The sequence below is a fragment of the Mesoplodon mirus genome (assembly GCF_964341445.2).
Source record: "Mesoplodon mirus genome assembly, chromosome: 15".
Classification (NCBI taxonomy): domain Eukaryota; kingdom Metazoa; phylum Chordata; class Mammalia; order Artiodactyla; family Ziphiidae; genus Mesoplodon; species Mesoplodon mirus.
The window spans coordinates 53,378,608-53,666,965 of record NC_138991.1 but is presented as its reverse complement, the minus strand read 5'-3'; the positions used below and the strand labels follow the sequence as shown (position 1 = coordinate 53,666,965).

Below are 288,358 nucleotides of genomic sequence, written 5' to 3'. Positions count from 1 at the left end.
GCCAATCCCAGAGGCAAAATGTTCTTAAACACCATCTTTTCCAGGACGATTTTCTGCACCCTTGCCCGTGGCAGCCCTGGGGACAGGCTCTGGCTCCAGGGGGATGTGTCAGGTCCCTGAAGCAGGACCTAGAAGGAGGCGGGCTCTGCTCTGGGACAGCCAGCTGGGGAGCCCCTCACCACCGTCCATCCCAGCCTCACCCACACTGGCCAGCACCTGGGGGAATGTATGTCAACAAACCCCCCTGGGCTGCAACTACATGTGGTTTTTTGCTCAGCGTTCAAGTGGGAAGCTTGGCTGTGTTTGTCACAGTGTTAGGGTTTGGTTACATTTAACCAAGGCCGAGGAGGTGTGTGTGTGTGTGTGAGAGAGACAGAAAGAGAAAGTGTGCATGAAGCCTGCTGTAGGACTGCCTGACCTTCCCCACTTCCCAAATACAGATGACAAAAACGTAAACTGAGCAAGAGGGCAGGACTCTCTAGAAATCAGTGTTTGAATTCAACAGCAAAGAGCTGCTGTTTATTCTGAACTTCATGAAATGAGATGACTTCTCACCTCCAGATAAGTCATCAGGGTTACATATTGTTTGCATATCAAAAGCCATTTGTCTGTTCATCCACCTATCCATCCACCCCTCCATATCCATCCATCCTTCCATCCATCCATCCATTCGTCCGTCCATCTACCCACCCATCTATCTGTCCATCTACCTGTCCATCCATCTATCCACCCATCCATCCATCTATCCACCCACCCATCCACCCACCCATCCATCCATCCATCATTTGCTAAGTTCCCACTATAAACACTGTAATAACATTAACAGCAATAATAACAGTTTCTATTCAATGGGCACTTTCAATGAGAGAGGCTGTGTGCTAAGCACTTTGTGTGCATCATGTTTCATTCTCACAAATAATTCTATAAAATAGATGCCAATAGACCCAGTTCACAGAGGGGGTAAAGTAAGGCCCAGAGAGGTTAAGTTTCTTGCCTAAGGCTTTACAGCCTACTATGGAAGATCAAATATGGCCAGAAATTCCCTGTTGCTCTTCCCACCAAGAGGCAGATTCTATTTCTCCACTCTCCTAAATCCAGGCTAGCCTCATGACTTGCTTTGACTAATAGAATGCACCAGAAGTAGTGTTGTTCAAGCCCCAAGCTCTGGCCTCAAGAAGCCTGGAAACTTCTGTCTTTGCTGACCTGAAACCTCCACAAAAGGAAGCAGGTCTCACCCACTGGAAGATGAGAGGTCAACTGAGGCCACCCAGCCAACAGCCAGCACCAGCTGCCACACATGAGAGGGAGGCCATCTGGACCTTCCAGCTTGGCTGACCCTCCTGCTGAGGGAACCCAGTCAAAACCAACAGATGAGGCACTAAGCTAATCACAGAATCATGAAAAGTAATAAATTGTTGTTTTTAAGCCATTATGTTTTGGGGGGTGTTTGTCACATAGCCAAGGCTAACTAAGACATATTGTAAGAGGTGAAGCCAAGGTTCTAACCCAGGTCTCCCATTTCTAGAATCTGGGCCTCTCAGAGGCAGAGACTGTGACCACAGAGCTGAAGAGGATGTAGCCCCTGATTGTGGGGGCCTCGGGGAACACACACTCCAACAAAGACCCTGCTGGGTCATCCATGTGAAGGAAGGCGTAGGTTCCTGGGACACTGACTTACGTGTTTCACTTATACAGCAACCAAGTGCTGCACACCTACCAGGTGACAGGCACTATACTAGGTGCTGGGTACGTGGCAGCAAGCAACAGATCTCTGATCTCAGGAAGCTCGAAATTTAGGGAAGAAGACAGACAAAAGTAAACCAGTAACCAAGCCATGACAAGTTGTGAAAAATGTTGTGAAAGAAACCAAGAGGCCCTGAGGAGAGAAAATAATGGAATGAAGTGACTTTAGATCCGGTGATCAGGAAAGATTTCTCCACGAAGGTGATGTTTAAGCTGAATCCACCAGAATGGCAGAGAGACATGCAAAGAGTTACAGGGAAAATAATCCAAGTTGAAGCAACTGCATGAGCAAAGGTCCTGAGGAAGGATGGAGAACTGGAATTCCTAGTAAGGTGGGAGCAGAGTGGGTGAGGAGGAGAGTGGCTGAAGACAAAGAAGGAAGTGTGGGTCAGGCCAGATCATGCAGCCTTGGAGGCTGTCTTAGTCCCTTTGGGCTGCTAGAACCAAAATACCACAGACTGGGTGCTTTATAAACAAGTACATTTATTTCTCACAGTTCTGGAGGCTGGGAGTCCAAGGTCAAGGTGCTGGCCAATTGGTGTCTGCTGAGGACATGCTTCTTGTTCATAGATGGCCATGTTTTTACTGTATCCTCACATGGCAGAAAGGGAAAGGAACTCTGTGGGTCACTTTTATAAGGGCACTAATCCCATTGGTGGGGGCTCACCCTCATGGCCTAATCACCTCCCCAAAGGCCCACCTCCAAGTAGCATCACACTGAGGATTTGGTTTCAACATATGAATTTTCAGGGGACACAAACATTCAGTCTAAAGCAGAAGTTATGAGAAACAACTGGAAATTTTCTCTAAGTGTGATGGGACAGCAATAGGAAGTTTTGAGCAGAAGAGGAACATGATTTTATTTAGATTTCAATAGACACCTCTACTGTGTGGATGACAGATTGAAGGGAGGTCATGGAAAGGGGGACATTCACAAAGATGTCCCTGCAGTTGTCCAGGAAGACATGTCTGGGGCGGTGGCTGTGGAGTTGAAGAAGAGATTTGAGATGTGTTCTGCAAAAAGACTTGATAAGACTTAGAGATTGGATTTGGCATAAAAAGAAGTATCCAATTTAGCTTGAGCTTCCCAGAAGCAGATGCTGAGACAAGGATTAAAGCAGTAGAAGTAATCTGTGTACGAGGGGATCTGAGGTAGCCTAGGTGGGGAGGGGGAAGGGAGACAGGAAAGGAAAACAGTGGGGGTGTGTCACAAAGCACATTACTTCTGTGGGCAGCCAGTGCTCATTCCCACTGAGGAGCCTGGGGGAGATGATGTTGAACATATACCCTAGCATGGATCCATCTGAGAGGTGAGGGAACTGGGGTATTTATACACCAGATCTCTCCAGTCACTGGTTGAGAGCTGGTTGTCACTGTTTACAGTAGTGACAAAATACCTTATTTCCCCATATGGTTTCTAACTATAACTAGATGTTTCCAACCACTCTTGACATAATTAAGTTCTCACTTTGCCCCATCTGGAGGTGAGCAGGTTGGCGTGGTTCTCACATGCGACCCAGCCCCCTTCACACTGTAGATATCCAGAACCATTTTCTGCAGCAGATATAGGTGCTCCCACCCAACCCCTAGATAGGCAACTCTGTTTGTTCCTCCTAACCCACTGTGGCCCCTCAAACATGGTACCTGGATAATGTGATGTAAGACCCTCCTCTGTCTCCAGGCACCAACTCTGATATTTGCCAGCTGTGCCCCCTTGGGCAAGTCACTCCACCTCCCTGAGTCTCAGTTTCTTCATCCAAATGATCAAGGTGATAAATGCACCCACCCCATCGTGTTCATTAAGGTCTCTGAGTGCCGAGTGCCGAGTGCCGAATGCAGCCCCAGGTGCAGAGAACCCACCAGGTAAATGCAGCCACTACTGCTGCTAGCAGAGAACCTAGTTTGGTACAATTATAAAAACATGTTTTATTGGATTTTCCTTCCAAGCTACAGAGGTAATATATGTTCCTTACAACAACCCAACCCACAGAGGTGAACAGAGAAAAAGCCAGATCTCCTCCTGTGCCTTTAGTCTAACCGTACAAGCCCCTTCCACACACCCCACATGTCCCTAGAGGAGGTAACAGTGGGCATTTTTCCTTCCAAATCTTTCTTTGCAGAGTCATCCATTTGCCTATGTGTGGCTTATTTCTTTCATTTGTGCAGCTATGAGCTAATTCCATTCATATTTTCCCAGGCCAGTACAATAGAAATCAATCCTGCTCTTTTTAGCAGCTTCCTAATATTCCTCGTTGGTGATATTGCAAGCTATTGCCCCTCCCCCCTCCACCAATAGCTATTTAGGGTGTTTCCAGCGCTTCACTCAGCCAGCCATAGTGCACTGACCCCCCCTCCCCCGCATCCACCTCTTCATTTCTATGGGAGAGGTTCCCTAGAGTGAGGTTAGTGGGGTCAATGGACACAGTTTTGTTTTAATAAAAACGTGCTGCTCAAAGTGTGTTGAGTGACTGAATGACGGTGGGCAGCCCCAAAGTTATTCTGCTCTCTCCAGAAGCCTACTAGGGTCCTGATGTTCTCAGCAGGGCAGACGTCCACTCCAGCCAACAAAAGGGACATGGTTTCACCCACCAGGAGGAAAAAGAAAGCTCTACATCCTACTTTTGGAGCTTAAGAAAGACCTGGGCAAGTAGGAAGAACCACAAGCACAGGTGGGCACTGGAGGCGACCCCTGTTCTGGATTTTCATGGGGCATCACTTCCCGACATAAGGCTGGATTCATGGCTGTCTCCAAGCTGGCACAAATGAAGACAAATGTCACCCTCGTTCCTTGCCTGTGCTCCAGGGGACAGGCGGTGGCTCCAGTGGCAAAAGAAACAAGATTAGGAGGCAGCAGAGGGCTGCCTGCCCCGGGGAACCAAGTGGTCAGAGAAGCCTCCAGACAAGAATTCCTTGACCTAAGGAGCCAGAAGGCCTGGTGCAGGCTGAGCCCCTGGAGCACGTGATGCATAAGGTTCCACAGCTCACTGGCAGGGAAGGGATCTCATCCCTCGTTTGATAAATGAGAGACTGAGGCGTGACCTCAGGCAAGTTGCTGGATGTGTCTTTATTCCTGTAAAGTGGGGATAATAATAGTGTGTCCAGCCCTCCCGGGTTTGCTGTGAGGATTCAGCAAGAGGTGGTGGGTTGCAGCTGGTGCTCAGGGCTCCCGCGCACCTCTCTCCCCACCTCCACTCTGCCATCTTCCCTGTGGACCATCCATGAGCCTCTGGGATCCTTGATCTTCTTGGCTCCAGCGTGCCACCCTTCTCCCCATCCCAGCCACCTACCCCTGGGGTTAATCCCTACTCCCACCATCGCCAGTAACTGCATGTTCTACGCCCTCACCAATAACTCCACCTCCACCCTCTCTAACTGCCCCACCCTGACTTCTGTACCACTTCCCTTACTGCAGGACCCTCAGCCCCCAGAACAGCGGCTGACACGTAGTAGAGCCACAATAAAGATCTGTCAGATGGATGAATAAATGAACAAATGGACAAAGGTTTGGCAGCTACTACCAGTAACTAAGAATTGTTGTAATACTAGGCACACATTCCTGTAGGAAAACGAGGGAGAGGTTCATTAGAAAGGGGGTAAGGCTTCCTGGAGAGTCAGAATGAAGTGACACAGACAAAGCCTGTAGCGGAAGAGGTATTTAATGCCCGCACCGTCATGTATTTATTCATTCAAAACACATGAGTTGCAGGTGAGCAAAATAAACCCAGAGCCTCCCCCAGGAAGCCGGGAAGACAAGGACATGAGCCATCCAAGGACCGAGAAGGTGGTCAGGGAGCTGAGAGGCAGCAGGGGTAACACTGAAAATATCTGACCTTGACGCCACAGATACCTATCAGAGTGTGCACCGTCACTGTCCTGGGGCCTGCCCCATGCTGAGCACTAACCCTTTGGTGCTGGTCATGGGAGCTCCAGGGGTGGGGCCAGGGTGGTTGGGGTGATGGGGGTGCTCTGGGAGATCTCTGGGCTGCAGCTATTTGCTGAGTCTGGAAGTGTTTCAGTATTTCAATATCAACAAGAGTGACCCAAGAGAATCACGCTTGGGTGACGCAGGAGAGCGCCAGGTGGAAGGACCGCCTTGGGCAAAGGCTTTACGCCAGGTGCCTCTAGCTAGCTGGTCAGCTGGGCCCTGGAGGAGACCCAGACCTCCTGGCTCTGGTGCTTAGTCCAGGGCCCCCTCCCTGGTTGGCGCTTGGTGTTGCCCTGGCACGGGCTTTGTGGGGTCAGCCATAACCTCCCTGGGAGGTTTATTCTGGGGGTGATGGGCACGAATAGCTGAGGCCCTCAGAGGGTAGGCTGCTCTGGGAGTGCCCATGTGCCTCCTAGGGGTCCCCTGGAGGGATATCCCTGGCGCTCTCTGTCTACCCAGGGTGAGGTGGGAAGGAGACTTCCTGGACTCCCACGGCTACCAACGTCCCCCCAGACATCCATCTAAGGGACAAATGGCTCAGGGAGGAGGGACGAAGAGGTGGAGGGGACCCAATCCTCCACCCTGGCGTGGGGTCGGGCCCCTGCTTCACACTGAATGGCCAATTTCCCAGTGTCAGCGCTGAGGATGGAGCCGGGAGGCTCACTCCTCACACCCAGAGGCCCAGGGCTGGGGTTGGGGCCCGGCTGGAGGACCCGAGGGGCGGCTTGGCAGGGAGTGGGCTCCCTTTTCACAGTCCTGGGGGCTAACTTCCAGCGCATCTTCCAAACAAGCCCTCTTCTCCTGGTCACCCGGACGCCCTCACCTGCCCAGCCTCCCACTGCCCTCCCTAAAGCCACCTCCACCCCGCAGGCTACCAGGAGCTCCATCCCCCGGCCCTCCTCTCAGAGCTGGGCTCCTCAAGGCCTGCATGCCCTTGGCCTCCTCTCCCACCGCGTCCTCCGCCCAGGCCTTTGCCTCTGCCCGGAGCTCTGGCTCCCGTGCTCTCCACGTGGCTCCTGTTTCTGTCCTTCGGGGCTGGGCTCGAATGGGACCTGCTCAGAGAGGCCTGTATGAGCCTGTCTCGGGGGATCCCTCACCCCTCATCTTGCTGTCCTTTTTTCACAGCGCTTTGCTCTCTTTGAAATGACCTTGAAGCGTCCCTGCCTCTTCCTCTCATCCTCTAACCTCTACACGGGCTGTGCTGAGTGTCCCCTGGGAGATTTTGAACGTCAGGAGCACAGGGGCTCAGCCAGCCTTTTAGCTGCACCATCCCCGGACTTAGCACAGCGCCTGCATGCAGTCGGTGCTCAGCATTTGCTGGAACCAAAGGAAAAACCATTGCACGGCTGCTGTGAGGAGGGACCAGGGGCTTCGCGCTTGACCTCCAGGTCACGGCCTTGACCTGTGTCCTTGACTCTTCCTCTAATCCACAGTACACACTGAGTGACCTCCAGGTCCCTGGGTTGCTGCCACCCCACCGTGATGCAGTACCTCTCAGAGTGTTGTGATATCATGGTTGTCTCACTGGTCCCGCCCCCATCCAACAACCCCCAGAAGGCAGAGGAGGGTGACCCTGGTGGAGAGGAGGTGATGGTGTAGGGGGAGGAAAGCAAAGCACATGTGTCCTGTGACCAGGCAGCCAAGGTCACTGAGGACCATCAGGAACACTGGGATGACTTGTTTTGTTTGTTTGTCGATTTGGCTGTGCCGCGCGGCTTGTGGGATCTTCGTTCCCCAACCAGGGATTGAACCCATGCCCTCAGCAGTGAGAGTGCAGAGTCCTAACCACTGGACCACCAGGGAATTCGCTGGGATGATGTGGAAAGGCCAGGGACCACCAAGGGTGGCCCGCAATGGGATGGGAACTGGCCGCCTTCTCCGGGCCTCTGTCACTTAAGGCCAGCTTCTTGGTGGCTGCTACTCACACCCACACGTAGAGCTCCAACCCAGCAAAGTGACTGTCCAGACCCTGCCCTCCTTGTCCTCACACAGAATGCTCCAGCCATGCACAATGCCACAATCATTCATTCAATTATTTATTGAGCATCTACTCTACACTTCCCAGGTCACGGGAATACAACGGTGAGCAGATGAGGCCCTGCCCTCCAGCTCTCACGGTGGTGGCAGTCCGAATAACGGCCTCCCAAGGATACCCACAACCTAATCCCTGGAACCTGTGTATATGTTACCTTACGTGGTAAAAGGGACTTTGCCGATGTGAGTAAATTAGGGATCTTGAGGTGGGAGGTTATCCTGGATAATCTGGGCCCAGCCTAATCACAGGTCCTTTTAGGAGGGAGGCAAGAGGGTCAGAGTCAGAGAGAGAAGATGTGATGATGGAAGCAGAGGTCACAGGGAAGAGAAGATGCAGCACTGCTGGCTTTGAAGATGGAGGAAGGGGCCGCGAGCCAAGGAATGCAGGCGGCCTCCAGAGGCTGGGAAAGGAGGGATGAGGATTCTGCCTGACAGCTTCCGGAAGAAACACGGCCCTGCAGCCCCATGTTAGACTTCAGACTCCAGAACTGTAAGATAATAAAAGCTGTGCTGTTATAAGCCCTCGGCCTGGTGGTAAAAGTTATTAAGAATTTCAAAATGATGACATCAGGGCATTCAACCAAGAGTGGGGCCCTTGAGAGCAAGGGGCTGTGAACCAGTGAATACAAAGGATGCCCACCCACATGCCCTGAATCCCACGCAGAACTTATTCATCACAACAGTGAGATGGGCCGAGAAGTGAAAGCACAGGGGCCCCTGAGGGCCTGTGGCAGTGAAGGGGACCCAGGCAGGGAGTCAGGAGAGCTCTTGAGGGGCTAATACTTGCTTTGAACCAGATTAAGGGAAGGAGGTGAGTAAGAGCAGCTCCAGGTTGGGGAAAACAGATGTAAAGGCCAGGAGGCTGGGAAGGGCTTGCTTTCCTGCTTCCTCCCCCAGAGATAGCTGTTCCCTCCTCCTTTCCTTCTCCGAGACTCAGCCTTCCTGTTCTCTGGGAGGCCTTTCCCTAATTTCCTAAGCTGGACTCAGCACCTCCCTTCTCTGATTATAGCATTTGGCCCCCATTCATTTGGATGTTTGTAAATAAACTTTATTTTGGAGACATTTTGGATTGACAGAAGAGTCGCAAAGATAGTACAGAGGTTCCCGCACACGCTTCACCCGGCTTCCCCTAATGCTAACATCTCACGTGACTTAGCTTTTGTCAAAACTAAGCCGTTAATATCAGTACATTATTATAACTACATACACTCCAGACTTTATTCGGATTTCCCTCGTTTTTCCACGAATGCCCTTTTTTCTGTTCCAGGACCCAATCCAGGACACCATGTCACATTCAGGTCCCCTCCCCACCCTAAAAATTAACACCTGAATGTTAGACGTGCCAAGCCTTTCATGTGCTTGACCTTAATGAATTCTCACCATCATCACCTCCCACATTTTGCAGATGAGGAAACTGAGGCCTGGAAATGTTAAGTAAGTAGAAGTCCTTGAAGTATCACCCTGTCCCCCTGCAAAATCTGGGTCCTATTTCACCATCCCCAATCCCCCCAACCATGTTTACCCAGGCCTGCTCTCTACGCTATTCCAGGCCTTCCCAAACTTGAATCACGTAAGATTTTTCCTCCGGTACTCTTTCTTTGCTTAATATTTTTCTTGAAACCAACTCATTTTTTTTAAACCAAAAAAAAAAAAAATTCTTAAAGGACTCAGAACACATCTATCACAATGGAAAGTCTGGGCTATTGGCCATAGGTAGCAGGTAGCTGTGCAAATAGAGATGATGAAGATGAAATGATTTATAAATTCCAGCAGATGCTGGTGTCCAGGCTCTGGGCGAGTGAAGCCTCAGCACAAGACCCTCTCCCTGAGTGATGTGAGGGATGGAGCACCCTCACTGTTCCAGTCAAGACCTGGAGCCTGTCTACAGGGGTTACTGGCTGCTAGGGAAACCCAGGTGAGTCAACATAAGCACAAGGCAGTGAGGAAGGGACCCAGCAGAGGTTAACACTAAACAGTGTTAACAGTTATTAAGCACCGACTGCATGCCAGGCGCTGTGCACTGTTTCACTGAAGTCCTCCAAAAGTTGGTCCTCTTCATTATCCCCATTTCACAGATGCAGAAATTGAGGCTCAGGGAAGTTACATAGCGAGCCCACAGACACACAGAAGGAAGCGGGACTTGAATGATTTCACTTGCCGAATCCTGCCATTTCTACGTCTAAGCATCTCTCTTATCGGCTGCCTTAAAGTCTCTCCCCAAGATAATTAGAACATGAGGCTGGGTTGTCAATTCCCATTCGTTAAACACCCACCTGTGCATCTGACAGACACTGTGTCATGTGAGCCTTGGGAAATCCCTGAGCAGAGGTGGTGTGGCTTTCCTCAGTTTACAGATTAGGCAACCAAGACAAAGAGAAGCAGAGTATCTTGCCTAATGTCACGAAGGCAGAAAGTGATGTGACCAGGACTCCACCCCAGACTGGCTTTAGTTGAGAGGCCTTAGTCACACATCTGGGAGTGCTTGGCACTTACCAGAACTGAGGATGGTCACAAAAGAGCTTCTGAGAATCTAATGACCCCAGATCAAGCACAGGTAGCTTTAGGCAAATCACTGTAGGAAAATGTATCCCCCCCATCACGCCCCCACCGAAAGGTAAATTAGGGAGTATTTGACTTACAAAAGTCTCAATCCTCTGGGCATTTTCTCCTTTTCCTTTTTTTCTAAGCAAAGAGCCTGCCCTTGCTCATGGCCTCCAGGAGAAGTACAATGGTGCTTCCGGAACACTTTCTGGGTTTTTACATAAAGGCTTTGGCTTGCAAACAGGCCAGCTACAGCCTGATTTGGGCTTTTTTGTGTGTGTTTTTGTTTTTTAATGTGGTAAGAGCACTTAACATGAGATCTACCTCTTAACAAATGTTTAAGTGCACAATACATTATTATTAACTACAGGCACTATGTTATATAGCAGATCTCTCCAATTTATTCATCTCGCACGGCTGAAACTTTATACGCACTGGACAGCAACTCCCACTTTCCCCATCACCCTAGCCCCTGGCAACCATCCCTCTGCTTCTGTGAGTTTGACTATTTTAGATTCCTCATATAAGTGGGTCATGCAGTATCTATCTCTCTGTAACTGGCTTATTTCATTCAACATGTCTTCCAGGTTCATCCACGGTGTCACATACAGCAGGATTCCCTTCTTTTCTAAGGCTGAATAATATTCCACTGTACGTATATTCCACATTTTCTTAATCTAGCCATCTGTCAGTGAACGCTTACGTTGTTTCCGTATATTGACTGTTGGGAATAATGCTGCAACAAACATGGGGCTGCAGATAGCTCTTCGAGATCCTGATTTCAATCCCTTTGGATATATACACAGAAGTGGAATTGCTGGGTCATGTGGCACTTCCAGTTTTGTTTTGTTTTTTAGTTTTCATTGGAGTATAGTTGATTTACAATGTTGTGTTAGTTTCAGGTGTATAGCAAAGTGAATCAGTTATACATATATCCACTCTTTTTTAGATTTTTTTCCCACATAGGCCATTACAGAGTATTAAGTAGAGCTCCGTGTGCTATACAGTAGGTGCTTATTAGTCATCTATTTTATACACAGTAGTGTGATAGGTCAATCCCAATCTCCCTGTTTTTCATTTTTTGAACTGTTTCCCAAGTTGATTGCTTCTTTTGCTATGCTATTTTTGTAAATAAAGTTTTATTGGAACATAGCCATGCCCGTTTGCTTATGTATTGTCTGGGGCTGCTCTTGACCCACAGGGGCGGAGTTGAGTTTTTGCTACAGAGATTATACTACGGCCTGTAAAGCTTGAAATATTTACTATCTGGTGCTTTAAAGGAAGTTTGCCAACCCCTGTTCTAGCCCTCTGGGCCTCCAGGGAATTGAGGCCAGGCCACCATGTTTGGACCAGGAACATGTTGGGAGCAACAGGATAAAGATTATGCTGAGTAGAGGAAGAAGAAGAAGAAGGGACACCCATTCTGATTCCTGAGTATCAGAGAGACCACAAGAGAGAAAACGGATGACCCTGACCACAAGGTCCTGTTCCAAGCAGCTCCAAACCTCCAGATCTCAAGGGGCCACTGACGTGCCCCGTGCATCACAGTGTGCACTCCCACAGGTGGGTTAGCCCTGACAAACCGAGGCTAAACTTTCCCGCCAGCCTGGCAGGATGGAGGCATCAACAGGAATGGAACGAATTTATACAAAACTCAAATTCCAAGACACCTGAGTCTGGAGCTGTGTCTTACACGTCTACATGTAGTAGACAAGTCCACTTTATTTTTATTTATTTATTTTTTTTGCGGTATGCGGGCCTCTCACTGTTGTGGCCTCTCCCGTTGCGGAGCACAGGCTCCGGATGCGCAGGCTCAGCGGCCATGGCTCACGGGCCCAGCCGCTCCGCGGCATATGGGATCCTCCCGGACCGGGGCACGAACCCGTATCCCCTGCATTGGCAGGCGGACTCTCAACCACTGCGCCACCAGGGAGGCCCGACAAGTCCACTTTAAAGAGCAGTCACGTGACAGAAGCCACATTGACTTGGACTTCAGGACTGTCTCCACTGAGTAAAGGCAGGGACTTCCCTGGTCATCCAGTGGGTAAGACTCCACACTCCCAATGCAGGGGGCCCAGGTTTGATCCCTGGTCAGGGAACTAGATCCTGCATGCAGGCCACAACTAAGAGTTCGCATGCTGCAACTAAGAGTCCACATGCTGCAACAAAGAAGGCTGCATGCCGCAACTATGAGCCCGCATGCCGCAACTAAAGATCCCACATGCCACAACGAAGATCCCGCATGCTGCAACTAAGACCTGGCACAGCCTAAATAAATAAATAAATAAATTAATTATTATTATTATTATTTTTTTTTGCGGTACGTGGGCCTCTCACTGTTGTGGCCTCTCTCGTTGTGGAGCACAGGCTCCGGACGCGCAGGCTCAGCGGCCATGGCTCACGGGCCCAGCCGCTCCGCGGCATGTGGGATCTTCCTGGACCGGGGCACGAACCCACGTCCCCTGCATCGGCAAGCGGACTCTCAACCACTGCGCCACCAGGGAAGCCCAATAAATTATTTTTTTAAAAAAGGCAGACACACAAATGAGGGCACAGGTCCCCTGGTCCCTCCAAAGTGACAGCCAGCCTCACATCATCCTCAAGAGGAGGAGGCAGGAGGGCAATCACTCCCATTTCACAGGTGAACAAAGTGAGGCACAGGGGCTGTTTAGTCAATGAAACCATCCCCCAAAGCCATGGTGGGTAGAACCTTCTGGAAAAAACCCTCCCTGGGCAGGAGGTGAGAAGGCCTCTGACCCGAGGGCTGGAGTCTGGCTCACTCTGTGTTCACGGCTCAACTTTGGGCAGGCGGTGCCCTCTCTGCTGGCGTCCTCCATGCAGCATGAGGGCTGTGGGCAGTAGTGGGGTTCAATGCAAGAACTACACCCTGGGCTCCTCACACTTATGGTTCCCAGGAAGCAGAGCCAATGGGTCAGACAGGGCAGGAGGCCAGAGCCAGGGCACTCTCCACTCTGAGTCCCTATTCACAGCAGCCCAACCGGTCCTCACATGCTTGAACTCAACCCCTTTTCCCTGCTTCCCCGAAGATGCACACTCAGGACCCAGGGCTGTGAGATGTCCCCATGCTGCCTGCACTGAGCAAGGGGACGGGAAGCAGGAGACTGCACTGTCACTTAACAAGTGGCTGCCATCAGGCCAGGGCCCCTGTGGCAGAGGGAAGACACAGACACCAGAGAAAGAGGGCTCACAGCAGTGCTAGAGTTCACATCCTGCTTCCTGGGCCCTGTTCCAAACTGTGCTGCTTTCAGAAAGCCAACCCTCTGCCACCATCAACTCACTGTTGTTATTTGCTTACTGCATGCCAGGCACTGGGCACATTGATCTCATTTAATCCTCCCAACAGCCCAAAGTTGGAACTGCTATTACCCCCATTTCATGGATGAAGGAACTGAAACAGAGAGGTTGAGTAACTGCCCAAGGTCACACTGCTATCAGAGGCTGAAGTGAGATGCAATGGGACACCTGAGCCCAAGCTGCTGCTTTAAAATGTGCTTTGTTTCAAAGATGCTACTTCTTTTTTTAATTAGCAATTTTGAAAACTAGAAAGTTCACATGGGTCCCCAAAAAAGAAAACAGGCTATGAACAAATCTGTGTCCCTTCCCCTTCCCGTGTGCCCCAACCACTAAATTTCACCCCCACCTCCACAGGTAACGTTTAGTCATTCAGTGGTTAGCCACAGTTTCTTCATGCAAATATTAGCTGATACAAATATATACTCAGCCCTCCCTTTTTTTTTTTTTTTTTTGTGTGGTACACGGGCCTCTCACTGCTGTGGCCTCTTCCGTTGCGGAGCACAGGCTCCGGACGCGCAGGCTCAGCGGCTCCGTGGCATGTGGGATCCTCCCGGACCGGGGCATGAACCCGTGTCCCCTGCATCGGCGGGCGGACTCTCAACCACTGCGCCACCAGGGAAGCCCTGGGCCAGTGTCTTTAATCAGCCCCCTACTGATGGAGGGTTTAGGTTGTTTTCAGTATCTGGTTTTTACAAACAATGTTGCAAAGGATAACTGGTACATAAATAATGTCCCAGGAGTTCCAGTTTATTTGTAGGATTATTGCTGGGCAGCAGCCCAGCTGGGACAGAGGGTTTCTGCATTTGTCATATGGACAGATATTACCAAAGGAAAGACCAGGTTCCAAGTAAGGCACAGCTCAAACTCCAAAGCCCTCAGGCTGCGGGTCGGGTGGAGCAAAGGCCTAGCGAGGCACCATCTCCAGGGGCATGGTCCATGGCAGTGGGTGGGGCCCATGGCATTGGGCGGGGTCTGGAGGGCAGAAAGAAGAGCCCCTCCCCCTCGCCCCACCAACACTGGCTCTTCTAGTCCAGCCACCTTCTCACCTCACCCCCACCTGCCCCCTCTAAACCTTCCCGTGATGACTTAACCATCATGGCAGCGCACGGCCTTAAACGCGATGAAATAGCACACAGCTGCAACAGGTAAGGAGGCCAGCAGGGGAAGAGCACAAAGCTGTATTAAAAGGGGGCAAAACGGGGCTTCCCTGGTGGCGCAGTGGTTGAGAGTCCGCCTGCCGATGCAGGGGACACGGGTTCGTGACCCGGTCCGGGAAGATCCCGCATGCCGCGGAGCGGCTGGGCCTGTGAGCTATGGCTGCTGAGCCTGTGCGTCCGGAGCCTGTGCTCCGCAACGGGAGAGGCCACAACAGTGAGAGGCCCGCGTATCACAAAAAAAAAAAAAAAAGGGGGGCAAAACGGGAAAGCATGCTGGGAAGAGAGGCCCCCATCACCCCCGACCATTCCCCAGGGATGACCACGTGCAGTGGGGCAAGGTCTCATTTATTGGACTTTCCCTGACCAGCTGAACCATTAAACTAGGACACCGAGATGCCTGTCACCGTACCCTGGGCATTTCCTAATCAGGAGGGTATTCGTGGCAGCCCCGCCCTGTGCAGAAGTTTTCACGTGCATTATTCCAATGAAGGCTCCGAGCCACCCATGAGGTCAGTTCTATTATTACCTTCATCGTCCCTCCGGAAGGGGACACAGGTGAGGTAACGCCAAGCCACAAGCTCCAAAGAACGTCTGTTTGGATCATCAGAGCCACAAGCATAAGCAGGACATTTGAAGGGAGTGGGTAATGAGGCTAAAAATATGTATTTGGAACAGATTCTAAGGGCAGGCCAAATTCCTGTTCAAACCCCACCTCCTGTTACAATAGCTTTGGGTTCAGGGAAGGACTGGTGAGTAAGGGTTCCATCCCGGCTCTTCTTTTATGATACACATGGATTTATTATGCAATAAAGTTAACACATGCTTATGGCAGAAAATTTGGAACATCCGGGGAGAAAATGAAATTAATCCATAAACCCATCACCCAGGGGAAGCCTCTATTAACATCATGGTACAGTGGCTGCCACCCTCTGTTCTCGGCATGTGTGTAGATGTTAATGTGTTAACTGAAACAGAACACATGTGCAGAAAAATGCACGGATCATAAATGTATAGCTCAATTTTCAGAGTGAAAACTCCTGTGAAACAAGCATCCACATCAAGAAACAGAATGTGAGTGTTTTCGAAACAAAATCAGGATCCTCTGACATTGTGGGATGATTGTGTCCTCCCAGAAAGGTATGTCTGCGTCCTAAGCCCGGGTACCTGTGAATGTGGCCATATTTGGAAATACGGTGTTTGCTGATATAATCAGGTCAAGCTGAGGTCCCTGTGGATTAGGGTAGGCCCTGATCCAGTCACTGGGATCTGTATAAGAAGAGACACAGACAGAGGGGAGAAGACCCATGATGTGATGAAGGAGGGATGCAGCCACAAACCTAGGAACACCACGGATTGCCAGCGAACACCAGAAGCTAGAAGAGGCAAGGAAGGGTCCTTTCCTAGAGCCCTTCAGAGAGAGTGTGGTCCTGCCAGCATCTTAATTCAGACTTCTAGCCTCCAGAGCTCTGAGCAAAACAATTTCTGGGTTTTTTTGTTTTTATTTTTAATCTTTTTTTTAACATTGAACAGTATTTCTTCCAATTTCTGTTGTTTTAAGCCACCCTGTTTGTGACAGTATGTCATGGCAGCCCAAGGAAATGAATACATATGATGTATGCAGTTTAGTATTTTTTATGGTTATGGGAGTCATATGAATTCACCTTTCACCTCCAGCTCCTGGACGGATCTAAGAATGTCACCTCCTGCAGCCTGGTGACCATGGCAGACACATCAGATGACATCACCACCTAAAGCACTTCAGTGGCTCCCCCATGTCCCTGTGGTCTGGCTCCTGTACCCTCCCACCCCATCTCATACCTCACTCCGTTTGGCCACTCAGGCCACATTTTAGCCCTTCTCCTCTCTGTCTCTGTGGCTACAGGGCCTTAGTACATGCTGTGCCCTCTGCCAAAGATGCCTCTAATCTCCCCTCAACATGCTCTCGTCATCATCCTTCAGATTAAACTATTCCCTGCCTCCCTACATCATGTACCTTGTAACACTAGTGATCTCGGGACCTCTTCACATGGTGTTTGGGGGAGAGGCTTCCAGGGAACTGCCCCCGGGTCTGTCACTCCCAAGGTCTTGGCTCTGTGTCCCTACCTCCCAGAGAAGAGACATCCCCACTGGTCAGTGGTCCCCAGGGCTCCTTCTAAAGCTCTTCCACATCTCGCCTCTCCTCACCACCCATGGCCTCCTCTTGGCACTGCAGTGGTGCTCCCCACCCTCTACTCTCCATACCCAGCTGAGGGCTCTATAAAATGCACCCAACTCCCTTCCTGAAAACCCTTTCATTGCTCCCCACTGGTGTCAGAGTAAATTTCTAGCTCCTACTTCGTGAGCCTCTTGACAAGGCCATTTTGATCCAGCCTCCAATGAGCACTTACTGCACCAGCCTCAGCCCCCGGTGCCAATTCACCTCAGTCCTCCTGTCCCCAACAGGCTGGGAGCCATCATGCCTCAGTGCCTTCTCCCTTTGTCCCTTCTGTTCCCTTTGCCTGGGCCCCTTCTCCTTTGGGCTTCGCCTGGCTAAATGCTCACTGCATCCTTCTCAACTCCCACCAAGGTACCACCTCCTCCAGGAAGCCTTCCCTATGCCCCCGACTGTGTTTTCCCTGAGGCAAAAATGGTGTTTTGATTGAACTGAGGACCCCCAAAGTGGGTACACAACGAGCATTTATCAGAGAAATTATGTCCCAAAGACAAAGCCTGTGATAACAGAGTCAGGTTTCCATGACGCATCCAAATTATAGTGACTTTACCAGGATCCCCCCAGGATCAAAACTTCATCCACGCTGCCCAAGTTAGGCTTCACCCCATGTACCCAGGGATCGGGGCTTGGAGGTACCACTCTGGCCCTTACCAGCCACAGACGGTGCTCTGTTCAGAGCCCCCAGGCCCGTCTTCAGAGCACCTCTGAAGCCCACCTGTTTTACTCTGAACCCACCTCCCATCTCAAAGGGGGAGGCACAGTTCTGCCCCCTGAGATCCAGGCCCACAACACCCCAAAGCCTCAGGAGGTCACTTCTGACCCTGCTTCTGAGGCTTACCTTCCCCATACTGTGTTCTCGGCCCAGGATGGATTTATCGCCAGGTTAGGGGACAGGGAACTCACTCCCTTACAGGAAGCTCACCCCTCCCAGAAGGAATGGTCGGACCCTCCAGCTGAAATAAAGCCACCCCAGTGGGCCCCAACCCTGCAATGTCATTACACCAGGGGTCACCAAGAGCACCTGCAGGAGGCAGCGCTGTCCCTTCTCTCTTGACCTTGACCAACTCAGTCCTGCCTCTCTCCACGCTTTTCTCCATCATGAAACAGGATACCAGGGAGTCCACATTCCCCTAAACGGGCAGTCCTGCTGAGCCCCAGCCCCTGTCCCCCAGCAGGCTGGCACTTGGGCGCAGTGTTGGCCAATCCTCCTGTTTACAGGACAAGCCAAATGTTCACATTTCTGTGTGAAATGGCCCTATTTTAAAACAGGACTCAAATTTTCCAAGTCTCTGAGTGGCCAGATAGGAGCCCAGGTCATGGACCTCTGGGCTCAGGACGCCAGCAGGGATCCACAGGGAGGTTAGTGATGGCTCTGGCTTTCCCAAGCACCACTGCTGGGGACTTGCTTTAAGTCACATAACTAAAAAGGCTGCTGTGAGGCTCTGAGACCAGCTGGGATGGGCTATTGAGATGCTGGATGGGCAGTGTGAGCATTTAGGGTTTTGTCTGGAAACACAAAGGCCTGGGGCGGGGAGACAAAGCTGAAAGCATTATCAGCAGTGACTCAGCAAGCCTGGGGTTAACATCCCTAGAAAGGCAGCCAGGGTGGGGTTCTCAGCAGGGTGGCAGGAAGCCCACATCCTTGGGGGGTGTGCAGCTGTCTGTGATCTGGGGTGATTTCCTCACCCTAGTCTGAGGAGGTGACGCTCTCAAGAGCAGATTGTCAGGGACAGTTTCCCAAGCTGGGAGCCGAGGGCTACCTCCCTCCTAACAAGACCAGGCAGCCCAGGACGGGGAGGGAGGGACTCCAGGGGCAAGTCTGCGCCGGTCTTGGGCAGGGCCCCGGCAGGGAGTGAAGCAAACCTCAGCTCGTGTCTGCTCATCACCTGCCCTGCACCGCCCCAGAGAAGGCTCTGCCCAGCAGGGCCTGGCAGGTCATCAGCACTCAAAAAATACTTGTTGAATGTATGTATGGCTGGCTGGCTGGCTGGATGAATAGATGGTTGGACAGATAGACAGACGGATGCATGGATGGATGAACAGACAGATGCACAGATGCATGGATGGATGGATGGATGCATGCATGGATAAATAGATGAATGGATGGATGGACGAACAGACAGATGCATGCATGCATGGATGAACAGATGCATAGATGGAGAAACAGACAAGATGGATAGATGGATGAATAGATGACTAATGGATGAACAGAGAGATGGATGCATGGATGGATGAATGGATGGGTGATGGATGAACAGACAGATGGAGTCATAAATCTTTAAGGACAGAGAAAGACACTTCGCAGTCCCAAGGTGCCAACTGGGCGTGATAGAAGCAGCCCAGTCTTACGGTAAACCTCAGCCTCCAGCAGGGAAAGCACTGTGAACGGTGATGTGGGCAATTCACACAGCTGGGACTCATGGAGAAGCGGGCGGGTGTGTGACTGCACTTACATACCTCCAGGCCTCGGCCTGTGATGTTCCTTCTGCCTACAACACCCTTCTCCACTTCTTTGCCTGCCCATCTCCCACTCAATCTTTTAGGACTCATCTTGGACTTCTGTGTCCCAAGGAAGTCACCTGAGAGGTCCTCCTCTCCCTAACCTGGCCTGCCAGGTTCCCCCCACAGACCACTCTGTGTCATGATGGTCTGTTCACTCCTGACCCCCCAGTGGGCTGTGGGCCCCTGGCGGGCAGAGACCATGCCCAGCTCCTGTCTCCATCCCCAGCGCTGAGCCTGGCACTCAAAGTACTCAGGAAATGCCAGGGAACTCAAAGCCAGCACACAGAGGGGGGATTCTGTTCCCCACTCCCCCAGCGTACAGAAAATGTGATCTGATCAGAAAGATACTTGCCCAACTCAACTTTAAAAAATGAAATTGGAGTCACAAAAGCAAAGCAGGCTCAGAAATAAAAACACAGAGCCCTAGACTTGTGGTTTGATAGAACAGAAAAGCTCCATATTTATGTTGTGTATCATGGTCCACAAAGAGCTGTCACGAGCTCAATCCTGTCGTGGTAGCCATGTTCGCTAAGTGGAAACAGAGGCCCCGAGCTAAAGTGACTTGTCCAGGGTCACAGTGAGTGTTGGGACCAGGGCCAGGGCTGGGACCCCAGGCAGGGGGGTCACCTGCCAATCCACTCATCCTCCTTCTAACAACTGGCTACTTTCCAGGTTAGGAACCTGTTGGGGGTTAGGCCAGCCCAGGAGGGGAAAGGCTGACTTCCCCACATGGAGGCGATAAGGAGGCTCAGAGAGCCTAAGTCACCTACCTGGGCTTACACAGCTAGGAAGGTACGAAGTGGCCAGCTGAGGAGAGGGCAGGCCTGGAACCCTGGGCCGGGCAGAGACTTCATCCCTAGGGCCCCTCCACTGCCACCTGGACCACCATGGACCCACAGCTGGGCAGACGGGCCCCCCCACCCCCCATGCGGAGTCTAGATCTCTCAGAGCCCCAGCCCCGCCCATCCTGGGCTCAAAAGATAAGACTCCTTCAGCAGAATTGGTGACAGGCTGTCCTAACTGGCTCAGCCAGGAGATGCCCAAGTTTTGGTCAGAGGGCATGGTTCTGACTCCCAGTTCTGCCACTTGTGGACTGTGGGAGCTTTTGCATGGTGTCTCTAAAGCGGTGGTGATAAAGCCTGCCGACAGGGTGGTCATGCCCATCACATGAAATCGTGTATTCAAGCACCAGCCACAGTGCCTGGGAAACCCTAGGTGTTGCCATCCTCGCCACCAATAGCATCTTCATGACACCAAAGCACAGCAAAGAGGCTCAGAGTTTGCTGCAGGGGAGGATGGATTGCAAAGAAGGGGTCTTCTGTGCTTTACCCTCTTCTCAGGCTGATAGGCGAAGGCTGGAGGTCCCAGGGTGCAGATGGGGCTGGGGGGGAGTCCCCTCCTGCAGGAACCTACATGGCAGGGAAGGCAGTGCCACCCACTGGGGCCAAGGAGACCCAGCTAGCAACAGATCAACAGCCCCATCTGTGATGGAGAGAGGAAGGGCCAGTGTGAAGGCCAGGAGGCGGGAGCTGGTTCAGCCTGGCAACGAGAGAGTGGGCAGGTTCTGTCTCCCCTCCTCTCACCAGGGTCTGTGCTCCCCCGGCCAGGCTCTTCCTCCCCAACTCCCTTGGTCTGCTCACTGCTTGCTCCCCAAGGCATTCCGCACCGATTCCTGCCACCCAGCAAGGGAGGGTACCAACCCCGCAGCTTTGGAGCCAGACAGGGCTGGAATCAAATTCTGATGTTCCCACTAGCTAGCTCTGGGCTTTGGCTGTCTCTTCTGGAAAGAGGGCACTAAGCGCTCCCTGTGGGAAAGGAACTTAGCACAGCACACAGGCTGCTCAGGATCCTGGGGCAGCCTCACTGGGCTCCTCCTCATAGATGCCTCTCTTCCAGACAATAAACCTGTACAGCTACTTGGGAAAAGTGCTTGTCCATTTCTCAAACTAAACATAAACTCAGACATTTATACAATCCCACTCCTGGCTGGGCATTTAGCCCAGAGAAATGAAAACTTATATCCATACAAAAAAACCTGCAGCAGCTTTATTCAGAATAGCCCCAAACTGGAAACAGCCCAGACGCCTCTCAAGAGGTGAACGGTTAAGCAGTCTGTGGCATGGCCACATCATGGGTTACTCCCCAGCCATAAAAGGGAATGAACCACTGACACACAAAACAACTCAGATGGATCTCAGGAGCATTGTGCTGCGTGGGGAAAAAAAGCCAACCTCCGAGGGCACGTGCTAGATGATTTCATCTATAGAACATTCTCAAATGACAAAATTATTGAGATGGAGACCATATTTGTGGTTGCCAGGGGGTCAGAGGTGGTCAGGGGCAGGGCAGGGGGTGTGACTGTATGAGGAGATCTTTGTGATGACGGAGTAGTTCTAGTCTTCATTGTGATGGTGGTGAAGTGAATCCACACACGGGACAAAATGGCACAGAACTATGCATGCACACAGGTGCACACACACGCACGCATGCACACACGCGCGCGTGTTCTCTACCAATGTCAGTTTTGATATTGTAGCATAATTATGTGAGGTGTAAGCATTAGAACTGGGTGAAGGGTACGTAGGACCACCCTGTACTGTCTTAGCCATTTCCTGCGACTCTAGAATTATCTCAGAAGTAAAAGTGTGGGGGGTTTTTGGTTTTTAATGGCACGCATGGTATGATGTCTACAATTGGCTTTCAAATACTCCAGCCATAAAGGGAAAAAAGCAAGAGAGGGAGCCCGCAAGGAGGTGATAAAACAAGATTGCAAAACATTGCTGATGATGACGCCAAGGGGTGGGGATGAGGGAATCACTGTCTGGTCCTCTTGATTTCTGTACATTTTTGAAATTTTCCATAATAAAGCTGTTAAATTTTAAATGCTGATATGCACGGATGGGCTCACGTAGGCCCAGACACCGGCGTGCAGGCGTGCTCCGAGAGCCCTGACTCACACCCCCTCCGAGCCCAGGAATCCTTCCAGACAGCTGTATGTGTATACATGTGCATTAAGGAAATAAATAATGCTTAACCACTGTTGTGGAATCCAGCCACACCGGGTCGCATGACCATCAGGCCATCTGCAGGGCAGGGCTCAAAGTGGTCCAAGAGCTGTTTTGAACTCCCATAGAGAATCTTCTGGAAACGGGGGGCGGTGCGGGGGGTGGTATGACTAAGATGGCTCCTTATGGGAGAGGGTGTTGGGAGGGGAAGACTCCCAAGAAGGGCTTAGATCCACAACAGTTTCCCCAGGCGGCCCCAGAGTCTGGGGGCTGGGGAGGAGCTGGCTCCTAGGCAAAGGGAGGCCTGGGGAGGGGGCTTGTCACTGCAGGGGATGGGGGCGTGGTCCCTCAGTGTGCCTGGGCGGGCGGCTGTGCCAGTCCACCATGCCTGATCCCTTAAGTGGCATTATTATTTCCTGAGGGTTTTTTTTTTTTTTTTTTTTTTGCAGTACGTGGGCCTCTCACTGTTGTGGCCTCTGCCGTTGCGGAGCACAGGCTCCAGACGCGCAGGCTCAGCGGCCATGGCTCACGGGCCTAGCCACTCCGCAGTATGTGGGATCTTCCCGGACCGGGACACGAACCTGTGTCTCCTGCATCGGCAGGCGGACTCTCAACCACTGCGCCACCAGGGAAGCCCTTCCTGAGATTTTTAAGTGATGGCTTGTTGTTGGGGGCAGTCACTACTTGCTCTGAACCTCAGTTTCCTCAGCTAGAAAATGGGTCCAATGACATCACAAATCTCACAGGGTTTCTGTGAAGGTCAAGTATGGTGGCCACAGCCTTACACAAAGCTGACTTAGTGCCAGGCCCTGCACTAAGGACTCTGTGCATACTAAATCCTTCAATATATGGCACTGTTACCACCCCCACTTGCCAGATGAGAAAGCAAGGCACAGAGAGGTTGAGAAACTTGCCCAAGGTCACACAGCTGTTACGGTCAGGAACCTGTAGGTCAAGCATTGAGTTCTAGGCCCTCGGAACTTAAATGTTTTTTACGGGGATGATTTTAAGTTTTAAAGCGTGTTCACAGCTGAAGCATGAGTTGGGAGGGAAATACAGGGTAGAAAACGCCTTTCTGTTCCCCCTTGAAGACCTGCCACCAGCTGGGCTGGAAAGATGACTAGAGGGCCCAATGAGCCCAGGCCAAAGACCAGCACTCCACCAGAAAGGACCAGTCAGACATGGCCAGTCGGGGTGGGGGAGGAAGGGAGCCCGCGGCCAGCCCACCTCAGTGCCCGGCCTTCTCAACATGACATGTCACAGAGGAGCAAGGGGATGACAGTGGGGACTTTGAAGTGGAGGCGAGGACTCCTGCCTGTCAAGCTCAGAAACACCTTCTTGTGCATCACTGCGGGACTGAGCCTCAACTTCCCCCTCTGTATAATGGGGCTAGCCAGGCCTACTGCCTGGGAGGCCTTGAGATGCGTCCAGTGCCTACCTCATTCTGCAGCCATCCATCTCTCCTTTCTCCCTGAAGCACTCCTTCCTCACAAAGAAGGCCACACCCGGCAAGAACACAAGGGCAGGTGTGCGAGCAGAGAGAAGTAGCTAGAAGCATGTAGAGGTGACTACAGCACTGAGGCCCACAGAGCCCCATGCCACTCTGCTCCCTCCATGCCCCCTCCACAGTGCAGCCAGGGCAGACCCCAGACTAGAAATGACATCTTGGGCCCTACAGGCTCCTTCTGCAAAGCTCTGGGGAACTTTGGTTTCCACAGTCGGCAAGTGCTGAGTCACCGGGAACCCTCGTCGGTGGTTCATGACTAAGGAAGAAGGAGCATGCAGGCGTGGGGCGAACGCAGGGGTTGCGATGCCCTGGGGGCCGTACGGAGGCCTCCCTGCCACCCACGCGTCCAGGAAGGAGGCTCCTGCGCAAGGGGTGCCCCGGCGGGGGTGGTTGAAAGCCTTCAATTACTGCTGATGACAGCCTTCCAGCCAGCTTTATGGTACAGTTTACAGACAGTCTGATCCAGACGTGAAGAGGTCCCTTGTGGGATGAAAGGTCAGCTAGAAGGGCATGATGGGGCAGGGGATGGAGACAGCCTGGGAAAAGGAGACAAACTCACGGAGTGTTGTCATGAAACCGCTCTGGGCTGGAGGCTGGCACGCGCCGTCCTTCCATCCCATACCCAAGACTTGTTGGCACCTGAGGTGGGGGGTGGTGATCACCATGCCTCAGGCTCCGGGCGCCCCTCAGCTCCTCCAAGTCGTCACTCTGGCCTCAATGGTTCACCCCTAATGTGGCTCCCCACTGCCCCCAGCAAGAACCATAAACTCACCTGCCCTCAGGGACCAGGCCAGGGACCAAGGAGTGAGAGGAGGCTGGCGGGAGACAACAGGGAGTGGTGGAGACTGTGGACGATGGGACCTCACAGGCCCCCGACACTGGGCAGCTGTCACTCAATTCCAACCGGGGCCTGTCAGGCAGGGATGTGGGTCCAGGGCTGCCAGAGTTTCCCACTGCTCAAGCGAGTCAGAATTCTGGATTATTTTAAATCCTTGTTTTTAAACATTGCAATTCATATATATATAGAGAGAGATGGAGACAGAGAGACAGAGACAGAGAGATCTAGGTGCCGTACAAGCCACACAAAGCTTGTCTGAGGCTGGCTCTGCCCTTCAGCCTCAGATGAAGTGGAGCCCTAGTGGCCGGCCTCTGGCCACCTCCCCAGGTCCCCCTCTCCCTTTTCTCTTGTCCTCCTGAAGTAGCAGCAGCTCCCCTGACACAGCCAGTGGTTTCCAGCTGCCTCCACACCCCTCACCCTGGGAGCCTCGCCTCATAGAACAGCATCCCTGAGCTCCCCAGGGTGAGGGGACTTGGTTTCCCGGGGCCCCCAAGAGCTTCTACTGAAAGCACACGGCACATGGGGCTGGAGTAACCCCCTTCCTCCATTCTATGCCACTACTGATCTGATAACTGCATCTAGAGAGATAAAATATATATATATATAGGTTCAAATCCCAACTCATCCCCAAGGCCTACAGGTCCAGTAATGACGTGGCCCCTGGCAACCTCTCTGAGTGTTACCCCCTCCCTCATTTCACTCTGCAACAGCCTCACTGACCCTTTTTCATCTCCTGAATGTGCCAAGCTCCCTCCTGCCTCAGGACGTTTGCACACGCCATTCCCTCTGCCTGGAATGCTTTCTCAGCAGATCTTGCCACAGCTTGAGCTGGGGGTGTGGGTGGTGGGGAGCACACATCTCTCAGCAGACCTCAACTTTGCTCCTTAGTAAAGTGACACCTTCACTGGCTTCAAGCCACCCAATTGGGCCAACCTTGCAGGCTATTTTGTACCTCAGGGCCTTTGCCCAGGCAACTTCAGCCCGGGATGCCTATCTTTGGACCCTGTATTAATTCTCCCCTTTCAGGGCTCAGTTCAAAAGTCACCTCCTTAGAGAATCCTCACCTCCAAAATTCTCCAGGGCAGGTCTCCCCAAGGTCCCTCCCTGGTTGCTCTCTCTCCCTTTGCCTTATTTTATTTCCTTCTGGAACTCATGGCTCCCTGACATAATCTTGCTAATGTATTCCTTTCTCTCCACCTCCCCGCACCATGGATGTGAGCTCCACAAAGCCAGGGGCTTCATCTGTCTCCTTCTCTGCTGCATTCCCAGGTGCCCCACGAGCACCTGGGCACCAATAAACACATGTAATGCCAGTGCCCATTAAACAGAGGTGCTATTCGGAAGACACTCAGATTTCAGAAATTATTCACATCTGAGAAAAAAAAGATGTCTTAGTGGCAAGGCAGTGCTGTGTCTGAAATAGTGCCTCCTGGGTGCCCTTGCACCCCACGGGACATGCCCGTGTTGATTCCCTCTGCAGAGGTTGAAGCACTGCCCCACAGCCAGCTGCCTGAGTCCCAAGTCCAGCTCTGTGGGCCCCAGGCAAACCCTGCCTCGTTTCACACTTGTAACAGACTCGGGGCGGGGGGCAGGCTGTGGTGTCCCAACTTTTCAGATGAGGAAACTGAGTCTCAGAGAGGCCAAGGATCTCCCATCAAAATTACACAGCAGAAAAGGCACAAGACCCACTCCCCCAATTTACCTTCCCCTATATGCCCCAGGGGAGGGGAAGGATATGAGGAAAGCACCAGCAGGAAGCCAGGAGCCTTCCCACTGCAGCCCCAGCTGCAGGCCAGGGAGCAGCTGCCCACGGCCCTGCTGGGGTAGCCCCAGAAGCGGCCTGGGGGGTGTCTTGATCCACACGTACAGGCCGTGGGTCAGCAGGGCCTGGCACACAGACAGCTCTGCTCACAGGGGCCAGCCTACAGGGGACACAACCTTTGCCCCCAGACCTGGGGAGGGGCTACCCTTCTGGCTGGTCTGCAAACATGGGGAGCACTAAGAGACTCAATCGTCTTCTTTAGACCCCAGATGACAACGTTCCTCAGGGAGAGAAAGCCACTGAGACATTTTCTGCAAAAACCATGATCTTTCAACCTGCGCTGGGAGCAGGGAGACACACAGTGCCCAGCGTCCCAGATGGGCAGCCCACCCATCTCTCAGCTGACCCCAACCTTACTCCATCCATAAAGCAACAACAGTTTGATTAATTTCATGCCACCCAACTGGGCTGACATCACAGTGCTTTCAAACCCCAGGGCCCTTGCACAGGCTGCTCCCTCCACCTTGCCGGTAGGTAGAATAAGTAGCCCTTTACACTGATTTTACTGCTTTGTCCCAAGTCCTCTGCAGACAGCTCACCCCTGAAACTCTCCCTGCCCCCTTTCCATATCCTCTTCCCCCAGTAGAATTAGCTCCTGTGGACCCAGTGTCAGTTCTATCATGGTGCCTCTAAAAGTGGATCCCATTCAGTGATATATAAGTCTGTACCTTTAGCTATGCTCCTGACACCTGGAAGGGGTCAAGGGCATGTCTGCTATCAAATCATTCCCACAATGGAAGGATGGCACACTGTGCAGCGTCCAGGGATGGCACGCCAGGTCTCCACGTGTCCCAGGGATCCCCCTCCTTCCTCCTGGCCTTTAGCTGGGGACCCATCCCCTAGAAGAAGCACCTCAGACCCACAGAGTGAAGCACGGACAAGGGTGATCCTCCCGCCCCAGCCAGAGCTGACCGTTCGTTAAGACAGTGCTTGACCCCAAGGGTCTCTGTCCCATTTCTTGGTCTCCCAGACATCATATTCCATCACCTGAGCTTGGCCCAGGCCCGAGCAAAGAAGAAGCGGAGGGTGGGTGGAAACACCACCCTGTCACCTGCCTTCCTCCCTGAGGTCACTTGGCTGGGCAACTGGCTCTCTGCCCCTCCAAAGCCTGATGTCTAGGGACACTCCCAAAATGCGTGTGAATGAAGGACAAAGGAAGACCAGAGTCTGAACAACAGCAACACCAAAAATATGCACTTATCTGGCGCTTGCTGTATGCCAGGCCCTGCTAGACGTGCCCTTCTATTTTATCTTATTTAATTTGTACAGGGCCTCAAAAAAGAGACTCGGCAAGGAGGTAGCAGAGCTGGAACCCAGTCCCCTGCAGTCTGAACTTCACGCTACTTTAGACACACCAGTTGGCCAGGAGACATCTGTAAAATGGGTCACAGCTCACACCACCTTGCCCCCTAGAGTCCTGCCAAGAGGATGAAAGAGCACACGTGGGCCAGATGCAAGCAGTGGGGGGACCCAGAGGGAAGTTGATGCAGCCCTGAGGGGTTCCCCCAGATGTCAGCAGCAGGAGTCTGTTCCGTGGGGCCCCAGCCTAGGGATGGGGAACCCCAGGCCCCTGACCCACATAAGGGCCACGGGGATCAAGCCCCAGGGGCCGCAGGAGCTGCTGGCCAGGACAGGTGGGCATGGCCGCATGGCAGGCACAGGGTCCCGCTCACGGTCACCCTGACCTCCGAGGCAGGCTAGCCGGGAGTCACTCTCTCCAACCCCATCAGTAGAGCTTGGCTGCGGCCACAGCCAGGAAGTCCAGGGCGGAGGCTTTGGCTTCTAGCTGCTTCCACCAAGGCCACTTTGCCCAGCGTCATCACTGGCTCCCTAGCCTTTAACATCTGTTGTATCCACACATATCATTCCATCATCACTTACCTAATACCCTTCATAATAGGACCGCTTTAAAAAAAATTCTTTATTTATTGGAAATGGAAATATTCTGTCACTATCTGGTAAAATCACTCTGAGGGGCTACTTATACTTCTCCCCTGCCTACAGCTTTATGGTAAATTGATAACTATAAACATAAAACACGGCTCACCCGTGTACATCTAAAACCATCATATACCTCACCAGGAATACAAGTGCCCCATTCTGTCCAGCTTCCGAGAAGAGGGTCTCAGTTGCTCTCTCAACCCCAGACCCTGGAGGTTCCCTTTCCAGGCTTTCCAAAGGTGGGGGGAGCCCCAGCACATTCCTTCAACCCAGCACTCAATGTGGGGTTACAGTGCTGAGTGCCCCCATATCTCCCTTGGGAAGAAATCTTGAAACCCAAGTCCAGTGGGCAGTGGGCTGTTGACTAGAAAGAACCCCACTTAGATTAGAAGCCAGGAGCCCTGGATTTGAGCCCCAGCCTTGTGGCCAAGTCACCATGTGACCTGGGCTGGTAGTTTCCCGAGTCTGAGCTTCCACTGCAAGTAGGAATAACCCTCTCACAAGGGATTTCACTTCCTGAAAGCTCCCAGGATGGCTGCCAGTGCATCTTGGGCCCCCAGGAAGGCACAACAATGACTAGCGATGCCCTCCTCATTCCTGGACAAAAGTGGTGGGTGTTCATACTCTCATGGTTTATAGGCACGAATAACACCATCCAGCCCTGGAAAAATTCCAGATGCTAACAGATGAAGAGATGCCAACAGGTGCTGTTCAGTGGTCCCAGTGTCAGAAAAGCCACAGCCATCTGGCTGGTCACCTCCCTTCCCAGGCTCCCTGCCTCAGTCTCTCCATCTGTGAAATGGGTGAGACTCCTGTTTAAAGAGGGACAAGGAAGGACTGAGATTCAGACATCGCCTGAATTTCTAGACTTTTCATTCTAGGTGAAGTCTCTCTCTAGGTGGGCAGAGACGGTAACTGGCACTTTCCCAACTGTGGAGAACCAGCGTGATCTTGCCGGCAGCCCCTTCAGGTCAGTGGCTGTGAGAGATGGACCCCACACCCATTCCCAACCCCAGCCTGAACCTTAATTAGCTTAAATCAATCCCAACCCTGCACACCCTAAATCAGTTAGCCCAGGGCTGGCCCCAGGGCTGGCCCCAGGCCCCGGGTGGGAGTGGAGCACAAGAATTAGCAAATAAAAATACAGGACACGAGCTCAATTTGAATTCAGCCCAACAACAAATACATTTTTTTTTTAGTATAAGTATATCCATGTAACATTTGGGATATACTTACACTAAACATTTACTCATTGTGGATCTGAAAAACCAGGTGTTTTGTAGTCCATCTGGCAACCCTACTTAGGGCTCTCATTAGCCAATTGTGGGAAGAAACACTTCCCCAACCCAGGACAGCGAGCAAGAAGCAGATGGCACCCTGGCCGCTGGCTGTCACCTCACACCCGTGAGGGAAGGCAGCCACAGGACAGCCAGCACACCGGGGACTGGAGGAAGGCTCGGAGAGCCAGGGCTTTGCAGGGGCTCCTCCGCCGCTGCCTGGCACCGTCATTCACTGAGCACTCGTGGACCAGGCACCACACTGAGCGTGCCTTATGTACATTATGACTCTGTATCCTCGAGAGAAAGCCAGAACAGGCGAGGAACTGAGGCTCAGAGAGTTGCTTGGTGACGGTCCGAGGCTGGATTCGAACCCAGGCAATTCAGCTCCTGTGGGATAGGCCACCACACTACCCCTTTAAAATGTATGCACATCCCTTATCTCGGTACAGGGGGTACAGGATGGGGGGATGGGGGTGTTGACTGCTAGTGATTAATACGCATTTGACCTCAATGTTACAGATGAAGAAACACACAGAGCACGACGGTGCTGTGACACCCACTGAGTTTGGGACGGGAATAGGGAGGTTGGGCCACCCACCCAGGTCCCGGCTGTACACACCCTGTCCTGGTCCCCTGCCTACCAGATTTCATTCCTTTTAGGAAATGGAAGAGTCGTGACAGCAAACCCCAGGCCTGGGGGTGGGGGCAACTCCACTGGGCATCTAGTCTGGCAAGAAGGAGCCGCCAGCCACTCAGAGCTGGGCTGAGTGGGGAATCCTCATCAGTACCAAGCCAGGACGGGGAGAAGCCCCAGGCCCCAGAGCATCAGCGTGCAGATGCACCCAGCCCAGGCTGGCCTTGCTCTAAGAAAATCCCTGCCCACACACCGGCAGGGACAGCAGAACAAGAGGCCAACCCCGCAGGCTTCCCCTGCTGGCCCTGAGCCCAGCCCGGCACCATCCCCGGCTGCCTAAGACAAGGATGAAGCCCACCCATCCTGAGACCCCCGTGCCCGGCCAACGGAATCCCTGAACCCAGGATCACCAGGGGAGGAGGGGTTGTTGGTTCAGCCATTCGGTCCTGGTCGCCCACTCTGGGACAGGTCAGATGAGAAGCTAAGGACTCAGAGGTGAACGTGGCACACCCCTGCCCTCAGGAGCCCCAGATCAGCCACGGAGACAGACAGACAAGGGTAGACAGCGTGACCAGTGTTGCGACCCAGGCCATACGTGGGGCTGCAGAAACCCAAAGGCAACTCCATCACCCTGCCTGGAGGAGGTGTTGGAGGTGACGCCCAGGTGGGGCTCAGGGAGGAGGAGTCAGGTGATGAATGGGGTCACCCCGGAACCACCGTCTCAGTTATCTCTTAGCCAGCCAGACTCCCTGGTTCCTTGGCCACAGCCGGCACTACAGGATGGATCACGTCCCATCGTGCAGGAGAAGAAACTGAGGTGCAGAGTTAATGGCGTCATCCGCCAAGGGGCAGGAAGGGAATCTGAACCCAGGGCTTCTAACGCCGTCACTCTGGGACAGGACCGTGTCAACTGTTCAGGTTGCCTCTCACTGCTGCTCTCAGCCAACCCTCATCAGGTGCCAGAGCAAAAGCCAGGCCTTCTGCCCAGGCCCTGGAAAGCCCCTTTTGCTGGGAGATTTTCTCCAGCAAAGGGCCACACGTTCACAGGACCCAGGCCCAAAGCAGGAAGGGTGGACCAGAGACCTTGGGGGACAGACACACCCCCTCCTCCCCTTGTCTGTGATGGGTGAACAAAACGGGGTCTGGTTGCCTCTGGGCTCACGTGGGCATCTTCAAAGCAGCAGCTCCTAATGCTTGGGGGGCCAGGTCGGGGAAGGATGGAGGAAAGGGTGCCCTGGAGAGCTGACGGCTCCCAGACTGGGGTTCGGTAGCTGGGCATGAACCCCAAAGGCCACTTTGAGGCCTTGTAGTGGGAGCTGGGGTCAAGGTCAGGCTTGGAGGCTCTGAGGTAGACAAGGCCAGGGTTACAGAGACCCCCTCACTAGAAGGGAGAAGGTGAGGAGTGAGGGGTCAGAGGTGAGGATCTCCCCATCTGTCAGAAGAACAGACCCCCACTTACTCCCAACTCTGACCACAATCCCAAGCCAGCTGGGGCCCACAGACCCCGGGAGCCCTGAGGTTTTCCTCTGAGCCCTCCCCAGCTGAGCCAGTTGGGACTCTGGCTCCAGAAAGAGCTGACTCAGTGGTCCAGGCAGAGACTCACTGTGGGTTCTCACCACCCCCAGGACCTGCATTGGAAACAGACATTCAATGCCCTCCTGGGATTTATATCCAGACTATATAAAGAATTCTTACAACTCAACAGGAAGAAAACAAATAACCTAATCAAAAGTGAGCAAAATATGTGAATGGACATTTCTCCGAAAAAGCTTTACAACAGGCCAACAAGACCAGGAAAAGATGTTCAGCATCATTAGTCATCAGAGAAGATGCAAATCATAATTAGCATAAGATGCCCCTTCACACTCACTCAGATGTCTAGAATCAGAAAGACAGATAACAGGGCTTCCCTGGTGGCACAGTGGTTGAGAGTCTGCCTGCCGATTCAGGGGATGCGGGTTCGTGCCCTGGTCCGGGAAGATCCCACATGCCGCAGAGCGGCTGGGCCTGTGAGCCATGGCCGTTGAGCCTGCGCGCCATGGCCGCTGAGCCTGCGCATCCGGAGCCTGTGCTCCGCAACGGGACAGGCCACAACGGTGAGAGGCCCGTGTACCGCAAAAAAAAAAAAAAAAGATAATAAAGATGTTGGCGAGGATATAGAAGGAACTGGAAACTTCATGTAAAATAGAGCAGCCACTCTGCAAAACAGGTTGGCCATTCTTCACAAAGTTAAACAGATAAACAGCAAGGTCCTATTGGACAGGACAGGGAACTATATTCAATATCCTGTGATAAACCACATTGTCAAAGAATATATATAAAAAAAGAATGTCTCTGTGTATAACTGAGTCACTTTGCTGTACAGCAGAGATGGGCACAACATTGTAAATCAACTAGACTTCAAGTAAAGAGAAAAAGTTAAACAGAGAATTACCACATGACCCAGCAATTCCACACCTGACTATCTACGAAGTGAAAGAGTAACGAAAACACACATCCACGTAGACTTGTAGGAGCATGTTCACAGCACCGCTATTCACAATAGCCAAAAAGTGGAAACCACTCAAACGTCCATCACCTCATGAATGGAGAAACAAAATATGGTCTATCCACACAAAGGAATATTATTCAGCCACAGAAAGGAGTGAACTCTTATACCTGCTACAACACGGATGAACCTCAAAGACACGCTAAGTGAAAAAAGCCAGTCACAAAAGACCACGTATTGTATGATTCCATGTATATAAAATGTCCAGAAAAGGTAAATCTACAGAAACATACATTAGTGGGTGTCTGGAGCTGGGGGTAGCTGTGGGAATGACTGCAAATGGGCAAGGGGTTTCTTTTTGGGGTGATGAAAGTGTTGAAAAATTAGACTGTGGTGATGATAGCACAACTCTTGAATTGACTAAAATTGGTAGAATTGTGCACTTTAAACAAATGAATTTTGGGGGATGTAAGTAAATCTCAATAAAGCTGTTAAAAAGAAGGCCTCCTGGGACCCAGAGAGGTATCTGGAGATGCCCTGGACAGACCGTGCCTGTGTGACGCCCCCAGTGGCCTTCCTACTTTTCCTTGTCTGTAAAGTAGGATGAAGGGGACTCCCTTTTGGGGCGACCGTGAGTGTGGCCCTGCCCAGCTGTCCCCTCCCGCCTCCCAGGCCCTCTAGCTGAGGACAGACCCCAGGGGGAGGCAGGCAGGGGAGCCAAGGGAGCAAGGGGCACAGCTGTTTGGGGAATCAGCTCATTTTCATGTTCCCAGAAACACAGCCATAGCTAATCAGCCAGATGGCTTAAGCAACACGAACTGACACGGGAGCCAACTGAGACGAGGGGGCTTGGGCAGGCCCCTCCCCACCCCTACTGTCCCCTGGGGTCACAGACATCAGCATTGGAACTCCACCCCCCAAGTTCTCGGAGCAGAACAGGAGCCCTGTACCTATGAGATGCCAGAGGGGCACCTCAGTCCCTACCAGCGCAGGGACAACGGGTGTTAGCACTGTAGACTGGTGGTTACAAGCACAGACCCTGGGCTCAGACAGTCTGGGTTCAAATCCCAGCTTGGCCACCATGTAGCTGTTTGATATCCAGTGAGTCTTATCATTTCTCAGAGCCTCAATGTTCTTTTTTTTTTTTTTTAATAAATTTACTTATTTATTTTTGGTTGTGTTGGGTCTTCGTTGCTGCACGCGGGCTTTCTCTAGTTGCAGCGAGCGGGAGCTACTCTTCGTTGCGGTGTGCGGGCTTCTCATTACAGTGGCTTCTGTTGCGGAGCACGGGCTCTAGGCGAGTGGGCTTCAGTAGTTGTGGCTCGCGGGCTCTAGAGCGCAGGCTCAGTAGTTGTGGCCCACAGGCTTAGCTGCTCCGCGGCATGTGGGATTTTCCCGGACCAGGGCTTGAAACTGTGTTCCCTGCAGGTGGATTCTTAAACACTGCACCACCAGGGAAGTCCAGCCTCAATGTTCTTATCCAAAAAATGGCCATAATAGTACAGTGCCTGCATGGTAGACTCTGGCAAGGATTAAAGCAATGGACATGGAACTTTCTGGGATCCTCATCCTCTCTTCACTCTGATCTCCTCCTGACATCAGAGCTGGTGCATTGCAGGGTCCAGAAGGTGGGGCTGGATGTGAATGGACAAACAGGCCTGAACGGTCCATCAGGCTGTAGAGCCGGAAAGGGGGCCGCTTTTCTTCTTAACCCCAGGAACTCTAACAGAGGAGTTAGGAAAACTTGAATGGAACCCTCGGTGGAACAGTCAGGTGGTTCCTCAAACAGTTAAGCACAGAGTTAACCTATGATCCAGCAATTCCACTCCTAGGTATGTACCCAAGAGAACTACGTCCACACAAAAACTTGTACATGAATGTTCACTGTAGCCTTATTCATAGGAGCCAAAAAGCAGAAACCACCCAAATGTCCATCAACAGACAAACAGACAAACAAAATGCAGTATATCCATACAACGGAATATCATTCAGCCATAAAAAGTACTGACACGGGCCAGGACATGGATGAACCTTGAAAACGTGATGTTAAGTGAAAGCAGCCATTTAGCGTCTTCTATGATTGCATTCATGTGAAAGTCCAAATAGGGAAATCTAGGAGACAGAAAGCAGACTGTAGTGTCTGGAGCTGTGGAGAGGCAGGTAGGAGGGCTGATAGCTAATGGGTACCAGGTTTCTTTTTGGGATGTTGAAGATGTTCTAAAATTGATAGTAGTGATGGTTGCACATATCTGTAAATATACTAAAAACCACTAAATTGTACTTTTAAATGGCTGAAATCTATGGTATATGAATTATATTTGAACACAACTGTTAAAAAAAAATGGGAGGACTTCCCTGGTGGTGCAGTGGTTAAGAATCTGCCTGCCAATGCAGGGGACAAGGGTTCGAACCCTGGTCTGGGAAGATCCCACATGCTGCAGAGCAACTAAGTCCATGCACCACAACTACTGAGCCTGTGCTCTAGAGCCTGTGAGCCACAACTACTGAGCCCATGTCCCACAACTACTGAAGTCCTTGCGCCTAGAGCCCATGCTCCACAACAAGAGAAGCCACTGCAAGGAGAAGCCCACGCACCACAATGAAGAGTAGCCCCTGCTCGCCTCAACTAGAGAAAGCCCATGGGCAGCAACAAAGACCTAACACAGCCAAAAATAAATTAATTAATTTAAAAAAAGGAAAAAAAAAAAAGAATCCTTGAGTTTGGACACTGAAGGAGCTTCAAGACCACTGGATCCAACTCTGTCCCCAGAGATGAGCAAAGTGAGGCCGGGAGGGGAGAGATTTGCCCAGGGTCACTTGGGGCTTCCTGTTGCCTGGGGCCGGAAGGAAGGGTGTGTGTGTGTGTGTGAGACATGCTTAACCTGGGCAGGGGGATGCCAGGGGGACAGGAATGGCGGGCGTCTGTTGGCTGAATATCTGGCAAGCTCTATGCAGACCTCCTAGCCCCTACTCTGATCCTTCGAGCAGTCCAGGGTCCTTCATCTCTGCCAAGATAAAGGGGCAGGAGGGAATTGTGTGGACATCCCTGTGACTGTGTACAGAAGGTAGGCTATGTCCCAGACGTGTCAAATCATTTCCTTATTTTATGGGGGAGGGGGTGAAAGAGACTCAGAGGGGTGATGGGGCTCACCTGGCAGGATGCAGCCTGGAATGGAACGGGGTTTGTGTGATCCCAGAACCCACAGATGGAAGGGGCACCCTGCTCCCAGGCTGGGATGGGAAGGGGCAGGGCGATTTCTCCACTGAGCTGGCACATCAAGGAGCCAGTGTCGGGACAGTGAGTCACAGGAGCCCCTGCACCCAGGCAGAGCCCCGGCAGCCCTCTCCGCCCTGCCCTGGGCCCTCTGTGGTCTCTGTGATAACTGGTGGGGTTGGGGCCTCGGAGCCACCTTGCTCCTGTCTGCTCCCCTCAGAGGCATCTCTCTGCCCTCACTGTCATCACAGTCCTCAGTGAGTCCCCAGGCTCAGATCCCCTCCTGGGCTTTGGAAGGGGGCTCTGGGTTGGATGGCTGCTCCCAGGTGCTCCCCAAGCTCCTCAAGGGCCCAAGGTTACATGCCCCCCAGCCCACTGGGATGATCCCATGAACACACACCAAGGCTGCAGCCAAAGGGCAAGAAGGAGGTGTGAGCTTGAAGGTCAAGTCCCCACAAGTGGGCACATAATTTTCATGGGCCTAGATCTTTCTGGAGGTACAGGGAGGCCCTGGGGTGGAGGATGGGCAGAGGAGGACCTCAGGCCACAGGGTGAAGACACTGCCTAGCCCATCCCAGGGGCAGGAGGGGAGAGAGAAGCCTCAGGACACACCAGAGTTGCCCTCGGCTCTGGATCTAAGAGCCCAGAGGGAGTTCTGGGAAATACAGGCACCTCTCAGACATGCCTTTGCTGCCCCTCTAAGCTGCCTCTTCCCAGCCCTGGATCCATCACTAAACCAGATCCACCAGGCCACTCTGCAGCTCTAGAGCCTTCAGTGGCTCCCTAGCACCCGGCACCGGGGACACCACTTCATCCCCACCCCTGCCTCAGGGACTTGGACCTGGACCCCATCCTCTGATGCCTCTTTGGTTTGCTGCATGCTGTTCCCAACTGCCTTTCCCCTTCTTCACCCAGAAAATTCTATTTCATTTTCAAAACTCCACTCCAACCCCCTTAGCCGTTATCCCTGACAGCCTTGGGGAACTTGCCTCCATGATCTTTGTTTCTATACAGAAATGAAAGGAAAACCACAAACTCTGAAAAAAACTATTTACAACATTTGATAAATTATTATTTCTTCTAATTTTAAGTGGAAAAAAAAATCATATAATGGTGAACACAGTATCCTACTTTTTGTGTTAGACAAGAAGAAATAGGAATATCTGTATCTACCTATTATGTTTATTTTTGCAAAAAGAAAGGAAAATGAACAGAAACCAATGAAAACAGTCACTCAAAGGCAGCTGGTTGGGATTGGAATAGAGGGGATCGGGATTGGGGTGGGCTTTTTAAATTTGTTTTATTCGTGTACTGCTTTATACTCCAGAAATTAAAGAAAAAAGAAAAAAAAGCAACCCCCAAATGTGAATACAAAACAGAAACAAGTGAACCTAATTGTGTACCAGATTGATAACCACACTGAGAAAAGTGCATCTCAGAACTTTTGAACATAGTGATCTGACTGCATTTCCTCAGTGATACATTCTAAGGACAAAAAGAAATGCAAAGGAATCTTAAATGGCACCCAGTAGGGTTTTTTAAAAAATTGAAGTGAAATTCAGAAAACATAAAACTAACCTTTTTTTTTTTTTTTTTTTTTTTTTTTTTTTGCGGTACGCGGGCCTCTCATCGCTGTAGCCTCTCCTATTGCAGAGCACAGGCTCCGGACATGCAGGTCCAGCCGCTCCACAGCATGTGGGATCTTCCCGGACCGGGGCACGAACCCGTGTCCCCTGCATTGGCAGGTGAACTCTCAACCACTGTGCCACCAGGGAAGCCCAAAACTAACCATTTTAAAGACTAAAATTCACAAAAGGGAGGGGATATGGGAACATATGTATATGTATAACTGATTTAATTTGTTATAAAGCAAAAAATAAAAAAATAAAAAATAAAATAAAAAAATTAAAAAAAAAAAGACTAAAATTCAGTGTGGCATTTAGTACATTCACAATGCTGTGCAACCATCGCTATTATCTACTTCTAAAACATTTTTTTTTGTTTTTGTTTTGTAAAAACAGGTACAAAATTTATTATCAGAGGCACAGCATAATGTGTGGGACAGCACACAAAGAAAGTTTGTTTATTTAAGACAGAAGGAAGGCAGAAATACACACCCACTAAAACATTTTCATCACCCCAAAACCATTAAGCAGGCACTCCTCATTCCCCTTCCCCCACTGACCTGCTTTTTGTCCCCTGTAGGTTTATTTTTAGAAGTCACCACTACTAAAATTTTGCAACTATTCTATACATACTGTAAGATTAAGCAAAGAGTAAAAACTAATGTTATTAGGAGCCTAGATTTTTCAGTGTAACAGATGAGAAATACAAATATAATGTAAAAGTAGTTAAGATGAATAGGTATTTGTACACCCATGTCCATAGCAGAATAACTCACAATAGCCAAAACGTAGAAACAAACTAAATCTCCATAAACAGATGAATGGATAAACAAAATGTGGTATAAACATACAATGGAATATTATTCTGCCTTGAAAAAGAAGGAATGGGGAGCTATTGTTTAACAGGTATAGAATTTCAGTTTGGGATGATGAAAAGTTCTGTGATGAGAGATGGTGGGTGATAGTTGCAAAACAATGTGAGTGTACTTAATGCCACTGAATTGTTTGCTTAAAAATGGTTAAGATGGTAAATTTTATGTTATAACTATTTTATCACAATAAAAAACAATTAAGAAAATACTCTTGGGCTTCCCTGGTGGTGCAGTGGTTGAGAATCCGCCTGCCAACGCAAGGGACATGGGTTGGAGCCCTGGTCCAGGAAGATCCCACATGCCATGAAGCAACTAAGCCCATGTGCCACAACTACTGAGCCTGTGCTCGAGAGCCCATGTGCCACAACTACTGAAGCCCACATGCCTAGAGCCTCTGCTCTGCAACAAGAGAAGCCACCGCAATGAGAAGATTGTGCACCGCAACGAAGAGTAGCCCCCGCTCGCTGCGATTAAAGAAAACCCACACACAGCAACAAGGATCCAATGCAGCCAAAAATAAATAAATAAATAAATAAATTCATTTAAAAAAATACTCTTGATACGTGAAATTTGAATTGCGATTATCAATATGTATCAATATGTGTACATAATTTTTACAAATATTTACAAACACATTTTCTATCTCTGTCCACTGACATGGTCTAGGAGCAATGACACCCCAGTAGAAATAAACACACCTAGTACTCAGGTCATGGTTTCTAAACATCATTTCTTCTTAACTGAGAACTGAGGCTCTCTGGACAAATGGCTTATTCCAGGTGGGCTTAGGATATCTTGTACCAAAAAGCAAGAAAGCTATCAAAGACAAAAAGAATCATGTCAAAGGTCACAAAAGCCAGATTAAAGGGACTCACCTTGGCTAAACTGAGAGTTCTGAACATCTTAAAAAAAAATAGTGACTATAACGAACTGCAAGGTATTCAGTCAATAAATATTCCTGTGTCCATACTGACAGTGTATCCTCATCATTCACAGATGCAGTATTTGCAAGTTTGTCTACTTGCTAAACTTTATTTGTAATCCCCAAATCAATACTCTTAGCAACTGTCACAGTCATTCCTGGACATGCAATAAGTGGTAAAAAAAAAAAAAAAAATTCACCTGACGTGCATGTTCCCAGGTGAAGTTAAACAAGGTGACATCCTGCCTTCGTTTCAGCTCTCAGACCATAAACAAAAGTCCTTTTTTGTGGTCTACTGAGTGCCAGGTTTTTCGTGGGGTTTTTTTTTCCCCACATTTTTGTGGTTTTTGTTGGTGATTTTGCTACTTAAGATGGCCTCAAGTATAGTGAAGTGCTGTCTAGTGTTCCTAAGCCCAAGAAGAGGCTGTGATGTGTGTTGTAGAGAAAACATGTGTTAGATAAGTTTCACTCAGGCATGAGATTTTGTGTTGTTGGCCATGAATTCAATGTTAATGGATCAATAACGCATATTAAATAAAAAATCTTTTAAACAGAAACACACATAAAACAAGGTTATATAGTGATTGGTTGACCAAAAGATTGTGACCCAAGGCTCACAGGAACCTAACCCTGTATTTCCTCTAAGAGCCATGGTTCAGTGTTTAAGGTGACCTTACAGAACCTACCTACCATGAATAATGAGAACTGACAGTACTTAAAAACAAAAAGTGGGGGGAAAAGCTCTTTCTATAGAAGAATACCAGCTAAAAACATAGAAGGAATGACAGAAAAATCAGTTTTGCAGACTCCAGTGCAATCAGTGATTTGGGTAAGGATCTCTACCGGCTGTGGAAGCCTGTGGTGAAAGGCCATTCGAGTACAGGATACTCACCTGGAGCCAAGACATCACCCTATGGGTTGTCTGTTGCACAGGGGACAATAGAGTGTATATGGAGAAACTGGGAGGCAACACCAAAACTAATAAACTCAGCATCACTGATATAATGATATAAACTGCTAGTGTGAGTTCCCTGATATGATGCAACAAAATGTCACCCATGGGGTATGCTTGCTTAAAAAGTTGCATCAGAATCCAGTTAAGCCTCTAGGCTTAAGCCTTCCAGGTTATAGGACATACGGGGACAGAGGAACATTAAACAACCTCAGGAGCAGATAATTAGACAATATGAATTTGAGATCATCTATAAGATGAAGGACCTAGATTCTTCTAGAAGTCAATGTCATGGGAGAAAAGAAAGATGGCAGGATGAAAATACACTAAAATACTGAAAAGACAAAACCAAATGCAGGGCTTCCCTGGTGGCGCAGTGGTTGAGAATCCGCCTGCCAATGCAGCGGACATGGGTTTGAGCCCTGGTCTGGGAGGATCCCACGTGCCGCGGAGCAACTAGGCCTGTGAGCCACAACTACTGAGCCTGCACGTCTGGAGCCCATGCCCTGCAACAAGAGAGGCCGTGACAGTGAGAGGCCCGTGCACCGCGATGAAGAGTGGCCCCCGCTCGCCCCAACTGGAGAAAGCCCTCGCACAGAAACGAAGACCCAACACAGCCAAAAATAAATAAATAAATAAATATTTTAAAATTAGAAAAAAAAGTATAAATTCAATAAAATTAAAAAAAAAACAAATGCAAGGTGTGAACTGGGTGTGATAGGGTTTTTATAGATTGGGACAACTGGGAACATCTGACTGTACACTGGATACTGGATGATATTGAAATTCTGTTAATTTTCTTGGAGCTAATAATGTAGTCATCCCCCATAGTATGGTGCACTTTGTGTCCACACAGGCCTGGGTCCAACTTTTGGGAAAAACACACCAGCTATTATTACTACCACTTTCTGCCAGGCCCTGTGTGAGGGGGGCTGTGTACATGGAATCCAGCTGTCCAGTTCTGCATCCTTCTTGCTGGCTGTGTGACCTTGGACAATTTACTTAACCTCTCTGCACCTTATCTGTCACATGGGGGAAAGAATGGTACCAAACTCACAGGACCGTTTGAGGACTAGATTAAGACTCTGAAGGGCTTAGCTCAGACTGGCACGAAGCAAGTTCTCAATAATGTTATAGATTTTTAGCTGCAGAAGAAGCAGTTAAGCTCTCTGTAGGCTGCTTTGGGCCAATGACTGAGCACAGTGGCACTGCTAAGACAGGCCTCTTCCTGAGAGGGAGATTTTATATATATTCTATATTTATGTACATATATATACACAGATCTTCCTCGACTTACCCTAGGGTTACAACCCGATATACCCATCATACACTGAAAATATCGTAAATGGAAAATCCACTTAATATACCTAATCTACCAAACAGCATGGCTGAGCCTTACCCACCTTAAACGTGCTCAGAACACTTACATTAGCCCACAGTTGGGCAAAAGCATCTAACAGAGCCTATCTTATAATAAAATTGAGTAACTCATGTAATTTATTGAATACAGTACTGAAAGTGAAGTACAGAACGGTTGTAAGGGTGTCAGTTGTTTACCCTCGTGATCGCGTGGCTGCCGCTGCCCAGCGTCACAAGACAGGAGCGTATCATGTATCGCTCACCCAGGAAAAGATCAAAATTAAAATTCGAAGTATAGCTTCTACTGAATCTGTAGTGCTTTCACACCACTTAAAGTAAAAAATTTAAGTTGAACCATCGTAAGTAGAACCATTGTAAGTTGGGGACTGTCTGTCCGCGAATATATACCAATATATACATACATGCAATTAATATGTGGGACATTGCACCTTGAATTTTAGAGGCCAAGCCGTGCACCTCTGAGCAAGCTCGGGGAGGTGGGCCTTGTCTCCGTCCATTTTGCAGATGAAGAAGCTGAGGGTCAGTGCTGTGTGCCCACTACACACAGGGCTGGGGTCCTGGTCAGGGAGCTTCCCACTGCCCCTCTTCTCTCTCCTGCTGGACCTGTCGTGTGAACCTGGGGTGGGGGAGGGACACTGGGGCTGCCCAGACTCCCTGCGGGACAGAGAAGAAGACCAGAAGGGGCCCTGGCCTGTCACACACCTCTTTTTTGTTTGTTTCTTGCCAGTTTCTACCTAACGTGAAGAAGATAGATGGGGCTGGGCACTGCCTTAGGGGTGTCTGTTCTGCAAAGGCTTCTCTACCCTCTACCACATCTCAAGCACTAGGCTAGACAGAGAGACATGTGGATGTTGCTACCCTAGGAGGCCACAGTCCAATACGTCCATAAATCCCTGTGTGTAGGAGGTTGTGAAGCCAAACAAGAACATTTTTAAATTGAAAGCAGAGCATTGTAGCAGTTTTTACCTGCAGAACTAGCAAGCTACCTGGGAGGAGACCAGGTTTCAGGTGGTTCACGGTGGGGAGGGGGTTCTATTAATCACACAGGGGGGGGGCAAATAAGGGGAGCCAGGGGGTGGAGGGAGGCATCTTAGAGAACAGGGTTCAGCAAACTATGGGCCCCCCAGGCCAACACTGGCTCACTTCCTGTTTTTATAAATAAAGTTTTATTGGCACACACCATGCCCATTCATTTACATATTGCCTACGGCTGCTTTTCTGCTACTCCTCCCTCTTTCTCTCTCTCATATCAGACTCTTCGTGCCAGACAGCATCCAGGGCATCCTTTCTCCCTCTGGCCATGACCAGTCTCCCTCCCAATCCCCCTACCCATGGGTTCCTTAGTGACCGGGAAACAGCCGTTGCTCCCTTCGTCCCTCCCAGCTTTTTTGTAGCTATTTATGTAGCAAAATTTCAATAAAACGTCTTTTCCTTTAAAAGATAACAGCAGAGCTGAACTGCGACACAGACGGGCAGGCCCACAGAGAAGTTGCCGGAGGCCAGGGCTCTGTCAGTCCTGTTCTTTGCTGCTGTCCCCCCAGCACCGAGCACAGTGTCTAGCCCAGTGTGGGTGGTTGTCAAGTGATGTGAAGCTGCTGATAACACCACCTTCTAGTTCTGTTACCATGAGCCCTTTTCAAGCACTTATTCAAAGTATCCAACCCGTGACGAAACAAATGACAAAGAGGGGCTGCCTGAGGTGGCCCTCAACCTCTTCTAGCCTTCCTGTCCCTGCTGTGGCTGATCTCCTGCCCTGCCCTTGGCGGCCTGGGGCTGCCCTGCAAGCCCAGCCAGGCCTGTGAATCATCAAGGGCTGACTCACGTACTGTCTAAAAATATATATTGTCTCATGTTGGCGGGCGTTGCTTTGATCACTGCTTGCACTCAATCTGGTCTTTTTCTGCTCAACTTAGAGCCCTGCGCGGACAACGTCTGGGTTTTCACCACTCTGGGTCCCCAGGTTCCTCTTCTGTCCACCACTCGAAAAGGCATCTGGGAGGAAGAGCTTGGGTGTTTTGTATAAACTGCGCCCTGCCTCTCATTTACCGTGTGACACTGGGCAAATCACCCAACCACTCTGAGCTCTCATTTTCGTCATCTGTTGCCAGGATGAAACAAGAAAAGGAGGCTCTGCTGATGCACTCTGCTTCTTCCCTACCTGAGTAAGGGGCGGGGTGGGGCGTGATCTGCCCACTGACCCCCAGCTGGGCTTTTCTCTGCCAGTGAAATCATTTGACATCATCTCAACATCCAAGGAAACTGGGAAGCTGAGACGATGCTGAGTTCTGCATCTCAGTGCCAAGCGCTGGGGAAGCTCCGGTTACAGAAAACAAGTGGAAACCACAGGCCGTGGGCTGAACGTGGAACTAATTTGGGAGGCAGTGAGGAACAGTGGAACATAACCCGGAGCCTGAAGGCTGATCTACCCCAAGCCAGGCCACCGTCCAGGTGGAGCAACTGGGGCCCAGTGGAATTCTCCAGCTCCTACTTCTTTCTGCAGAGGGCTGGGGCCAGGACGGGGACCCACCTCAGGATGGCTGGGTAGAGATTCAGAGCATGGGCCTTGGAGGTTGGAGCAACTTCAATCGGATCCTGCTTCCTCACTCCATGCTGTGTGACCTGGAGCTTGTGGCCTCACCTCTCTGAGCCTCAGCTGCTACATCTGTGAAGTATGGGAACTAGGGATACCTTCCTCATAGGGTTGCAACATAGAAGGTTTAGCACCGTGCCCAGCACCAATGAAGCCCTCAGTAAGTCAGAAGTGTGGAAACAGGACATGGTGGTGGTGGGGTATGGGAGCAAAGACTGGTAATGTCCTCGTTCATGTATTCATTCAACAAACATTTATCGAGCATCTGTTCTGTGCCAGACACAGCTACAGAAGGGAACAAGATAGACCCAGCCCTGTCCCCAAAAGAAAATGAACAAATAATGAATATGTAACTGTAATAATCCTGTGAAGGAAAAGAACAGGGTGCTTGGATGGAGAGTAATGGCGGGGCTGGGGTCAGGGGAAGACTGAAAAATCGGCATCTGAGCAGAGACCTGAAGTGTGAAGTGGATGCAGTGAAAGGAAGATTGGAGGAGGGGGAATTCCAGGCAGCAGGAACAGCATTGCAGAGGCCCCGAGGCAGGAGAGAACTGAGGGGATGGGAGTGGGGCATTAGAGATTCACCAGGGTTGGGCCACAGTCAGGATTTTGGATTTTATTCCAACAGTCCTGGGAGTGGAGCTGGGGCCCGACAGCATCATAAGCACTCCCTCTCGGGGCAGCCTCTCTCTCTGGAGCGCAGGGCTGGTCCAGGTGCCCACACACAGGCAGCACATCCTGAGGCCAGATGTAGGAACTGCCAAGCCTCCCCTAAAGGGCAGGGTGATGCCCACAAACCACTTCGGGGCCTCCGGTGGCCAAAGACCAAGAATGGACTGGGGTGGGAGGGGTCAGCTCAAGATAGTAGACTGGAGGAAACTTAGGGATTCCCCCTCCATCCTACAGAGGATGAAACAGACACAGAGGGAAGAAGTGACTTGCCCAGGGTCACATGATGTGTTAGTCCCATTCTTATATCCATCCATGTAGAAATGATTTGCTGAACACCTACGATGTGCCATGCCCTGTGATAAGCTCGAGGAATACGGGGGGTATATAGTAAGACATGGTCATTGTCCTAAGGTTTCCCACACTCCCGAGACAAGGACATTTAAACTGACACCTGCAGCCAAGCCCAGAGCTGCCTGCTCCCCAAATCCTCCACCTCCCAGTTCAGTTCTGGTTTTACCACCTGCCCCTCCCCCGGGCCTGCTGATTTGGGGATTCTGTTCAGGGGCAAACAGTTCACATCTTCCTTCTCCCCAGATATACTCCCGGACACTGCCTGGTCCTCCTGCCTTATCTTCAGGATCCTGTCTCGGGCTAGGCAGTAGAGTCAGGGAAATAATGCCTCCTGGACAGAGGGACAAATGGAAAGACAGATAAAAAAAGTGAGCCTCTCATTAAAAAGTCTACAAATAGGGACTTCCCTGGTGGCACAGTGGTTAAGAATTCACCTGCCAATGCAGGGGACACGGGCTGGATCCCTGGTCTGGGAAGATCCCACATGCCGTGGAGCAACTAAGCCCGTGCACCACAACTACTGAGCCTGCGCTCTAGAGCCCGCGAGCCACAGCTACTGAAGCCTGAGCACCTAGAGCTTGTGCTCCACAACAAAGAGAAGCCACCTCAATGAGAAGTCCATGCACTGCAATGAAGACCCAAGGCAGCCAAAAATAAATAAATAAATAAACAAATTTATTTTTTAAAAAGTCCACGAATAATAAATGCTGGAGAGGGTGTGGAGAAAAGGGAACCCTCCTACACTGTCGGTGGGAATGTAAATTGGCGCAGTCACTATGGAGAACAGTATGGAGGTTCCTTAAAATACATTAGTTGCCATATGATCCAGCAATCCCATTCCTGGGCGTATATCCAGAGATAACTCTAATTCAGAAAGATACAAGCACCCCAATGTTCATAGAAGTACTATTCGCAATAGCCAAGACATGGAAGCAACCCGAATGTCCATTGACAGACGAATGGATAAAGAAGAGGTGGTATATATATACAATGGAATAGTACTCAGCCATAAAAAAGAATGAAATAATGCCATTTGCAGCAACATGGATGGACCTAGAGATTATCATACTAAGTGAAGCAAGTCAGACAGAGAAAGACAAATACCATGATATCACTTATGTGTGGAATCTAAAATATGATACAAGTGAACTTATTTGCAAAACAGAGCCAGACTCACAGACATAGAAAAATTTATGGTTACCAGAGGGGAAAGGGGGTGGGGGAGGGATAAATTAGGAGTTGGGATTAGCAAATACAAACTACTATATATAAAATAGATAAACAAGGTCCTACTATATAGCATAGGGAGCTATATTCAATATCCTGTAATAAGCCATAATGGAAAAAAATAAGAATAAAGAATAAGAATATATATATGAAACTGAATCACTTTGCTGTAGACCAGAAACTAACACAACATTGTAAATCAACTATACTTCGATAAAATTAAATTTTTTTTAAAAAAAGCAAGCCTCTCACCATTCACCCCACTTCACGCCACTTCTCTACTGGGGGTATCACCCAGGATCCCCCCCAGTGGGAGCCTGGCCCACTCCCAGCTCTCTAGACACAGTGCATAGATTCTCCTGAATCTTGAACAGCTAAGCAGCTGTCCCCTGACCTGCCCCAGGGGTGATGTCAACTTGCCCTTGGAAGGAGGTCCCAAAGGGAGGGGCATTTAAGGCACGAGTGGAGAGGCACCAGAATGGACGCTGGGTAGGTGGCAAGGAGCCAGGCTGCCTGTCTCTCAAAGGCCCTGTGAGCTGGGCAGCGGCAGGCTGGGTGGGTGGATTGGAGCCCCTGTTCCAAGACATCTGTCTCAGCTGCCGGGCCCCGACCAGGCAGGTCAGCACAGGTGTGGGATGAGCTGGGCCTGGGTGCAAAGCATCTCTGCTAGAGGATGCCAGCATGGGCAGTGCACACCTGGGCCATGTCCTCCTTCTCCTCCTCTCCCCTGCCCCCCAGCAAAACAGGAGCTCCTGGGCTCCCACTCTGTGTCACTGTCCCTCCCTCAGCCCCATGGTCCAAGTTCAGGGGCAACAGGAAGTCATGGTGATAACCAACCATCCCCAGTTTGGGACTCAGGGATTTCCTGGGACATGGGAATTTTGGTGCTAAAACCAGGACAGTCCTGGACAACCCAGGACCTTTGGTTACCCTAGCAATTGCCCATTCAGTGAGATTGGAGGGTATCCAGAAGATTCCTGATTCCCAGATTATCCCACCTCCTGTATTCCTCTACCAGAGGCACCTAGAATTCCACTGTTACAGATGAAGATTTCCTAAAGTTGTTCAACTGCACTGGTAATCAGAAAAGGCAAACTGAAATAATGAGATACGATTTTTTTCTTCTCCTAAGATTGGCCCAAATGAAATCGTTCACTAATACCAAATTGGGAAATGACCCTTTCAGTGATAAACAATACAGACCTTCAGGAGGGCAGGTGAGGTATTCACTGCTACAGCCCAGCAACCCTGCTTCTGGGGGTTTCCCTAGAAGAACATTTGCCCAAGGAGCCATGGGAAAGAATGCTCACTGGGAATGAGCTCCTGACACAGGCTTGACACAGATGAACCTTGAAAACATGATGCAAAGTGAAAGCAACCCAATGCCTAGGCCACATGGCATGATTCCATTTATATGAAATAGGTCAGAATAGGTCAATCCATAGAGACAGAAAGCAGGTTAGTGGTTGCCAGGGCCTGGGGGCGCTTAATGGATACAGGTTTTTTGGGGGGGTGATAAAAAAAAAACATTTGTGAACTAGATAGAGGTGGCTGAACTGTTCACTTTCAAACAGTTAATTTTCTTATGTGAATTTCCAAAAAAGTGTCCTGTTAATAATACTGAGACCCAGAAGCCACCTGAATGTCACTCAGGGGGCATCTTGGGTCTCTGGTACAGAGGCTGAGAGAGGGAGGTGGGGAAGGGAAGTGGGAAGACCTCCAGCTTAACCTGCGCTGTGGTCTGGTCTCCATGTGCAAGTGTCCAAGGCCTAGGCTTGCAGGGCAGGTGCAGAGGGGCCCCTCAGGGTGGGGCTGTTACTGCCTGACCTGCTGGGGCCTGGCTTCCTCCGTCTCTCCTCATTCCACACTCCGTCTGGGCCAATCAGTTCAGCCACGCCTACCAGACCGGTGGGCTCTTGGAGCCCATTACCCAAGAGATAACCAAAGACGACTCTCCATCAAAACTTTGCATGAAATATCTACAAGTAAAAGGGTATGGTGTCTACCGCAGACATAGAGAATGGACTTGAGGACACGGGGAGGGGGAAGGGTAAGCTGGGATGAAGTGAGGGAGTGGCATGGACATATATACACTACCAAATGTAAAACAGATAGTTAGTGGGAAGCAGCCGCGTAGCACAGGGAGATCAGCTCGGTGCTTTGTGACCACCTAGAGGGATGGGATAGGGAGGGTGGGAGGGAGACGCAAGAGGGAGGGGATATGAGGATATATGTATACGTATAGCTGATTCACTTTGTTATACAGCAGAAACTAACACACCATTGTAAAGCAATTATACTCCAATAAAGATGTTAAAAAAAAAAAAAAAAGAAATGCTGCCTCTAGTCCTCGGAGGTTTAGGGCCACTTCGGGGACTCCCAGATTCTGGGGGAACACCTGGTCACCCAGCTTCTCCTGGGGGCTGGCAGAGGCTCCTGCCTGCTTGTTGGTGCTGGGGCCTCTCAGCCCCTTTGGTCATTCCTTCACTGGTCCAGCAACTCTCCTCTCTGTGCCAGGCCCTGTGCTGGGTGCCAGGAGCCCACGCATTGAATCTAGCAGGTCTTTGCTTTTAAGGAACCCCCTCCAGTTCCAATCCAATGGAATAAATGCTCCAAGTTAACTGAGCCTAGAGCCCGGAGCAGCAAAGCCTGAGAAAGCCAGGCTGCTTAGCAATCTGGCTCCATGGCCAGGCCTCGGGGTGCTGGCTCCCCACTGGGCCCAGAGGAGCTGGGGCCTCAGCACAGGGCAGCCCTGGAGTCAGCAGCCCTTTCTCCCTCCTCAGGGAGCCAGCATGAACCCCCAGCCCTATGAGGGCAGAAGCCCCTCGGTGGGTCTTCAGCTGCTACAGTGAAGGGGAAAGAGATGCAGATATTCCCTCAAGGGAAGAGCAAGGGCAAGAAAGGGAACACAAGTGATCTCCTCCCCCAGGAGCTGGGCTGGGCCAAGATCCAGTGCCCTGAATCAGAACACCTCCGAGTGGCCCCCCCAGTTTAGCGATCCGATTCTGCCCTCCCCCATTTGGCTGCCCACACAACTGCGTTCTCCTTAGTGAGTCCCGGACCCGGAGTTATGCTTGGGGTCTCGGTTCAGAGCCTCAGGAGGGAGGCCCCATCATGATTCCCCACTGGGTAGAAGGGTCACCCAGAGCCAGCCCGCAGCCACCAAGGTCAGTAATGATGACCACCCACAGTGTAAGCCGCGTCACACACATCTTCTCATTGAAGCCCCACCATGCCTTGAGGAAGAAAAAACATTCTCTCCATTCTATGCAGCAGGAAACGGAAGGCCGGCGAGATTCAATACTTTGCCTGAAACAAGTCAGTGGGTGGATGGCCGAGCCAGCACTCAACAAGTAACAACAACGACGACGCTCATAATAAGAGTAACAGCAGCTCTAGCGTTCTCCTACCGCTGCTGCAACAATTACCACAAATTACTGACTTAAAATAAGACAAACGTCTCACTTACAGTTCTGGAGGTCGGAAGGCTAAAATCAAGATGTCGGCAGAGCTGCACGCCTCCTGGGAGCCCCAAGGGAGAATCCATTTCCCTGCCTTTTCCAGCTTCTAGCCACTGCACGGCCCTTCCTCCCTCTTCAACCTCTGCTTCCCCCATCACAGCTTTTTTCTCCTTTGCTCCCCCTACCTCTTCTTAGAAGGACGCTTGTGATGACATCATTGGGCCCACCGGCGTAACCCAGGTGTATATCCTTTTCTCGAGATCCTTCGCCTCATCTGCATCGCCCCTTTAACCATGTAACTGACAAAGTCACAGGTTCCGAGAATTAGGACGAAGTAATCAGCCTACCCGCAGCAGATGAGATCTATTGAACTCTTACTAAGCGGCCCTGTGCTTAGCATTTTACGTGCATCATTTTAGGGCAGCACGCCTCACACTTTAACAGGGGCAGGCATCTCCAGGCAATGTTGTTGAAATGCAGATTCTGGTTCAGGAGCTCTGGATTTCCAACAGGCATCCAGGTGGTGCTGATGCCGTAGTCCAGAAATCACATTGTGAACAGCAAGATTCTAGAAGAGGAGCCGACAAACTTTTTCCATAAAGGACCTGAGAGTAACCGTGCTCAGCTTTGCAGGCCCTGTGGTCTCTGCTGTGATGGCTACAGTCCCAAAGCAGCCACAGATAATACAAGAGCAAATGGGCATGGCTGTGTGCCAATAAAACTTTACTTATGGACACTGAAAATATAGCTTTCCCATGTCATAAATTTTTTTTTTTTAATTTTCAACCATTTAAAAATGCAAGAACCATTCTTGGTTTAGAGTCTGTGCAAAAACAGATGCCTGGCCAGATCTGACCCTTGGGCTGTAGTCTGTAAAACCCTGATCTGGAATATCAGTTCCAGGAGAGCATGTATTTCTGCCTTCTTTTATTTGCCGTGGTATCCCTTGCATCTGGAAGAGTGCCTGGCACCTAGTAGCTGCTCATAAAATATTTGTGGAAAAACAGACATGTAGACACAGAGAACAAAACAGTAGGGTTACCAGAAGGGAAGGCAGGGAGGTAGGGGAGGTGCGAAGTGGGTAAAGGGGATCCGTGACAGTGCAGTGACCTATGGAAACTAAACTGTTGGTGGTGAGCATGCTGTAGGTACCTAGAAGTAGAAATATGAAACATATTATGTAATAAACCAATGTTAGCTCAATGAAAACCAAAATAGAAAATATTTTATAGACAAACCTATCCTAAAAATCCTAACTCCAAAAAGTAAAAATAATAATAATAATAAAATTAATGTATTGAATGAAAGAGTAAATCATCTCATTCAACTCTCACAGCTACTCTACCAAGGAGGTATAATTCGGAACTCTGTTTACAGAGGTGGAGCAGATGAAAGTAATTTCTCTGGATCTATTGATAGAAGAAAAGGCACGGAAGTGGCATGTACTGGGCCACGCAGCTGGCCTCCTGGAGAAGCCAAAACCCCTCTGGCTCCGCCTGTGTCCTTCCCCACAGCCAGGGCCACAGAACTGCCTGCCTCTCCAGCTGCTGCAGGGAAAGTTCTGCTCCCCAAACCGCAGGTCTGGCGCCCTCCACACATCTTCAGCCAGGTCTTGCCGAGCTCTCACAGAGCCATGAGAGGCAGAGTGAAAGTCTCGCCTTTGCTGGTTGGGAACGGCGAACACCCGGCACTTCCAGCCTGAGCCACCAGGCACAAGCTCCACCAGGTCAGAAGATGCTGGCCGCGGCTCCGGGCAGGTCAGAGCCTGACAAACAGATTTCCTTCAGGGGCCAATACTAGTAACACAAAAAACATGTGAAATGGGAACGGGTAGGGCTGAAACCATAGGCGCCAAATCGCTGCTACTGCCATGAACAGTGACACCTGGCCAGTTCTGGGGCTTTTTAAAGCCTTCTGTGGCCAAGACAACACATCAGAGACCCATATGGCTTGAAGCTGCCAGGGGTGTCTCCCCTCAATTTTACAGCGAGTACCTCTTACCCCAGGACCTTTGCCCATGCTGTTCCCGCAGCCTGAAATGCTCTTCCCATTTCATTAGTTAACTCCTTCTGGAACTTCAAGTCCCAGACAACCCTTCCCCAACACAGGCACGTGGCACGTCCCTTGTCACACCAGCAATTACACGTTTGTTTGTGTGATGAGTTGATTGCTGTCTATCTACTCTTGTATCCATTCCCCTAGGGCTGCTGTAACAAATCACCACAATCTTGGTGACCTAAAACAACAGAAATGTGTTATCTGACAGTTCTGGAGGCCAGAAGCCCAAGATCAAGGCGTCAGCAGGACTGGCCCCTCCTGGAGGCTCTAGGGGAGAATCCATCCTATGCCTCTCCTTGGCATTCCTCAGTTTGTAGACCCATCCCTCTGATCTTTCTGTCTTCACATGGCCTTTCCCTCTGAGCTTCTCTTCTGTGTCTGAGTGTCTCAAATATCCCCCTCCCCTTCCTTCCTTCCTTCCTCCTTCCCTCCTTCCTCCCTCCCTCCCTTTCTTTTTTGCCACACAGGGCAGCTTGCAGGATCTTAGTTTCCCGACCAGGAACCCAGGCCCATGGCAGTGAAAGCGCCAAGTCCTAACCACTGGACCACCAGGGAATTCCCTCCTTTTTCTTATAAGTACACATCACTGAATTTAGGGCCCACCTTAAATCCAGAATGATTCCATCTCAATATCTTTAACTTCATTACATCTGCAAAGACCTATTTCCCTATAAGGTCACATTCGCAGCTGCCTGGGACTTGGGCATGTCTTTTTGGGAGGCCACTGTCCAACCCACGGCAATCTTTCTAGACTGTGAACTCCATGAGGACAGAGACTATGTCAACTTTTTCCACCAGTTTATCCCTGGTACTTGCCGTGTGGCCTCATACACCTTCAATGCTCAGAAAAGATTTGTCAAAGGCAGGACTGGCTCTGTAATTTGTGGAGACCAGCGAAAAATGAAAATGCAGGGCTCCTTGTTCAAAAATTATGAATTCCAAGATTGGTCACAGCAGAGCATTCAATCCAGCCTGGGGTCCTTCTCAGCGGGGGGCCCTACCGTGGTCGAGGGAATAAGTATTAAAGATTACTTACCCTGCCAGTCACCCTGGGGAATGGCTGGTGAAACCATCTCCAGGCCAAGCCCCAGGCGCCAAACCGCAAGTTCTGTCCATTTTGAAGATGGGGAACTGAGGCCTGAGAAGTTAAGGCTGCGTGAGATCAGATGAAGCCGAGCCAGGACATGGGTCTCCTGACCCCCGGCCCCTTCCTCCCACCTGGCCTTTCCGATGACTCTTTAGTGGGAGTGTCCCACGCTCAACCCACTCAGTGCCACTCAGTGCTGGCCCCCTCACAAGTTTGGGGACACTTCAGAACATGTGCAGTGGGGCCACTGAAGGACCAGAAGAAAAAAGGTGGGAAATTTGCCCACAATTTAAATTAATCACAGGCTTGGCCCAAGCCTTTGTGTCAATACGATGAACATTTGATGGATGCTCACCCTGGAGCTGGCTGGGGTCACCTGCAACAGCCTGTCCCCTTTCGTCTTCACATCTGTCCTATGGGGGAAGTGCTGCCTGACCCCCATCTTACAAATGGGAGGCTCAAATTCAGGGTAAAGTGCTGCCCGAGGTCACTGCTGTTTGCACCTGGCTCCCTCTGACTCCAGGACCCAAGGACCTCTCAGCTCATAACCTCTTAACAAGAACCCTGACACCTGTGCTATGACCCCACGCAGCCTTGCAAGGAGGATACTATCGTTACCCTCCCCATCTTTTAGACAAGGAATCTGAGGCACAGAGCAGTGCCTTGCCCAAGGTCACATAGACAGCAGGTGGCCGATCTGAATTTAAACCCAAGCAGTAAGCTCCCCGAGTCCTTGCTGCTAACTGCTTGGCAAGGCCACTCGGGAGCCTCAGGTGGGATCCTGAGCAGGGGCCGGGCAAGGGCGATGTTAAAGGGAGATGCTGCTCCCATCTGCAGGGGACCCTGATCCGGCAGGTGAGGGGGTGTGCAGGGGTCAGCCTTTCCCACTGGCACCCCCTCCAAGGTGAGTCCACTGCCGCGGAGAGGGCACAGAACAGGGAAGCTGCCGGCCACACTGGTGCAGCTGGCATAGGACCTGCCATCTACACGCCTGGGACATACCCTCTCTGGGAGCCTCAGCTTATAAAGCGCGGATAACTGTAGCATGCGCCCCCCGCCACGGGTGTGTTATGAGGATCAGATAGTTCATAAAGCACCAGGCAAAAATCGGCACACGATTAAGGCTTAAAAACATGCCTATGGGTTGGGACTTCCCTGGTGATCCAGTGGTTAAGACTTTGCCTTCCAGTGCAGGGGGCGGGGGTTCGATCCCTGATCAGGGAGATAAGATCCCACATGCCTCGGGGCCAAAAAACAAAAACATAAAACAGAAGCAATATTGTAACAAGTTCAATAAAGACTTTAAAAATGGTCCACATCAAAAAGATCTTTTTTTAAAAAAAAAAAGGCCTATGGGCATAAAGGATAGAGTCCCCCCTGCTCCCAAGGAGCTAAAACCAACCTCAGCCCTATCGAGAGGCACCACCCTTCTTGGCTTGCCCAGAACCGAGGGGTTCCCGGGATGCAGAGTTTTCAGTGCTAAAACCAGACAGTCCTGGGCACACAGGGTCACACAGCTACCGTTGGTCACCGTAGCTCTAGCTGCCCAAGGTCACTGGCTCAGTAGAGCCCTCTCTGGGCTTTCGATCTTGGAGCAGCTGGAGAAGAGGGGAGTGAGGACCATGCTGACCACTGACGTCCTGAGGGAGATGAGAGGCTGGGCTTTGGGGCTGGGGAAGGGCCTTCCCTTTGAAGTGGTCCCAGCTGCAAACACAACGTGGCCTTTTCTGCTAAAGTCTTTCATCAGCTGAGAATTCCTTCTCCTCCTGGAAGGGAGCCAGTTTCCCATTTGAAGTCCTTGGGGTGGGACAAGAATGCTGTAAGCTCAGGAGGGCCCTGTGTTAGATTCCCGCTACTGTAACAAAGTATCACAAACTGGGCAGCTTATAATAACGGAAACTTACTCTATCACAACTCTGGAGGCTAGAAGTCCAAAATCAAGGTGTCGGCAGGGCCATGCTCCCTCTGAAAGCTCTAGGAGAGAAGCCTTCCTTGCCTCTTCCCAGCTTCTGGTGCTGCTGGCAATGCTTGGTGTCCTTGGCTTGTGGCAGCCTCACTCCAGTCTCTACCTCCTTCCTCACACGGCCTTCTCCCTGTGTGCATCTGTGTCAAAATTTCCCTTTTCACATAAAGACACTGGACATTGGATTTAGGGCCCGTATTAATCCAGTATGACCTCACCGTAACCTGATTACATCTGCAAAGACCCTATTTCCAAATAAGGTCATGTTCATAGGTTCTGAGTGGACACGAATTTGGGGGGCATACTATTCAACCCAGTAGAGACCTCCCCCTGAGGCAGGGGACACACCTGTACCATGCCTGGAAGGTGGGGCAGGGCCTGGGCCCCGAGTGCTGAAACACCCTCACCCACTCCACTTCCTCAGCCTATGCTGGGGTGAAGGTAGGTGAACCTGGGCAGGAAGAGGTGGAGCAATTGATTAAGGACCCCAGTGGCCCAGCCAGGAGCTGATGGTGAAGGATGCTGCAGTGGCACTTGACGTTGTAGTCTGCCTGGCCTCCTGTCCTCCTCTTCCTGGCAACAGGGCCTGCATTTTCCTTTGAAGATTTGTCCCTCCCCCACTCTCAATTCACAAGGTTTGGGTAGAGATGAAGCCATTCCTAGTTCAGAGGATGGCCATGGGTCCCAGGCCTGGCCAATGAAAGTAGTGCATTCCACTCAACACAGTGATTGGCTCAGGACTGGACAGGCGACCCAATCAGCAGCACCAACAAGACTCAACCTGGACTTCTGTTGCAGCTTACCCCTGGGAAACTGAAAACTTGGGCAGCCATCTTGCCACTATAAGGAGAGAATGTGCACTTGAATGAAACCACCACAGAGAAAACTAGATTCACGAGACACTGGAAGGGATTCCTGATGCCACGTTTGAGTACCTAGATCAAGCCTTTCCTGAAGCCATAGCTCCATCTGCATTTTTCGGCAACATGGGCCAATTGGTACCCTTTTACTGAAGCCAGTTTGAACTGGTTTTCCACCAGGGACAAGTGAAAGAGAACCGACATGTAGTGTCGAAGCACACTGGACCTCAGTGCCAAACTGAGGTTCGGTATTGTTGGGCAACTTTCCCAAGGTCATTGCTTTCACTTTATAGCAGGTACTGTGCTAGGCAAAGCTGGTCCCTGCTTAATGGGTGATAAAGAACAATTACAGTGTCAAGGGACAAGGCCAGTTTGAGCATTTCAGTCCGCAAGCACACGCAGGAAGGTGAGCCCCAAGAAGGGAACACTTCCCTCTAGGATGCTGGAGGGAAGAGTTTTGGGGTGAGGGGAGACAGAAGTGGGCATGGTGGAGGGAAGTTTCAGAAGGGCCTGGGGCCTTACAGAGCTCCCTGAGAGGAGATGGGGGGTGAGGGCCCTCAATACTAGGAACACAGCTCTTTCTGGTGCCTGGGAGAGACCCTGGTCCCCAAGCTTGCCTCACAAGCAGTGGAGCTGCCATCTTTGAGGGCTCCTGATGCTTGGGTCGGAGCACAGAGCAGTCTCAGTGTGGATTCAGGATGGGAGGGCATTTCTGTACATGTCTGACTGCATTTGCTCCTGAGACTTTCTCCTAAATCTGAGGAGCGAAGGTGGGAAGCCCCAGTACTGAACAGATGGTGGCTCACAACGTGTTCTATTTGATTGAGAGGAATAAAGAATTGTGACATTTTGTTCATGCTACCCAAAGCCATCTATAGATAGATTCAATGTAATCTTGCTATCACGATTCCAGTGGCATTTTCCACAGACATAGAAAAAAAAGGTCCTAAAATTTGTATGGAACCACAAAAGACCCCAAATAGCCAAAGCAATCCTGAGAAAGAAGAACAAAGCTGGAAGAATAACACTTCCTGATTTCAAACTATATTACAAAGCTATAGTATCAAAACAGTATGGTGCTGGCAAAAAAGAGGCACACAGACCAATGCAACAGAATCAAGAGCCCAGAAATAAAAAACCCTCTCATATATTTGACAAGACTACTCAATGGGGAAAGGATAATCTCTTCAACAAATGGTGTTGGGAAAACTGGATAACCATATGTAAAAGAATGAAATTGGATCCTTATCTTACAAAACTTAACTCTAAATGGATTAAAAACAAACATAAGAACTGAAACCATAAAATTCTTACAGGAAAACATAGGGGAAAATCTCCTTGAAAAGGAGTTTGTTCTTGGCAATGATCATTGTTTTTGGCAATGATTTTTTTGGAAATGATACTAAAAGCACAAGCAAGAAAAACAAAAATTAGTTAAATAGGACTACATCACACTAAAAAGCTTCTGCACAGCAAAAGAAAGATGAACAAAAGGAAAAGACAACCTATGAAATGGGAGAAAATAGTTGCAAATGATAGATCTGATAAGTGGTTAATATCTAAAACATATACAAACTCATACAACTCAATAGTAAAACAAGTGAAAAACAATTTGATTTTAAAATGGGTGAAGGGGACTTCCCTGGTGGTCCAGTGGTTAAGACTTTGTGTTCCCAATGCAGGAGGCCCAGGTTCGATCCCTGGTCAGGGAACTAGATCCCGCATCCCACAACTAAAGATCCCACATGCCACAACTAAGACCCAGTGCAGCCAAATAAATAAATATTTTTAAAGAAACGGGTAGAGGAACTGAATAGACATTTTTCCAAAGAAGACATTCAAAAGGTCACAGGTACATGAAAAGGTGCTCAACGTCACTCATCATCAGGGAAATGCAAATCAAAACCACAATGAGATATCACTTCACACCTGTTAGGATGGATATCATCAAAAATGTAAGAGATAATAAGAGTTGGGGAGGACGTGGAGAACAGGGAACCCTCGTGTGCTGTTGGTGGGAATGTAAATTGGTGCAGCCACCATGGAAAACAGTATGGAGCCTCCTCAAAAAATTAAGAATAGAACTACCACACGATCCAGCAATCTCACTTCAAAAGAAATGAAAACATCTGCCCTCCCATGTTCATCACAGCATTAGTCATAATTGCCAAGAAATGGAAAAAACGGAAGCATCCATCAACAGATGAATGGAAAAAGATGATTTGGTTTATATATATTTATATAAAATGGAACATGATTCAACCATGAGAAATAAGGAAATCCTGCCATTTGTCACAACATGGATGAAACTTGAGGGCATTATGCTCAGGGAAATAAGTCAGACAGAGGAAGACAGATACTTCACGATATCACTTACATGTGGAATCTAAAAAAGCTGAACTCATTGAAACAGAGGGTAAGAATTGTGATTACTGGGGGCTGGGAGGTGGGGCAAATGGGGAGATGGTCAAAAGTTATGCTTCCAGTTATAAGATGAGTAAGTTCTGGGGATCTAATGTACAGCATGGTGATTATAGTTAATAATACTGTGTTATATACTTGTAAGTTGCTAAGAGAGAAAATCTTAAATATTCTCACCACAAAAAAGAGACGGTAATTATGCGATGTGATGCAGGGGTTAGCTAATACTATGATGGTATAATCATTCTGCAATATAAGTGTATCAAATCAACGTTGTACACTTTAAGCTTACACAATGTTATGTGTCAATTACATGTCAATAAAACTGGAAAAATTTCTAAATTAAAAAATTTTTTTTAATTAAAAAAATTTTTTAAGGATTCTGACATTTTAAAAACCCATGTTTGTGGAGTAAAACTCATTCGTCTAACTAATACTAGGGAATCCCACCGGGAAGGCTTCCTGGCTACCTCCTGCCCAGCCTCTGGACCCTCCCCTCTGCCTGTTCTCAGCCAGGAGTCAGCTCTTAAACACACGCAAAGCACTCAGAACAATCCCTGGCTCAGCACGGCTGCATTAGTGCCCGCCCTTATTGCTGTTAGGATTCCATCTAGCGCTTTATAAGCTTCAGGTGAGAAGTCCTAGTTTGCTAAAACACCAGCACAGCCTCCTGGGATGAAAAATCTCTGAGAGTGCTGAGCATATGACAGAAAAAAAAAAAATCAACAAGTTTTCCTCCAAATGTGTAAGGAGAAAAATGTAAAGATGCACTGGTGAGTCCCAGACATGGCCCATCGCTAACCTCTCTCCTTGAGCCACTGACTTGATGACCAAACAGCCTACTCTTATAATCACTCACTTCCTGTGTGTCATTGCTTTTAGTAACCACATGCTGTGGCTACCCCTTTCCTCCTGCAGACCCCAACTGGTGCCTTCCCATAGAAGCCTCTTCAGGGTCCAGGTTTTTCCTCCAGCTTCACACAGCAAATCCTGTGACCCACCCCATGAACCAGAGTGAGCGCACCGTGTTCTCCCTGACCTGGATTGCCCCGTCCAGCCCGAGACCGCCATCCATCCAGACTCCGGTTATTCTCCAGCTGAGGCTGACTCTCGTATTCTGAAGACATAAGAGAGGAGAATATTCATGGTTCACTGCAAACACATGATCACCAGTGAGACTGAGAGCCATGTGCCCAGACAGGGAAGCCAAACCCAATGAATCCTGGTGTGCGCTGGGTCCCTACACAGACACACTTTGACCAGGGACCTTTGTACGTGCAGTTTTAGCTCTGGGTTTATAAGGCCACCCCCTAAAGTCTGAAAAGGTGAATGTCAGGGAGTTGCCACCAGCTAAATACTGATGCCAGGGTCACAAAAACCCAATGGTAATGTTTCCTGTGGATGACACTACCTGAAAGAGGCCCATTGTTAGCAAACAGTCAACTCACTCTATCTTTTGAGCATATCAAATTACTAATAGAGAATATAATGGCAGAGCGGGGTGTAAAGAAAAACAGTCACCCAGGTACCAGTCCTAACTCTGTCGCTAAGCTAAACAGCTATCAACTACTCATCATAAAGTCTTAAGCAGGACACATACCAGCTCCCGACTGTGTAGTAACTACTCCTTATCAGAATAAAAGTATGAATTTCCTCCTTAACACCCTTCTCCCACCCAAAGCCCCACCTTTTCACACATGTGCGCGTGCACACACACACACACACACAAATGCTCGCACAGCTCGGTTGGCTTTCCCTTTCAAGGGAGGGCATTCAAACTCTCTGTGCATCACTTTGTTGCAACAACTTTCTAAATGAGAGTTCTCGTCCTCTCTGAGCTTTATCCCTCCAGGTCACGTTGGACTTTTCAAGTTAGGGGCTCCTAGGGACGTTAGAGACCAGTCTCTGCTCATACAGCTTTGACATTGGTTGGGTTCCTTTGCATTTTACAAGCAGGACCTTGATAAGCACCTGCAACTTCATGCTAGAAACTTATGAGTCAATTTTTAAAATTTATTAAAAGCATGTTAACCCAGCATTAAAGAAGAGTAATACCCAACATGTGCATCCGTTTCCGCTCACACTCACTGATTTTAAAGAAATTGCTGCTTTTACAAAATTCAAAGGCCTGGGAAAGAAGGCTTTTAATAATGCAGTTAAGCCTTCTGTGAATATTTTATTAAGTTCTCGTATATCCTAGCTCACTAATAAAAATCAGGAGCAAGAATACTGGTACATTTTACTTCCCATGATGATAGAAGGAGATTAAGAAAAAAAAGTCTTGGGACTTATTATTAGTTTTTTTTTCCTCCCCAGAACAGTTGTTTTCACTGAAAGCCCTTGGTCTCAACCTGTTCTGAAAAAGTGGGAGTTTATTATATGTGAAATGATTCGTGAGTACACATTCTTCCAGGGTGACAAAGTCCCTACCTCCTGGGAGAAGGGTGATCACACAAGGGGGAGACAATTCTTGTCTCAGTTAGGTGCACACATTACTGTGGGACCCAGGGGATCTGTCTCTAGATTTTTCTCCCAGTTACACCCACAAAGGACAGGCTCTTGGGGGAATGCAAGGACTTCAGGTCTCTCTAGACAGACAAGAGGAATCACTTCCAATTGCCTAAAGGAAAACTGGAAAGAAATATGACACTCATTCACTCAAAACTACCTCATACACCTGACCTCAACTCCTCTTGGGGAGAGAAAATTTGGTTGAACTAGTACAATCTTTTTACAGGAAACTCTCTAAATGTTCCAAATCCTGGGTTCTGCCTCACCAACAGTGGTGCAAAAGAAGGTGGAGCAGAGACCAGGGGTATCTCTCCTTGCTGGGGCGGAGGCGTCCAGCTTCTACCTCTGCCTTGAGGCTGAATGATCTCAAGCATCTGGTTCAAACTGTAAATGTGGGGGGAACTGGATTCCAGGGGCTCTCAGCCCCTTTCCCTCTAAAATCTCACTGTTCTGTGAGCCCACCAGCTGGCTTGGGGATCTTTGGTTTTGCAGGAGTAGTCATTCTACTGGTTGGATTTGCGGAGGGGGTCTGAACTGTCTGAAAGGGGAGAGGGAGCCCAGGAAAATCACATATTAGACACAGCACAGCCGTGCCTCCTAGAAGAGCTTGGTGAGAAGCTTGGAAAATAGACCCTGGATGGTGGCCCTTCACCAACCACCTCTCCTTAGGCACTTCCTGGGTGCTGGCAGATTGTAGGTGGGCACTTTGTAGACTTAACTCACTTCATCCTCACAACAGTCCTGTGAGGTAGGTACAGGTGACAGTGACTGTTGTTTGCCTCCCAATTCCATCTTCCCCTTCCTTCTTACTAACAGAACCCTGGGAATGTGTCCACCTGGAAAACTATATTAGTTAGTTAGTGCTGTGTAACAAATAAGCCCAAAACTTAGCTGAAAACAACAAATGTTTATTATCTCACAGTTTCTGTGGGTCAGTTTTGTGGGTTTTCTGGATCAGGTCTCTCAAGAGATTGCAGTCAAGATTATCTGCCGGGGCTGCAAGCATCTGAAGGCTCAACTGGGGGAGAATGTTCTTCCTAGCTCACTCATGAGGCTGCTGAACTGAGGGCCACAAGTCTTCACTAGCTTTTGACCAGAGACATCAGTTACTTATCTCGGGGGTCTCTGCACAAGGCAGCTCACAACATGGCACTGACTTTCCTCAGAGCAAAAGAGCAAGAGAGGGCACCAAGACAGTAGTCACCATCTCTTTGTAACCTAATCTCAGAAGTGACATCCTATCACTTTTTCCATATCCTATTGATTAAAAGAAAGTTACTAGGTCTGGCCCACACTCAAGAGGAGGGAATTACACAAAGGAGTTAACACCAGGAAGCAGGGAGTAGAGGATTCCTACCCCAACTACCTTTCCCAGACTCCTTTGAAGCCAGACATGGCCATGTGACTAAATTCTAGCCAATGAAATATAAGCAGTTTTGTTGTGGATTTTAGGGAAGGCTCCTAAAAAGGGAGTCAGAATGTAGCTCTTCTTTCTTGTAATCTGGAACATAATGGCTGGAGCTCTAGCAGCTATTTTGGACTATGAGGTGACCTTTGAAATGGAAGCTAGTGTGGGAAAACTGAAGGAGCCTGTCTGTGATGACTTCATAGACTCATCCAAGCAGCCCTGACTGCCTGCCTTGGGAGTCTTGTAATTTGGGGTGGGGAGCAGGTGGTTAATCCATCTTTTTTTTTTTTTTAACATTTTTATTGGAGTATAATTGCTTTACAATGGTGTGTTAGTTTCTGCTGTATAACAAAGTGAATCCATCTTTTTTTAAAATTTTATTTCAACATTTTATTGTAAGTAAAATGTTTAAGTTTTATTTAAACATTTAAAAATTATTTTATTTTACTTTTTGAGTTAAAATACACATAACATAAAATTTACCATCTTAGCTATTTTATGGGTACAGTTCAGTAGTATTAAATACATTTACACTGTTGTGCAACCATAACTCATTTCCTCTTGTAAATCTGAAACTATACCTATTAAACAATAACCCCCCATTCTCCCCTTTCCTCAGTCCCAGGCAACCACCATCCACAGGAGTCTTTTACATGAGTGTTTTAAGCTACCGAGTTCAGAACTCTGTCACTCACAACTCAACCCAGTCTTAAACACTGCAGTATTATTATTCCCACAGTATGGAGGAGAAAACTGAGGTTCATAGGTCCATAGAACTTATCCAAGGTCAAAAGCAAGTAAGTGGTTAAGCCTGGGCTTGACTTCCAATTTGTTTCATTACAAAACATCCTTCTTCCAATGCTTCTAGAAAGAGATCATCTTGAGTTCCTGCCCATCTTCTAGACAATTTTCATCATGTGAAATCAAATGGAAGACACGAATGGCATGCATAGCAGCCTGGCAAAACAGTCCTTTTACTAGGGCAGGGAGTAAAGATTGCTGTTTTTATCCAGTGTGTTCCCTGTCTCTCCTGTAGGGACACTCAGCAAGGAACATTGTGGACCGGGCAATTGTCAGTTTGGGAAACGTGCCCAATTTCAGAAGAAGTGATAGGGAAGGCTGGACGGAAAGAGTGAAAGGTCTGCGTAACAGACGGTCTGTGTTTGAAGGCCGGCTGCCCCAGACTACGGGCAGAGTTTGGTTAACGCCCTCTCAGAGCAGGGTCAGACAGACAGATGCCTTCAGGCACAAAGCCACCTCCCTGTGGAGAAGAGCCTAATCAGACCCCCACTAGAGTATGAGGGAAAGCTCTGGCAAAGACGGGCCATCCCCTAACCAGGGAACTCCATTTGAAACCCCAGGACCTGCCAGAGAAAGCAGCCTTACGCTGGTGGTTAAGTGATGCTCGTCAGTTCAGCGTCTGTGTGGCCCTTTCAAGGGTGTGGTACTTCTTTCTGCTTTCATTCCCTCACGCTGACCTATAGCAGTAGCTGCAGACAGAACACTAAGGTCAAAAAGTGCTCCTCAAGGGGCTGGAGACACTTGACTTTCTCAAGTTAAGCTAAACATTTGTTTTACTCTTGGTCCAAGGCTACAGTAACTACATACAAGCAAGCTCTTTCACAGACTGTAGGGTCCTTCCTGTACCCAAATATTCCTTGTAGTAGTCAGGGCTTTCGTGGTGGCAAGCGCCAAAAATGTAACAGACCAAGATAGAGATGGTTTATTGATTTACTTACCGGGAAAGGATGGGGTGGATCTGGCACTGGGCACAAATGGATCCTGGACTCCAGGGCTGCCGTCCATGTGCTCGCTCAAACTGGTTCATCCGTCTCTCGTAAGTGGGTTCTCAATGTGGTTGGGAGAAGGTCTGCTGCCTGCAACCCCAGACCACCTGCTTCCAGTGCCGCGCCCAGAATACGCGCGAGACACCTGCGACTCCATCTGCCTAGGAAGTGATTGGCCCATCCCAGGGCGAGGGAGCACTCTGATTGGCTGGGCCTGGGTCATGTGCCCACCTTCTGCAGAGGAGGGCGAGGTGCTGTGAATGGTAGGGCCCTACCAGAATTACATGATTGGACAAGCTCGGCTCAAAGAAACGGGATGCTTCCGGAAAAAAAGGAACCCGTTTTTACTCAGTCCAACGTTGTAAGTATGTGGATGAAGGTTTTTCTGTGCATGCGTGCAAAACCAAGTGCCCTACCTAATCCAGCTTGCAGATGGATCTCTCAGTGCACTGGCCCTCCTGAACCTGGCTGGGGGCTCCTTCCCCCTCAGTACTCTCTGTCCTGCTTTCTTTCTATCTTCCTGACAACCTCCCTCATTCTCCCACCTGCTTTGTTTGAATGGGGATCTCAACCAGCTATAAAGGTCCTGGGGCAGATCCTGCCATTTTCCCTCCAGGATGGGTGAGCTTCCTCCGTTGGCGGAGAGGGAATTCCCTCTCTAGTCCCTGCCTAAGCCCTCTGAGAGCTGCCCTCGTGTTCTCCGAAGACAGAAGAGCTGCTGGTAAGCCGGGCTGCTAATTCCAGATGACATTTGACCTTTCAACTCCAACAGGCTGAGTGGCAGCTGAGTGCAAAGCCGCAGCTGGACATTGACAGTTCTTGGCTGAAAAGAGAAAAGGGAGGGAGGTGCAGACCCCACCCATCTCCTGGGGGAGGAGGGGCAAGCGGATTTGATTGACGTATCCCAGTTCCAGTCGAGGAGACATGGGGTATAAGCTCCTTTTCTCGGGCCATAAGATAAAGCAACACTTTCCAAGAAGCATAACTCTGTCGGTGACTATACATTTAAGTCTGTTCATAGCAACCTTAACATGGCCAGGAGTACTGGAAAATGTGGTGGGGTTACTCAGGACCACCCAGAGCGCCTTCAGGCTTGTTTCCACCGTGATGTCAGGAATCGGATGGACGTCTGCAGCTGGTGGTTACTGTCCTCTCACTGCTGCGGAGAGGCAAGGGCAGCCCTCCTAAGAGAGTGGAAGTTTGTGCCCAAGAGAGGAGCGACATGAGCCCCGAACAGACAGAGGGCAATGGCAGACCTCCAGAGTCAGGGGAGGACCTCAGGAGTCTTTGTCTCTTTTTCTCCTTTCATGGTTGCATCTTAACCCCTCATTAGGCTGTCAGCCTGGTGTAGTAAAGGAGGGTCTCCCGACCAGCCATTCTCAGGGGTCCTGTCTTTGCTCCCTTCAGCGTCTACATTTTCTGTCTAGCCACACTCCCTCCTGCTGCTGCACGTTGGACCCTATTTTCTTCCTTCCTTCCTTCCGTCCTCCCTCCCTCCCTCTCTCCCTTTTCTTTTTCATTTTTTGCCACTCCGTGGGGCATGTGGGACCTTAGTTCCCCGACCAGAGATCGAACCCATGACCCCCTGTAGTGAAAGTGCAGAGTCTTAACCACCGGACTGCCAGGGAAGTCCCTGGACGCTGTTTTTTCAGTTGTCTCACTCATTTAGAGGCAAAGGAGAGAAAGAACATAGTGATGGGGAGCCCAGTCCTGGCAGACATGGACTGTGGCCCCATTTGGTTTCCAGGCACTTGTATGAAACCCTCCTTTCGCCCTGTGTTTCCAGGGGCCCCATTTATGACAGGAAAGACATGGCGATGCTCAAGAGTTCATTTCAAACTGTTTAGCTTTTGTCTCTCTCTCTCTTTTTGGTGCTGGGGTTCAGAGGGAAGCAGCAAAGAGGGGCAGAGCCTCCCCTACTCTTGCTCAAGCTCTCTTCCTCTGCAGAGGGGCATTGGCTTCCAGAATTGAGCCGTTTCTCGGCACCTCGGTCTATTTTTACAGTCGAGCCGGCTGCCCCATGCCAAGGTTTCTTACCACAAATAGAACTTCTGGAAAGGCCTACCGGTTTCCTCGGGGCTTTCAGACACCTCTTCACATTTCGCTTGGCCTCCCTTCCGCAGCCCCAAAAGGGAATATCTGGAGCCTCTCGTGATCGCAGGCCCCCCCGAGGCTCTGCAGGGGACCCTCTGGGGTGGCAAGAGCCAGACCCACCTCGTCCAATCTGGCTGCTGGCACACCCGCCGCCATGGCCCACACACTGAGCCAAGGAGCCCCAGGGGTAGCCAGGTGCCAGCATGAATTCCAAACTGTAGGCTCACCCCTGAGTGAGACTGTGGGAGCAAAGGAGCCACCCAGGCCCAGCCTCAGTGTTCCTGTCCCCTCAGAGCCCCCGCCCTGCCAAGTGCCTCTGGCCCCCATCTGTCCTTTGAGACAGGATTTGAGAACTCACCACAATAAGTGTCATGGGCAAGTGACACACACTGAGACACTTACCTGGCAGGGGATGCCTGGAGTCTGAACATTCCAGAAGCAATTCCTACGAGTCAAATTATAACAAGTGGAGGTGTAACTTACTGACATGTGGGAAGGAAATAGGTATAAGTAGATGAAAGACAATTAAAGCAACATTATACAATGGTGGTGGGAAACATAAAGAAAACAATACCTTATACACAAAAAAATGCCCATGTCAATTTATTGTTTTATGTATATAATGTAATAAATTCTGAAAATTATTATTTAAATATTTAAACGAAATTGGAATGCTAGATATTCACACACACACACACACACACACAAAACACACAAAGTAAGAGGTCACCTCATTAACGTGCTAGGGACTGTCAACTAGGCAGGAGCTATGTGTGCCCAAGACCTGCTTTGGCTTGTCAGGGTCTGAGGTTAGAAGATGCAGGGGAAAGCTACTTCTCGAGGTACTGGAGACCAAGCTTCAGAACATTCCAGAACAACAGCAACAAACCCAATCATTTGAAAGGCTCCCACGTTATGTAAGTATCCCCACTGGCCGCTCAGAGCCCAGTCTCTGGCAGACGGACGGGGTTCCAATTTCAGGGCTGTCACTTATTAGCTGTGTGACCTTAGGAAGTTTCTAAACTGCTCTAAGCTTCCCTTTCCCCTCCCGAGGGAACAAAGGGGATAATAATACCGTCTGGCACATAATAAACCTATAAGTCTGAATAAGAAGTGTCTACGAGAGCTAGACCCTTCACATGAAAGAGTGACATTTTCCACATGGTCCCAATTATCCAAAGTAAAGATACAAAGGAGCTAAGAGGTATCGACACTTCAGGTGAACTAGAGATGGGCGTGACCTCGCCCTGGGCTGTGCTCCAGCCGGCACAGGTTTGGTTTATCAACAATTATGTTCCTTTCCCCTGCAGCTGAGGCAGCTTCCCCAAGATCAGTGGCTCCCAGACCTGGGCAGGCACCAGAAACACCTGAAGGGCTTGTTTCCAGACTGCTGGTCCCCACCCCTGGAGTTTCTGACTCAGTAGGACTGGGGCGAGGCCTCAACATTTGCATTTCTAGCAAGTTCCCAGGGGATGCTGATGCTGCTGGGAACAGGGAGCTTCAAAGACCCGGGCGTGTCTCTTCACGGCTCTGTGGACGCCTCTGTGAGTGAAATGATTCTCTGGCTCACGAGGAGGGCGAGGGCGTTCTGGACGCTGCTGCTACTCAGGATTCGTAGTCCTTTGGCAGGAGTATAAATTGGAAAGCAATTGGGCCATACATATCAAGAGCCTTTGTGCCCAGATGAGACTCGGGTGTGCAAAGGGATTCTGGCCGTCCGGGGCCCTCAGCACTTCCACAACTGCTGTCTCTCTCTTTTTTAAAAAAATATTCTTTTCCATTATGGTTTATCACAGGATATTGAATATAGTTCCCTGTGCTCTACAGTAGGATCTTCTTGTTTACCCATCCTATATATAATACTTTACATCTGCTAATCCCACACTGCCAGTCCTTCCCTCCCCAACTCTCCTCCCCCTGGGTAACCACCAGTCTGTTCTCTATGTCTGTGATTCTGTTTCTGCTTTGTAGATAGGTTCACTTGAGTTGTATTTTAGATTCCACATATAAGCGATATCATATGGTATTTGTCTGTCTCCTTCTGGTTTACTTCACGTAGTATGATAATCTCTAGGTCCATCCATGTTGCTGCAAATGGCATTATTTCACTTTTTTCTTTTTATGGTTGAGTGGTGTTCCATTGTATACATGTACCACATCTTCTTTATCCATTCATCTGTCGATGGACATCTTGGTTGCTTCCATGTCTTGGCTGTTGTAAATAGTGCTGCTATGAACATAAGCGTGCATGTATCTTTTTGAATTATAGTTTTGTCTGGGTACATGCCCAGGAGTGGGATTGCTTGATCATATGGTAATTCTATTTTTAGTTTCCTGAGGAACCTCCACATTGTTTTCCATAGTGGCTGCACCAACTTACATTCCCACCAACAGTGTAGGAGGGTTCCCTTTTCTCCACACCCTCTCCAGCATTTGTTATTTGTAGACTTTCTAATGATGGCCATTCTGACCCCACCGCTGCCATCTCTGTGTCTCCCCTCCAGGCCACGGCCTTCATGTGGACATATGGCGGTATCAGGTCGTGGTTAGGCATGTCGGCTTTGTAGTCAGACATCCTGGGGTTTGAATTCCAGCTCTGCCACTGACTGTGACCTCCAGGGCAAGTGACTGAACCCACCTGAGTCTCAGTTTTATCTTCAAGTGGGGATGAGACTACCTACCCATCAAAAAGTTGTGAAGTGTGTAGAATAGAGTACACCCAATATACATTTCCCATGATCAATTACAGAAAAAACACACAGTGCAGTAGAGAAGAAGGTTTACTTTCAAAAAGCAAGGGTTGAATACTGGAGGGGAAGTTTAAAGTGGAAAGTTCTAGAGAGCGGGGGGGTGTCTTCGAGAGGAGACTCTTGGTTTTTCCTAGTGAAATTGAACAATGGCAGTGAATGGGGTGGGGTGGGGGGAGACCATGGTGAGCGGTCACTCCCTGTCATCTCTCAGCAGCTCGCAGTGACCCAGTGAGGAGCAGGCGGGGGTCTGGTCTGACTCACCAGGAACTCAGCCAGCATCCTCGGCTCACACAGCTGGTGAGCGGCAGTGCGATCACAGACAGCAGACACCACGCACCCGAGCAGGCTGTCTCTAATGTGTGGTTTCCTCAACACCTGTTATTAATGGAAACTCTTCGAGAGCCTGACTGGGCATGAGAGGATGGAAAAGGGAGACAATGAGGGCTCTGAGGCTCCGTAAGGTGGGGTGCTCCTATCAGGCATCCATCAGGACGCCAAGTGCCTGGTGATTCACACACACCCGGAGGAAGATGAAGTCACCTGGACGATGGAGAATTCCGGGGCTGTGAAAACAACCCAAACACCCAAAGGACACTCCATTTTTTCCCCACTTAGACCCAGTCTCCAAAAGTGGGCAGAAGACTAACCTTCCGAGTCACGATCATTTGTCAAGGTAACTTGTAGGCACAGCGCTCCAAGATGCTATTTAATTTTTACCCCATTCAACAAATGGAGGGCCACCTCTTGGGTAGGATTAGTCCTTCCTGAGTAAAATGAACGACTCTGAATTCCCAGATTCTGGGTATTGGAAATGAGACCGGGGCAACTGGACTGCAGTGCACAGAGGGGAGATGTGCAAAGAGATTTTACTCTCCTCATCACCAGCTGGAACGTGGTAGGGAACCATTTTCAGCCAAGTGTTTCCAGTGGTCTGGCCATTGCCAGTAAGGAAGATTCCACCGTCCGGGCTTGAAGCACCTGCAAGGCAACCGGGCGGAGGACTACTGGCCCCCACCCATCCTCCTGGGGGAGGAGGTAAGCGTCAGAAGGCAGGTAGCTAGTTCTCCGGCTGGTCTCAGAAATATGTAAGACTTTCCACCCAAGTCTCACAAGTCAGGTGTGGGTGCATAAGGCTTCCCACCAACCAGGGTTCTGCACAAATCCACAATTTGCATACCAGGCAAGGTACTCTGCCTTCAAGCTATCTGGCCCAATATCTCCCTATGTTCTCACTTAAGAAAAATAGACATGGGGATTCAATCTTTTTTCTTATGAAACACAGATTAAGGTCCATCCCCCCACTCCCAAAAAAAGAAAAAAAAGGGGGCTCTTTTTTGGGGTCCTTTCTTTTTCAATGGGATTATCTTATCTAAAACATTTCAATTTTAAAAGCACCTCCCAGCCGCTGGATGTTGTCACCAGGCCCAGCCACACCAAGAGCTTTATCAAGTTCAGGTTCACGACATGACCGGAAAAAGCAGGAGGCTGAGGCAGAAATGGGCAAGTGGCTGAGGACAAACTGAACTGCTTTCCGCAGGACCAGACAACTTGGAAGAGAGCATGGCTCAGCAGGAGAAACACGAACTGGCCTTCAGGTATTCTATTTCCCCTCCTCGACAAAATCAGATGCAGAGATTTACTCCATGAATCATTTGGGGAAAAAAAAGATTTCAATTGAAGTCATGAAACTTAAGTCATGAGATTAAAAAAAGAAAAAAGCATTAAAAAAGATGGCACTATTTTCAATGAGCACTAGCTTCCCAGGTCAGGAGAGAGTGGCCCGGCCTCAGGGTCATAGCATTTTCCTCTCCCCATCAAGAGAAGGGCTGCAAAATTGTCTAAGTGGGAACTGCACATGCAGGAATGGTGAGATCCTCTCTGTGCTGCTGTTCTTATCGGCAATAATAACAACACACTTTTAAAACACACACTCAAGACCCACACTTGTTATTAGACTGACAGATTTTTGAGCAAGGCACCAAAGCAATTCAACTGGAAAGGTCTTCTCCACAAATGGTGCTGGAATAACTGGATGCCCACATGGAATTAGGGAACCTCAACTCCCATCTCACACCGTATACCAAAAAATTCATTCAAGATGGAAAGTAGAATTAAACATAAACATTAGAACTACAAAACTTCTAGAAGAAAAGCAAAAGAATATCTTCACAACTTAGAGATTTCTTTAAAATGTGATAAAATAGACTTCATCAAAATTGAAAACTTCTGGGCTTCCCTGGTGGCGCAGTGGTTGAGAGTCCGCCTGCCAATGCAGGGGACATGGCTTCGTGCCCCAGTCCGGGAAGATCCCACATGCCGCGGTGTGGCTGGGCCCGTGAGCCATGGCCACTGAGCCTGCGCGTCCGGAGCCTGTGCCGCAAAGGGAGAGGCCACAACAGTGAGAGGCCCGCGTACCGCAAAAAAAAAAAAAAAAAAAACTTCTGCCCAGTAAAGATACTGTTAAGCAAACAAGTTGTTTGGGAAGATGAGTGAAATAGGTGAGGGATATTAACAAGGAGAAACTTCCAGTTATAAAATAAAGTCACAGAGATGTAATGTATAGCCTGGGGAATATAGTTAATACTATTGTAATCAATTTGTATGGTGACAGATGGTAACTAGACTTAGCATGGTGATCATTCTGTAGTGTATAAAAATATTGAATCACTATGTTATACACCTGAAACTAATTTAACACTGTAAGTCAATTATCATTCAATTTATTCAATTAAAAAAGAGAAGTTTCTGGTAGAGTGGATACTGAATGTTCTCACCACAAAAAAAAGACATGGTGATCATGTGATGTGATGGCAGTGGTGGTGATAATTTTGCAATGTGTGAGTGTATCAAGTCAACACGTTGGAGACCATAAGTTTACACAATGTTATTCATCAATTGTAACTCAGTAAAACTGGAAAAAAAAGAAAAAAGAAAGAAACAAGCAAGCCATAGACTGGGACTAAACATCTACAAAACAACTATCTGACAAAGAACTAATGTCCAGAATACATAATAAACATCTACAACTTAATAGTAGAGAGACTTAACAACTTGACAAACAACTAGGCAAGAGAATTGAACAGATACTTCACAGGAGTATACACAAATGGCTAATAAGTACCTCATCGTTAGTCATCAGGGAGATGCAAATGAAAACTGCAGGGAGATATACTATAGAGCTAAAGACCAACGCCAAATGTTGCCAAGGGAGAGAGCTACTGGTGAGAGTTTAAATGATACGTTCACTTTGGGAAAAGATCTGCAAGTTTCTTATAAAACTAAACATATACCTATCTAGCAATTCCACTCCTTGGTGTTTACCCTCCATAGTGAAAGCTTTTGTTCTCAAGAAGACTTGTACTAGAATGGGGACTTCCCTGGTGGTCCAGGGGGTAAAACTCCGTGATCCCAATGCAAGGGACCCGGGTTTGATCCCTGGCTGGGAAACTGGATCCTGCATGCATGCTGCAACTGAGAGTTCCCGTGCTGCAACTAAGAGTCCGCATGCCGCAACTAAAAAAAAAAAAAAACAGATCCCGCACACCACAACGAGGATCCCACATGCCGCAATGAAGATCTGGCACAGGCAAAATAAATAAATAAATATTATAAATAAATAAATAAATAAATAAAATAGAAGATTGTACTAGAATGTTCACAGAAGCTTTATTCATCATAGCCCCCAACTGGAAACAGCCCAAGCATCTGTCCATCATGAATGGATACACAGACATATGCATACTCAGTGGTAAAAAATGATACACACGGCTACATGGATGAATCTCAAAAACATCATGCTGAGTGAAAGAGGCCTCACACCAAAGAGCATGACTTCATGATTCTACTCTCATGAAGTTCTAGAAAAGGTTAGACTGATCTGTGATGAAAAAAATTCAGCCCAGTGGTAACCTCTGGGGGTGGGAGTGGGTAGGGGTGGACTGAAAGAAGCAGAAGGGAATATTCTCTGGTGATGGTGATGTGATGTTCTGTATCTTTTTTTTTTTTTGCGGTATGCGGGCCTCTCACTGTTGTGGCCTCTCCCGTTGCGGAGCACAGGCTCTGGACACGCAGGCTCAGCGGCCATGGCTCACGGGCCTAGCCGCTCCGCGGCATGTGGGATCTTCCCGGACTGGGGCACAAACCCGTGTCCCCTGCATCGGAAGGCGGACTCTCAACCACTGCGCCACCAGGGAAGCCCAATGTTCTGTATCTTGAGAGATCGTGTTGCATTAGTTAGAATCTATCAGATGGTACACTTAAGATCTGAGCATTTCACTATAAATTTTATCCCCAGTGATCCCCAAATATAAACACATATTAAACTCTGGTTCATGACAAGCATGCTCAAGGATTTGGGAGGCGGAGTGCTCTGACGTTTGCAAATTACTTAGAAATGCATCCAAAACTAAGATGAATTGATGGGTGGACGGAAGGATGGCTGAATGGTTATGTAATAAAGCAAATACAGCAAAATGGTAGCTGTACAATCTAGGTGGGGAGGAAATGGGTGTTTGCTGAACAATTCTTTCAACTTCTTTGTATGTTTGAAATTTTTCATAATAAAATGTTGGAAGGGGGGGAACAGGATGAATATAAAGTTTTAAAAAAAAAGGACAGAGACGCAGCACTCAATCTCGAGCCGCAGCACTCAATCTCCATCCCAGCTCTAAAATCAAAGAACTACAAAATGACTTGAAAGGAAACACCGAGGTCCCCACTTCTACGCCCACCTCCAGGTTTGGTTACAGTATTTAAGTAACCCCAGAACCACAGCCCCATCATCATAATATGCCCCTGAGCCTCCGTATCAAAAATCCAAAGCAGCATCCTACGGTTTCAGGCCCAGAAGAGACATCAGCCTGCGTGTATGCATGTGTGTGTGTGTACCAAGAAGATGGCCAACCCAGTTCACCTCCTTTACGTCATTTGATACAGTTGGGAAAATAGGGGTCTGGGCACATACCAGGGCTCAGCTGGGTATTTAATGCTAAGGCAGACACCCACCCTGCGACCATGCCTATGTCAGCTCCAACCAGGGTTTCAGATCAAAAGCATCATCTTCCAATATCAATGTGACTCACTGTGCACTTGGGTGTGCTGGGCGTTTGACATGACTTCATTTAATCCTCACAACCACCCTATGAGGTAGGTTTATTATCTTGCTTTTATGGTTGAGGAAACAGCCTCAGAGAGGGTAAATAATGCCCAGGAACACACAGCCAGAGCTGGGATGCAGGTACATTCAGTGAGGCTCTAGGGCAGAGGGCCTTTCTAGAAAGCACTCCCCTCACCCCAAGCCCCTCTGAACCAGTATTGACAGGGGTGCAACCTGTGTGTCTGTATAGCTTTTTGAGCAGGGAGAACTGGGCTTCAGGGGACAATGAAAAATCTCGTCACCTGAGAGCAACGGGTCCGATCTCTCTCCCTCCGAGGCCCTGCACGCATGGAGATCCTTAGGCCACCCCACACTCTGCGTTTCTGTGCCAGGCATGCTCATTAGGCTAGATGTATGTTTCACATGTACACCAATCATAGCCTCGCACTGGTTTTCCCTCTTGTTCATTCCGTTAAAAGAAGTGTCAGGCCTATGTTTTCCTCTAAGAGTTTGATAGTGTCTGGCCTTACATTTCAGTCTTTAATCCATTTTGAGTTCATTTTTGTGTATGGTGTTAGGGAGTGTTCTAATTTCATACTTTTACATGTACCTGTCCAGTTTTCCCAGCACCACTTATTGAAGAGGCTGTCTTTTCTCCACTGTATATTCTTGCCTCCTTTATCAAAGATAAGGTGACCATATGTGCGTGGGTTTATCTCTGGGTCTTCTATCATGTTCCATTTATCTATATTTCTGTTTTTGTGCCAGTACCATACTGTCTTGATTACTGTAGCTTTGTAGTATAGTCTGATGTCAGGGAGCCTGATTCCTCAAGCTCCATAGGCAGAACACTCTATGACATAAATCACAGCAAGATCCTTTTTGACCCACCTCCTAGAGAAATGGAAAAAAAACCAAAAATAAACAAATGGCACCTAATGAAACTTAAAAGCTTTTGCACAGCAAAGGAAACCATAAACAAGACCAAAAGACAACCCTCAGAATGGGAGAAAATATTTGTAAATGAAGCAACTGACAAAGGACTAATCTCCAAAATTTACAAGCAGCTCATGCAGCTCAATAACAAAAAAACAAACAACCCAATCCAAAAATAGGCAGAAGACCTAAATAGACATTTCTCCAAAGAAGATATACAGACTGCCAACAAACACATGAAAGAATGCTCAACATCATTAATCATTAGAGAAATGTAAATCAAAACTACAATGAGATATCATCTCACACCAGTCAGAATGGCCATCATCAAAAAATCTAGAAACAATAAATGCTGGAAAGGGTATGGAGAAAAGGGAACACTCTTGCACTGTTGGTGGGAATGTAAATTGATATAGCCACTATGGAGAACAGTATGGAGGATCCTTAAAAAACTAAAAATAGAATTACCATACAACTCAGCAATCCCACTACTGGGCATCTGTGCATATACCCTGAGAAAATCATAATTCAAAAAGAGTCATGTGGGGCTTCCCTGGTGGCGCAGTGGTTGAGGGTCCGCCTGCCGATGCAGGGGACGCGGGTTCGTGCCCCGGACCGGGAGGATCCCACATGCCGCGGAGCGGCTGGGCCCATGAGCCATGGCCGCTGAGCCTGCGCGTCCGGAGCCTGTGCTCCACAACGGGAGAGGCCACAACAGTGAGAGGCCCGCGTACGGCAAAAAAAAAAAAAAGAGTCATGTACCACAATGTCCATTGCAGCTCTATTTACAATAGCCAGGACATGGAAGCGACCAAAGTGTCCATCAACAGATGAATGGATAAAGAAGATGTGGCACATATATACAATGGAATATTACTCAGCCATAAAAAGAAACGAAATTGAGTTACTTGTAGTGAGGTGGATGGACCTAGAGTCTGTCATACAGAGTCAAGTCAGAAAGAGAAAAACAAATACCGTATGCTAACACATATATATGGAATCTAAAAAAAAAAAAAGGTCATGAAGAACCTAGGGGTAAGATGGGAATAAAGACACAGATCTACTAGAGAATGGACTTGAGGATATGGGGAGGGGGAAGGGTAAGCTGTGACAAAGTGAGAGAGTGGCATGGACATATATACACTACCAAACGTAAAATAGATAGCTAGTGGGAAGCAGCTGCATAGCACAGGGAGATCAGCTCAGTGGTTTGTGACCACCTAGAGGGATGGGATAGGGAGGGTGGGAGGGAGAAACAAGAGGGAAGAGATATGGGAACATATGTATATGTATAACTGATTCACTTTGTTATACAGCAGAAACTAACACACCATTGTAAAGCAATTATACTCCAATAAAGATGTTAAAAAAATTAAAAAAAAAAAAAAAGAAGTGTCAGGTACTACCTGTTTCTATCTGTAGGCTTTAATGACTCAGGAGAGTCCAGCAGCGCCCTCTAACCCCCTCCTTTGTCTTTACCCTCCTGTCACACTTTCCCACTGGGCTGTGCCTGGTGACCGCGTTGAGCAGGGGTGGGAGCTCCTCGTGCCAAGTCTGGGTTTGTAACTTTGGGGACAGGGGGAGGGGGAAGGGAAGATGTTAAGAGGCCCTTAATTGGGGAAAATGTCTTACAAATATGAATTCCCACGACACCTGGGATTCTGATCAGAGCTGTAAGAACTCAGATCCTTCCCACCAGAAAAAGATGCAGCCCCTCCTACACCATTTACCACGGGCTCCACTCCAGCACCAGGCATCTGACTCATGAAGGCAGGTGAAAGGGGTTAGAGGTTAAAAAAAAAAAAAGAAAAAACCATAAGCACCAGGCTTAGTGACTTACCAGGGCTTTTTCAAGGGTGATCTTTAGAGAGAAATATGTCTATGTAGAGATTAAGTATGTCATTCACTTATAAAAGAAGAGAAAGGAAAAAACAAGAATCCTATGAAAATTTCTTTAATTTTCATCTTTTGGAAATACATTTTTCATTTTTATTTCCACGATACAAAAATGTTTAATATCTAACAATGATCTATATGAAGCAGATCTACTGCAGTAGATCCACGAGATTCTGTCCCTGTTGTGATCTGTTTCAACAGAGAAAGGGCTGGTACATGGTGTCGATTTGTCATGATTTCACACACATGCACACACGCCACCTCACCCCCAGACGCCACCAAACAGAGAAGACACCAGGCTAGGATAATGAAAACTGAAAGCAGAGCTACATGGGAAAACAGAAATTAACTTTTCACTCATACACTCCACCATGAGAAACTCACATCTTAGGGGAAAAACTCTAAATAAATATGCCCCAAAGGTCAAGGCAGGTGTTGACAGTGGTAGACATTTTCCTACTGGGAAAACAAGCTTGAGAGCCTCATATTTTCAGGCAGCGATGGTGGAAAGCAGGCAGACACAACCGAATTCTCTACTGGGAGACATACCCACGCGCTGGGCTGGGTATACCCATGCCCATGGCCTGACATACCCATGCCCCCAGGCCTGAGCGTGAGATGGTGGATGAGAACCTCTCAAAGCAGGAAAGATTTCAACCCCAAATTCAGAATGACAGCACCCAAGAGTGTCGGCTCTTTCTGTGAAATCTCACGGCCAACCTTCCCCATCACGTGGATTCTTAAACACAGATTCTTGACAGGAAGGGTTTCACATGAGCAACAAGTAATGACCTGGTTAATCAAGTACACATGACAGCCGACGACACGCTGAGTGCCAGCAGACAGGTGATGCTAAAGAGGAAGGAACACAGCCTTGACGATAAAAACTGGGATTTTTCAGGAGACACACACTTGCTTTCAAACCCCTCCTGCACCACATTGGATTCAGTTAAACATAGTATGGCTTCCAAAAATGCCGGCTGCTTCTTTCCTTCTCAGCAACAGCACCAGCGGTTTGTTCCACTCAGGTCTTGGTTACCACGTGTCAGGGACCTCAAAGAGCTTGGCTGAGCTGTCCGAGATGCTTCCTGGTGGGAGAGGACAAAACAAGGTGAACAAGGAGAGGACCACCCCGGGGGGAGAACAAAAAGACCAGCTGCAAAGACAGCTTCAACCAGGGCCAGGGCCGGGTGGTGGCACGGCCACAAGTGGAAAGAGTCCACAGGTGGGCCTTGCCTATGGAGAGCAGTGCCCGGCAAACAGAGGCCACACTGCAGAAACATCATGGCAGGGCCAAGGAAGTGCCTCCCTGCTTGGGTGCCTCTCTTGATTTTACAGGAGTGACAGTATCTCTCAGTGAGAACACACTCTGTATTCTTTGCTAGCCAGCATGCTGGGCACTTAGTTCATTTATCTTCATAAAAGCCCAGTTCAGGGGTACCAATATCCCCATTTTACAGACACAAGACATCCAGCAAGTGGCTGAGATGGGGTCTGGATTCTTCCGCAGCACCAAGGTGGCTGGGTTCCTCTGTGCCGTGGTGACCGGTGCCCAGATGAGAAATCTCAAGGGCTGGCAGCTAGACAGTGGCGGGAAGCTGACCAGTGGGAGTTCAAAGATCCCAAAAGGGGCAAAAGCAGCTTGTAGCTTTTTCCAATTTCAGCAACACTGGCTACAGTCTTCTTGGACTGAAGGGTCTCTTCCGTTACAAACAGTTTCACCCCGAAGTTAGAAGCCCGTCTCTATTCAGCTACCTTCTGCAACAGCAGCAGCAGCACTGGGTCAGGGCCTGGACCACAAACGTCCAGATCTGAGTGAATGGGAATTAAGTTAGGAAACAGCGTGTTCACGATGGAAAATGCACGACCGGGCATTCCGGTACCCGTGGTATCATGCATTATTTAAGCCCTAGAGCAGGGCTGGCAGGGAAACGGGCAAAGCCAGCCCCAGCTGCTAACACTCCAAGGGTTCAAAAGGGGAGAGGTCTGTGATGATGCCTGAAGTAGAGAGTAACTTCTAAAAACAGAGGGGAACTCGCTCAGCTGGCAGTGGCTACTGCCAGTGACAGGAATGCCTGAAGGTAACTAGGTCCAAACACATGAAATAACACAGGGAATTCCACTAGAGTGAGAATTCCCACTTCTGCTCATTTATTGAGATAAAGTCCAGACAGACAGGATAAGAAGAGCAGGCGAGGGGTCATTTGAAGTCTTCTGCCCCAAGTCTCGTGGCTGTGTTGCACATGCATCTCTTGGGACTGCTCCTGAGAAGTGAAGATGGGCAGGAGATGGTCCATGTGACAAAGACTCCCATGATCCAGTTAGAAAAGGAATAAAGGTTATTGAAAAATGAAACAAAACACAAACCCAAACACTCCCCTCCCCAGAGCAACTAAATACTACAGACGGCCCATGATAAGACTGAACCAGCCTGACCCCTCCTCCACCACACAGTCACACAACACCTAATTGTAGGGAGGAAAATAAACATCAATAAGGGCATTTTCACAATTCACATATCAAAGAAATATTACAGCAGCCAATCTGCCATTCTAAAGGTAAAATCCACAATGCCAAATGTGGGGAGCTGAAATAAATTAAAACTAGCTGAGAGGAAAAAAGATAAATGGCTGAAAGCAACTGCGTTGTCATATTTATCATCGCACCCACGGTTAGCTGGATGGGAGTGTATGTGAGTCTGGTGGTACGCCATCAAACGCACAGGAGCGACTCTGTGAAGAGCTAGTGAGAAATAACAGAATAAGCAAAAGCTGTGAAGTGAGGCAAGTCTGGCCTGACCGTCTCACTAGCTGTAAGACTCCAAGCAACTCTCACTGCCTCATCTATAAGATGGACTTGATGTTACTTTATGCCACCCAGGACTTCTGAGATTCAGCCAGGTTCCTGGCACAGAGCAAGTTTTTAATGCACATTAGGCTCCTTCCCTTAGGGATAAAGTGGCCCAACACTGAACGTGGTGGCTGCCCAGGAAGCCAACAGCCTGCAGTCAGAGAGCTGCCTAAAATGCGCAGCTGCTGAGCAAGAATGATGTGTACAGAGGAAACAGAACTTTACGAACCATCTAAAGGAGACCCAGACCAGAGGGGAGCTGGAGGTCACTGCTGGTGTTTGTTCTAGCACCTTCCAGAAAGAGAGAGCTGTAGACTGTCAAAGGGTCTGTCTCAAAGCTAACGGATAAAGAGCTACGGTCTGTTTTCCGGGGAACTCACCTTCACAGCCCTGCTTAGTTACTAGAGTGCAAAGAATTATTCAGGAACAATTTTTCTTTTTAAACAGATACTTCAGGACATCTGCCTCCTGCTATGATGGACCATGCCTTGCATCACATACAAAGATTAACTCTAAATGGATTGTATGTCTAAATGTAAAACCTAAAACTGGAAAACTTCCAGAAGAAAACACAAGAGAAGATCTCTGCAATCGAGTAAGGCAAAGATTTCTTAGATATGACAACAAAGGCATAATCCAAGGGAAAAAATTGATTAATTGGATTTCGTTAAAATTTAAAACTTCGACTATTGAAAGATACTGTTAAGAGAATGAAAAGAAAAGCACAGTCTGGAAGAATTTGTAAAACACCCAAAAGGACTTGTATCCCGAATACGTAAGAATACGTAAGAACTCTTAAAATTGAATAAGGAGAAAACAAACAACCCAATGAAAAAATGAGCAAAAGATTTGAACAAACATTTCATTAAAGAGATTTAAATGGACAAATAATCAAATAGAAAGATACTTAACATCATTAGTCATTAGAGAAATTCAAACCAAAGCCATAATGAGATACCAGTACACACCACTAGAATGGCAAAAAGGACAATACCAACACCGGGGACGGTACAGAGCCACTGAGCCCTCACGCCCGGCTGGTGGGAATGCAAAATGCTGCAGCCACTTTGGAAAACAGTGTGCCAGGTTCTTATAAAATTAAACATACACTTACCATACGACCCAGTAATTCCAGCCTTAGGTATTTTCCCAAAGAAATGAACACTTAGTTCGCACAAAAACTTATACACAAATGTTTATATCTGCTAGATTCTTAGTTGCTAACAACCTAAATGTCAACAGGCAAAATGGATAAATAAACAGTGATATGTCCATAAAATGGACTGCTACTCAGCAGAAGGAAAGAATGAGCCAGTGACATGGGCAAGAACACAGACAAACGTCAAATGCGTTAAGCTAAGTGCAAGACTCAAGGGGTTACTTATTGAATGATTCCACTTAAATGGCCTTCTGAAAAAGGCAAAATTACAGTGCTAGAAAGCAGATCAGTGGCTGCCGGGATCTATGGATGGGAAGGGGCTGATTGCAAACGGGCACGAGGGAATCTTCTGGAATAACTGTTCTATTTCTTGAACACAGTGATGGTTATAAGACTGTACACATTTGTCAAAATTCATCAACTTGTACACTTAAAAGTAATGACATATTGTATGTAAATTGTATCTTAGTAAAGCTGACCCTGCAAAAGGTATGAGGAATGTTGTTTTAAACAAATCCAACAAATTTTAATATGAAATATTATGTTGATAATTAAAATTATTTGACCAAGAGTTTTTTTTTTTTAATGGGGGGAAAACAAGATACTAAATGACATATAGAGTATGATGCCAACTACGTATAAAAATGATAGGCAGAGTAAAATACTTGTTAACAGAGTATCAAGTAACTGTAGGGTTTAATGTTCTAGCTTCCTTTGTTTTACTGATTTTCATAGTGAGCACATTATTTTTATTAACAGAAACAACAAAAGAAACTAAAAGATACTTGTTTCTGCTGATTTACCTTTCATCTAACTAGAGTTGAAAGGGAGAAACTCTGAGAGCTAAGACAGCTCTTCCCTCACGTGAATCTGAAAAACTTCACAGCACACTGGAAATCTGCCGTCATATCGTTTCCTACAGAGTGGAATTCTGTATAGGGCAAGATCCTTTGGGGTGCCATACAGGAGTTTTTAAGTAGGAAATGCTCCAAAGGGCCTGGTCGTGGGGTGGTATCCACACCAGGAAAGCAGGGCTCCCCTGGATGGTGTGTGGGGAGCCCCCGAGGTCTGCCTGGAGGAAGAGGGAGTCGCAGGGAGTGTGCCGCCCCACAGGGCAGTGCACTCCTTGGTTAGGCTGAAATCTGCATTTTCACTGAGGAATTAAAACGTTCTTTGGGAGGCCGCTGGACATCCCTAGCCTGGCCGCTCAGGTGACTGGTAGCACCAACTGCAGATCGTGTTCCTGACTTCAGGAGACCCCAACAGCATGAGGAGGCCGCCGTTCTAGGTAGACTCCCTACTGTTATACGGCAACCCCAGGGACGTAAGCTGGAAAGGTTCAGCAGATTAGTCAAGACTACAATAAAACCTGCGGCTCTTGGCAACCATGCAAAGCTCTAATGTACTGGGTTTTTCTTTTTGCCACAGTTTTTTACTGTGGCACACGGGCTCAGTAGTTGTGGCTTGCAGGCTGTAGAGCGCGGGCTCAGCAGTTGTGGCGCACGGGCTTAGTTACTCCACAGCATGTGGGATCTTCCCAGACCAGGGCTCGAACGTGTGTCCCCTGCATTGGCAGGTGGATTCTTAACCACTGTGCCACAAGGAAAGCCCTGTGTTGGATTTTAAATGTAAAGTGGAAACTTGGAACAACTCTATCACGTGACAAAAAGTCACCAGGAACAGTCCACAGCTCGGCCCTGTTCTGTGAACACTGTCTAACAGGTGCTGCCGGAACCTCTGGCTAGTGGACAGTCCATCTTTATTTTGAGACTGGCCAGTCCGGTCAGCATCAGGCCACTGGAACACAATTCACTTACTCAGCAAGAGCAAGTGCGCTGTGGACACCCATCCATTGCTGTCTGCGGAACATTTCTTAGACAGTTTACTCCAGCATAAATGGCACACAGAGCTGTTTCCTTTATGTACCAATGAAGAATATACCTTGAATGCCCCAGTGGAAAGCAGACAGCATTACCAATCTACACTAACTACAATAAATATAAAGGGAGGGGATTTATATTATACATTTGCTTCCTGAAAATAGGATAGAAACAACTACAGTTACGAGAAATATTTACTAAGTACATAACAGGTACATAAAGCTCCAAAAGAAAATAATGTCTCGGACTTTTACTGCATGATTTCATCACAAGAAAATCCAGGTTGGTAGTTGTTTCTGATCTAGAACAGATGCCAGAAATATTCACCTTTGCAAAGAATCCTCTGTTTCCTCTAAAGTTTGGATAAACTTCACATTTTGCAGAGTGGTACAAGGCCTTTGCTCTGGATCAGACAGCCCTCCCTGCCACCCCCAATAACAGCTGTATTTGACTTTGCATATTTGTGATTCTGTGAGCCTTGGTTTCCTCTCTATAAATTAGATATAATGATATCTACACCTTACTTGGTTTTTATAATGACTAGGCCATAAAGGACGTTCCTAGCACAAAGTCCGGTATATAATATCAACTCAATAAATGGTCATTTCTTCTATAACTTAAGTCACTTTGTTATATGGGAAGGTGTCCAGTACTTAACTCTTAGTGTATCTTTGATATTAAATTGTGTAACTAAGAAAAGTGACACTGTTTTGTGTGGGACTTATCGAGCATCAGTGTCCCGGGATTGCTATGGTACATGATATTCTATGGCCGTACTTCTTGCTACTTTCCCCTCGGAAAACAGAACATCTCCTACAGGTGGAATGCTGTCTTTTATGTTTCTCCTGCCTTCACTAGCAGTGCACTGGGCACCCAACGTACCCTAGTGATCATCTGAGCACCTGTCAAGATAATGTCCCCAGTAGGAACGCTCAGGCTAGATGCCTTAGAACCCATCTGTGCAGGACAGACGGAGCCACACTGTACCAGACACTCTAATCCAGTTCCGGCCGAGATCAATCCAGGCCCTCTCTGCTCCTGGGACACTCTGAACCTTTGGGAGGTTCATACAGACCCTTTAGAGTCTGAACTTTGCACTGTCACTCATTTTAGGACCTCCTTAAAGTAAATGAGCAACCAAAATCAGATGACTTACCAAGTCCAGCACCCGATATCTCGACCTACATCCTGCTGATACTATTAGGACTACCTGCTTAAAACAAACCAAGAGGATCCAGGAAACTTCCAGCCTTGCGTCAGAAGGTCTTAGTGAAAGGTGCTCCAGAAGAAAACTCAATGATCTCAAGTGCTCTGATTCATTTAAAAGTTGTCAAGATGCTTCTCTTTCTTTTTTAGCTGGACTGACAAAGAAGTACAAAAATCTTTTTTTTTTAGCTCAAATCTTGTGGCAGTGACAGCTTTACTGTCAATGGGAGGAAAAAAAAACTATTTTAATGATGGTATTATAAATTCAAAATCCCAAATAACTCATAGAAAGTTTTCACTTAAAATGATGAAAGTTATAAAAGGAGCTAATCTACTGATGCAATCTATTATTAGGTATTTTAATACCTTTGAGATTGTGCTGAGATAGAAGGGAAAAAATCTAAAATCCTGTCCCTGAGAAGTAATAGATAAGTGAAAAAATTAAAGAGAATGATATGAAGGAAAGCTATACAAGAGGGGAAAAGTGCCCCACCACCCAACATGCTTGGGGTGAGCTCTGAAAGTCATGCTAGCATTTAATATTTAAGATTTGTGAAGCAGGTACAATGTGGCAGTGGTAACAAGTTATCAAAGATGAAGACTAAGTATGTTACAGATTAAAAAAACTTCTCTAATACTTAAATGAGGGAAAGGAAGGGAGACTCACAGATTCAAGAGACAGCTAAAATACAAGCCCCAGACTTCAAACAAGAGTTTAAGTTTTCAGTTAAAGTTAAGCTTTAGCATAATGTATAAAAGGCATCTGTGACATTTTTGCTGCTTCTTTGATTTCATTCATATCAATGAGATTCAGAAAACGCCCTGTAGGCAGATCGAGCCACATGTAAAAAGAGGAATTAACTGAAACACAATGGATTCTTGGCTTGGGTGTGAATCAAGTTCCAGGCTTCCACTCCCATCCTTTGATTTGACTGTTGGTTCCACTAACAGGGGTGACTATCAGGAAGCGAGATACAGGAGAGGAGTAATTTTGGCTTGCAGGCATCCCCCTCGTCACGTAACTGTGCTTAAAGGTACCCACTTTATTGCAGGCCTGACTTAAGGGCTCTGTGATCTTGGGCAAGTCACATAACCTTCAGGCCTCTGCTGTTTCCTCACTCCTTTTTTCTTTTCTTTTCTTTTCTTTTCTTTCTTTCATTAATTTTTTTTAATCAAAGTATAGTTGATTCACAGTGTTGTGTTAATTTCTGGTGTGCAGCAAAGTGATTCATTTATATATATATTCTTTTTCATATTCTTTTCCATTATGGTTTATTATAAGATATTGAATATAGTTCCCTGTGATATACAATATGACCTTGTTTACCTATTTTATGTATAGTAGTTTGGATTTGATAATTCCAAACTCCTAATTTATCCCTCCTCCACCCCCTTTCCCCTTTGGTAACCATAAATTTTTTTTCTATGTCTGTGAGTCTGTTTCTGTTTTGCAAATAAGTTCATTTGTATCATATTTTAGATTCCACATGTAAGTGATATCACATGGTATTTGTCTTTTTCTTTCTGACTTACTTCACTTCGTATGATAATCTCTAGGTCCATCCATGTTGCTGCAAATGGCATTATTTCATTCTTTTTTATGACTTAGTAGTATTCCATTGTATACATGTACCACATCTTCTTTCCACTCATCTGTTGATGGACATTAAGGTTGCTTCCATGTCTTGGCTATTGTAAACAGTGCTGCTATGAACACTGGGGTGCATATATCTTTTCGAATTAAGAGTTTTCTCTAGATATATGCCCAGGAGAGGGATTGCTGGATCATATGGCAACTCTATTTTTAGTTTTTTAAGGAACCTCCGTATGGTTTTACATAGTGGCTGTACCAATTTACATTCCCACCAACAGTGTAGGAGGGTTCCCTTTTCTCCACACCCTCTCCAGCATTTGTTATTTGTAGATTTTTAATGATGGCCATTCTGACCAGTGTGAGGTGATACCTCATTGTAGTTTTGATTTGCATTTCTCTAATTATTAGTGATATTGAGCATCTTTTCATGTGCCTGTTGGCCATCTGCGTGTCTTCTTTGGAGAAACGTCTACTTAGGACTTCTGCCCATTTGTTGATTATATTGTTTTCTGTTGTTGTTGTTGAGTTGCATGAGTTGTTTGTATATTTGGGAAATTAAGCCCTTGTTGGACGCATCATTTGCAAATATTTTCTCCCATTCTGGAGGTTGTCTTTTCACTTTCTTTATAGTTTCCTTTGCTGTACAAAAGCTTGTAAGTTTGATTAGATCCCATTTGTTTATTTTTCTTTTTATTTCTACTGCCTTGGGAGACTGACCTAAGAAAACATTGCTACGATTTATGTCAGAGAATGTTTTGCCTATGTTCTCTTCTAGGAATTTTATGGTGTCATGTCTTATATTTAAGTCTTTAAGCTATTTTGAATTTATTTTTGTGTATGACGTGAAGGAGTCTTCTAACTTCACTGATTTACATGCAGCTGTCCAGCCTTCTCAACACCACTTGCAGAAGACACTGTCTTTTCTCAGGCGTCAGTTTTCTTAATTGTAAAATGGACCATCATGCCTACTTCAGAGATTTAAACGAAAGCATTTCCATCAAGCACAAAGTGCAGGGGAAGGGGGGGTGGATGAATTGGGAGATTGGGATTGACATATATACACTACTATGTATAAAATACATAACTAATGAGAACCTACTGTATAGTACAGGGTACTCTACTCAGTGCTCTGTGGTGACCTAAATGGGAAGGAAATCTAAAAAAGAGGGGATATATGTATACATGTAACTGAATCACTTTGCTGTACAGCGGAAACTAACATAACATGGTAAAGCAACTATACTCTAATAAAAATTAAATAAAAAAAATAAAGATAGGACCTGAACATGCCACATCTAAGGAACTCAGGATGGTGGAGTGGCTGCCTTCACATGTGATGTTGGCTCCTATGTCAGAGAAGAGGGGAAGGCTCTAAGAGTCCATGTTTTTAGGGGAGAGAGCAGAAGCAAGAAGAACTACAATCCTGCAGCCTGTGGAAAGAAAACCACATTCACAGAAAGACAGACAAAATGAAAAGGCAGAGGACTATGTACCAGATGAAGGAACAAGATAAAACCCCAGAAAAACAACTAAAAGAAGTAGAGATAGGCAACCTTCCAGAAAAAGAATTCAGAATAATGATAGTGAAGATGATCCAGGACCTCAGAAAAAGAATGGAGGCAAAGATGGAGAGGATGCAAGAAATGTTTAACAAAGACCTAGAAGAATTAAAGAACAACAAAGAGAGATGAACGATACAATAACTGAAATGAAAAATACACTAGAAGGAATCAACAGCAGAATAATAGGCAGAAGAACGGATAAGTGACCTCTAAGACAGAATGGTGGAATTCAATGCCATGGAACACAGTAAAGAAAAAAGGATGAAAAGAAATGAAGACAGCCTAAGAGACCTCTGGGACAACATTAAACACACCAACATTCGCATTATAGGGGTCTCAGAAAGAGAAGAGAGAGAGAAAGGACTCGAAAAAAATATTTGAAGAGATTATAGTGGAAAACTTCCCTAACATGGGAAAGGAAAGAGCAGCCCAAGTCCAGGAAGCACAGAGAGTCCCAGGCAGGATAAACCTAAGGAGAAACATGCCGAGACACACAGTAATCAAACTGACAAAAATTAAAGGCAAAGAAAAATTATTAAAAGCAACAAGGAAAAAACGACAAATAACATGCAAGGGAACTCCCATAAGGTTAACAGCTGATTTCTCAGAAGAAACTCTACAAGCCAGAAGGGAGTGGCATGATATATTTAAAGTGATGAAAGGGAAGAACCTACAACCAAGATTACTTTACCTGGCAAGGATCTCATTCAGATTCAACGGAGAAATCAACTGCTTTACAGACAAGCGAAAGCTAAGAGAATTCAGCACCACCAAACCAGCTTTACAACAAATGCTAAAGGAACTTCTCTAAGTGAGAAACACAAGAGAAGAAAAGGATCTACAAAAACAAACCCAAAACAATTAAGAAAATGGTAATAGGAACATACATATCGATAATTACCTTAAATGGGAATGGATTAAATGCTCCAACGAAAAGACACAGGCTCACTGAATGGATACAAAAACAAGACTCATATATATATGTTGTCTACAAGAGACCCACTTCAGACCTAGGGATACATACAGCCTGAAAGTGAGGGAATAGAAAAAGATATTCCATGCAAATGGAAAACAAAAGAAAGCTGGAGTAGCAATACTCACATCAGATAAAACAGACTTTAAAATAAAGAATGTTATAAGAGACAAGGAAGGACACTACATAATGATCAAGGGATCAATCCAAGAAGAATTATAAATGTATATGCACCCAACATAGGAGCACCTCAATACATAAGACAACTGCTAACAGCTATTAAAGAGGAAATCGACAGCAACACAGTAATAGTGGGGGACTTTAACACCTCACTTACACCAATGGATAGACCATCCACACAGGAAATTAATAAGGAAACACAAGCTTTAAATGACACAACAGACAAGATAGATATAATTGATATTTATAGGACATGCCATCCGAAAACAGCGATTACACTTTCTTCTCAAGTGCACACGGAACATTCTCCAGGATAGATGTTACCTTGGGCCACAAATCAAGCCTTCGTAAATTTAAGAAAACTGAAATCACATCAAGCATCTTTTCCGACCAAAACGCTATGAGATTAGAAATAAATTACAGGGAAAAAAATGTAAAAAACATAAACACATGGAAGCTAAACAATACATTACTAAATAACCAAGATATCACTGAAGAAATCAAAGAGGAAATCAAAAAATACCTAGAGACAAATGGCAATGAAAACATGATGATCCAAAACCTATGGAATGCAGCAAAAGCAGTTTTAAGAGGAAAGTTTACAGCAATACAATCCTACCTCAAGAAACAAGAAAAATCTGAAATAAACAATCTAACCTTACACCTAAAGGAACTAGAGAAAGAAGAACAAACAAAACCCAAAGTTAGGAGAAGGAAAGAAATCCTAAAGATCAGAGCAGAAATAAATGAAACAGAAACAAAGAAAACAATTGCAGAGATCGAAACTAAAACCTAGTTCTTTGAGAAGATAAACAAAATTGATAAACCTTTAGCCAGACTCATCAAGAAAAAGAGATAGAGGACTCAAATCAATAAAATTAGAAATGAAAAAGGGGAAGTTACAACAGACACCACAGAAATACAAAGCATTGTAAGAGACTACTACAAGCAGCCCTGTGTTAACAAAATGGACAACCTGGAAGAAATGGACAAATTCTTAGGAAGGTATAACCTTCCAAGAGTGAACAAGGAAGAAATAGAAAATATGAACAGACCAATCACAAGTAATGAAATTGAAACTGTGATTAAAAATCTTCCAACAGGGGCTTCCCTGGTGGCGCAGTGGTTGAGAGCCCGCCTGCCGATGCAGGGGACACGGGTTCGTGCCCCGTTTTGGGAAGATCCCACATGCTGCGGAGTGGCTGGGCCTGTGAGCCATGGCCGCTGAGTCTGCGTGTCCGGAGCCTGTGCTCCACAACGGGAGAGGCCACAACAGTGAGAGGCCTGTGTACCGCAAAAAAATATATATATATATATATTCCAACAAACAAAAGTCCAGGACCAGGTGGCTTCACAGGTGAATTCTATCAAACATTTAGAGATGAGCTAACACCCATCCTTCTCAAACTCTCCCAAAAATTGCAGAGGAAGGAACACTCCCAAATTCATTCTATGAGGCCACCATCACCCTGATACCAAAACCAGACAAAGATACTACAAAAAAAGAAAATTACAGACCAATATCACTGATGAATATAGATGCAAAAATCCTCAACAAAATACTAGCAAACAGAATCCAACAATACATTAAAAGGATCATACACCATGATCAAGTGGGATTTTTCCTAGGTATGCAAGGATTCTTCAATATATGCAAATCAATCAATGTGATACACCAGATTAACAAACTGAAGAATAAAAACCATATGATCATCTCAATAGAGGCAGAAAAAGCTTTTGACAAAATTCAGCACCCATTTATAACAAAAAAAAACTCTTCAGAAAGTGGGGATAGAGGGAACCTACCTGAACACAATAAAGGCCATATATGACAAACCCACAGCAAACATCATTCTCAATGGTGAAAAACTGAAAGCATTTCCTCTAAGATCAGAAACAAGACAAGGATGTCCACTCTCACCACTACTATTCAACATAGTTTTGGAAGTCCTAGCCACGGCAACCAGAGTAGAAAAAGAAATAAAAGGAATACAAATTGGAAAAAGATGAAATAAAACTGTCACTGTTTGCAGATGACATGATACTATACATAGATAATCCTTAAAATACTACCAGAAAACTACTAGAGCTAATCAATGAATCTGGTAAAGTTGCAGGATACAAAATTAATGCACAGAAATCTATACACTATACACTAACCTATACACTAACAACGAAAGATCAGAAAGAGAAATTAAGGAAACACTCCCACTTACCATTGCAACAAAAAGAATTAAATACCTAGGAATAAACCTACCTAAGGAGGTAAAAGACCTGTACTCAGAAAACTATAAGACACTGATGAAAGAAATCAAAGATGACACAAACAGATGGAGAGATATACCATGTTCTTGGACTGGAAAAATCAATATTGTGAACATGACTATACTACCCAAAGCAATCTACAGATTCAATGCAATCCCTATCAAATTACCAATGGCATTTTTACAGAACTAGAACAAAAAAGTCTTAAAATTTTAATGGAGACACAAAAGACCCCGAATAGCCAAAGCAGTCTTGAGGGAAAAAAACGGAGCTGGAGGAATCAGACTCTCTGACTTCAGACTATACTACAAAGCTACAGTAATCAAGATAATAGGGTACTGGCACAAAAACAGAAATATAGATCAATGGAACAGGATAGAAAGTCCAGAGATAAACCCATGCACCTGTGGTCAACTAATCTATGACAAAGCAGGCAAGGATATACAATGGAGAAAAGACAGTCTCTTCAATAAGTGGTGCTGGGAAAACTGAACAACATGTAAAAGAATGAAATTAGGACACTCCCTAACACCATACACAAAAATAAACTCAAAATGGATTAAAAACCTAAATGTAAGACTGGACAATATAAAACTCTTAGAGGAAAACATGGGAAGAACATACTTTGACATAAATCACAGCAAGATCTTTTTTAACCCACCTCCTAGAGTAATAGAAATAAACAAAAATAAACAAATGGGTCCTAATGGAACTTAAAAGCTTCTGCACAGCAAAGGAAACTACAAACAAGACGAAAAGACAACCCTCAGAATGGGAGAAAATATCTGCAAACGAATCAACGGACAAAGGATTAATCTCCAAAATATATAAATAGCTCATGCAGCTCAATATTAAAAAAACAAACAGCCCAGTCAAAAAGTGGGCAGAAGACCTAAACAGACATTTCTCTAAAGAAGACATACAGATGGCCAAGAGGCACATGAAAATCTGCTCAAAATCACTAATTATTAGCGAAATGCAAATCAAAACTAAAATGAGGTATCACCTCACGCCGGTTAGAATGGGCATCATCAGAAAATCTACAAACAACAAAAGCGGAGAGGGTGTGGAGAAAAGGGAACCCTCTTGCACTGTTGGTGGGAATGTAAATAGATACAGCTACTAAGGAGAATAGTATGGAGGTTCCTTAAAAAACTAAAAATAGAATTACCATATGACACAGCAATCCCACTACCGGACATATACCCTGAGAAAACCATAATTCAAAAAGACACATGCGCCCCAGTGTTCACTGCAGCACTATTTACAATAGCCAAGTCATGGAAGCAACCTAAATGCCCATCGACAGATGAATGGATAAAGAAGACATGGTACATATATACAATGGAATATTACTCAGCCATAAAAGGAACAAAATTGGGTCATTTGTAGAGACATGGATGGACCTAGAGACTGTCATACAGAGTGAAGTAAGTCAGAAAGAGAAAAACAAATATCATATATTAATGCACATTTGTGTAATCTAGAAAAATGGTACAGACGAACCGGTTTGCAAGGCATAAATAGAGACACAGATGTAGAGAACAAATGTATGGACACCAAGGAAGGAAAGCAGGGTGTGATGAATTGGGAGATTGGGATTGAAATATATATACTAATATGTATAAAATAGATAACTAATAAGAACCTGCTGTATAAAAAATAAATAAATTCATTTTAAAAAAAACAGAAAAAATAAAGATAAAAAAAATAAAAGCATGAAGTGCAGTGCAGGGTCATCAGCAAGCACTTGGTCAGCAGTGGCTGTAATTTCTGTCACTATGACTGCTAGCTGACCAGGTTCTGGCCCGATCTCCTGAGCGGGCCTTTCACAGATGGTGGCTTCCCAGCAAGCCCCTTCCTTGCCTGGCACTTGGGTCCTGCAGAGGGTCTGTGCACCAAGGGCTGGGTTAGCTCATGGGGCCTCCACAGCATGTCTGGGGGACAGAGAGATATACCATGTTCTTGGACTGGAAAAATCAATATTGTGAACATGACTATACTACCCAAAGCAATCTACAGATTCAATGCAATCCCTATCAAGTTACCAATGGCATTTTACATTGGGGGACTTGGCTCACCTTCTCATTCTGCTCGTACTAGCTACCTGGACCTGCATGTTTCTTTGCCTCTGAGTCCAGACTTCTGCATCACTAAAACAAGGATGAGTCCCTATGTCAGGGCTGTTGTGAGAATGAAATTCAATCAGGAAAGAGAAGGCTCCAGTGTCTAGCACACAGTAGGCATACAACATGTGTTCATTTCCTGTTTCTTTTACTCCTTATATAATTCTGCTTACGAGAGAAATTCAGGCGGCCTGGGGTTTTGCTGAGAACAGTGAAAACTCTACTACTGAAAATAACACATGTAGGAGTAGGCCTCCGTGCAAATTCACATATACATTTAAAATATTGAGGTGACTTTACATACATCAGCAAAACCTCTAAACCATGGAGGACAGAGAGAAGGTTACCAAAACAGACTAACCATCTTTAACAAGGAGGCCCCCACCAAGCCTCACTCTCAAGAGCCAGGGCTTTTCGGAGATTCCTCAAATTAAATTAAAATGATCTGAAAAACATCTGGTCCCGTTTTAGGCTACATGGGCTTTGTTATCAACTGAAGCCCTGCTATAATCTCTCCCCCAAAATAAGAGTTTCTAGAGCATTAAAGAAGACACAGCTCTAGAACCTTAGTGAGATTCAATACACACCTGTCGGAGAAAGGTCCTTCTTCATCCTTTTTAATTTCTTGGCCTTTTTCCTTCCCTCTGAGAGGGATTCTGCGCAGGGATCTGTCTGCTCAAGCTCAGTGTCAGAAATCTCCCCCGATACTCTGGCCTCCAGGACACCTTCTGCTTGACTGGGACTCAGATTTCTCTTTCCTACTGTGCTGGTGGCTGTGAGACTGAAATGCAAGTGGAACAACATGAAAGGTGTTGAGAGTAACTGGAAGACTAAACCTATAAAAATATTTTAACACTCTTAATTCTATTAACACTTAACTAGCAATCAAACAACATGGGTAGCTGCTGCCTGGAGGTGCAAGTTAAAGACCTTACTGTGAACTGAAGTCTGAAAGTTCACCCACAACAAGCTTATTCAGAAGAAACTTCTACACCAGGCTTGTGCATGGATATACACAAATCTAAGCTGTTCATAGTGTTTAAAAGAAAAAAAATTTTAAAGAAAATTCCTGGTCTTTATTTTGATAGAGTTACCCTAACAGAAGAGTAGAATAGTAGTGCGACCATAACAAAATAACAGTCTGGATTACATTAAATCACAAGATAGCACAGTTACTTGCATGCTGCCTGATGGATACACAGTAGAGCAGGAGAATTCTTGAGTCTGCCGGGCTGTCACACCACTCGTGCATTTGAATACACCTAAAAGGTATACCCCACCTTCATATAATTCTCTTCCATTCCAAAAAGGTGACTTGTCAAGATTATAATTAAACCTGGCTTCATTTTAAAAGCTTTATAGGATTTGACATGTTGAATTAGATCAGATTACATGTCTTGATTTTCCTTAAGAAAATATGTTCCCTGAATCAGAACTTGATAATAACAGAGACCACAGGGCCAGTGTGAGTCCTGTCTCCTCTAAATGAGTCTTATAAACAGGTTTTTTTTTTATAGCCCCCACGTTATGAAAAGCATAAAGAATCTAGTCATTCCCCCTAAGGGAGGCCATTCAGGCACAGAGCAGGGTGCGGAGAGGGAGAGAGAGAACATGAGCAAGCCCCTGTGTCAGCCTTCCCTAGGAAGTGAACGCTTTATTTTATTTTTAAATATATTTATTTATTTACTTTATTTTTGGCTGCGTTGGGTCTTGGTTGCTCTGAGTGGGCTTTTCTCTAGTTGCGGCGAGCGGGGGCTACTCTTTGTTGCAGTGCGCAGGCTTCTCATTGCGGTGGCTTTGTGTGGAGCACGGGCTCTAGGCATGCGGGCTTCAGTAGTTGTGGCACGTGGGCTCAGTAGCTGTGGATTGTGGGCTCTAGAGTGCAGGCTCAGTAACTGTGGTGCACGGGCTTAGATGCTCCATGGCATGTGGGATCTTCCTGGACCAGGGCTCAAACACATGTCCCCTGCAATGGCAGGCGGATTCTTAACCACTGTGCCACCAGCGAAGTCCCGAAGTGAATGCTTTAAAATGTTACATATCGGGCCTCCCTGGTGGCGCAGTGGTTGAGAGTCCGCCTGCCGATGCAGGGGATATGGGTTCGTGCCCCGGTCTGGGAGGATCCCATATGCCGCGGAGCGGCTGGGCCCGTGAGCCATGGCCGCTGGGCCTGCGCATCCGGAGCCTGTGCTCCGCAACGGGAGAGGCCACAACAGTGAGAGGCCCGCATACCGCAAAAAGAAAAAAAAAAAAAAAAAATGTTACATATCAAAACCCTGGGGGACTTCCCTGGTGGTCCAGTAGTTAAGACTCTGCGCTCCCTATGCTGGTGGCTGGGTTCGATCCCTGGTCAGGGAACTAGATCCCATACACATGCCACAACTAAGGGTTCGCATGCCACAGCTAAGGAGCCTGCCTGCTGCAACTAAGACCTGGCGCAGCCAAATTAAAAAACAAGAACAAAAACTCGGGCTACCCGATGATTCAAGTTCTGCAATGTTACTCCTCCCTGTTCCTTACGCTTCCTCACTCATGTGAAGAAGGTGGTGGTGCTCAGAAGCCATAGGAAGCAGAACAGAGAGAGCTCAGAGCAGATGGCCTGTTAAGCCTGGCTGGCCAGCCTCCCGCTGTCATCTCTTCACCTGTGTTATATGCAGCTTTTGGAAACATCTTTTATTGAGGGTATATGAAGAAAAGGAGAATACCAAAGGTAGTATTTTGGGGGGAGAGTTATTAGAAATTCATGCTGAAGTTTACTGTTTAAAAACTGATAATACCTTTAAATTTTTCTTAAAGACTAAAACAATTTTCGGCTGGTTTCAGAAAATTTGGAAAATTCAGAAAGTATTAAGTAAGAAAATAGTAAGGACACACCTTTCCATTGTGAAAGGGTAAGAGGCCTAAATATTCCTCTGTGCTGTGAACCCTGGAACCTAGCAGCCTCTGAGATGTAAATGTTTAATGAAAACTCAGCTGGAACCATCAGCATTCAAAGTACTTCAAGAAATACAAAGTCCTGAAATAGCCCCAACTGCACATAGGAATCTAGCGGATGATAAAGGTGGTATCTCAAATTACTGGGGCAGAGATGAACTTCCAAAAAAATGGTGGTGGGACAACAGGAAAAAGATAAGTTAGGCCCATTCTTCACCCATAAAAAAGAAAAAAACGCCAAAATGGATTAGATATCTAAATGTGAAAAATGAAACTATACAAATACTGAAAGAAAACACAGATGAATTCCTCTAAAACCTGAGTGTCGAAAAAGGCTTTACTATAACTCACAATCCAAATTTATAAGAAGATTTATAAATTTGATCATATAAAAATCCTTTGCATGGCTATCAATAACATGAGCAAAGTCAAAAGACAAATGACAAACCAGGAGAAAATATTTGTAACATATATCACAGATAAAGGGCTAATGTCCCTAATACACAAGTAACACTCAAAATTGAAGAAAAAAACCCCCAAATCCTACAGGAAAATGGGCAAAGCTATGAATAAATAGCTCACCACACACACACACACACACACACACACACACACACCTTAAACACATGAAAATATGTTCAACTCCATTCATGATGCAAAATAAAATGCCACTGAAATATCATTTCTCACCCACTAGATTGGCAAAAATATCCAAAAGATTGATGAAATATTCTGTTGTTGAGAGTGGGGAAACAGGCACTCATACATTGCTGGTGACAAAGAAAAATGGTACAACTCACTCTTACAGAAGGGAATGTGGCACTATTTAACAAAACTTTATATCCATTTACTCTTTGAGCCAGCAATCCCACTTCTAGGAATTCAGAAGATGCACCCCCAACAATGCAAAAATACTTATGTACAAGATTACTCATTGCAGCTTTATTTGTTGTTATGATATATTATTGCCAAGTTCCTAAATGTCTAAGCATAGGAAATTGGTTGAATAAACTATGCTATGTACAGTCAATGTAACTAAGCAGTTACAAGAAAGAATGAAGATCTCAAGCAACAGATATGAAATTATTTCCAGTGAAAAAAGCAAAGTGCAAAAGAGCAACTTATTCCAGTCTTGGGTGAAATGTCGGGGGGAATACCAAAAAAATATCCTGAACTATTTAGTAGGTTTGCTTCTGTAGTTGAACGAGTGAAGCAATTCTGAAAATATTTGGATACATGATAATGCTCAGCAAATTAGTAAATGTATTCATGTAGTTGGAAGACAGATATGGGGGAAGGCAAGGGAGAACGCTGTGGGGACGTAATGGAACTGGAGATACAGGTCCGGGCTTGGGATTTCTAAAATAAGTATGTGTGTATGTGTGCACGTTTATGTGTACGCATATATGTATGGGAAGTATCTATGTATATCCATGCCCCTATTTCCCAGCTCTGCCCACTGAAAGGACCTAAAAAACAAAAACAAAAAACAAAAAACCCAATGGCCATAAGCACATCTAGTGTCCAGATTTTAATGTCTAAACCATACCCCACTGAAAAAACACAGGGCTCCTTGAAGAAGCGCTTGATTCCAGGGCTGGGGTAAAAGTTGCACAAAATGAGCTCGGCTGGGGTAAAAGAAGCACAAAATGAGCCTGGAACATCTTGCAATACCAGAAAGTAGGAAACTGCTCAAGAAATGACAGGGCATGTCACAGGGATGTAGGAACCAGGTGGAAAGGGCTCCCACTGGCCAAATATTTGAGCACCAAAATAATTAAGGGGCAATAATAAATTCTAAACCATTGAAAAAAAACAGGAATCCATGGATCTATATCGATACATAATACAGAGAGACAGAGAGAGGAGGGAGAGCTCTTAGTTCTGGTTGAATGCTGACTAGGAAATGGTAAAGGTGGAGAGAGAGATGGAGTTGGCAAATCATCCTTTGGCAACCATCACGTGAAGAATGACTGATGCAAAAATCATCAAGAGGTGCTAAATCAGGGGAGATATTTTGATGAAGAGTAGGCTATTTGCATGGTCTTAAAGTGTCTCTCCTGAGACTGATATCCTGAGAAGGACATAGCATCACTTTTGCACATTCTAGTCAGGATTGTATAACCTGAACATAATCATGAAGAAACATCAGACAAACCCAAAGGAAAAACAACTTACTGAAAAAAAGTGGGGTGAGGGGCTGGTGTCCTTCAAAAATGCTGTTGTCATAAAAAAGACCAAAGACACATTGAAAACTAGCTGCAACACATTATGACAGACTGGATCTTATACTAGAGGGAAAAGCCATAAAGAGAATATTGGATCAAATAATAAAACTGGGATATAAACAGTAGATTACAGTATTATATCAATGTTAAATTACCGAGGTTGATAACTATACTACAGTTATACAAGAAACTATTAAGGATCATGATGTATCTAACTTCCTCTCAGATGGTTCAGAAAAAAACAAGTGTGTTGGGAGTTGCAGTATGGAGAGAAAAAGGGAGAGAAGGCAACACAGAGTGTGTATATACAGAGAGAGGAAGGGGAAGGGTGGAAGAGAGAGCGTGTGCACACAAAGTAAAGAACAGCAAAATGTTAACAATCAAGGTAGCCGGATAAAGAATATATGGGTGTTCTTTGTAATATTTGTGACTTTTATAGAGTTTGAAATTATTTCCAAGTTAAAAGCAAAACAAAACAAAATAAAACAAAACAAACTGGAGGAAGCATGATGTTTAAACAAATAAGGAAAAGTAAATTTCATTGAGGATTATCTTCTTTTTTTTCTAATTTAATTTTTTTGGCCGCACTGCGCGGCACACGGGATCTTAGTTCCCCGACCAGGGATTGAACCCATGCTCCCTGCAGTGGAAGCGCGGAGTGCTAACCACTGGGCCGCCAGGGAATTCCCTCAAGGAATATCTTCTGATGCCTGCTTGCTGTGGCACAATCTAGGACTGAAGTCTGTGTGTGTTTACACATGACTAATAAGTATATTGCCAGTCTAGTGATACGTGGAAGAAGCTGCCTTGACCCATTAACAGAATGTCTCATCTGATACAACAGAGTCCCTTTCCAGCCAGCCAGGCTGGAAAGGATCCCTCGGAGTTGGCATCTGTGCCTCTTCATTCTTCAGTGCCTGAGCCCATCAGCTCATCCCCTCATTTAACCAATATTCTATCAACATGATGAGCACCTCCCATGGGCCACACCTCCAAACGCCCTCCAGTCCTGCTCTTATTCTCAGCCACCATTCCGGCTCTTTCCTCATGCTGCTGCAGGGCTCTCTTCCTATCTTGCCCCTTGACTCTGAAAACAGGATCCTAATTGGCTAGTCCCCTCTGTCCCACTCTTCCCAGCCTCCCTTGCCCTTCAAACCCATTCCTCCCAGTGTTAGCAAACTTCTTCCAAAGCAGAGATTTGATCAGATACTCCCAGCTGCAAGACTTCCACAGCTCTCTACCGTCAACCTGAATTTTAACTGCTTGGCACAGCAACCAGGACCCTCTGTCATCTGGGTCCCCGTCGGCTTTTCTAGCCTTATCTTCCACAAGGCATACGAGTTGCAAAGACGGTATCTGTTCACCTTAATGAATTCCATGACATGCACTCTTCTACCTGGTCCACTGTCCCAGCGGTGGGCTTATCAGCCCCCATACACCCTATATTTCCCATCGGACGTTGCTGCCCGTGCTCCACAACAAGAGAAGCCACCGCAGTGAGAAACCTGTGCACCGCACTGAAGAGTAGCCCCCGCTCACCGCAACTAGAGAAAGCCCGCGCTTTTAGCAACAAAGACCCAACGCAGCCAAAAATAAATAAATTAATTAATTAATTTAAAAAATTTTAGGGGTTAGCTCGGTAAAGTAAGATATAATAATAAATGTATGGGTTACTTTTTTTTTTTTTGCTGGGCATGGGCTTTCTGTAGTTGTGGCGAGCGGGGGCTACTCTTCGTTGCAGTGTGCAGGCTTCTCATTATGGTGTCTTCTCCTATTGTGGAGCACGGGCTCTAGGCATGCGGGCTTTAGTAGTTGTGGCCTGTGGGCTCTAGAGCGCAGGTTCAGTAGTTGTGGCACAAGGGTTTAGTTGCTACGTGGCATGTGGGATCTTCCAGGACCAGGGCTCAAACCCCTGTTCCCTGTATTGGCAGGCGGATTCTTAACCACTGCGCCACCAGAGAAGTCCCTGGGTTACTATTATTATGAACCAATATACTATGACAAAATTATATTTCAAAAACATGTAAAAATAATGTCTACCTGATACAGACATTTGATAACAGAAAACATTAAAAGAATAAAACATTAACACTAAATGGATGGCCAATAAATATCAGTTAAAAATTGAAAGATGTTACAGATATTTATTATTTAAAAGTTATTCTTAAATGAGATTTTAAAACACACAAGCATTAATATTTGTCACAAGACAACATTCCAGATGGAGAAAAGATTCTCTCATGTTATGCTGATGTTGATCAAACTGTTCCGAGTGTTTCCAAAGCAAATACAAGTTGGGTGTTAAACTACATATTGCTTTATATTAGCTCATTTCCTTTTTTATTTAAAAAAATTTTTTTAGTTGTGGCATGCGGGATCCTTAGTTGCAGCATGTGGGATCCACCTCCCCGACCAGGGATTGAACCCAGGCCCCCTGCATTGGGAGTGCGGAGCCCCAGCCACTGGACCACCAAGGAAGTCCCTCATTTCTTTTAGAGATGAAAATATTTTGTCTGCTTGCCTTGATTTTCGTTTTGCTGTTAAAATTGATACTGCTTGTCCTAATTCAGATTTTTAGATCGAATGATTTTACACTGGAGTATTCCACAATGACATTTACATTTTGTCTCTGAATTTCATCTATAAAAGTATTTACCAAGAACTGTAGCCTACAGCAAATATTCAAACACTGAAACACTATTGGATTCTATTAAGACAACGTAACATTTGGATATCCTAGCAAGGTTAACAGTACATGTTTCAAAACTGCCAATTTAAGGACTGCTTCCAAAACTTACTTCTTGGAACAAGATTCGCAGGATTTTTGTAAAGTGTACTGCTGTATGTAATCTTGTTAATATATTCTTATTTACAAGAATGATTCACTGTTAGTAGCAGACAAGGCCACGAACACACACTTAACAACATGGCAACAGTGACAAGCAAGAATGACTGATTTGATTGTGGCCCTTTCTCTCCTACCTGCTCCTGTCCTGATTTCAGAAATGTTGACCGTAGCCTTTGACACTGATTCCATGCTTGCTTTCAACTTTATGTCAGAGAATTCCTTTGAACTAGTAATGCCTATGCTGATGGTTAAAGTTTAATTCCCACAGATTTTGCCCCTTTATCTTAGTTTCTCAACTGATATTCCTCATGATTTGGAATAACACATAAATGTCCCCAGAGATGCCAGGGAGGAACTGGTGAATGGCAACCCTATTGGAAATCAGCTGATCACAAACTGGACTCTCTATTCTGTGTCATCATCTATTTGTCTTCCCTTATGCCAGCACCACACGGTTTTTAGTCCCGTAGCTTTAAAGTAAGTCTTAAAGACAGAATAAGTCCTTTAGTTGGCTGGGAAGTTCATGCTGCTGGATAAAATAATAACCACCTTTCATTTTAAAGGGCTGCCCAGTTTAAAAAATTCTCTCATTTGATACTTGTGTACAATCATTTGAAGCTGAACATGTGTTTTCACTCCCATTTTACAGGCAAGAAACCTCATCCTCAGAATGAGTGACTTCCCCCAGGTTGTGTGGCTGGTCTGGTAGATCGGAGGGTGTCCTCCAAGCCGAGTGCTCTTTGAAACGCTTCACAGCCTTGCTCCCCACCCTATCTTCCCAGGGCAAAATGAACTGGAAAAATCTGGGGAAGTGGGAGCTAGAAAATGCATTTTTATTGTTTTCACAAACTCTCATGCTGAATTCAAATTCCACGAGCATGACTGTTCCTGTGTTTTTGGGCACGGTCTGGATGGATGAGGGGAGGATGTCAGATAGCCTAGGCCCAATTCAGAAGGCAATTCCCCAGAGATGGCTGATCAACTGTGATTCTTATTTCTAAAAAAGAAGTTGAGTTTGAAAAGCAAAATCAACATTAAGTACGGCATGTCTGTACGATAGTACCCAGGAATAAAGGACATCTCTTGTGGAATGAATGGTGGGGGGGTGGAGAGAATATACGAATGTGTTGTATATGTGACTACTCAGTTTATTTATAAATTAGCCTAAAGGAGAGAAAACTTGGTTCTGGGTTACAAAGAAACCATGGCATTCAATTAGAAAAACTTTTTACAAAAATGTGGTTTGAACCTGGTTAAACAATCCCTATTGCTAACTCACTTTAATTCAACATAGAAAAGATTAATCAATGACAAACATGAAAGACATTAATACAAATTCCTAAATTTAAGAACCTACACTCAACATACAACTAATTGGAGCTGAATTCAGAACATCTGAAATTTTCAGAGGCTAGGATGAAATTTAATTTTGCAACTAAAATTTACTTTTGGCTCCGATGAAAGGATTTACTAATCATGCCAGTAATATAATCAAACCAAAACGACTCCTCCCCATACCAAAAGCCCAACTAATTTAGAAAATAAACTGCTTTTAAAAAATTTCCGGGAAGTTAAACATGACCAATTGAACGCAGGTATTTATCTGTAGAGAGACAGAAATATCCTTACAAAGGCACAGAGAACAGGAGAGGCAGCAGGAGAGGATGGGATGTCAGCTTACCGTGGAGACACTCTCTGGAGAGGACAAGTAAGAAGAAGAGGGCCAAAGAGTGTTGCAATACAGGGGGAACAGAAATCTAAGTGCTGTATAAAAAGTTGGTGCACCCGATAGAGCCCTGCAAAGTCTCAGCAAGTAACAGGCACCAGATCCCTGGAAGAAGCAGATGATAAGGACTGTGCTACGCCAACAGGGGGAAAGGCTGTCCAAGGATCCTCACCCCCATCCCTGTGAAGCCAGGGGACCAGCATTCCCCCGAGGCCAATAGGAGCTGGACAGGAGGTTTTATCTCTGGAGAAACTGATCCCCTCAGAGAGGCACCAAGTCCAGCAGTGGAGAGTGGGATCAAGCAGGACAATAAGAACTTTCTAACTGGGGAAGTAGCATCCTCCACATACTGAGAAGTGAGGTCTCCAGCTTCCTTCCACCAATCAGTACCCAGAGCACCAGCAGTCAGGCTTATCTCCCCCAAGCTGCAAATCAGAAAATCAATTTCTAAAAGAACTGAGTCGTTACAGCTAGTATCATACTTAATGCTGAATGCTTTTGCCTTAAGATCAGGAACAAGACACAGATGTTGGCTCTTGCCACTTTTATTCAACACTGTACTAGAGGCCCTTGCCAGTGCAATAAGGCAAGAGAAAGAAATGAAATTCATAAGGTCCACTGGACAGAGATAAATACGATTGCCTTTTTTTACAGATATGATTGTCTAAACAGAAAATACCAAACAGTCTACAAAAAGTTATTAGAACTAATAAGTGAATTTAGTAAGATCCAAGGATACAAGGTCAAAATAGATAAATCAACTGCATTTCTTTCTATTAGCAATGAATGACTGGAAATTGAACTTTAAAAATATATGACTTATAATAGCATCAAAAAGTAAAATACTTAGGGGCAACTTCAATAAAGCATATGTAAAATTTGCATAGTGGAAAATATAATACTCTGATATGAGAAATCAAAGAAAACCTAAATAAGTGAAAAGATACACCATGTTCATAGGTGGGAAGACTCAACAGAGTTAATTCTCCCCAAAATGATATTATAGATTCAACACAATCCCCATCAAAGTCCCAGCAAGCTTTTTGTACAAATCAACAAACTGACTCTAAACTTTCTGTGGAAAAGTGAAGGAATTAGAATAAGCATTATTTGGCTTCCCTGGTGGCACAGTGGTTAAGAATCCACCTGCCAATGCAGGGGACATGGGTTCGAGTCCTGGTCCGGGAAGATCCCACGTGCCATGGAGCAACTAAGCCCATGCACCACAACTACTGACCCCACGAGCCACAACTACTGAGCCCGTGTGCCACAACTGCTGAAGCCCACGCGCCTAGAGCCTGTGCTTTGCAACAAGAGAAGCCACCGCAATGAGAAGCCTGCACACCGCAACAAAGAGTAGCCCCCGCTGGTCACAACTAGAGAAAGCCCGCGCGCAGCAACAAAGACCCAACGCAGCCAAAAATAAATAAATTTAAAAAATAAATAAGCATTTTTTAAAAAGAAGAAAATGGTTGAAGGATCTACTATATGATTTCAAGACTCACTATAAAGCTTTAGTATGAATCAAGACAATGTGGAACTGGTCTAAGGAAAGACATATAGATCAATGGAATACAACAGAATCTAGAAATAGACCACATACAAATATGGCCAACTAGTTTTTGACAAAGGAGTCAAGGTACAGTAATTGAATAGAGAAAGGACAGTATTCTCAAAAAATGGTGCCAGAACAAATGGACATCTATAAGCAAAAAAATGAACTTGTACTCATGCCTCACACTGTACATAAAAATTAACTCGAAATAGATCGTATACCTAAACATAAAACCAAAAAACACTGTAAAACTTATAGAAAAAAAAATCTTTATGACCCTAGTTTAGGCAAAGATTTCTTAAGTAGATCGCAAAAAGCACAAGCCCTAAAGAAAAGCATAAGCCTCAGAGAAAAGATACATAATTACAAAGCCAACTTCTCACCTCATCACTCTACAGAGCAAAACCATCAGTAAGTTCTGCCTCCAATAACTTCTCATCCCTTTTTAGTTCTTTCTTAAACAACAGTGGATGCCCCCAAATAGTCACATTTTTGAAGAAAGGCTTCGAGAGACAAAAACCAAAACAGACCAATATTCAGAGAGGAAAAACTCTGAGGAAACAGAGACAACATAGAGAGCTGAGGAAAACTTTAAAAACAACAGGCAGTTCTTGCTTTGCACACAGTACAGGACCATAAAAATGGACTAGACTACTGTATTTGCAAGCCAATGGATAAACAGAAAAATGAAGAAGTGGCAATAAGTACATTACTTGGAAACAAGGTAAATTATCAAAAAAAAGAGTTGAAAGTGGTTGCCTCTGAGGGACAGAATATGGGTGGCAGGGGACTACTGCTTTTTATTATAATTTTAAAAAATATTATTTGGCTTTAAAAAACAATGCTCAAGTATTTCATTGAAAATATTTTAAAAGAAAAAAAATGCCAAGGACTTCACAAAGATCCACTTAACGTGTGACAAACCACTATGCCAACAGTAAATCACTACTTGTCTGGTTATGTTAAATGGGTATACACAGCTCTGTTACTTAATGGGCTTTGTGACCTTGAGTAAACACAGCTTCTCTGACCGCCCCCTCCCCAGTTCTCCTTTGTAACATCGTGGAGGGTGGACTAGATCACCTCCAGGTCCCTTCCAGCTCCACAAGTATGTGGCTTTATCAAGTAACACTGTTGTTCACACAGTTATAGGTGCCGCTCATTCTTTAAAAGAATGTATCTGCTATTGTACAGCAACTATATCTCAATTAAAAAAAAAAAGAGGGCCTCCCTGGTGGCGCAGTGGTTGAGAGTCCGCCTGCCGATGCAGGGGATACGGGTTCGTGCCCCGGTCTGGGAGGATCCCATATGCCGCGGAGCGGCTGGGCCCGTGAGCCATGGCCGCTGGGCCTGCGCATCCGGAGCCTGTGCTCCGCAACGGGAGAGGCCACAACAGTGAGAGGCCCGCATACCGCAAAAAGAAAAAAAAAAAAAAAAAAAAAAAGAATCTCCTACAATCTAGACTAATCTTCAGCCCCCGCTTCCATTCACATGAATTAGTGCAGTATTACTGTATTCCATAGTTACTAGCACTTGTAAGTAGGCTTGCAAGCTTTCTTATGACACATAAGAAAAAATTCAAAGACAGTTACCTAAAGAACAACAAAATTTATAGCATGAGTATCTTAATCCTACATGTTTTGGAAGACATTTCATCTCTTTGGAAATTGTCATCCTTGGTTGTTTCTAGTTTTCTCATAAACCCAGTAAACCCAACCTGAGAAGGAATAAACCCCATAATGTCAACTGAACAGGCTCAAATTTGGAAGTACACTACTGTTTCACAAATGATGACAGAGGAAAGGGGTAGGTGGGGTTTTCTTACTCATGAAAGGATCCAACTCTCCCTCTCTGCTTGGGCACCCAAACTTTATCTGATGCCCACTGTAGCCAAATGATCTGCGCTAATGGAGAGAGAGAGACACTAGGGATGAAAGAAGAGAACAGAAAGAAACCTATGACCATGTGGACAATGCTACTCTAAATTCTAAGAGCATCACTATATTCACTAATTTAGCTATTCTAAATGGACATTCACATTACATATTTAGTCAAATTAATGATGAGATGACAAATTAAAGACAAGACCCAAATCAAAACCTCTGAATTTATGCTTTTCAACTGGAAAGAATCAAAGAATATAGCTATGATTCTAAAGTAGCATCAATAAAGTAAATATTATTCTTATGAGTATTAACGGACTATACTGAAACAAGGTAAAATATAGTACTCATTACTTGGTGAAGTATTGCCACTGAAATCAATTACAGATGTTTATCCTGAAAGATGCTACTCTGAGGGTTGCAGACTCAAATATTGTTAATGGTTATTCAAAATTAAATTTATGGCTGAATTGGAACCTGTGGACAGTTTCATAATATTCATTAGCAACAGTTTTTTAAAGACACAGAAGGCTACTGTATTAATACAAATGAGTACGAGTTTCAAAATCATCTCCATTTAGTGCTTTAGCACTAACAATTTGATCTGATGAATCAACTAGCATGGCTTTGCCAGGAGAAGAGAACAAGGTACTTCCTGATGGGCTGCTCTTGACATGGAGAACATCATTTCAGCTCCCTGAGAACAGAGGACCACCTATCAGATGTTCTGACACCAAGAAACCACATACTTCTTGCATCCTGGTTTGGTTTTTGAAGACCCTTCTGGGGGTAATTTGTGACTACAGCAAACTAGAAACTAATCCCTTCCAAGAATTTAGAATCATTCATTTAAGATGATGAACTAATGTACCTCATGCTCATTCCCAAGAATTCCCTGATTCTTTTTTTTTTCCCCCAATTCTTTACATCAACTATTTGACAACTGATTAACACTCAAAAAAGGGTGGTCTGAATACTGATTTCTGTAGCATTACATGAGTTTGACTTCCTTTTAAATTACTTTCCCTTAAAATACGTGATTAGGCAAGCATGGATGGACTTCTGACTTGAGATTTTCCAAGGCATCCACAGTCAGTGTACTCCCACCTTCATATGGCTCTTTCACTCTAAGTATCAGGTAAGACAATAAAATAAGCTGGATGCTGGTATGATTATGAAAAGAATGTCATTCCATCCTGCCTGACCTTTAGCAAAGCAAGTGAAAGTATTCCAAGCACGGCCTTACATTGTTCAAAAGGGAAAAAGCCTTTTGCTTTTTCCAAGCAAAAGTATTCCAAGCACGGCCTTCTCCAATCAGAAGCTGGGTAGGAAGACGTGTTCCTAGTGTATTATGGGTTCTCTTGTTCACTCGTTTATTTAAACCTTTTTCTGAGTGACCATAAAGCATCATTTGTTAGGTGCTGGAACGTTAATATGAGTAAACAACAACTCCCAACTTTATCTTTTTACTTCCTATAAGAGTCCCCAAGGCAAAGAAATCCCAAGGATTCCACGTGGCATGGAAGGCATGTCAGAAGGCATTTCTGGTGGTGGGGAAGGATCACAAATGGATATGTGAGAAGACAGCAGGCATTCTGGAAAGAGCATGAATGGGATCTGGGATGAAAGAGAGATGAGGGCTTGAATCTGGGTTCTGTCATTTACTGGTTTTGAGACTCAGGGCAAGTTCCTTTAGCTTCTGTGAGTCTCAGTCTCCTCAATTATAAAATAGGTTATTGTGAGGATTAAATAAGAAAACAAAACAAAATAGCACATGTTACAGTGCCTGGCACATGGCAGACACTTAAATGCCAGTGCCTCCTCCGCTCCCTCCCTGTCCTGCGGTGGGCAAAAGGTTCACGTTTTTAGAGATGATGTTGATCCCAGTCTTCAGAGGTAGTTGTCCCAGTCTTTGCAAAGCATCAGGAAAGGAGGTGAGGAAGAGAAAGAAGAGTAGAGGAAGGTGTGAGCAGCATGAGTAGGTTGAATAGCATGGCTGTGATGGCTGGAAGGGTAAGAGGGGAGTGTTCCCGCAGCCCCCCGGTGGGTGGGAGGGGGGCTGGTAAGCCATCACCTAGACATCCATTTGTTAGCTCACAGGTGCCTGGAACCTGCAGATCATCAAGAACCACCCAAACTGCCCTGCTCTGTTGGAAACATACAAGGTTTCTAGAAGGCACAGTTCCATTTTCCCCCAACATTAGGAAAACGTTAAATACATAGAATAGTTTGAAGAATTGTATAGTAAACATCCATTTAGCCATTACTTATATTCTATCATTAGTTCTACATTGGAAGTTGAGATTTAAAAATATACAGCAGATTTTTGTTCTTCTGCATTTGGGAAAAAGGGCACAAAAGGCAGGATCTGAAGGCTCCTATCTGGCAAGCATCTGGCTTCTGAACTACCAGTGATGCAGCAGAATGAAATGAAATCTTTTCTTCAGTGATCCTTGAGCGGACAAAAGGATGAATGTCAAACCTGTAGACAGTATTTAAACATGGAACTCCTATCAGTACAATGACAAACTTGGTGCTGGGTCACAGCAGCCACTCTGCATCCTCACACCAACCCCCAAAACACAAGCGCACTTTGGCTTCTGCTGGCTTACAGTGTACTAGCAGAATTTTTTAAAAGCATAAAGTGTCAAAAAAGAACTGCCAGAAAAATGAACTGCCAGATTTCTACACCTGGAAATTAAATACAGGACTTACATATTTCATACTTTATTTTAGCTAAAACTATACTACAAATAGGAATAATCCTAACTGCACATGACCTGAGTACCTCAAATAGGAAATCTGTTTTGTATTTAGACATGTGAAAAATAGCATTTCACTTCCCTATCATCTAAGTGTGTTGAGGGCAATTTCAATTGTTAGCATCATTAAAAAAAATTATATTCATACGAAGAAATAACGAATAATATAACACATTATTAGAAACACAGATAATTACTTTTAATTATGGTTAATTAAATAAATAACATGAAGCTATGGAAAGAAAACATTAATTTTCAAATATTACTGCTATTATAAAACACGAAAGCATCTACGACAGCACCAGCTCTGTGATCTGGAGCAAGACACTTCTCCTCTCTGAGTTTTCTTATCAGAGAAAGAAGACTAATAATGCTACATAATCCCCTTCAGGGTTCTTCCTCGGTCCTCTGTGAGGATAAAGGGCCACTGCTTTTCTGATTACGGCATTTCATAATCCTGATGGTGGTTTCTACTGCCCTTTCCCTCCAGCTACTGTTCCAGGCTGAGCAGACTCAACACCTCCCCTTCCTTTCATCACTAAGTCACTTTCCTCTGGATGTGCTGCAGTCCCTCTACTTAAAATCAACCAAACAATCCACCAAAGGCCACTACTAAGGGGATGACCAGAGCTGAGCATCCTAGAAGGATGATACCTCAGTACTTCTGATATTGGCTTGTACATCCCAGGGTCACTTCTATTTCTTTAAAAAAATTTAGGGACTTCCCTGGTGGTGCAGTGGTTAAGAATCCGCCGGCCAATGCAGGGGACATGGGTTCAATCCCTGGTCCTGGAAGATCCCACATGCAGAGGAGCAACTAAGCCTGTGTGCCACAACTACTGAGCCCACGCGCCACAACTACTGAGCCCGCATGCTGCAACTAGTTAAGCCTGCACGCCTAGAGCCCGTGCTCCACAACAAGATAAGCCACTGCAATGAGAAGCCCGTGCACCGCAACAAAGAGTAGCCCAACTCGCCGCAACTAGAAAAACCTGCGTGCAGCAATGAAGACCGAACGCAGCCAAAAATAAATAAAATTATTTTAAAAAACAATTAAAAAACCGACAGTCTTACATTGATGATCTATGGGACTAGATATCTAACAGTATTACTCTGATGATCTATGGAACTAGATATCTAAGCCTCTCCCCAAAGAAATAAGTTTGAAATTCGGATGTTTTAACCTTAGGGCTTCTTCAACCTAGGATTTTTTTGGTTTGGGTTTTGGTTTTTTAAAGAAAACCTGATTTATTAAAATGAGACAGCATCTTTTTCAAACATGCACACTCTTAGGTGTAGATGATGTGCCACGTTTCTAAGAGGCAACTTAATGCACTGGGCTATGGATCCAAAAGGCGTATAAGTTAAAGAATCCTGTGTAACTTCAGCGAAATTGTTTAGCTTCTCTGAGACTCAACTTTCTCATAGATAAATTAGGAATAAACCAAGGGTTTCACTGCCTGGAATGAAGAATCTGCTTCATAAATGAGTTTTCTCTCTTGTTTTTCATCGTTCTGCAGATATTCCAAAAAGCATGCTGTGTGTCAGTGAGCTTTACATCTTACAGCTGCTCCGCGGCATGTGGGATCCTCCCGGACAGGGGCACAAACCCGTGTCCCCTGCATCGGCAGGAGGACTCTCAACCACTGCGCCACCAGGGAAGCCCCAGATTGCTTACCTTTTTTATCATGATCTTCAGACTCATGACTGAAATGATTTGCTGTCTATGATTTACTTCAAAATTATCCGAAGGGGAGAGGGAGAGAAGAAGTACTGATTAAGTAGGACTGGTCACACACTGACTGTTGACACTTTGTGATAGCTAGATAGGCCTTCGTTGTGTTGTTTTCTCTACTTCTGTTTATATTTGAAAATTTTCTGTAATGAAAAGTTTTGGTATTCTTTAAAGCAGAAATTCAAAAGGGCCTCTCTTCTGCTTCCTAGGATATCACTTTTAAATGAAAAGACACAAGCTCTTAGATGTTTTCTTAGATGTGTGGTGATTACAGTTAAGACAATAGTCCCCTATTTGGCATGTACCTAGATGCAATCTGTTTGAGTACTTTCTTCCCTTGAGGATAAAGCTGCATACCAGACCTGGGAAAATGTATAGGGGGCATGATGGATAGTGGAAAGAACGGGGCTCTGCAGATACCCTGGTTTCAAGCCCCAGTTCTTTGTCGAGAATTGTTTAATCTCCCTGAGTTTAAACTCTGGATTGTTCATCCAGTCAACCAAAATTTTTGGAGCAGCTGCTAGATGCCTGGCCCTGTTTGGAGTTCAGCAGTGATCAAGACAGGAAGAGTCCTGTGAAACGGGGATAACCTCACCTCCCTCACAGTGCTGCTATGAGCATCACATGAGATAAAACATGAAAGACCTAGCTCAGAGACTGGCATTCAGGAATTTATTCATTCATTTAGTCACCAAACATCTGAGTACATCCTCTGGGTCAGACTCTAGGTTATGTGCTAGAGATATAAAGACAGAGAAAACACTGCACCTGCCTTGAAGGAAAACAGGAAAGTAAATCAATGATTATAGTGGTGAAAGCAATATATTTTAAGTTCTGAGAGGATAAAAGTTTGGATCTAGAATTCTATATTCAAGCAACACTATCAATTATGAAGGTAAAATAGAGACCCTGTTACAGAGTTTATTAACCATACACTATATATGCAAAAAAGAAAAAAAATCACTCAAGGAAAAGATTACTTCCCTCAAAAAAAATCTACACACAAAAGGCTGGGATATTTGGAAGATTCTCCTTTGGGTAGCAAAGCTTTAATGGCATAGGAATACATTTTCTTCTCTGTGGGCCCCATTATGCAACTTTTTCTCTTCAGAATACCGCATTTACACAGTCATATTATAGATGCTGTATACCTGTTACCATCTCTTGGAATCAGGTTCTCAAGAAAGCACAAATGTACAGATACAAAAAAGTAGTAAAAATAAATAAATTAACAGCACTAACCAAAGAGAGAAGGGAGAGAGACAGAATATATACGTGTTAAATTTTTAATCTTTTTAAGAAGTGAACAAGATACATTAGTCAAAGAAGATGAGAAATAGAGGTATAATTTAAAAGTATAGTGATAATAGATAATGAAGAAAATGATAACAGTAGCTGCCACTGGGAAAAAGAACTGGGAGTGTGGAGCCAGGATTTTCCCCCCTTCATTTCATATTCTTCTGTACTATGTGAATTTTTAAAAATTATGTGCATTTATCACTCCAATGGTTTAAAAAGTGTCACGGGAAAACACTTTTTCTGCTAAAATATATGTAACTCACAAGATCTACAGTGAATCTGCCAACATTTATTCTGCCCAAATACAAGAAAGATACTAAGGTAGCTAGACTAGATAATTTTTATAGTCCTTTCCAGAAGCTAAGGGATATGCAAATTGTGGAGATGTCATTTGGTTAATATAAAGACACAGATGTAAAGTCGGTTCCTAAGCTATAGAACCAAGAAGAGAGCAAGAACTAAAAAAAAGGAAATTTCCCCAGGAAAAGGCAGCTGAGAACCAGGAACAGGGCAGCAGTCAAAGCTAAATGGAGATTCCTGCAGTAGAACCAGGGGCAAGAAAAAAGAAACAAGGGAACGTCAACACTGAGAGGGAGTGAGGGGCCCCCATGGTAAGAGGGGTGGGGCTCAGGCTGTAGGGAAACATTCTGAGATGGGGGGTGGGGCGGCAGGGGTGGGGTCTGAAGGTGAGAGGCCACCACTCGGAGTCACAGAAGCACGAAAGCAATGAATGTGCAAACAGAGGACCAAGACATAGAGGACAAAAAGGGCTGAGTACAAGTTTCTTCTGCTACAGACTGAGTGGTATCTAACCATCTAGAAATCATGGGGAAAAGGAGCTTCAAAGAAATTCTCGTATACAGATGGTAGATGGGAGTTTGAAAGACAGTACCCAGTGAAAGGGTCAATGATCTTTTCTCTATTTGGTGTGTTTTCCTTATTATTTCAGTGTAGTAAAGGGCTTTCATAGGTTCACCCAATCTTATTTTTATTATATACCTCTTAAGCAAAAGTTCTCCTGCTACAGGGATTTTCAAAAATCTAACTCAAAGGGCCTCAAGAGTTTGTATCAGTTTCCCAGTGTAAAAACACTTGGAATTTAAGAGCTAGAAGGAACTTTAACATTCTTTCTGACAAAATGCCTCACTTAAGACGAGAAAACAGAGACAAATCCTGGGCTCTTGCTGGTATTCACTGAAGGGAAGAATGAATGAGGTCTTTCCCAAGGTTGGGAAAGAACCCAAGCTAGAACCCTTGTTTGTCCAGCTACCTAGAAGTCAGTTCCCTTTCCACTCTGTGGCCTTGGTTGTCTCTAAGGCATTTTTCAGTCGGAGGAGAGAAAACACTTGCTCCACAGGCCCATTTATGAATAAACGTGTAAGCAGTCTGACAAAGCAGTGGGTCCCGGAACACAGTCTCCTTCATCAGAATTCTTCTTTGTCTCTAAAGGGCTCCCCCACCCAGCCCCTATTTCCTAATGTAATATGCACATTCAATTACTAACTGCTAACTTTAGATGAAAATTATATGAAATCTGAAAACCATAGGTTTGACATATGCTTAGCATTTCCTACATAAGCAGGAATTCCCAGGAGCTACTACATTTTCAAGGAAGGCTGAGATTTAGTTTCACAGAAAGGGAAGGCTAGAAGGAAGAGACTGACCAAAGGGTTTTTCCCAACAGTTGAAATAAGCCAAAGGGCACATAACCCCTAGACATGATTGAACAAATCTCTGTAAGGGCAAAGTGGCTTTGGAAAACCATTTTCTTTAATTATAGAACATCGTTAATAATATGAGAATGGTAATAGCATCTGTTTTTCAGGACTGTTTCAAACATCAGTGTTTATTTATGGGGACTAAATATCTATTAGTGAGATCTTAAATGTTTTCGCTTCCACTGTAAAGGAGGATTCTTCAAACACCATGCCAACCTGTACTTATTCAGAGCTCTTGCCACCAAACCAAATCTTTTTCCCTTCTCAAGCAAATTTATGTCCAGTCCAGTTTCCCAAAGCCCTATCTTTTGTCCAGTAATCAACTATAAACTCCTTGAATATTCTGAATCTATTATAGAAAAGAAGCCTGATGCCACAATACCAATGCAAACAGCAGAAGAAATGGACATTCATCTCTATGGGCAACAGTAACAGCCAACCCTAGAAGCTCGGCTGTTGTGACGTGTCTTCCAAGGTCTCAGATCAATTCTCTAGAGCCAAAGAAGTGAGTCAAAGAGCCAACCATAAGGGCCCTGCACGATCTTAACTGGATCCTTCTAATTATGCCTGAATTTTTATGTTTATACTTATGTCATCTCCCCCATAGTTTAGTCCCTTATTTTCTTAAGATTATTAACTTTTAAAGAGAGAGAGAGAGAGAGAAAAGGAACAAAAGCAACAACATATCAAGCTTACAAAATGTAGAAGCAAAATATGAGACAGAAGATCACAAAGGACGGGAGGGGGTTGATGGAAATATACTCTTGTAAGAATCTTACATTGTTCATGAGGCAATGTAATTTTCACTTGAAGATAAACTGTGATACATTAAAGAGGCGTATTATAATCTCTAGAGCAGTGCTTGGTCAACAGAAATATTTTGTGAGCCAGATATGCAATTTTAAATTTTCTAGGAGCCACCATTAAAAAATAAATAGGGCTTCCCTGGTGGCGCAGTGGTTGGGAGTCCGCCTGCCGATGCAGGGGACGCGGATTTATGCCCGGGTCCAGAAGGATCCCACATGCCGCGGAGCGGCTGGGCCTGTGAGCCATGGCTGCTGAGCCTGCGCGTCCGGTGCCTGTGCTCCACAATGGGAGAGGCCACAACAGTGAGCGGCCCACATATGGCAAAAACAAACAAACAAACAAATACAAATGAAATTAATTTTAATAATATGTTTATTTCACCCAATATATCAAAAATATTATCATTTCTACATGTAATCAATTCTTCAAAATCAGGTGTGTGTTTTAAATTTACAACACATCTCAGTTTGGATTAACCACATCTGAAGTACTTGTTAGGCACATGTGGTCAGTGGCTACCACTGGGCAGAGTAGCTCTAGAGCAGGGATCAGCAAACTTTTCTGTAAAGGAACAGATAGTGAACATTTTGAGTTTTGTGGGCCACACAGTCTCTGTCACAACTACCCAAATCTGCCATCGTAATGCAAAGCAGTCAGAGGCAGTATGTAAATTAATAGGCACTGCTGTGTTCCAATAAAACTTTATAAAAACATGTGGGCCTGATTTGGCCTATGGACTACAGTTTGCCAACCATTACTCTGGAGCAATGACAAAAAATAACACAAAAATGTATAAGCAAAAAGTTGACAGGGAAGATAAAATGGGAGGCTATAATATCAGTAAGTACTAAATAACACACAATTCATCCAAAAAGCGACAGAAAACAAAAGGACACAGAACAAGCAGGACAAGTAGGAAACAAATATCAAGATGGAATACAGGCTCACCTGTATCATTAATTAGATTAAGTATAAAAAGCGGGGATTGTCAGAGTGGATAAAAAAGCAATACTCAACCATAAGCTGTTTATAAGAAACCTACTTTAATTATAAAGACAAATAAGTCGCCAGTAAAAGGCAAACACCTACAAGAAACAAGAGTGGGGCTTCCTTGGTGGCGCAGTGGTTGAGAGTCCGCCTGCCAATGCAGGGGACGCGGGTTTGTGCCCCGGTCCGGGAGGATCCCACATGCCGCGGAGCGGCTGGGCCTGTGAGCCATGGCTGCTGAGCCTGCGCGTCCGGTGCCTGTGCTCCACAATGGGAGAGGCCACAACAGTGAGAAGCCCATGTACCGCAAAAAGAAAAAAAAAAAAAAAAAAGAAACAAGAGTGGCTATGTTAATATAGGACACAATAAACATCAAAAAAAGGTTATTTCTAGAACTGAAGAGAAATATTCCACAGTGATAAAAGGGGCAATTCATTAAGAAGACATAACAATCCAAAATGGGCATATACCTATCAAAACAGTTTCATGAAGCAAGAATTGATATAAGTAATGGAGAATTAAATCCACAACCATAGTTGGAGATTTCAATACCACTCTTAGTAGCTGAAAGAAAAAGCAGACAACCACCCCCCAAAAAAACCCCAACAACAACAAAAAACCCCTAACCAACTCAGTAAAAATATAGAAGAGCTGAGCAAAACCATGAACCAACATAACTTAAAATGATGTTAATGGAATATCACACTCACTCAAGTCCACATAGAACATGCACCAAGACAGACCACATGTCAGTCCATAAAATAAGTCTCAATAATTATCAAAGAAGTTCTAAATAACTCATGTGTTAAAGAAGAAAGCACAGGAGAAATTAGAAAATATTTTGTAATAGATGACAGTGAAAAGACAACACATCAAAATATGTGGAAGGCAGTTAAGCAAAAACTAAAGAAAAATTCACTAGAAAAGAAGAAACATAAAGTCGAGGAGTTAAGTTCCCACCTTACAATGGGAGAATAACATATTAAATCCAAAACTATTAAATTCAAATAAGCAGAAGAAATAATAAGAAGAGTATAAATAAATGAAAAAGCAAGACACAAATATAATAGAGAAAAACCAATAAAGTTAAAAGTTGGTTCTTAGAAAGAATTAATTGATAAACACCTAGCAAGGAAAAGAGAAAACACAAATTACTAGTATTAGTAATTTTTAAGGGGACATAACTATAGATCCTACAGATACTGAAATTATAAGGGAGTATTTTGAGCTAATAATTTTATGCTAACAAATTTGACAACTTAAATAAAATTGAATATCCCTTGGAAAACCAAATTCCTAAAAGTGATACAAGAAGAAATAGAAAAGCTAAATCGTCCCATATCTATTAAAGAAATTGAGTTCATAATCAAAAACCTTTCCATAAAAAACTCTTATGCCCAGATGTCTTCACTAGTAAACCCAACCAATAATTTAGGAAAAAAAAAAAAGTCCTATACACAATGTCACAAAATAATAGAAGAGGAACTTCTTAACTATACTAGTTTTATGAGGTCAGCATAATCCTGAACCAAAACTTGACAAAGATGTAAAAAAAGAGAAAATTACAATCTAATATTCCTCATCCTCATGAACAAAGATAAAAAAATATTTAACAATATATTCAAATCCAACATGTAAAAAGGATAATACATCATGACCCAGTGGAATTTCTCCCAGGAATGCAAATCCAATTAAGCATTCAAAAACCAATCAATGTCATGCAAAATACTTACAAAGGGCAAAAAACACGTGACAATTTTAAAAGATACAGAAAAAGCATCTGAAAATATCCAACATCTATTCATGATACAAAGTCTTAGCAAACTGGAAATGGCGGGGAACTTTTTCATCCTGAAAAAAGACTTGTATGGACAACCTAAGAATTACAGTTCAAGGGGAAACACTGAACTAACTTCCCCTCTCTAATACTGGAAGCAAGGCAAGGATATCTACTCTTCCCACTTTAACAATATACCAAAGGTGCTAGTTGGTACAATAAAGCAAGAAAAAGAAATAAAAGACATAAAGACTGGAAAAGAAATAAAACTGTGTAAATTAAAAACTCTTCAGAATATTAAGAAAAAACCCAACCTATCAGAATAAGTGAATTTTAAAATGTTGCAGGATACAAGGTCAATATACAACAATTAATTATATTGTCTATAGAGAAGCAGCAAACAATTTGAAAATGAAACTTAAGAAACAATTCCATTTCTGATAGCATAAATAAGATAAATATTTAGGGAAAAATTAACATAAGACATATAAGACTTCTACAGTAAAAACTATAAAACAGGTCTAGTGAAGAAAGACAAGATCGTTCTAAAATTTATGTGGAATACAAAGGATCTAGAATAGTCAAAACAATACGAAAAAGAACAATGTTGGAGGGTTTATGCTACCTGATTTTAAGACTTACTATAAAGTCAGAAAAAAGAAAGTGTGGTATTGGCATAAGAATAGTATAAAAATGAGTGGAACAGAAGGGTCCAGGAATAGATCTAAACATACATGGTCAATTTATTTTTGACAAAAGTGCCAAGTTAATTTAACAAGGAAAGAAAAGTCTTTTTAACAAATGTTGCCAGAACAACTAGATATCCATATGGAAAAAACTAAACCTTGACTCCTATCTCATACAAAATTAATTTGAAATGGGTCAGACTTAAATGTAAAAGCTAAAACTATAAACCTTCTAGAAGAAAGGTTTCTAGAAAATCATTGTAACCTTACGTAGGCAAAGTTTTGGAATGGGGAAAAAACCCACTAACCATTAACAAAAAAAAATTAATAGGACTTCATCAACATTAAAAATATTTGCTCATCAAAATACATCACTAATAAAATGAATATACTACCCCAGACTCAAAAAATGTATTTGCAGCACAAAGGATGTGTATCCAGAATATATAAAAGAACACCTACAAATCTACAGTAAAAAGACAAACAACCTAATTAGAAAATGGGCAAGTGACTTAAATATCCACCTCAAGCAGAAGATATTTGAATGGTCAAGAAGCACACAAAAAGGTGGTCAACAAGAGAAATGCAAATTAAAATCACAATGCAATACCATCTTATATCTTCTAGAATGGCTAAAAAAGGCTGACAGCACTAAGTGTTGTCAAGGATGTGGAGCAACTGGAACTTTCATATAATACTGGGGGAGTATAAAATGGTACATCCACTTTGGAGAACTGTTCAGTTGTTCTTATAAAGTTTAACATACATCTATCCTAAGAACCAACAATTCTAATCTTAGGTATTTACTCAACAGAAATGAAAACATATGCCCACAAAAATTTTTTTTTTTTTTTTTTTTTTTTTTTCTTTTTGCGGTATGCGGGCCTCTCACTGCTGTGGCCTCTCCCGTTGCGGAGCACAGGCTCCGGACGCGCAGGCCCAGCGGCCATGGCTCACGGGCCCAGCCGCTCCACGGCATATGGGATCCTCCCAGACCGGGGCACGAACCCGTATCCCCTGCATCGGCAGGCGGACTCTCAACCACTGCGCCACCAGGGAGGCCCCAAAAATTTTTTTTATAGAAATGTTCATAGCAGCCTGATTTATAATAGTCCCACCTGGAAACAACCCAAATGTCCATCAACAGGAGAACAGGTTAAGGCTGTATATTCATACAATGAAGTAATACTGAGTAATAAAAATTAATGTACTTGGGCTTCCCTGGTGGGGCAATGGTTAAGAATCCGCCTGCCAATGCAGGGGACACGGGTTCGAGCCCTGGTCCAGGAAGATCCCACATGCCGGGGAGCAACTACTGAGCCTACACTCTAGAGCCCGAGCACCGCAACTACTGAAGCCCACGTGCCTAGAGCCCATGCTCCACAACAAGAGAAGCCACTGCAATGAGAAGCCTGTGCACCACAACGAAGAGCAGCCCCCGCTCACCGCAACTAGAGAAAGCCCGCGCACAGCAAGGAAGACCCAACGCAGCCAAAAATAAATAAATTTATTAAAAAAAAAAATTAACATACTCCTGATACACACAACATTAAGGGTGAATTTCAAAAACAGGTTAAGTGAAAGAAGCCAAACATAATACCAAATGATTCCATTTTTTATAAATTCCAAGAATAATCAAAATTAATCCACAGTGATAGAAATTTGAAATAGTTGTTAGGACAGTGGGGGCTTGGAGTTGCTTGAAAAGGGGCACAACAAAATTTTGAGGCGGGGAGATAGAAATGTCCTACATCTTGCTTTCAGTGGTGGTCACCTGTGTATATGTAACTTAAAACTCTCTGAACTAAACATTTTAGATCTGTACATTTTATTATGTTATAATATGAGGTATGTTAATTATACCTCAATTTTTAAAATCTCTAAAAATCCATTTAAAAAGTAGGGAGGGCAATCCAAATATTAACAGTGATTGCTTCTGGGTGGTGGGATCATGGCTAATTTTTTCTTTGTTAATTCACACTTTTCTCTTCTTTACAATTTTCTATAAGGAACTCCCCCCCCCATTTCTATACCTATGTTTTATAGTTTCACAAAGATTCTAAAATATCACCAGCATTTATCTTCTGAAAGTAGGAATACATGTAAGTAAAGGAAGTGTGTATCAAGTTCTCTCTCTACAGCAGGCATGTGGTGCAGTGTCTACGTGGGATATGAAAGGGGTTCAGAAGCTCAGCCAGAAGCAACGTGGCAGCCTGGGAAGAGGAAGAGATCAGACGGAAGAGTTCACCTCTGACCCTGGCTTTCTTACTGAATGGTGGCAAGTCATAGAGCCCCTGGTTCTTCACCCCTAAAATGGGAATAAGATGTATCCCCTTGTCTGCCTCATCTGGGTTTTGTGAATGTTAACTGAAATGGTCTATATAGCACAGAAGGAATTAACGGAGTAGTAACTTCTGATATTATGTGAAAACTTAGAAAAAAGTCTTTCTCAAAAGTCAGATTTACTACTTACAGTCCTATAAGAAGCAGCGAGAAGAGCTTTGCTAGAACGACGCTGCCCTTTCAAATCGACAGCCAAGAACTCTTACCTATTGGCGGGGTAACAGTGATTCTGCAAAGCATAGGAGATGCACTGCGTGTTTAACCGCTTTCTCTCAACCTCCTTCCAACTATCTTCTGTCCACTTTCTCTTGATCTGCTTCTCCTCATGCTTTGTCCCCACATATTCAGCATAGGTCTGGATCCGATAGCTCTCTGCATATTTGCTGGTATTGACAGCTACAAGGAAAAGAAAAAATCCTTATCAAAGAGTCTGGCCTAGCCCCAAGGATGTCACTTCGGAAAGATAGCCTGAGGTAGTCAAAGGAGCCCTGGGGTGAGGTGTGCACTCCCAACCCCGCTCTGCCATTTAGAAGCCAGGTGGCCTTGGGAATGTCCCATAGGCTCTCCATATCTGAGTTTTCTCACCTGGAGAAGAGACAGTCACTGCTCCTCAATCTCCCTTACAGTGTGAAAATGCTCTGTAAACTATTCAATAACCAGGATGATGTAAGCAAAACGTTAATTTTCGGAAGATTTGCAGGTAACATTATGGCCTGAAAATTCCTCCTTTTCAGAGTAAGAAAATGAAAAACAAAACAAAACCACTAAGGGAAAACTGTAAACCCTCACTTATTTTGTTAAAAATAAAGATGACAAGAAAAGCAATATTGACAGCAGTGCTGATCACTGTGTTAAATACCAAAGGTCTACCATACGTCTGTGTCCGGTGCTTTGCGAACATGATGTCTAATCTTCACAATGCACTTGTAAGGGAGAATTGTCTTTATTGAATATGAGAAAGCAGGTGCACAGAGGTCGGGGGCATTGCTGCAGGCCACACCGTGGGCCAGTGGCAGTGCTAGGCGGCAAAACCAGGCTGCTTCGACCCTAAGGCCAGGGCCCTGCCTGCCGTTCCGCACTTCACTTTGGACTCTGCAGAGTCAAGATATTCCCACAGTACTTGAGGCCTGCCTCTTCTCCTTCTGCTCTGAAAGCCTGCTAATTCTCTGTAATGTGCCTCTGGCAGGAGTCCCTGAAAACTAGAGCTTGTTCCCTCTTTGGTGTTAATGCCTGACTAAGGCCCGGTCCATCTTGCTGCCTCCTTCTCGGAGGGTGGGGATGAAACGTGCAGGTGGTCTGGGAGTGAGGACCCACGGAAACCGGGCGGATGGGCCCCCATGTGCTGGCTCCAGCTTCTGCAGCGTGAGCACACACTCCCCGGCCCACTATCACTGCCACTGGTTATTACCTACACTAGCAGCAAGACTGTAAGGGCTGGGCCATGCTGGCAGGGGCTGCCAGACTTGGGACCCGGGCAGCTGCAAAAGCACCGTGACGTCTGAAATAGAGTATACCCACTTCTGTATACCCACTTCTAGCAAAGTTCTTGGATCAGAGTAGTTCCCAGTAAATATTATGTAAATGAAGCATGGTAGAATGCAGCAAGAGGTGACAGACACACCAGAACTGGACAAGGAACTCCAGTACTTCAGAGACCTCAAACCACAGGGAAAGACAACTGGATAAGAGGCAGATACTCCCCACATACCCAGCCCCTGACACTTTCATCTTCACTCCAAGTGGACCAGATCTGCCTAAAACTTCTCAGCACAATAGGAGTTTATAGAATGTCATGCCCTAAATGTTTAGTCATCTAAAGAGCAAAGCAAAATAAAACAACAAAAAGAAAAATAAGAAAAGACACCTACTCTTATTATGCACCCCAATGTTCACTGCAGCACTATTTACAATAGCCAGGTCATGGAAGCAACCTAAATGCCCATCGACAGATGAATGGATAAAGAAGATGTGGCACATATATATACAATGGAATATTACTCAGCCATAAAAAGGAACAAAACTGGGTCCTTTGTAAAGACGTGAATGGACCTAGAAACTGTCATACAGAGTGAAGTAAGTCAGAAAGAGAAAAACAAATATCATATATTAACGCATATATGTGGAACCTAGAAAAATGGTACAGATGAACCGGTGTGCAGGGCAGAAATAGAGACACAGATGTAGAGGACAAACATATGGACACCAAGGGGGGAAAGTGGCGGGAGGGTGGGGGGGTGGGATGAATTGGGAGATTGGGATTGACATATATACACTAATATATATAAAATGGATAACTAATAAAAACCTGCTGTATAAAATAATAAATAAAATAAAATTCAAAAAAAATTTTTTTTACTAAGAAGTTTGCTGTACTTTTCAAATATTCACTCTAGAGTTTAACAGGAAAAAAAGAAAAGAAAAGAAAACAACCCTAAGGGTATTAAAGAACTTTCATATTATCCCAAGGAAGCAGATTGAGTTAGTGAAATGTGAGCTCAAAACAGCATATGCTCTGACTCACTACAAGGAGGGAAACAGAAAGTACCCAGCTCTGCAGATACACTATCGACCAAAGTCACTCAGATCAGAGAACCACAGAAACAGGATCCTTTCTTTAAAATCTTATTCCTCAGGACAGTTACTCTTCTTGCTTTCAACGGACTACACTTCTGACTTTCTCGGCTCATTTATCTAACTGCCCCACAACCTGTATACCCAACAAACATCATCCATCCGTGCCTCTGTCTAGCAGCTGCTCACTGGGTGTCTGTCCCAGGGACGATGCTAGATATTTGGTAAAACAAGACACAATTTCCACCCTCTTGAGCTCACCCTGTCACATGCAAGTTTTATGCAGTTTCCTGTAAGCTTGAGACTACCTGCTAAAACAGGTTCATCTATCAATGCAATACATGAGAACCCACAGATTCTACATGATTATTCTGTCCCGATCGTTGGCAAATGAGCATCTCCTGGATTTTCCTCTTTAAGTTTCATTCCTTACTCAGGCAGGTAGATTTTGAAGTGTGCCCCACAGGGATGACACGTGCAATAATGCCTCTCTCGAGTTTAATCTGGATTACCAAGTAAAAGAGGAGGCTTGAGTCAACGTTCCTCCTGAAAGCAGAGGTGATGATAGTAAAGGAGCCAAGATGATCTACTTAACAGCATTCTATTGTTTCCAGTAATTTAGCTCTCAGCCCCATGGACAAATGTTTCAAAAATTCCCTAACCATGGCGGGGAATTTATCTGAGCACATTTGGAATTAGGATCACTTAAAGGGGGAAACAAATAACAATCCACTTTCCACGGCTGGCCTTCACATGGCAATAATTTACCAGCATTCCTTCAAGTCCCAGCAGCTTTGCAACTCTCGGCCTTTAATCTGGAAGCCAAGCTCTGGCCCAGAGCCACCCTTCTAATGGATGAATCAGCAAAATGAATTGGCTGTCAGCTGTGTCCTCCAGTGATTCCAGCTCGCCTGTCAGAAGCAGCGTGGCGCAGGCAGCTTGGTCACACTAACCTTTTCCAAATTTGTCAGGAAAATGATTCAAGGCCATCTTTTGGCCGTGCCACTTTGTGAAAGCCACTGCGAAACCAAACACGGTGAAGGTCCTTCCTGGTTCCTTGTGGGTGAGTGAGAGCAGCTCCTCTCCCCACAGTCTCACCCACCCATGGCTTCACTGTGTCGGGTCCGCTGTCTCGACACTTTGTGCATTTAATCTTCACAACCACCCCATGAGGAAGAGATGTTCTAGTCATCACACAGATGAAGAGACTGAGCATCAGGGGAGCCAAGCAGCTTGGTTATGGTCTCATAGGGTGAGCAACAAGGCTGGTATGGAACCAAGATGTGACTTTTTTCTAAAACATAACACTGCCACAAGTCTGATATATATTTGTGTATATTTATGTGTCCATTTAGATGGACGATTATCTTATAAAATGCTTCCTTTAGAGGAGTTTTTAAGAACTACTTAAAATGTTGAGATTTGTTTCTAAAAATGTAGACCCTTCCATTACTGTCAAGCAAAAAATCTCTCCAACTAAGTTGAGAGATACATAATGTTCATGGACAAGAACACTTAACATAAGACATAGAGTCCTTCCTAAATTTATCTCTAGATTTAATGCAGTTTAGTTTAAAAAATTCTAACGTTTTAATAAAACAGTGAAAAAATTTTAAATGAGATTAAAAAAAAAATCTCAACAGAACACAGAGCAGTGGTAGCAAGGGACTGGGGAGGAGGTCAACCGCCAAAGGGATGAGGGAATTCTGGGAGTGATGGAACTGTCCTGTATCTTGATTGTGGTGGAGGTTACATGATGATGTGCATTTGTTAAGATGAAGACCTGGGCAACAGAACAGTGTATATTTCACTGTATATAAATTACACCTCAATTATTCTGTGGAATTTGAAAGGTTGATTCCAAATTTTAAAGGGAAGACAAATGGCCAATGATAGCCCAAACATTTCTGAAGAAGAATAAGGAAGGGGGACTTGCCTTGATAGCTAAAAAAGCTTATTGTAAACCTGTAGTACTTAAGACAGTGTAGTAATGGGACAGAGATAAACAAACTGACCAGTGGTACAGAAGAGCCTAGAAACAGACCTATGCATCTGTGAAACTTTGATTTTTGACAGAGGCAGCATGACACTGTGCAAAAGGAAAAGTTGGAAAAATTGTTTATCCACAGGAAGAAAAAAAGAAATTGGATTCTTACTCACACCAGGCCAAAAAATCAACTCCAGATGGATGAAGCACTTAAATGTCAAAAGCAAACTTTGAAAACTTGAAAAGAAAATAGAAGTGAATATCTTCCGGAGCTTGAAGTAGGAAAGAATTTATGAAGATACAAAAAATGTTAAGCATTAAAAAAAAGATCAATAAGTTTGGCTACATTACTACGAAAACTTTTGGCCACCCGAAGACACATTAAAGAGAGGGAAGACAATCTACACACTGGGAGAAGATATTTGTGACACATACAACTGATGGAGGATTAGTACCAGAATACATAAAAATGCCTACAAATCAGTAAGAGAACACCTAACAGAAAAATGGGCAAAAGACACGAAAAGCATTCATAGTCGTTTCACAGAAAAGGGAGCATATAACGCCAATAACTATATAAAGAGTTGCTCAACCTCAGGCAAAGGCAAATTAGGAGCACAATATGATATCATTTTGTAGATCTGTAGAGGGAAAGGGAGAGGGAGGGGTAAGGGGGATGGGGGAAGGTGAGGGGAAGGAGAGAGCGGGGGAGAGAGAGCGGGGGTGGGGGGGAGAGAGAGGGAGAGAGAGAGATAACCAAAAAAGCAAGAAAATGATCAGCGTGACTTTCAGAAGAGTGACTGCCGCCCACAGGGGATCAGGGGGATGGGATGGGGAGGAACAACAGGTAAATGTAATTTATTAACAATATTTTAGCTCTTTGGTTGAGTGGTGGTTTCACAGATGTTCATTACATTTTAAACAAATTGTTCAGTTTTGCTGTTGTTTTACACTGTCCAACTCCTAAGGGCCATTTCTGAGACTAAGTTAGAAGGGCTCTGTAAGACTAGGTAAGAGTTACTCCAGTTTCAATGTCTTCAGTGATAAGGAGCTGTCCCTGAATGGTCCGTGTGCTGCAAACAATCACGGCTGCTGAAACGCCAGGCTTCTCAGACCTTCCGAGGGAGGCTGAGGACATTTGTGCAGCCTGGTTATTAAGCGGCTGCAATCACTTTACTGCAGCAACTGCTGGAGGGGGTGGGGCGGGGGGAGCATCAGGAAACGTCAGAAGCAGTCACACACCGTTAGTCCTGCATTTTCTGCAGTGGCTACCCTCAGCCAACATCAGGTTCTCAGTCAGTTTCTAAGGGAATTACCTATAATGCTTATCAGTCCAATGGTTACAAGAAAGAGAAATATTTATTGGTTACTTATTCTGCCAGGTATGGAAAAATCCTGCAAGGATTATCCTGACTCTGTAGATAAGGACACTGAAGCTCAGAAGAAGTGGCTAGTTCAAGGTCTCAAAGATGACAAGTGTTGGGATCCAAACCAAAGCTACATTCTTTTCATGACACCATGTGCGCTGGAAGGGTCCCAGACCGTGTCATTTAGAGTTAACACAGGCAAATGTCTCTGTCTGCAAGAGACTCAGAGTCTGTCCACCTCTCCATACAACAGTTATGTAAAAAGCAGAAGGAGTCTCTCCGTGATAACCTGGTATGTTAACCGCCCACCCGAAGTGACATGTGCTGACAGTGGCCTCTGCCAGCTTTGCAGACCCAAACCCTACACCCTACCCACCAACGTGTACTTTAATGCTCTATGGTGCCCACTTCTGACACCCTTCATGACCTCTCCTGACCCCTCCCATAGCCGCCAGCCTGGGGCCCTGCACCACTGTGCCCTCATTCTGGGTTTTCACCCCACACCAGGAGGGCACCAAACATTGCTTTGTGTTTGCTTGTTTATTTACATGTGAACATACCAGACTCAGAAGTTTTCTCATGTTCCATATAATTTGATCAACTCTGGGTTTTCAACAGCATGACCATTTTTTGACTTTTACCAGAGAGAGGATGGAGGGTTTTATCTCGGATTCTAGGGGAGAACTAACTTTACAAAAACACTCAACCCTAATGATGGTCACTAGGAACATTTGCCTGTGTTCAAAAAAACTGATCTTGGGTGTACCTCCCCTCAACCCACCCAAAGAACTAGGTGGATACTAAGGTGCACACAGGAATCGGTGGTCTGTCAGAAGCACGTGCAGTACAGCTATTTCCAGGGTGCCCAAGAGGTGAGAGCAGGAGAGCCCGCCAGGAGATGACAGCCCTATTTTACCCTTGCCAGTCCATCCTCTTCTATAAAACCCTGCAGAGTCTTCAAGATAAAGTGCAAACCTGCTAGAGGGCGTCAGGGCCTTTAGCTTGGTCCAGCCCTCACTTCAACGCTGACTCTTTCCCCACGTTTACCCAGGCGCTCTTGGAGGGAAGGGACCTTAGCTTATTCATCTGTGTAGCACCTGGGCTCTACCATGGTACTTTGGCAGGAATTTCATCTGACATTGTGGAAGGAGGGAAGAAACACAGCTTTTGTACCTGCTGTCAGCTTGTTTCTACTCAAGAGAAGAAAACCAGAACCAGGATACATAGTCACAACATCTTCAGTGAAAAATTCCATGAGGAAGGGTGGTTCAGCAGATGAAGAGCCCTGGGCTGGAAACAAGAAGATCTGGCTCTGACTCTGAAGGGCAGGCTCCCTTGGGCAGGAGCAGTCTGTGAACATTGCCACACCTGAGCCTCACAGCAACGCTGGGAAAGAAATGGCAACGGCCCTTGACAGCAGACTCGGCGAGGCCAATGCACCTGCCCCGGGCACATGGTCAGGACCCAGGGCTTGTGATTCCTTGTCCCTTGTTCTTCATACATTGCATACTTATCCAATAAAGCGTTGCTTGTTTGTTTGTTTGTACAGTACTAAGGCTAGGGAATTCCCTGGCGGTCCAGTGGTTAGGACTCTGCACTTTCACTGCTGAGGGCCTGGGTTTGATCCCTGGTCGGGGAACTAAGATCCCACAAGCCTTGCACCGCAGCCAAAAAAATAAATAGAAATAAAAAAATTAAGTACTAAGGCTAAAGAGTGAAAACTAAGGCACATGAAAGAGATCCAAGCACTGTAAAGAGCACAGCGGAAATAATGGAGTAAGAGGCAGAAGGGAACTGGGCTCATTCACTTCTGCTTTCCCCAAGCTTCTATCACAGCACCTGACATATAGGAGACACTCAGGAAAGGAAATGCACTAAGGCCAAGGGAGCAAGCTTAGGCCACGATGCTTAAAAAGATGCGAAGGGCAGAGTATGAGAGCAAGAACAGCTGAGCGTTTACAGAACCGGGCTCGTACCCCCTGGCACTGGGTGGTTGGTACCGTGCGGGCAGGTGCTGTGAGCCCTGCGACGGATAAGGACCAGAGTAAACTCAATAGGCGCCCAGAGAGGAAGTGGGTCCCGTCCTGGTTCCACCACATACAAGTCACGCCTACAACTCCGTGCCCCCTCCACGTCACCCCCTCATTCTGCTCACGGCTCCCACACCTCATTTCACCTCACAGTCTCTAATCAAGGCCAAGGAAGTGGATGGGAATTCCCTGGCGGTCCAGTGGTTAGGGCTCCATGCTCTCACTGCCGAGGACCCAGGTTCAATCCCTGGTTGGGGAACTAAAATCCCACAAGCCATGAGGTGCAGCAGAAAAAAAAAAAAAAAGCTAAAGACGTGGAGAAGAAAACACTCTCCACAAACTGGACAAAGGCTGACATGTAGACATGGTGACATTTACTTAAAATCTACGCAAAGGGAGGCAACGAAGTCAAGTGGGAAAACCACAGGTTCCGAGGCCACGGTGGCCTAGGTTCAAGTCCTGCCCCGATCTTAACTTGCCTGAGGCAAGTCACCTGCCTCCCTGGGCTTCCCTTTCTTTATCCATAAAACGGGCATATCTACCTACCTCAGAAAGCTATTAGGAAGGGCAGAGAGTACGTATGCAGAGCTCTCAGCACAGGGCTTGGCACACGGTAGGTGCCTAAGTAATGAGGCTATGGCTGTCAGATCACAAAACATATAGTTCAGACTAAAAGAACAGTGTCTAAGCCACATAAGATAGTCTACAGTGAGACAGATTCAGCGAGCTGTATAGCTCATCACATACTGCAGGGGCGAGAAGTGAGGGGGGCCTCACAGACCTGAGTCTGCAAAGCTCATGCAATACTGCTATCGTTTAGAATTGGGGTCTTTCCCACGCAAGAACGTGGAAAATACAGGAACTGATACGTCAACCATACTGGACCAGTATAAAATCAAAAAGTCTGAACTATAATTTTTTAAAATTGAACTGAGACCAAAATTAGTCAATTAATTTTCACTAACTCTCCTGGCAACACCACAGTCTGCTTCTGAAACGTGCATCTCTCATTCATTCATTCCACAAACACTGGCTCCAGGTACCGTGCTGGGCACCGGTGCGTGGAGCAAGGGAAGAGACGGTCCCTGCCCGGAAGAAGTTTACAATCTAGAGGAGGAGGAAAGGAACAGAAAGGATTGGCAGGGGAGCACCAGGGAGGCAGGAATCGAGGTGAGAAATGATGATTTCAGCATGAGGAGGACACGAGGCTGACTGTGGGAAAGAAGCTGCTGCTTAAGCTCTCGCTCCCACGGCCTCTGCCACCTGCCTCCACTTTTACTGAAGGGTGTCACCAAGGAGCACTGCTCCCATTAACCAGCCTGGGTGGGTTTTTTTTTTTTTTTTTTTCTTTTCATGGTTCCCAGCTGAAAAGTCGATTAAGAAGAAATAAAGCTACCATTTATTGAGTACTTACTATATATAAGAGCTGTGCTGACTGCTTTACAAACAAACGTATTTAGTTCTCGCTTGTTTATTTATTCACCCTTCCACCTGTTTGTGAACACAGACGCTAATGTATGAAATTCTCACTTGTTCATTTATTCATCTATCCATTCATTCATGAACAAACACACCATCTTCTATGCATGGGCAACTGGGGCTGAATCAGAGACCTGGTCCTTGTATTCGCCGGGAGGGAAGGACAGGGCACAGAGCCCCACATGTGTGCTGAGGGTTAGAAAAGCGCTCTGGAGTTTCCAGCGGGAGCTAGCTGGTCAGGCCCAGGACACAGGGACCGTTTCCCTAGGGAAAAGTCATTCAGCCTTTCCTGAGACTGAAGGCTGGGAGAGCAGACAGTGTCAAAGACACTGGGGGTAGGGAAGCGTGTTCCAGGCAGAAGGAACACCAAGTGACCTATCTGAGTGAGGAGACACAGTCTTGACTGAGGAACTGAAACACGACCTTAACAGTGGAGACTAAAGAGGGAGCAGGGAGGACCTGAGGTGAAGCCGGAATGATGGACACGCCCCTGAGGGCTCCGGCTAAGTGCAGAGTGAGCCACCATGGGGTTTTAGTCACCAGGAGGGTGCGAGTGTGATCTGATGTGTGTTCCTACAAGATCACTGTGACTGAAGGGGAAAACAGGAATGGGAATGGAGAAGGCATGGAGTAAGAAAAGAAGTCCTAGTGAAACTCTGAGGAAGAGCAAACATTGAATCACCTTATAGATGGGAAGGAGCAGGCAGGGGAGCCTGGGACACTGTGGGCCCAAGAGGAGGGGACTAACTTAGAAAGTCTGGGGCTGTGAAGCCCAGGAAGGAAGGGTGGGTCAACGTACTGAGCAACCAGGCAACAGGAGACAAGGGCTCAGGGGCTTTATGGCACAGAGGTCACCAGGGACCTCGGCTAAATGAGAGGGCACGACGGCTAGGGTGATGAATCCAGACCACTGGAATTTGTAAAAGGAAAGAAGTCATGGGGAGCAAAGGGAACTGGGATCTAGGAGTCCTTTTGAAAAGATGGATTAGATTTGGCAGGTTTTCTCACTGTTGGAAGCAGCAGCAGGTGGGCCTGGGGATAAGGGACAGCGAAAGGCCTGGAGAGGAAACGGGGCCCAGAGCACACGTGGGGACCCCACTTCTGAGAGAAGGGAGGAGCAGGTGCAGAGCTTGATGAATCTGGGGTAGGAAGCCCCACCCGGAAGCTGGCTGTTTCCTGGGTAAAGGGAGTGGGTCTTCCTGAGAGCCCCAGAGCTGAGGCCGGGAGGCCAGGAAGGGCAGAAAAGGCTGTGGAGCTGTGACTTACGAGGACCCAGCTGGAGACAGCGGCCTTCTAGGCAAAGTTACCAATCCACCCGTGCTCTTTTTCTCCTCAAAGCAGCCCCACAAGGTGGGCAGGAACTCTTGTTTTTACAGACATGGAAACAGATGCTGAGAGAGGTTGAGTAACCTGCAGAGGGCCAAGGTAATGACCTGGCAGAGCTGGATTTGAATCCTCACCTCCCTGACTTTGATGCCAGGCTTCCGACGACACTTTTAACCTGCCCCTCAAAGCAGTCAACACAGCAGCTGCTCTAAACCGAAGCCAGACAAAAAAAGGTTTTCACAAATGCTGACACAGCTCCTTAAAAGATGGGGTAGTGATGTGCAGGAGGTAAGAATGATTTTATGATGGAGTCAAACAGGAAAAGATGGAGTTCCAAAAGGTTTAGAATTGAGAGTCACTTAAAAAAAAAGACAGAGAATACCTTTTTTTGTTTTTTAAATAAAGACGAAAACACACAACTTACAATAGGGAGCTGGGAAGCAATTCCATACTTAACGGTCTTGACGAACTTGACAGACAGCTGAAAGACCTAAGGCAATTCGCAACATTCTTCACACTTCATGGGAAAAAATTAAGATTGATGTCTCAACTACACAGGAATAATTTAAAGTAAAATCAAAGATCTCCTCCTAGAATGTGTGAAATGGCAGATCCTAAATGTCAGGAACACTGAATAAATTGTACTCTAGGGAAGACGAAACAGTACATGTTTTAGTTATACTATTTTATAACAGTACCTTTAAGGTCTACATATATCACAAAGGAGTACAAATAAATAATAATCATGGTTTACAGACAGGTTACCATACACCAGATGCTGTATTAGCTCTAATCCTAATATATTACCATTATGTTCTATAATATCCTAGTATATTAATCCTAACATACACTCTTTCATCTCTAATCGTACCTCTACAAAACAGCCCTATTTTGAGTATGACAAAACAGAGACCCAGATAGGTTAAGCCCCTTGCCTGACATCACAGTGCTGGACAGTGGAAAATGGCCAGATTTAACCCACTGTTGATACAACCTCCCCCTACATGGGTACCTTTCACGTTCTAAAGGCATACCGTGTCCAGTAGGTTTTAAGTTGCAACAGTGTCACCAAACAAGACCTATCTTTTCTAGGCAACCCACTCTGATGTTTCCTATTCTGTTTCTTTTCTCTCTTCTTTTTTATTCTGGCGTCAACTAGCACTGATTTTCTGACCCACTGATGGGCCATGACTCGAAGTTTGAAACAAGCCACAGCTCATTGACACCCACCATTCAAAGTGGCATTTCTGTGCGACAATGCGCTTTGTGTTCTAAAAGGTTAATCAACAAAAGAACTTTTAGGACACAACCTATTCACCAACCAGAGCCAGTGTGTAAACTGAACTGCTGGCTCGAGGTAGTGGCCGGGTCTGCAGTCAGAGTTCAGAAGGGTTCACCGGTTCTCGTTAGCGATGTTTCAGATGCCAGACACAAACATACACCAAATATAAATGTCCCCACATACACCAAGACAACACTTTTGGACTGTTAACCTTGGCAGTTTGAGCTGTTTATGAAGCATTAAATCTGCCACAATATTAGTGCTATTGTGATAACACATAAATGCACCAACTTTTCTCCATGTCCCAAGACCATGTTTACAAAAAGCCTCACAGAGCAGCATATTTTCAGACTTAAAGGTTTCAATAGGTGAAAAGCTTAAAGTCTGTTTGTGTATACGCCAACCAGATACGGGAGATGCTGTACTGCAATATTTACACTTTCATTAAATGTCTCTCTGTGGATGTTTTGATGTGGTTTTCATTTGATAAAAGAATTTACTTACAGCTCATGACTAGGCTTATTCATTAACCAAGTGAAACCCAGGAGGGAAGGAGGGGACCTGGGGAGAGAATGAGAATGACAGGCCTTTATCAGCGAGGCAGGGCTGAGCTATCTTACCTGCAGGGTGAGTCATTACCCCTGGGAAGGAGGGTATCAGTCCCCAAAAGCAAAGTGGCCTCTCCCAACCTAGTAAGAAGGAGGCACAGAAATTCCATATAAACTGTCCACGTAGACAACTCCGTCTATGGTTCTCGTTAACCCTTCTTTGCCACGCTACCAACCTGGAACCTCTCAGGGTTCTCATGATGGCACCATGATGCTACCTATGAAAAAGAGCCCTCTTCCTAGTCCTGCCTTGTTCTCTTCCCCACTCCCCACCCCTGCAATCCATCTAGAGATGTGGAACCCCCTGAAATCTACATCAAACGTGACTCGCCTCTTCAGTGTCTCCAGGACACCCCGCATGTGATCTGTTACCACCAAAAAGGTGAGGAAAAAAATGCCAACACAACCTCCTTTAACACTCAGGCCAGCCTCCTTGGTGCCTGCATGGAGCCTCACTGGCACTGTGTCCAGCCTCTATGGAGAGAGAATCGATTCATAACAAAAGCAATGAAATCTGCTCTTCAGACCACAGGTTGCCTTGGGACAATGAAAGGTATTCGTTATAACTGGCAATGTCTGACTTCAGAAAAGTATACAGAAAGAATCACACGCTTCTCCAATGAGGAAATAAAGAAAGAATGACGAAGTTAGCCTTATTTTCCACATCAGTTTTACTCTTTGCCTTTGCTGACACTATGTGCCCAACGACTAATTTATTTCACTGGTGGGTTCTGTCTGTAGACCACACAGTAAAACCCCACAGATCACCAAACAGGCCAAAGGGGCAGCACAAAACTGAATAAGAATTACTTTGTTTTTTAAAGTCCCGTCCCATCTTGGCTTTTAACACATTCATTCTACACTTGTAGTATTTTTCTCCTTTTAAGTCACCAAACCATTTCCCTATAGGCTTTAGGAGTTTAGGAAGACTAATCCACCTCTTTATTTTCTTCACCCTTAAGTCTGTCTCCCTGTTATGGGAGGTGGTCGCTGCCATCATCAGTGGTCAGACCCACAGGCAGCATTCAGGTCTGACACAAGCATGTTAAGCTGCCAAAAGCAGCTGAAGCAGCTCAGTGTCAAGCACATACATACACAGGAGAGTGGGGGATGGAAAGATAGGAGAGAGAGGGACGAAGAGAGGGACGGGGAGAGGAAGCGGGAGGGGAGAGCATGCCTGCCTGAGAGGCGGCCAGAGAGTGAGCTTCTCCCATTCGGTGAGGAAGTGCTTTTAGAAGATGGCAACTCCCCAAATTCAGAGAAGTAACAAGTTTTTCACCACTCCTGAACATTTAAAGAACCTGTGAAATATTGTGCCAGCAGGAGAATAAGGCAGATTTTCTTTTTTAATTGATACTGGCATTGGTCAGCTTTCCTGTCTGAAGTTGTTAAGATCTCTACATTGCTCTGAACAGTCATTTTGTTTTCTACATCCTAAGGAGAAGTAAATGTAGATCTTTTTGTGTGTTTGGACAACCAGTGGAAAATCGACTGGTTAGAAAAAGAGTCAAGTGATACATTTTAAAACACTTATATGAAAAAACAAAATGAATACAGTGGCAAGTGTTGTTATACTGCTACACTTTAAAGCGGCGGCCCCCAACATTTCTGGCACCAGGGGCTGGTTTCGTGGAAGACAATTTTTCCACGGATGGGGGTGGGGTGGGGGGTATGGTTCAGGCAGTGATGCGAGCGATGGGGAGCCATGGGGAGCCATGGGGAGCCACGGGGAGAGGCAGATGAAGCTTGGCTCACTTGCCCACCGCTCACCTCCTGCTGCGCCGCCCAGTTCCTAACAGGCCAAGGACCGGGGACCTGGGGACCCCTGCTTTAAAGTATTTTGGAGTATTTTATAACATTACATCTTAAAATTCCCAATGGCTCAAGAGCTTCCGACAACATCAAAATGCTTAACACAAATTAGGAAACTGAAAAACAACTTTTGAAAGTCATGTATTGGTAGAGCAGAACACAGAATGCTTTCTGATTGAGAACGGAGCGTTCAGGGATTTTAAAGTACTCTCTACTTTTATTTTTCCCTAGAAAAATATTATCACCCTTTAAATGATAACTCTGCAGTCCCACATCTAATGCCTCTAACATAAGTAAAGTCTCATTTTAAAGCATGTAAACTTAAGATTAATGAATGAATTTACTTATCCTGCCTTTGCATAGCATTATGCTATGATTTCAATGAAGAAAAAATATGAGTATCTGACAGCAACTTGCATGGGACAGAGCTGCAAAGCTCCACAAACCACGTTTCTGCAGGGCACTCACAGACAGACTGGTCCCACACCAGGTTAGGGCAGCAGTTAGAGGCCTTCACCAACAGGAAATGCACTAGCCATGCTTCCTTCTAAGGCTACAACTGGATCCTTCTGTCAAAACCAAATCAGCAGCACGGAGGTGCATGGCTATATACAACACACTCAGTGAAACAGTCCACGGGTCTGACTCACAAATGAAACAATTTTGACTAATGTAAAAAAAGAACATGTTTTCAGTAACGAATCCCCCTCAGGACTTGATTTGGGAGGCAAACTGTCCAGCTTCTACCTTTAAATGATAGACAAATGAGAACAGAGGAGAGAGCGAATGTTAAGATACAGGCAGAGGTGTGAAAAATAAAGGAGAAAGTCGGCTTGCAGAGCCAAGTTTATCTCCTACTCCGCCCTGAGTAGTCAGCCAAGAGCTGATAGAGGGCTTTTTCCTAAAGTAGGTAGAAAAAAATCCCCACCAGCTGGGGGTTGCCAGGCAACCTGCCACATTTTACTAAAGCAGGAGCAGTGAGAATCCCCAGAGGGCAGCTGGAATGCTGCGTAATGCCTTCTCCCAAGATCCAGGCGCACACTTGCCCCACAAGCCCACCCTGGGGCGGACGCACACATGGGGAACAGCTATCTGAGTGCAGCCTGAAAGTCACAGACGTGGTGCAAAACTCACTCCAATCTCGGCCCATTCTTCTCCAGCTCAGGCCAGAGCGCAGCTGGGATTCACTGTTGTCGCCAAAAAAAGCACAGGCAGACCCTGTAACTTGGTTCTCTGCAAGTCTGGACTAAATGCCGTTGGGTTTTTTTTTTGGCTACACTGTGTGGCTTGCAGGATCTTAGTTCCCTGACCAGGGATTGAACCCAGGCCACGGGAGTAAAAGTGCCGAGTCCTATCCACTGGACTGCCAGGGAACTCCCTGTTGGGATTATTTAAATTAAAAAAATTTTTTTTCTTTTTGAGCAATTCGTGATTTAAAAGATTTTAATACAACTGTAGGAGCAGAAAGGCCCGATGGAATGAGTGTACACTCTGGGGTTGGAAAGTCCTACCACTGGGCTCCCACTTCACCTCTCTGGGCAACTGTTGCCTTGTCCTTGAGCTGAGGTGCTGTCCACAGGTCATTTCAGGGAAAGCACCTAGCATGGTGGAGTTGCAACAGCATGTGTGCAACAGTGTGTCTGTGCGGAGAAGACAGGCAGGGAGGCTAAAGGTGAAAACCACATTTAGTCAAAGTTACCCTTGAAAATTCCCTTTGGAGGTGTCATGCCAGCATCCAATGTGGCTGTTTTTCCCTCCAGTGTCAGAGCACTCCGCTGCTTCTCCTCTTGCACACCAGGCTTGCACGTGAGGACCAGGTTACTGAAGACACACGTGGGTGAGCACAATTTCTAATCGGCAGGGGTCACCCGATAGGCGGAACTTGAGAATGGATATTCTCGTGGGAAAAGCAGATCCCTAGCTCCCATTTCATCACCGACTCACTCACTTTCACTGAGTGGACTGACAAGCAAAACCAGTCTCACTACCGAGAAAATAATTTCCCCAATGAGTACATTTGAATTCATGCAAGTTTAAAAATTTTATGATGCAACTGAGTGAATACATAATCCAGGTCTTTGTGCCCATCCTCTGAGCGCACAGACCCTAGCTAGTCCTTCTAGATAGGAACATGTTCCAGTCACTTTATGTCACCGCTGATATTTCTCCCAGAGAGAGTATCTAACACAGCTATTTCTCTCTGCTTCCCAGCAGCCTGGGGCTTGCGATGATTACAAGCCACTGAATAACCGTGGCTTGACGTCCCAGAGCATGGATTTTACTGGAGAGCAGGGAGGAAAAGTTAAATAATTAATCTGGTCATTTAAAACATTTTAATATTAAAATAAAATGGATGTATTATAGAGTAGAATTTTTCAAATTTGCAAGGATGGTTTAAATAAAACACGAGACTGCAGAGAAATGCCAACTCGCGCTCCCCCCCGCGCTCCCCTCCTGTCTCCCCGCTGCACTGCCCCCCCAGGTGCCCTTGAGCATCCTGTCCGCTCCCCTTTGGTGTTAGGGTTACTCTGTGGAGTTTAAGAATAGCCTCCTCCCACAGAGGCCCTTTGTAATAAATATTAACTGAAGGAACGACGCATTCTTTCTGGTGTAGTGAGAGCACCAAAAGGGGAAAGAAACCCCTGACTCCTCTTCTTGGCAGCCAGGTGGTCAATGTCATGTTCACGAGTGGTTTACACAAGACAACTCATACTCTCAATGTGCACACAACACTCATGGACCTGTTAGTTCTTCGTGAATAGGAGCAGTCCTGGAAAGAGCTGACCGGTGTGAGAAAAGAGTAATGCAGTTATCTATTTTCTCCTGCGAAGGCGACAGAAGTGGATGTATCACGTATGAGCAAGGAAAGACGAGGGCAGCCTCAGCTGACAGGGTGTGCTCTCACAGTTCAAATCAATCTGTCTGATAATACCCCTCTTTCTCTGCGTACCTGTGGTCATAATGGGAAGGTGGGAATCCTGTCCTGTAAGCTCACGGCCTGACCCTCGTTCACCTGACAAGTATTTCTTGGCCAAAGTGAAGTGGTCACCTTGCATCCGTCAGCTCATGTACCAAATGATCTGGACCAGGGACTGGGTGAGCTTCGAGCAGCAGAGGCCACCTGCCCCTAGAGCTGCAGTTACCACCTCCTGAGACTACATCCCATGTGGTACCCCCGTAGGCTCTGCTATCATCACTGTCTAGAGAAAACGGCAATCTGTTGAATGACTTGCCCAAAGTCCTGCAAGTAGTGAAAGGAGAGGAGCTGGCATTCAGACCCGAGGCATCTTGGTCACCCTACCAACCAGGAAGAATGATGTCAAGGAAGCGACCACGCACTCGCCACCTGGTCTGCTAGCTGTTCTCCGAAGCAGGGAACACAGGCAATGGTGTTGGTCCCTTCCATGTGCCATCTTCAGCAGACAGGTCCACTGACGGTCAGTGGGTGTCCTGTCTGAATGAGAGGGGCGCACCCTTTGACCTAGTATTCCTCTTTTAGGAAACCAGTCTATGAAAACAATCTGAAATGAGGACTAATTTTTAATGCACAAAGATGCTTAAGGATAAAAAACATATAGATATAAAACCACAAGTATAAACCTCCAAAATGTTCAACAGTAGGGGAATAGCTAAATAATTGCACTATTCAAATTCATCAAAAATTACGCTTTTCAAAAAAAAATTATGCTTTTCAGGGGGATAAGAACCAAGCAATAAATAATCAATAAATTCTCTCACTAGTTATTTGGACAAAAGTAACCTGAATGCCTACCTCACAGGCTACATCATTGATTCATTCAAAAATATTTGCTGATTACCTACTATGTGTCAGGTACTACTTTAGGCATTGAAAATACATTGAGAATAAAAATCTTCGCCCTCCTGGAGGGTGGTTATACGGGTGTGCTCACTTTGAGATAATTCATTGAGTGGTATACTAACGATGCGTGCACTTTTCTATATGTATGTTAAACCTACATTTAAAAGTTTAAAAAAGCCTGGTATCATGGAGTTTATCTTCCAGTGGTAGAGTGCAGACACTAAACAAAAAAGTAAAATACATTGTGTATATATAGTGCTATGGAGAAAGAGAAAAGCGGGGAGTGCTGAGATGGGAGTTGCAATTTTAAATAAAGTGGTCAGGGAAAGCCTTACTGATAGGATTGCCAAATAAAAATAGAGGACACCAAGTTAAAGTTGAATTTCAGATAAGCAACAAATCATTTTTTAGTGTAAGTACATTCCATACAATATTTGGGCCATGCTTAGTTTAGGCAAAATTTGGCAACCCTACTTACTGATAAGATGGCATTTGAGCAAACCTCATTCCTAATGGATTTAATACTTAAGGCTTCTAAGTAGGACACCAAAGGCAAAAACTATAAAATAATAAATTGATAGTTGTTACTGTGATAATATGTAAAGCTTTGGGGTAGCAAAATAGACTGTATTAAGACGTATACAACAAACTGGGACAAATATTTGCAAAATACATAACCCAGCATTAGTCTCTCTAAGCTTCAATTTCTTCTGTAAAATGAAGGGGGAAGATGGTACCTGCATTTCATAAAATCGTTATGAAGATTTCAGAGCAGTGTCTAGTAGCTAATAACTAATGGCTTACTAAATGTTAGAAATGAATAATCATCATAATAAAAGTGTACTCACAAATCAATAAGAAAAGCACACAACACACAAAATGAGAAGAACCAATTAAACTTCTCCAAATAATTCTAGTGTGCACTTTGCAGAACATAAACTAAAATCTGAATGGCATCCTTGCACAAGTATTACCCATAGAATACTTGTTAATACAAAGGGGGAGAGCTACAATGGAGATTTCTGAGGCCACCACTTAACAAAATTACCAAACAAAACATCAGTAATAATGGAACAAATAGACAGTGTGTGTCCCTCAGTGTGACGTGCTAAGAGGACATCACCTATGTAGCCCTCCTGTCAGACACGTGTAATCCCAGGAGACAGACAAACCCGAATCGAAGGACACCACAAAACAACACCTCGTCTGAACTCTTCAGAAAGTGTTAATGTTATAAAAAACAAAAACAGGCTGGGGAACTGTTCCAGATTAAAGGAGATTAAAGAGCTATGATGACTCTACTAACTTCGAAGATGAAGGAAGGGGACCAGGAGCCAAAGAATGGGGGTGGCCTCAAGAAGGTGGAGAAAAAGCAAAAAAACGGATTCCCCCCTCAAGCCTCCAGAAGGAACACAGCTTTGCTGACACCTTGATCTTAGCCAAGTGAAACCAGTTTTGGACTTTTGTCCTCCAACTGTAAGATACTCCAACTAAACTGTAAGATAATCAGTTTGTGTTGTTTTAAGCTACCAAGTTTTTGGTAATTTGTCACAGCAGCAGTGGAAAACTAATACCAGTGTTTGTTTTTGTTTTTTTACAACCTGTAGAAGTTAAATTGTAGAAAATTGAGAGAAATACAAACGCTTCCTGCCCCTAGTTATGCAAATGATTTCTGTTCACAGGACTGTAAAAATACATTGTCTAGTGTGTTAAATTCTCATTTGAATTGCTTTTAACATCTTATTAGTTTTTTCATTAATTAATGAGTTGAATAAAATCTTTGACACTTGTTTAAAAAAAGAGAATTATGATGACTAAATACATGATTTTGACTTGATCTTGGATCAAAAAATAAAATAAAAAACTGTAAGAGACAGTGTTGAGACATTTGGAGAAATTTTATTATGGCCTAAACATTAGATCATATCAATATCATAAATTTACTTTAATAAAAAAATATAATAATACATATATACATACTTGTATATGTATATATTATGGATGCATGTGTGTGTGTATATGTACAGAGTGAGGGGGAGATAAAGCAAATGTAACAAATGCTGCCGTCTTACCTATAGGGTTATAGGTTTAAAAGTTTTCAAAGTAAAAAGAGAAAATACCAAAAATAAAATGAAAAGACCTGCTGATAAGAACAGTTTTAAAAAGATAAATACCTAACACTGTACGGATTATAAACTGATATAGCCTTTATACAGGGCAACCTGACAATATATGAGAAATTCTTATTTTTAAACTTCTTTTTTTAAACCAATTCTCTGGCTCTATCATGTTATAGACAGAGGCCAAGTGAAATTCCAGAGATTTTATAATTTTGTATTTGCAGTTCCTCCTTTCACACAAAATTCTTCTGCCCAAAGAGGTTTAAGAGTGTTGTTAAAATTAAACAATGCATTAAAAATGAAAACTCACCTAAAAATTCTATAATAAGAATATTACTGAGTAAATTATGGTATATCAATTTGATGGTTTATTTAACTAATGCAACCCATTAAAATTTTTTCATAGAGTCTGTAGGGGAGCAAAATTTGCCACCCCAAAATGTGTCTATTTAGCATGAGGATTATTTTAAGCTGATTATTTTTAAGAAACAGAACCCTTAGGAAGTCTTTGTTTTTAACCCCTCTCTTCCTTTAATTGCCTAAAAGAATTTGGATAAAGGGCCTGATCTAGGAAGAGCACTACCATCAGAGATGTCTGCAAAGATATGGGCAAAGTGAGGTTGGGGGAACTCAGCAGGGCCTGGAGACCACAGTCCTGTCTGTGTCCCATTGTCTCTGCAGGGCCCAGCAAACGTTTCCTTACCAAACATTTATTTTCCCATCTCCATGTGAACTGCCTTCCTCCCCCTTTGAAGTCTCAAACCCCTACCCGCTTCTCCTCCTCTCAGAAGGCATATAAGCCTCAACTGCCTAACTTATCCTAGGGTCTCAGGTTTCTTACCGAGCCTCTAGTATGTACGCAATTAAGTTTGTTTTTCTCCTGCTAATCTGTCTCATGTCAATTTAATTCTTAGACCAGCCAGAAGAACCTAGAAAGGGTAGAGGGAAACTGTTTCCTTCCCCAACAAGCTTAAATAACTTGAGAAAACTTCTCAACAACTATTATTAAAAATAGAAAAAATTAAAGCATGCACAATTATATCCACATAAAATAAAGAGGCAAAATACTAAAAAAAGAAAAAGAAAAAGAAACCAACAGAATGTTATGATGATTATTTCTAGGTGATTTTATTTCAGTTGTGTGTATGTTTCCCTCCAATTTTCTGTAATGAACATGTATTCATTTCATTTTTTAAAATACTTTTTAAAAATAAAAGACAAAAAATTTGGCATTCTTAGACTTGCAACAGAGTGGAATATTTTTGTTTCTGTAGTTACCCAATTAGACATCTGAAAGCTGAATGCAGGGAACACAGGCTCATAGTCCCACAGTGCTGTGTCCTCTGTAATAACTAAAAGAGAGCCCTATTCAAAAAGAAAACTTTTTAACTGACCGTGGGATAGCAAAGTTTTTGATAATTACAGAGGAAGGTTATGAGCTATGGATATGTTTACACATACTATTATTTTTTTAACATCTTTATTGAAGTATAATTGCTTTACAATGGTGTGTTAGTTTCTTTCTCCTTTATAACAAAGTGAATCAGCTATACATAAACATATATCCCCATATCTCCTCCCTCTTGCATCTCCCTCCCACCCTCCCTACCCCACCCCTCTAGGTGGTCACAAAGCACCGAGCTGATCTCCTTGTGCTAACGCATACTATTATTAATATGCTGAAAATGTTATACTCAAAAGGCTTGATTCGATGCCAGCAAAGACCAAATAAACTTTCTTTGAGACAGAGCAGTCTCAATATTTGATTTTATTAATTTGGTGTTTGGCTATAGCTCAACCTCAAAAATCCTAATGTAGGCTGAACCAAAATTCCACAATTCATTTCATTTTTAACCATAGGCTTAAGAGAAAAGAGTTATCACACACTAAACGAAAATCTCCATATCATTTCTGAATGTAGGCAAGTCAACATCTTAAGCTGACAACTTTCAACATTCGATAGAATTTAAAAATTATTCTTGAAAGTAAAGTGTTCTGAGAATAATAAAATTATTCTGAGAATCCAGAAGGTAAAATTTTTTTTTTTTTTTTCGGTACATGGGCCTCTCACTGTTGTGGCCTCTCCTGTTGCGGAGCACAGGCTCCGGATGCACAGGCCCAGTGGCCATGGCTCACGGGCCCAGCTGCTCCGCAGCATGTGGGATCTTCCCGGACCGGGGCATGAACCCGTGTCCCCTGCATCGGCAGGTGGACTCTCAACCACTGCGCCACCAGGGAAGCCCCAGAAGGTAAAATTTTTAAAAGGCAAAATTTCCAAAGAATAAGCTAAATTATAAATAAATAAAATTATTCTGAAATAATTAATTAAAATTATTCTGAGAAATAAAATAATCCACTTAGAAGACTTCACCTACCTGGAATGACCCCTCAAGACAGCCATCTCCATTGAGAAAGGAACCTCTCCTACAAGGCTACAATCTGCCAAAGAGATGTAAACAACATATCGATCTGCTGATTCGACCTTACTGACCAGCCCCTGACGTGGCTTCCAGACAAGGTCCCCACCGCGTGGATGGGCACTCCAACTTCTAGCCTGCATCTTAGCACACTCACTCAGCTGGCCCCGCTCCCTCACAGAAAGCACAAACAGTGCACTTAAGAGTTACTGAATTGAGCGTGGAGGGAAGGGGAGAGCGAGCTTAATTCAGTAAGTATGACTTTCTGCATGATTGCTTAGTAATTTTTTCTTTGGCTATAAGTAAACAGATTATTTTAAAATGTTGTCACAAATGACAAAACAGTGTAATTACCAATACATTTTTTTAAATTTTACTTTAGTATAGTTGATTTACAATGCTTTGTTAATTTCTGCTGTACAGCAAAGTGTTTCAGTTATACACAGATATACATTCTCTTTCACATTCTTTTCCATTACGGTTTATCACAGGATACTGAATATAGTTCCCTGTGCTATACGTAGGACCTTGTTGTTTATTCATCCAATATATAACAGTGTGCAACTGCTAATCCCAAACTCCCAGTCCTTCCTTCCCACCACCCCCACCCCCACCCCGGCCTTGGGCAACCGAGTCTGTTCTCTATGTCTATGAGTCTGTTTCTGTTTCGTAGATATGTTCGTTTGTGTCACATTTTAGATTCCATATATAAGTAATATCATGACATTTGACTTTCTCTTTCTGACTTACTTCGCTTAGCATAATAATCTCTAGATCCATCCATGTTACTGTAAATGGCATTATTTCATTCCTTTTTATGGCTAATATTCCACTGTTTATATGTACCACATCTTTATCTATTCACCTATTGATGGCCATTTAGGTTGTTTCCATGTCTTGATCACTGTAAATAGTGCTGCTATGAACACAGGGTTGCATGTATCTTTTCGGATTATAGTTTTGTTTGGGTATATGCCCAGGAGTGGGATTGCTGGACCATATGGCAACTCTATTTTTAGTTTTTTGAGGAACTTCCATACTGTTTTCCATTCCAATATGTTTCCTTATGAAGAGATATTTGGGGGATCAAAATTTTAAACACTATACCCCATCCATCACTTAAGAGAGCTATCAAATGTATAACAAATAATAAAGATAAACTTGTATCATCATCATTATTGTTTAAAATCCACAAATATGAAGCTCAAATACTTGGTCAAATATCACCAACATCTAAGAGTATGTGAAAAGCATTTTTATATGTAATATTAACACAAGTGTTAGGGCAAAATGTATTAAATCACAGAGATTTTTATAGCTGGAGGAAAATTTAAAAAGCCTACAGAAGCAACTGTTTCAGGTAGAATCCTGCTGCACAAGAATAAGTGCATTTCCCAACCCTTGGGGGAGGGTGTAAATATTTTTCTATTCTTGAAGGAATAAACATTTTGGCATCGTATTTCTTTAGTAAAGAAGGAAGAATATGGTTAAATGTCCTTGTTACTTCTAGTCCCTAAGAAATGGGTTTCACAGCTCACCAGAGTTGAGATATACAGCTTATCATGCTAACATATTCCTAACAGTTTTCTTTCAGAGAAGAGTTTAAATCCTCACCCAGAGCCAACAGACAAACAAAAACACCCCAACAAAACAATGACAAAAACAAATGGTGGAAACATTCCTCTTCAGAAAAGATTCCCAGATACCCAGCAATTAAATTTAACCTGCTCAGCGTTGCTGCAGGCTTTTCAAGCATCTCTGCAGCTGAAGACTCTACCCACAGGGGAGAACACACTGCAGAGGGTTGAAAGAATGTGTTCATTTGTAAGGAAAAGGAAAAGGTCAGGGCCATTTCCAAAGTATGGGGTAATGAGTTTCACCAAACAAATTTCAACAAAGGCTGCAGGAAAACCAAGTGAAACAACATATCCTCCTAAAGCTGTAAACTGCCATCCAGGGTAGCTTTTTAAATCAATACATATGCAATAGCCAACTTAACCAGTACTGTATTTTTCTAAGATTTCCACAAATTCTTGAATAAAATGAAGGCTGGAAAAATGATCTACTTAGAGATAATTAAGTGCCTGTATAGAACCACAAATTATGTAGGTTTTATAAAAATTCACTTTTTTAAAGCACAAAAAGAAAGATTAATCTGTATGATATGAAGATGATCAAGGCCTTAAAGAGAAAGGAAATAGCTGCTTAATCAAAATGACAAATAAGGAAACCCAAACCTTGAGCTGGACTTAGTTTCTTAATTTGTCATTCTGCTTTTCCAAAGACCATACCAGGTCACTGCGCTTTAAACCCAGGTCTTCACTAACAACCACAGAAGCACACAGCAGCAGACTACTAGCAACCACCATCCTGGCACATGGTGTTTTGACTTGCTATGCAGACAATGCTTATCTTCTAGCCAAGCTTGGTCTTCTGCTGTGCTCCAGGAAGGAGAGACAGAAGAAATCTATACAGAGAGCAGAAAATGTAGAAAAGAACTGAACCACAGAGGGGGGAAACAAAAATTCACTAATGTCAAAAGTTCTGAATGCCACCCAATCATGGGGTTGCTCAATAAAGGTAGTTTCTGAAGGGAATTCCCTGGCAGCCCAGTGGTTAGGACTCTGCACTTCCACTGCAGGGGGGCCAGGTTCAACGGTTCGACCCCTGGTTGGGGAACTGAGATCCCGCAAGCCGCTCGGTGTGGCCAAGGGGTGGGGGGGGGGAAGGCAGTTTTTGGATCATTTTCCCTTCTTATGAGTCCCAAGAACACACAAAAATCAGATGACAAGTTCTTAAATCTTCTATTATCTCCAATCTATACAAGTATTGCCTGTCAATTGTACATTAGTCTTCCCTTATTTAAAAAAATAAAACAAAATTCAAAATTCACTGCTAGCTCAAACCCTAAAAGCACACAGCTTGCTTATCTCCATGAGTTGACACAGGATGATAAGTCCAAGGTTCCGTTATCTGTTAAAGGTCAAGGATGAAACAGCTTGGCCTGTTCTAGGGACACAGCCTATACCCCACACCCCTAATGCCCTCATCAGAAGTGAATGCCGTTGTTCACAAAGGAGAGGGAAAGAGAGTTCAGACACATTAACAGAAATCCACTCCAACTGCTGAGAAAACCTCAAGCCACATCCTATTTGATGGCTCATTAAAAAAGGAAAAAATTACTTGGGAAGTGCTCAAGCAGCAGACGAATTCCAACACTAGTCAGAGAGGGAAGCTAATAATACATCACACATAACGTAAGTTTGAATCATCACACTGAAATCATGACAAAACTATGAGACGACATATCTTTGGCTCTCTTCTGCCTCCTGAATTATTAGGCTTAACAGATTCAAGTTGAGATCCATGTACCTAGAGGGTTAAATGCATCTAAAAAGTAATTCTGAAAAGCCTTTAAGAGCTAAAAATAAGATTTTTTTTTTCTCCTCCTGGAAGGCATAAGTTAAAAAGCCACTAATTGTGTATAAAACACAGTAAGACAAATAACATTATCCTCCACGCTGGAGGTACTGCTGCCATGGAGTGGCGCACTTCCTAAGCGCCAGGCCTGCACCAAGTGTGGGACCAACAATCCTCTCACTCAGCCTCATCCATCCTGGGAGTCCGGCAAATGGGGTCTCCGTGAGGAGGAGGCTTGCTGACTCGTTACAGATGGATGAGCAAAGGACTATTTCAGCTTTGTTTTCCACAGGAGGAAACCTAGGCTCAGAAAAGTTGGGATAAGTAACTGGCTAACACCGGTTAAGCGCGTTAAGAACCAGGCCCCAGAAATCAAAGTGAGGCCATGGCACACCAAACAGCCCTGCTCTTTGCACTCTGCCTTACGGTCTCTGATATCTTTTTTTTTTTTTTTTTTTTTTTTTGGTACGCGGGCCTCTCACTGTTGTGGCCTCTCCAGTTGCGGAGCACAGGCTCCGGACGCGCAGGCTCAGTGGCCATGGCTCACGGGCCCAGCCGCTCCGCGGCATGTGGGATCTTCCCGGACCGGGGCACGAACCCGTGTCCCCTGCATCGGCAGGCAGACTCTCAACCACTGCGCCACCAGGGAAGCCCTCTGATATCTTTTTATCCGTACGCTTCTACAAAACTTTACCCTTCCAGGTGAAACTAACAATAAAAGCAGTCATCTTGTTCATTTTAAAGAGTTTTTTTCTTTCCTTTTTTTTTTTTTCTTATAACTAAAATAAATGCTTCTCTTCCAGGACCACCTAAAACATACTTTTAGAACTTCAGCAAATATACTATTAAAAATAAAAATATTACAGAACTGTAACCTTGCTAATAAATAATACAAATATGGACTATTTATTATATATATTCATTTTATCTGAGGTCTCTCAAAATCGCTATGAGGGAGCCATTCGTAGGCCATGACAAATGGGTCCCATCATTAATCATTCTAGTTCCCTGCTGGATATCCTGTAAAATCCTGTATATACCATATATACTGTGATACACCACACTGTCTTGAGTTATGACCCAATCTATGCGGCTGTGACTGGTACTACTGTTTAGACAGCTCACTAAGAACAAAATCTGTAACTTGGCCTAAGGCCCTGCTTGATGTGGCCCTGCCCAGCTGCCCAGCTGCCCGGTCACCTCTTCCCCACTCCCTCACAGCGCTGGCCTTGCTCCCTCTTGCTGATAAGCCTTTGAAAAAGGTGCTGCGTCTGCCTAGACTGCTCCCCACCACAAAGCTCATACTCACTACTCCTTCACTTGTTAGCTCAAACTCTCTTTCTCAGGGAAGCCTCCCCTACACTAGCTCTGTTTCTCCTGTTCTGTCCTCTCATCTAGCACTTTCCACACTTTATTAAACTAATTTCTGCCTCTCCCACTAGACTCCAAACTCCATGGGGTGGGGTACGTGTTGCTCACCCCCTGCATCCTCAGCACCCAGCATATATGCACTAATTTGATAAACTGTTGAGAGCCTTGTGTGTGCACTGGGGATCTATCATGGACCTCTGATTCTAATAACGGGAAACAGACATGAGGAAGTGTACAAACTAAATGAAAAATCAAACAACCACAGTGCTTTGGAGAACAGTAAGGCAAGAAGTAGGGGGAGGTGTGGAAGAGTTACTTTCAAATGGAGTGGTAAGGCAAAGAAATGTGGGGCAATGATGTGACAGAAGTGAGGTGAGGGAGTGTGAATCACTAAATATCTGGGGAAAGATCATTCCAAGTGGGGGAAGCAGCTTGTGAAAAGGCCTGCAGCAGGACTATGCCTGGAATGAGCAGGCATATAGTGGGCACTTGATAATGATGTTTTGTATAAATGAGACGGCACAGAAAAGCTACATAAGATCAAGCTGTTAATTATCACAGATGCCAAGGGGAAGCTAAGTTTTCATCATATAACGTCTCTGTTGGTAATAAAACACCATGTGGTCCGCAGAACAAACGCAGAAAAGCATCTTTACAAACTCCCCAAATCAACACTTACCTGTTCCTTACTGTCTCTTCAAACCAAACTTGCCTTTGTTATTGTGTTGGTCAAATTCTAAAATATATACTAGTTCCTGTCTCTCACAGCTCAGCCATAAGCAACTCATACAAAACTTGAACCTAAGTACTTGGAGATGTTAACTTCCTTTTAAACCAATGTCCCCAATACAAACATGAACTGGCTTTAACCCATCTCAGGTAGCAAATTCTATGGTATGTTTCATTGCCGTTAAATCACTAGGACTGACAAGTGAACTCAAATACATATACATGAAAATATTTTATTGCTAACATAATGTTTCTCCAGAGGCTTTAATAGTTAAAAAAAGAAACAACAGTCAAAATGAGTAACAGAAAAGGATTGTGTTCAAATCCCATAGGAAGTTATTAAAAAAGAAGCAAAAAAATTATCCCTATGGCCAACGAAAGCATGCCAGAAAGACATGCCTACAAAGGGGATGAAAGCTGTGCCTAATATTTTGAAATGAACTGTAAAAATTTAAGAGAATGATATAATATATGTGAGAACAAAATCAGAACTAGAAATACTCAGAAATGAGGGGACGGTACTCAAGAAAACATTAGAACTCAAGAAAGAATTCGACATGAAAGAAATCATTTTCTAAATGCGGACTAAATTAGAAAGAATACAAGAATGAATAGATGCAACATGCCTTAAGAGACAGAGACGATGAAAAAGAGGAAAAATTTTAAACCAAGAAGAAACAAAGAGGTTAAAAATGATTAGAAACTAAGTGACAGAAGACAAGCAAAGAAGATTCAAACAGATACAATAGCAGTTCTCATGGACAAAAACAAAAGCAATGAATAGAACAATACTGAAATTTAAAATTCATGACAGGGCTTCCCTGCTGGCAGTGGTTAAGAATCCACCTGCCAATGCAGGGGACGTGGGTTCGAGCCCTGGTCTGGGAAGATCCCACATGCTGCGGAGCAACTAAGCCCGTGCGCCACAACTACTGAGCCTGCACTCTAGAGCACGTGAGCCACAACTACGGAGCCCGTTAGCCACAGCTACCGAGCCCATGCGCCTAGAGCCCATGCTCCTCAACAAGAGAAGCCACAGCAATGAGAAGCCCATGCACTGCAACAAAGAGTAGCCCCCGCTCACCACAACTAGAGAAAGCCCGCATGCAGCAAAGAAGACCCAATGCAGCTCCCCCCAAAAATAACTACATAAATTTATTTATTTATTTATTTATTTATTTATTTAAAAAAAAGAAAAAAAGAATTCCAGAAGCACTCTTCCCATGACTTCCTAAAACATGTACTAGAGAAAAAGCTTCAGACAACCAAACTGGCTGAAGAAACATCATTATAAGTACTGATAGTGAGCACTAAATATATATTTACCTGTAAGACTAACACTAAATGATGGTTATAAAGGATAGAGTATAGTGCATATGGCTGATGGCTCTGACAATGCAGATATTAAAAGAGAAAACACAAGAATAAGGGAGGCATACAAGAAGAGTAGAATGTGCTGCCTTCTTTATAGTTAGTAATGGCGAGTAAAAGGGTATTTCCTCAAATCAGATGCAGAGGGGGAAGGCAGGGAAAATAAGAGATTATTAGCTAATTTCAATATTGCTCATATTGGTAGGGAACCAATAAATAATGACTAAAAATAGACAAGATTAAAATATTATATGTTAGTTGTGGCAGACTGCAAAATGGCCAAAAATTCTTCCTTCTTTTTATGTACACCCTTTGCAGTGTGACTTTTCTGCTCTTCCCATCAAGAAGTGCAGTGAGTTTACTGCTCCCCTTGAATCTCGGATTGACATGGGACCTGCTTTGGCCAAAGGTGTTTTAACAAGCACAATGCAAACAGAGGGAACTTATGGACAGTGAAAAGGGGCATGGCTAAGGTATTACATAATGGCATTAGAATATGGTAGCCCTCAGGACAAAAATGTTAAGTTGCTCTTAAAAAAAAAAAACACTAAGCAAAACTTGAAAAAACATACTAAATGGGAGAGATAATAAATAAAACATACATACAGAGAAAAACTATCCATATAAAAGACTTTTATACCTACATATATACTATAAAACAATGACAGAACCAAGGCCAAGCATTATTGGTTATATGAATAAATTTAAATGGGCTTAAACTCACCTATTAAAAGAAAAAAATTGATTGGTTAGCAAAGCAAAATCCAACTCTGTTGTATTATTGTGGTACTACTGTGATGTTATCTCCCAGATATCTTGGGAAATTAAAAAAGCAAAGTTGAAAAAAAAAGTAAATATAGATTACAATTTATCTAAGAAATAGAAGAATATAAATATGTCTACTTACCTGTTTATATTAAGAAAAACAAACAATGGAAGGATAAAACACACACTTTTAAAAATAGTTACTTATAAGGGGAGGGAGAGAACAGGGTGGAGGAGACTGGGATAAAAACTAGACTTTTCTGAATACAGTATAACTTGTTTTTTAAATCTGACTTTGGAACCATGACAATATTTTAAATAATTACAAAATAATTGTATTTTGTAATTGTATTAAAAGAGATCCCTAAGAACTAAAAAGAAAACAAATGAGCCTAAGTGCATCCAGCTTGGGGCACAAACTCAAAGAGAGGGAACTAATCCAAAAGGCTTTAAAACAGCTATCAAACTGTACATCCCTCAAGGGCAACAGCCCAAGTCAAACAGAACTGCAAAAGTCTGAACTGTTCTCTATCACACTGGTGGTGATTGCACTGGTTGGTTATTCCGAGACTGCTGGGTATATACCATGAGATAAAACAGATGAATAATTATATGATACTCTATTGCCACCCTTCCCAGTATCACTGAGAACCAGGATTCTCGGTATGGGAGAAAGGAGATATATGTAAGACCAAAGAGGTTAAGTAAAAAAAACTTTAGTCCTGATGTTGAGTCAGAAATGCCAGTTTGAACTCACGATGTATTTTTATCTGAAAGAAAGGAAGATGTTTTTCTTAGCTCTGTCTATTGTAAAGGCTCAAAAACAACGACCAGCTCAGCACAGTGAGCACTCTGGCACCCTGACTGTGGTCTTGAAATACCATTTTCCATGAAAAGTATCCAGAGCTCCTTAGAGGAGTGTTGACTCAAGGCCTGGGGCAGAGCATGTACCAGATGAACCTGGAACATCTCGTCTGTCACAGGGCAGGTCAAAAGGACTTGGCCAACCTCAAGAGGCTCTCACTTGCACAGCTGGGAGAACTGGATCATTAGTAAGGGTTAAAACTGCACCTGGTGCTGGGAAAACTGGACAGGGACATGTAAAAGTATGAGATTAGATCACTCCCTAACACCATACACAAAAATAAGCTCAAAATGGATTAAAGACCTAAATGTAAGGCCAGACACTATCAAACTCTTAGAGGAAAACATAGGCAGAACACTCTATGACATAAATCACAGCAAGATCCTTTTTGACCCACCTCCTAGAGAAATGGAAATAAAGACAAAAATAAACACATGGGACCTAATGAAACTTAAAAGCTTTTGCACAGCAAAGGAAACCATAAACAAGACCAAAAGACAACCCTCAGAATGGGAGAAAATATTTGCAAATGAAGCAACTGACAAAGGATTAATCTCCAAAATTTATAAGCAGCTCATGCAGCTCAATAACAAAAAAAAAAACAACCCAATCCAAAAATGGGCAGAAGACCTAAATAGACATTTCTCCACAGAAGATATACAGACTGCCAACAAACATATGAAAGGATGCTCAACATCTTTACTCATTAGAGAAATGCAAATCAAAACTACAATGAGATATCATCTCACACCAGTCAGAATGGCCATCATCAAAAAATCTAGAAACAATAAATGCTGGAGAGGGTGTGGAAAAAAGGGAACACTCTTGCACTGTTGGTGGGAATGTGAATTGGTACAGCCACTATGGAGAACGGTATGGAGGTTCCTTAAAAAACTACAAATAGAACTACCATATGACCCAGCAATCCCACTACTGGGCATATACCCTGAGAAAACCATAATTCAAAAAGAGTCATGTACCAAAATGTTCATAGCAGCCCTATTTACAATAGCCCGGAGATGGAAACAACCTAAGTGTCCATCATCCGATGAATGGATAAAGAAGATGTGGCACATATATACAATGGAATATTACTCAGCCATAAAAAGAAACGAAATTGAGCTATTTGTAATGAGGTGGATGGACCTAGAGTCTGTCATACAGAGTGAAGTAAGTCAGAAAGAGAAAGACAAATACTGTATGCTGACACATATATATGGAATTTAAGAAAAAAAAATGTCATGAAGAACATAGGGGTAAGACAGGAATAAAGACACAGACCTACTTGAGAATGGACTTGAGGATATGGGGAGGGGGAAGGGTAAGCTGTGACAAAGTGAAAGAGCGGCATGGACATATATACACTACCAAACGTAAGGTAGATAGCTAGTGGGAAGCAGCCGCATAGCACAGGGAGATCAGCTCGGTGCTTTGTGACCACCTGGAGGGGTGGGATAGGGAGGGCGGGAGGAAGACGCAAAAGGGAGGGGATATGGGAACATATGTATATGTATAACTGATTAAATTTGTTAAAAAAAAAAAAAACTGCACCTGGGTGAATTGCATTGTAGGTGTTTATGTGCCATTACATCCATGAGTTCACAGTGATAGCAAACCAAAAGAGCTAACCGACTGGTCACAATTGGACAATTCTAGTAAATCAACTCACTTTTTCAAAGAGCAATAAATGAAAGGAAAGAATCAAACACATATTCTGCTTTTCCTATACCAATTGTAAACCACATATAGCAGGTAAGTGAGAGTTCCTCTTTATGAATGTATTCCAACAAATAAAGGAAACAGGAATGCCAGAATTACAGTATCACCCTATTGCAACCTCTAATGAAATAATGGATCTAGGTTAATCATTAACAGATGTCACATCACAAAATGAGAGATACCCGACACCATGGGCTTCCTGATGGATGAATACAATGACACCTATGAAGCAGTCTTGCATCCTGACCAAATCAAATCTTATTTGGATCAAGCCTCTAGATTTAATAAGTAGTTTACAGGAAACAGGAGGACAGAAGAATATATAAGACAACACAGGGGATACAATCAGTAAAATCAGAGCTGCAAGAAACTCTACAGGACAAATGACCCTGTTTCTTCAACAAATGAGAGAAAGAGAGCTACAGAATAAGAGACATAATAGACATTTCAACAATCACAGTGTGTGGCCCTTATGTGGATCTTGACTCAAATGGAAAAAGAAAAACTCACGACACTTGTGAGATAATTAGAAATTTTAACAGTAAGTGAATATTTGATGATGTTAAAGATTTATTTTTTTTAAAGCAATAATAGCGTTGTGGCTATGTTTTTTTTAAAAAAAGAATCTGTCTTTGAGAGATACACTGAAATAAGAACCAGTGAATATGATATGGTGTCTAGAATATGCTTCAAAATAAAACAAAAAGGGAGAGAGTAGGTATTGGTGGACATGAAATAGGACTGGCTATAATAGTGGCTGAAAGGGGAGGGGGTGAGTACACAGAAGGATTCATTATATTCTTCCATCTTTCCTGTGTATCTTTAACAGTTTTCCTCAATAAAAAATTCAACCAAACCAACAACTGGACCGCAGGAGCCTCTCCCCTCCCCACACCCCTCATAGAGCCAACGTGAGTTTACCATGGCCCAAGACTCACCACTGTATTCCCCTGTCTGGTGACTATGCCACAATGGGTTACCCTCTGGTTTCCTAGCCTGGTTCCCCAAATGGCTTAATGAAGGTAAAAGATTTAACATAAATTCATTTCCACTTCCGTTGCTTTTCCAGCTCTCTCAAGCTGCTATAACAACACACTTTGACAAACCTAAATATCCCCTTTTCTTTTTCATATGGAAAACAAAGTAAAATAGAACATTTGACATGCCATAGACCAAATTCCTCTATTTTTTCCCCCAAACTCCTAATTTATCTCCTCCCCTTCTTCCTGTCCCCCCCACCCCCACTATCCCCTTTGGTAACCATGAATCTTTCTATGTCTGTAAGTCTACTTCTGTTTTGTAAATAAGTTCATTTATATAATTTTTGTTAGATTCCACATGTAAGTGATACCGTATTGATATCACTTATATGTCAAATTCCTCTAATTTTTTTTTGCTGGGATAATTAAGATGAGGTCTAAGCATAAGCTAAGACATCTCGACCAGAATTTGGCCCCTTTGGAACTTTCACTCTCATGGAGAGAAGGAATTCAGACAATAAACAGAGCAAAGATATCCCCAAACTCAAGATTTTGTGGCTGTTCTCTGAAAGCAAACCAGGGTTGCCAAAAAATTCAATGACCCACAGGTCCCATCCCCCTGCCCCCAATCCTCCAGCCTGGCAAACATCTGACACGTGGTATAATCTGGACAGAGTCACGCATCAGTAAATGAACACAAGGAACCACACCAATCAGTTCACACCAACAGAGAAATGTGGCTGCTTTCCACTTGGAATATGTGTTAAATAATACAAAAGAGCTAAGTCTGAGGTAAAAGTAGTCCCCCAGGTAAAGACAAGAAAGGCCTAACACCAACATTACAGAAAGATCTTCAGCCACAGACGGGTGGGGGAGGGTGCCAAGTTGGTGCAGAAACGCAGAGCCTCCTCCCACTAGAACTGCAGGGAGCACTCAAGAAAGGAAACCAAGACTTTTCTTCTTCTTTTTTTTTTTAATGTACAGTTGAGCTTAAAGGGAAGGAAAAGAAATCCTCAGGTGTCAGAAATGAGCGAGAATGAGTGAGAACTTGAAGCCAGGGGTTAAGAGCAAGAGCAGGCTGGAGCAGCCCCAGGGAGCATGAGACCTGGGCACAGGCCCCAACAGCAAGAAGCCAGAGACTCAGACACGGTTTCAGGCCCATGTGGGGCAAGAACAGGACTGAGGGCCCTGCAGAGAGCGGGGCACATAAAAAAGACTCACCAACTGGCCTGGAGATGTGGCAACCAAGTCTGTCCCTGCCTAAGGCTGTGGGTGGGAAGAGAAAAGTCTGTAAGAGAAATCACACCTCAAGCCTGCTCCACAAGGGGGTGTTAAGAACAAAGAAGCAAGCATGGTGAATAGCAAAGATAACTTGACCAAATTCACCATCTAAAAGACAGAGATTCTCTGACTGAAGAAAGAAGAAATAAAGACAAATCACCTTCAACGAAAGTCAAATTCAACAGCTGTAGGAATTATAGGCACAGATGTTCAACATACAACCAAATTTAACCACCCTTGATCCTTATCCATACAACTGTAATAAGAACAAACTACTGAAGCCCGCACACCTAGAGCCCGTGCTCCGCAAGTGTGCACCTATTTGTTATTCACAAAAGACACATCTAAAGCGACGCAGAAAGGTTGAAAGTAAGAGGCTAGAAAAGATATGAAGCAAATACTAACCAAAAGGGGAAAATTTGGGTCTAATTAAGTTGTATCAGACAAAATTGAGTTCAGGGCAACAACAACAACAAACCACTAATTAGAACAATAAACGCCCCAAACCAAAAACCGACAGAATTATAAGCCAACAATTTCAAAACCACAGTAGGAGCTAAAAAAAATCCCAATTATAAACTTATAGATCAAGCAAAGGAAAATAATGAGTAAATAAATAAAAGATTAGAATCACATATTTAACAAGCTTGATCTGGACGTATGGAACCCTATACTTCAAGATTGGAAAACTGTACTCTCCTTTCAAACACACTTGGAATATTTATTAAAACTGACCAGGTCACAGAGCAAGACTCAACAAATATCATGGACTATCTTAACCACATTCTCTAACGTGAAGTCATAAAACCAGAAACTCTATGGTGGCGACTGGGGTGCAAAGAAAAGTAATCTCCACTTTCTGCCCCTTTCCTCTGAGCACAGAGAATCTACCCGCCCACTAACCCAAACTTAATACTGTACGTGTGTAGGGAGTGAGCTGGCTTAGGAGGTTCTGGAGAACATGGAATGATTATGCCACTTAATATCAAAGACAGAGCAGTAGCTAAGTGCCTGGCCAAACAGAACCTGCTTGACACTGGGTGCCTCCTGGGAGTGATGCAAGGATTAAGGAGATAAAAGGACTAAGTCGTTCAGGGGAGCCCAGATACAACACGGTAGTTGATTCTAACCTGTGAGTTTTAGTTAACTTCTCTGTTTTTTAGCCTAAGAAATTGAAAACATTTCATGAGCTGTTGTTTTCCCAAGGCAACTACCTAGTTATGAATTCTGTTTGGGTTTGTTTTTCCTCATCAGTAAGTAAGCTCTCAAAGAAGAGCTGGGGCCTGAGGGCAAACCAGTATATTATCATACCCTTGGTCCACCCCTAGCAGTTTCGATAATCAAGATTCATTACCAGGTACACTTTCCTGTCCAAACATGAATTATGAAGAAAGATCTTGACTCCTAGGGGCAGCTGTTTGCTGCTGCTACTAAACTGCGGCATTAGGAGTATTCGATTTATTAAGGTAAGAAGACAAAGATCAAGCTCTAATGTAATCACTTTTCAAAATACTTGCAAGCATTTAAAAGGGAAGGGAAGGGGACTTCCCTGGTGGCGCAGTGGTTAAGAATCCACCTGCCAATGGGGGGGGACATGGGTTCGAGCCCTGGTCTGGGAAGATACCACATGTGGCAGAGAAACTAAGCCCATGTGCCACAACTAATGAGCCTGCGAGCCACAACTACTGAAGCCCACATGCCACAACTACTGAAGCCCGCACTCCGCAACAAGAGAAGCCACCGCAATGAGAAGCCCACACACCACAACAAAGAGTAGCCCCCGCCCCCTGGGGGAAAGCCCGCATGCAGCAACGAAGACCCAACGCAGCCAAAACTAACTAACTAAATAAATAAATTAACTAATTTTTAAAAAGTCATTAAAAAAAAAAAAAGGGAAGGGAAGGACTAGTCTAGGAGGGATAAAGCTCCCTTTACTCGAATTAGAAATCCAACGAAAATTTAGAGGAAAGTCTTTAAATGTACCTAAAATACTTTACTGAAAACATTTTATCTCCACTTAAAAATATAATTTTCCAAACAGTATTCCATTAAAGTGTTTCTGTAGCAATACGAGTTCTCTAAGGAGTTAACATCAACAAAATATAGCCATCGGTGCCATTCAGATCCTGCCCCGTGGTTTTTATGTGTATCTTTCCTCATTCAGATGCATTAAATCTTTGTACCACCAGATATCTTAGTAGAATTTTATACATATATATAAAAACTGAAACTCTTACTTTATTTGTACATCAAAACGAATCTCTCCTTTAAATATAACCCAACACAGTGCAAGTACAGGTAACGGGGAGGAAGGAAGATCCTTCCTACATTAATTCTCAGTAATTTCATGAGAAAGAAGAGGATAATTTAAACAACAACAGATTTTTAAAAACAGTCTATGACAGATATTTTCCAGAACAAATACTACTACTACTCCTTAAAAAATATATATATATGCGTACACATGGTGGTCTCAAATGAAGTATTTCCTTGTTTCTGCTTGACTGAAGTTATCCAGAATACTTAGAGAGAATCTCACTACGGAATTTCAGTTGAAAGATTTCTCAGAAAAACATGCAGATGAAGTTCCTCTGCCACTCTTACTAAATGTGACCCTCTACAGATGAGGAAGTAAAGGCACCAATGGATAAAGGCTGTTCTCTGCCAAGAAATGAAACAGATGACTCCCGCCCATCTGAAAGATAAGGATGTGTCTGGAAAGTGCAGGAAGCCATGTCTGAAGTTGTCCAAGACCTGTCAGTTTCAGTACTTAATACTGATATAGTCCCGTCAACACAGCGGTCACAGAAGGGGATAAGCCCTCTGGGCCAGCAAGGCAGGGCATCCATCGCTCTCAGCCTGGCGTAGGGCACACACCCACCCACATGAAAGTCAGAGTGGCCGTGTCTGTGCAACAAGCTCCCAGGCAGGTTCGTGAAGGTAGCGATGTGCCAGCCATGCGATCTGCTAGGGCACAGCCTGTCCACCACATCCACTGCTGCCTGTCTTCACTGTCACCCAGCCATGAAGGTGTCCCCATGCCAAATGACTGGTTAGAGCTGCTCAGTGAATCCAGGGATCTGATTAGCCTAACAGATCTAAAAGTGACACTTTCCTTAACTGTGGCTCCACTTGGGAAAGACTGGACTATGTGTTACGTGTACAGAGGTGAAAAGAAAGACTGTGTAATGGGACAGCAAGTGCCCTTCAACCAAATCTGCTGCACGTTGCTTTCTCCAAGTACCTGCCAAAGGCATGAAGTGAATCTTCCCTAGCTTTTTACTCTTCTCCCATCCCAGGCCCCTTCTCTGCTAAAGGCACCAATATGCAAGTTACATTCTGCTGAAATGAAGAGGCTGCCAAGGTGAACCACACATCCTGGGTTTTCTCAAACCTCACCACACAACAGAAAAGGTAAGATGGAAATCTACAACGAGAGGATTCATCTGCGGAAATATGGTATCAAGAAAAAGAAGAAATAAAGACAAATCACCTTCAACGAAAGTCAAATTCAACAGCTGTAGGAATTATAGGCACAGATGTTCAACATACAACCGAATTTAACCACCCTCGATCCTTTAGCCATACAACTGTAATAAGAACAAATGCCCAAAGTCACGATAAACTGAAGAGACGGCTCCTGGTTCTCATCTCACCAAATGAAGCTCCTCGGTGTCCATCCACCTAATTATCCAGCACTTGGAGAAGCCCACCGCCCCTGTGCCAGTTACTGCCCGGGCTGCCCGCTGGGCCAGGCAAGGCCGGGCGCCCTGCAGCAGCCCGTTTCTGCAGCAGTGTTTCTATCGGGCAGGAGCCAGGACTCTCTCGCAGCTCTCCCTGAAAAACAAATAACAAGGAGGCAGCCCAGAATCCTTTTGCCTAAGAGCACTGGGTGGAACACTGCGGAGGAGACATGAAGGCAGAAAGGAACAGGGTCTCAGTATTCGCGCTCCTTATGATGCTTTATCAAGTATCCTCCAACACTGAACCACTGCTCCCCAGGGGAGACTACAGCTAGGTTCCTGCGAGCCTTCGGCCACAGCACTTTCTTAAACCAATCAACACACACTCTTGTTTTACGAGTACTTCTGTTTAAAGATACCTTATTTAACATACATTGCTGACTCATACTACTGAACTCAGCAACAACGGACTGTAACTCATGCCTGAATGCGGCTTCTCTAACATGTTTTCTCCGTAAGGCACATCAGTCTTCTCGTGCTGGGGAACAGAGACAGCACTTTGGCCCCGTGATTGGGGGGAGGGGGCATTTCAAATGGCAAAAATCGCCAACAGAAAGCACAAAAATGTGAAAAAAAGTAGCAATAAATAGACTGTGAAAAGGACCCTTGTTTACAGTACGAGCTGCAATGAGAAGCATCGCCTTGTTCAACCTCAACTGGGGACCCCGTGCGTTGGGAGACTCACATTTCCACCGCTCTGCGCATGTCCAGGAATGACCACAAAAGCTCTGTGAGTGCTGATTTTGAGGTTACGAAAAAATTTTAACGAGTAGGTGAATTCACAAACACAGAATCTGTGCGTAATGAGGACTGACTGTACTTTTAAGACCATGTCCAAACCAGCCTCCCAAACTGACTCGGAATAAATCCGTAGCCCGACCTTACAGCAAATCTTACAAACTTCTGTGTCTGTGGAGTCCTGGTATTACACGCAAACCTACTCTAAAGCTGACCTCTGTAACAGAAAGAGGCTCCAGGAACTAGTGAAGTGGGGACCCCGAGTAGGCTCCGAGGGAGACCCCTAACTGCAACTGATAAACGATGAATTAGAACAGCAACGCAGGAAGCCACGGGAAAGCAAAGGACAGACAACTAAAAATCATTTTGGCAGCAGTTTTGGTCTTGTATTGAAAAGGTGCAGGTGGGAGAAGACTTTAACTGGAGGGCGCTTCTATCTGAGGGACACATCATTCTACAAGGTTTACACCACAGTTTCCACGATGCGGCAATGCACGCTTTTTATAAACTCAATTCGGTAATGCTATTTTAATGTCTGGAGTTCTGAATGGGGATGGGATAGGGCAAGAAGTGCACGTTAAATAAGCAGCTAGTGCCAGGCATTGTGTGAGAACATTACCGTTATTACCTCCATCAATTCTTCCCAGCCCTGAAAAGTGCATTTTCTCATCTTGATTTTACAGCTGAAGGCTCAGAGAAGTTAAGTCAAGCACCCAAGATCACACACCCAATTTTACTCCAAGTCCATCATACCATCCGGGTTTCTTCCAAACGGCTAAAATAAGTTGAGACGTTGCTTGGGTAATTCAATTAATTGAGTATCCAGTGAAACACTGAATTGAACACAGTATTTCTGGTAAACTTTAATTCATGAGTTTTCCTCTAGGTACTCAGATCTTTTCCAAAAAGAAAAGAGGAAAAAATATTTTCTCTCTATTCATAAATCTTCAAACCAAATCATGGAAGACTACACACAGATCAAATAGCAAATAACAGAGGTCTTCATCCTGACTCCTACAAGAGTGTCACTTTACCCTGAGTGCAAAGGTGGCCCTGAGCAAGCACCTAACGGAGAGACCTCGTGGTAGGTTTCTCTAGGCTCCAGACTCTGAAGATTTTCGATCCCGCAAATGTTGCCTAACTGCTGCCGTACTGCATGAGGTTTACACTGTGGAAAGGGCATGCTCTAAGTGTCCACATTACTTAGCATGAATAAGCATTTTAGATGACAAGTTTTACTAGAAGAGGGAAAGGTGGATTCGTTGCCAGAACGACAGCACCATCTTCTGGTCAGTGAAATGGAATGAAGACAGAGAAAGTCACACCTGGACTTAAAAAAGCACTTCAATAGTTTAGTAACACAGAAGAGAGGCAAGCTAGAAAATTTAGTGTCTGCAAAATCCAAATAATGTCGGTAGTAAACAAACAGCCTCACGAACCAATCACAGAACAGAAAAAAACTTCGAACCAATCACAGAACAGAACAAACTTTAACTGTAGGTCATTACTTGTTGCCATTCTACTTCTGGAAACAGTGCAGCCACGGCCAGCCTCTCAGTCCTCCCACACTGCAGAACCCATCATCCTTATGAAAGAAATTCCTTATCATGTCATCACTCACACTCACACCCACACACCTCTAGGTGCACCAAAAGGCTCTCTGCTGCTCACACACAAAGTTGAAATTTGATGAGGCAGCGATCAAGGCCCTCAGAATCTCATCCTTTCCAACCATATCTCCCACTAGTACCAGTCTGCAGTTAGGGAGCATCATCCTCTCTTATGCGTTCTGACAAGTCGTTGGAAAGACCGAGGAACTGATGCAACATAGCATCATCCTTATGTTCCCCCAAAGCATAAGACCCCTTAGTAGATTGTGTTGGAGATGGATTTGGGGCCTGAGGTCCAAACAGGGCTTCCTACCATAGCCAATACCACCCCTACAGAAATCCAGACCAGGAGACCCCCATCAGTGAAAAGACCTGACAGTTGCAAGAAGCCTCTAAAATCTAAACTATTTCATAATCTCAAGATTAGGAAGAGACCCCAGACACTGGTTTTCTAGGCCTGCCTTCTTCAATGCAGTGACTCCTCCACTGGTCAAAAAAGCCCTTGGGTGTCAGCCTCTTCCTAATTTCACCGATCAGATACGCCACTGGCCTCCTTCCATGAGGAGGAGCAAGTAAGGGGGATGGAGGGGGGTCAGACACTTTAGCCACAATGTTCCTCTCTGGGTGAGAAGTGTGGATGTCTCCTCCCGGTCCACGGAGATATAAGAATGAAGGAATGAGCACTCCTGCCAGAGGCTGTCCACACGAATCCCCAGCCCCACACTGGTCTAGAGACAGGAAGCACCTGAGGATGGAGATCTTTGTCAGAGTTACCTTTACTTCCTCCCTACTGCTAACACCTGCCACAGGGCTCTGCACAAATGGAAGAGAAGACTCTCCATTACATAAAAACTTTACCTGTCTCCTAAACCATCTGAATTCAAACTTTTTTGACCATGAGCTACAATGATACATCTTTATTACAACCCAGTACACATACATGTATTCTTGCATGTACAGATTTATACCTGGAAAAAACTTAACATTAAAAAAAGCAAACCTAAGCTCTCAACACAAGGGTTTGTTAAAAAAAAAAAAAAAAAAAAAAGACAAAAAAACCCAGCAAACCTATCTTTATTAGATGGGACTCACTCTGACATTTTCTAACTTTTTCCTTTTATAAAAAAGCTGGTCACACTCACTAAAATGATTTCACAGCCCAGTGAGAGGGTGAGCCAGCCTGACAAATTGTGTCATAAACATCCACTTTCCTGCCCACATCAGCTCTGCCTGCACGATCATCTTCTCTGCTAACTCAGAATCAGCCTTCTCTCAAGGACCCTATCAAGGCCTCTTCTCAAAGCCTTCCCCAACTCTTCCCAGCACTGTCCCAAATACCAAGGATGTAAAATAATGACTAAGAGGCAGTCCCCACTTCAAGAAGTCAAGTCTCCTGGATGGGGCAATTGAACACTATATGATAAGCCCTAGGTAAGCCATCTTCCCTTCCTCTGAACACAAAACACTTGCCATCTGTATGCACTGATTCATTCATTCATTCAATTATTCTCTCCCAACTTGACTTGCTCCAGTATCATTTGTGTAAACAACATTTACATGTTTGTCCAAAGATGAATCCGTCAAGTAGGATTTCTTTTCTTGCAATCTTATTTGTCAAGAGATAATTTTCGTGAACTCTAAATTAGGAACTGAAGTGCACCGTCACTGATTCTTGGAAGCCAATGGCCCATTTATTATTCTGCATAGCATTTATAAATGTGGCAGGTTCCCAGATAAATTCAATTTGGCCTCAGTCTCTAAGAGAAGGCTCTGAACTAGAGTAAATGCAAACACCAACCTCCTAGACATTTAAAAATAAATAGAACCTGCTCAAATATATCCATCAATTTTTGACCCTGTGCTACAATGCCACCAACAGATGTGGAAGAGTGCCATCAGGGATGCCACCTCTGACAGCAATCAGGCTTTACAAGAACAGCTCAAGTTGACAAACTAAGCACTCCATACCTGGAAATTCTTTTGAAAGCCTCAGACTTAAAAGAAAACCAGTGAGATGCAATATATTATTTTGAAACTTGAATTAAAAGACTACCCCAAATCAACATTACAGAAGGCTTGTACAAGGGGTAAGATGCAAACTCCTAATTTTAACACATACATTTCATGTTTCCACCTTCTAACTTCCTCTCCAGCCACTCCACCACATGTACCCCCTGTTCCAATCAAACCAAAGGATGTGCTGGTCCCACTCTTTACCAGAGCTTTCTCAGGCTTCTTCTACTAGGCTAACTCCAACTCATTATTAGGATCAGCACCACCTCCTCCAGGAAGCCATCCTTGTTAACCCTCTTCTGCGTCTCCATGTCAGTCTGAACTGGTTCTCCCTCTCTGAGCAGTGTACCTTATCACAGCTCCCAGCATGTACTGATGCACTAGTTATCTAGATACCCGTCTGCCTCACTAGACCATGAATTCTTTGACTGCAGAAATGCTTATTATTTCATCTCTATTCTCCATCTAAATTCAGTCCCTTGGTTCTTCAACAGTAGACAGGCAAATATTTATGCAAAGATTAACACTGCAGCTTTCAAATGAAACTCCCCCCCTTTTTTTTTGGTTGCACCACTCAGCTTACAGCATCTTAGTTCCCCAACCAGGGATCGAACTCATGTCCCCTGCAGTGGAAGCATGGAGTCCTAACCACTGGACCACCAGGGAATTCCCAGAAACACATCTTCTTTAAAAAAACTTGCAAAATACCTCATAATTATTCTATTCTCTGTTGTACTGTAAAGAACACTGAACATAAAAATACAAGGTATCTAGCAATATACATTGATAAATAAATAAGGCTTACATCCATCTGAACCTATAATTACAAAAATGCACACCTAAATGTGACCCTGCTCACACTATAACACAATTCATATTTGGGGAAACAACAAATACTAAAACCAAGAGATGTCCTATAAGTAGCTCATACTTTTTTGCTAAATAATACGCTGTAAAAATTTATTTCCTTTTCCTTTAAATTATCTATATAACACCAATAAAGGATTTGTGAGAAAAAAAGTCTCGGTTTCAAAGTTTTATTTTCATGTGTTGGTGTCTTTTCTATATTCCTTTTCCCAATACCATAGCAGTTTGCTCCTCTGCCTTTGAAGCAATTAGAAAACAAATCTCTATGATGTTCCCCACGATACTCCAATTCACATTAAGGAAGAACAAAAGACATTCCTACTAGTTGGACAGTGTAATATAAAGCCTTATTACTAAACAGTTATTTTAATCCATGCTTGCTTTTTATAATCATGAAACCTGAAAAACACTCTTAAATATCTAGATATGTTGACATGAGGTGACATGAGGTGTAGAAGTTAAGGTAAAACCCTGGTCTGAAGTGCTAGAGTAACCACCACCTTAACACTTCAGTGGTCTAGCATTTTCTGGCATTTTTGCTCAACATGATGAAGTGACATTTACCCTGCTACTAAAGTGATGTTTGGGCTTCTTTCCAGGATAAACAAGAAAAGACGGGTTACAAAAATACTCAACAGTGGAAATATTATCAACAAACATCACAAATCAAAAATGTTTCATATCCACCTTCCCAGAATAGCAGATTTAAACCAAAAAGTTGAAGAAGGAAAATCCAGAGAAACTAATTCCATAAATTTCATGATTAGAAAAAAGATAACCATAAAATAACTACAGTCAACAATATGCTAGACGTCTAAGCATTTCAGAAGCAGGACGTTTCCTTTTGCCGTGCCCCCGCACATATAAAAAAGAAAGTACTACGACTTTATTCTTAAACTTAAATATTTTAGTACATAGGTAATATCTGTCCTAAAGAAAAACAGAAGATAGAAAAAAAAATACGAAAGTAAAATTTTCCTGTAATCTCACCACCCCAAGAGATTCGCTGGTAACATTTTTTGTAACAAAATAATATTCTGAAACAGCCACTGAAGTGGTCCAAAATCATTTCACTTATAGTTTTTCAAATTTGCTAATACCAAATTTATTTCATTTCTTTAAAATAGTAAGGTTGTAGACAATAGGAATCATGTCTGAGAAAACAATGCTAACATGTAAAGACTAACACAGCTAGCCTATTTAATCAACCAGTTCATTATTTCTGGTGACAAAACAACAACAAACAGCATCTGAAGCCTCAAGAATAAGAATCAGAGACGCAGGGTCTGTGTTGAATTCTCAAACTTAGTCTCTCAGTGGCCTAAGAGCAAGCAGGCTGATTAATCTCACTGCTTCAAATTTCCTAAAACCACCAGCATCCTAAAATACTTCCCAAGAGCTGACTATGGCTGTGGTACTAAATCAGGCACAATGGAACCTGCTTTCTAACTTATTCTGCATAATCTTGAAAAGTATGTATGATAAAAACAACAAGAACAATGAAACATACAACTACATTCAGAGATGCACAGAATTGTCTGAGTAAATGAAAAGATACATATTCCTGGTCATAAAGACTGAATTTTCTTTTTTAAGACTGAATATTTCTAAATAAAGATGTCAATGGAATTAATTTGTTAAAATAGCAGTGAAAAATCCCAGTGGGCTTTTTGAGTGACCCTGACAGAATGATTCTAACACTCAATACAAAGAATAAATAAAAGCTTATTTTGAAATAGGAGTCAAGAGCCCTAAAACTGTTTAAATTAAGTGTCCGGCAAAGAACTGGTTAAATAAACGATGATACCTTCATATGATGAAATGTTATTCAACTAAACACAAAAAAAGAGCTTATTACATAGACACGAAGCACTGGTAAGTTAAAAGAACACACAGTAAAACAATATGCAAAGAATAAAATATTATAAGGTAAAATATATACTTAAATATAATATACACAGTTGAAAAGTAAATCTCAAATACTACTGCAATTATCTTTGTTAATAAAGAGAGGGGCACTACACAAATTTTTAATTTTTTGGTACTTTAAAATTTTTCCATTAACAAAAATTATCACTGTTTAATAAAAAAGAGGTATAAATGAGTTGTTTCAGGTTTTTTTTTAGGATTATCATTATGGACCCAATGATTTCATGCCTTCAGAATTTATTTTAATAAAATAATCAGAGATATAAAGAAAGACAAAGATGCTCATTAAAGAATTAACTTAAGGATTTCCCTGGTGGTGCAATGGTTAAGAATCCGCCTGCCAATGCAGGGGACAGGGGTTCGAGCCCTGGCCCGGGAAGATCCCACATGCCGCGGAGCAACTAAGCCCACGTGCCATAACTACTGAGCCTGTACTGTGGAGCCAGTTCACCACAACTACTGAAGCCCACATGCCTAGAGCATGTGCTCCGCAACAAGAGAAGCCACCACAACGAGAAGCCAATGCATCGCAATGAAGAGTAGCCCCCGCTCGCCCCAACTAGAGAAAGCCTGCACACAGCAACGAAGACCCAATGCAGCCATAAATAAATAAATAAATAAATAAAATTTTAAAAAAGAATTAATTTAAAATAGTAAAAATTTGGATATAACTTAAACATCCAAGAGGGATATAGTTAAATAAGTTACATGTACCTATACAATGAAATATAATGCATCCATTAAAAGGAAACTCTTCAGGCTTCCCTGGTGGCGCAGTGGTTGAGAGTCCACCTGCCAATGCAGGGGACACGGGTTCGTGCCCCGGTCCAGGAAGATCCCACATGCCGCGGAGAGGCTAGGCCCGTGAGCCATGGTCGCTGAGCCTGCGCGTCCGGAGCCTGTGCTCAGCAACGGGAGAGGCCACAACAGTGAGAGGCCCGCGTACCGCAGAAAAAAAAAAAAAAGGAAATTCTTCTAGAAAAATGTGTAATGGCATGGAAAATGCTTGTGACATAATGTTAACTAAAAAAGCAGATCCAAAAATGCATTTAGGGCCTCCCTGGTGGCGCAGTGGTTGAGAGTCCGCCTGCCGATGCAGGGGATACGGGTTCGTGCCCCGGTCTGGGAGGATCCCATATGCCGCGGAGCGGCTGGGCCCGTGAGCCATGGCCGCTGAGCCTGCGCGTCCGGAGCCTGCGCGTCCGGAGCCTGTGCTCCGCAACGGGAGAGGCCACAGCAGTGAGAGGCCCGCATACCGCAAAAAGAAAAAAAAAAAAAAAACAAAAATGCATTTAAAGTCAGATCTCAAGTAGTATTAAAAATGTTACGAAAACACTCATCTAGACAGAGTAAAACAACTGACAGGAAACACTAACCAAAATATTGTTAGTATTCATATCTACATGGAGAGACCATGGTTGAATTGTTTTCTTCTTTGTAATTTCAAATATTTCTCACATTTTCAACAGTGAGTTTGATTTACTTCTAAAACTGGAGGTGGGAGACCATCACAAAAGCAATTTTTTAACAAATGACATTATAACTAAATTTGATAGGTTTCCTGAATACTCTGACAAAGCAAACATTCTTAGATCCAGATAACATGGCCCTTAAAACACAAAAAATCAAACCCAATCCTTTGGACAACAAGCAATTTAACAGACTATGAAGATTCAGCCTCTGAAGCACAAACACTGCATTTTTCCTGGTTACATTCTAACTGCCACAGGACTCTTCCTCATTGATCCTTTAATGCTGGCAATTATATTAAGAACCCGGGAAGCCTTATCTGGCAGTCAGGAAGCTTTCTGCCCTATTCTCACACCAGCTGATGCCTTAATTAGGAAGAGTCCAAGTTACTGCCATGCTCTTAAATAAATCTGCCTGATACAGATTTCATAGAAGAGATGCATAAAGCTGCTAATTCTCATGATTAAACACATAAGGGAATTAGTAAAACAAGAAGGTTCTTAATAAGTATTATTAAAAATTTCCACAGTGCCTTTCGTGGATTAAGCAATTTAGAGAGGGAAAGAAAAGAGTCAGTTGCTCTTACAAGTTTTCAAATGAGAAGATATCTACATAAAACACATAGACATGAATGCTTCTTACTAATAACGATTTTCCTTTATCAAACTAAAGTATTCCATAAGCCAATACTATAAAAAAAATCTTCTCTATATAAAAACAAATATATTGTTTCCAGGTTTCAGTACTTACAGAATAAAAATCATGTAGCATTTTAACCCACAAGTTAAGTCACCCATCGCCTCTCTCCAAAACAAGCTTTTTATTTTAAAAAGTCATGTCATAGTTGAACTCATTTATTTATTGCTATAAATTTATAATTCAATATAATTGTTGTAAGCCAACTCTACATACAGTTTAAGATTAGGAAAATTAACATGCAAGAAAAAACATCATTTGTTTTTTGGTTCTTTCTTGACTGTTTTGTGCATTTCCTCTTCGACAAGAATAAATATACAGTAACATACTAGCCAACTATGAAAAGTAGCACAGATGGAAGCAAAACACCAAGTTGTCAGGATATTGTCCCTCAGTATATATGTGTATTTGAAAGGAACTGAACTTAAGTTACTTTTAATTGGTTAAAGGAGGTAAGTAGCAGGTTCTTAATGCATTAACATTAGATTTTCTTAAAATGTTATTAAACAGAGAAAAAGGTAGTACAGCATGGTATAATACGGCAGGAAGTTTTGTGTCAAATGTAGACGCTATTAGGGTAACAATTAAAAAGCAAAGGTAGGGGCTTCCCTGGTGGCGCAGTGGTTGAGAGTCCGCCTGCCGATGCAGAGGACGCAGGTTTGTGCCCCAGTCCGGGAGGATCCCACATGCCACGGAGCGGCTGGGCCCATGAGCCATGGTCGCTGGGCCTGCGCATCCGGAGCCTGTGCTCCACAGTGGGGGAGGCCGCAACAGTGAGAGGCCCATGTACCGCAAAAAAAAAAGCAAAGGTAAGGCATTCCACCTCCTAACAAACTGACCTTTCCACTGATGACAACATAAGCTCTGGAAAAAAATGCTAAAAACAAGTATCGAAGGGCTCTGGAACAGAAGCAGAAACAGGGAGATTTTAGAGGGGAGTCAAAACTTGGAGGAAGCAAACTGCTACAGAGTGAACTTCCTGGGGTTTTTTTTTTTTTGGTTGTGACTCTGCCTTAAAGGGAATATGTAGTAAAAAGGGCAAAGAGCAACTAAAACTCTGATAGAAAAATCCCATGTCTTTCTGGTAGGAGGAGTCAGGGGAAGACACAAGGGGAAACCAGTGGCAACACCAAATGAGGAAGGAATCCTCAGAGAGGAAACCAGAGAATGGGAACTCCAAATGTGGTGTAAAGATAGCCCACGTCCCCGGCTGACCCTTAACCATGCATGTGGCAGACTGAAAGCAGTCTGAGCTAAGATCTGAGCCACTTCCCACAAGCATGAAGGGGTTTGTAGTTTTAGCTAATTGCCCGCTAAAACTAAAACGAAAACATCAACACTCTTCTGAGGAATATAAGTGAATCCAGAGTCCACAAAAGAACATTCAAAATGTCCAGAAAACAATCCCAAATTACTGAACATATGAAAATGTGGTCCATTCTCAAAAGAAAGGTAATCAATAGGTACCAACACCTAGGTGACACAGATGTTGGAATTATTAGACAAAGACTTTAAAAGAGCTATTCTGAATATGTTCATTGAGGTAAAGGAATATAGGCTCAAAATAAAAGAAAGATAGGAAATCTCAACAAGAAACAGAAAAGGTTAAAATAAACTGGATGGAAATACAGAACTGAAAAATACAATATATGAAATTAAAAATTCACTGGATGGGCTTAATAGCAGAATAATGATGATTGAGGGAAGAGTCAGTGCCCTTGTAGATAAACAGAAATTATCCAATCTGAAGAAGAGAAAAAAAAAGAAGGTAGAAAAAATGAAAAGAGCATCAGGAAATACAGGAACAATAGCAAAAGGTCTCCCACATATAGGTAGTTGAAATCCCAAACAGAGAGGCAAGAGAATACAGCACAGGGAAAAAATATTTGAATAATGTCTAAAAACTTCCCAAATCTGGTAAAAGACATATATCTATACATTCAAGAAGTTCAGTCAACCCCAACAGGATAATTACAAAGAAAGCCATGCCAAAGTATATCATATTCAAACTGCTAAAAAATCAACAGTAAAGAGAACATCTTTAAAGTACCCAGAGAAAAACAACCCATTACATAGAGGGCAGCAATGATTCAAATGACTGTAGTCTTATCATCAGAAACCATGGAGACCAGAAGACAATGGAACATCTTTAAAATGCTGAAAGAAAAGCCCAGAATTCTATATCCAGCTAAAATATTCTACATGAATGAAGGGAAAATGAAGACATTTTCATATAAAGAAAAACTAAGAGAATCTGTTGCCACCACACCAGCACTGTAAGAAATACTGAAGGAAGTTCTTCAGGCGATACCCTGAAGAAACTTGGATCTTTAGGAATGAATGAAGATATCTGAAATGGTAAATATCTGGGTAAATTTTTTAAATTATCCTTTTAATTTTTTAAAATATTTATTTATTTATTTAGCTGTGCCGGGTCTTAGCTGTGGCACGCGGGATCTTTAGTTGCAGCATGAGGGATCTAGTTCCCTGACCAGGGATTGAACCAAGGCCCCCTGCACTGGGAGTACAGAGTCTTAGCCACTGGACCACCAGGGAAGTCCCCCTTTTAATTTCTTAAAATACATATGACTGCTTAAAGCAAAACTATAACACCACTTTGTGGGATTTATAATCAAAGCACGTGTAATACATATGCCAATTACAGGCTGGAAGACAATAGGAATTGGAGTAAATGGACCTATATGGATGTAAGCTTTCTCCCTTCTATGTGAGAATATGAACTCTAAATGCACTGTGAAAAGTTATGGATATATATTGAAATTTCTAAAGCAACCACTAAAAAATAATGCATATAGGTATAGCACTAAAAAGCTAATACAGAAATTAAAATGGAATTCTTTTTAAAATTTTCGAATAATCCAAAAGAAGACAGGAAAGGGGGAAACAAAGGAACAAAAAACAGAGGGACTAAACAAAAAACAAACTTTAAAATGACAAGCCTAACCATATAAATAATTACATTAAATGTCAGTGGACTAAATACTCCAATAAAAAGCCAGAGTTATCAGAATGGATTAATAAAAAGGAATACCCAACTATATGCTGTCTACAAGAGACTATTTTATATATACACAGATAGGTTGATAGTAAATGGCAGAAAAAGGATATACCAGCCAAACATTAAAAACACAAGAAGGACAGACTGACTATATTAATATCAGGTTAGACTTAAAAATAATAGTAATACAAAAGATAAAGAAGGACATTTCATAATGATAGTCAATTTACCAGAAAGACAAAACAATCATAAACGTGCACACACCCAATAACACAGCCTCAAAATATATGACAGCAAAAATGACAAAATTAAAGGGGGAAACAGACAATTCCACAATCATAGGAGATTTTAACACCCTCTCTCAAAAACTGGCAGAACTGGGCTTCCCTGGTGGTGCGGTGGTTGAGAGTCCGCCTGCCGATGCAGGGGACACAGGTTCATGCCCTGGTCTGGGAAGATCCCACATACCGCGGAGCGGCTGGGCCCGTGAGCCATGGCCGCTGAGCCTGCGCGCCTGGAGCCCGTGCTCCGCAAAGGGAGAGGCCACTACAGTGAGAGGCCCGCGTACCAAAAAAAAAAAAAAAAAAGGACTAAAATCATATTAAAATTTCTAGTCACAACAGAATTAAATTACAAATTAGCAACTATAAGAAATTAGGAAAATTCTAAGTACTTGGAAATTAAACAACACACTTCTAAATAATCCAGGGTCAAAGGAGCAATTAGAAAAACATATCTAAATTAATGATAATGAAAACAACATATAATTGATGGGATGCACCTGCAACAGTGCTTACAGGATAATTTATAGCTTTAAATGCTTGTATTAGAAACAAAAAGAGGTCAAAATCAATGACTGGGAGAGAGTCTTAGCTACACACACACTGTTAGCTGGGCTTGAGGCCTTGTGCCCTCACATAGGAGAATGGAGATCCAGCCGAAAGTGGAAACTGGGGCAAACTGTGAACTGCTTGAAGGTTGGATGCTGAATGTTCCCCAACCTCATTGGCAAAGGGTGAGAGCCTTACTGGCTCCAGGTGTTCAAGCACAACACCTGACCAATCACGGGCTGACTGCTAAACTATAGGAAGCCAGGCTCAAAAAATTTTTAAGACTTAAAAAAAAAAAATCACATAACGTTCTACCTCAAGAAACTGGAAAAGAAGAGCAAAGTAAACCCAAAGCAAGTAAAAAAAAAAAAAAAAAAAAAAAAAAAAAAGAAGAAGAAGAAAACAAAAAAGCAGAAACCAACAAAACAGACACCAGCAAACAACAGAGAAAAATGAAGTAAGCCAAAAGCTGGTTCTTTGAAAAGAGCAACAAAATCAGGAACCCCTAGCTAGAGTGACTGAGGAAAAACGAGAACACAAATCAATCCCACGAATGAAAAACAGTTATCACTACAGATTTGGTAAACATTAAAAGGCTAACAAAAAGCACAGGTAAAGTTTAAAGTTATAAGCAGCCTTTTAGCAAATCCAGTACCGAATAATCGCCTCAAAAGTCGTATAACAACTCTAATATTTATCTGTTCAGCACAATCAAAAGCTACGCTTTTAAAAGGATGATTTTATATAAGCACACTCATACTGTGGACTGAAGTGAAGCTGTGAAGCCGAGTACCTCCCCCCATCCCAACAAATCATCCTGAACAAGCTCCTAAGGCAGTATATCGGGAATTTCTATAACTCCCTGAATTGGGGCTGGTTTTACAAAATAACCAATAGGTTTTTACCTCTACTAAAGTGCCTTCATCAATTTTTGCTTTTTAAAATTTTCCTGTAGTATTCATGGCGTACTCTAATCTCCAGCCTTTCAAAACAAATGAAAAGGTTATTTTCCTCAAGCTATTTCTATAAAACTTACAGGCAGAGAGATAATGCCTTATAATATATCTAAGGACACTCAAGACAATGTCTAACTATTGAGAGTATGACTAGGAAGAGCTAATACATTTGAAATATTGTTGAGCTCTTTTCCCCATTTAACAAAACTATATTAGATATATAAAAATCCTAAATGTGTCTGAGGTATTCAGATGTGACCATTACAGGTGATTTCTTATTCGATTACTCTGAGAAAAATTCTCAAACAGTGAGGCTAAGTGATCTCCTCCATGGCATCAAGTCCCACACTGGCCACGTGCTGTCTTCCCTGAAAAGCCAGAGGGGAAGAATATGAAAACATAGCTTGGATGGGTTTTCACTATCTGAACCCCAAAGCAACCAGGGACTCTTTTATCTTCACAGCAGGAGCAAACAAAATGCAACAGGAATCGAACTAAATGGCACTCAGTAGAAGAGTTTTAATAATTTCAATAGACCTGAAAAAGAGTTTTCATATTAATGAAAATGGCTTTAAAGAAATCTTGATTAGACTTAGCACTACCAAAAGAAAAAGGCAGGTGTCAGTTAAAAAGCAACTCCGTAAGTGTAAATCAAAAATAGTTTGTAACCGAGCCAAAGAAGCCATTACAAGCTGCTATATAAATAGGCATTTAATGATTTTTCCAACATTACGTTATTGATCTAACAAGCCCTCTGTTTCCGCTGAAATGAATAAGTAATTTGTTTAAGATAACATTAATAGGATTTGCGGCACATTAGATACCCTGGGTCTCTCTCATTGGTAAAATTACCACTATAAAAAACAAATTTTATATTGTCTTTCAAGAAAACATCTGCATAATTTCAGAAATCACAGCAAAAGGCGAGAGACATGAGATACAACCATCAGGCACAAAATGGCGTTTCTAAGTCATAACACCTTGAATGTCATTTATTCAGCTCAACAACTATTTAACATACACTTACTAACATCAGACATTACGACTCTAAGCACTGAAAACACAATGGCAAACAAGAGATATGGTCCCTGCTCTCAGTCTATCTGGGAAGACAACCAAGCAAGGCATACTAAGAAAGGATACCAGGCTAGCACAGAGAATGGGGTCTGATCCCCTGCAAAGGGAGCCAGAGAAAACATCTGAAGACACGGATGTTTAGGCTGAGACGAGGAGGCAAGTAAGATGAAGCCAAGCCCTGGGGGTGGGGGATGGTTGAGTAAAAGATGGCTGCTGGCCAACAAACACATGAAAGAATGCTCAACATCATTAATCATTAGAGAAATGCAAATCAAAACTACAATGAGATATCATCTCACACCAGTCAGAATGGCCATCATCAAAAAATCTAGAAACAATAAATGCTGGAGAGGGTGTGGAAAAAAGGGAACACTCCTGCACTGCTGGCGGGAATGTGAATTGGTACAGCCACTATGGAGAACAGTATGGAGGTTCCTTAAAAAACTACAAATAGAACTACCATATGACCCAGCAATCCCATTACTGGGCATATACCCTGAGAAAACCATAATTCAAAAAGAGTCATGTACCACAATGTTCATTACAGCTCTATTTACAATAGCCCAGAGGTGGAAACAACCTAAGTGTCCATCATCCGATGAATGGATAAAGAAGATGTGGCACATATATACAATGGAATATTACTCAGCCATAAAAAGAAACGAAATTGAGCTATTTGTAATGAGGTGGATAGACCTAGAGTCTGTCATACAGAGTGAAGTAAGTCAGAAAGAGAAAGACAAATACCGTATGCTAACACATATATATGGAATTTAAGGAAAAAAATGTCATGAAGAACCTAGGGGTAAAACAGGAATAAAGACACAGACCTACTTGAGAATGGACTTGAGGATATGGGGAGGGGGAAGGGTAAGCTGGGACAAAGCGAGAGAGAGGCATGGACATATATACACTACCAAATGTAAGGTAGATAGCTAGTGGGAAGCAGCCGCATAGCACCGGGAGATCAGCTCGGTGCTTTGTGACCGACTGGAGGGGTGGGATAGGGAGGGTGGGAGGGAGGGAGATGCAAGAGGGAAGGGATATGGGAACATATGTATATGTATAACTGATTCACTTTGTTATAAAGCAGAAACAAAAAAAAAAAAAAAAAAAGATGGCTGCTGGCAAAGAAACTGCGGTCGTAGGCACAGCACGTGCACCACCAGGGATTTATGTTAAGGGCTGTCATTTGTGTCAGAAAAGAGACTATCATGGAAAATTAGACTTTACTAGTACAGCCGCATGTATCAAAAGACAACAGTCATCTAACTTCTTAACCTAGGAGGAAAAAAGGTAAGAAGGTCACTCCCCACATCACCCGTTCACACACACATCTATCTACTCACGCCACGGCATGTGCCAGGCACGAAAGGAGGATCCAACAGAGAATAAGATGGGCAAACAAGCAAATCAGAGGACTTCTGTACCTACATGATTCTGAAATGTAGCTCCCTGATTTCAGGTATCATTGAATAAAATACTGAGCTTAAAAGCTACTGTACTATTGAAAGACACTTTCAATAATAAGTAAGGGAGTAATCATTATTGCACATCAAATATGGTGTAACAGGAACAATAAAAGAAGCTCTGACACCTCACACACATAAACAAGGAATTATGCTTGTATTTTCAACTAAGCACTACTCACTAGTGTCTTACAAATTTCAGATTTGCACACACTCATCTTTACTTTTCATAGCAAGGGAGGCCAAGCAAGTATTTCAATAATTACTACCAATTGTCAAGCACTGCTGGTGGAGTGCCAGGCTCTTTGCTGGGAACTTAACATCCCTGATCTCATTTCACAAAGGAACTAACTATCATCATCTGTGTCACTCAAACGAAGAACCTGAGGCTTAGAGAGTTTATGTAACATGCCCAAAAATGCATGGCTGACAGGTGGTGGAGGCAGGTTACTACTCCCTGTGTCAGCGTGGCTTCAAAGCCTATGCATCCCCTTCTCTCCCACTGCATGGCTCCTGAGACTGACCAGCAAGGAAGCTGAAGTGTGACACTGAGTGAGCAGGGGAGGCGTGACGAGATTTCGGGTGGGGAGTTAACATTCAGTGTTCTCTCATCTACACCGAAGTCTCACTACAGTCTTAATCTCAGGGTCCCTGCCCCCCACTAACAATTCTCTAAGAATTCAATCCCTTTGGATTCCAGGTAAACTGTCTTTCTAAGGATTGTGGGGGGAATGGGTCACAGAAATAAGCAAATATTAAAAAACATTTAACTAGCAATATCATTCACACCCTGGATCCAACCTTGTTCCTGGTGTCATGAGCTCCTGAAGTACATTTCACATTGAAATCTACTGCTAAGTAACCATAATAAAAGTTCATAGTGATGTCAAGCTTTATAAACATAATCATCTCATGCAGTCCTCATAATAACCCTAAAAAATCCATAACATCATCCTCAGTTTATAGAGATAAGCAGAAGCTTGTCAGGATTAAGTACCGTGTCCAAGGTCACACAGCCAAAGGTAGTGTAGTAATATGACTCCAGAGCCTAAACTTTTCATTTCTATAACATAGCATATATTCCTGCAATGGTTATATAATTTTTTTAAATACCAAAAATACTCTGACCTGAATTTGTGTATTTGTAGAAATTTTCATATAATTGCTCATATAGCTACATTATCAGAGTTATATAGTTTTAGTCTGTGGCACTTCATTTAATAAAAAGAAAAATTACATTATTAAGCACCAGGGAACTTGAAATCTGTCTGAAGAAGCAGCTTAACAATATATATTTTCTTCAATATTTAACTCAATAGCTTTTCATCCTAAGAAAATAGACTGTTTTGTGATGGTTAATATCAAAATCATTTAGGGTCCAACAATAAGAGAGGTAGCATTCCACCTTTTTACAATCCTAATTTAGAAGCAGATAAAATATCTTTCAGTTTATTTGTTCGTAAAACAAGTATTTGACACAAGTTTAGTGGAATAAATAAACCACAAAAAATTATAAATAAATGAGAAAAGTACAGAGGCAAACAGGTCAATACAGGGATCACCTTTTGGTGTCTGTCCCCTATTCCTCTCAATTTGCTATTTCTAACCCTCAAATAGTAAACATACAAATCATTTCAGAAAAAGGGCAATGGGAAAGGAATAGAAAAGTAAAAAGTATATGATATAGTGTATATAAGGAATCAATACATTTGTCTTATTTTCTCATCTACACATGATACTTACTAATTATTTCCTTTATTTTAGAGACAAGCTCAAAACAAACCGGGCAGCAACGCTTGTGAATCAGCTGACTGAACCCACAGCATTTAGACTGGGAAGTGGGCAAGCTCCCACTTTTCATTAATACACAAAACAAAGGTCCAAAAGACTTACCAATTGGTACTTGTTCAGGTTGGCTGAGAGAAACAAATGCTGATGTGTCATTGATCCAGGATATCTGAATGTTACCTGTAACAGTGAATTAAAAGTAAGCATTTAACTATTTAGATAGCTATCAGATTCCATTTGTACATCTGATATATTTCAGAATATCCATCAATTTAAAGAGAGATGAGGTGCTAGTTTAAAATTTGATCAAAATCTCAGCACTACAGAGAACCAAAACTTAAATCTACCACTGAAGCTATTTCAGTTAAAACTTCAAGAAAGGGGCTTTCCCTGGTGGCTCAGTGATTAAGAATCTGCCTGCCAGTGCAGGGGACACGGGTTTGAGCCCTGGTCCGGGAAGATCCCACATGCCACAGAGCAACTAAGCCCATGTGCCACAACTACTGAGCCCATGTGCCACAACTACTGAAGCCCACGCACCCAGAGCCCGTGCTCCACAACAAAGAGAAGCCACCACAATGAGAAGCCCGCACACCACAATGAAGAGTAGCCCCTGCTCACTGCAACTGGAGAAAGCCTGCACACAGCAATGAAGACCCAACGCAGCCAAAAATAAATTTTAAAAAAACTTCAAGAAAACAGACAAACCAGGAAAAAAGAAGCAGCTTTAAAAATTTGTTTTAAAAACAAAAGATAGATCCTTCTGGATTAAATCCTGAGGCAGTTTATCATTCAACCCAATCTCATGCCAGGGCTGGAGACATTTTTCCAATCAAGATCACTAACAGGGAGTTCCCTGGTGGTCTAGTGGTTAGGATTTGGCACTTTCACTGCCGTGGCCTGGGTTCAATCCCCGGTCAGAGAACTGAGATCCCGCAAGCTGTGCAGTCAGGCCAAAATAAAAAAACAAACAAAAACTAATGAAGACCTAAATAAATGAAGGAATATACCAGTTTCATGTACTAAAAGACTCAAAATCCATGAACCTGGTATATTAAAAAAAAGTCACTAATAAAAATCAGAGACCACGTATGCTAAAAAAAAAAAAAAAAAAGCCCAACTATTTCTTTTTAGAGATTCAAACTCTGAAAATTATGAATGGGGAACATGAAATGAATCAATGTAGCAAGAAATAAGAAAAATTCAATGATGATCTCAAGGTCAGGTAAAGAAACCGGGTAAAGAAAACAGGTAGGGGATGGAGGACGAGGTAAAGAAGGCATCGGAGAGAGGAAACCAAGACAGACTAATAGAGAAAAGAAAAACACAGAGGAACAGAAAGCAGTATAGTAAACAAAATGATTTTCACATACAGAGACAAGTCCTCAATAAAGGCGAAACGCGGGACTTCCCTGGTGGTCTAGTGGTTAAGAATCTGCCTTCCAATGCAGGAGACACGGGTTCAATCCCTCGTCAGGGAACTAAGATCCCACATGCCGCAGGGCAACTGAGCCCGCACACAGCAACTACTGAGCCCGCAAGCCACAACTACAGAGCCCATGCACTCTGAAGCCTGCGCGCCACACTAGAGAGAAGCCCACACTGCAACGAAGAGCCTGCATGGAAGATCCCACATGCCACAACTAAGACCCAATATAGCCAAAAATTAAAAAAAATTAATTTGAAAAAAAATAATGTGTGCCATTAATTACCAAAAAAAAAAAAAAAAAAAGCAAAATGCATCAGAATGGAATGCAGGAGACCTGAAGAGAGGCAGGAGAGGAACAGTGGGGCAGGGAGCTGGAGAAAAGGAAGGGAAAGCAGAGATCTATCTGTTACCACTCTTCCTAAAAAAATACAGAAAACTGGAATTTTAAAAAATGGGTAAACATCACCAGAACTTAGCAATGAAAAAAATCTTTTAATATCTACTAAAGTTTTCAAAGGCTAGGAATACTTGAAAACTGCTTTGTTTCTCCACCACAGGAAAAAACTCTCACTTCCTGCTGTACAGTGGGGTGCCGGACTTTCTCAATTATAAAATTTACTTACTATTATTTCCTTATCTCTCTACCCTGTATGTTTTTTAGATAAATAATAATATTTAACATTTCATAAGTAGTTACTATATGCCACATACTATTCTGAATGCCTTCCATGGATCAACTCATTTAATCTTCATGACATGCCTATGAAATAGGCGGTATCATCATCAACAACATCATCTCCGAGAAGGAAACACAGATACAGAGAGGTTACCTGTTCAATATCACACAGCTAATCTTTTTTTAATTAAAATGAAAAAAATTCTACTCAGAGCATTCTGCTTAATTTAGCTAATTAAAGTTTGACTAAATCGGGGTAAAAGCAATACAGAATGGGAAACAACATAAAAAGCTTTACAAAGAAATGAGCTGTGAAATTCAACTGCATTTCTGTACCTGCATTTAAATTAAAAAGCAGGACTAGGGGCTTCCCTGGTGGCACAGTGGCTAAGAATCCACCTGTCAATGCAGGGGACATGGGTTCGAGCCCTGGTCTGGGAAGATCCCACATGCCGCGGGGCAACTAAGCCCGTGTGCCATGACTACTGAAGCCCGCATGCCTAGAGCCCGTGCTCTGCAACAAGAGAAGCTACCACAATGAGAAGCCCGTGCACTGCAATGAAGACCCAACTCAGCCAAAAAAAAAAAAAAAGAAAAAGAAAAAAAAAGCAGGACTAGAATTTCAGAAGTCATTTAGACTATCTGAAAAGATTAGGATAACTTTCCAGAAACATACCTACGTTCACTTACTTTCCTGAAAATTAAGTGCATAACGTTTTGTACTTATAAAAGCTAATATATGCTTATTTTAGGAAATACAGAAAAGCATAAACAGGAAGAAAACAATCCTATCTGAAACATTCAGTGATAAGAGCATGATGCTTCCTTTCAGTTTGATTTCTACACAAAGTTTAAAAAAAATGTTAGTTATACAGGAATCCTACTTTGTATCTGCTTTTTACTATAAATGTTAAAATATAAACACTTTACCATCTTTTAACAAACTCTTCAACTCTTTTTAAAATGGCTACATACTAGTCTGTTGGGGAGACACATAAACATTCACTGAACATTCTTATTATTGGACATTTAGGTTTCTGCTGCCTCCACTTTATTCACAAATTTCCAAAGACAACAGCTTAAATACTTTATTTGTTAAAATAAAGAGATATTGCTGAAGACTTACAATCAGAATGGCCTTTATAAACCCTAATCAGAAGACTGTTCAATTTAACCTAATTGCCTGACCTGATAAAAAGGTAACAGAAGAACCGCCCTACCTCATACATATCACATATCTTGGTCCTCTCAAACATCTGTGCTTGTCTGCCTGGACTATTCGATGTCAAGCAGCAACTGCCTGCCCTTATGAAACAGACATTCTCTCTGAATTTAATCTTAAAAACAATTTATCCTTAGCCCAGACTTATTTCCCATGGTTGGCAGTAAGGGGCAGTCATAGTAACTGTATCTTGCTTTCCATGGATTAACAATAGCACTCTATTGTGGGATGCTAGCAAAGTTCCTCAGATCACATTAGCACAAAGACAGCAGCATATCAAACTCCAGAAATGCCATGAGTGAGATTAAAGCCTTGCATATTAATCCTTGTTTATGCCCAAGCTAAAGCCATCTGTATACCTTTGACCATCTAGACCAAAAGAGGAGCAGGATCCTAGAAGTACAGCTGTACTTAGCTTTACTTACCAAAGGCACTGAAAAGCTGGTAAAGGTCACTGGTTTTCCATTCTTTGGGGAATGTCACATGGAGGACATGATCACGTTTAGGCTGCACTACAAGACAAATTTTTGATGAAAGGTTGATAGCTGAAAAGTGGACAACAGACCAGTGGTTCTTTGAGGAAACTAAGCCCTGGCTAACTTGGGGAATCGTTATGAATGCCTCATGACTACCAAATGACCCCTGAAAGCATTCTTGGGATTGACTGGAAGGACACTGCCATCTGAGCTTAGTAGGCCTTATGCTCTGATACTTTACAGAACCCACAACAATTTGAACCCTAGCAATTCTATGCAGAAACATCTTTGCTCATAAAGTTCCTGGGAAAATTATTTAAAGAAAAAAAGAAAAAGACTGCTCTGTTCAAGAAGTTTCACTAAACAATTAACTTTCTCCTTTTAATCTAGTTGTCCATATGTTTATTTAGTTAAAATAATAATAATAATAATAATAATAATAATAATAATAATAATGCAGTGTCCAAGTTAAATGGACTGTGTTTGAGCAGAGGCAGTCTTGAGTCACAATCTTGTTTTCTAATCCCAGACCCACCACTTAACTGTGCAACTCTAAGCAAGAGACCTAACCACTACAGCCACTCATGGTTATAAATTGGGGATGATGATATTCAGCTCGTAGAATTGCTGTGAGAATGACAGATTTAAACGTAAGTCTAATATAGAGTGCAACACAGTATGTCCTCAAACTATTATTACAATGATTATTATCATCAAGTACAAAGTGTAGTTCACCCATTTCTCTATGCCTATTGGCATATATTAAGGCAAATAAACCAGGCTAGGAAAACAGCAATGGAAAAGAAAAATCAGAAGAAGAAGCAACCACCTCCCAAATAGACTGGCTTTCTGAGGTTTTCAATGAAAAAAAAAAAAAAAATCCACCCACTAAACTTAAATATATACATACTCAAATAATTGAAAAATAGAAAATGTACTGTTATTGACATGGTTAGCACATCTTAAAATCTATCACATATATACTTATAAAAATTATGAATTTAGAGTTCTGAGTGAAAACGAAGTAATGATGAGAAGACATATTTTTTTTAAATTCAACTCATGTATAAACTGGAAAATGTAAGTAAAGAGATGAGTTAATCAAGGCCCAAGGGTAACATTAACTTAAGCATACTATTCATATCAACCACAAAATCACTGGCTATTTTTAAGTGAATAAAGCTCTTTCTTCAGTAATACTTTTCCTGTTATCCCTTCCAGACCACACACTTAAATATGCAGATGCAACGAGAAAATAAAAATTCACTTACAGTCTGGTCCTTCCAAGTTCAGATAGGGGATATCCATGACTCTCATGAGAAATAGCCTACCAAAAGAAAAGAAAAACGGATAATGGACTAACTTCTATTAAAAAAAGACTGATATAGGCATGTTTATTTAGCTAAAAAAAAAAAGATATAGGCATCTATTAAATTCTTTTGTAGAAGCTTCTTAGTTATATTACCCTATTTCTAAAATCATTTTAAAGGGTCTTAAGATTCACTTCACATTTTTCTCTAGGGCTAAATATTTATCACAAATAGAAGAAAAAAACTGGTACCCCCAACACCTACAACAGCTCCTGGCTCTCGGGAGCTACTCAATAAGTATTAGTTAAATGAAAAAAATTTGTAATCGAAGAGTCAAAGAGCTGCCTTGTTGGTCCAGAGAAACAGAGAGAAAACAAGTACTACAGACTGCTAACCACCTTAACCTCCTATGAACAACTGTCCCCACAACTGTAAAGGTAACCCTTATGGACTGGTGTTTTGTGAGCTAAGAATGTGTCACTGATGTCTTTTTTTTTTTTTTTAACTGAATGCAGTCATTGGATGAATACTAATCTTACTGGGTGAACTGCACCGTCTTAAATAAGTGACCGTCTCAAAAGCTCATGTCATTACTGCCATTTAAAACATATTAAGAGCGCAAAGCAAAATAATCCTTGCTTAAAAAAAAAAACCTATCACACGGATATAAACCATAGCAATCATTTATGTATACTTCCAAAATGGATACAAAGGCACTTTTACAAGAGTACTTCTAAGTTACAGCTCTCTGTAATGCCATTCGATTTGCTTTTATTTGCATGATTATGGACAAGATATCAGGCATTCTGCTGTTTGTAAGATGATTTTAATGAGCTTTATTCAGATAACATATTGTGCATTTCTGGTAGTGACCGCATTATACAGCAAATTAAAAAGGCAATCCAAGTGCCCAACAAGCAATTAGTTTGGCTTCACTGACCCACAATTAAGTCACATTATTACCAGGCATTCAAAAGCCAGGCAGGGCATGATCTAGTTTACAAATGGAACCATCAGCATGAATACCACTGTTCGGTTAATGCCAGAAAAAACGAAGTCCTGGTACTCTGTGGTTTGAGAACTTGTTGCCTAGCCTACAATTTAATAAACCAAATCCTATGGCTAAGAAACCAAATTTATTTTTAGTTCACTAATTTAGTCTCAAGTATACTATTCTGGTTCTGGTAGCTGGTTTACCCAATTTAATGAATACTGCCTGCAATGCCAGAAGACAATGAGACATATAAAGCACCCAGCACACAGTAGGTTCCCCTCGAAAGTAACTGTTATTACTACTGACAACCAGAACCTGAAAAGTTAGTCCTGGGTTATAAGGATCAATATTTTTATGCTTCACATAATTTTCAATTCTCCATCTAGTAAATTTAGAGATGGCTCCCAGCTTTAAAAACCACATCAAGAAAACTTTCAGTAAAAGTTAAAGGAACATATAAAAGTCAAGCACCATAAAAACAATTTAAAATGTGTACCCAAATTTCAACAGAAGAATAAAAGCTGAATCAACAAGATGTTCACTGCTATACTGTCAAATGCACCAATAATCAAAATCAACCTCCAGGTTCAATTTATGTGGGGGTTGGTAAATTACAGTTCATCAATTCAACAGAATATTAAACGATCAAAATTAACTTCAAGATAATTTTCAAAAACTTCAAAACATCAATAACTTGTGGTACAATTTTAATTTTTAAAAAAGCATGAAATTTTATACTATTTTGACAGCTTTGTAAAACACTGATGTCATTAAACCAAAAATAAAAACTACTCCCCACCACCCCGCCCCCCAAAAAAGCCAATCGTTTTGGGAAACTTTGTTTTTAAAAATTCCTTTTAGTACTATTTTTTAAACTTAAAAAAGAAAATAGAGGGACTTCCCTGGTGGCACAGTGGTTAAGAGTCTGCCTGCCGGGCCTCCCTGGTGGCGCAGTGGTTGAGAGTCCGCCTGCCGATGCAGGGGATACGGGTTCGTGCCCCGGTCTGGGAGGATCCCATATGCCGCGGAGCGGCTGGGCCCGTGAGCCATGGCCGCTGGGCCTGCGCATCCGGAGCCTGTGCTCCGCAACGGGAGAGGCCACAACAGTGAGAGGCCCGCATACCGCAAAAAGAAAAAAAAAAAAAAAAAAAAAAAAAAAAAGAGTCTGCCTGCCAATGCAGGGGACATGGGTTCGATCCCTGGCCCGGGAAGATCCCACACGCTGCAGAGCAACTAAGCCCATGCACCTCAACTACTGAGCCTGCGCTCTAGAGACCGCAAGCCACAACTACTGAGCCCGCGTGCCTAGAACCTGTGCTCCGCAACAAAAGAAGCCACCGCAAGGAGAAGCCCACGCACCGCAACGAAGAATAGCCCCCGCTCGCCACAGCTAGAGAAAAGCCCGCGCGCAGCAACGAAGAGCCAGCGCAGCCAAAAAAAAGAAAAGAAAATAGAATAAGCAACAAGGTTCTACTGTATAGCACAGGGAACTATACTCAATATCCTGTGATAAACCGTAATGGAAAAGAAAATGAAAAAGAATGTATGTATGTATAACCGAGTCACTCTGTTGTACAGCAGTAATTAACACACTGTAATTCAACTATACTTCAATGAAAAATAAATTTAAAAAAAAAAAGAAAGAAAAAATAGAGGCTACCAGAACCAAGAGGTCCAGGGGAAATAACCAGAGATGTTCTTAGAGAAGTCCAATTGAAAATGCTAGTAGAATCAATCTTGTGTACCCTATGCACTACTTCACCTGCTGTGGGGGAGACAAATACAAAGTGAAATCACAAGGTTGAGTCTGCAATTGCTTTATTTCTTTTTAAAATATTGTTTTCCTCCTAAGATCATGTGGCCTCAACAAGTTTAGAAAACCTACTGTCCCATAAATACAAACAAGGATGACAGTTAAAAAGCAGACTTTCCCAATTCTCTCACCATGCAAATATTTTAAAAAGAATTTTTTTAAGATATCTTTTGTCAAGCATTACACTGGCTCTTTGTTCTCTAATATTTCATCTGGATTTTAAGTATCATTTCTGCTTAAACTAAGTAAAAATTTATTCTCAGTGAAAACACTCAAGAAGATTTTTTTAAGTTAGTTAATCCTACACTATCTTGTTTGCTTACTCAATACTTTAACTAAATAGAAACCCCTTTCAAATTTCAATTGAATTATATTAATAGCCCTTCTCACTCATTCCCTACGCCTCCACCTTCATGCCTGGGCTTTAGAGAGAAGTGAATCGCCCCAAACCCTGGAAGAACATGAAAACCAATTCTGTGTGTGACTTGGCAGACTGCACCCCATACAATTGGGAAACCAATTCTAAAACTGTAGCTGAGCGTCTGTGGAACAGAACCAAAGTAAATGCGCCAGGGCCTCCCTGCCCCCTTAGGTCAGACGGTTTGCAAGCCACTGCTCTGGTAGCACCCCTGCCCTCTTGAGGGAAAATTAAAACATTTCATTGCATGCATGCCTCATACAAACTGGCTGTCAAAAGGCCTACACTGACTCCCTAGAGTGATTTGATAAAATACCTCATGTGTAGATCATCTGACTGGACAGTTTTCATTTTAACATATAAAGAAATGCACTAGGCAAGCAGAAATGCTGATAAACACATGAAAGGATGTTCCTTCCCTGTGATTGTATTGAAGAACAGTCTCTTTCAAGAGGCCTTTCATCTGCAGATATCAAAAACACATTCGCGGGCCTCCCTGGTGGCGCAGTGGTTGAGAGTCCGCCTGCCGATGCAGGGGATACGGGTTCGTGCCCCGGTCTGGGAGGATCCCATATGCCGCGGAGCGGCTGGGCCCGTGAGCCATGGCCGCTGGGCCTGCGCGTCCGGAGCCTGTGCTCCGCAACGGGGGAGGCCACAACAGTGAGAGGCCCGCATACCACAAAAAAAAAAAAAAAAAAACACATTCGGACCACGGCTTGCATGAAACGTTATTTCTGTTTCAGTGATGATTCAAGACGGCTGTAATTTGGTAAAGACACTCAAGGCTGTGTGGGGCCCTTGCCATGTTCCTGCAAGTTTCCTTGTGAAACATTATTTTAGCACTTATTCTCCAAAGGACTGACATGAACTCTGTCAAAGACTAAAATTAAAATCCCCATTTGATACAAGGGCCAATTTTACACCAGGATTCTATCCTGGTAAACTACATGACTCAAGTTCATATTCTAGATGCTATGACACAAATTTTACTCTTTTTGGCATTTGTCAGTTTTTTAATGTTCTATGATAACACTGGTAATGCTGTTTATCTCGGCTTTCAAAGATGTCTAGAAAGATCCAAGGGTAGAACACAGCATACTCAGGGTCATTCCCTCAGCAGGCTGGGTGAATTCAGCTCAGCCTCTTTAATAGGCTACACAGAATAGGCTGTGTACAATGGCTTTATGTCCCAAACAGCTACCCACCTCTGCTGCCCATATGCTGCATGGCACTCATGAAAAGCCATCTGCTAACATTCTTTTCTGACCAGGGCGATATGACACTGTGACCTAGACTGTGTAAGAAGGCCCGTAGTCACAGAAGAATTTCATTTCAGACATAAAGCTCTTTAGGAGCCTAGAACCTTGAGCACTTATCAAAATGTGCTTCCCTAGTCCCCAGATCGGCATCTGGACAGATATGTAAATTCCTAGGCCCCACCTACGCCCTACTGACTCAGAATCTGGGAACTGAAATCACTGGGTTCACAGAAAAAGAGTACGTTCAAGGCTGTGTCAATTGCCATTCATGATGATTCATTGGTCAGCTGGATAATAATGACTTGTGTCAACTTGTCCAAAAAAGTATTAGTCTTAATGATTTGTTTACAGTAAATCATTTTGGATTAGAAAAACACAAAACGATTACAACAAACACCAAGGACTACCTCAAAATCCAGGAAGCAATAACATAAGGCTTCCACCACTCCCAGAAACCAGGAGCTGAACTGTGGCATGCAACTAGGTTCTCTGCAAGAGATAAATTGGGGAAAATTATTGCTGACAGCTGTTTTTCTCATTTTTAAGAAGAAAGTAAAAAAAAAGATTACTTAAACTACCTTCTTGGCAACTCACTGGCGAAAGTCCAGCCCTTTCTGTGACTTGGCCACAAATCAGCACCTCCAGCGTCACAAACTTTAACCACTAAAGCAGCACCTAAGGCTGCCAACGTTGGAAGGAGGAACACTCACATACATACAAAGAATCAGATGTCTCCAAGCTTATCAAAATTCTCCGACCTTACCAACAAGTTTCAGAGCCAGATTCTGGCAACCACAAAACACACTGAGCAGCTCAAAAGAAGTACACTAAGATCAAACGTTATTCTTTGATGACACAATGGCTTGCCTTGGACTATGGCTTATCTGAACCATTCCCTAGTTGTCCAATGAATAAAAAAGGATTGCAAAACAGTGCCAGTATTAACCCATTTTATGCAGCTGTGCTCAAGAAAGCAAAAAGGGCAAAGGTGATATTCAACAATGCACACAGGGGTACTTCCCTGGCGGTCCAGTGGTTAAGACTCCTTGCTTCCACTGCAGGGGGTGCAGATTTGATCCCGGGAACTAAGATCTTGCATGCCGTGGGGCATAAATAAATAAATAAATAAATAAATACAGTGCTATGGAAAAGAAATGGCTGGATACATCCTTTGGGAAAAAAATGCACACAGGAAGTCCTGAAGGTCAATCAGGAATACTTTGCACGTAGGCTCAATCCTCGGGGAATCAAAAAGATCATTACAGCTTGTTAAAATTCTGCATGACCGAGTCTATGTGTAAAGCCAATAATTCTATTCAGAAATGAAATAAAATATTTAATTTTGCTCCTGCAGCAGCATGCTTTCCAATGCTGTCAACTGATGGCAGAGAAAGACAGTGAATCAGTGAGGTGCACTGAGGGCCACTTTAAGAAGCAACTGGCAGAAAAACCAGTAATGCCCAGGGCGGTGCAGTGGACGTGCATCTGACAAAAGGCCCAACACAAAGGTTAGGTTATAAGTGGACAATGATATATCCACCTGACAAACCACCGAAGGCCAGTGACATGATGCTGCTAACCACTAGTTTTACTGTCTTCTGTAAAATCCTTTACTGTATTTTTTTAAGTTACAAAATTATACAAATAGTACAACTCAATAAATGAAATAGAGATAGAAAACACACTAGTAGGAAATAACACTAAAATGACAGCTTTTTTTTTTTTTTTTCTTTTTGGCTGGTGGAATTACGAGTGGGTAATTTGTGTTTCAGTCAGGAAAAATATATATTACTTTTTTAAAGGATAAAGTCCCTGACTAAAATAACAGTATTTTTTATGGCACTTTCAGCCTCATTTGATGCTCTGGTGTCTGGAGGACAGGTAGGCATCAGTCCTGTCATACAAGGAATGAGGAAGCAGGTTTTCCCAAGTCCAGTGGCTCACCCTTGGCCATCATGGGAGCAGAGACAGACTCAGACCCAAAGCTTCCCACTACAAGCCCTACACTAAAGGCTCTTGCCTTCTCTCTGCTGGGTACCTACTCCCATCGGGCTTTAACCTGAGCTACTTCCAAAGCCTCCATGTGAAACAGTGAGCCTGCTGTCCATGGGGTTTTTTGGTAATCCTTTAAGATCTGATTAAATTATAGCTTTGTGTGATGGGGCAGAGTCCAGATACAAGAAATGATGTTGCTGTCTGAGAAGAGCTCTGGGTACACTGAGGAAGGCAACTAGGATGACCGAGCAGAGAAGAGAGCCATATAGGCACAGGTCAAAAGGACAGCCTTCCCATGTTTGCAGTGCAGAAAGAGCTGCTATCTGGGCTACCTGGGCATCGGGCCTTCCAGTCACACCTGCCCTCACACACCATGATCACCATCAGGAAAGCCAGTGCATCAGCACATCTCAGGGTTGAGCGAGACACTGAGGCATCTGAATGCTTATTTTACGTAGGTCAGATTTGTACACATACACACAGGCCTGAATGATCTAGAAGGATGTCTGATGTTACGGCATGTCTTCATAAAGGAGAACAGTGTTTATTCTGGTGTCTTGCCTGAGCAAAAGGAAAATCCTCCAGCCTCCAAGCTTCTCATTCTTCCATCTAGAAACTCAGTATTTCAATAAATGAGTAAAAATTTGCATTTGCTCATCTGCTTTCATCAAGACTACACTTCTCTTCCTAAAAAGCTTTACCTCAAAAAAAAAAAAGAGATTTCCAAGTAAAACTGCACTCCTTTTATACCATTGAAGACTGGAATACAGAAATGTCGAGTAAAATCTAATCTCAGCACAATTTAAGCGGTGAATTAATTTGTACCTCACCCCAAGTCCCAAGCCTTCCAAAAGAAAATTGAAACCTTTAACGACTGCCAGCTCTACGGTACTTGCAAATGGTCTTGGTATTTCCTTCAGGGCACAGCAGTAAAAGCACTTCATAAGAACCTTGTATGCAAGGGCTCATCATTATACATATTTATGCGCTATAAAAAACTGATTTTATCATACAGGGTAGGAAGCATGCAGACATCTCTCACAAAATAAGCTCATTTGTTTTGCTCACTAAAGCTCTCGTGTAAAACAAGAGGGCAATCGCTGGCTACAGGAGCGTTACTGGGGCACCAGCTATTTCCATTTCACGCGGGGGGTGGGGCGCATGCAATTTCCATCTTGATGTTTTGACAAATACAACATTACCCGACATTTGTCCCGAAGCCAACTTATGTCCCTTCTCAAGCAGAGAAATAACGCAAGCAACAAGGAGGGGGGAAAGAAAGGAAAGAAGAAAGAAAGAAAGAAAACCAGCAGCTCATGTAAACAGTCTCCATCAAATGAACCATATCAAAGTACATCAAATAAAAGTGTTAAACTAAACCTTGTACAAAGGCAACGTCCGCAGGGCCTGTAAAACAGCAGATTGTAAAATGTCAGAGGAAACCAGTCCCCCACAATCCAAGGGTCAAAGTCAATGTCTTTTAGAATCACTGCTCAAGCCAAACACAGAAAGAAATCTTTCAAAGATACTAGCATTATCTCTTAAGAAAATGTGCCACTAACCATAGAACTATGTCTTTTAGAGACTGTTGCTGTGGAGGAAGAATCCATTCCCAGCTGCGGACAGACCTGGGTTATCCCTGACTGCGGTTTCTGGGGCCCTCAGCAGATGGCCTCAGCTCTCAAATGGGGACACTATTACCTACCCACTCAGGGCTGCTGTCAGAAATTACAGTTAATGTGGGTGAAATCCTCTGAACTGTGGAAGATGTTCATTGGAGAAGATATTTGTTAGCTAGTCTAAATTTCTTAGAGTACAGCTAACCTTTTTTAAAAAAATATTTATTTATTCATTTATTTGGTTGCACCAGGTCTTGGTTGCGGCAGTCAGGCTCCTTTGTTGCAGCTCCCTGGCTCCTTAGTTGCGGCGTGTGAACTCTTAGTTGTGGCATGCATGTGGGATCTAGTTCCCTGACCAGAGATTGAACCCAGGCCCCCAGCATTGGGAGCGTGGAGTCTTACCCACTGCACCAGCAGGAAGTCCCTCACTGCTAACCCTTGAATTGTATAAATTAACTGTTAAATAGTCTTGGAAATAACTATTACCTACTTGTTCATAGCCAGGGCCAAAGCAAGGCAAGGAATACCTAAGAATGCTGACTTCACTAATGTCTATTCAGTGGGCCTCCAAAAAGATATATCCACATTCTAATTCCCAGAACCTGTGAACACTGCCTCATTTGGACAAAGGATCTTAGCAGATGTAACTAGAAATTAGGTTAAGGACCTTAAGATGAGGACATATCCTGAACTATCCAAGTGGACCCTAAACGCCATCACAACTGTCCTTATAAGAGAAAGGTAGAGGGAGACAGGACACACAAAGAGGGGGAGGCAATGGGACAATGGAGGCAGAGATTGGAGTGATGCGGCCGCAAGCCAAGGAGGGCCAGCAGTCACCAGATGCTAGAGAGACAGAGCCTCTGGAAGGAGCACAGCCGTACCTATACCTTGATTTCAAACTTCTGGCCTCCAGAACTGTGAAAGAATAAATTCTGTTGTTTTAAGGCACCTACCAAGCTTGCAGTGATTTTTTACAGGAATCATAGGAAACTAATATGATATCCTGCCATGGAGGAGGCAAGCTGTTTAAACAAATATCCAGGGATTGATTTTTTTAACCTCAACAAATTATTTGTTTATCGTTACGATAAACAAGTTATTAAGCCAGAGGGATGTGTACTTTAAAGCAACCAGAGCAAATACAAGGCTAGAATGGGCCCACATGTGGACAGCTCCTGGGGGCCCACAGGGCTGGCATGCCAAGTAGAGGTATGTGGAGTGGGTGCCCTTTAAGGTTTCTCTAAAAAGTAGCCTTTTAACAAAGCCACGGTAGCAGCTTGCCTAATAAATCTTTTGGCAAACAAGACTGCAAGGCAGAAATTAGATAAGGCAAAATCAGCTTGAGGCAAGCACCCCCTTCCCTGGAGAAGTCAACAACTAGTTTGGAAACACGCACTAAGTTCCCAGTCTTGAAAAGCCCCACACTAAAGGCTTCAGGATATTATAATGTGCCCCTAGACTTGCCTTGTCTTTCACCTTTATGAAAATCAGTGCACTAACTTTCAGGGCAATCAAACCAAGCCAATCCTTGGAGATTCTTTCCATCCTAGTAATTTGGGAAACCCAAAGTAAAATGAACATGAGTTGGGGCAAAATAAAGGACTTTGGTTAAGGGATATGAGGATAAAATACACCCTGTGTACCAGGGAAAAATACATTCGGTAAACTAGGGTGCAACTGGTTTCAAGTCTTCCAGAATCTGGGAGGCTGCTCTAAGCGTTCGTTAACAGTGTGATTTTTACTCTTCATGGCACCTGACTCCAAAATTTGCACAATTTGGAAGAGGTTGAGAATGGACTCCGCTTCTATTAAAAGGCTTACTCCCTAGACTCTTAATAATTAAGAAGCAGCATCCAGGGACTTCCCTGGTGGCTCAGTAGTTAAGAATCCTCCTGCAGGGGCTTCCCTGGTGGCGCAGTGGTTGAGAGTCCGCCTGCCGATGCAGGGGACACGGGTTCATGCCCCAGTCCGGGAGGATCCCACATGCCGCGGAGCGGCTAGGCCCGTGAGCCATGGCCACTGGGCCTGCGTGTCCGGAGCCTGTGCTCCGCAATGGGAGAGGCCACAGCAGTGAGAGGCCCACGTAATGCAAAAAAAAAAAAAAAAGAATCCTCCTGCCAATGCAGAGGACACGGGTTCGATCCCTGGTCCAGGAAGATCCCACATGCTGCGGAGCAACTAAGCCCATGAGCCACTACTGAGCATGCATTCTAGAGCCCGTGAGCCACAACTACTGAGCCCACGTGCCACAACTACTGAAGCCCACATTCCTAGAGCCCGTGTTCCACAACAAGAGAAGCCACCGCAATGAGAAGCCGGCGCACTGAAACGAAGAGTAGGCCCCACTCGCCGCAACTTGAGAAAGCCCGCGTGCAGCAATGAAGACCCAACACGGCCAAAAATAGTAACTAGATAGATAGATAGGTAGTCAGATAGAAGCAATGGGATAATATTTTTTTTTTTAAAAAGAAGCAGCGTCCACAACAGTTCTAACTGGTTTAGGATGAGTGATGAGCTACGTACCCTATCCCTGGTTCAAGACCCATTTTTGGTAGAACCGAGGGGACAGAGGACATTGCTCCTGTACTCAAGCACCATTAACATAAAATTAAAGGACAGCTAACACCGAGTTCTTGGGAAAGCCAGCCCATCGGAAAGGAAGGGTCCCATAATCGGCACTGCTATTATTCGCCTCCATTCTGCCTCCCCTGACCTCCTCGCTCTGGCATGACCGGGGGTTCCTGGGGAAAAGGATGTGCTCAACACAAATGCTCCTGGTGGCAGAGGAATGGAGAAGGTGTCTGCTTCACTCTGCTGCTCACCAGTCACACAGCCTCACCAGCATCCTGAGGCTCAGTGCACATGAGTGCGACCAACACAGAGATGTATTCTCTTCTCATTCACGATCCAACCTCGCTGCAAGACCTTTTTAAGTAAGATATGAAAACAGTTATGAAGTGCTTTCTTAAGAGGACTTCTAGGTTGCTGTTCTCTATAAAAAAGGATTTTATTGACACCACACACTTCTGCCCCTTTCCTCCTGTCAACACAGAGAGACTGTCACCCAAGGATCTGAGGTAAGTCCATACAGCCTGTTTTGTTTATCTACCACTGTCCCCAGTACCGGGAAAAACGAGATTCACCTTATCTTCTTGGAAGTTCACTGTGGTGACAGTCACAGCCGCACTCAGCACAACCCCTCCATGCTATGTGCTATGCCAGCAGCCTGACCGAAGGGACTCTGCAGCCTCAGGGTGGCCCCCCAAGGTGGATGTTTACTACCCCCACTTCACAGAAGCAGACCCGGCTTCAGAAGGTGGCGTAATGAGAACCCAGGCGGCCCCCGCTGAGGCCCCTGCTGCCTTGCCTGAGAGCAAACCTTACGGAGGGTGTGGCACCACTCCCCAAAACAGCAACACAAATAGAAAAGAAAACTCCTCCAGGTGTTTGCAAAATAGCAATCGTTTTAATAGATTAAGATCTCACTGAAGCAATGAGTTGCTCAAAAAGAAACAGCTCACAAAAGGACAAATTTATAGAGACAGAAAAGTAGATGAGAGGTTTACCTAGGGCTTAGGGGAACGGGGAATGGGGAGCTATTGCCTGATGGTTATGGAGTTTGTTTGGGGTGAGGAAAAAGTTCTGGAAATAGATAGTGGTGATGGTTGCACAGCACTGTGCATGTAATTAATGCCACTGAATTGTACACTTAAAAATGGTTAAAATGGCAAATTGTATGTTACATATATTTTACCGTAATTTTAGAAAATGCATAATGTCATGTACCCAAAACCACTGAATTGTACACTTTAAATGGGTGAATTGTATGGTATGTGAATTTATATCCCAATAAAGCTGTTTAAAAAAATAAAAAAGAAAGAGCTTTCAAAGGGTCACTTATAAATGTTATTTCTTTACTTTCCTCTCCCAGTAAAAATCTACAACTGAAAATGCTACCCAGCCCAAAGACTGAGATATGACCATATGCCTCGGGGGGAAATAACAAGCAAAAAAGATGCGCATGCACATCTTCTCCCTGAGCACCATTCAGTTACGAGCATGCTTTTTCCTCCCCTCCTCCCTTTTCTGATAAAGGCTCATAATTGAATACAAAGCCCTTCTTATAGGGGGTGTACAGTACTAAAGGTACGATTATATGGTATTTTCTATAAAAACAAAAAGCTCCAAGCACTTGGTCAAACAAGCAGGTCTTCAAAGTATGAACGTCCCCACAGCAGTGACAAGCTGACTGAGGCCCGTGACATGCCAGGCACCGTGCATTTTACATACATTTTCCCATGTCACCCTGACGGCACACCTATCAAATGGGTACCAATGCTCTCAACTCCAGATGAGGAAGTTGAGGCACGGGGAGGGTAACTTGCCCAAGGGAGCCCAGGTGTAAGGAGTGGGGCTGGGATTCAAATCCAGGTACCTAACCCCAGAGACCACAACTGCTCTCTACTACATGATACCCTGAAGTGAAGCAGTTCTACTGTAGAAATTAATCAAATGATTTTAACATGTGAAATGCAAATAGAAACCAATTATGTGGTGCACTGTGACACTCACAGCTAGGCTTCCCAACAACACAAACTGTGTTGTAACTCTTGCTTATGTTGGGAAACTGGAAGTCTCATGGGGCGAATTACTGTAACACTTAAAACAATAGACTTTATTGATAACCAGGCTGAACAGGATTTCAGTAAAGACACATTTGCTCCATCACCCAGGATGCTAAAACCCGACGGCAACTGCTGGGAACCAGGACAGATTAGCCTTGCCCTCTTGTTGCTCAAGTACCTTCTGCTCCTCTGTATGAGGAGGGGCAGGCAGGACAGGAGAAGGTGAGGTGAGGGCCTCCCTGCAGGGGGTCGGGCACCACTCTCGTGGGAGACAAGCAGGGTCTACACTTCGGGACACACGGGTCACCTGGCGAAGGGGAGCTGCTGGTAAGTGAGGCAAATAAGCACGGGCCTGTCCAGTATCAGTGAAAGAAAGGAGGTTCAGCGCAGATCTTAAGTATTTCGTTTTCCTACAGTCCTTCAGGTTAAAATCTCCCTGATGTTAAATACGAAGCACATGCGTATTGTAAGAGAAAACCTGCTGCTGGAACATGATTGTTTTCCACGGAGGAAAAGGGAGAAAGTATCGGTGTGCTTTATTTCAGGTGCCGCAATGATTCCTCTCACTCTACACCTACCACTGTTTTAGATACCTATACAACCCTCCATAAATTGCTGTTTTCATTTGAATAACAAAACTCTTTAAAATGCTCCATATCAAAGCAATCTTGCTCCCATTATGTACCAATCTGACATATTTCATCATCATCTGATTTTTCATAAGCAAACACTAAAAGGTGAGTACAGGAAAAGCGGACACTTCACATTTGCTCCAGTTTTATATCTGCATGGTAACAAATTTTCTTCTCTATCATGAAACTAAAACCATAAAATACATTCTGCTACCACATCTATTGTTTTGAATCTCCCAGTGTGTTAAATTCTCTTGCATTTCAAGAAAGGAAAATAATATATGCTAGCCACCTACTAAGTTCTAGGAACTACCAAAATCCTTTTGCATCTCATGTGATCTTTATAACTTCCATGGGAAGGGAATAGTTCCACCCCTGTTTTTACAGAGGAGGAAACAAATTGTCTTACGGCTTGTCTCCTCACCTACAGCTTAGATAGAACATATAGCCATGTCATCCCAGGAAGACCCAGATTTCTACAGGACTCCTGTTCAAATTCAAAACACTTGTGTCAAGCACCAGGCAGCCATCCTGTACAGTAAAGTGCAGGCAGTTCTTCCTTTTTAACTCCACTACGTAGAAATTAGCCAGAATAAGATACGTGCTCATTTCCTTCCTCCTTCTAAGAACTGAGGTAAATAGAAAACAACCTTCCCCCAAAACCCTTCAGAAAAGGTTATCTACAGAAGAGTTCAAGGTGTCTTGCAGAAACAGATGGCCGTTAATAAAATGTTAAGGCAAAAGTCTGATTTTGTGCTTTCTGTGGTGCAATAAAAAGTAAAAGCAGAGAGTATTTTTAGCTCCTTCCAGACTAAAAAGATTTCACCAAAGGCTCTTCTCTAAGTCTGGTTTTCCATGCATTGATGAAAACTGACCAAAGTCATAAAAGAAGGTAAACCACTTCCTGAGCAGAGAGCCCATGACATAAAGGAAGAACACAGTGCACACAGCCCGTCATTAGCAGTGGTCTCACCCTGATTTCCGTCGCTCAGCAATCTTAGGACTTTCATTTTGAGTCCAAAAAGGAAGGGAGAAATACGGGAGGTGCCAAGGCCATGAAAGAGACAAATGGTACCATGTGAAGTCCTGCTGGGAGGTTCTCTTGGACAAACAGGGCTCAGAAAGCACCCTGTACTGCACTCAGTCTGCATTCTGCTCAAGCACCAACTGTCTCGGGATCTTCTCAATAGTTGACTCAGTAAAGCTTCCCCAGAAAGCACACCTAACACAGCCAGATGCTAATTTAGAATAATGCAGAAATAGGTGGAGTTTATCTCCCCTCAAGGTCTACTTTTTAAACTTAAATCTGGTGAGAGCAGAACAAAATATTATTTGCATGTGTAATTGTCTCATGTCCATCCAAATTTATATTAGGGCTATGCATGTTTGGTTAAGCTTACATTGAGGAAAGGCTGGTGCCAAAACAAATAAACCCTCAGAAAAATTTACAGATTTTTCTAAAACCAACCACTTGAGATAATGTTGACGGCAATTGCTGGATGTTTTTCTACAAGGGCAATCTTGAAGAAAAGTAACAAAATCAAGGTTTAATGTCATAAATGAAACCTGCATTTAAGTAAGAATGAGGTCAATATTAACACAAAAAGAGATGTCAAAAGAAGCAACTGCTTTTCCCACTTTCTAAATGGGTTAAGAATGGATGGCTGACTATGGAGAACAGTATGGAGGTTCCTTAAAAAACTAAAAATAGGGCTTCCCTGGTGGCGCAGTGGTTGAGAGTCCGCCTGCCGATGCAGGGGACACGGGTTCGTGCCCCGGTCCGGGAAGATCCCACATGCCGCGGAGTGGCTGGGCCCGTGAGCCGTGGCCGCTGAGCATGCGCGTCTGGAGCCTGTACTCCGCAACGGGAGAGGCCACAACAGTGAGAGGCCCGCGTACCGCAAAAAAAAAGAAAAACTAAAAATAGAACTACAGTATGACCCAGCAATCCCACTAATGGGCATATACCCAGAGAAAACCATAATTCAAAAAGAGTCATGTACCACAATGTTCACTGCAGCATTATTTACAACAGCCAGGACATGGAAGCAATCTAAGCGTCCATCTACAGATGAATGGATAAAGAAGATGTGGCACATATATACAATGGAATATTACTCAGCCATAAAAAGAAACGAAACTGAGTTATTTGTAGTGGGGTGGATGGACCTAGAGTCTGTCATACAGAGTGAAGTAAGTCAGAAAGAGAAAAACAAATACTGTATGCTAACCCATATATATGGAATCTAAAAAAAAAAAATGGTTCTGAAGAACCTAGGGGCAGGACAGGAATAAAGACGCAGATGTAGAGAATGGACTTGAGGACACGGAGAGGGGGAAGGGTAAGTAAGCTGGGACGAAGTGAGAGAGTGGCATGGACATATATACACTACCAAATGTAAAACAGATAGCTAGTGGGAAGCAGCTGCATAGCACAGGGAGATCAGCTCGGTGCTTTGTGACCACCTAGAAGGGTGGGATAGGGAGGATGGGAGGGAGGTGCAACAGGGAGGGAATATAGGGATATATGTATGCATATAGCTGATTCACTTTGTTATACAGCAGAAACTAACACACACTGTAAAGCAATTATACTCCAATAAAGATGTTAAAAAAAAAAAAAAGAATGGATAGCTGTATTTGACCAAGCTATTCCAACATAGAATAAAAACAGTCCTTATTTTGCACTTCAAATCCTGCTGGAATTTTTTTCCCCTTCGAAGATGAAGATTCTTCCTTTACAGATGGGGAAAAATAGAGCAAAAAAATCAAAGTGGCCAAGAATTTTCAGGGCAATATCACAGGAGGATTCCTCAATCCTCAACTATTTTTGATATGCATCTAGGTTTCAGCAAAAAATAGTCTGAATAGACACAAGTCCCAATTTAAAGTGAAGTTATGTGTTTACTGCCCAGTTCTTCTGAGTAATATCTTTGCACATAATGAACAATAATAAATTGATCTAGAAATATATAAAGTCTTATTTAAACTTTTAAATCAAAGCCTATTTTGACTACTCTTCATTTTGGTCACACAGATGACTGATAAAACTAGAGACAGCCTCTATCTAACCCCGTTTGTATCCATCACTTGATTTTATTAGAAGCTGATTTTAGTGGAGAAGCAGGATTGTTGTTTTAAATATTTAAACACGAGTAAACATCTCCCAGTTGGAAAATATTGTTAAACAACAAACTTAACATCAAAAACACAAAAATGCAGGACTTCCCTGGTTGGTCCAGTGGTTAAGAATCCGCCTTCCAATGCAGGGGACACGGTTCGATCCCCAGTCAGGGAACTAAGATCCCACATGCCACGGGGCAACTAAGCCCACATGCTGCAACTACTGAGCATGTGAGCCACAACTAGAGAGCCCGCGTGCCACAGCTACAGAGCCCATGCGCTCTGGAGCCCATGCCACGACTAGAGAGGAGCCCGTGCACCGCAACGAAGAGCCCACGCGCCACAACGAAAGATCCCGCATGCCACAACGAAGATCCGATGCAGCCAAAAATAAAATAAATAAATATTAAAAAAACAAACATAAAAATGCAAGGAAAGGCCACGATCCAAACAATATTTAGTGTCACCTGCAGATTCCATAGTCAATGACATAACTGTCTTTCCTAAGATATACAAAGATAAACACTACCCCCAAAATTAGAATTAAGAGCTAAGAAAAACCTATTTTGAGCTGGATAGACAGCTAGAACTCAACTGTTAGCAGAACTAATTTCCCATGAAGAAAAATTCAACTTAATTTTCAATATACACTACACTGTTACCCAGTCCTCTTTGAAAGATGTTTTGAAAAGTCAAACACATTTACCTCTGAACTTCCACAGAAAAGAAAAACGAAGATTAAAAAAGTCAGAAGCCACAGTATGATAAAATTCACTAACTCAGACTACACAAATTCCAAGCCTATAGGAATCCAGATGGCTGGAATTAACATCTGTCTCTGCAGCATGTCACCTACAAACAAGCACTGTGATACTGGTATTTATACAGACTCTGAAGGAGACAGCATTCTTACTCGGTGCAGCACTGATGGAAATGTAAAGTGCTGCATTATAATGTAAGGAAATGATGTAACCAACCCAACGCTGAAACAGTTCTTTCTCTCAGTGGTAGTAGTGATCGATGTGGGCTGCCCTGTTCTGTCTGGCTTGCCCTGAATCTCCTAGAACCAACCCCTTGAAGAGAGCTGGGGTAAAGATGAAGGTTTAGGGCTCTGGCACGGAGCCAAACTGTGGCCGGCCTGAGGATCACATCCATAACTTTAGCCTCAACTGTGCCAAGAAAGCACAAACCACACTTTGAAGTACCTATCTGAGATTCTTTGGAAATGCTCTGAACTTAGACGTTTCCCTGAATCACATGCCTTCCTCCAACAATGAAGGTATCCGAGAAAGCTTTTACTTCATTGGATCCATTCAGATGAGGGCTCGGGATGCAATGATAATCAAAACTTCTCCATAGATTATCTTAAAAGCCATCTGTGTAACCAACATCATCTTAGAAAGAACATTATTTAATCAGATAATAATGCAAGCATAAATAATAATCTCACACAGAAAGCTTGTTAGGGGTAAGTTAGGTCTGACTGTGTACACAGACACATACACACAGTCTCCCTTGTGAGTCACTTAAATTCCAAAACCACCAGTTCTTTGTCTTGGAAGAGATGTGCTACCTTCGATAATGTTTTCTTTCTTTTATTTAGCCAATGTATTTAATAAATTATTTTTGAAAAGGTCAATTTCTATTTTTCAAAAAACATCTGAGTCACCAGAGATGAAAAATATCTTATCTAAAAATGCCCTAGACCTCCCAATCACCCCTAATAGACATCCCAGATACTAGGCTCTTCCACAGTGAGAGAATGCTGGGGGACTGCGGCCCTGATTACTTACTTGTTAAAAAAAGGTTCGATGAGTTTTGATCTGGCAGACACATGAATCTTTGGAGGACTAAGGAAAGAACCTAATGAAAAAAAGCAGAATATTACATACAGTCAAGTAGACAAAGCCTGAAAAATATCTTTAAATCAATGGTATGGTTCAGCAAGGGTAAAAGGTACTTATCCAGGCCAAGTACACCACAGGGGAGCAGTGATGGTTCTCCCCGTGTACTCTCCATCCCCCGCCCTAACATCCTCCCCCTCCTCCCACTCCAACCTCAAAACCCTCCCACTTCTCACTGGGTGAGTGGATCCCAGGGAAAGGGCACACAGGGAAGATCCACTCTGGACCATGGTGTGTCTAACAGAAACATGTATAGTGAGTACCTAGGTAGTTTGCCATGGAGATGAAACATAGTCCTGTGATATAAGCATCATAGCCTGCCTCGTGGAGCTGTTCAGAAGCTGTGTCATAACTTGGAAAACCTTCTGCACTTTCTAAAGAGGAAAAAAGAAAAAAAAAAACAACAGTTTTCCCAAGATCATCACAAATCATGACGACTGCTAAGTGCACTGCCCTGCCAAATCCAAATGGCATTAGTCTGTGCTGCAGAAACATCCTAAATAGGCAGAAAGAAAGCTATCTATTTCTTAATTCTCTCCACACAAGACCTTGAGATAACAGTCACTGAAAACAAGGGCTTTGGTCTAGACTAGAGAAATGCCTCGGTTACATTATCAAAGACTCAGCCACAGGCCTCTCAACTGCACGCAGGTGGGTGCTATTTACAATCATGCATAACTCGCTCTGTGACAATGATTCCTCTTCTGATTGGGACGCAACAGGTATTTCAGAGTAATGACTACCAGCACGGCCTCTGGCGTCCCACTGTCTGAGTTTGAATCTTTGCTCCACCACTTATTTGCTATGTGATCTTGGACAGATCACTCCCCCTCTGGGCCTCCATCAAAGCTCCCTCGTTAGGCTTTTGTGAGGATCAAATGAGCTAATATAAGTAAAGCTCTTACACCGTGCTTGGTACACGGTAAACGCTCTGTAACTGTTATCTGTCAATACCCCAGGTAACCCTCCCCAAAAGCAAGACTCCAATCAAGATTGGCAGCTCAATTCAATACTATCCTTTACTATGTCTCCAAGCTTACAGATCTAAAGATGAAAGCACAACTAAGTCCAAAAATAGATCAGAACTTGCTGTAATGCTGCCCTTGGAACATGGGGCCACTTCATAGGAGAGACCATTTTATAACATGACTCTTTGGTCACACTGATATATACAGATGTTGAGAGAATGGGGTCTAAGAAGAGAAAGCTGCTTTAGAGTAAACTCTCTACCAGAATATTATACGGAAATAATAGGATAAAACTATAACTCATAGATAATTATTTCCTAGAACCATTCTGGAAATGAATATCAAAAAGGTTACAACAGAATCAAAAGCATGAGTGGAAATTAATAATGAAAAGGCTACAATTGTTTTTATGTCAATACAGTGCTCTTTAAGCAAGAATTCTTTAACCTCAGTAAGTATCAAATATTAGACTTTAAGCTTAAAAAAAGTCTTTTAACATGAGAGCCAATTAAGTCATAGCCTCTACCCTGCCACCAGCTGAAACACATATTTCCAAAATCAATTATTTCCATTATATAGTTAGAGAAAAGGTCTAGGCTTTCTCCCCTCCACCAACCCCCCAACCCTTTTCTTAATTCCTTTTTTGGACTATTCCAGAAAGGGAAGCAAATAACTGTAGACTTGGCTGCTTTAGTACCTTCCATTGTCAATTTCTGAACCATCAGTCCTATTATCAAGGTCTTGGGAAGTTTGCAGGCTGCAGCTAAGGGAATGTGAGTTACGGTATGAAGCAGCACAACTAGGCTAAGAGGAACCAAGGAAGTAACACCTGGAAGGTTCACCAAGTACCTGGGTAGGGGCCATGGCCAGACCTGGCAAAACATCTCCGCCCCCAAGAAACATTCCTCCCTTTTTGGTTCTCCTCACTGCTGCTGTTGGGTGCCTAAGCCACCTCTGAAGGAGGAAGGGCTGGGGCCCCTCCTTCCTCATCTGTAAACCCAGTTCTTGGGCTTTCCTGAGACAGAAAGTATATTTTCACTCTAGCCCTTGCAATTAATCACCAACTTGTCTCCTCTGAAACAAAGCACCATGAAAAAGAAAGACACATCAAGTTTAGGGAGAATTCCAAGCATTAGGAAATAAAAAGGCCCTGAAGCTTCCATTGCTAAACTTCTCAATGAACAGGCTACCCAATCCTACTCACATAAAACAGATGTAGAATTAGAGGACCACCTTTACTCAGAAAACAGTAATTCAACCCAGGGCATGAGCAAGTTAATTTAGCCAAAACTACAAATGTACAATATACATAGTTTCTAGAACAGTTCCACCTTTCTTCTACAATAGACATCTGTAATTATCACCAAGAGTTTGGGGCTTTTCAGGATCATTTTATATTCTTACCAACTTTAGGAGGGTTGAAAGGTGTCTCTTTTAACCGCTTTTCCAATTCCGCAAGGGATGTGTTGTTAATGATATCCTGCAAACCAGTAAGCAGAGAATGATGAGCCTTCATCATCTCAGTGCAACATACATTAAACAGATTCACTGAGTGTCAGGAAAAAACAAAAACAAAAACATCTAGTACTGCCCCCTTGTGTTCTTTAAAGAAACACAGGAGTTCTTAACACATTGTTCTTTTCAATGTGAAAGAGAAACGGCAAGTTTAATTTCCACCATATGGAAAGTACAGCCGTATGAAAGGTTTTTACAGATGTGTTAGATATCTACAGACCTTTGGGCAGAAAGCTATACTGTTCTGGCATTCATTTCACTCGGCCATATAAAGTCACTTCAGAAAGTAGCAACTGATTATACTTTTACCTGAATTCTCTTGATTAGAATATATATCCAAAATATGTAAAATAAGGAAAAGAAATGAAGGAGTGTGTGCATGTGTAACCTATTCAAAAATACATTATATAATATTAAAAATTTACATTCAGAAAGAATAAAGGAGGAAAAAAACCCAAAATTCTACCACCCAAAGACAACTAACTGCTATTCACATTTTGATATATTTATTTCTAGTCTTTTCCAATTTCTTTTTTCCTTTTTTGTTCCTTTCTTTCTTTTCTTTTTTTTTTGGGGGGGGGGCGGTTTGAAAATGACATTTCAATAGACCAGAACTCCAAAGCTGTTAGTAGTAATTCAGAAAATTTCAAACTATAGCTTGATAGTTCAGATTTTAAAAATACCTTAAAAGGTTGTGTGCTGGCCATCAATTTTGTATCCAAGAGTCTAAAAGCAAAAGAATTTTTAATAAGGTAAACAAAATGTATAGCAATGTTCAACATGTATTTTACTCAAATGAAAGTCTTAAAAGTGGACAGAGGAATTAAGCACATCAGCCATTCCAACCTAGTGCTGGCATCTCTGCTACATTAGATGAGGACTCAGTCCCCTCATCCAGGGACTTCATCAAGAGACTGTGGGAAAGCCCACACCCGGAGTACAAGTTCTAGATTTGCTGAGAGGGCATGGGCTACATTGACCTCAAGGGTAAGTTAAATATCCTCATATGTTTTTATACGGATCAAATACTGTTGCAGGTCTAACACTCTCAAGCTGTTACCATCTCCTACCACTACCCAGATTTGTGCGATATAATTTCTTGGAGGGTCACACTTTGCATTTGGCAGTTTCATACTATTGTTGTTATTTCTTACTATTCTGCTTCAAACACTGAAATACTAAAAAAAAACAAAAAAAGAGAAAACAGAGAGAGACGCTAGTATGAAAACTGTTTCTTCTCACACACATGTGAGCCCTGCAGAGACCAGGACAGAAATAGCCTGGCCGGAAGAGCACTGTCCAGCAGCCCTCTTCAGACAGGTCCTCAGATGCAGACCCTTGCTCTGTGGACTCCATGTGGCTGACGTGGACCTATCAGAACACACAGTACTAACCGTGGGCATTATCAGATTAAGGCATTGACTTAAAGTTGAGAAAAAGAAACTCTCTAGGTAGACAGTTCTTGACTGACTACGGAATACTCTCAACTGGGTGTATTCAACTTTGTCCAACTATATATTAACTGTCTCCAATAGTCAACTGAATACCCTCGACTGGACACTTCACCGTGACAAGGTTCACCAGACCTATAAGAAAGACAAGAGCCAACTCAAGAAGACCTCACCAGTTCCTCAGATAGCGGGAGGTGGGATGAGAAAAAAGCAGCTGCTGTCCATTTTCACCCTCAGGTCGTTTCCGATTTTTAATTTTTAACAACAAAACCAATCATCAATTGTAAAAGCAAGCCATCACAAAGGTAGAGCTGTTAAGCCATTTCCCAGCTTATGTGAATGGGACTGTCATCATGACCTAATGGTTTTAATAAATTACTGAATATCTGTTTGTATTATGGATGCCCCGATGACTGTTTTAAATGAAAGACAGGGGCTTCCCTGGTGGCGCAGTGGTTAAGAATCCGCCTGCCAGCACAGGGGACACAGTTCGAGCCCTGGTCCGGGAAGATCCCACATGCCGCGGAGCAACTAAGCCCGTGCGCCACAACTACTGAGCCTGCGCTCTAGAGCCCACGAGCCACAACTACTGAAGCCCATGTGCCACAACTACTGAAGCCTGCGTGCCTAGAGCCCGTGCTCCCCAACAAGAGAAGCCACAACAATGAGAAGCCTGCGCACCGCAAGGAAGAGTAGCCTCCGCTCGCCACAACTAGAGAAAGTCTGCGTGCAGTAATGAAGACCCAACGCAGCCAAAAATAAATAAATAAAATAAATAATTAATTAAAAAATAATAAGAATAAAAAAATAAATGAAAGACAAATCCTCAAAGAAAGCTTACCTGGGGAAGACACATGTTGTCATCTCCTTAAACTCATTTAAGTCCTAAAAAACAAGAGGATGACCTGTTATGATTTTACTCATACACTCACAATACTTAAAACATAAATATTTAAAGTCCCATAGCTCTCTTCTCAAACCGTGATACCTCAAACAGGCCCTTTAGGCTAAACTGTCAGGCCCATATCTCATTAATAATTACTTTCTAAAATTCTTGTCAATTTCCTCACTGACTGGGAATCATATGACCTGATATTAAACTTCTGCATAACCAAAACAGACAAATATGAACATTTTATGGCTGAAATAGGAGGGGAAAAAAGGTTTCTATTATATGTAGAAAACTGTCAGTAATAGCTCTATTATACAACTCATCATAATAGTGAGACTAGTAGAGTTATTTAAATAAAAGGGTTCACAATATCCTGTGATAACCCATAATGGAAAAGAATACGAAAAGGAATACATATATGTATAACCAAGTCACTTTGCTATACAGCAGAAATTAACACACATTGTAAATCAACTATACTTCACTAAAAAGTTTTTTAAAATAAAATAACGTGGTTCATGCAGGAAATAGACATACTGTAAATTAGGTTACACTTTTAATGGAAACACCATTGAAATACTGGTTAAAATGGCCACTAAAACACAGGCTTCCAATACACATGATTCTTGTTTAACTACTCAGAAAACTGCTTAAGTGGCACCAATAGCAAGTGCCTAAATTAGACAATTCATTTCCCAAGTTTATTCGCTCAGGAAGTCTAGAGCTGGAATGAGATTGCTCTCATTTTGAATTAACTCATTTACATACATAATTGCCACACTGTACTGCGTAGTCATACTCCTGACCCTTTGTACCTATACTTCTCTTCAGTGTTATTCATGCTTCATAGGCAACTGCCATTTCCCATTAGCTTTTCAAGCCTGTAAATACAGACTGTATTTAGCTAGCTTGAAATATTTACCAGCTTTTCAATGGCTATCATTAAATTAATGAACAATACATGAATAAGTGGTTTCAATGCTAAGTCAAACAAAAATGCAATAAAGACTGTAACCTCTCAATACCATTACAAAGCCTCACAAGCAAAAAAAAATTAGAATTATAGCAACTTCCAGGGCCAGCATATAGCAGAGTTCTAAACCAGTGCCTTCTAAAAGGTCATGCTGAATGAAATACCAAGAAGAATTTTAAAAGGAGATTCTCCCCTAAAAGGCTGTTCCAAAATATGGATTCTTTAGTATACTTTTAAATGCAACATTTGACAACAGCATATGTAAAAGTTCTACCATTTTAAATAGGTCTTGCTCTTTATTGTCATCACTTCTTCTAAAGGTAGATGGAAGAAAACCATTTTCTCCTTCCAACAATGACAGAACACAAAGAAGTTAAATAACATACTCAGGTCACCTGAATAATAAAGCAAGGGATGAAACTGCTTATCCTAACCCACCTCCTACTTTGCAACAAATCATATGCTCTTTCTAGTAGAATTTGATTCAAAACTAGTTATATTCAAGATAACATTTATTAAGTGCTTACATACTAAGTGCTATGCTAGGCATTTAGACACAGATAATAAAAAAATTATATTCCTTGTCCAGGACTTCCCTGGTGGTGCAGTGGTTAAGAATCCGCCTGCCAATGCAGGGGACATGGGTTCAATCGCTGGTCCGGGAAGATCCCACATGCCACAGAGCAACTAAGTCCGTGTGCCACAACTACTGAGCCTGCGCTCTAGAGCCCGCGATCCATAACTACTGAGCCCGAGTGCCACAACTACTGAAGCCCACACGCCTAGAACACATGCTGTGCAACAAGAGAAGCCACCGCAATGAGAATCCCGTGCACCGCAATGAAGAGTAGCCCCTGCTCGCCGCAACTAGAGAAAGCCCATGCGCAGCAACAAAGACCCAACGCAGCCAAGTAAGAAAAATAAAATTAAAAAAAAAAAAAAGGTTATATTCCTTGTCCAAGGAGCGAATCACCTAGAAGGAAAAGGGGCGTACGTTGTAAAGACAAAATTTATGCAACAAAAGAGGTACACAAACAAAAAGAAGTTTCTCTGAACTTCTGTGGGAGTTCAGAGAAAGGAAAGATCACTTCTTGGGCAAGGCAGCAGGCAGTGAAAACTTCACGGAAGAGGCGTAAGCTGGACCTTGGTAAGACAGGTAAAGCCGTATATAGCAAACATTGAGAAAAGCTAGAGAAAATTCAAGTTGGAGGAAATTATATACCCAAACCAAAGACATACAAAGACACTTTCCAGGGGAAAAAATGAGCCAATCTTGCTGAGAATAAGGATGGTAACGAGTGACTAGATTACACAAGAAGGCTGGGCCAGATCACAGAAAGCTTGATATGCCAGGCTAAAAAGAATCAACTGTATAGAAAAACAAAGAATGTGGAATTAATTCAGAATTTTGAGCAGGGTTAGTGATGTGAACAGAGCCATACATCAGGAGATTATAAAACTGACACAGTCGGAAGATATGCACTTGTTAAATCAATATTTAATGCCTCTTACACGCCAAGCTCTGTTTGGTGTTCAAAACACCTATAAACGCAGTATTAAATACTTTCCTCTTTCCTTACAGATACCTTCACTGCTTTAAAGGTCAAAAAGTCGTGAGAGAGACTGCTACCATTCAGCCAATAAGGAGCGAATGATCTGAAATTAACATTAGCTCTTTAGATGTACACAATGCAAATTCACACCCATCATGTTTGTTTTGAGACTCACAACTATGATGCCTTTGAGTCCCAGAGGGCCATACAGTTGTTATGAAAAGCAGGGACAATCTGAAGGTTGCAGAAATAGGACAAGGGAAGCAACAGACCTGCTGTATTCAGAGCTGTGCTGTGCTGGACTTTTCCAAAGAAAAGTAATCAAGATGCTGATGGAATGATGTCTCGTAAGAAATGTGAAGTAACTGAGGCTTTGCAGATGTATAAAAGGCACTGAACTCTAAAGTAGGTATCAACCAATCCAGAAGTCATAAAAGATTAATCTGGTGGTAGTTTAAAGCAGAGGTTGGAAAACCATGGCCTGCAGGCCATATCTGGCCCATCACCTACTTTTTAAATAAAATTTTACTGGGACAAAGCCACACCCATTTGTTTATGCAATGCATTCTATGGCAGTTTTCAGGCTACAATGGCACTGTTGAGAGTCCTGACAAAGACTATCCAGCCTGGAAAGCCCCAAATATTTTACTATTTGACCCTTTATAGAAAAAGTTTGCCAACCTCTGGTTTAAAGGATGGGATGAAGGTTAAAGCGAGGCAAAGAATCCTGCTTGGAGTTTGCTAACTCCAGATGAGAAATAAGGCTACTTGCTACTTGAAATGAAAATAATCCAGATGTGAGAGAGAGCCTGGAGACAAAATTGCCAGTATTTTGTAACTGGCCAAATCTGGGGCACAGAAGAAGAGTCAAAACCGATGTTAAAAACAGTATCGGTGACTGGGCATCATTTATAGTAAAGGAATCAGGAGAAAGAACTGGATTGGCGTCTAAAGGAAAGAAAGGTTGTGTTAAGTTACACATCTTGTTTGCGACATGTGAATTTTAAACACCTCTCATTCTGAAGGCTATCCAGGTAGACACATGTGGGGTCCAGCATGAACTACGACCTAGATCTGAGGCGAGATCCCAGCTGGAGAAGAAGATGTGGGTGTCTTCAGCTGAAGTCCTGGAAGTGGGTGAGATGACTAAAAGACAGAAAATATGGAGAGAAAATACAGGAGAGGAGACGACAGAGTGACAAGGGGCAAACGAGACGAGGCCATGGGCAGTCAAGGAGCAGAAGAGGAGGAGATAGAAGAGAAGCTCTTTTCCCAGAGCTCATGCTTTGGTGCACTGAGATGGCTTGGCGCCAAGAGTAAAAAAAAAAAAAAAAAAAAAGCACCGAGGTCAACAGAGAACCTAAGGGAAGCAGCCTCCAAAGAGGTAACCAAGACTTTTGCACAACCTGATCCAGTCTAGATGACCTCTAGCACCACCCCACCTTCAATGGCCCTGCTATGTCTCATGTTAGCAATACCAAACTAGAAGACCACACCTGCGGCCCAGGAAACCCCCGCCCAGCACTAACTGAGCAAACCACTGGCGCCATGACGGAACACATGTTTAACCGTGCTCCAGCAAAGGCAGATGACCAAAGATCCCTTAAAATGGCTTGCAGGTACATCTCTTCAAAAATGTACAACCAAGCGCAGGAGACTGTCCCTCTGGGAGCATGCTGCAGACAAGGAAGTGGCACCCAGCAGAGAACACTTTCTCAGTAATAAAGACTCATGAATTTTTAAAACAGGCTGACAAGTCACTTACCGAGGGCAGAGGGCAGTAGAACTGATGAACTGTGTGCATGACATCCAAGAGCATATTGTGTCCAATGACAAGTTTCCCCTAAAAAAAGTCAAGATTAGGAAAAGACTTCTTGGTACAAAATTATATCAGGACTTGAGAGTGAAATGTATGGTTCAGTTCCATAAGGATTTTGTACTAAACTTACTTTTTGACACTAAGGAAAAAAAATGTATAAAGATATGCAAATAAAGAAATTTGGGTTGGCTTCATTCCTCTTCTGGTGTCCAATCCAGAATGCAAAGTAAAACCCAAATGACTTTGATTTCATTGATTTTTTTCTCTGGTTTTTATTCATCTTGCCACCCACAAGAATCAGTAGTAAAATTTTTATTGAAGAGCTCAAGAAAGTAACTGAAAATGCTAGGTACCTTGAACTGTCGAATAATTTGTGAACAAACTCCAAATATCTATTTTAGGAGTGTATTCTTTAAAACAACTCCTTATTTTCAAAAGATACATTCATAACAATGCTAAAAGGTAAAAATAACTAATTTCTAATTTTATTAAGTAGAATGAGTTTTCGTTTCCTTCATTATCTATGTCAAAATTCATGAGGCTCGTTCTGAAATATTTCCAATGAAATTCACTGCTTTTCAACCAGTAAGGTATAATATATGTGCAATAAATCGGTCCATTTTGATAAAAATTAAACTACGAAAACGGAATATCAACTTGGATTTAGCTAGCCAGGTGACAGCATTTTTAACATAAAGCATCTGGTCACTACAGTGGAGCTTTCCACTATGTCCCAGTGGCCCTTCAGAGTAACACTCCTTGACTCACAGAGCTAAACATAATTATTTGAAATAAATAATTTTACACAAAATCTCCCAAATCCAACAGACAAGCCATCCTTTTGGCTCAGTGTGTGGGCACATTCTGAACACCTATACAACGCTAAAATACCAAATACTGATTAAAACCACAGAGAAGGCGTGGAAGGAGCCCAAAATGGAATACAAACCTGAAAGACGAACCTAACTGTATTATAAATGAATCCCTCAACAACACGGAAGGAGGCTGATAAGAACAGAACTATGAAAACAGCATATAATAAGAACTGCATTTCCCAATGCTGGAGAAAAAAATGTACAAATAAGAAAAGAGAGTCGGTTGAAAATAAACCCGGGGCTTCCCTGGTGGTGCAGTGGTTAAGAATCCGCCTGCCAATGCAGGGGACACAGGTTCGAACCCTGGTCGGGGAAGATCCCACATGCCACGGAGCAACTAAGCCTGTGCACCACAACTACTGAGCCTGTGCATCTGCAAGCCACAACTACTGAAGCCCGCACGCCACAGCTACTGTGCACCCAGAGGCCGTGCTCCACAACAAGAGAAGCCACCACAATGAGAAGCCCGAGCACCGCAACGAAGAGTAGTCCCCGCTCACCGCAGTCGCAACTAGAGAAAGCCCACGCGTAGCAACAAAGACCCAACGCAGCCAAAAATAAATAAATTAATAAATTAATTTTAAAAAAAAAAGAAAAGAAACCCTGTGGTGTTGGACTACAATCTGAGGTCTATCAGTATAAAGGCATTTTTTTATATATATACAGACATGTCAGGCACAGAAATATCAATGTGTGTATACATGCATGGTTACACACATGTATCATTCTTAGCTCTGTCCAGTGAGGGGAACTAGAAGCACTAACACCACAGTAGTAGCCCAGGACCAGATCTTGGTTTCTAAACACCATTCTCCAATAAAAGGAACCAGGGCTCCTTGGAGAAGTCATTGATTCTACAGCTGAGGCAGGGAAAATAGAAGATGAGTCTGGAACATCTTGTGATGTCAGAAAGTAAGGAGGTGCTCAGAAAAGGGTGGGGGCTTGTTCCAGGGGGAGTCAACCTGAAAAAACTCCAATGGCCAAGGTGGTACCATCTGAGCCCCAAAATAAACAATAAAAAAAGTAGATTAAAATCTGTAGAATGAAATAAGTTTCCCTGAGTCCAAAAATTTTTTTTAAAGAATTAACAAATAAAACAGGGGAGCAGGGACAGCTCTTCCTTCTAGAACTAATTCCAAGAACGAATGGAGAAAGAAAGAGGGAAACACAGACTCGCCACTAGAAAACCACAGCAATAATGGCTGCAGGCAAGATCCACCGACAGATGCTACGTTACAGGCAAAAGCTTGAGGAAAAACAGGATTTTCGTGACTTCCCTGGTGGTCCAGTCGTTACAACTCTGCGCTTCCACCGCAGGGGGCAAGGGTTCGATCCCTGGTCGGGAAACTAGGATCCCGCATGCCACATGGTGCGGCCAAAAAAACCCCAAACAAACAAACAAAAAAACACAGGATTCTCATTGTCTCAACCAAAGTATCTCCCCCCAAATATTTATCAGTCACAAAGGAGGTAACAGTAACTCTACAGTGCACAAATCCAGCAGACATCACCTAAACCAAGTGATCCAGGTCAATATCATGAACCATCATTTCTGTGGTATTCCTGCCTCAATCAATGTATGTCCTCAATCCAACATGAGAAAAGATCAGACAAATCCAAACTGAGAGACATCTGACAAAATTACAGTCAACACTCTTTACAAATATCAAGGTTGGGGGCTTCCCTGGTGGTGCAGTGGTTGGGAGTCCGCCTGCCAATACAGGGGATGTGGGTTCGTGCCCCGGTCCGGGAGGATCCCACATGCCATGAGGCGGCTGGGCCCGTGAGCTGTGGCCGCTGGGCCTGCGCATCCGGAGCCTGTGCTCCGCAAAGGGAGAAGCCATAGCAGTGAGAGGCCCGCGTACCACAAAAAAAAAAATCAAGGTTGAGACTTCCCTGGTGGTCCAGTGGTTAAGAATCTGCCTTCCAATGAAGGAGACATGGGTTCGATCCCTGGTCGGGGAACTAAGATCCCACATGCCTGGGACAACTAAGCCTGTGCGCTCTAGAGCCCGCGCACCACACCTAGAGAGCCCACGTGCCACAACTACTAAGCCCGCGCACTCTGGAGCCCACGCACCACATCTACAGAGCAGCCCAAGTGCCGCAAGGAAGAGCCCACATGCCGCAACTAACACCTAACGTAGCCAAATAAATAAATATATATTTTTAAAAATATATCAAGGTTATAAAAGACAAAGAAAATTACAGACTGCAGAAAACTAAGGAGAAATAACAAGTAAATGCAATGTGGGATCCTAGATAGAATTGTGAATAGAAAAAGGACTTAGTGGAAAAGGGTGAAATTCAAATTAGTTCATAATATTGTACCAATGTTAATTTCCTGGTTCTGATAACCATATATTATGTAAGATAATAACATTGGGGTAGCTAGGTGAGGGATATATGGAAACTCTGCACCAGTTTTGCAACTTTTCTGTGGGTGAAAAATTAATACAAAATTTTTAAAAACAGATTCACTACCAAGAGTGATGAGAAAAGAATTTGATCTGACATAAAGAGAGTCTACTGTTCACTGGCTCTACAGAGCTTAACTATGTTAGTATTTTTAAGGTACATGACTTAAATTTTAAGTCTCTGGATCACTTAGAAATAGGGCTTTTTTCGCAGTATGCTTTGTGACGTGAACTACCAATGGTCAGCAACATACTATGAATCACTCTGCGGGAGAGAGACACCAGAGAGAAAAAATAAACAGAGGCACAGCAGGCTAAGGTATCCAAACTGTTTGTACAAGGCAAACAAACATCCCAATCTTGGAAAAGCTACCTAAACCCTCACAGTGGCTATAAGAGGGCTCAAAGCCAACTGCCGCCCCACATCTCTGTTTCAGGGACAGCCTCAGTCAAATCAACCACTGCTCTAAACGTTGCTAAGAGTGTATAATGTAAGCAAATGTGCTCTCTGCTTTTCTGGATACCTGTAATCTTAGCCACTTCTCAAGAGACTCACACCTTGGTTTTTCTCCAGGCTCATCCAACTTTCTATTCCGTTCTGATGATGTCACTTACTTGAGGGAAAGAGCTCCGGGTGAGCCAGCCCTCCTCCTTCACAAGGCTCTCTAACTTCTGTTTACTGGCCACAGCCCCCTGCCCCCGCTGGGGACAGTGGCTGCCTCTCCTCAGATGCTCCTGTTTGACAAGCCTGCACCTGGTGGTGAGACATTCATGGACTCCTGGAGTCCGGCCGTAAAGCTTCCCTGATGCAGAGTTCAGCGTCTAAGGGACAAGATGACTCCTCCTCTAGGGGGACAATTTCTTCTCCCTAGGCCAGCTACTCAAGTAAAGAAAAGTCTTGGATTCCAGGCAACTTAGCATCCAGGCAAGCAGTCTGACTCGGATGCATAACTCACAAAACAACCAGCAGCAAGACCCAGTTTTATCTATTCAAGATGTGGGTGCCTCTTTCCTGAAAGGATTTACAAAACAAGGGAAAATGTCTATCCTATCTATTGCAGAACGCTCCAGCATATTTACACAAATGGTCAACACATTTTTTAAAATGTATCAAACGTTATGAAGGCTATGAGATATAAGATTCAATCACAGTTATACAGAGAACTCAATACAATTATTTTTACCCTCTAGATTCTTCTAATTAAGGAATAAAACGCTTCAAACACTAGATTGTTTCTCACCATATTCTTTAGTTTGTTATTCTGCTTATTGGTTTTGAGAATAATAAATATTAGTTCCATGGAGCCACATAAGGCCATCATTGTATAATCCTCCCCTGCATTTTACAAGAAATGCTTTCTAAAAAAATGGTTTGGATATAATTCCGCAATTACGATGTCACACTAAGCGCCTTATAACAACAATCTGTCTTTATGAAGTTCTAACTTCTCCCTCCAGACCAGGTAAACATTCTAAACGTGACCAGATGATTAATTTGCAATGATAACTGGGCATTTCACCTTAAATGTTATGTTCATGAAATTAGTTAAAAAGTCTGGTTCACTTACCGAATTAGCAATGGCATGAATGACTCTAGAAAACCCCACAGCATCATTCAGTTCTTCCTAATTTAAAAACAAAATTAAAAAAACACTATTGACGTATACATATTGCTTATTTGAACAGGTTAAAATCTAGGCAAAAAAAAAAAAAAAGACTGAAGTTTTATATGGAGTTAGATAGCTTTAGTTTCACACGCTTTGAGTCTATCACCCCAAACAACTGCATCTGAAATGACCTATGCACATACCTTTCTTCTGTTTTAAAATGAGCAAAGTGGCAAATTATTCATTAGTTACTAAAATAACAGTGCTAGGGTTTACCCATCACTTCCCATCAACTGTTGAAATTTCCTAGTCTCTCAAGTTGCCTTAGAAATACAAACTTTTAAAAGCTGCCACCTGCTGGCCAAACTCAATACTGAATTCAATTCTGAGGTGACCCACCCAGCAGCTGACTGTCAAATCAAGAATGCTCAGACTCTTTTTTCCTGGTCAAATGCATTTTTATAGCACAGCACTGAGACTCATCCCCATTCAGTTTCTCCTCTCCCGTTTTATTCCCAATGCACTTAAATGGGCTCAATTTCTCTCCTATCTTGAAACCCCTTCCTTTAATCTGAGCTCCACGCAACCACTCTCCTTCTTGTCTCTTCACAGCTAAAGTCCTTAAAGACTCCTCTCCACTCACTAGGTCCAGTTCAACTCCCAGAGACCCGCAAGCCCCCTGCTCCCCCGCTTCACCCTCACTGAAGTTGCTCACCTCTTTAAACTACTCTCAAGTCTAACAAGCGTTGGCAGGGATGTGGAGGAATTGGAACCCTTGTGCCCTGTTGGTGGGAATGTAAAGTGGTGCAGCCACTGTGGAAAAGTGTGGCTGGTCCTCAAAAAATTAGAAACAGAGCTACCATACAAGTCAGCAATCCCACTCCTGGGTGTGTGCCCCAAAGAACTGCGAGGACTCAAAGAGATACTTGTACACCCATGTGCAGAGCAGCGTTATTCACAAGAACCAAAAGGTAGAAGCAATACAAGTGTCCATCAGCAGATAAACGGATAAACAAAATGTGGTACATACGATATTATTCAGCCTTTAAAAAGAATGGAAATTCTGTCACATGCTACAATACAGATGAACCTAAATGACATTATGCTAAGTGAACTAAGCCAGTAACAGAAAAACAAATACTGTACGATTCCACTTACATGAGGCACCTAGAGCAGTCAAACTGACAGAGACAGAAAGTAGAATGGTGGTTACCAGAGGCTGGGGGATGGGGGAATGGGAAGTTATTGTTTAATGGGTACAGAGTTTCAGTTTTGCAGGATGAAAGGGGTTCTGGAGATGGATGGCGGTGACGGATGCACAACAGTGTGAATATATTTTACAGTACAAAACTGTACAGTTTAAAATGGTTAAGATGGTAAAGTTTATGTTATACATTTTACCAGAATTAAAATTTTTTTAACTTTTTAAAGAATATTCTTTAAAAAGGAAGAAAAAAACCTACTCCCAAGGCTAAAGCCAATGGCCATGTCTCAGTCCTCATTCTACCTCTCGAGAGCATCAGACCCTGTCAACATCCCCTTCTTCAAACACTCTTGCCCTTGGCTGCTGTGTCACAATAACCTCAGGCACATGTCTGCACGTCTGCCCATCACTCAGATGCTGGGGGTCCTCAGGATCCGACCCTGGGCCCTCTGTTTCTTCCTCATGCATGCGATAGGTGCTCTCATCCTGTCCCGGTCTCTCTGCCAACGACAACCAACCCCAGCCCTCAACCCTCTCCTGCACTCCAGCACGACAATCTGCCGACAGGACACCGATGCTCAGATGCCCCCAAAACATCGAAAACCTCATCTGCTCCAAAGCAGAATGTAACACCTTTTCCACTGTAGGGGGACAGCCCTGCCACGGTGTCCTGGTGACCTTGCACATATCCAAATAGTCCACGCAGGCAAAGGCTTGAGATATAACTAATGTGCATCTGGGTGGAACACCGCAGGAGAGGATGGGAGGCCACCTCCCTCTCGCCTGGGAGGCTGTCATGAGACAGTTTCTCACTGCTGCCCAGGTTCTGATGAGGCCTGGGGCTTCCTGCCCCACCGCCTTTTCAGAATAGAGCTACAGAGTACGAAAGCACTCAGACGCAGTCTAGAGTTGGCTGCTCGGCGATGGGGCATCCACAGCTCACTCTGCAGTCACCTGGCCCCTTTTGTTTCAGTGTTGTCTTTCTGGTTTGTGGGACAAGCACCACGTGCAGCTGTCACCTTCTCTAAGTCATAAACTGTCTAAATCTAACAGAGGCTTGCTGTGTCTTTCCTAGTTGCATTAGTCTGACGTGGTCCTGCTTCATGCATGGGTGAGCTGGACGTCCACCCTCACCCAAACCCACTCCTGGCCTCCTCCACCTGCGCCCCCCCACCAACACCACTCCACCACCCCGTCTAAGTGGACAGATGTCAGCCTACCCAGCTGCTCAACTTTCTGGCTTGAGCATCTTCTTTCTTCTGCCTTCCTCTTTCACTACCCACATCCAATCACAAATTCCACTGACGCTACCTTCTAAAGATGGCCAGATGCCACCTAAACTGCTACTAACTTTCCTGTTCCAGGGCACTGACATCTCTTAGCTGGTTACTCCGCAGCTGAACCGGTCTCCCTGCCTCCAGACTTACTCGAATCCATTCTCCTGAGGACAACCAGGGCAAGGTTCCAACGATGCAAATATGACCGTGCATCCTAATCTGTCGAGTCGTATCATCTAAACCTTGTTTTAGGAAAACTAGTAACTGTGCCTGAAGTTAGACACAGCAAGATTAGTTAATGGGCTGTGAAGCTCAGTGACACACAATCTGAATGATAACCACTAATTCCTTCTCCAAGACTGCTTCATGGAAGTGAAGACTGGTCAACCATGATGCCAGCCTCACTTTGTTGGCTGCATCTAATTACTTAACCTTAGGTTCCCCTCATTCTCTTCCAGGTTTTGCTACCAATTCGATTCTTCTCTAGTAGAAAAATATTCATTAAATTTAATCTATCACAGGATCTACAACTCTGTAGCCATTTCTCACCCAGAGGAAATGAACATAATCCAATCACCTGTTCCTTAGCGTGTTTCTGCTGCTCTCTTCTTTTACGTTCTTCTTCATCTACTTTGCTGATAACAATATAGCGCTCTTTCTAAAAGACATAAAGCAGATATACAATTTTCTGGAAGCTACCTGACCCCTACCCCCCAAAATTCAGATTCTGCTACCAGTAGAAGTTACAATTTTTCTCACTGCACAGTCCTTCATGGGCTAAACACACTGAAAGTATTTTGAAATGCCACCAAAAGTTGAGTTGATGCTTTACAAACCAAAATTCCACCTCCGTGTTTCCATGACATTTTCCCATGGTTTATTAACCACCCCAAAAGACAATTATAAATATCAACAGACTGTGAGAATAAGACACTCCATAATAAACACTAAGATGCTGCATTTGAACATGAATTTCTAAATAGTTGGTTTTAAAATAATTTCTATATAATCTATAAAAATGTTGAATCACTATGTTGTACACCTGAAACTGTAATACTGTAAGTTAACCACACTTCAATAAAAAATTTCTACATTTCATTAACATAAGAAAAAAATCCTGGGGAATTCCCTGGTGGTCCAGTGGTTAGGTTTCCAGGCTCTCACTGCCAAGGGCCTGGGTTCAATCCCTGGTCAGGGAACTAAAATCCCACAAGCCGTGTGGTATGGCCAAAAAAAAGGAAAAAAAAGAAAAAAAATCCTGGATTTTCTGGTAACTTGTCAGATAACTAGCACCTTCTTTCTCACATACTGCATTTTGTATCAATCAAATATACTACAAAACGTCCTGCGTCAAAGTTTGAGATTTTTCTTCTAGCAAGACTTAATTTACTTAATCTCTTATTTAATTAGACATCTGACTAAACAACAAGAACTAAATTCTAAAATTCTGTAGAAGGAACCCACCATTAGCTCACCATCAGCCCACCTTTACCCATCACGGTTGTATCACTGCACCGTGGGAGTACATGATGATAGTTATGTTTATGCCCCAGATTCTAAAATTTAATTTTACTGGCCCACATAACAGGAAGCAATTATTACATGGATACCAAGTAAATCAGCTTTCCGTGATGATTAAGAACATGTAATAACATTTGCATACTTTCAAGTTTACAAAGCATGTTCACTTCCATCTACCCACTTGATCACTATTTTTTAAAAAGCTGTGAGATAGGTATAGCTTATTACCATGCTCATGCCCAATGCACAAATGAGGAAAACGAGGCTGGCAGAGGGGAAATGACTTGCCCAGTGTCACCCAGTTCATATGTAGCAGAGCCAAGGAGTAAACTCTGACTTTCAACTGCTCAATTTGATTGCATTTGCATATTGTTGCATGGGTTTCATGCATTTGCTGTTGGCCCTGGATAATTCTTGAGGTTACCTTTTCAGTTTCTAAAGTCTCAACATGAATGCCTTTGGGATACCTAAAGAAAAGAAAGAAAACATGACATCAGTAGATGAGACAGCAGCTAAAACCGTAAGTATTTTAAAAACAAGTACACAGCTATAATTTCATTACTTAAGTTTTATTAAGTATGAAATAAATACCACTACTAGGAAGACTTTAGAGTAACTTCAGCTGCGAAATGTTTCCCTCTCTCTCCTCTTAAAACAGGAATGTAACTGATTTCAAATTAATATTTTTAGGACTTAGGCATCTTCTGAAATGTCAGGCATCCCGTAATACAGTCATCTCATTACTACACTGTCAAATCTTGCTTCTAAATATCACAATATTTACTTCCTAAGTAAAATTCTGAAGGTCTCTTTGGATGATCTGGGGCATGCACAGGGGAGATCTGAGATGAGTAACTGCTGTAATCTGGCACAGTAGTTTCATCTGCCCAGGAGAGGAATCTGGAACTCGGGTGGAGTACGTGGCAAGGATAACGTGAGAGGAAAGGAGCCTGGTCAAACAACAATGGCCCTTTTCCTGTTTTGGTCAAAGTAAATTCCCAGTATACATGCCACTGGCAGACTCTAATGAAAGAACAAGAACTCCGAACAAAGTCAAGTGCAAACATTCATCTGTCTAATCCTGATACTCAATTTTTGAGTTAGAGATCCACTTGAAAATATAATTAAACCAATAGAAACACCTCCAGAAAAATACACACACACAATTTTGGATATTGTTTCAGGGGATTCATAGGCCTCCTGAAACCTACCCATGGCCTAACCCCTGTTTTAGAAAAAGCATTCACCTGAGTATTTCCCAGGTCTTAAAACCAAATCTTTACCATATATTGATACCTTCGAAGAACAAAAACACTACACATCCAGAAGTTAATGGACATGCCAAAGTGATAGTTAAAACTGTAAAGGCTTTACAACATCTACTAAGAAGGAATAACAAGGAAATAAATTAAGTGGGTATTCAACTTAACAAATTAGGGGAAAATAATAACAAAATAAAGCACTGCCCAAGAACACGGTATGGTCAAATCACCAAGAACTGCAGAATATCAAAAATGACATAAGAGCTAAAAAATTACATTTAGTTTTTAAATCCTGGGTCCCTCACAGAGCTCTCGTGTATAATATAAACACTTACTTCCAGCTCAAAGTCTGATAAATTAGTTTTCTTTGGAACCTATAAAAACAAATGAAAAGGTATTAATTTTGGCTCAGTAAAGGAAAATTCAAACTGACCAAGCACTGGTTGGGAAAGATATTTAATTTTTTTTTTTTTTTTTTTTAAGATGGATTGGGGACTTCCCTGGTGGCGCAGTGGATGGGAAACTGCTTGCCAGTGTAGGGGACATGGGTTCGATCCCTGATCCAGGAAGATCTCACATGCCACAGAGCAACTAGGCCGTGCGCCACAACTACTGAGCCTGCGCACCACAACTACTGAAGTCCGTGCTCCTAGAGCCCGTGCTCCGCAACGAGAAGCCCACGCACCGCAACAAAGAGTAGCCCCCGCTTACCGCAACTAGAGAAAGCCCACGTGCAGCAACAAAGACCCAATGCAGCCAAAAATACATAAAATTAAAAATAATAATGATAATAATAATGGATAAAATAAAGATGGATTGAATTTTTTTTAACTTTTTATTTCATACTGGAGTATAGTTGATTAACAATGCTGAGTTGGTTTCAGGTGTACAGCAAAGTGATTGAGTTATTCATATACATGTATTTATTCTTTTTCGAATTGGGAAAAATATGTAATTTTTAAAGGAGACTTCATTAGAAGCGACAGGTAATGTGCAAACAAGAGCAGACAGGATGTTTGAGGTGGGAGGATTCCTCACCACTTTTCTTCACTGAAATGCTCTTTATTATTATTATTATTATACTGCCTTATAGAAGAGGCAGAAGGTCTTGTCTAACCAAAGTATTACTTCCTGTGGCTGCATGAAGAGTTTTAAGTAGACAGATGCATTAAAACACTTCTGTGAAGCTAGTCACAAAGTAAAAGGAAGGAAAGCAGGCTGTTTCAGTCACTGACTCTATGAAACACTGATGTTTTTTACTGCAGAGAGACATTAAAAGGACAGGAGTAGCCTGACAGTAAATTCTGCTCTTCTGAAGCCTTTATGTATGAAGCACAAGTCGAGGCTACAATAATTATGCCACTCTTGAGCATGACTTAAAGCAAAGTTGCACAACGGTTTTCTCCCCTCCAGGACAGAACAAAGCATTCATTCAGTGTCTCTATATACCATGGTCCCAATTCTGTTAATGCTAAAGTTAGTGCTAAAATATTGGGAACATACCTATAATAAAAAGACTATTTATGAAAGTGTTTTTAAGCGACCAAATGGAGCACATGCCAGAAATCATCTACCTTTCCAAAAAAAGTACACGTGAAAATATTCAGGGCAACTGACCCAGTACATGGCTCTAAATCCAAGTTCTTGTTTTCTTCACTTTGTAATAAATCTTCTATTTTCTCTCTGAGGAATTAGAATAAAAACATGACCATCAGCATCATTAAGGAATGAAGTTGTCAACCAGGAGAATCATCATACTCAAAAGCAATCCAAATACAAGAACATACGACACTGTAATTTTACCAAATCACGTTATAACTTTTTCGTTCAGTAAGGCTTAAAGAAAAATACTTTATTTTGGCATTTGTGGCTGTTAGTAATGAGTTCGCAACAACTTCTCCAGGATTCAGCAATACAAGTGATTTGCATTTTTACTTTCCTAGTAAAGCAGTTATACTGACAGCTAAACAGAGCAAAACCAGACGCTCCTCCGAGGGCACGTTTGCTTGTCAGAAACTTCACTGCAAGAGAAAAAAACGTGGCTGTGTTGCAAATATCTGGATGGGCCTCTGCTTTCACGGGGACTGGACGGTGGCTGTCAGGCCCGTGGTCCACGCAGGAGGTCTGACCACTTGGCCAAGATAGTCTCTTGCCTGGTGACACTTGGGAAGTCTAAGTACAGTACACAGAACTCGATTTAAAGTTGACAGCTGTGACACAAACTCAGATACACCACAGTTAAATCCTGCCCCTCAAACGCCACACCTCTGTGTGCACTGTGCATGTGAAGCACGAGCCTGAGATACAGACGTCAGCCCTGCCCCAAGACACGTGACTCAACGCACGTTTGGTTTCAGTTTAGGAACTTACACCACTTGGTCAATAAACTTCTTCTGATCCTCAGGAATCGTCACGGGACATTTTGAAGTGTTAGGAGACGTGTACGACAAAGCGCCTGCACCATTGGACTGTAAACGTTTTTCATCATACTGCTCTCTTAACTGTCTCTCTTCTTCCTGGTTTAAGTATGGAATTCCTGAACAGAATTTTTAAACAATGCATTAGCAGAAGTAACCGTTTATCATAAAAATTTTGTAACAAACCAAGGAGTCTAAAAGACTCAGGAAAGACCATAATTAACTACAGCTCAAAAAAATCAATGGAAAAAACAAATGATTTTGAAATGTGTTTGTCTATTCATTCACTCCATTCGCTCGTTCATTCATCCTCCTTTCAACAAACTGATTTGGTTCTAACGCTGTGCCAGGCACTGTATCAAGCACTAGTGAGCTAACAGTGAACAAGGTAGACTTGTCCTGCTCTGTAGTGAAGCGAATGACCTTAGGATGACCAGAGAAGGCCACCAGGAGGGAGGACCTCAGGGTAAGAATGAATCAGACATGAAGGAGCTGGGGGAAGAGTATTTCAGGCAGGGAACAAGCATAAATGCCCAGAGGATGGAAAAGGCTTGGACTGTTCCAGAAACAGCAGGGAAGTGTAAGCAGGAGAATGGCGTAATGTCAGGTTGGAGAGAATGGGGCAAGATTACATAGGCCCTTACAGGCCATGGTAAGAATTTACTTTATTCTACAAGCAATGGGATATCATCAGGTTTTAAGCAAGATAATCACGTTATCTGCTCCATGTTTTTAAAAGATCATCTAGACTCCTGTGAGAGTTGAAGTAGGGAGTTCAGCTGGAAGGAACTGTCCACTGCGGATGTCCAGGCCAGAGACAACCACTTAGATCAGAGGTCAGACTTTTCCTTAAAAGGACAAACAGTAGATGTTTTAGGCTTGAGGGCCATACGGGGATCTCTGTTGCAACTACTTAACTCTGACCTTTGTAACATGAAAACAGCCACACAATGGGTAAATGAATGGGTATGGCTGTGTCCCAGTAAAGCTTTATTTATAAAATAGGCAGAAGGTCATAGTTTATGACTTTGGCCTAATCTACAGAGATGGAGAGAATGATTCTAGAGATAGGAAAGCTAGAACTTGCTGACATACTGTGGGTGAGGGAGAAAGGGAAGGGCAAAATAAAAAACGACATCTAACTATTAGGTTTAAGCAGTTGGGACAACAGTAGGGCCACTTACTGAAGTGGGGAAAACTAGGCAAAGAATAGACTTGGGGTCCAAGGGGTGAAAATCAAAAGCTACCTCCTGGATATAATAAATCATCTAGGGATGTATATATAAATGAGGAGGTGCAGGTATAAGCCTAAAGCTCCAGAGAAAGGTGTTGAGATATAAATGTAGGTGTCATCAGGATGTGGGGGGCATTAAAAGCCACGTGACGCTTAAAAAACTTTGTAGAAAGAATGATGGAATTAGAAAATCACCACTCGTCAGCAATAATAATTGTTTCAAGCAAGAATTATCAATGGATGCTAAAATTAATTGGTGAAAAAGTGATCCACATTAAAAACATCAACAGCTGCACAACAATATTAGTGTACTTCATACTTTACATACTACCAAAAAAAAAGTTATCATCATCAGTAATGCGGCTAATTGATGTCATATGCCTCCTGATATGATGCACTGAGCAGCACAGACATTCACATCTGTGGTATCCCTGCCCGAGATGAACAGATGCATTCGGACTTGTCTGAGGAAACATCAAAAAAATCCAAATTGAGGGGCATGCTACAAAATAACTAGCCTCCACTAGGCAAAAATGTCAAGGTACTAAAATCACAGACTGAGAAACTGTTCTGGATTTTAAAAGAGCAAAGAGATATGACAGTTTAAAGGCAACGTGTGATCCTGGATTGAATCTGGACAAGGGGAAGTTATTTTTCCTCTTTTGCTGTAAGAAGCAAAACTTATATTAGGTTTGCAACTGAGGTAACAGTACTGTAGCAATGTCCATTTCCTAATTCGGATTACTGTTCTATATGAGAGAGTGCTCTTGTGTTTAGGAAAATTCACACTGAAGTAGTTAGGACTAAAGGAGCATCATGGGTGCAACTTACTCTAAAATGGTTCAGGAAAAAAATTATACATACACATATATAATGAGAGAAAGGACAACAAAGCAAACATTATAATGCTAACACCTGGGAAATCAGAGGGAAAGTATCAGGAATTCTTTGCGGTATTCTGGCAACATTTATATAAGTCTGAAATTATTTCGAAATAAGAATTTAATAATAAAAAATAAATAAAACCATGGAATATATGAGACCAACTAGGGAAAGTAATATTTAGAAGCTGGCAAGACGAGAATAAGCCGATCGGGACGCGGAGGAGTCCAGAGGGAGGTGCGACGAAAACCAGGAGAACGAGTGTCTGAAAGCCAGAGGACAGCGTCTAGGGAAGGAGGGAGCAATCGACTGGGTCAAATTACTCCAAAGGTGGAGCGAGATGAGGACAAAGAAGGATCTATGGGGTCTGAGATCATGGCAGGCATGGGGGACCAGCAGTGTCCTTGGAGGGGTACAGATGGCAGGCCAGCTGGGGGTGGGTGAAGAAAAAACTAGAGGGGAAGAGGAAGGAACAGTGAGAACACACATCTCATTCAAGATGCTTTGCTCTGAGTGGGACGATCACAGGCCAGAAGTGGAAAGGGGATGTGGAAGCAAGTGAGGGGGGGATGGTTTTGCTTTGGTTGGAGTTATTTCAAGACGGAGATGTTCCTGCAGGCCTGCTTCATCTTCACAGGTCACCAACTCCTTTGGCGGTCGGGTGAAATCTACAGACCCTTCATCAGAATAATGTTTTCAAATGCATAAAATAAAATATGCAAGATTGTAAAGAAAGGTAATTATATTGAAAGTTACCAAAATTCTTTTTTTAATCTGTGATATAATAATATGGGATAATAATATAATAATACAGGAAATCAGCTTCCTGGTCAACACATTAAATAACAAGACCTAATGGCAGGTGACATAACCATGATAATTTCAAAGTACTGATGAAGGTAAACAATATTCAAGATATCTGTCACAACTGAAATGCCATTTGAAGATACCTGGGATTTCACTGAGGACAATCTCCCAGCTACTGCTAACACTGCTGGGTTGTTGCCTACATTCCTAACAGAAGGAACAAACAAATTCAGTTCAAGGTTAGAGAAAATATAGATTTGAATTCCACAATGCCCTCCCCAAGTTCATAGACTTCTGAATTCTATCTATGGCAGGAAGGCGGCCCATGGCCTAGATTAAGAAGCTCTGCACTTTCACAAAGCATGTTTACAAAGGTTGATGGAATTGATCAGCAGAGACGGGAAAATATCCAGGAGAGAGAAGGGCAAACTGGAAGAGCCAGTGCCTGACTAGGAGGCAGGTACTAGCCTCTGACCGGTGCAGGGACTCCTCTTCTCTGTAAGGAGAGAAACGAAAAGGCTGAGCCCGGGCTCGGGGGAGACCTGTGGGTCTGGTGGTGAGAACACGAAGTGGCTCTTCCCTGATGGCTTCTATTTTCATTGAGAGGCATGGTCATCAGCTGAGTGGGACTGACATCGTAGAGAGTTGGAAAGGGAATTTCTAAGTCAGAAAAGTAGGATTTTTGAGCACGACTGAGTCCTTTCTTGAAGCTTGTGGTCATGAATTTAAAGTGACAAATTAGCTCAGGTGTGTCACATTTTCCTGCAATATTCAGATGCTCAGAAATAGAGGAGGTGGATGATAAGATCCAACCAGGGCTGGGACTTAGCTAGACCAGGGCAATGGAGGGAAAGAGGAGCAAGGGCAGGAAGAAAGGATAATGATGGACCAGGTGGACAAGGAGCGAAGTCAAGACAGGAGAGTGGAAGGTAACCGACAGTGAAAAAGCAATGGAGGTCAACTGATGGCTGAAATGAGGTACCCAAGTAAGTGGAAGAGAAAGACAAGAGAAATGATGGAGATGGGCACAGTTACTGCTAATAAAACCCATGATGCTACCAAGGGAGTACAGGGCTAAGGGGAGGCAGAAGCGAGGACTGCTGACCGCCTGGCCAAGAAACACTCAAGACGGAGCATTTGCTGGATGTCCTTGCGGATGCTGGAGTCACCCAGGAGGAGGAGAGAGGTAGGAGTGGAGAGAAAGACGATGAGCCGACGTCAAGGCAGCTGGTGAAGGCCACGCCCAGGAAGTCAGCAGAAAGAGGGATGGCAGAGCTGGTGACGCAGCCCTGGGAAGAAGTGTGGCTCCTGAGAAGAGGGAACTCAAGTGGATTGAAGGTGGCATGCCTACCACTGCCCGGATGCAGACACAGAGACAGAGCTGAAACCACCTGTGCTTGGGAGGGCTGCAGGGGGAACGGTAAGAGGAGTCACCTGGTTCCATTTCAGACAAGGAAGTCAAAGGCACTTCCAAGAAGACTGCCAGGAGAAAAGGGCCTGGCATTTGCGAACCCTGCGTGGGAAGATTTGATAAGAAAGAGAAGTGAAGGTCTAGGTCAGAATTACAGAGCATCTGCAACAGCACGGGGTTAGTGTCTCGGTAATAACAGATGGCCTGGGAGCCCTGATGCAGCTGTGACTAAAATATGACAAGGTCTGACTACAAAACTAGAGAGTGAGGCATCCTCCAATTTAGCTGTTTCTCTCCTTTTATGAAAATAAAACCATCAGGCTGGAAATTACACACTCATACGAGTCTGGGTCAAGTAGTTCCTTCAAAAGATTTCTGCAACTATTCCATGATAGGGCTCTAACTACATTTGGAACTTGTGTTTTATAATGGTTTTCAGTCAAGTATGAGCCAAAGCAAATAAATTGTTTTATTATACCCAAATTGTGTTACCCAGCTGGTTCACCCACCAGGTTAAGCAGTTTGGATTCCAAATTTTTTTTAGTATTTCCAAAAATCAAAATCATCACTAGACATGAAGCCGCAGCACCACTAAAGCAGTTTAAAAAAACCCATGACATGGGTGCTAAAGGCCCTGCAAGGATATCATGCTGAGGGGAAGAGACTTTAGCTGACGTCTATGTTCTAGAACCTTTCCTGAGAAAAATCTCCTTTCTTACCTCACTCAATAATACATTCCCCATGGGAATGAATACAATTTACAAGAATAATTAAGTGAAAAGTACCTATTGACCTTAGAGCAGCAGGTGCTTAATACTGCTGAGAAAACCAGAGGCTTTCCCCAGTACTTTTCGGGAAATAAATGAATGGAGGAAGGAAAACCACTCTGGTGTGGTCTAACGTCCGGTGTTCATTCATCAAATATCTAACGGTCACCTCCCTGGTATGGAAGAGGAATCGTGCTCTGCTCCAGGGATAAGCAAGGGACGTAGTCCCTCCCTCCAGGCTGCTTGCCAGCCTATCGTGCCAGCAAGTTAGCCATCAGGATTGTGCAGACTATGTAGACTTTTTTCCTCCAAAGACCATCTCTGTATTACTGGAATATGGCTGCTTTTTAAAATGCTACATCGTAGCACTTGTACCACTGAAAGAAAACAGGGATGCATTCCTCCCCAGGTGGTCTGCCAGGAAACCAAGTCACACCAGCGACAGAAAAGCTCCACTCAGTGAAACCAGGAGCTTGAGAGGCCTCATTAGAGCTAAATGAAGTAGCAGCTCCTCTCCTGTTCAGTTCAGGCCTTAAAAAAGGGGCACAATAAAAACTCTATGGCTGCATATGATGGACTGGGAATCCGAGATCCTGTCTCAGACAACAGGCACAAAAAGATAATTCTCAACCAAATCCAGATTTACAAGCTCTAAAGAGAGGTCACACGTAGTCTTACCGTTGCGAAAAACTTTATTAAAATCAAATCCTTGGCTTGCTAGAAAGTCAATGCTTGAGCTCTGAAACAAGAGTAAACAGAACATGCATTTCGGTGATGTTCGTGGCAGGTGTATGAATAGAAGCAGAGAAAGAACTCAGGCAAGTAAACAAAGGCAACCAGGCAAGAAGGCAGCATGCCAAAGGTCAGAGGACGAGGCATTTCTACTCCACGGCTGCCAAATCATCCATTAATTCACTTAAACTATCTGGGCTCTTCTCCTTTATAGCTTATAAAACAAATATCCTTTGTTTCACAACATTTAAGAAAATTTTACTTAGTGAACATATATTCTCCCAATCGGCAGGAAGCTCCTGGTGGCTGTACTGACCAGGAGACTATAAATAAAAATTAAATGTATTTCTATTATCTCACCCCAGGTTCAGGTTTAAGGTAGCAAACATGTGCAAGTTATAAGGTATCAATATTCACTTCAACTTAGATTCTGAAAGCCCCAAATCTGTTTTTTCTTTTTTTGGCCACGCCGTGCGGCATGTGGGATCTTAGTTCCCTGACCAGGGATCGAACCCACGCCCCCTGCTTTGGAAGTGCAGTCTTAACCATTGGACTGCCAGGGAAGTCCCAAGCTCTTAATTGGATGTTCTTTACATTCAAGATCAAAATAGAGAAAAATTCCCAGTAACAAGACTTATTAAATACATATCTCAAGCCTAGGGTAAGTCAAAATATATAAGTAAATGTTAGTAAAAAGATTAATTAAATAATACTACACAAGAATGGGAAAATTTTCACAAAGTTCTTACTCAACTGACTGAAGAGTGGGAAACATCATTGTAGCTTCTCTAATTTTATTCTTGTTTTAAGTCAGAACATTAGAGGGCAGCACACTTGAGTCATTTTAACCTGACCCCTCATAGAACTACCTTCCTGACCTGTACCTGACATTATACCATCAGTCTAGGCTGAGGGACGCTGTACCAGTTCCAGTAAACTCATTACCGTATTCTCTTTAGAGATGCCACCGAAGACAGGTCTTCTACATTAGTGATTTCTTTATGATAACAGAAGGGGAAATGTTCTGAGGTCTCTAGTCTGAGGGAAGCTGAACTTCTCCTGAGCTCTGGCCTATTTCGATCCTATGGGCCACAGAATTGATTGTGTGTTCCCCCTATTCTTGGCTGGTAGGAAGCTCAGAGACAAAAAGGTGAGAATTTCTTTGACACAAATTCTGTGTTCTAATCGTAACACAGTAATCGTTTCCTCATTTTTCTTTTCTTCCAACTTTTCACTTACTTATCTTTTTAATCTTATGTTAAAAGGTTTCATATACTGTATATACTTTTATATATATATATATATATATATATATATATATATATACTTTTTACCCAAATATGATGAGTGGTTACCAGTGATGAAAATATGATGAGATATAAAAAGGCAACCTTACCAAATACACACACACACACACACACACACACACAAACACACACACACGTGTGGGTATAGGCACATCATTTTCTATCATGTCCAGGTTTCCTGTGGTTTCAAATAAGCAACCAGTCCCCGCCCACATGTTCCCTTTTTATCTTGTTCTGAACAAGACCCAATGACTTCTGACTTGGGCCACAAGCCTTTTTATCTACCATGCCTGAGTATTCTTGTAACTCTGCCCACCTAATATTCCATCACTGACAGAGGCACCAAAAGATGGATTATGGAAAGGCATTTTTGTCCCTGCTGTCACTAGACTCCAAAACATCCTAACTTCCTTGTTTAAAAATCCAGAGTCAGAGACTCACCTATCCCCTTTTTGAAGCTATTTACTTTCCACTCAAATAACACCCTCTAAGTTGCACCCAAAAAATGTACTTTATGCCACTGAACTGAAAGCCTCTTAAAATGGTAAATTTTAGGTTATGTATTTTTTACCACAGTAAAGAAAAAAACCCATCTAGAAAAATGGTACAGATGAACCAGTTTCCAAGGCAGAAATAGAGACAGACGTAAAGAACAAACATATGGACACCAAGGGGGGAAAGCGGCCAGGGGTTGGTGGGGGGAGGGTGTGGGATGAATTGGGAGATTGGGATTAACATATATACACTAATTTGTATAAAACAGATAACTAATAAGAACCTACTGTATAAAAAAAAATAAAAGAAAATAAAGAAAAAACACTTTGAACCAACAAAATCTATTTGTGGTTTACTAACCACTATCTTTGGTTTGTCCTAAATGTACCATTTTCAGGATTCAAAAGATGAGCACGGCTACTTGGGAGGACAATTTGATGCATCTGTCAAAATGTTAAATATATAAGCTCTATGAGTCAGCAATTCCCCTTCTAGGAAATCTATCCTATAAAAACATTCCTACATATAACCAAGACATGCTGCACACAGACACTGACTATAGCATTGCTTAAAATAGGTAACCACTGGAAAACTTCTGAACTCCAATTAAATAAATTATAACATATCCATACTATGAAATATGAAGACAGTGTGTTAAGTAGAAAATGCAAGTTATATAAAATATGAATATTATGATCCTGTGTATATTAAAGAAAAAAGCTAAAATTATGTATATATATGTAGACATAAGAGTATATGTACAAATGGACATAAAAGGAGTGAAATGGGGAAGGAAGTGGCATGGGGAAGACGGGATAAAAAAAGAAACTCGTTCTTTACTCTATAGACAGCAGCAGGGTCTCGATTTTTCACGACCATGTATGTATTTTCTTCCATGAATTCAACTATAGATGTTCGGTCAGAAAAAGGAAGGAGAAGAGAAGACAAAGAGGAGGTGAAGACAATGCCAAGGCCATGCAGTTCTGCTGTCGCCCCACTGGACAGGCACGTGCTCCAGGAGTGTGCCTGGCTCTCAGGCAGCTCACTCCCCCATATCCCGCCCAGTGTGAGCAGCTCACTATTATACAGATGCTTATTTTTCAAAGAGCATATTAAGTTATTTTGCCCCCAAATTCTCCCTGCTTTAAGGGTAATAAGAGCTTTTCAAGACTGATTTTCGACCAGACACAATCTTCACCCTACTCGCTGACTCCAGAAGCTAATAAGCTCCTTGTAAGATGCAACTCTGCTGTCACCATAGAATTTTAAAGCAAAATCCACCTTAGATGGAGGACAAAAGAAAAAAATTCAAAGATACTACCATTTACCATAGCCATACAATTCACAAGTTTACTTACTGAGTCTAAACCTCTTCTCTGCCTTTGCGTTTCCAGAATAGAGAATTGCACCATTTTTATCCCATTGTCCATTTTAGACATTCGTCTCTGGCCTGTCTTCAAGTCTGTGATGTCTTTCTTTGTTTTAAGGAGTGGCTGGCTACTATAACTACATAAAGTGTTCCAGGTGTAGCCCCAGAATGGCTTTGTACAATGGGTAGGGTTCTTTTGACCTGTTTCCAATTCATTTCCTAGAATAACTGTGTTTGTGTTGGTCTTTTAGAACAAAGCATCATCCCCAAGGTGTCTCACTGCCACTGTCTGCATTGTTTGATTAACCCCTGGCTAAAGCCATGGAATCCACTTTAAATAACTGTCTTTTCCTGGTACTGTTGGAAAACTACATCCACACAAATTTCCCAACTGAGCCTATTTTTCTCTCAGTGAAAATCTACAAATACTGTTTAATTAAGTACCCTATACTAAGGTGACTGGTAAATAGCTGTTAACTGGTTGCAGGGTAAAGAAATATCAACTATGGTTTATTTGCTAATTTAAGAAAAATTCAGGTTTACAAGACCAAAATTACCTTCTCTTCAGCCCTAGATACACAATTAATGCTCAGTTTCATTTGTTTATATCCTGCCTTATTACAGAAAGAACCTGACATGACTCAGTCACTCAGAAGCCTACCCTCCAGGCTTTCTTAACTGCATTACTACTTACATGCAGGAAAAGGGAAAGATGGGAAGACTCAAAGTAACTAATGTTGCTATGGGGAGAGAAGCTCAAGCATAAGATCATAAGGGAGAAAAGGCCAACATTCAGCTTTCATCACATATCCATTCGCTATACACTTATTCACATTCACCTTATCCATTGTATCAGATTATTAAGAGCAGAAAGGGGAAACTGATATTCACTGAGTGTCTACTAGATCAGCTACAACTGCGAACAGGGTGTTCTAAAGGGGAACCTCCTTGTGTCCTTACCTTGGCTCATAAAGTCAGCCCTCTCCTCCTTAGGAGGAAACAGTGGTCTTTATCTACCCTCTCTTTCCTAATTGGTGAGCTTGGGAAAAGAAACTGAACATATATAGCTTAGCCCCTTTTGGGCTTTCTCTTTTCAAAGAGGATACACACATACCCTCCTCTTCCAGAAAATAAAGCTCTACCCTTGGAGATGGGTGCAATGAGAATGGGGTGGGAAGAAGCCTGAAGGTCCTGATCTGTAGGTTCAATTCAGGGGTAAGACGTTAAAAATCCCCAAAAGAGGGGCTTCCCTGGTGGCGCAGTGGTTGAGAGTCCGCCTGCCGATGCAGGGGACACGAGTTCGTGCCCTGGTCTGGGAAGATCCCACATGCCGTGGAGTGGCTGGGCCCGTGAGCCATGGCCGCTGAGCTTGTGCGTCTGGAGCCTATGCTCCGCAATGGGAGAGGCCACAACAGTGAGAGGCCCGCATACCGAAAAAAAAAAAAAATCCCCAGAAGAGTCAGACTACGAAGCCATGGTCTCAGATTCAGCTTTACTAATGATAAAGCTCACGTTCTCATTTCCATCTACCTGTCTCTTACATCTCATTCCTTAACTCATTCTCAGGTAAAAGGGAAGATGGGAGTGTCATTAATTTACAACCCTAAAACTGAAAGTCAGAGAGGTGAAATGATTTGCCCAAAGTGCATAGTGGTAGAACCAAATTTTAGAGAGAATTCTGATTCCACATATCCACACTGCCTCATCAGCAATTCATAACAGAAAAAAAACTCAATTATACTACTAACCTGACAAACAAATTTGACATCTGGTGAAGATCTATTGAAGGGTTTCGGGAAAACATAGAAGTTAAAAGACTTTGTTATATACCTGGGGAAAATAAGATAAAAGGAGACTTAGAGTGTTACAGTACGCCATGACAAAAGAATTCCCACCACTTATTAAAACAACCTACTTTGAATCTGTGTAGTCATACTTAAAAGTGCAAAGGCCAAATTGAAACAGCAAAAAGTCCATGGAATGCTGGAAAAGGGAAATAAAATATCTGTCAAAACAGTGCTCTACAGTCGACGTCAGCAACAGTATTCTCAATCAGGTGGGTTTTCTGATTACTTTGGCAGAATACTTCCAATTAGAACTGATTACAGATTATCTATCAGACGCATTATTTTTTTTTACATCTTTATTGGAGTATAATTGCTTTACAATGGTGTGTTAGTTTCTGCTTTATAACAAAGTGAATCAGTTATACATATACATATGTTCCCATATCTCTTCCCTCTTGCGTCTCCCTCCCCCCCCACCCTCCCTATCCCACCCCTCTAGGTGGTCACAAAGCACCTAGCTGATCTCCTGGTGCTATGCGGCTGCTTCCCACTAGCTATCTATTTTATGTTTGGTAGTGTATATATGTCCATGTCACTCTCTCACTTTGTCACAGATTACCCTTCCCCCTCCCATATCCTCAAGTCCATTCTCTAGTAGGTATCAGACGCATTATTAATTTATATACATTTCTTAATATTTTTCCCAACTTAGGCACCTATCCACCATCTGGAGTATCATGGTAAACCTATTTCCAAATGATTAAAATAACCACATCACATTTCCTGTAAATCAAATTAACACTGAAAATACTAAACCTTCCCCAAAATGTTTTCCAGCAAACAATTATTTTTGCTGTTGTTTTAAATACCACTAAAATATCATTTTATAGCTGGGGTTGAGACATTAATGAACAAGTTTAATGATTATATTCCTCTATAATTCAACATATGCAGGACCAACATGGGAAAAAAATTTTTTTTCTAGCACATCCACGTACCTTTTTAAGCTTCTGATACCTTTCTTCTGGAGTGTCAAAACCATTTGTTAATGCGGTGACTGAGGGTCCATCGCTGATTCCTAGATTTTAAGAAATAGAAGTTTTTAACTTGTTAATAAATGCTAATGGAAAAATGTCAGTCGACTATTCAATGGCGCTATAATTTCATATTTTTATGAATTAAAATTAATTGGAAGTGCTCCTTTCTTCATTTTTTCAAAATTAGCATTAATTTCACTGGCTACCAAGCTAAACCCTATAGTAATGAATTTAGAGATGTGAATCTTTCAATCTGAGAATGGGCAGTTTCAGTGTCTAAAATAGATTTCAAATATAGAAAACACTATAGAGACCTCACCAAAAAACTATTAGAACTAATAAAGGAAGTCAGTAAAGTTGCAGGATACAAAATTAATATACAGAAATCTGTTGTAAATTTCTATACACTAATAACAAACTATGAAAAACAGAAATTAAGAAAGCAATCCCATTTACAATTGCATCAAAAAGAATAAAATACCTAGGAATAAATTTAACCAAGAAGGTGAAAGACCTGTACTCTGAGAACTATAAGACATTGGTGCAAGAAATTGAAGACAATGGGAATAAATGGAAAGACTGTGCTCACGAATCAGAAGAATTAATACTGTAAAAATGTCCATATTACCCAAAGCAATCTACAGATTCAAAGCAATCTCTATCAAAATACCCATGGCATTTGTCACAGAACTAGAACAAATAATCCTAAAATTTGTATGGAACCACAAAATACCCCGAATAGCCAAGGCAATCTTGAGATGCCACCTCACGCCTGTCAGAATGGTTATTCTCAAAAACACAAGAAATAACAAGTGTTGGCAAGGATGTGGAGAAAAGGGAACCATCGTGTACTGTTGGTGGGAAGGTCAACTGCTGCAGCCACTATAGAAAACAGTATAAAGCTTCCTCAAAATATTAAAAATAGAACTAACATATGAGCCAACAATTCCACTTCTGGATATTTATAAGAAAACAAAAATTTTTTCTTCAATAATTCTAATTCGAAAAGATATATGCATCCCTATGTCACTACATCATTATTTACATCATTATTTACGATAGCAAAGCCATAGAAGCAACCTAATTGTCCAAAGATAAATGAATGGATAATGAAGATGCCATATACACACACACATATATATATATATATATATATATACACACACACACACACATACAAACATATATATACACATACGTATAAAGAAATATTAGTCAGCCATAAAAAAAGAATAAAACCTTGCCATCTGCAACATGGATGGACCTAGAAGGTATTATGTTAAGTGAAATAAATCAGAAAGAGAAAGACAAATACCATATGATTTCACTTATTGGTGAAATCTAAAAAACAAAGCAACAAGCAAAACAAAACAAAGACATTGATACAGGGAGTAAACTAATGGTTGCCAGAGGGGAGGGGGTGGGTGGAAAGGCCAAATAGGTGAAGAGGTTTAAGAGATACAAAGTTTCATTTATAAAATAAATGCCACAGCATAGGGAATATAGCCAATAATATAGCCAACAATAACTTTGTAGCTAACAGATGGTAACTAGACTTAGCATGGTGATTTCATAGTGTATAAAAATATGAAATCACTATGTTGTACACCTGAAACTGATATAATTGGTCAATTATAAGTCAGTAAAAAAAATTAGGGTTCAAAACAGTCATGATTTAAGGAAACAATCTCTATGACTAAGTTTTGCTGCTTTCAAAGATTAATGCATACTCAGACATCAACAAATACTGATGTGCATTACTGTTAAGAGTACAGTCTTGATCAACAGTTTGGAGTAACATCTACACAACAAAGGTATACTCAAGGTCAAGAGACAATTATTTGCGGTGAAAACTCTTAGCTTTCCAGGGAACTGACTCCAACTAGAAACTGCACGCTTAATTAAAGCCAAAGATTACCCACAGCATGGAGTCCTTTAGAAAGAGCTGAAGTCTTAGAAACATGTTCAGCTTGTAGCAAAAGTGTTATCTATACCAAAAGTGGACATCTTTGATCCAAAAAGAGAAAAAGAAAAAACCTTGCAATTATAACTGTTAGTAAAGTATCACACACACATGCACACCCATGCCAAGGCAGGCAATGAACACTTCCACTAATGCCTAAAGGAATACCCTCATTTATCTGTAAAAGTCCGACCCAAAGTCGGTCACAAAGGACAAATATTGTATGATTCCACTTATAGGAAATGTCTAAACTAGTCAAATTCATAGAGACAGAAACAGTGGTTGCCAGAGGCAGAGGGGAGAGAGGAGTTGGGAATTATTGTTCAATGGGTAGAGTGTTTCAGTTCTGAAGATGAAAAAGTTCTGGAGATGGATGGTTGGAGATGGATACACAGCAATGTGAATGTATTTAATGCCACTGAACTTTAAAACGATAAATTTTATGTTATGTGTATTTCACCACACACAAAAAAAAGCCTGACCCGAACTCCCAAGCTGTCTCACACACATCCAACAATTTTTAAGCAGCACCAAAACCTTAATCTCTATCTGCAACCCTGAGATGTCCAACAACCACAAACCCAATCACAAAACCCACCGCACCTCTTCCGTGCTTTCGAAACGTTTGAGGAAACGTGGAGACCCATGCAACTTGCCCAAGGCTACAAAAAGGGAGGAGCGGCCAGCAGGCAGAAGTCCGGGACAAGGGAGCAGGGGGTAGGGGTGCAGGAGTTTTGGCTATGCACTGCAAGGTGCCAGCCTCAAGCCTGCAAGCGAGGGATACCTGAAAACTCCCCATCGATGGCGAAGAAGTCCGCCTCCTCTATGGCCTGGTACACTTTGTGGAGATTACTCTTAAAATCTGCGGAGAAACCGAGAAGAGGCTCAGAACCGGTGGCCTAGCTGCTTGCCCACGGGCTACTAGGTTGGGAAGGAAGGAGGGCCCGGAGAACTCCTACGTCTCCTAGGGCGGAAGGACAGGTCCCTGAGGGGTGCACAGACAGGGGGGGAAAATAAGCCCCGCGGGGGCACGAGCCTGAGAGGGATAAGGCCCTGGGGGTGCCCGGGTAAGAAAGACGACAAGGCCCCGAAGGGTGTATGGGCCAGAGAGGAATAAGGCCCCCCAAGAGGCGCAAAAGGGGAGCAAACCCCTGAGGGGCTGCCTCTGTCCCAGGCCCCGCCAAGCAGACCGGCCGTGTTCCGGGCCTAGCAGGCCGGGTGAAGGGGGCCGCGGGTACGCGGGGAGGTGCACGGCGGACACGCACTGCTCCTGATTATCTCCATTTTGCAGAGTGGCCAGGCCGCCGGCCCCGTCCGGCCCGCCTCTGCCGTTCCACTCGCGAAGTTCCACTGCCAGCAGCGCAGGCAGCAGCGGCAGAGACCGCGGGGGTGACTTCCGGAAACAGCGCGCGCCGGCGCGCCGTCACGTGTGTCTGCGTCATGGCAGGGGCGGGGCCAAGGCTGGGTTCCTTTCCAGGGACACGGGAGGGGCGTGGCTATCGAAGTCCTTCAAGGCGTGGTCTACCTGGTGAGGACCAGACTTGGACAATTTACTTTATTTATTTTTGGCTGCATTAGGTTTTCGTTGCTGCATGCCGGCTTCTTCTAGTTGCGGGAGTGGGGGCTACTCTTCGTTGCGGTGCGCGAGCTTCTCATTGCGGTGGCTCCTCTTGTTGCGGAGCACGGGCTCTAGGCACGTGGGCTTCAGTCGTTGTGGCGCATGGGCTCAGTAGTTGTGGCACGCGCCCTCTAGAGCACAGGCTCAGTAGTTGTGACGCACGGGCTTAGTTGCTCCGTGGCGTGTGGGATCTTCCCAGATCAGGGCTCGAACCCGTGTCCCCTGCATTGGCAGGCGGATTCTTAACCACTACACCACCAGGGAAGCCTGGGCCATTTACTTCAGAAGGTTGTGTGACATGACATCCATCCAGTTGACGAATATATATTTCTTGAGTTCCAGTTATGTGCCAGGCACCCTGAAAGGAGTGGGGATACAGTGAGGAATAGAAAAGACAAGCTCCCTCTGGAGCTTAACTTGAGGGAAGAGGGGAAAGTCAGGCAGGAATCGAACTTGCCACTTGGAAACCCAAAGTTCGCTGTGAAGAGAAAGAGCAGGGTGCTGCAATAAGAATAATGGAAAAGAGTGTTACTTACAGAGGTGACAGGGAACGCAAACCTGAGACCTTTATCTACTGCACTAGCTACTGGGAATACTACGGTGGGCAAAACAGATTAGGTCTTGCCTGATGGAGTTTTATGTTGGTTTGTGGTTTGCAGTTGATTCCCAGAGCCTACGACACTGCTGACACGTCGAGATGCTCGATAAACGTGGGTTGAGTGAATGAATTCACCTTGGTCTTTCACAAAAGCCTACTATGAAAGTTGGTTAGAAGATCTGCTTTCAAAGGCTAGCTCTGCCATTTATTAGGTCTGGAATTATTCAATCTTCCTAAACCTCGATTTTCTCATCCACTAAATAGGGTTGAGGATCAGTGGTGATAATGTATGTGAATTGTAAAGCACTGTAAAAATAAATGTAAGATATGATCAGCGTTCTGACCCGCTGTCACATTTCCCTGCATTCACACCTTAGGTTTGAGGGAAATACTGAGTATGAACCACTTGTGCTTTTTGAAAAGAAGATAACCATTTTCCCCCAAAAGAAAATATTAAGAACCCTAAAGAACAAGTAAGAGTGTGACCATATTTTCCCCACCAGGTGCCACAAGTCCATTTTCCTCTACTCATTCAAAGGAAATTTATATATAGTTAATTAGGCCCACTATTCCTAGTGTGAGCAGCAGAGAGTAAATGTGAAAACCAATATGACAAGTAGTCAAACTTCAAACTTGAAATGTCTCTCTGCCTTCTAGTATCAGCTTTAAAAGTCCTACATGGAAAGTACTGGTCACATATGGCCACTTAAGTTTAAATTTTAAGTAATTTAAGTTCAATAAATATCAACTTACTGCAAAGCTACAGTAATCAAAATAGTGTGGTACTGACATAAAGACATAGAGACTAATGAAATACAGAGCCCCCAAATAATCCCTTAAATATATGGTCAAATGATTTGCAACAAGGATGCCAAGACCATTCAGTGAGGGAAGGATACTCTTTTCAACAAATGGTGTTAAGAAAACTGAATATCCACATGCAAAAGGATGAAGTTAGAACCTTACCTAACACGGTATAAAAATTAATTCAAAATAAATCAAACATCTAAATGTAAGAGCCAAAACTATAAGGGTTTTAGAAGAAAACATAGGGCAAAAGCTTCATGATGTTGGATTAGGCAATGATTTTTTGCTATGACACCAAAAGCATAGGCAACAAAAGAAAAAATCGATGAATTGAATTACATCAAAATTAAAAACTTCTGTGCATCAAAGGACACTATCAGCAAGGTGAAGAGGCAACCCACAGAATGGGAGAAAAAACTTGCAAATCATATATCTGATAAAGCGTAAATATCCATAATATATAAAGAACTCCTACAACTCAAAAACACAAAAACAAACAATCCAATTTAAAAATGGACAAAGGGCTTAAACATTTCTCCAAAGAAGATATAAATGGCCAACAAGCTCATGAAAAGACACTCAACATCACAAATGCAAATCAAAACCACAATGAGATATCATTTCACACCTATTAGGTAAGAAACTGGAACTTTGTGCACTGCTAGTGGGAATGTAAAATGGAACAGTCACTATGGAAAATGGTATGGTCCTTCTTTAAAAAATTAAAAATAGTATTATCATATAATGCAGCAATTCCACTTCTGGGCATACACCCAAAATAACTGAAAGTAGAGGTTTGAATAGGTATTTGTACACCCATGTTCATAGCAGCATAATTCACAATAGCCAAAAAGTGGAAACAACCCAAGCATCTATCATCAGATGAATGGATAAACAAAATGTCACGTATACCTACAATGGAATTTTATTCTGCCTTTAAATGGAGGGAAATTCTGACACATGCTACAAAGTAGTTGAACCTGGAGGACATTTGCTAAGTGAAATAAGCCAGTCACAACAAGACACGAACACTGTATGATTCCACTTATATGTGGTACCTAGAGTAGTCAAATTCTTTTTCTTTTTTTTTCCTGCGGTACATGGACCTCTCACTGTTGTGGCCTCTTCCGTTGCGGAGCACAGGCTCTGGACGCGCAGACTCAGCGGCCATGGCTCACGGGCCCAGCCGTTCCACGGCAAGTGGGATCTTCCCGGACCTGGGCACGAACCCGTGTCCCCTGCATCGGCAGGCGGACTCTCAACCACTGCGCCACCAGGGAAGCCCCGAGGAGTCAAATTCTTGAACAGAAAGTAGAATGGTGGTTACCAGAGGCTGGGGCAGGAACTACTGGTAACTGTTGAATGGGTATGGACTTTTCAGTTTGGGAAGATGATAAAGTCCTGGATGGTGGTGGTGATGACTGCACAACAATGTGGATACAGTTAGTGCCACTGAACTGCACACTTGAAAATGGTTAAAATGGTAAATTTTGTTATGTATCTTTCACGGCAGTTTTTTAAAAATATGCTGATACCTATTGCCAGACTATCCTCCAGAAAATGAGTCATACACTCCTGGCACTAGCACAGAACATTACCAATCTTTTTACTCTTTGCCCATTTGATTGCTAGAAAAAAATAATCATCCCAAATTATCGATTTAACTATCTCCAGGCCAGTGATTTAAAACAGGTAATCCTCATGAATTCTTAACGAACCAAGACCTGGGGAAAAAAAAAAAAACGTGGTGATAAGAAAGTCATTTTAATTCCGATTCTTCTTAATACTGCAAATGGAAATCTAGCCATGGTTCTCTGATTTTCTGCATAAAATGTAAAGGCAAAAAAAAATTGTAGCGAGTACAGTACGGTCTTGTAATATAATTTTAATTTCCGGGCAAAGCTGTTTCCTGCAGATACAGTAACAGCCACTCTGGAGGATCAAATACACACAACAGCCTCACCTTCTCGGTGTAAAGCCCTGGCTCAAGGTCTGTGCATCCAAGAGTAAGGGGCGGGACCGGCGGTAGTACGCTTGCGCGGACCTCCCCGGCCCAAGAGTGGCCGCTCTAGGCAGCGGGGAGGGCGCAGGGTCGAGGGGTTAGGGAACGAGTGCAGCCTCTCCTCTATGGTCGTGGGCCGGGGGCCCTCTCCTCCGCAGCCAGTCCTAGGTTGCTTCCGGAAGTGCAGCCGTTATCTCTTCCTTTGCTTACGCTGGGGTCCAGGCGGGCGTCGATGGCCAATTCGGCCCCGGGATGAGCGCGGCGGTAAGCAGCGGTTTGGCGGAGGATGGCCAGGGGGCGGCCCGGGCTCGATCTGGGGGCGGGGTGTGGACCGCGGATGTGGAGGACGGGCTCCGAGGGGTGCACGGGCTTTCTCCTCCCAGGCCCCGGTCCTGAGCAGCCGCGGTCCTGGCCTCGGGGAGTGGACCCCCGCTTGGCCAGCTTCTCCATCCCTTCCCGAGAGCCCACCTCGGCACGGCCGATCTGTTGGCCTCACTTGTGTCCCCTCCAGGGTCAGAGTCCGAGCCTGTAGTTCCAGGATCTCCCTAGGGCGAGAGGGAGGGGACGTCGCTTCCACACACCTTGGAGGGAGACGACGGGGCGCCCGCCCTCGGGAGCGCGGGTCGCAGCCTACGACAGCGCGTACAGAATTGACCAGGCTTCTGATAGACGCCAGGCTGGGCTTCAGGTCTGACTGGCCGGGCACGTTCCGGCCCCAAGGCTGAACGATTGCTCTAGTTTTAAAAGAGGGTAACGGACGCACAGAAAGGGGAAAGTGAAATCCCGGAGTCGCTGTCCCAGCTCTTGTGATTCTGAGCTCACGACTCAGAAATCTGGACTTACGCAAAAGGGAGTTTTCTTTAAAAAAAAAGGCAAAAGAGAGTCAGGGCATGTCAAGCTGGGGATCTTTGGCGGGCAGAAGGCGGCCCCCCAACTTTGGTGGGGAGGAGGAAGAGCCAGGTGCTGTCATGCTCTCAACAGTCCCCGTTGGGTCCTCCCCGCCGAAGCCCTTCGGTCGGTCCTTTGTAGGTGGTCTTGATGTCACTCTCTGAAACGTCAGTAGAAAGGAGTTTTGCTGTCTTCCCCGGACGCACCCCAGCGCTGACGCAGAGTGCACGTGTGGGTTGGGTTGTTTTGTTTGTTCTTGTCACAGGTATTTTGTAAACAAGCCAGCCTAGGGATATACAAACCCATATCTCCATAAACTTGATGGAAAAGTTGTGCTTCTCCAGGGCAGTTCTGTCTTTTTTCTTTTTTAAGCTCCAGTATTTGGCACTGGTACTACCTACATAGCTGGCACTAAATAAATACCACTATTAATAATTCCATTAATAATACCAATCACTCATACAGCAGACTTTTTGAATATCTATAGATAGAATTTGTCATTTAAGCCTCCTTCAAAGGAGGTGTTATTATCCTGAACTTATAAATGGGAAATAGGAGGCTCAGAGCAGATAAATGTGATCTGGTTTGGAACCCAGTTTTGTCTAACCTTTAAGACCATACTGTTTCAACTATACCAGCCTCTCCAGGGAAATCATAGTCTAGGAGATAAGAAAACATGCACAAATAAAAGTTACACTAATGCACAGAGACAGGAAGGATTAATTTGGGTTATGAGGGGAGTTAGTTATTAAAGATTTTCCAGTGACAGTTGAATTGGGTCTCGTCAGTTGGACACTTTTGACCCAGAGATGGTGTGGCGCTGTGTTACAGATGGAGGGAACAGGGTGATATGAAAAAGTGCCCAAGGAGCAGGAATTAATAGGTGGGACTAGAGTATAATGTGTGAGTAGGTGAAGAGTAGGAGGTAATCAGGATAATAGTAATATCTAACACTTATTTTGCACTTACTATGTGCCAGGCACTATTCTTAGTGCTGTTCATGCATTAATTCATTTAATCCTGCCAACAACCCTATCAGGCAGGTCCTATTCATATCCCCATTTTACAGATGAAGAATCTGAGGCACAGAGAGGTTAAGTGACTTGCCTGAGGTCACACAACTAATAATTGCAGGCTTTGGGATTTGAATTCAGTCATTCTGGCCTCAGAGTTTGTGCTCTTAGTTTAAAAGTTACGTTGATTGCAGGGGGGCCATAAATATTCTTAAATGACAAGCTTATGACCATGGGTTTTATAGTCTCACAGTTGGGAAGGTTTTGAGCAAAGGAAGGACTTGATCAGAATTTTGCTCCAGGAGGATGATTCAGACAGTGGCGAGAAGAGGGACTAGAGAGAAGAGGAAATGAGATTGGAAGTGTTATTTAAACTTGATTTTGTTAATATCTCACCTATACCTTGTGTGACACATATGCTTAGGCATGTAAGTGTTTATTTGTATGTAACAGCTCTCTAGTTCCCAAACATCCATATGCATAAGAATATTCTAAGGGGCTTGTTTAAAATGAACATTCTTGGGCCTCTCTGCCAAATATCTTTGAGTTCACCAAACTTCCCAGGTGATTCTGATGGAAGTTCTAAGAAACTTCTGTGACAGAAGTCAAAGATTTGTGGATGTGATTTTCAGCTACAAATATCTAGAACTCAGCTTTGTGCCAATAGCTCACAGGGGCAATGATAGAATTCTCTGGCCTGGTTCCTGACCTTCAGGAGCTTAGAATTTGGTCAGAGAGGCAAAGACTACTCAACCATCAGTGTGCAAAACCTGAGAAGGATTCGTTAGCTTAGAATGTGTGAATCATAACGGAATAGTTTAAAAACAGATAGCTAAGGTGTGGGTTACTGGTAACCACCAGGAGTGTTTGATCACTTTCTGAGTCATTAGGCATCTCCAGTGTTTCATACAAGATAGGTCGTTGAATATATGCCACAGAGTATATGCCATACAAGATAGGTCGTTGAATATATGCCACAGAGCAGACACGAAAGAGGAGAGACCAGGACACACCTCCCTGTGTGCACTTATCTTGCCCACCACCACTCACAGGCGGTAAATCACAGGGTCTCAAATTGCAGGCAGCTAGTCAGCGTCCAGTGAGCTAGCTAGCTGCCTTTGCCCTAGTGATTTCTGACCCTGTCTAGAAAGAAAATCTGTCTATTTGGAGTTGGAAAAACACAAAGTTTTATACAGGAAGAGCCTGGAAATGCTTCTCTTATGTTAATGAAAGCCAGCTTCCGCCACCTGCAAGAAGTACATACCATGTTCTGTTTGCTGTTTCTGACCTTTGCCTTGCTTACATTTGGACACATTTCTTTTTATCTCATAATCACTAGAAATGGGTGGTCCCTCCTTGGACATTTGATAATGTCTGTAGTGTTCTGCTAGTGTTTATAATGGTGTCCCCAGGGGTGGACTGGGGAGGGTGCCAGAAATTGGGATTCACCCAAGCACCCTCACCCCTATTTCTCTTATGAATATTTCTGGTTATTTATCTCATATGAGGAACAGCATGCTCACCCTGACAGCCACAAGCTGGAGTTCACATGTTCCAAAATGCAGTGATGTCAGATTCTAGTTTGGATTTCTCAGCTTCGCAGCGGCCCCTCTATGATGTGGCCTAGACCAACGTAGTGTTACGAGGACAGGCTTTATGTCAGACCATCATTTAAAACGTGGCTCTGAATTCCTGGTGGTCCAGGGGTTAAGACCCCACGCTTCCACTGCAGGGGTCATGGGTCCGATCCCTGGTTGGGAATCCCGCATGCTGCGCAGCATGGCCAAAAAAAATAAAAATTAAAAATTGTGTTGTTGTTGTTTAAAAAAACAAACAAACAAAACCTGGCTCTGTCCTATACTAATTAGGTCTCCATTTTCTCATCAGTAAAATGGAGATGATAGTAATAATTATCCCATAAGATTGTTGTGCCTCTCACATTATATAAGGGCTCAGTAAATATCAGCAATTGTAATTATTCTCTGTTGTCAGGTAATATGTAATGAGAAGAAATAACCTAACTAGAGACCCATCTAAAGCCAAAATCTTTTTATTCTTTTTTTTTTTTTTTTTTTTTTTTTTTTGTGGTGCGCGGGCCTCTCACTGTTGTGGCCTCTCCCGTTGCGGAGCACAGGCTCCGGACGTGCAGGCTCAGCGGCCATGGCTCACGGGCCCAGCCGCTCCGCGGCATGTGGGATCTTCCCGGACCGGGGCACGAACCCATATCCCCTGCATCGGCAGGCGGACTGTCAACCACTGCGCCACCAGGGAAGCCCAAATCTTTTTATTCTTGCAGTGAACATCTCTGGTAAGAAGTGATTGAGATCATATTTTTCAGGCCGGAATCCCAATAAATTAGCTCTTCAAAGGATTATTCCTAAAACGTTAGGTATGTATTATAGTCACAAACTGTTTTATTGAGTGAAGAGGTAGGACCATAATTATATAACACTGAACCAAACAGCTTGATAATTACACTTTCTAAAGAGTTAACAGTCATCACATAATGAAGTCTTCAGAAGCTAAGGTATAAAAATTCTTAAACTCAGAATTAATGCAATCTTTGATAAACTCAATAAAAATTATTATATTAATTTTCTTAAATGTGAGTTGAGTGATTAAACAATGAAATAGGTTACAGCAGTGCCCCTGCCTCCTCCTGGAGAATAACCCTCTGGATAAATCCACAGAGAAGCACTTGACCAACAACTTTCCTTCCAGGGACAAAATAGCCAACTTCATTCTAGGGTCTTCAGCTACGTAGAACTATTGGGACAGTATATGTGTCCCAGCCCCCTTTTTTTTCCCCATGGATTTTCAGATAACTATACCATGTCAGTTAGGTATTTCTTTGGGAGAACATACATAGGATCATGATGATAGATATCTTGTGATAATTGTTTCCTATCACTTGTGCCAACAGACCTAACCCATGAACATTCTAGAAAAAGTCAGCTGTACAGTTTGTTCATATGTGCATATTCATGTCATATTTCACATGTTAATGCTTTCTAAGATTTTATGCCATTTCTTGACATTGCCACTTTAGAGATGGTGTGCTCCTCTGGAAGTAGTATCTCTCCAGGTGTTTTAAAAGTTACATAGTCGGGAATTCCCTGGCGGTCCTGTGGTGAGGACTCCACGCTTCCACTGCAGGGGGCACAGGTTCAATCCCTGGTTGGGGAACTAAGATCCCACGTGCTGTGTGGCGCAGCCAAAAAAATAAAAGTGTCCATGTCTCTTGCAATAAAAGCATATGGTCATTTCAGTAAATAAATAAATAAATAAATGATACATGGTAGAGGAAGTTGTTGGTTATCTGGCATGGGCATGAGAACCACCAGCTTAGGGATTCCTTACTTGTATGGATCGGGAAATGTCACCCACTGGAACATGCTGTGGAGGAAGGGACCACGTTTATTGAGCACTTCCTGTGTGCTGTGCTCTTAATGCTCAGGACAGTCCTGTGAGATCAGGAGCAGTAACCCCATTGCTTGTATATGCTGACGTGAGCCTTGGAGAGAATGAATAATTTGCCTGTGATCTCACAGCTCGTAGTGAAGCTGGGAATCAGAACCTGTCTTCTGATTTTAAAACTGAGATGCATTCCACTGTCTCTCAGAACCAGGAAGTAAGTAATACGTCCAAAAAATTAAAATAAGTGTTTTAAAGGCCTCTACTGAAATATTTGATAAATAGGAAACCCCCGGACTCTCACTCATTTTGAGCTAGGTCTGTGAGAATATGATGAGAATAAAGCTGACTTAGAATTTTTAGACTTGGCCCCTGCCCTCAGGTTCATCCACAGCCTTTCACACACACAATCTACTGAGCCTCTGACGCTAAAGCAGAATAGAAGCGGTAATGTAGAAAAATGTGAGGGAAACCTCATAAACAATCACTTTCTCAGCAATAAATAAGCTGATAGAACTCCAGAAGCTTTCTAACCTAAGGCCAGTTAACCTAGAAATGTCATACACTCATCGGTAGACCCTGAAGGCATCACCTTATGGAATAGGTTGTGAAAACACAGATATCCACAGGGGTCAGGCAGCTAATGGAAATGAGGAAACCAGCTGGGTGAGGACTGCAGCAAACTGGAGCCAGCTGGCCCTGTGTGAAGGGGGCAGCTGCTCAGATACTCAGCTTCAGCTGATTCTTGTCACACAAAAGGAGAGCCCACTGTTGCCAGATCTTCTGATTTTCAGAAGCAGCCAGGAATCTGGGTTTTTATGTGAAATGAGATTTTTTTTAATGCTGGCACCAAATTGAATAGAAAAGAAGAGAAGAAGGAAGAGGAGGAAAGAAAGAGAGAGCAGGGGGGAGGGGGAGAAAGAGAAGCACCACGTGAAGAAAAAGACTAGATGTCGCCACCGAGCAGTGGCTACCACTGTTGAGACTGACAGGTCGCGGAGGATGGCTGCTCTTGACAGTAGTGCAGCCATGCTGTGAAAAGTCTCACCTGGGCTCATTACAGGCACTCTAGGAAGCCAGGGCGGTGGGTACTTTAAGAAAGCCCTTATCCCACTGGATAAACAATGATTCTTAACCTAATTTGGGTCTTGGTCCCCTTTGAGATCAAATAAAAACTATGGATTTCCTTCAGGAAAACACTCGTGTGCACAAACACAACCTTGGCAAGTGATTTCAGAGTGTGCCCTGACACACTGAAGTGCCAGTCATCAGTTGAAGACACAACTTCAACTTTCAGAAACTGCAGCTCTTCAGAGTGACGCAGTCCAGTGGTCTGGCTGTGCTCTTCAGTTATGTGGTGTTCCAGCCATCATTTTATTTTATTTTTAAATTTATTTATTTATATTTGGGCTGCATTGGGTCTTTGTTTCTGTGCGCGGGCTTTCTCTAGTTGCAGTGAACGGGGGCTACTCATTGTTGCGGTGCACAGGCTTCTCATTGTGGTGGCTTCTCTTGTTGCGGAGCACAAGCTCTAGGCACGCGGCCTCAGTAGTTGTAGCTTGCGGGCTCTAGAGTACAGGCTCAGTAATTGTGGCGCACGAGCTTAGTTGTTCCGCAGCATGTGGGATCTTTCTGGACCAGGGATTGAACCTGTGTCCCCTGCATTGGCAGGCAGATTCTTAACTACTGTGCCACCAGGGAAGCCCTCATGTGATGTTTAAGCACAAACCAAAGTGTCTCCATGTGAAAAGGGCACTGGGAGTGAGAATGGAATGATTCTTCTCGCCCCTGTCCTACACGTCCCCCAAGTCTTCTCTGAGGCTTTGCGACAAGGTGGAAAGAGCAGTAGGCTGCGGGCGTGTTCTAACACATGCTTCCTTGTGAAGGAACTCAGCCAGTGAACCAGCTCCAACCTGCTGGTGTGTGTGCCAAGTTTGTAGAGAACAGTTATAAACATCCTCAAAGGAACATTGGGCCTTCTCCTCAAAGAAACCTTTAACCATTGCCAGTGCAGGAGGGTGGGTTTATCCAAGTCAGAAGGCCACAACTTGGAACTCTAGTATCTGAGCTAGTTTTTTATCACCTAAGAGGCACTTTCCTCCTCTAAAAGTAGTGCTTTCTTTCATGGAAAGAGCCCAAATACTTACAGAAGTAACAGAAGAGATCAGCTGAATTCAGTTAAGCTGTGCATTCTTTCTTTGTTAACTTCCAGTTTTTGAATTTAGGGTAAAATGAAACGAGCAAGATTCCTAAGAAGTAATCAAAGTCCATGCAGTTTCTAGTTTGTCAAAGACAATTAAAAAACAGAGTTAGTGGCCACCTCAGCTTTTCAAAACATGACTTTTTTTTAATAGATCCTTAATGTTTTGTTCCCTCTGCATTTTTTTTTTAGTATTTATTTATTTATTTATTTGTGTGGCAAGCAGGGTCTTTCGTTGCGGCACGCAGGCTTCTCTCTAGTTGTGGCACGCGGGCCCTAGAGTGCACGGGCTCAGTAGTTGCGACTCGTGGGCTTAGTTGCCCCACGGCATGTGGAATCTTAGTTTCCCAACGAGGGATTGAACCTGTGTCCCCTGTATTGGAAGGCGATTCTTAACCACTGGACCACCAGGGAAGTCCCAAAGCATGACTTATAAAATACACTTCTGATGTCTGCGTGTGATTTGTTTTCTCTCATGAGAAATAAACTTTCAGATCTGGTAAACTAAGAATTATTAGTGCATTCTAGTTTTAAAAGGTTAATTTGTGAGAAATCAATTTCCATATATGTTGTCATTTCAAATGACTCTGAGATCCATACACTTGGCCTCCCCCTTAACTCCCAGCTCCAGTTTCAGATCTCCACCTGCTCGCTAGACAGTTCTACCTGGAGATCTGGTCATTACCGCAAACTCAACTTTTTCGAAATTCAACTTACTTCTCTTAAAGCTGGGCTCCGTTTGTTTACAGTGACTCATTTCTAGCAGCAGAACTGTTCTTCTTCCCCAGTTCTAGAACCTAGACAACATCTTTGATCATTCTGCTCTCTAATCACCAAAGGCCATAAAGGATTTTTGTAACATCTCTTGGATAGATTGATCCCTTTCTTTGCATTTTCATGTTTGCCACCCTAGTCTCAGAAGTGACAGCACTTCACTTCTACCTTGTCCCAGCCCAGCCCGCCTTCCTGATGAGATTTATCATCCTCAAGGACAGCTTTGCTGATCTCAATGCCTCCGAAACCTTTATGTGCTCCCATCTGCCCACCTCTCATTAACCAGGCACGTAAGACCCTGTATCAGACCTGTATCTCCAGGTATATCACTCACTGCTCCCCAGGAAACACCAAGAACAGTGCCCAATTCAAGCCCATCTCTTCTAACCCCTGTTAGAAGAGAGGCCGCCGCCGGGCCCCCCACCCCACCCTCCATGGCCACGCCCCGCACTCTGGCGGCAGGGGCGCCTGCGCCCAGGAAGGCCACCCTCACACACCCGGGGAAGGCGATCCTGGCAGGCGACATCGAAATCTGCATCACCTTCCCACCGAGTACGTGAAGACGCAGCTGCAGCTGGACGAGCGCTTGCACCCGCCGCGCTACCAGGGCATCGGGGACTGCGTGTGGCGGACGGTCCACAACCATGGCGTCCCGGGCCTGTACCACGGCCTCATCTTCCTGCTCTACGGCTCCATCCCGAAGGCAGCCGTCCAGTTCGGGATGTTCGAGTTTCTCAGCAACTACATGCGGGACACCCAGGGACGGCTAGACAGCACGTGCGGGCTGCGGTGCAGCCTGGGCGCCGGTGTGGCAGATGCCGTGGTGGTCGTGTGCCCCATGGAGACCATCAAGATGAAGTTCATCCATGACCAGACCTCCCCCAGCCCCAAATACAGAGGATTCTTCCATGGGGTCAGGGAGATCGTTTGGAAACAAGGGCTGAAAGGGACTTACCAGGGCCTCGTGGCCACCGTGCTGAAGCAGGGATCCAACCAGGCCATTCTCTTCTTCGTCGTGACCTCCTTGCGCAACTGGTACCAAGGGGACAACCCCAACAAGCCCATGAACCTTCTGATCACTAGTGTGTTTGGCGCCATCACAGGCACAGCCAGTGTCCGTGGGAACAACTCCTCTGGACGTGATCAAGACCCAGATGCAGGGCCTGGAGGCGCACAAGTACCACAGAACGTGGGACCGCAGCCTGCAGATCCTGAGGAACGAGGGCCCCAAGGCGTTCTACAAGGGCAGCATCCCCCGCCTGGGCCAGGTGTGCCTGGACGTGGCCATCATGTTCGTCATCTACGACGAGGTGGTGAAGCTGCTCAACAAAGTGGAAGAGACGGACTGAGACCCGGGGTCTGCACGTGGGCTGCCCCCAGCGCCTCCTTCTCGCGATTCCAGTGCAGTCATGCCAAAAGGCCCCCTTCCCCTGTCCCTCGCAGTCCATGGCCCAGGGCTGTCCCCTGTGGCCATCGAGTCCATGTGTCCCCTGTGGTCTGTATGACACCACCATGGTGTCCATGTGTCCAACTGAGACCAGGTGTTCCTCTGGCCTGTGAATCTGTGCCCACTTGTCCACGTGCTTACTCATGTGCCTGTGTTTCATGTTTCGTGTCCTGTGCCCCACTTCCCGGGGTGCCCGTGTGGCCTGGGTCATGGCCCCGTAGCCATGGCCTGGTCCCAGCCCGGTGCCTTCCACCCTGGGCTCAGGGGCATCGCCCCAGCCTACCACAGCTGCCTCCGGGCCTCAGCCTGGCCTCACTTCATTACAGGGGCTGCCTATCCCCCTGCGTCTCCCACCACTGGCCTTAACCAGCCCTTGGGCCCTCCCTCTGCCCCGGACAGGGTGGCACCTGCCACTCTCAGGACCACCCTTCCAAGGCAGAATAAACCGGATCCTGTTGCAGCCTCCTGTCCCTGTGTCAGCCCGTCTGTGGGTGGGCAGTGGTGGCCACGCCTCTGCCGAGGGCAGGCCCACTCCTCACCCGAGGACACTGTCAGGGCCAGGCAGGCTGGTGGGCAAGCGAGCTGCGGCCACAGTGTCAGCCCTCTGGGAGGCCTGGCACTAGCCCAAGGAACATCTGGCCTCCATCTAGGCCTTGCCTGTGGCCTGGGGGCAAGATCCTGCAGGGTCAGCTGGAGGGTGTGTCCTTGGGGGTCACCTGGTAGGCAACATCAAGGGGGCAGAGGAGAACTGCCCCACACTGGTGGTTGGGCCTGGAGACAGTGCCCTCGGCCTCTTGTCTGCCCTGCAGCCTGTGGCCCAGCCCAGTTTACTCCCTAATGGTTTCCCTGTGAAATGGTCTGCTTGAGGGGCACTGCTTTGGGGTGACCAATTTCTGGTCGCCTGAGACTCTGAGCAGGAGGCCCTTTCTTTAAAAAAAAAAAAAAAAAAAAAAATCCTTCTTCCAACACTGAATCAAGATGTGCTCATGAATGTACTTAAAGTGCCCGCCAGTGCCCAGCTCCCCAGAGATGGTCAATAGCTAGCAATGGTCCAATTATTACTTCCTGGGATAATGCTGTCCACATGGTAGTTGTTTAATCCATAGTAGCCAAATAAAGGAACCACTTTATCAAGATGATGATTCCTTTTTCTAAAAACCTATGCATATGAGATCTCCTACTTCCTTAGTAATTTGAAGAGGCTGCCCAAAGGAAAGCAGTTAGAAAATGTTTAAATGTTCCTAGACATACAAATAATGAGCAAATATGATTGCTTTTTATAATTTTCTCTATATTTTTGCAGTTATCCTAACATCATTTTCATTAAGAACACCTTGGTGAATACAGAAAACCAAAACCAAGAAAATCGCGATCCTCCCCCACCCAACCAACTACTAATACTTCATTGTATTTTCTTCTAGTCTTTGTTTATAGATTTGCTTGTTTAAAATATAGTGTTATCATGCTCTATATAAAATTTGTGCCCTGTAAAAGGTGATAAAATTCCCTGAAAATCAGGGAAATTACTACCATTTATGGTCTACTTACCGTATGCCAGGCACTTTACTTGCATTCTCTTACTTAACTCTCAAAACCTCCCAATGGAGTAAATACTATTACCATCCCTATTTATATATGAGAAACCTGAGACTCAAAGAAATCCAGAGCACAAAGCTAGTAAATGGCAGAGCTGGGGTAAGAATGCAGGCAGCCCAGCCCTGGGACCTGTGTCCTTAACCACTGCCTGCAAAGAGCCCTTCTCTGCGTGACCAGTGTGGGTGATCAGAGCAATTTACCTTCTTTCCTGTAACAACAGTGAGTTTGAGAAACTCTTCCCCACCAGTGCCTACACCATGCTAATTCCAGTAACAATCTGAATATTCATTTCTCTAGCCCCTGTTTGCACCATCCACCACCCTAGTTCACTATCTCTAACCCTCACAAGAAGCTTTGAAGGTTTGTGTACTATAAGCACCATTCCACAGCTGAGGAAATAAGGCTCAGAGAGCCCAGGTAACTTAGGCACCGTCCCGGAGATAGAGAGTTGAGCTTCTAGCTCCATGGCACCATCATACTTCTTCTCAATAAAAAACTCCCTTAAGGGCTTCCCTGGTGATGCAGTGGTTGAGAGTCCGCCTGCCAATGCAGGGGACAAGGGTTCGTGCCCCGGTCCAGGAGGATCCCGCATGCCGTGGAGCGGCTGGGCCCATGAGCCATGGCTGCTGAGCCTGCATGTCCGGAGCCTGTGCTCTGCAACGGGAGAGTCCACACAGCAGTGAGAGGCCCACATATGGCAAAAAAAAAAAAAAAAAAAAAAACCTCCCTTAAGACCCAGATAAGGATGAGAAGAGAATGGTCCTTAGCCATTTGCATATTAGTGACATTAGTGTGTTTCTGTGGCACCAAACTGGTGGGATCCAGAAGGCAGGATGTGCATGTTTGGGTTGATTTGGGGTGGGGGTGGGGGTGGATATTAAGCCCCAGGCAAGTGGACCTGGCACAGGGCACCCCAGAGAACCAGGCCTCACTGTCTTCCAGGTACTGTTCCTGTGGAAGCCTCTGAAATCAGGTGTCAAAAGAAATAATTACCTAAGGGGAAGGCAGATTTGTTTGGATAAACTCTGTTATTTATATGAAGTACATCTGTTGTTGCCGACTCCAGACATTTGCATGGGCCAAGAAGCTGGCTTATTTAAAATTATGTACGTTGAAAGGACTTTAGAAATTACATTGAGAAAACTGAGGCCAGAGAAATTACATGTTCAAAGGAAGTTAGCAGAATGGAAGGATCTAGAATTCTCCAGCCTCCCCCATCCAAGTCTGTTGAACTTTCCACTACACTATTTTGCTTTACCTAATTTTTGAAAATATGACAATAGGTCAGAAAAATTTAGTGATGTTTATGTGGTTTATGGAATGTAAATTTTTAGAAACCAAATTTGTCACATTTAAAAATCAGAGCTTTAATATCAAAAGAATGACTGTAATCTCAAACACCTATATTATTTTTCCTATTTCTGTTGTTGTCTCTTTTTTTCTAGATTTCACGATGCTTTGCAGCAGTTTTCTGAGTCTGGAATTTTCTATGTCTGTGGATCCCAGAATTTGCTAAGAGATGGAAGAGTCTCCGCAGAATAATCTGAACACGACAAGCCTTGAGGAAGAGGACCCTCTCCAGAGCAGCAGCCCTCGGATTTCTGTTAGGGAATTTTCCTGCCACTGCTGTTACGACATCCTGGTTAACCCAACCACCTTGAACTGTGGGCACAGCTTCTGCCGGCACTGCCTAGCTCTGTGGTGGGCCTCTTCGAAGAAAACAGAGTGTCCAGAATGCAGAGAAAAATGGGAAGGTTTCCCCAAAGTCAATATTCTCCTCAGGTAATGCTCAGCCCATGTGGGTAGCTCATTGGGCCTGTACAGTGTGGTTTCTCTTACTGGGAGCAGCCACATCTGGAAAGGCCAGAGAGGTGGAGCCCACTGCCTCAGGGGTCATTCTGGATCTGCTGGCATGTGAGTCAGGGAGCTCAGGGACCTGGAAGTCCCGACTCCCTTCCTTACAGGTGACCATGATTTGTTTGTTTATTATAAATGAGGGAAAGAAAGAAATGCTGGTTATCAGACCATTGCCTGTAACCGTTTGTACATAATACTTCTTATTGATGTGTATTCACTGAGAACACCCTAGGTCTCAGAGAGAAAATGGTCTAACTGTATGATTCTCGAAAACTGGTTTGATGCCGGTTTTCATAATCTTTGACTAAACTCTGTTGCATTTATCACATTAATAGAGTTTCTCATGCATGGCATCACACAACAGTTGATAAGACCTTCAGAGAGCAGGTTTTCTTCTGCTTCCATTCATAATGTTCATCATGTACCTGTGAGGTCTTTGAGGCTAAAATCCTTTTCTCTTGCCTTCTTGTTATCAACAGAGTACCAGGAAGTTCCATGAAAACATTAGCCCAGCATTCTCTTTTTCACAGGAGATGTATTTACACACTTTGCTCTGACCTTTCAGCCTTGGTTTACCTGCAGGTTAACCTTAAATTGAAGAAGGGTTCTCTGATTGTGTATAATCGAAAGTGAAGGGCCTATAGTATGACCTGAGGGTTGGTCTCACTCTCACTACTGAACTGCACCTTTTTTCTTTTTTCTGAGTTAATTTTTAATAACATAAGCAGTGCATATATAGTCATTTACATTCTTTTAAAAAAATCAGAACATTGCTGATAAAGACCCCTTCAACCCCTCCTCCCCCATCTTACAATTCTTCCTTCCTTTCTCTTAGAGTAATTTCAATTATGACTTAGTTGTCATCTTTCAGATTTTTAAAAATACTTTTATACATTTATGGGCCAATAGGAAATGCAAATATTTCCTCACATCAGTGATGTACTGTGTTTCTGCAGTTTACTATTTCATTCAACAATGTGGATAAATTTATTCATCTTGATACACAGAGATATCCAGTAAATTCATTTTTAAAACTATGTATGTTTCCACTGTATGAATATGCTATGTTTTATTTAGCTGTTGCCCTAACAGTGGACATATAGGTGTTTCTGATTTGTTGCTGCTACCAACAGGGCCCTAACCAATCTTCTTGTCCATTCTTCTAGAATCCTTGTATATTATTAAATGTTGATAGTAGTTTTATTTTGGCCTCTAAACATTATAAGTATATTTAGTCAAACAACTGTCTTGTGATTTTTTTTTTCTGTTCTCCATAGGGATGCCATTGAAAAATTATTTCCTGATGCAATTAGAATGCGATCTGAAGACATTCAGCAGAATAATGACGTAGTCCAGAGTCTTGCAGCCTTTCAGAAGTATGGGAATGATAAGATTCTTTCAGCTCCCAACACGGGCCGAGTGAATCAGCAGAGGGGAGGGGGATTCTTTTCCGGAGTGCTCACAGCTTTAACTGGTGTGGCGGTAAGTTTATGTCTCTCTGTCCCCCTCCCTCCCACAGTTTCCCGTGAAGTCAGTTCTGTTGAAATACCCCTAAATGATTAATGATGTGACCGTATGTGGTAATTCACTATGTACATTGAAACCTGGGGATGTTGCCTATGCAAGTATATACAACATAATATTCAGAGCCAAGTAAATGTTAGCTTTGTCCCATTTCATCCTCTTGACAACCTATGTGATAGGCACTGTTAGTATTCCTGCTGTAGAGAGGAGCAAACCAGTGCAGAAAGGTGTTAAAGCTGGAACTCAGGCCATGTCTTGAGCACAGCCCTTCACTAACTTTCAGTGTAGAGACTATTTTCTTTTTAAGATCTATCCATGCTACAAAAATCTAACTATTACAAATTTTCCAATAGAAAAGGCACGCGAGTCAGTTACACTGGCCAGATTGATGGGGAAAAGGGTGCAGTGCTCCCTGGTGCCCTGCAGTGAGTCCTATTCCTGTCTGTGTTCCCTGATGACCCGAGACTCAGCAGAGCTGAGCCCACCAAGGGTCGCGCTCCCCAGATCTCGGTGGCAGTAGTGTTGCCGACTTCCGTATCTATGGACTTGGCATCTCCCCTTCCAGCTCAGCTTTTTCCTTCCCGGCCCCACGCTCACATATTTAGAAGCTGGTGTCTCTGATCCTGCTGTGGAATAAGGGCCGTGTCACTTTTCCCCAGGTGGTCCTGCTGGTATATCACTGGAGCAGCAGGGAATCTGAGCACGACCTCCTGGTGCACAAGGCTGTGGCCACATGGACAGCAGAAGAAGTTGTCCTCTGGCTGGAGCAGCTGGGCCCTTGGGCCTCTCTCTACAGAGACAGGTTTTTATCTGAAAGAGTAAATGGAAGGTGAGAAGCAAAATCTTCTGATACGTCACGGACATTTTTTAAACAGTTTAATTGAGACACCATCCACATAACCCCAGAAGTCACCCATTTAAAGTGTATAATCAGTGGCTTTTAATATATTCACAGATATGTGCAGCCATTGCCACAGTCTGGTTTTAGAACATTTCCATCATCCCCAAAAATAAAGCTCCTGCTAAAGGGACTCAGTCCTCATTTTCCTCTCCCGCAGCCCCCGGGAACCACCATTCTACTTTCTGTCTCCTGGATTTGCCTGTTCAGAGTATTTCCATTCTTCAGTTGATGGACATTTGGATTGATTCCATTTTGGGGCTGTTAGGAACAATGCTGCTGCGACCATTTGTATATAAAGGTTTTCGTGTGGACGTATATTTTCAATACTCAGTACTCTCTTGGAGTGGAAATGCTGGGTCATAAGGTAACTCTGTGTTTACCTTTTGGGGAACCATTGAACTGTTTTCTAAAGCAGTTGAACCATTTTATGTCATCGACTGACATTTTAATTGTTTGTTGCTTCCTGATTATAAAAGTAGATATATTTATTTATTTTAAAATAATAAAGTAGAATTATAGCACATTAGAAATGAAATACCTTCATAATCCTGCTCTTCAGAGAAAGCCACTATTATCATCTTGCTGGACACCTGTCCAGATTTTTTTCAATGTTTATACAGGCATACACATAGATGTGTTAAATAACATGTTATTTATTTATTTAAACTGGAAATACAATTGTACTAAGCAGACCTGTGTTTATATGTATGTGTACAGGCTAGAGTCTATTAATCGACCTCTACCAGCACACATATGTGGTGTTTCCCTTTTTTCTGCTCCAGACGGTACCAGACTACATTGTGCAAATGCTCTGAGGAACCCATTAGTTTGAGGGGCTCACTCATCGCTGAGCTATGCGTCAGCCTGCTTCTGCCCATCAGCAAATCCCCCTGCCCCTCCCTGAGCCCTGTCCATCTTTACTGGGGTCCCTCCCTTCCTTGAAGGGGGACCACGTGGGGTGTTACTTAGACCACCAGGCAGCCGCTTTCTAACCCATTTGAGTCAGACGTGTAGTCCACTCACTGCTAGGCTGCCTGACTGCCTCACCTCCCACCCTGGTCCATTTTTTCCCCCTGAACTGAGCTTTCAACACTTGACTCTCTATTGAGGAAGCAAAATGCTCCCACTTCGTCTGTTTTTTGTAAGAAGTTGTACCACCTCCCCACCCTCACCCTGAATTGTAGTTTAAAAAACTTCTCTACCCACTTAATACAATGTGTCTTTCCGTAAGTGTCTTCCTTCCAGAGGAGAGATTCCAAAACTGGAATTGTTGAGTGAAAGGGAATAAACCTTTATGGGGCACTTTTAACAAGGAATCACTGTGGAGGTGAATTCGCATTTTCTGATGAAAGGGAACAGATAAGGGATCCACAGTTATCTTTATCTAATCACTATCCCCAGACAACTACTCTTTTTTTTTGGCTGCATTGGGTCTTCGTTGCTGTGCACAGGCTTTCTCTAGTTGCGGCGAGCGGGGGCTACTCTTCGTTGTGGTGCACAGGCTTCTCACTGCTGTAGCTTCTCTTGTTGCGGAGCATGGGCTCTAGGTGCGTGAGCTTCAGTAGTTGTGGAGCACGGGCTTAGTTGCTCCGTGGCATGTGGGATCTCCCCGGACCAGGGATCCCACCCGTGTCCCCTGCACTGGCAAGCGGATTCTTAACCACTGCACCACCAGGCAAGTCCCCAAACTATCTTAATGTCATAATGTTTTATTGGATTTCTTTCCAACTTTTTTTCTCTGTACACACACACTTTAAAAAATAGAGGGACTGGCAAATAGTAAGCTTTCAGTTATTTGCTGTTATTAATCTTATTTCATATGTTAGGTGTCTTACCTCAAGCCTAAAGTGTTTATCTGTGTTGATAAGGTGGAACTCCAACTGTGGAAAGTTTGCTTCCAGGATGTAATCTCAAAAGACATCTCCTCCTATCTCCTCGCCCACACCCTAGGTTGCTTTTAACTTTGACACAGGAAGAATTTTCCAGGGCACCATATACCATAGAAAACAGCAGCCACCGAAGAGCCATCCTCATGGAACTGGAGCGAGTCAAAGCACTGGGTGTGAAGCCCCCGCAAAACCTCTGGGAATACAAGGTGAACTCTATTTTTTCAATGGAAAATAAGTATTGAGCACCAGATACCAGTTATCTGCCTGCCCACTGCTCATGAATACATCAGACAAAACCGAAGCCCCCTGCGTCCCCGCTTTCCCTATGCCCGTGTATCCTTCCTGGGCCTGTTTTCCTACTTGTGTTATGGGTATATATCCACAGCTCTAGGAACAATGTTCTAGGTTTTTAACCTTAACATAAAAGGCATGAACTGAGCTTATTATCCTTCTGCAAGTAGCTTTTGTCTCTGGCACTGTTTCTTTTCCTCTTGTGCCATATTCCACTGCACAAGTGCGTGGCCATTTATACATTCTCCCATTGATGGCCACTGAGATTATTTCCATTTTTGCTATGAGAAACAGGGCTGCTGTGGACATTCTTGGAAAGTTCGTGTACTCACGTGTAAGACTTTCTTTGTGCTGTACACCGAGGAATAGGATTACTGGGTCACAAGTAACGCACATCTTCAGCTTTACCAGATGCTGATAAATTGTTCTTCAGTGTGACTGTACCTGGTTCTTCTTCACAGAGAGAATTTAGCAAATACTGTATTGTAAAACGAATACTCTATTTTTTATTAGTCATAGAATGTCTGGAGTACACAGACCTATACCCTAAAAAAGACATCATGGAGAAAAATAAATACAAATAACCAATACGTTTCTGGGGGAAAAATGCTCACTGATAATTATGGTACAAATGAGACACCGCTGGCGTCATTCTCACCTATGATGTTGTCAAGGATAAGAACTTTCATAACGTGAGGAAAGAGGCACTCATGTGTGCAGATCCTAAATTGGCGCAGTCTCTTTGGAGAGCGGTTTGTCAATAACTACTAAAATTTAAACCGCCCCTACTCTTTGGTCTACAGTTTCACTTCTTTGCATTTAGAGCACAGGCAGCATAGCGCTGTGATCAAGAGAGCGCTCGGCAGCCTGACTCCCGGGCTCCTCGCCAGGCTCCTCCAGGACACATTGACTGTGGGAACGCCAGCAAGTCCCTGGGCCTCCTGGTCCCGTTTCCTCCTCAGCCAATGACCTCAGAGAGTCACAGTGAGAATTAAATGTTTGAGTCACAGAAATTATTAAACAAGATGTTGACCACAGTGTCATTGGTAATAGCACGTGGGAAACAACCTCAGCACCCATTGTTAGGAACAGGTTAAATAAATACAGCTCACCCATACATGTAGCCATTACAAAGGAACGAGGTGACCCTGGGTGCGCTAACAAGAAATGATACCCAAGTTGTTAACTGAAAGTAAAGAAAAACAGGTTAGAAAACCTACACGTTTGTATGTGTCACAGAAAATCTCTGGAAGGATACACAGACCATTAACAATGTTTTCATCTAGGGATTGAGACTTGGATGGAAGGGTGAATTGTATTTGTCATTTAATACAATTCTGTGCCGTTTGAAAAAAAATGTGTTTATTTTGTGCATGTATTGCTTTAAAACTGAAAAAACACTAGTTTCAGAATTTTTGAAGAATGGGGATAGGGTCCTAAGATAGAAGATTTGTTGTTTTCTGTGTTGTTGTTCGTCAGTTAAAAAAAAAATCCCTACTTCTCTTTTATCATAAATTATTAGTTTTGTTAATGCAGTCAAACTCTGGACTTCTTGTAGCCAATATTAGTCCTATGGTGGGTTTTAATATCTGACAGAACCTTTCTAGGTCCTGTATCCAGCAATGACCCTCTATTTAGAATCTGTCAAAGTAAACTTTGAGTGAATGGGGATGGTATTCTGGTCCTACTGTAAAGAGCAGGCAGAATCTTATCATCAGTCTGCTCCTTCAGATCTGCGCTTCAGCCCCTCCCCAAGCGTGGTCGCTTGATGTTCAGCCTGCAGGCTGTGTGGTAAGACCCCTCAGTGCGGCTGCCCCTGAGTGCCACTGTTCTTGTCAGACCTGAGAGGGACAGCTCCCCACAGCAGTGCTGTCATCGTAAACACCTAACTGGGAGGTTGGTTTATCCTCCTTCTCTGATAGAAGGTAGCCCCAGAGTTGGGATATTTTGGTCCAGCTGATCCCAGACCTACAAACATGTAACCCGGTCATCTCCCTTTCTCTTGTACTAACCAAGATGTGGCTGGGTGCCTTCGGGCTCTGTTTCTGGGACCTGTGTTCCTTTAGAGCCTGCACACCCAATAGGAGCAGCATCGCCCCCAAGGCCATTGGTTCTTGAGGGGTGAAAAGTGTTAAGTATTGCAGTGACTTGCGCCCCTCCAAAGACCATAGGACATAAACAGATACACAGTATATCTGTGGTATTAACATTTCATGGGGCAGGGGAGGGCTTATGAAAAAAATGTCTTTAAAAGGCTCCTTAAGGGGTAATAATGAAAAAAAGGTTGGGAAACATTGCTTTAAAATGAAGAACTACTTCCATATTTCTATGTCTCACCTAAGTTACAATATAGAGATATTGTATTTTAGAAGTTCGATTTTTCAAAAAACTTTTACTATGGAAAATTTCAAATATACCCAAAAGCAGGATAATAGTACAAAACTTCCATCAACCCATACGACAGCAACTCATGGCTATGTTTATTTCAGTAATACCTACTCCTGCTACCCCTGATTATTTTGAATCTGAGATAGCATATATTTCATAAGTAAATATTTTATTGAATCTCTAAAAAGTAAAGACTTTTTTTTTTTAATTTATGTGGCTGCGTCAGGTCTTAGTTGCGGCATGTGGGATATTTGTTGTGGCACTCAGGCTTCTCTCTAGTTGCAGCGCACGGGCTCCACAGGGTGCAGGCTCAGTAGTTGCAGCGCACAGGCTTAGTTGCCCTGCGGCATGTGGGATCTTAGTTCCCCAATCAGGGACCGAACCCGCGTTCCCTGCATTGGAAGGCGGATTCTTAACCACTGGACCACCAGGAGAGGCCCTAAAAAGTAAAGACTTCTTGAAAAACAAAAATAAAATACCACAATATACCCCCCCAGGATGAATAATTCTCTGATATTATCAAATAATTTGTCAGTATTCAAATACCCTACATTTGTTTTTTCAGTTGATTTGTTCCAGACAGGGTCCCAACAAGGTCCACATTTGGTTGTCATGTCTTTTTTTTTTTTTCTTTAATTAAGGTAAAGTTGGTTTTCAATATTATATTAGTTTCAGGTGTACAACATAGTGATTCAATATTTTTATAGATCATACCCCACTTAAAGTTATTATAAAAATATTTGCTATATTCCCTGTGCTAAACAGTATATTCTTATAGCTTACTTATTTTATATATAGTAGTTTGTACCTCTTAATCCCCTACCCCTGTCTTGCCCCTCCCACCTTCACTCTCCCCACTGGTAACCACTAGTTGGTTCTCTATATCTGTGAGTTGGTTTCTGTTTTGTTATAGGTGTTTGTTTGTTTTATTTTTTAGATTCCACATATAAGTCCAAATATACCTACTTATTTTTCTATGTCTGACTTATTTCACTAAGCATAATACCCCCAGGTCCATCCATGTTGTTGCAAAATGGCAAAGTTTCATTCTTTTTATGGAAGGGTAGTATTCCATTTGTGTGTGTGTGTGTGTGTATTTATATGCTACATCATCTTTACCCATTCATCTGTTGATGGATACTTAGGTTGCTTCCATATCTTGGCAATTGCAAATAACGCTCTTATGAACATTGGGGTGCCTGCATCTTTTCAAATTAGTGTTTTTGTTTTCTTTGGATATATTCCAAGGAGTGGGATTGATGGATCATATGGTAGTTCTATTTTTAGTTTTTTGAGGACCATCCATACTGTTTTCCACAGTGGCTGCAGCAATTTACATTCCCATCAACAGTGTACAGGGGTTCCCATTTCTCCACACCCTCTCCAGCATTTGTTATCTGTGGTGCTTTTGGTGATGGCTTTTCTGACAGGTGTGAGGTGATATGTCATTGTGGTTTTGATTTGCATTTCTCTGATAATTAGTGATGTTGAGCATCTTTTCATGGGCCTATTGGCCATCTCACTGTCTTCTTTGGAAAAATGTCTCTGCAGGTCTTCTGAATTTTTTTTAATTGGGTTGTTTGTTGGTTGTCATGTCTCTTAAGTCTCTTTCAATCTGTAGATTCTCCCTTCCTCTTGTCATTACCCTGCATTTATTTGCTGAAGAAACCAGATCATTTTCTCCTGTAGTTTTCTGACGCTTTGTACTTTGCCAGTTGTCTCTCTGTGGTGTCACCTAACAGGTCCCTTCTTCCCCTGCATATCCTATAATCTAGGAGTTAGGACTAGAGGCTTACTTTGGTTTAGGTTTGGTGTTTTGTCAAGGCTACTTTATAGGTGTGGTATTTTCTTCTATCAAGAGGCTCATAATGTCCCATGATCATTGATTGTTTAGATCCATTAGTTCATTAAGGGTTGCCAAATGGTGATACTGTAACTCTCTCATTTCTTTTTCATCTTGTTCGCTGAAATACATCTTTAACAAAAAGGAAATCTTCTGTCAACAGCCATTTTGATTATCCTAAGTACAGTATATACCAGAAGGGCAGGTTAAATGCTTGATCTTCTCCGTTTACTTACCAGTTTCAGAATTTGCTTCCCTGTTGTCCTCTAAAAGTGACCAATCTCTTTCTTTAGGATTATTAATAACTGAGTATTTTGACATTCTTGATGTATTTGAATACGTTTCAATAGTTATCCTAATTGATGCTCCAACTGTCCCATCTTTTTTGAGTAGGAGTCTCCTCAAATTATTCTGAGTCCATTTTTTAAATTTAACTTTTGAATTGAGGTACAGCCTACTTGCTAATGAGTCCTTTTAACATGGTTTATTAGTCTTTGATAGTTTCCGTTCTCACACGACAAGATGTTCAAGTTACTCATGTATCTTTCCTGCCCCAGACCTGGAATCAGCCATTTCACAAGTTGGACCTCTTAAAAATTTTTTAAATATAGAAAATGCTAGGTACATACAAAAATAGAGGGAAGAGAGTACTCATACCCAGCTTCAACGAGCATCGACTCATGGTCACTCCTAATTCATCTGTACCCCTCCACCCTCTCCCCACACCCCCAGTCCTGGAGTTATATTAAAGCATATCCACACATCATATTATTTCACCCCTAAATACTTTAGTGTGAAGCTCTAAAGAGAAGGACTCTCTTCTTAAATGTAACCGTTATCACACTTTAAAATTTTTATTGGTAAGCCACTAATAGCATCAAATAAGTTGAATATGTCTTAACAGTTTTGTTGAGCTATAATTGACATACACATATTTAAAGTGTACAGTTTGCTAAGTTTTGACGTATGTACACACCTGTGAAACCATCACCACAATCAAGATAGTGAACGTATACATCACTCCCAAAAGCTTCTTCCCGCCCCTTTGTAAGCCCTCCTTCCCATCCCTCCCCTTTTTAATTAGTGGACAGTGGTATCTCACTGGCTTAATTTGCATTTCTCTAAGGATTAGTAATAATGAGCATCTTTCATGTGCTTATTTGCCATCCTTCTGTCTTCTTTGGTGAAGTGTCCATTCACATCTTTTGCCCATTTTACTTGATGCTTAGTAGCATCAAGTAAGTTGAATCATTTTTAAGTTTGTTTTAGAATCAGGAAAAATATAAATGTACATTCATTATAGCAAAATTTACAGAAGTGAAAAAAATGAAAATAAATTGACCCTAATCCCACCTGAGATTCAGACATGGGTAACATTGCATTTTGCTCTGGTTTCTTCTAGACAATTTTCTGAGTGTACTTAAAACAGCTGTTTTATTTTTGTATTCATTCCGCAAACATGTACTGACATCTCTTGTGAGCCAGGTGGTCCTTTAGAAAAGGGATCTGAGTCCTGAATCAGGCAGGCCCTGCTTTCACGGCACTGACACTGTGGAGGTGGATGGCTACACATCTTAGATCTTTTCTTCACCTAACATTGTAACATGAGCATTATCCAGTGCTCCTCCTATACATTCCTCCATGGCTGTATGAATTCTGGGCTAAATATCTACTGTAACTTCAGGACTGAGGTCACAGATTTCACTTTTTCTCTATTATGCACAACGCAACACTAAATATTTTGTGCATGAGGCCTTCTGATTTTTTTTATTAAGTGGTGCCCACTGATTACTTTCCCGAAAGGTTGTGTTCTTCTAAATGTGCCTAGGAGCTTGCTTCTCATCCCCCTATCCCTCCCCACCCATGGAGAGAGACTGGATCTTTCTATAATGTAGCCTAACAGATGGATTACTTGGCCTCTTCTTCCCATTCATTCATTCATTCATTACCAGTGCAAACCACGTGGAGGAGGGCGTGAGGCTATGGAAGGAGCATGGGTGGGGAGCGGGCAGCTGTTGTTGTAATGAGTCCCTGCACCCGCCTCATCCTCTGCAGGCCATGAACCCAGGCAGGTCCCTGTTCCTGCTGTACGCCCTCAAGAGCTCCCCGAGACTCTGTCTGCTGTACCTCTACCTGTTTGACTACACAGACACCTTCCTGCCCTTCATCCATACCATCTGCCCTCTGCAAGAAGACAGCTCCGGGGAGGACATCATCACCAAGCTTCTGGTGGGTCTGGAGAGGGCCTTGAGTGGCTTCATGCTGCCATTCCTCAGCGTGGGATGGAATTGGAGACATGGCTGGCGCCTGTCAGGGAAGAGGAAACAACATGAGCCTTCATTTGAATTTTGCAAGGAGAGCCCCTACGAAAGAAAATACAGCAGGAACTTCCCCACTCCCAGAAGCCTGTTCTGTTTCCTGCATTGCATAGCAAGAGGGGTTACTCTCTGGACTTGAAATATTTAGGGGAAAAAAACCCAGCTTTGCTTCTGTTATAAAAGAAGATAGCATAGGTCCAGATTGCCCAAGGGTTAGATCTGTGGGCCCTCCAGCTTGGTAATCTGTCTCTTAACAGGATCCCCAAAGGATGATTATTTGTCCTACCACAAGGCAGGGTTAGTATCCGTCCTGTTGGCCTCAGAATAGTAAGCCGTCATCCAGCTCACTGATGGGAGTCATCACGTCAGCTGACCACAGGGCCTTTGGCAGGGATAGTTACCCACCACGGCTCTGATGGATTCCTTCAGAATTGTCAGTGGATCCCATTGACTCAGGGTGATTGTGTCTAGTTGGTCATCGGAGGGTAATGTGTACTTTTGGGGCAGTCCCTCTGATCTGTTTATATCAAAAGTCACATGGATATAGGAATCATTGTATATGATGTTGAAACAGAATTCCTAAATCTCCAAAGACCCTTTTCTAAACACTTGAATCAAGTGCCTACCTAACTGACCTCAGCCTTGGGTGTAGTTTTAAGCCTGCAGGTTAGCCCCTTTGCACAGTGTTTCTCTAATTACCCAGTTTTCAGCTGTTCCCTGCCCTTGCTGGACTGGGAGCACAGAGACCCCCTGACCTTTCCATTTTAAAAAGCCCCATCAACCCCTGCCCGCTCATCAGGCTGACTTTCTTCTTGGGATGCTCAGTGTCTGCTCCATTGTACACAGTCTTGCTTGGCTTTCATTAGCCTCTGGATGCCTATGAGTTGTTTAAATACTCTTGTTACAGATTATCTGCTAATTCTGTAATGAAAGTTTTTCATTTTCCCAAAATTACTTTTTAAAGGTATATGTTTAATTTTCCCATGACCTGTTATCATTCTACCACAGATGAGCTGTTGAATTGAAATTGTTTGAGCTACCCTTGCAGTGGTGAAGAAATTGTAAAGCTGGTTACTTTTTATTCATTTCAGCCTCATTATTAATAATGCTTAGATTACTCATGCTTAGATTTTTTTTACTTCTGAGCTTCCACAATTATATAACAAGCATCTCAGTTCAGCCTCTTTGGTAACATTTATCCAGTGTAAGATTAATTATTACAGGGTGAGTTTATGGATGGAAATCTCATTTTAGATTGTTGTAAATGTGTGTATGTGTATGTATGTTTTAATAAATGTAAAACTCACTGGGATAACCACAGTATTTTGTGTAAAATTCAATCCTCATGATATTTTGTGTCCATTTTTATGTAGTTTTATTTACTTGTGTGTTATTTTTAAAGGATCTTAGAGAGCCCACATGGAAGCAGTGGAGAGAATTCCTTGTCAAGTACTCCTTCCTTCCATACCAGCTGATTGCTGAATTTGCTTGGGACTGGCTGGAGGTCCATTACTGGACGTCACGGTTTCTCATCGTCAATGCCATGTTACTCTCAGTTCTGGAATTATTCTCCTTCTGGAGGACCTGGTCAAGAAGTGAACTGAAGTAAGTGTGTTTTTATGTAGGAGACGGTTGGAGCAACAGAGACTGGGAAAGAAATACCAAGTGGAGGAGAAGTCCTCTGTGGAGTGTTGTTCAGACTCGAGAAGACGCCCCGGGCTCTGGTTTAGAAATACTGCTTAAGCAGCAAACAGGAAAATGCCTTTGTGTTGGGGCTGGGGTGGCTCTGGTGGCGCTCACTGTCAAAGTGCGTCCCATGCGCCTTCTCCCCATGCGATGTGCCGGCTAATTCCTGCGGCTCGGGCGTGAAGGGCTTCAGTAATTGAGGAATAAACAAGTGAGAAGAAGAGGGTACTTTACGGAAAGCAGCAGTGTGGCAGAGCATAAAGGGATTTGATGAGGAATTCTGTAGGCATGAGTTCTAATCCTGCACTGCCATCAGCTGGGACAGTGATAATTTCTCTGGATTAATGCATAAAATGAGAGAGTTGGACTAGACAGTCACTGAGTCAAGTGACTCTTGGTTATGAGAGAAACCAACCTAAATTGGCTTTCCTACCAAGGGACATGCCCAGTGAAGCCTTCCTGCATGGCTGGACCCAGAGACCCGAATGCTGTCATCAGGGCCACCCTCTCCCTCTCTTTCTCTCTCTCTCTCTCTCCCTCTCCCTCTCCCTCTCCCTCTCCCTCTCCCTCCCTCCCTCCCCCTCCCCTCCCACCCTCCCTCTCTCTCCCTCTTACAGCTCTGCTCTGTTCAGCTTCAACAACATCTTTGTTTGGGGGCCCTTGATCACTCTGGGTGTCGATCTGAGCAGCTTAGAAGCCCTGGAGGAAAGAGAGCACTTCTGAGGCTTGTGAAAGTCTGAGGCTCACGTGCCTTTGCTCTGATTGGCCCAGCCTGGGTCACAGCCTCCCCCTGCCACCCCGAACCCATCACAAGGGCAGGGTTTTGTGGGCTCCCCATGTCCAGATGCAGGTGTGCACTCCTAGCCTCTCCCCCAACCAGGGGCTGGCTGATGCCCCAACCAGACCACATGGAAGAGAATAGGGGAGGGAGACACCCTAAAGGGAAACTCAAAAGATGCTTCCAGAAGACAGGGTATGGCTGCTGGGCAGCAGAAGTAACGCATCAGCACACCAGCGTCCTTTCAGCCTGAAACAGCCCATGACGTGAAGGGGTCTTGGTCTCATCCATCAGGAGCAGCCTTATAAATAGTTCTGAGGACCTGACAAGAACCTCCCTCATTTATTTCAATTCAGTGAACTCACTTATTCAGGCACAGTTGATTGAGCCCCTACTCTGCCCCTGGTTCTCTGCTGGACACCACAGATCTTTTGGTAAAGAAGACAGTTTATACTCTGAAGGCCTGCAGCCTAGCAGGGAAAAGATTATGTTAAATACGTACAAGAGCGACCCAGCGAAGAAGCGGGTGGAGTTGGGACTGTGCTGGGGAGGCCTCGCCTGTGGGACCAGGCGTGGGGACTGGGTGACAGTGCCCTGAGGAGGCACCCTCTAGGCTGCGTCCTGGGAGTTGAAGGTGGAGTGGTCAGGAAAGGTATGTCTGGGGCACTGGGGACAGGAAACAAGGTCTCTGCAGCACTGGCAGCCAGACTGCATCAGGCAAAGGCCCAGGGTCTGAGCACCTCGGCGCTGTCGTTAGAAATGCCATCACTATTCTGTCTCTCAGATGCTTCTCTTCCTTTTTCAGGACTGTGCCTCAGAGGATGTGGAGCCACTTTTGGAAAGTATCAACACAGGGGCTTTTTGTGGCCATGTTCTGGCCCCTCATCCCTCAATTTGTTTGCAACTGTCTGTTTTACTGGGCCCTGTACTTTAACCCAATTATTAACATTGATCTCGTGGTTAAGGAGGTCCGACGGCTGGAAACCCAGGTGTTGTGACTGACGCTGCCCAGGCTCTGAGGGACTCTTCCAGCCTCCCTGCCAGCCAAGCTCTGATGCTTAAGTGCGGCGAGGGGGACGGGGAGCAGACATCCTATTTTCTGCCCCTAGTAAACAAGGTGCTGCTTTGTCTGTCAAAGGCTACAGCCAGGTCTTCCCCCTCTGCCTGTGGCAGCAGGGACTGGCGCCCCAGCGCTTGGCTGACAAAGCCGCCCTGCCTCCCACCCAGCCACCTTCCTCGTGGGGCCTTGGGAGGCCCAGTCCACGACATCTGGCAGGGACCCAGGGTTCTCAGAGGACATGGAGTGGGTCTCAGTCCCGCTGGCGCTGATAACCTCAGTGACTGACACAAGGTTCCCAGGGCAAGTTGGAGCCCTGAGACTGAGCCCAGGGCCAGGCCTGTCCTCTAAGTTAAGCTTAGGAGAACAGGAGATTTCATCATAGGCATGGCAGTTGCATATAAAAACCGCAGAGGAAAACCCAAAATCCGGTTGACGACTCTGTCTTATTTAAGAGTTGCTAGAAGGTTTCAGAGTTAAACCTCTGAAAGGATTCAGTTCAAGATTAGAATGATGGTGGTTAGACTTGCCCTCACTGTTTTCTACTTGTAATCGTTGAAAGTTTGGATCTCTTTTTCTGGGGGAATTGAGTGGGATGTCAGGTAGTTAATGGAGAGTAATTCACGTCAGGCCGAGCTGCTTCAGTGCTACTTAAAATTGTTGTTTTGGGGTTTACGTTGTTTTGTTTTTAAGAATTTAATTTGTAAAACCCAGGCTAGTCCGTTTGTTTAAGGAAACATTTTGTACACTGACCCCCCGCTGTACACTCTGTTCTGATGTATAAAACAACAAGTATAATTACACCAAGTGCGGTAATTGTAAATATGAAATGAACTGTAGCCTTTGGTTTCCTTCCAGTGTGACAGGAGCAGGTGTGAGAGGCAGTCAACCTGAAGACTGGCCCTGCGGAGATAAGCTTGCATCCAAAATGGTTTTTTGTGACTCCATGAACCATTCATTAACCCTTTGTATCTTTGAAGTTTTCACTCAAACTTTGCTTCTGAAAGTTTGAAGAAGTTACTTGAAATAAAAATAAAGATTCTTGGGCCTCCCTGGTGGCGCAGTGGTTGAGAGTCTGCCTGCCGATGCAGGGGACACGGGTTCGTGGCCCGGTCCGGGAAGATCCCACATGCCGCGGAGCGGCTGGGCCCGTGAGCCATGGCCGCTGGGCCTGCGCGTCCGGAGCCTGCGCTCCGCAACGGGGGAGGCCACAACAGTGAGAGGCCCGCGTACCACAAAAAGGAAAAAAAAAAAAAAAAAAGATTCTTTTATACAGGTAAAACTTCTATGTAGAGAAAAATAAACTGTTTAGGAAGCATGAAGAAAATCTGAATTGCTCAGTACGACCTACTGGTCACAATGAAGTCCCCCCAGCCTGATGTGGACATTGAGCCGAGGAGGAACCACGGAAGGTTTCTTAAGTGAAAGGAGGGAGAATGTTTTCTTTCCTCCCGTGTCTGCTCGTCAGGCCGAGGCTGCCTGGCTTTACCTGTTTAACCCTCGTGACCTGCCGGAGACACCGATAGTCCAGCCGATCCGCAGTACCTTCATGTCCCTGGCCTCATGCCTCGCGGGGTTACTCTTCTCCTTTTCAGGTGAAGAGATGGAGGCTGGGTGGCACTGGTGGAGCTGGGCCCAGGCCAGACTCCCAGTCCAGCACTGCCCACCCGCCCCCACCTTGGCCTCCCCCCACACCGTCCCCACCCACTCCCCAAATCATGCTTCAAAGATGAGTAATACCCACACGTGCTCCGTCTGGGGGGGATCGCAAAGCAGTCCTGGCGGAGAGCAAACAGGCTGAGCTGGGCTCTCCCTCCTATGGCCTGCAGCAGGGACAGGCATATCGGAGCCAGGGCCACCGGCTGCCTCTCCGCCCTCAGACCCTCTTGGCTTGGTGTGTCAAAATGGGGAGTCTACTTAAAATATTCAGACCCTTTAATGCAAGAATTCCATTTCTGCAAATCTCAGTTAAGGAATAATAAAAAGGTGGGAGGGGGCAAAGATTTATTCACAAGCATCCTCATCACATCAGTAATAAAAATAGGAAATATCACCAATGTCCAAAAGGTAGCAGTCTATAAAATAGTATCTAATACAGCTGGAAATGTATCTAATACATTTGGAAATGAAGTTTCCAAAGGTTTTTTTTAAAGACATGGAGAAATGGAAAAAATCATACAGTATGAAATCATACAGTATAGAGTCTCAATTACATTTTTAACACATTATAGACAAGACCAATGGGCAGCACACTAAGATACTAAAAGTGGTTATTGTGGACTGTGAACTGGAGTGGGGTGTTTTCTCCTTTCTATATTTCTCAATTTTCCTTTTTTTTTTTTTTTTAAGCAATGCATAGGTACTACTTTCGTAATCAGGAAATAAATTTTAACTGTTAAAGGTGGAGTGGGATAGGGCAGAAGACTCAAGCTGACAACTACTAGACTTGAACTTCACGAGGTTGGGCCGCCATGTGGCCATTTTGTTTATTGCTTCAGCCCAGAATCGAAAGCAAGGCCAAGAGCATGGTAGGTGTTTGCTCACTTTTGACTACCTGCCATCGGGAGCAGGTTAGAAGGCAAGCCTCAGCTCTTTTCATAAAGGTTGAACCTCAAATGGTACCAAACCTAATACAGTCATAAATACAGTTGTGGTTTTATAAAATAGGCATGGGACTTTTGACATTAATCAAGCTGGAAACCAAACTGGCTCCAGCCCCAAGTTCCGGGACAGGAGTGAAAGTAAACACGAGGGTTTCAGCTTTAACAACTGGCCCCAGCTTCCTCCTGCAAAGAACTGAATAAGGCTGTTGATCCGCAAAAAGAAGTTTTTATTTCCTTGTGCAAAAAAGACATTTCAAGTCAGGCTAGTCAGTCACACTTGGGTGAGTCCTTCCCACACAAGAAGCGGGGGTAAAGGAGGTACTTTAAGTTGTACTCAGTTTTGGCTAAACAGTAAGCAATCTCCAGGTCACACTTGCACATGAGTTCTTGGCATTTGTCCTCCACTGGTCCTGGAAGAAGTGGGAAAACTGAGGTTAGAGCAGGGACTTGCAGAGACTTGAAGATAAATGCAAGGGAAGCCAGTAAAGCTGGGGACAAGGAAGGGCATAAATTGCATCTGGGTGACACTTTGACACTTCACCACGTTATCTCTCTCTCTCTCTCTCTCTCTCTCTCTCTCTCTCTCTCTCTCTTCATAACTCCCGAGGGAGGTGATGTTCAGCCATTCTACAGAAAAGGAAATTGAGGTTGCCAGGGGAGTGTTATCAGAGAGGAAGTCCAAAGTCCATATGCCCTTTTAGCTTCTCTTCTGCATCAGTATTACACTAGTGCATTTAAGAATCCATTTAGATAAGCAGTAGGTGCCTGGGAACCATCCAGGCTTTTTTTTTTTTTTTTTTTTTTTTTGGAATGCCTTCTCTGCTAGTTCCTAGCTGTGTGGTCTTACCTAAACTTTCTGAGCCAAGTCTTCATGTAGATGGGGGCACCATCCGCTTTGCAGGTTTATGGGAAGCATGGGTGAGAAAGCCTATGTAAAGTGCCCGGGAGGGGCTTGGCCCTACGTGTGTACTCCATCAATGTTGGTTCTACCTGCATTTCTCTGCCTTTTCTCTCCAGGTCTCTTTCAGATGCTCCTTCAAGAAAACAGTTTGCTGTTTGCTTATATTCAGCCAATATAATACTCAATGGTGAAAAGCTAAAAACTTCCCTCTGAAATCTGGAACATGACAAGGATGCCCACTCTTGCCACTTCTATTCAACATAGTATTGGAAGTCCTAACCACAGCAATCAGACAAGAAAAAGAAATAAAAGGTATCCAAATTGGAAAAGAAGAGGTAAAATGTCATTATATGCACATGACATGATACTGTATAAGAAAATAGTTTGTTTTAGGTAACAATCATATATTCCATCTCTTCCTTCCATCCTGGGCCTACCTTATAGAGATGCAAAGGTTGCCACCCAAAGATAAATCTCCTTCTGCCTCGGGAATTCCACTGCTAGAGAGTCATTCGTTTAGGTTGGAAAGATTTTGTGATCTTCAAGTTGTATCTTATTAAGCTATGGATATGTCATCTGCCTTTGACTGTGGGTTTTTAATTATCCACAAAATGGGGGGGAAAAAAACACCCACTATTAAATCTTTCCAAATTTCTTCCAGAGGCACAGTGAAGCATGAACTTTGGAGGTAGCCAGCTCGGCCATGGATATAGTTCTTTGGGCACATCACTTCATCCTTCCCAGGCTGTTTCCACAGGGGCCACATGAGGATACTAAAAGTACCTACTTCTAAGGGCTGTTGGGAGAATGAAAAGAGACCAAGTCAGTAAAATGCAGGGCATATAGCAGGTGCTTATGAGCTGCAGCTGACCTCCTTAAGCTGTCAGCTAATCTTTAAAGATCCCCTCTTAAAATGCACAAGTTCCATGGAGATCCTAGCAAGGTGAAGCATGAGACTCAGAAAATTCATCAGCTTCTCTCAGGGCAACACTCGGAGAGCTTGGCAGCACCAGGAAGGGATGGAACGATGAGTGGGGGAGGGGTGGGGGATGTCAAGCAGGAGGCAGGGGGCCTGGGACCCTCTGTAATGAGCTGAGTTGATTAAAGGTGTTTATCTGCATGACTGCACACAGGGTTTCCCAAACTCAGACCCGTGGCAGCTTCAGGATGCTAGCTTTAAATCCCCTTTATTTCTAATAGTAAGTCAATTATTAAATAAATTATGATTTAATTATATTAAATGGTATTAAATTGCATTAAATAAATTCTATCACTGACATAAATGGAAAACCAAAATCTTATACCACAAATATAAGAAACTGACTAAAAAACAAAGAAAGCAAAAACAACAACAAAAACCAATGAAAATAAAGTCCTAATATCAAAGTCTAGTTAAATGCTGTTGCCCACCTGAAAGCTGTGAGCCCCCAAATTGGAGTGTTTTAGTTTAAAAAAAAAGCAAGTGTAAGAGAGGTTTACCCTCTCTAGCAGTCAGACTATCGTGCAATTGATACTTCCTCCTTGCCTAATTGGAAAAATTAACAAAGGACTGAGAGGGAAAATCTTTCTCCCTTAAATTCATTTATTAAGCTTCCCAGGGACTTACTTCCCTGGTGGTCCAGTGAGTAAGACACTACGCTCCCAATGCACGGGGCCCAGGTTTGATCCCTGGTCAGGGAACTAAGATCGCAAGCCACGTGGCACGGTGTGGCGCGGCCCAGAAAAGAAAAACTGCCTTGGTTATAATTCAGTAAATGGATAACAACAGAAAAAGTCAGGATGATGGGAGCTGGCGTTAACTGTGCAGTTATGCGGAGCCAGGTACTGGGCAAAGGGCTGGCTCTATGGTCCCCATCTCACCCAGTCCTCTCAGGGCAGTGCCATTGGCACCCCAACCTTAGACAAAGGAAAAATCCAGGAAGGGGTGTGGGGACTGGGCCCCAACTCAGCTCTGCCCGACCCCAGGCCTCCTGGCTTGTCTGCAGGAAGGGAGTAGGGTGTCAACTCGGGGCACTCGCCCACCCTTACAAATTCAAGTTTGTAACAGAGGATTGTTTAATAGTTTTTATTTTTATTTTATATTGGAGTATAGCTGATTTAGTTAGTTTAGTTAGTTGATTTTGTTAGTTTCAGGTGTACAGCAAGTGACTCAGTTATACATATATCTATTCTTTTAATAGAGTTTTAATGACATGGAAAAGAGCTTATACTTAAGAGGAAAATAATGGGTACAAAACACACTGCTATGTTTTTTATGTATTATGCACTCAAAAAAGACAAAACACCACCACCACCACCAGAAGGTTAATCAAATGGATGTCTGGGTAGTGTCAGTGGGAGTTTTATTTCCCACCAAACTTTTACATTTTGTAATTTGAAACTCTTCTACTTTGAGCCATACGGTGCTTTCATCGTGGAAAAAGCGATCTCAATTAACCAAATTTGAAGGGCAGCTATTTCAAAGTTTAGTTTACGGTATTTGTTAGACTTAAAATATCTATACCACTCAGTGCCGAAAGGAGGTGGCTTGTGGGGACTTTGGTGGCCTTCCTCCTCCCTAATCTCTACCAGGTCTCCCTTTAGCCCCTCCCCAGCCTCTACAATAAACACCATTTACATTTTTTAAATGCTCTTGCCAGTCAATACCCCTCCAGGACAAGTTCTCTAACCCCCTTTCAGGCTGCTCTCCAGTCCTTTCTACATATAAATTCTAAGGGCACCTCAGATACACCATTTGACCCAACAGTTCTAGGACTCCATGCTACAAAACCCTCTCACAAGTGCACAAAGACTTAGGAACAGCCATGGTCTCTGCAAAATAAAGTACATTCGTGTCACTGGCCGTTCTCAGTTGGGGCCCGCGGGGGGCATTTGGCAGTGGGCGGAGACATCTTTGGTTTTCACGTGGGGGATTGGGGGTGCTACTGGCATCTGGTTGGTAGAGGCCAGGGACGCCGTTAAACTCTACAATGCCCGGGATGGCCCCCTCACTGGAGAATTGTCCAGCCCCAAATGTCCAAAGTGTCAAGATGGAGACACTCCGCCATAGGTGATTGTCTGGCTTTAAAAGAATGAGGCTGACCTAGATGTTCCAAGATGTCCAAGACACTATATTAAGTGAAAAAAATAATAAAATATACGTAGTGTGATCTGATTTTTGTTATTGTTTGTTTATTTACATGCACAAATCTGGAGGAAAAGATGCCAAACTTAACAGAAGCTAGTTAACTCTGGTGGATGGAGTGTAACTTTCTACATTAGTGTTTCTGGAATGTTTTAATTTTTCACAACAAAGGTGGATTAGGTTTGAATCAGAAAAAGCATGTGGATGAATGGATGGACAGATAGATGGACGGATGGACAGACAGATAGATAAAAATAAGATGTAAAAATTGGTAAATGAACCAGCTGGTGCAGGAGCCAGCCATTCTGCCTGTAAAATTTCCATGGGCCGCTGCACAACAGAGACACGCACACCCTCGGAGCAATGTGACCTGGTGGGGTAGGGACTTCGGAGGAAAGAGCCATTGAAGCCCCAGGGTTGCAACCGGAGGACAGCTGTCTAAGGACAGGGTGACTCGCATGAACACTCCAGCCAGTTCCCCTTCCCTCCCCCATCCGTGAGCAAGTCCCCCAGCTCCACCTTCCAGCCAAACATGTCCAGAAGCCCCCCTTCCACCATCTCCACTGCCACCACCTGCCCGAGCCACCTCTCACCCAGATCCCTGGGACAGCTTCATACAGGTGACTGGCTTCCACCCTTGCTCCCTCCAGCATATGTTCCATGCAGCAGCCAAAAATGCAGTATGGTTAAAATGAGGATCGGATCATGTCCCTCCTCTGCTCAAAACCCTCCCTGGCTCTCCATCTCCCTCAAAGGAAAGCCTCCAACGGCCTGGGGGATCTGGCCCTCACCATTCTATTATCACCTACTACCCTCTCCCTGGGTGACTCTGCTCCAGCCTCACCCTCCTCAAACCACCCAGACATTCATCCCTACCTCAGGGCCTTTGCACTGGCTGTTCCCACCACCTCTTCCCATGGCTCCTTCATTCCGCAAGTCTCTGCTTCAATGGCATCTTGTCAGTGAGACCTTCTCTGACCCCTGAGCATTCTGGGGTGAGGATACATTTTTACTGAGGCAAAATTTCCATAACAAATTTACCACTTTAAAGTGACAAGTCAGTGGTATTTAGTACATTCACAATGTTCTGCCACCATCCCCTCTATCTAGTTCCAAAACATTTTTATCAGCCCAAAAGAAACCCCATATTTATTAAGTCACTCCCCAGTTCCACTCTCCGGAGTCCCTGGTAACCACAAATATACCTTCTGTCTGTGGATTTGCCTAGTCTGGACATTTCATATACATGGAATCATACAATGGGTGACCTTTTGTGTCTGGCTTTTTTTTACTGAGCTTCATGTTTTCAAGGCTCATCTATGTTGTAGTTTGTATAACACTTCACTACTTTCTCTTCCGACACAGCACTTGTAAATTAAAACAATTGGCACAGACGCTATTTACTGCTCTCCTCTTTTTAGACCACAGAGCCTTGCTTCTCTGTTTTGCCCAAAACCTAGCAGGGAGCCTGGCACAGAGTAGATTCTCAATAATATTTTTTGGGAGAATACAGAAAAGCCATACATTGTTTCTGATTCTTATACAAACCCAGCACCAGAGTTTTATTATTCCCATTTTACAGATGAGGAAAGTGAGGCTCAGAGGGATTTAGTAACTTATCCAAGGCCACAGAGCTGACCCAATGCCTATACCTCCTTTGTGCTCCCACCCTTTTCCCTGAGCAAGAAAGATCCTTTCAAAAGCAAGGCTGGGTCTCACTGCTCCATGGCCTCAGGAGCCCAACAGCTTCATGTTATTCAAGAATAATAAAAACTGAGGAGGAAACCTAGCTCCCAAGGGTTAAGTTTAAAATAAAGGCCTGCCAGTAAATATTATTATATGCTTAACATTTTAAAAATATATATTTAAGTCAGGCCCATAAATGGAAAATGGGCCGCACCTGTAATTAAGCAAACAACTATGTTCAGAATGTTTCCAAACAGAATAAGAATATTTTTAGCAAAAAAAAAAATGCATAATAGATATTTTGGTTCTCTTCGTTTGGTTCAGGGAGGGCAGTTCTGTAAACAGTCACAGACTCCACCAGCAGACACACCAAGAAATATTTTACAAACATCATTTTTACATGGTTAGGGGCAAGCAGAACATGCAGATTGAAGGAAGAAGAGAAAGGTCTTTAACACATTTCCCATTCAAGGCCCACTTCTCGTCTCCACCCACAGTGGAAGGGGGCAGTCTGGGGACAGGGAATATGCCCAGAAGTGGGCTTATCACCACCATGTTAAGCAAGTCACTTCTTTCCCTGGGCTTCATTTTCCCCAATTCTAAGTGAGAGGGTTGGATGAGATGATGTCTGGGGCATTTTCAGTCCTTGATGTTATGTCTCCATATTAATTCAGTTTTGCTCTGTGCCAACTCCTAATTCAGACTCAGAGGATACAGCTGAGAATCCATGCCTATCTAAGAACATCTTTCTACGTAACCCTTAGGATAGCCTCCTTCCCTCTAGAGGAGAACAAGTCTGCAGAAGCTGGGGTTTTAGTGGAGAATCACACCAGATCCTCAGTTCTCTCAGGTGGAGGTAGTGGGGGTCAGAGAGAGGTTCAGATGAGGATGAGGGATGGAGAAGAGGGTAGGGAAGAAAGTGACAACTTCCATCCAATTTGGTTATCACGTTATAAACCTTCTTCCATCTTTGCAACACCCATCTTCCAGGTAAGGAAACAGGCTCAGAGACATCACTGATCTAAGAGCCAAGTGATTTTCAACAAGAGTACCAAGACTGGGCTTCCCTGGTGGCACAGTGGTTAAGAATCCACCTGCCAATGCAGGGGACACAGGTTCAAGCCCTGGCCCAGGAAGATCCCACATACTGCGGAGCAACTAAGCACAGCAATGGAGTCCCAACGCAGCCATAAATAAATAAACAAACAAACGAACAAATAAATAAATTAAATGATATGGAGCAAGTTAACAATAGTTTTAAAAAAAAGAAGTGGCCTGTCATGTAAAATGTACAGTGATATCAGATTACGTTATAATTATCCTCATTAAATACACACTGCTTTTGGTTAAAGATAGATGATAGATAGATAGAGAGAGAGATAGATAAACAGATAGATAGATAATGAAGAATTTTTTTAAGGCCAGAATTAAATTTAGGAATAGAATGGTTTTTGAATAACGTTATAAGCCAGAAACCTACTCTCTTGGTTAAAAAGGACCAGCAATGACCCAGGGATGTTTCAGCTAACATAACACTGAACTGAGACTTTCTCCTAATTTCACAAAATTAGAAGGATTAAAAGAAAATTGAAAGAGAAATTACTTTCTCTTGGGGGGTTCAGGATTACACAGAACTGTCTTCTTGTCCTTCCCCAAATCCTGTGCTCAGTGAAATAGTGCCTGGTCATCTTCACCGGAGGTTCTGTGTTGGGTCATTTCTTCACCAGACATTAATGACATCTACTAGGCATGAAGCACAGTGACACTGTCACTTCATCCTTACAATAGGCTGGCTTGATTTCTGCCCCTGGTTTACTAATGAGGAAACTGAGGCCCTGAGAGATCAGGGCTTGGCAACGTCACAGAATCTGAATAATGGACTAAGCTGTTGGCCAGAGGCCAGGGTTTGCAAACTCAGACGTCCCCTGGGGCAGGCAGTGCTAACGAGCGAAGCAAAGGGGATACATCAGACCCAGGTGTACTCTTCATTTTGACAAATAAATGAACTCACCATTCCAATATTTCTTGAAGCATTCAGCCTTTTGACCTACCTTCTGTTTTCCTGGGTCTGATAGAAATATTCCTTTTCCATAACAAAATCAACAGCACAGGAGAAATGAACTATAGTAATTGACATTTGGCCTCAGTGTCAGGCAGACAATAGGGCATGGTGGAGACTGGGGCAGATGGGGAGAGATGGGCCCTGCCTATACTTGGAAGTCCCTCTATGCTCCAGCCAGTGGTTGCTACCGGGTCTGATGCTGGGAACTCACCACACAGGATTTGCTGATTGACACACTGCCAGGAATAGCGCTCCATCTTGGGACTGCAGCCAGCATCCTCGGCACGTTTGTAGCAGCAGTCGTGGGAATGACAGCACCTGTGGGTGGCAGACAGGCAGACCGGTGGGTGGGTGAAGGCAGGGATGCTCTCTTGGCCATCCTGTGCCAGGACTTCGGGTGAGTGAGGACCCACAGGGGGACAGCATCTTCTGGTCCAAGCTTTCTCCCTGAGAATCCCCATCCTGGGAAATAATTCCACCGACCCCAGTGTGTCCTGTGTTGCCTCCATCCCTCTGCCACCCTCGAGCCTGGCCCCTGCCTGCCTCACTCTCTGAGTCTCCGAGCTCCAGCCACAGTGGTCTCTTCTCTGTTCCTGGAGCGAGCCACACCCTCCCCACCTCCTGACTTTGCCCACACTCTGCCCCCTGCCTGGGAGAACTTCATGTCCCCTTTTCCTGTTCTAGGTCTAAGCCCGAGTACCCGCCCCCACCCCCAGGATGCCATCCAGATCCCACATCTCGCCAGGCTCTGACAGTCTCCTGACCACACCCTCTCCTAAGCCCAGGTTCCTTCCCTCCGGGCAGGTTTATGATGAGACCCTAATTAGGGAGAAGACTGATTAGCAGCTGTCCTCCCTGACCGAGACCTCTGTGAGGGCAGGGCCATTTCTGTCCTGCTCCCCACGGTGTCACCAGTGTCCAGCCTGCCACATAAGAGCACCTCGAAAGCAATAGTAATGATAATAATAACATACAAATTCCCTGAGAAACACCCACCAATGTCTGTAAACTTGTCGATCGTGCAATCATCCACTGCTCTTGCTTCCATCCAGCCAGCAGCCCTACCCTGCGCTGAGCCCTCAGTAGGGTCTGGCAGGGAGACGTCAGCCAGATTCCACTCTGCCCTCAAGGAGCTCCCAGTCTGGCGGGGAGAGGCAGACAAGCCACCAGATGCCACGTGTGTGGCGAGAAGTGCTGGGATGTGGGGTAAGGAGAGGGGTTTCTGGTAGCCAGAGAAGTGCCAGGCCCAGCTGGGCTGCATGGAAGGCTTCCTAGAGGAGGTGAGGCCTGGGCTGCACCTGCAAAGATGTGCAGGAACCAGACAACCAGAGTGTGGCAGGGAGGGCAGGGCCCACGGCAGGAGCCTCCAAGGCATGGATAAAGACCTGTCAGTGACAGCTACATCCTCCCAGCTTGGAAGACAGTCACATTCCAGGCCCCTGTCCCCCACCAGCACTAAGTGGAAATGGTGAGTGGCTGTGTCTCTTTAAGCCTCAGGGACCTCATCTGTAAAACAAGGATCACCATCATACCCGCCTCCACGGATGGCCGTGGCCCTGAGGGCAAATGAAAGGAAGTCGTGGCAAGATCCAAGCCCACAGCCTCACACAGAACAGGCCCTTCTCACACAGCAGCAGAGAGCAGTGATGGGGGTGTGAATCTAGCCAGGCTGTCGGGGTTCAAATCCCAGTCCCCACCCCTCACTGTCTATGTGGGCCCAGGCAAGCTGATCTCTCTGTGCCTCACTTTCCTCATCTCTGAAATGGGGTTTTGTGAGGACTCAAAGGGGTTCTCAGAACAGTTCTGATGCATAATAAGTCTGATCAATGATGTGCAATTTTTTTCAGCTAACATAATCAATCACTCCATGGCCAGACCGGGGTTGGGGGGCAGCTGGCACCACAGTTTGGCCTCACTGGCCGTGCTGCCCAGGAGGCCCTCTGCCTGCAAGTAGTACCGCGTGCTGAGATCTTCCTAGTCCAAACTCCAACCTCGTTTTTGGGTATTTCCTCATAGGTGATATTTCCTTACTGACCCCAGTGGGTGGGATCTTCTGGCCCCAGCATGCACTCACCAGTCAATGGCATCCCTGGGCTGGCCATGGCCACCCAGGCCACAGTAGCAGCCGTAGTTCATGTAGGCCATGGCGGTGCGGGTGCCAGCACAGTGTACAGTCCCTGCCAGTTCTATGAGCCCACGTCGGTGCACATGTGACCTCTGGGAAGCTGGGGTGGGTAGGGGGAGACAAATGTTAGAGGCTGCAGGTGGGGGCTGCCCTGGCCCTGGGGAAGGGCACCAGCCTGAAAAGGGCCTGGATGACTGTCTCAGTTTGAATCCTGCTTCTTATTCCTAGCTGTGTGACCTTGGACAGCTCAACCTTTCTGTGCCTTGGTTTCCTCATCTGTGAAACAGGGGAATAAGGGGATCTCACTCCCAGGAATGGAATGAGATCATGCATGTAAAGCACCCGGCACACAATGAGCTCTAACTATTGTTATCAGTATCTTCAAGGCAGCCATGAAGGAGAAAACAGGTCACAGAGCCACATCATCTGAAAAAACTCACACCTCTGGGCCTTTGCACAGGTTGTTCCCTCTTCCTGGAATGCCGTGATCCCCAATCCTTGGCCCTTATCAACTCCAGACAGAGTCAGATTGCAAGTCGTGCGTCAAATGTCTGTCCAGTTTCCTGTGCTGGGCACTGAACCTCAGAAGTGAGCTGAGCAGGGTCCCTGCCACCAAGGCGGGCTCCTCTGCGGGGGCTTCCCTCTCCCTGGGTCTCCACTGCCCCCACCACTGCCCTCCAGACTCTGGCTCAGGGCCCTTTGCATCTCTTATTTTCACTGCCCGGCACAGCTTCCTCCCACATGGGGAGGCCCTGCGGCCACATCCCAGCCATTTTTCTGGATCCCCCATGTGGCTGTGACACATAGCAGTACATAGTTGGTGTGACTGGAACCCCTGCATCTCACATGGAAGAAAGAGGAGGCCCAGGTGGGAAGGACAACCCTAAAGTCACACAGCCCACAAGAACCTGACCTGACTGGGGGCTTCTGACTCCCAATCCAGTGCTCCTTCCTCCTTGCCCAAGGAGGAAGGGAGCCCTGCCAGGGTGACAGAGCTTAGGGGCATCAAGGGGTCCACTGCCTGGGGTAAGGGGCCTCCAATCCTGCTGTGAGCTGGGCATCAGAGAATCCCAGAGCCACTCCTTCTTCTGGTGAGGGCCATGAGTCCACTCTGGCGTTTAGTCAAAAAACACAATCAGAGCCACAGTAAGGAGATGCTATCACTGGGACCTCGCCCTGCACCGGGCACTGTGCTCCGCAATTTATAGGTGACATCTGTTGTCAACTTCCTTGTCTCGCGGGTGGCTATTCTCCCATTTACAGATGGAGAGACTGAAGCTACAAGAAGCAAAAGGACCTATCCTAGGTCTCAGAGCTGGTGAGCTGCTGAGCAGAAACTCGTGCCCAGGCCGGCCTGAGTCCTGGGAGCCTGCTCTCTGCCCACTGCTCCAGGACTGAGGATCCAGAGGAGATTTTTGCATTGCCTTTAATCATCATGTCTGTTTCATGTCTTTTTATCTGGAACAAGAATTTATCGTGCTGACTTTTTTGAAGAGTGCAAACCAAAATTCAATTCAATTTTTTTTTTTTTTTGGCTGTGCCGCGTGGCTTGCAGGATCTTAGTTCCCCGATCAGGGATAAAAGTGGTGCCCCCAGTAATGGAAACTCTTGAGTCCTAACCACTGGACCACCAGAGAATTCCCTCAATTTTGTTTTTTTCTCAGTGGGAAAAGCAGCATATTCGTGTAGGGGACTGGAGATAAGTTAAATAGAAACAAAATGTAAAAACAAGTTTAGAGTTAAAAGCTTTGCCTTCCTCTCTGGATGACCCGTCCTCCTCTCACCTCTGCTTGAAACCTCCCCAGGCTCCCGTCCCCCTCCAGGTAAAGCTCAGGGTCCTCACTGATCAGAGGCCCTGCAGGAGCTGACCCTCCCCCCGCTCCAGCACCCTCTCTCCATGTGCCCCACATGGACCCCACTCATCATGTCCTGTTCCTCCAGTTAAACTGCCTGTCACATACGCCCCGCGCTGCAAGTGCCCTCACCCCATCCTCACCCAGCTCACCCATCACCTCCTTCTAGAATCTGCTTCACCTCCATGTGACCACAGGGGCCCTTGTCACGCTGTGCCACTGTCTGCTCATGGGCATGACCCTTCAGCCTGGACAGATCTCTGCCGCAGGCAGCTCCGGATCCCCTGGCGTGCAGTGGGCTTTCAGAAAAGCTTCCTTGACCCCTGGATCCACCAAGCCCCATGGAACACTCCCAGTCTAAGCACATCTGGGGACTTCCCTGGCGGTCCAGTGGTTAAGACTCTGTGCTGCCACTGCAGGGGCGTGGGTTCCATCCCTGGTCGGGGAACTAAGATCCTGTGTGCCACGTGGCACAGCCAAAAATAAATAAAATAAAATAAAAACTTGAAAAAGAAATAAGCACACCTGACAGGACCCCAGTTCCAAACCCACACCCCAAAGCTGTCCCCAGAGGTCCCCCCACCCTGATCTGACCCGCACTCTGGCATCTCAGGGTCCTGGACTCAGCCCTAGGGAGAACCCAGGCATGGGTGGACACCCAGCACTGGATTTGTAACCAAGGCAAACACTCCCTCCGTGCCAGCTTAGGTGGGGCAGGTCATTCTGGGGGCTGTTTGCTGTGTCTGCCCACGACAGCGTCTGCTGGGAGTGCCAAGGCTGTCCAGGCTTCCTGTGGGCCTGAGGGTGTGTGTGTGCTTCTCTCTGTATGTGTGTCCATATGGGGCTGTCTCGGTCCTGAGTGTGGGTGTGTGGGTGTGTGCGTTTCCCTCGCGGTGTCTTTGCCTGTGTCTGTGTGTGAGCCTGTCCGTGAGCCCAGCACCTGAGTGCCCAGATGAGGCTGGGGGCGTTCTGTGCCTGTGTGTCTCTGAGCTTGTGGCGTCCGCACATGTCCCTGTGGGTAATATGCCAAGGGGACCTACCCAAGGGTGACGTCCAGGGGTGGTTGAGAAGGCGACATTGCGTTCTTCCCCGGACCAGGTAGGGCTGGGCCCCTTCTTCCCCTGCTCGTTTCAGCCTCTTGTGTCCCCCTGGTGGTCCTACTGCAGACCCCAGGGACAGGTGGAGTGAAGGCTAAGTTCACAGGGCACCAGGCCAGGTGGATGAGGAGGTCTGGTCACTGGAGAGGGTGCCAGTGAGTGGAGAGGGTTTGGGGGGAGGACACTGAGGCCCTGGGGGAGGACTGGGCTAGTTCTGGGTCCCTGGAAGCAGTGAATGAGGGGCTCTAGGGGAGGACGGGGTGGGGGTGGGGGGACAGGGCTCCCAGGAAGCTGGGAAGCAACGTGTGGGTGGACCACAGAAAGGAGGGCTGGGGGCTGTAGGGCTCCTGGGTCCCCTGGGAGGGCTGGGGAGGCAGGGCTCCTGGCACCCTGGGGAGGACTGGAGGAGCCCCAGGAACTCCTGGGTCCTTGGAGGGGGCCCATCCCTCACTCACCTGAGCTGAGCCCGAGTCCGGGTCCCAGTAGCAGCAGCAGCGATAGCCCTACTGGCGGGCACAAAGGCAGTGGACCCATCGGAGGGTGGCAGGAGTGGGGCGGTCTGGCGGGCCAGTGTAGTCACCGAGCCCGGCCTAACCCCCTCCCCGAGGCCCCGCGCGGCCCCGCCCCCGGTCTCTCGCGCGGCCCCGGGCAGAGTCGCCAGGGGCGGCACGTGGGGCGGTGCTGGGAGGCCGTCGGGACCTCTGCATCTTGATCACCGAAAGGGGGCCGCGCCCGCGGGGCGAATTCGGCCCCGGATGTCTCGGATTGGGGATTGCGGAGAATTACGGAGGAAAGGAGTTTAGCACAGGTCGGGTCTCGGAGCAAATGCGAGGTACTCTGTTGGTATTATCATTACCTGCGGGCAGCTCCCAGAGCTCAAGTGGGCGTCAGACGGGAGGAGACTTGGGGGAGGGGGAGGGACTGGAACGCTCTTTAAAACTTTAAATGTGGGAAGCCTGGCGTCCCTGATTCCCCTGAAACCAGCTCTCCCGAGGCGGGCAAAGACTTGCTCAACGTCACAGAGTGAGCTCTGGTAAAAGACAGAGCACCAGTGCTGGGAAAGGGGAGTGAAGCTGCAGCTGTGTCTCTGAGCAAGCCCCCCACTCCACTCCCTCCCCTTCTCAGGCTCTTCATCTGGTCGAGGGCAACAAGGCCTCTGAGGGACCTTGTGAGGCCAGGAAGAGGTATACACAGTAGGTGCTCAGTATCAAAAAGAGATGACAGTCGTGGCACACATCTGTCCCCCTTTGTCCCTGGTGCTAGCCCTACCCAATTAGTCATAACTACTTCTGAGAGTGGAACCCTAGACCCCTCCCCATCCCCACTGCCAAGCCCTCCTAAAGATACTGGCACCTAAGGTGATGTCACATCTCACCTGCTACAGTGTGCTAAGGGCATCAGGTGCATGATCTTATCACGACCTCAGACCCCTGGTGTCCCCATTTTCACAGGAAGAAACTGAGGCTCAGAGAAGCTAAGAACCAAGAAGCAGGGGAAGCCAGACTCAAATTCATTTCTACATGGTGCCAAACCCCTGTCTGCCTCCTATGAAAACCTGCGGCATCAGGGCATCCGTGTGCCACACTCTTTGGTTACTCTCTCCCCATGGGAGTGAGCTCCTCAAGGCAAGACCTAGGTCTCTCCTCTTGAACGCCCAGCACCGGCTTGCCTGGCACAAAACAGGTATCCAATTAAGGCTTGTCCAAACAGCTTATGGGTTTCAGACTCTCCAAAACATGGGGTAAAAACCATTTTCTTTCTTCTGAAGGTCTCCATGGGCAACAGGGGATAAAATATCCCATATAAATCTAGGGAGAAAGACTTTTTTTTATGAATCAGAAAAGCAATTTAGTGTCAATAATGTATTAATCCAGGGACTTCCCTGGTGGCACAGTGGTTAAGAATCCTCCTGCCAATGCAGCGGACACGGGTTCGATCCCTGGTCTGGGAAGATCCCACATGCCGCGGAGCAACTAAGCCTGTGCGCCACAACTACTGAGCCTGTGCTCTAGAGCCCACGAGCCACAACTACTGAGCCTGCGCGCCACAACTACTGAAGCCTGCACGCCTAGAGCCCATGCTCCGCAACAAGAGAAGCCACCGCAATGAGAAGCCCGCATACCACAACGAAGAGTAGACCCCACTCGCCACAACTAGAGAAAGCCCGTGCGCAGCAACGAAGACCCAAAACAGCCAAAAATAAATAAATTTTTAAAAAATGTATTAATCCGGTTGATGAAGAGTCCATACCTTGCACTGCCCTCCTTCAAGTGCTAAGATGCTGCTGTGTCTGTCTCACCTCTGCAAGGCTTTGTGCCTGAGATCCTCTTCTGGTTTAGGGAGAAAGACTTTTGCTTTCAGAGAGTGCCCAATCACTATGCATGGAGGAAAACTCATTTATACTGATGGGTCCATTATAATTAAGAAGTCAGGAAATCTGTTCTCAATATTGGAACTTTTGTACCCCAAACTACTGCTTTAACTGGTTATCCTCAATCATCTGCAAAGCTCATTTATGCAGAATAATTTGTTCCTAAATATGTTAAATAATTGGAGCATTGAGACCATCACCAAATATACTAATGACATACTCTCTCCTTAATTAACATATTTAAAATAACCTAAATTATAAGTCTGGTCCAGAGGTACCTCCATTGAATGTGCTGAGAGATCAGGGGGAATGACACAATGTGAATGAAGCCAAATCATCTCACTTGCTAACGGTGAGTTAAGCATATCAGTTAACTGTGTCCTACTGTTGGTCTCAGTCTAACTACATCTTCAGTTTTCATCCTTCAGTTGGTCTGTGACAAAAGGCTGCTACAATGTTTGGTGAGTAAAATGATTTCTTCTAGTTGACTGAAGTGGGTGCTCTTCTATGATTAGAAGATAAAATAACTCGATACATACAGTGGAGCATGTGAATCTATGCACATGCTCCAGCTTTTGAGACCACAAATAATAGAGCAGTGAATCCTGATACAGACCAGCACACCCTTTAACCCAGCAACCCATTTCTAGAAATAGCTCTAAGAAAATAAACTCCCCAAACAAGATTTATACACAAAGTTGATCCTTAACAGAGAGCAAAAACCTAGAAACAACCTAAATATACAACAATTAAAAGGTAGTTAAATTATGAGATTTTCATATGGTAGAATATGCATTCATTCTAACATAGAGTGTTTTTGAAGAATGTTTAATGGTCATTTTAAAATACTTTAAAAAGTAGATGAGAATGGACTTGAGGATATGGGGAGGGGGAAGGGTAAGCTGTGACAAAGCGAAAGAGAG

At 44.1% G+C, this 288,358-nt stretch overlaps 3 protein-coding genes and 1 pseudogene across 4 annotated transcripts; 2 read left to right on the top strand and 2 right to left on the bottom strand.

The window, feature by feature from the left end:
* Positions 1 to 77,120: 77,120 nt before the first annotated feature.
* Positions 77,121 to 238,151, bottom strand: PARN (poly(A)-specific ribonuclease). The gene is made up of 24 exons (XM_082643472.1): positions 237,990 to 238,151; positions 237,509 to 237,586; positions 234,723 to 234,802; positions 233,853 to 233,920; positions 233,686 to 233,767; positions 228,713 to 228,773; positions 222,887 to 223,052; positions 222,134 to 222,199; positions 220,852 to 220,890; positions 219,679 to 219,721; positions 218,311 to 218,391; positions 215,214 to 215,270; positions 210,300 to 210,377; positions 205,958 to 206,001; positions 204,349 to 204,391; positions 203,555 to 203,630; positions 201,446 to 201,556; positions 201,072 to 201,141; positions 182,759 to 182,814; positions 181,437 to 181,523; positions 177,790 to 177,864; positions 120,366 to 120,555; positions 93,459 to 93,652; positions 77,121 to 78,164 (listed from the first exon to the last, which is right to left on the bottom strand). Exons 1-24 carry the CDS (start codon positions 238,006 to 238,008, stop codon positions 78,112 to 78,114), a joined length of 1,917 nt encoding a protein of 638 aa, XP_082499598.1. The 5' UTR covers positions 238,009 to 238,151; the 3' UTR covers positions 77,121 to 78,111.
* A 3,641-nt stretch (positions 238,152 to 241,792) lies between these two features.
* Positions 241,793 to 270,665, top strand: BFAR (bifunctional apoptosis regulator). The gene is made up of 8 exons (XM_082644892.1): positions 241,793 to 242,013; positions 254,527 to 254,863; positions 256,216 to 256,420; positions 257,122 to 257,291; positions 259,314 to 259,458; positions 265,830 to 266,003; positions 267,495 to 267,697; positions 269,362 to 270,665. Exons 2-8 carry the CDS (start codon positions 254,601 to 254,603, stop codon positions 269,552 to 269,554), a joined length of 1,353 nt encoding a protein of 450 aa, XP_082501018.1. The 5' UTR covers positions 241,793 to 242,013; positions 254,527 to 254,600; the 3' UTR covers positions 269,555 to 270,665.
* On the top strand, positions 250,473 to 251,665 carry LOC309816952 (tricarboxylate transport protein, mitochondrial-like; annotated as a pseudogene). Its single transcript has one exon. The product of its transcript is annotated as a tricarboxylate transport protein, mitochondrial-like (transcript).
* Positions 270,666 to 272,483: 1,818 nt separating the features above from the next.
* On the bottom strand, positions 272,484 to 285,653 carry PLA2G10 (phospholipase A2 group X; the record flags this gene model as incomplete). The annotated part of the gene is made up of 4 exons (XM_082645763.1): positions 285,520 to 285,653; positions 282,064 to 282,214; positions 280,201 to 280,307; positions 272,484 to 272,626 (listed from the first exon to the last, which is right to left on the bottom strand). Exons 1-4 carry the CDS (start codon positions 285,596 to 285,598, stop codon positions 272,484 to 272,486), a joined length of 480 nt encoding a protein of 159 aa, XP_082501889.1. The 5' UTR covers positions 285,599 to 285,653.
* Positions 285,654 to 288,358: the final 2,705 nt, after the last annotated feature.

What these genes read in the sequence shown, in the direction of transcription:
- PARN (XM_082643472.1), bottom strand. An exon ending in ACAACATGTGTCTTCCCCAG is followed by an intron (nt 204,392 to 205,957) that starts GTAAGCTTTCTT and finishes TTTTGCTTTTAG; the next exon opens with ACTCTTGGATACAAAATTGA. An exon ending in ACCTGAACAAGTACCAATTG is followed by an intron (nt 120,556 to 177,789) that starts GTAAGTCTTTTG and finishes TTTTCCTTGTAG; the next exon opens with CTGTCAATACCAGCAAATAT.
- BFAR (XM_082644892.1), top strand. Translation starts at nt 254,601, where the DNA reads ATGGAAGAGTCTCCGCAGAATAATCTGAACACGACAAGCCTTGAGGAA. An exon ending in TCTGAAAGAGTAAATGGAAG is followed by an intron (nt 257,292 to 259,313) that starts GTGAGAAGCAAA and finishes CCCACACCCTAG; the next exon opens with GTTGCTTTTAACTTTGACAC. An exon ending in ACATCATCACCAAGCTTCTG is followed by an intron (nt 266,004 to 267,494) that starts GTGGGTCTGGAG and finishes TTATTTTTAAAG; the next exon opens with GATCTTAGAGAGCCCACATG.